This window comes from Rattus norvegicus, chromosome 8 (assembly GCF_036323735.1).
Source record: "Rattus norvegicus strain BN/NHsdMcwi chromosome 8, GRCr8, whole genome shotgun sequence".
NCBI classification, from domain to species: domain Eukaryota; kingdom Metazoa; phylum Chordata; class Mammalia; order Rodentia; family Muridae; genus Rattus; species Rattus norvegicus.
The window spans coordinates 34,144,890-34,433,247 of NC_086026.1; positions in this window are offsets into that span (position 1 = coordinate 34,144,890).

Here is a 288,358-nt window from a genome sequence, read left to right on the forward strand (position 1 = left end):
CTCTGCCTCCTTCAATACTTCCTCCCCCTCTTCCACAGGACTCCTCAAGCTCTGCTTAATGTTTGGCTGTGGGTCTCTGCATCTGTTTCCATCAGTTGCTAGGTGAAGCCTCTCAGATGACAGTTATGCTAGGCTCCTGTCTGCCAGCATAACAAAATACCATTAATAGTGTTATAGGTGGACTCCCTCTCACGGCTTGGGTCTCAAGTTCGGCCAGTCATTGGTTGGCCAGTTCTCCAATTTCTACTCTATCTTTAACCCTGCACATCTTGTAGGCAAGACAAATTGTAGGTCAAAAGCTTTGTGGCTGAGTTAGTGTCCCAATCCTTCCATTGGAAGTCTTACCTGGTTAAAGGAGATGGCCATTTCAGTTCCATATACACAATTGCTAGGAGTTTTAGCTAGGGTCACCCTCAAAGATTTCTGGGAGTTTCCATTGTCCTAGGTTTCTAGCTCATCCCAGAGATGCCTCCCCACCAATTCCAGTTTTCTTTCCTGGTATTCTTTCCCCATACTTGATCCTTCCTGTTTCTCTCCCTCCCCAACCCAGGCCTCCCTCTACCTACCTCTGATATCTATTCTATTTCTCCTTCTCAGTGAGATTCAAGCAACCTCCCTTGGACCCTTCTTGTTACTTAGGTCTTTTGGGTCTATGAGTGGTAGCATGGTTACCCTGTACTTTATGACTAATATCTACTCATAAGTGAATACATACCATGTGTATCTTCCTGGGTTTGGGTTACCTGACTCAGGATGATCTTTTCTAGTTCTACCCACTTGCCTGCAGATTTAATGATGTCATCATTTTTAATAGCTGACTAATACTCCATTGTGTAAATGTACCACATTTTCTTTATCCCTTCTTCAGTTGTGGGACATCTGGGTTCTTTCAGTTTCTGGCTATTATGAATAAAGCTGCCATGATCAGCGTCCTTGTGGGATGGGGGAGTATCTTTTTGGTATATGCCCAGGAGTTGTATAGCTAGGACTTGAATAGCACTATTTCCAATTTTCTGAGAAACCACCAAATTGATTTCCAAAGTGGTTTTACAAGTTTTTCCCCCCACCAGCAATGGAGGGGGTGTTCCGTGTGGGGGTCATTTTTATTCAAACCACTATAGGCAGGGTTTTACCTCCCTAAGTTCCCCAATATTGCAGTCTCTGCTATAACCAAGCCTCAAACTGACAAGTAGAGACCTTCCTCACATCAAAGGAAAGGGAGCTTCCAGGTGTGAGCATGCTCAGGGGTCTAGAAGTTAGGAGTCACCTTTTGGGATCTGCCCTTTCTTATGCTTGCAAGATGCTCATAGTCATCAGCTGGTGGCAATGTGCTACTTTCTCACAACCAGTGGGAGAAGGGAGAGGCATTTTAGATGTCCTGGGCAGCTCCTCTCTCAAGTGTGGTCACCTAAGATGACTGAGGTCATCTTTACTGCTAAAGTACTATGACCTGAATGTCTTAGAACCAGCAAAATTTATTGACTCGCAGCTATGGAGAGCAAAGTCTAAAATCAAGACACTGCTGGGCCATGGTCCCACTGCACACTTTCTGTTCTCAGCTTCTCTACTAGATACTGGGAGGTGAGGGGTCTTTTATAAGGTGGGGACAAACTCTCATCTTCCAGTGACATTTGCCTGTGAGGCTCTATGTCCAAACTCTCCCTTTTTAATGGGACAATTAATCCTAGTGGATTAGATATTAGATTGTACCCTGGTTACCTAATCTTTACTTGGTTCTTTCTAAAAGGACTCTTCCCCAAGTAAACTTGCATTCTGAGTCTCTGGGGGATTAGGGTTTCAGTGTAAAGGCTCATGTTTTGTTTTCTCTTTCTTTCTTTCTTTTTTTCTTTCTTTCTCTCCCTCCCTTCCTCCCCTCCCCCTTTCTCTCTCTCTCTCTCTCTCTTTCTTTCTTATGTTGGTGGAGAGAACACAGTTCCAACTGCAACCACAGCCTATCTTCTGTTTGAACTCTGATTGGCTTAAGTCCCCTGGGGACATTGCTAGGGAATTCTGACTCAATATACCAGAGGACACTTACTGGAAGAGGAATGGGGAAACCAGTATGTAGCAGAGAAGGTTCTAGATCGCAGAGTCTACATGTTGACTGCATTGCCCAGAGCAAGATGCAAAGATCCTTCAGGCTTCATCCTGCCCAGTTATAAATGAGGATGCTTCCTCTTGCTTGGAAGCCTAGTTGTCTGATACATGAGATGTGGGTTTGAGTTTCAGCTTAGTGCCTGGCCTCAAGTGTGTGCCTGATAAATGCCACGAATTCCTGTTGTCATTGATTACTGCCTTGCTTTTTGTTATCACTACTCTGCTTCTGGTGACCATAGAAGGCGCGATCTACATAGTCACAAGAGTGTCACAGAATACCAGGGGAAGTGGGATGTTTGGCTTTGGAGTCTTTGCAACAAATTCCTCCAGAATGGTCACTGGAGGACCTCTGGCAGCCAGAGAAGATACAAACCTGAAGCTTTGGAGAAAGCCTAGGGAATGAAGAAGACTTTGGATTGTACCTGTGTCCTGGGTAGGGAGTGGCTGAAAGAATATGAAGCCTCAGGCTAGTGTGCTATCTGACAGCACAGGGTGTGACAGAGAGTGACAAACAGGGACTGGTTACTAGGCAAAGCCGATTTAGCTATCATCAGAGAGGAGCTGTTCAGCTAACAACACTGACTACCTGAAGGCATTCTAGAAGTAGAGGAGGATGGTGGGTAGAAGCAGAGACGTATAGGGATAGAAGCAGATAGGTAAAGTCCAAAGCAGAACACTGTCCAGGGTGTTGCTGTTCCGGAGCCATTCAAAGGGCAGAAGGACAAGGGTATGCCTTTGAACTATAAAAGATAACCATGAACTGTTATGCCCAGCTGGCATTAAAGTTATGTAGGGCTCAGAAAAAGAATCTTTCTGTGGGCACCGAAACCATGGAGGGCGAAGGCAGGTTTTGCAACTCTGAGAGGGCATTCGAGCATCATGTTCAAGTCCCTTCCTGCAGCAGACACTTTCCAGCTGGGTTATAACAAGGACATCAGGGGCTGTACAAGTCACAATAGTCCTGGTTCCCATCAACGCTCTAACAGAGAGGCACAGAAAGCTAAAACAGCCGATGCACATTTGGGGCTGGGGTGGAGATGAAACATGCTATATAAATTCTAGGCTTTTTTTATAGTCTGGCCCGAGTTCAAGGCTCTGCAAATGTTATAAATGAAAAGGGGAAAAAAATCCCATTTTTTAAATTATACTTTGAATCGATAAAAATGAGTGCCTATTGCAACTGTTGAGTGGTGGCTTCTTCTTACGGGGGCTTAGGACCATGCTTCTGTGGCTCAGTCTGTGTTTGTGGTTGGTTTGCACCTGCGTGTCTGTCCCATCATTTTATCCCATGGGAAACAAGCCTCAGGTCTGTATCGACATACTCTTACTGTCTGGTAAGACTTAGAACTGTCAGAAGTGCCATGGATTTCTTTCCTGTTATATGACTATGAAATGGACCTTGTTTTATTAGCATATACCCAGTATGGGAAGCAGCAGCAACCAGGTACTACTATGCTTCTGTTCTTCAAATGAAGAGTAAGGGGCAGGAGAGGAACTACCGTTCTACCTTCCGTTCCTGGCCTCCTGACTTGGCACAGATGTTTTCTCCTACAGTTGTTTTAAAACATTGCTGTATGTTAAAATCACCCGAAATGCTGGAATATATATATGGCTGGCATTCACGCCCCCCACAAGGCCCGATTTAACTGGTGGTATGTCATGGGTTCTCAGATTGTCATTTCACAAGCTCCCCAGATGATTCTAATACACAGCAAAATCTGGGAACCCCTGCCTTCAGGCTCCTTTGACAATGCAGGTGAATAATATCATCATCACAGACTTTAAAAAAGGTAACAGGGGCCAGCAAGATGGCTTAGCATTTGAAGGTACCGATAACCCGAGTCTGACTCCTGGGATCCACACACATCTCCTGGATAATTCAAATTACCTTCAGATCACTTATGATGCTTCGGCGCAAACATCACATAAACAGTTGTTCTTCTGTGCTATTGAGAGAATAATGACAAGAAGGCAGTTTGTATTTTGGTACAAACACCTTTTATTTTGGGCTCCAGGATATGGATTTGCAAGGCAGGCTGTACGTTAAGTACACTCAGACTGACTAACATGAGTCAGAGAATGGGAACCTCCATCTGTTGGGAAGCCAGGCTTGTTAGCACGCTGCCCTTGGTGAGGTAGGCTTGCTTAGGTTTAACCCTTGGGCACACTAAACATTAAATTGACTGTGAAGCTACAGGGCCATTGAGGAGAGCAGACAGAGCCCCTTTTAGGGGTTGGTGCATCTCTAAAGAGAGAAGGAGGCTGAGTCTCTATCTCCCATTCACACTGAGCCTTGAAGTTTACTTGCCTGAGGTAAGGAAGTCAAATGGAGTAAACCTGAGAAAGGTCAGAAATCAAACACGAAGAAGACACACATGGAGCTTGAAGCTGTGAGGTAAGGAGAGCCTTTCCCCCAAAAGAGATCCACTAATGTCTCCATGTCATATAGACTAGAGTTAAGCATAAGAAAATAAATCTGTGAGCAAACGTTATTTAGATGATTATTTCCCAGCCTTCGGAATGAGAATGGCCTTTCTTAGCATTGGAACTGTGGGAAGAATCACAAAGGCGCCAATCGATAACTTTGACTACACGCAATCTGAGGGCTATCAGATTATTAAAGATTTCTCTTAGAAAAATGAAGATAATACATGTTGGTGTGTGAACAAATTGGAGCGACCCCCTGGATATAAATTTGGCAATTTATTTGAAGAACTTTAACATGTTCATATTTTTTTGACTCAATAACTCGACTCTTAGAAACCTACAAATGCAATCAATGACAGAGACAGAGATTGATAGCCAGGGATGTTCATTCCAGGTTATTCATCATAATGAAAAAAGACGGAACCACCCGACTGGCCAACAATAGGAGAATGATTAAATAAACGAAGGGCATCTGGCTGCAGGAATACTGTGCTTCCATTTAAAAAACAAAACTCTTGAATGCTTTGCAACGAGAGAACGCCTGTCGAACATCAAGTGAAGGGTGCAAAGTTCAAAACCAAATATATCGTATAAATCATAATGTGTAAAAATAAAAAAAATTTAAAGCCAACTATCAGAAGGGGATTTATGAAAAGGACAATGATTATTGGGATTGTAATATCAACGAATGAATATTAACATGAACTCTTGCTATTTCTACAGTGAATATTCTTCGTTGAGATATGAAGGCCATGGCGGTTTTTAGGGTACCAGCCTTGTAGCACTGAAGTTAAGAATGCAACTACCTGCCTAGGGAGCGCAAGGCCCTGGGTTCGGTCCCCAGCTCCGAAAAAAAGAAAAAAGAAAAAAAAAAAAAAAGAATGCAACTACCTGGGGTACTGTGGGAGCGGAAGGAGAGTGGAGCTTTTCTGCCCAAAGTTCAAAGAACCTAGGGCAACAACGAGCCAATGGAAGATGGTACCGGTATGCACCACGCATGTAGCCATAGTAGAGCCTTCTACACTGCATCTGATACATGATCTTTCATTGATTCCTTAGAAGCCAACAGCCATCTATGAATAAAGGCACATAAGATATATGGAAAGAGGCGGTGTGGTCCATGGAAGAGTCTGAAAGAAGAGTTCTCTGGGAAGAGCTGTGTGAGTGAAAGCAGAACAGGGGGAGAGCCTGGCTGTCTGTGCAGCAGCAGAACGCCTGGAGAGAATCCAGATACGGAATCTACCCAACTTGGGCTGCATGGCGAGCATCTGTGCCGCGTAGCACTGCCTGGGCCACTGACAGCTGCATGGCAAGCCCTGAGTCACAGCACATGCTATCTGCGTCCGGCAGCTCCTGGCTTTAAATGGGACTTTAAAAATAGCCCTGGTCTGTCTCCCTCGCCACATAAAGCCAGGTGGGTACGGATGCAAATCTGGCTTACAAAAACTTTCATCCAGGCTTAGATGGTTTGGCCTTGTACAGACTCAGATATATCCGCAACCAAGTCTCAGAGCCCGGCGTTCCTGGCGCAGACACGGAAGTAGAGAGGGTTCAGGGGTGGGCCACAGCCTCTGATTTCGGGGCCACGCCCCAGAGTCTCAAAAGGAAACAACTCCTCCGAAGTCAGGGTTTCTATCCTACTACCATCTTCCTTTGGAAAAACCCAGCTTTCGCCCCCTCATTTTGAGCTTAAATGTTTAAGTCTGAAAACCAAAATAACACCTAGCGAACAAAATCTAGTTTACACATTCTGACCTTGACAGTCACTAACTGAGACTTAGGAATGATTGGAAATTGTTTTTCTTTTTTGAAAACGTGCTCTATTTAGATCACCAGTATTATTTGTTTTAAAGGGCCCTCTGCTGAAGCTCAAAACTGGCTAAAGTAGCCGTATGCTCTCTCTCTGTCCTCAGCACGGCCTTGAGTGTGTGGGTTCCCAACAGCTACCTGAAAGGCTTCCTCAGAACCACACTGGCCTTTTGTTGTATTTTATGCAGCCGAGGCCAATGCAACTTTAAATGTTTAAATTTTTAAATACAGGTGACATCACTGATGCCCGATTAGAGAGTCACAACAATGTTAATGGCGACATAAGATTGGTTGAACTAGATGCTTTTGCAATGTGCAGCTACAATTCACTAGACAGACAGCAGTTAGCCCTTCAATACTGTTTCTAATCAGAGTAGCTTCCTTTGCTCTCAGCAGCAGCATCAGTCTGTGGACTGAGAGATTCTGCCTCGGGGACATGTCCCTCTCTAGCCTGTGGGCTTTTGGTTGATTTATGGCAGTGCTGGATCTGGTGTCTGAGAATGGGGTAACCTTCATTTGCAATGCCTCTGGCTTTTCCCCACCGACTCCAGCAGGCACAAAGACCAACGTCAATGGGAGAACAGTCTAGAGGGGCGAGCCAGAGGGAGCCAATCTGTTCTGGTGCGGTCTCCTGATCCTTGGAACGGGAAAACGGCATCACCTCTGAGCCCAAGTGTTCTTGTATGGGGAAAACGTCCTTTTAAAGAATTAGTCTTCAGCATTCTGTCAATTACGGCCTCCAAATCTGGTTGAGTAATTAAATGCCAGCTGACAGTAAATATCAAACTGCTCGGGAGCCGTAGTGAGATATAGACAAGTGGATTCTGCGTGATTGCTTTGGTAATTTGCTTTTTAATCTTTAATACCAATTAAATGTAGGGGAACTGAAGCCTGTGCATTGCCCAGATGAGACAGCCATCAGCTGATGCCTGGAGCTGGCCAGCACGGGGTTCCTGGCTGGGCTGACTGCACCCAGCCCTGGGAGATGGGAAGTTTGATTGACAATGACTAGTGACTGATGAGCCAGCGGGGCACTCTTCACTCTGTTCAGGACCCTGGTTGGGCCACAAGTCCCAACAGGCTGATGGCCAATGACCTCCTTTGCATAGTTTCCCTTCAACTCCCCTCATACTCCTTGGGGGAGGGGCGTAGTTTAAGACCTGACTTTTAAAAACTGGTCCCCTTGGGTTGGAAGGGGCCAGAGGAGGAGAACAGCCATCCTTCTCCTGTCTTTATTGGCTGCAGTGACAAAGCAGAGGGAGTTGTTTGCTGGGAGAGCATCCAGCTGGCATGGGGACATCCTACAGTCCCAAATAGACATAGAGGGATGGGAAAAACAATGGTCTTTATTAAGCATGATCCCCCAGCAGTCTACAGAGACACCTTTATGTCTCAGCTGGGAGTGGATGTTTCCTGCACCATGGAACACAGGCCCAGGAGCCTGCCTCAGTAAGGAATTACCTGGCCCTAAATACCACTTGTCAACTCTGAGATACTTCAGAGTGGAAACTGGTACTTGAATGGAAAACAGCAATTTGTCACGGGCCACTAGGATGGCTGATCTTTCATCAAGCCTGGAAATCCCCTTCCATTTATGTCCCGTTCTTGGCATTCGAATTGCAATTGTCATAATATTCATGTGTTTATGTTTGGAATCACATGAGTCAGAGTTGTTATTTTTTTTTCAACTACTAAACAGATGAGATAAGAAGATGAAATCTATTAATTGATTAATATGTTTTATTGCCATTTTTTTTCTTATGACATTCCAACTTTCCTTCCTTCTGTTCCTATTTCTTTTCTGTTTAGGTCAGAGCCTTTGGTCACTCTAGGGTTTTTACTTCAGATTCTTTCTTCTAGGTTTTTTTTTTTTTTTTTTTTTTTTTCATCTGAGATGTTCCTCTTCATTTCTAAAGGGTATTTTCAACAGTTTTAGAATTCTAGGGCGATGTCTTTTCTCTCATTCCCACTCCCTCCCCCTTTCTCTTTTTCATTTTAAGGTTTATTTAGTTCACAGTTCCATAAATTCATGGCTAAAACAGCAGTATGGTTCTAGTGAAGAGCACGGAGCTGAGTCATCGCAGTGGTGGGAACTAAAGTTGTGGGAAGAAATTACATCTCCAGACAGGAAGCCAGAGCCAGGGGAGGAGCCGGGAACTACTTTTCACAGGGTGCCACTCTCCAGCATTGCAGCAAAGGGTGGGGCTACGAACACACTATCCTTTAAGGACAAGTCATTCCACTTCTGGGTCCTGAGGCCCACCACAAATGGCTCTGATAGGTTCAACCAGCTCAAAATTTGAAGTTAAACGTGTCCTCTGAGTCTCAAGGCAAACCTTTAGCTGCCACCCCTTTCAGGATCTCCAAGTTTCGGGAGTGGGTGTTGAGTGTTGAGTGGTCTTGTGGAGATTAAATCAGAATCAGAGTATTTCTAGCAATCATCTTGTCAGCAAGATGCACGGGATCTGCCTTATGTATGCATTGGCTGGATGTCTGTTCATACATAATTTCCACTGGGAGCCTTAAAAATACCCATCATCACAAAAGAACCAAAACCAAATGGTCTCTCGGTGGGCCATAGACTTTAGTGCTTCTCTAACAGCCCAGGAAGTGGAAGGAGCATTGAATGGAATCTGTCCTTTTTGAATTTTGTTCCTCTTGGATGCATTTGTTTGACGGTGCTGTCAAAGCCTGGGCAGCAGAAGCAAAGAAACCCACCTCTAAATCTTGGAGGCTAGAGGCAGTGTCAAGGTGTCAACTGGGTAGTTCCTGAGCCCTCTTCTTGATCTGCAGACTAGTGTTATCTCCTGTCTCTTAACATAGCTTTTCTAATATCTCAGTTCCCGTTTCACACTGGAAACACTCTGTACCCCTTTATTTTGGCTCCCATGGTCTCTACTCATAAATCTACTATCATTTAAATTACTTTCCTACATGTAGTTGTGGGGGTGACATTCTTCTTTGACTACATTTTTTTTGGCTTATTTTTTTTTCAATTTGTTTGTGATGTGTTTTAAATATCTTATCTTTTTTGTGTATGTGAATGTATTTGTATCGGTGCATGCACGTCATGGTGTGTGTGTGTGTGTGTGTGTGTGTGTGTGTGTATCAGAGGGCAACTTGTGGGAATCAGTCTCTTCTTCCCTAGGATCCAGTCCAGGTCATCAGGTTTGGTAGCAGCTCTGTTTACCCACTGAGCCTTCCTTCTCACTGGCCCGTGATGAATTTTTGAGCTCCTTTCAAGTCTTACTGTTTTGGAATCTTTCAGTTCTTAGAGGTGTAGATTTATGCCTCTTGCCAAATTTCATCTGTGATTTCCTTGAGTGCTTTTTCAGCGCTGTCTTCTTTTTCTTTTTGTCTGTTTCTGCCCTCCAATAGCACAGTGTTAGATTTTGACATTCCTGCTGTAATACATCCCAAGGGTTACCGAGGTTCTCTTTGCTTTGAACTGTCTGTTTTCTCTTTTCTGTTGACACTGGGTAAATGCTTATTGTCTTATCTTTCAATCTCTTCTTCTTTGCTGTGCCACAAATTCTGCCCGAGCATGCTTCTCCTGGTTGTGCTTTTTGGGTTCTAAATCTTCCTGTGGCTTCTTCTCATTTTCTATTTCTTTTGTAGAACTATTGATATTTTTATTTGTTTCAAGCATTTTTGTTATTGCGTGTTGAAATGGGTTTTTTATTTTCCCCTTCTCTGCTTTTAAAGTCCATCAATTTACCAGCCTGTCACCCTTGTGTTAGCATCAATTGGTACTATTTCTTTTTAACAACTCAGATGAAACTTTTCTGGTTCTTGGTATGACCAGTGATTTTTTTCCCCAATGGAAGCATTTCAGATGATATAATACATTTTTCTTCACAGTATGGTTCTATATAGCCCAGATTGGGTTTGAACTCACAGTCTTCTGTTTTAACCTTCTGGATTATAGACATGGGCCATCATGCCCAGTTTGAGGCTCCAGATCTTATCTATAACTGCTTTTGTTGGCTAGGGTTGACACTGCTCCCAAATTTGGAAAGGGAGGTTGATGCTTTACTACTGACACATCATTTCCCCCATAGCCTGTGGCCCAAGCTGGGAGCCACTATGTACTATCTCCCTAGATTAGGTGTTTTGGGTCCCCAGGTAGTCTTCACTTATGTTGTAAGGGATACAATCTTTCTCCCATTGGCTAAGAATGACAGCCTACACTATGCACAAGGCTTCCCCTGACAGCATCCAAGTGGGTTGCTTATGTTTTTCTACTGATGTCCCTCATGCAGCACACTCAGGGACTCTGGGTGGTAGAGAGTTTTCTTGCTGAGGGGAAAGGGATGTGATTTTCTCTGTACTAGGCTTTTTCTTGAGGATGCCAAGGTATCTTGTGTATCCTGGTGGGGATAGAAGTAGATATTCCCTGCTCTATCACTGTCATTTCAAACCAACTTTGATTTCATGTTTAATATAAGGTTCAGGCAGGTAAACACAAGGCTGTGTGCTTACTGTTGCCCTCTCAAGATCGATGCTGGTGATCTCTGTGCTTCAAAGGCTGGGTCATTATGATTTCATCTTTAATGTGGTTATTGTTATATTTGCATTTAGTTTTTGCAGCTTGGCCAGTGGTTTTTAATTTTTTCCCCCAGTATTTCTTCCCTGCATCCTCGTGGGGGGTAATTGTGAATTTTTACGTCATTTAGGCACACTATTGACTTATTTATTTCTCTTCAAACCTAGATTTCCCTAGAGTATACAATAATATCTTCAATTAATCATGGTGTGCTTTCAGAGAAAATTATACTATCATCTGTATACGATAAGAACAACAAAATCATAGAAGAAAAATTTCCCCAATCTAAGGAAAAAATGCCTAAAAACATATTAGAAGCTTAAAGAACACCAAATAGATTGGACCAGAAAAGAAAATCTGCCCACCACATAATAATCAAAGCACAAAATGCACAGAAAAATAAATGTTTAAAGCTACAAAGAAAAAGGCCAAGTGACATACAAAGGCAGACCTATCACAATTACATCCAACTTCTCAACAGAGACTCTAAAAGCTAGAGGTCTGGACAAATGTGTTATAGCCTGTAGGAAACCACAGATGCCTACCTAGAATATTCTATCCAGCAAAACTCTCAAACACCATAAATGGAGATATTCCAGAACAGAACCAAATTTAAAAAGTATCTATCCATAATGCAGCCCTACAGAAATGCTAGAAGGAACACTGCAATGAAAGAAGGTAAACTACACATAAGAAATAGTTCTACATCAGTGGAAACAAAATAAGGAAACACACACACACACACACACACACACACACACCACCACCACCACCACCACCACCACCACCACCACCATCAAAATAACAGGAATTAACAATTATTGGTCATTAATATCTCTCAACATCAATGATTCAGTTTCTCAGTAAGAAGACACAAGTTAGCAGAATGGATATGTAAACAGAATCCATCTTTGTGCTGTATAGAAGAAACATATCTCAGCAACAAAGATAGTCATTATCTCAGTATGAAGGGCCGGAGAAAGGTTTTCCAAGCAAATGGACCCAGAAACAAGCTGGAGTAACCATTCTAATATGTAATAATATAGACTTCTAACAGAAAGTAATCAGAAGAGACAGGGAAGGACACTTCATATTGATCAAAGGAAAAATCTACCAGTAGGGCATGTCAATTCTGAACATCTATGCCCCAAATGCAAGGGTACCAACATTTGTAAAAGAAACATTACTAAAGCTTAAATCACAGGTCAAACCCCACACATTAATAGTAGGAGACTTCAACACCCCCACTCTCACCAACGGACAGATCATCGAGATAGAAAATAAACAGAAAAATAACAAAACTGACAGAGGTTATGATTCAAATGGACTTAACAGATATCTATTGAACATTTCACCTCGCCACAAAAGAATATACCTTCTTCTCTGTATTTCATGGAACCTTCTCTAAAATCGCCATATGATCAGGCACAAAGCAAGTCTCAATAGATACAAGAAGATTGAAATAACCCCATGTATCTTATCATATCACCATGGATTACAGCTGGACTTTAACAACAGAAACAGGAAAAAGCCTTCGTATTCATGGAAACTGAACAACTCTCATTGGGTCCAGGAAAAATGAAAGAAAGAAAATAAAGACTGTCTAGAATTCAATGAAAATGAGGGTACTATACATCCAAACTTATGGAACACTATGAAAGCAGTATTAAGAAGAATGTTCATAGCACTAAGTGCCCTCATAAAGAAAAGTACATCTGAAGGTTCTAGGGAAAAGAAAAAAGAAAGAAAGAAAGAAAGAAAGAAAGAAAGAAAGAAAAGCAAACACACCCAGGAGGAGTAGACTGCAGGAAATAATTAAACTAAGGGCTGAAATCAACCAATTAGAAACAAAGAGAACAATACAAAGAATCAAAGAAACCAAGAGCTGGTTCTTTGAGAAAACCAATAAGATAGATAGACAAACCCTTAGTTAAACTAACTAAAGGGCACAGAGACAGTATCCAAATTAACAAAATCAGAAACAAAAATGGAGACATAACAACAGAAACTGAGGAAATTCAAAGAATCATTAGGTCTTACTTCAAAAGCCTATACTCCACAAAATTGGAAAATCTAAATGAAATGGATAATTTTCTAGGCAGATACCAATAACCAAAGCTAAATTAAGATCAGGTAAACCATCTGATAGTTTTATAACCCCTAAGGAAGTAGAAGCAGCCATTAAAATCTCCCAACCAAAACAGTCCAGGGCCAGAGAGTTTTAGTGCAGAATTCTACCAGACTTTCAAAGAACAGCTAATGCCAATACTCCTCAAACTATTCCACAAAATGGAAATGAAGGCATTCTGCCAAATTCATTCTATGAAGCCACAGTCATCCTGTTACCTAAATCATACAGAGACTCAACAAAGAAAATTTCAGACCATAATGAACGTTGATGGAAAATACTCAATAAAATGAATCCAAGACCAGATCCATATAGTGAAAATAGCCATTGTACCAAAAGGAATCTATAGATTCACCACAGTCTCCATCAAAATTCCAGCATAATTCATTAGAGATCTTGAAAGAACAATTCTCAACTTCATATGGGAAAAAACAAAAAACACAGGATTGCCAAAACAGTCCTGAACAGTAGGAGAACTCCTGGAATTATCACCATCCCTTACCTAAAGGTTTATTATAGAGCAATAGTACTAAAAACTGCATGGTATTGGTATAAAAAAGACAAATCAATGGAATTAAATTGAAGACTAGAAATAAACCCACCCACCTAGGGGCTCCTGATTTTGGACAAAAGCCAAAACTATACAATAGAACAGGGAGAGCATTTTCAACAAATGGTGCTGGACTATCATGTCTGCATGTAGAAGAATGTAAGGAGAACTTTGTCACCATGCACAAAACTCAAGTCCAAATGGATCAAAGACTTCAACATAAAACCAGATACACTAAATCTAACAGAAGGTTAACTAAGATACAGCCTTGAATGCACTGGCACAGGAGAATTCCTGAACAGAGCACCAATGGCTCAGTCAGCAAGGTCAAGAATTAATAAATGGGACTTCATGAAACTGCAAAGCTTCTGTAAGGCAAAGGACGCTGTCAATACAATAAAACAACAGCAAACCCTTTATCTGACAGAGGGCTAATATCTAAAATAAATAAAGAACTCAAGAAGTTAGACTCCAAACAACCAAAAACAAATAAAACCAAATAACTCAGTCAAAAGTGGGGTACAGAACTAAACAGAATTCTCAACAGAGGAACGTTGAATGGCTGAGAAGCATTTAAAGAAATGTTCAACAACCTTAGTCATCAGGGAAATGTATATCAAAACGAACCTGAGATTCCACCTAACACCAATCAGAATGGCTAAGATCAAAAGCTCAAGCGACAGCACATCCTGGTAGGGATGTGGTGAAAAGGGAACACCGCTTCATTACTGGTAGGATTGCAAGCTGGTACAACCACTGTGGAAATCAATCTGGCAGTTTCTCAGAAAATTGGAAATCATTCTATCTGAAGACCCAGCTATACTGACGCTCCAGGGCATATACTCAAATGCTATTACACCTTACCCCAAGGACATGTGCTCCATTATGTTCATAGCGGCTTTATTTGTAATAGCTGGAAACTAGAAACAACCCAAATGACCGAAGAATGAATACAGAAAATGTGGTTCATTTACACAATGAAATACTATTCAGCTATTAAAAACAAAGATACCATGAAATTTACAGGCAAATGGATGAATATCAACCTAAATGAATTAATCCAGACCCAAAAGGACATGCATGGTATATACTCACTTATAAGTAGATGTTAACCAATCTAAAATACAGGATACCCATGCTGCACTCCACAGACCCAAAGAAGTTAAACGCAACCTTAGTTGAAATGCCCGACAGTGAGGATATGGAAACCGAAGAGCCCACCTCTAGTAGCCAGATAGGACCCGCAGTGGAAGGGTGGTGACACCAATCCATCTACAAAACTTTTGACCTCAAATTGGTCCCATGTCCCATGCAAGGACAATGATGGATCAGAGATTGAAGGAATGGCTGACCAGTGACCAACCCATTTTGAGACTCATCCCATGGGCAGACACTGATCTCTCACACTATTAATGATGCTATGTTGTGCTTTCAGACAGGAGCCTAGCATACCAGCCCCCTGACAAGCTCTTCCCAGCAGCTGACTGAGACAGAGGTCAGGGCCCCTATGGCAGGGTTAGGGGAAGTACTGAAAGTGCTCAAAGAGATGGCAACCCCACAAGAAAGCCAAGCAGTGCCAACAAACCTGGACCCCTGGGAGCTCCCAGAGACTGAGCCACCAACCAAAGAGCATTCATTGGTTAGTCTGAGGCCCCCAGCACTTATGTAGCAGAAGATTGCCATGCCAGGCCTCAGTGGGAGAGGATGCTTCTAATCCTATAGAGACCCGATGCCCCAGGGTGGGGATACATGGAAGGAGCTGCCCTCTCAGAGGCAAAGGCAAGGGTGGATGGAGGAGGAATCCTACAAGGGGGGGGGTAGGGACAGCATTTGTGATATAAATAAGTGAATGAAGAAAAGAAAAATCCTCATTGTTGAAAATTACAAACCCAAGGATCTATAATTTACAGAATGCTTGTTTTGTAGCTCACTTGATACATTTTATTGATTCTGAAAGCAATAAAAGAAAAATCTTTGTTAAAAAAATAAAACCAAACCCTTACAACACACTTTTAATCCCAACACTTAGGAGGCAGGGGCAGAGGGCAGAGGGCAGAGGCGCAGGCACTCTGTGAGTTTAAGGGTAGTCTGGTTTACATAGTGAGTCTCTGTCTCAAAAACAAAGAAATCAATGAGAAATCTTATTATATTTCCTCCTCCTCCTCCTTCTCTCCCCCTTCCTCCTCCTCCTTCTCCTCTTCCTCCTCCTCTCCTCTTTCTTTTCTTGTTGACTCTATTGCCAAGGCCCTTTTTTTCAGTTTCAGAATTTCTATTTGATTCTGACAGCTACAGCTCCTGATATCCCTCAGCAAGCCTTATGTTTGGTTTATTTTTGCCACAGGAGCCCCTAATATGCTACCTGTGCCAGTCCAGATGTCTGTTCAACCCTGCAACGCGCACATCTCTGGATCCACTCCTGATCTCTTAGGATGCTGCTTTTCCTTGCCTCTTTGTATGCCTTGCGATTTTTTTGTTGAAAGGCAGGCATCTTGTGAAGGACATTGGGGACTGAAGTAAATGTTTTTCATGCCTAAAAACAATATGACTTTCCTTCTGCTAAGACTTTAAAGTGGCATTTTGGGTTAATCTGGCTTTAGATTGGCTTGGATTTGGGTTTTGTGGTTGCTATGGTTATACTTAATGGCTCACAGACTTCATGGGAACCTCTTTAATGATCCCATCATATTGTTTTACAGACATGGCAGAATATTCCATCACGAGTAGGCTCTTAGTGCTTGCTTTCTCTAAATTTGAGAAGTCCTCCACAATAAAATCTCAATGAAGGACATAAATGAAAAGAACAAATAATAAATTAAAGACTTCAGGTTTCCATGGCAATAATTTGTATTTTGGGTGTGGGCTGCTTTGTCAGAGGATGCTTTCTAAAGTATGGCACTTAATAGCCTGAGGTCTTCATGTGCCATGAACCTGGGAGGTTTGCTTCTTGTAACAGATGTCCACACTTGAGGACCTAACCATAGGGTAGAGCGTTCTTTTGATCTTATCAAGCGCCATCTTGGCAAGTATTGCATCTCTGGGCCTCGTGTGTGACCTTTTTCATGTTAACATTCCTCCCTAGCATATACTGTTAGCCTAGGTGCCCCAAGGAAGACTGTGCTTGAACCCCACTAATTAATGTTATTATTCTTGACTTGGGCCTGAGGGCAAGGATATCAGTAGTTCAATGTGCATGTGTGTCGGCAGCATGGGGAGGGAGGGGAGTCTTTTAGGTGAGAGTTCAATAGAGGGTGTAAAGAAAGAGGGCAGAAGAGTGTAAGACACTTTAGTTTCTGGACCTAGAGACTTGGCCAGCTAACATAACTCTTATGTTCCTGTGTTCTATTCTATGGCCTCTGCTCCAGGTCAGCCAGTTTCTGGGTCTCCTCTTTCCTGCAGGCACACACTGTCCTCAGACCTCTGCCCAGTCAGCTTCTCTGGGCACTCAGCACTTCAGCTGCATTCTCTTATTTGGTTGTTGCAGGGGTGGAGTGAGCTTTTCTATCTACCTTCTTGATAGGAAACCAAAACTCTGGAACATTATTTTTTAAAGTTTCTAAGAATAACTTATTTTCCAACTATGTCTAGCCAAACCACTGTCTAAATATGAGGACATAATAAGCTTCTAGGAGACACAAGGCTTTGTCTCATGGAGATTTCAACTGAAAGCAGTTTTGGCCAGAATACTTAGTGCCAACAGAGAACTAATTCAGAATATATCAATGTAAATGAAATGGAAATAAATGCCTATGTGTTATTGTTTTCCCTTTTATTTTTAGGAGAATGTTTTCATGATGACTTAGTAAAACATCTAGACTAATATAAATATTTTATACGTTGGGAAGGATTCCAAAGTCTACAAGAATGAGGTAAAAGTTTTGTTGAATTATAAGTGAATACTATTATTTAAGAGGTAGGCATAGATTGAAACATAAAAAGCGTGAGATCAACAAAAAGTAAATTTTGTAGAAGGAGCAAGTTTGATCATATCAATATTATGATAAATATAAATAGACCAATCTCACCATTTACAAGACCAACATAAGTGGACCTAGGAAATGTCCCTGTGTAGCTATAGAATTTTTCTTTTAGTTCATTTTTTCTTTTTTTTTCTGGTAGGAAGTTTTCTTACTAGCCAAACTTTATGGAATACATAAGCTTCTTAGCATCACACTTTTCATCCAAAGTTATATGGGGAAAATTTATATTTATACCCATCAAACCAAACTCAATTTTTAGCAAAGAGATTTCAGAGAAAATAAGTTATTTTCTAAACACAATTGTTGAAATCGTGTGTAGTGGTTTTTGAAGGCTTGACAAGTGTTAGCAAGGATGATGTTCACTTTGGATATTGCTGAACGGCGTCTCAGAACTGCTCTCGTTTGAGCAGTCCTGTGTCACTGTGCACTTTTTACCGAGCATGCTTCTGCAGGGGCTGTTCATTCTTAGCTTAGTGTTGGAAGACATGTGCTCCAGAAAGTTGACAAGTGTTTAAAGAAATTATGGGAAGAAGCAAAGAGAATAAGAAGATGGATTGAATGGTGGAGATCCTACTGCAAATGAGGAAATGTTTTGCTAACAGCCATGCTGATTACTGGTGATTCAGAGGAGATGTTTTAAGTGTTTTGCAAACTAACTAGTTTGTGACTAGAAAACAGGCATTTTACTGTGCATATTTATGTTTTGAGGAACTAGATTAGTGGGTTGTGATTGGTATGTAGTGCCTTACTGGGGAAAAAAAATGAATGCAGATTAGGCTCCTGATTCCTGACTGCACGCAGAATGTCTCGATTGTCAAGAACCAATATACATATGCTGGGGAGATGGCTCAGTGCTTAAGAGCTCTTGCTGCTGTTGCAGAGGACTTGAGGTCGCCTCCTTGTATCCACATCTGATAATTTACAATTGTGTGTAACTGCAGCTCCAGGGAATCCAGCACCCTCTTCTGGCCTCCAAAGGCACCAGCACACACACACACACACACACACACACACACACACACACACACACACACACACACACGATAAACATTTAAAACACTGATCCAGGAAAAGACCTCAAGTGCAAGTTGCCTTTGTGTGAGATAACACAGACGCCCAGACAGTGAAAGGATTTAAAAAGGGTTTAACATATTTGCAGGGATAAAGGAGATCTCTGCAGAGTAAAGTAGTGTTCCCCTCAGTAAGAGCATAATTAACACAGAGCCTATAAAGTCTTTGAAGTAAACATTGATGAAGCCTCAGTAAGAATTTGGGAAAACCCATCTTCATTGTGGGAAATTCCTACAAATAGTTCTTCATATTCACAGATCTGATGGATCCTGGTTATTTATGATTCATAGTTCTGATGGGTCCAAAGCAACAAGTACACAGGACATTTTAGCAGCACTGAGTTTCGAAGTGACACATTCCTGTCTTCTCCCATTCCATTTCCCAATGCTCATTTTGTTTACGTTTGAATTTTCTCAGGGGCTCTCACCACTACCTCCTTATCTGACTAGAAAGTTCATCCCCAAGATGCACCTCAATCTTTCATCTATTTTTAGGGCTTCTACTTGTGGATAGAAACTTAACCCTCCCACTGAGTCACACAGAGAGACTGTGTTGTGCATGCGTGTGGAATGGTTTAATTGGAGGACGATGGGGCAGTCTGAGTTCATGTTTTGGATGTCCATGCATCCTAGTGCTACTTGTTATAGGATACTGGCTCCCCCGTGACTGGCATCTGTGCCAACGTCGAGCGGCTACAAACATAAGGAGTTATTTTAGGACTTCCACTTCCATTCCCTTGATTTATATTTTTATCTCCATGCTGCCTTGATAACTATAGCATTACAGTAAGTTTCAATATCCGGAAGTGTGAGTACTCCAAGTTTGTCATTTAGAAATACTGTTCAGGATTTTGAATTTTCATACAAGACGTACAATCTGCTCATCAATTTCTGGAAACTAAATGGTGTTGAATTGGCAATAATTAGCGGGAACAATAGCATTCACTCACTGCCTCTTATCCTGACCTAATGTCTGTATGCCAGGGACTACGACATTTCTCACCTTCCACAGAGGGTTCTTCCTTTTCTTTACCCCTCCCTCCCTCCCTCCCTCCCTCCCTCCTTCCCTCCCTCCCTCCCTCCCTCCCTCCCTCCCTCCTTCCCTCCCTCCTTCCCTCCCTTCCACCCTTCCTTCCTTCTTTCTTTCCTTTCTTCCTTCCCTCTCTCCCTGTCCCTCCCTTCCTACCTCCCACCCACTCTTCCTTCCTTCCTTCCTTCCTTCCTTCCTTCCTTCCTTCCTTCCTTCCTTCTTCCCTCCCTTCATCCTTCCCTCCCTCCATCCTCTCCTTCCTCTTCTTTCAAATTTTTGGTCCATTGAGAACATTTTACATTTTACCTATTACATTTTATAGAATTAAGTTTTGCAGGAGATCTCAGGCCGTCGTCCGTGCTCTCCTTCACTTCTCTTCTGTGTCTTAATGTCAGCCATTTACAAAGTCAGTCACCGTGTTCGTCAACTTTTGGTGTGGGCACCAAATTAAAGTTGTCAAACATAGCAGAGGTCCAAACCCTGGTGTCTCAGTGTCTCCAGGTGACCCCTTGAATCTTGACTCCCTTAAAACAAGGGATGGCTTGCCGGTCAACAGTTGCTTCGTTGGGAATTTGGGGAACATTTGAGCACAGGAGAGAGTAGGACTGTGGAGCAAAGCAGAGGTCTCTCAGGGTCTTGCAGTGTGGGAGAGGATGTTCTCTTTGATGGCGAGTGAATTCAGGGATAAAGGGCCACTTGAAGGGCTTATTCTTCCTGGAAATGTGCAGGACAGTGGAGCTGCAAAGGTGTGTGCTCCCTCCTGCATGTGGGAAGAAGAGACAGATATCAGAGCAGAAGAAAGGTCTCATGCCACAGGTCTGAAAAAAAAAAAAGCTCCCCAGGAGTCTCTGGCAGTCTTTTTGTAGTTGAAATTCTATTAAAGGGATGAGATTTCAGAGGGAAAATGACCCACCAATAAAGGACAGGATAAAATTAATGCTGACTCTCTGCTACTTGGGATTCTGGGTACACTTGGCTAAGGGTGTTCAGCAGGGAGACAAGTCATGCACACAGTTAAGAACTGACCACGGATAAGGATGTGGTGATGCAGGGAAGACTGCAAGACCTTGCGTCTTCTTTCCTTCTTGTGTGGCCCCTTTCCTTTCTGTTATGAAGCCCAATGGGAAGGAGAAGCCAAATGAGTGCTCCCTACCTAATTGGGAACCTGCAGTGGGGAAGAAGAGGAGCCGGGCTCTGCATTAGCAGGGGCTATTGAAAGCAGGGCACTGGGCTACGCTCGTCTGTGAGGGACACCTCTATCTGACCAGCTTCCCATCCACTTCCATATGCTGGGTGATATGGTTTCCCTTGGGACCTCCCCTTCTGAATTCTACTGGGCTTCTCTGAAATTCTCGAGACCCGTAGACTGGTGTGGGCTGTTCTAACCCTTCCCTCCCACTTACACCTGTCTTCTAGGGATATTTCTGCAGTATATATTATGCAGACTTTGATGATTTTTTGGGAAAAAGATTAAAAATTAGTTCAGGATAGTGTGAAATCCTGACTGGCCATACTCTATTAGCTCACCTTGGGGATCTGATCGTATCTGTGAGCTGTCCTATGAGAGTGACCTTGTCATACAGTTTCATTCCATGTAACCCCCACCCACCCACCCCCACCCCGTTCCCCCGTTGACTGGCCAGTGTGGTCCAGAAAGAAAGGAAAACATACAAAGGCAGAAAACCCTGTGCAGCTAATTAATTATTTTGCCTGTTTAAGATGGAAATGGGGGGAACAATCCTTTAAAAAGCAAACAGCAATTTTCTAAAGGAGCCCAACTAACACATTTTCAGAAGGCCAATATGTGAAGCTTGGTAGGAGGGAGCAGGCCCAAGAGAAGGCCAGGACCACTTCGCATTTGCATACATACTCTCAATAGGGATGGAGAAAAAGGAATACCCAGTACAAATAATTAGAATATTTTAATGACTCCTCTTCAGGGTTTCGACTTTGTAAAATAAACACATGACAGACAGACCACGCCAGTGTTGTTAGGTGGCAAGGATTCTGGCAGAACCAATTATTTTACCCCCAGTTACTTGAGGAAGGAGAGTGTAGATGTGCCTTGATTCCCTCTAGGGTGACAGGCAAGCTAAGGATCCAGGTTTGGGGAGTGGAATCTTAGAAGAGAGAGCCAGGACTCTCTGGTTCTGCACGCGCTCAACGCTTGACTCTGTCATCCGCCGCCTGCTCTCTCACTCACTAGCACAGTGCAGGCCTCTCAGCTGGGAGCTTAATAAATACTTTGAACAAGAGCACTTGCCAGTTTCTTTAGCAGTAGTTCCTTATACCTGCTGTGGGGCAGGGGATGCTGAAGAGGCCCAGAGTATCCAGTGATGGCGTCTGATTGGAAAGTAAAGATACTCTAAAATTTCTGTAGCCTCTAGGGGTAGGGGCCCATCTCATCTCAGTTCTATAGACTCAGTGGGAGCTGTCAGACTGGGAAGACCACCTCAGGATCACTAAGCAATGGCTGGCTGCTGAGCTTTCCTCAAACATCACCCAGTGAGATAGAGCCTTTGGTTGTATAAGGATTGATCCCCAATGCCCGTGTAGAAAGGTGAGGCACAGCCATGTCTATAATCCCAGTGTTGGCTGGGCTGCAGGGGCAGAGACAGGAGAACCCCTGTGTTGGCAGCCAGCATAACTGCAGATTTAATGAGACCCTGTCTCAAGAGAAGTACATGGAGAGTCATAGCCTAGGACACTTGATAGCTTCCTCCTGGCCTTCACATGCATTCATGGGTAGGGTACGTACATTCACCCTCAAACATACATGTGCATATGATGCACAGTGTTACACACACAGACACACACACACACATACACACAGTAAAGGGGGATGGAAGAGAAAGGTCATGATGCCTTGCATCCCCATCTAGGGCTTGTCCACAATTCTGAGGTGTTGAAGTAGTTCCAAAGACGTAGCCAAGACAACCTGTGTCCCAGTCATGAGGGTCTTCTCTCCATCCACAGCCAGTCCATTGTACTGACACACACAGGGTCCCTTGTCCTGTTCTGGTTCAGGGAGAGAAGTGGTCAGACCTCCATGTGTAATGCCAGCCTCTGGATGTGGCACCTGGGTACATCTGGGTCTGTTTCCTTCATACCTGAGTAAGGCTTTTACCATGCTTTAACAGTTTCTCTTCCATCTATGCCTCTTGTTTGAAAACTCCTCCCCTAGGGTAATAGAGACCTGGATTGGGGTCACAGAATATATGGGCCCTCTGAACCTTCAGCTGAGAAGACCCAGGACCTCCTACACCTCAGCCTCCACAATCTGTATCCATATACCACAGCTCTGGGAGGAAGACATCCGAAACTCTCAGAACTCATTCTAGCCATGTCTATCCTCTTCTATGTGTAGTCTGCTTTCCCCCAGTCCCCCCAAGCCTCAAAGAGAAACATTAGCCTGTACACACCACAACCCAGACATGTCCCACAACTAAATACAAAAAGACTGGGAGAACTGGGTGTGGCAAATATATATGTATATATATATATATATGTATATATATGTATATATGTGTGTGTGTGTGTGTGTGTGTGTGTGTGTGTGTGTTTGCTGGAGGTCTTGGAGACCTTCCATCTAATTTCTAGATAGTGTGAGCATGAAAATTCATGAGGCAGAGGCAGAGGCAGAGGCAGAGACAGAAGGGAGGAAAGCAGAGGGAAGGTGGAGGTTGAGGGGAGGGAAGGGAAGGAGAAAGGAGGAGGGATTAAGAGCACAGATGAAAGAAGAGAATTATCTCAATTTATTCTTGAGTGTAGAAGTCGCGGAGTCTCACTTCGCAGCCTGTACAAATGCAGTCTTAGCATTTTGGAGCGGAGTTTGCACCGCAGCATTTCCCATTCGTTCCATATGTAGCTGCACTCTGGTTGTCACCGTGTGTGTATATGTTTTATCTTTCAAACCTAATGCCAGTGCGGTTCTGGGTGGAATGACGTGTCTGACAAGTAAATGTCTGAGTTTGTTGCTGTCCCCTGCTCCAGCCCCTACCTGCCCATCCTCAGAGCCTCTTGCTCATCTTAATGTCCCAAATCTTTTTGTCCTCAGAGTTTTCTCCTTCTTCCCCATGGGCTTAAGTCTTCAAGTCGTTTGTTTTATTATTTATTTATTTATTTATTTATTTATTTATTTTTAAATTTCATCCTTACTGTTTCTGCTTTTGCCATTTTTGTTCTGGCTTCGTTGCCTTGATTGGGGATGGCTGAATCACCTCTTCTGCTTCCGCTGTTCTCTGTGCCCGCTACCTGTTTAATCCAATGGGAGCAGGTCGTCACAGGGAAGTCCTCTGCTTAGAAGCAGATACCTTCACTCTCCACACTGTTCCAATACCGTAGGATGGTTTCTTCCTCCTTCTAGTGTGTAGCCCACCTCCTCCCAGGGGGTGTCGACTTACATCTCCCACTGCACACACCACTGAGTGCTGCAGAACTGGGTCTTGGAGAGTTTCTTCCTCTCTCTGTCCTTCTGACCATGCAGAGGGAGCAGCTAATGGTCCTCTTGCATCAGAGGCAGGTGTCGCTCGGTGGTAGAAGAGGTGGGTGTCAGTGTCGCAGTGTCGCTCAGTGGTAGATTCTTGTCTGCCATGCATTAGTCCTTGGCTGTGGGACTGTAGACAAAAGCCAATGCTATGATCTTATCTGAATGCCGTTGTCACACTACGTTTGTGTGTTGAGATCTGATCAGACGGGTGCACGCAACTGGGTCATAACATGGAGACTTTCCTTATAAAAGTCCCAGGTTACTGCCTCACCCCCTCCCCCTCATGAGGTGGCAAGAAGAAAGCCTATTCCATGAGTCAAATGTCATAATGACTTGATCCTGAACTTCCAGGCTTTCAGAATTCTGATATAAAAATGCTAGTTTGTGATATCCCATTAGAATCTCTCAAATGACTGAGATGTTTGGTCAGACATCCAAGCCAAAGAATTCTCTGAATTTATGGCATGTATTACTCTGGGACGCATGTATTCTCACACACGCAGGCCTTGTCACTCTCTACACCTGTATACCTACTGTGAGAAGAGATCACATTGGCCACATAGATGTCAGCTGCCTCACAGTGCCATGAGGTCCACTTTTGGCACTGGAACGTCGATTGCTCCATGTTTGCCTCTGGCTATGGAGCACCCATGGATGACAGTTTACTAGGTGCAGGGCGCAGAGATGCTTACATACAAAGATGCCAATAATCCAGCTTCTACATTTTTCCTTCCGTCAGGTTTAGCAGCAAGTTCACCTTTCAAACTCAGTTTCTTTGTGAGCGAAATGTAAATATTTATATAACAAGATTCTTGCAACAAAAAAATATATCCTATGAGTAGTAGGCTCTTTGATCATGCTTTATACATTGAAGTGTATCAATGGATCTCCAGCCCCGTTTTTTTCTGCTGAGAACAGCTGTTTTCACAGGTGGCATCTTGTACCAGCCATTCCCTATTTACTACCTGCACGGTATCATCTGTCAGGGACGAGAGGCGCACACAGAACTCCCAAGTTCCAGGCTCCAAGCTTTACTTCGAGCTGTACGGGTCTCTGTGGATCTTGCTCCTTGGTTGGAGCACACAGATGAGAAGTGTTGCTGGAAGCAGACTCTGCCTCAGTGCACTTCCCACTCAGATTGGAGATGAGCATGCTGTTTTGTCCCTGGCCTCCTCAGTACTTTTCTTGCCTAGTCCTTCACCCGGAAATCACCTAGCAAACAGTAGGGTCAACATGAGCATGTGCCAAGGCGAGGCGATGCAAGCTGGCTGTGGCAGGCTGAAAATGCCGGGGAAGAGACTGTGAAAGGCTGTCAGATATCGCTGAGGAAGACCTTTGGGAAAAGGCTTTGCCTGGGCTCCTGTGTTGTTGAGTCTATGTAGCCATTTGTGTCTACTGTTCCTTCCCCGTTGCTGCTTTCTCCTGCCCTCAGGGATCTTTAGCACTGTTCTAGTTCCATTCTTGGTGGGGGACTCTGTATCTGTGGACTTTTTCACGAGCACCCAAGTTCCCTAAATCACGACTTTGAGACTTAATTACATATGAATAAATGCCGAGGCCATAAACTCGTTCCCTGACTAGCTCATACATTCATGAACATTCTATGCGTGCCACATGGCTCGTTACCTCTTCGCAGTTCCATGTGCCTATTGAATCTCTTCCCCTTCCTGACTTTATTCCAGGGTTTTCCTTTTCCTACCAGAACTCCCGCCTCCTAGTTCCTCCCTCAGCTCATTGGCCAATCAGCTTTTTATTGACAGGTGATGCTTCCATACAGTACACAAGAAATTCTCTCTATAGGGCTTGCCGGGCCTCGACCCTTCTCAGGTCCCTGTGTGATTTTGTTAAGAAAGGAGCCATCGAGGAGTGTGTGGAAATGCATGTAGGGAAAGTGACAAGGAGTGCTGCAGGCCACAGAAGTAAGTAAAGGGGGGTGGAGAAAGGAAAGAGTCAGGAGAGAAGAGAAAAGGAGGAGGACAAAGGAGAACTCTGGAATAGAGAGAGAGGGCGGGGGTAAGTGAGAAGAATAGAAGTGGAAGAAAAAAATCAGGGGAGACGGAGAGACTGACTGGATTGTTTTGGTGTGTATGTGTACATGCACGTGCTCGTGTGTATAAATGTGTTTATATATGTGCAGGTGCCTGTGGAGGCCAGAGGGTGACTACTTTTTGAATAACTTGTAGGTATTGGAAATTCTTCCAATTCTTTTAGATTTTTCTAACTTAGTGGAGTACAGATTTTTTTTTTAAAGTTCTCCCTTCTAATATTCTGAATGGTATTATAGTTTTTACTCTGAAAGTCTAGTGTCTGCTGTGACCTCATCTGAGCCTACACTTTTCTGTTCTTTTTACATTTTATTTTTTTTATGTGCATTTGTGTTTTACCTGCATGCATATCTATGAGAAGGTGGTAGGTCTCTTGGAACTGGAGTTTCAGACAGTGATAAACTGTCATGTGAGTGTTGGGAATGGAACTTAGGACCTCTGCAAGAGCCGTCAGTGTTCTTAGCCCCTGAACCACCTCTCCAGCCTCTGGACATTTTAGGACTTGGAATTTTATAACTGTTTCCACTTCCTTGTTTGCACTGGTCTGTTTAAGTTGTTGATCTCTTCTTAGTTTAACTCTGATGGTTTGGATAAATCTGGAAATTCTTCCAATTCTTTTAGATTTTTCTAACTTAGTGGGGCACTGGTTTTTGAAGTATTCCCTTTATAATATTCTGAATGGTTTTGGTGTCTAGTGTTTCCTGAGTCATCTCTGATTCTGTTAAATTAGGTTCTCTCCTTCTTTCTTTTGGTTGGTTGAACTAAGGATCTGTCAATCTTATTTATTTTCTCTAACAGCCAGATCTTAGATGTGTTGATTCTTTGTCTATATTTTATTAATTTCTGCTTCAATTTTTATTATTTCTTGTGATTGACTCAATTTGGGCTTGGTTTGTTCTTGTTTTTCCAAATCCTTGCGGGGCATCATTAAGTTATTATGTTTGCTCTTTCTGATGTTTTAATGCAAGTGCTTAGTCCTATAAATTTCCCTCTTATGAATGGTTTTAAAAACATGTCCCAAAGGTTTTGTTGTGTTGGGTTTTTGTTTTCATTTAATTCTTAATCTAAAAATACTTGATTTCCTTTTTGGTCCATCCATCTTTCGGCAATGTGTTGTTTCATTTTCATAAGTTTGTGTGATTGCTAGAGATTCATTTACTATTGATCTTAAGCTTTATCGAACTGTGCTCAGATAGGATACACGGAGCTATTTCTGTTTAAGATTTGTCTTGTATTGCTGGATGCAGTCTATTTTGGAGAGACGTTTTACGGCCGTTGAGTATATTGTATATTCTTTGGTCTTTGGGTGAAACATTTTGTAGATATCTGTTAGGTCCATTTGAGATATGTCACTTCATTCTGATACTTTTCTGTTTATTTTTGCCAAGATGACAGGACTTTGGATGAAGTGAAGTATTGAAACCAACTGTTATTAGTAAGTTGGAGTTAATCCTTGTCTTTAATTCCAGTATGATGTTTTTTTATGAAAGTGTGTGTGCCAGAGTTCAGTGCGTGTAGATTTAGGATTATAATGTCTTCTTGGATAATTGTGCCCTTAATTAGACTGAAGTGTCCCTTATTATCTCCTGCGATTAACTTCAGTAAGTCTGTTTTGTTCGATGTACCTTTCCCTCCTTTCACTTTTTAAGATAAGTATATTGTTGTCAATAGAAAGATTTAGATTTTCGTCTCTTCATCTACTCAACCTGTGATGATGATGGTGATGATGATGATTGAGTTGAGGTCATTAATATTTAAAGTTCTTATTAAAAACTTCGTCTTGACTACATTCATTTTATTGTTTGTTTGCTATTTATGTTCTTATACCTTATTTGTGTCTTTATAATTATAGTTTCATTTCTTTCCTATAGTCTCTTGATATTTTTATTCCTCTCTCCAGTCCTAAGAAATTCCTCCAATGTTCTCTGTAGAGCTGCTCCGGTGGGCATGAGCTCTTTTAGTCTGTTGATAATATGGAAAGCTTTTTTTTTTCTCCTTCAGCTATAGCCAATGGTTTTGATGGCTACACTAGTCTGTGTTGGCATCCATGGTCTTTTATGAATTGAATCACATTGCCCAGACCCTTCAACCTTTTAAAGTTCCCATTGAAACATTGACTTATTTTGATTGTTTTTAGTTATACGTGATTTGTGGCTTTTCTCTTACAGCTTTCAGTACACTCTCTTTGTTCTATATGTTCAGTATTTTAACTATAATATGTTGTGGAGGGATTTGTATGCCTGCCTAAGTGTGAGAATATGTATGTGACTGCAGTTGCCCAGTGGGGTTGGGGACAAGAAGCATTGGCTCCCCTGGGACTGAAGTTATATGTAGTTATGAGCTACTTGGTTCTGGGAAACAAATTTGGTCTTCTGTGAGAACTATGCGCACTCTGAGTCATCTCTGCAGTCTACCCTCTCCAGTCTACCTTACTTGCACTGACCCAGAGGGTTACTGAGTCTCTACAGCTGGGTAGCTGTCCCCCGAGCTCTCTGGGGATCTGCTTTTCTCCCCACCGACACCATCAGCCTGGGCTTCCAGATAAACTTCTGTACTTAGCTCTGCCTTGCCTTTCTTTCCTTTGTTGTTCTTCTCCCCCTCCTCTTTTTGCGAACATAGGGGATCCAAATTCTGGTCCTCATGTTTGCTCAGCAAATACTTTACTGAACAAGCCATTTCCCTAATCCAAGAGAGACTCCTTAAACACTTTTCTTTTATTTCCCTGGGGATCCCTGTGGGCCTTATGCATAGTGGGCAAGTGCTGTACCACTGAGCCACATGCCAGCCTAAGAAGGAACTTTCTGCCCCTATTATCCACTCTCAAGGCAGAGTGCCCCTAAGTCCATAGAGCTGCCTGGACAGTGAAAGCAATACTTCACACAGCCCTTATGACATTCCTGAGGAACCAGGTAACCATGCCTACAAGTGTCTCAGCTGCTAGGATGCTGACGGTACAGAGATTTGCTTCTCTCTCAGGGTCTCAGGTCATGCAGTTTCTCTTCTGGACCTTCTACAGTTCCTCAGTTCATGAAAGCCTTGCCCTGAACCCCTTCCTGTCAATTCCGGAGACATTTGAATAATGAATTCTGTTTAAGACTGAAAACCTCGAAGTTCCATCTGTAACAAGACTCGAAATAATTACAGCTGATGATTGCCTAGTACTCTCAGCCAGAAAAAACAGAACAGCTTTTGGCCGCCAGCAATTACAAGCAGCACCGGCTTTAGCACAGACAGAACTTTTAAATGAATACATGAATACATTGCTGAAGATCAGAAGGCAAGAGAGTGGAGAGATGGGGGTAGGGTGGGGAAATGAGTTGGCAAAAAGGGAGTGTCTTCAGTCACTAAAGGAGGGGAGAACAGAGATGGGGAGAGAAAGAGAGGAGGGAGGAGAGAGAGAGAGAGAGAGAGAAGAGAGAATCCACCCCAAACTTTTGCCCATTATATTTTAACTTGCGATAATGGCAGAAAGAGTTGGCTTAGAGTGGCATCTTAGTGGCTCTGCAAATCTATATTTTAGAGCATTTTCTAATGGTTAGGTTGTACTTTTAACTTAGAGGGACACTTAAAGTGAGGCCACTTCTTTGTCATAAAAATGGCTTGGGGTTCAGAACTTGGTGCTTCATAGAGACCTGAGCTCAAGTGCAGTTCACTCCATGGCTCTGTTGCTTTGTTAGCCACTCCAGCACTCTGAGCCCCCACTCAGCATTCTTGTCTGCAAGTTCCTTCCCAGTTGTTCTCATGGGAAGTAAGTAGGTCAACTTCTATGAAGTGGTTGAACTGCTGCCTGTTATAAAGTCTTCAGTTAGAGACGTCCTGTCTCAGGACAACCTGTGCTTCTTCCCTGTCGGTCTCCCCGCCTCCACCTTCAGTCCTCTCTCACATTCGTTGAACCTGCCTGACCTTTCTATTGATTGAAAGGAACCAGAGCATTCATGACTCTTTAAAACGATGGCCACCAGTATATCAATCGGGACTCCTCAGAGAGACAGATTGATGATATATGTTTATAGATATATGAGAGGTCATTTATTAAGGGATGTGGCTCACATGATTATGATGGCTAAGCCCCATGACAGGCTATCAGCAAGCTAGAGACCTTGGGATGCTGGAAGCCTGCTTCAGAACACCAAAGGCTTAAGGATCTTAGTTACTATGATAATACATGGAATCAAACCAAATTGGAGGATCAAGGGCTTTATTGTTTTACAGGTTACAGTTCATCACCAGTGGATCGCCAGGAAACCTGGAGGTGGGAGTTGAAGCAGAGACCATGGAGGAAAGTTACTGGCTTGCTCTCCATGGGGTCAGTTCCTTCATGTACAGAGCCCAGGTGTACCTGCCTAGGAATATCACTGCTCTCAGTGACCTGGAACCTCCTACATTAATTAGCAATTAAGACAATGCTCCCCCTGGACATACCATAGGCCAATTGATTGAGGCAATTGTCTAATTACGTTCCCTTTCCCCAGATGACTTTAGTTTGTGTCAAGGTTACAAAAACCAGCCAGTACAATGCTTATTGTCAAAAATGAAGAGCAAGGGCTTGGAATGGGAAGCCACCAATATAGTTATGAAACCCAAACGTGCCTGAAATTCTGCTGTCCAAGGCAGCAGAGAAAAGTCTACCTGGCTCTTACAGATCAGTGCGCTTTCTATATTTGGTTTATTCCTACTGATTGGATGGTACTCTTCCGTACAGAGTCCAAATCTCTCCACTCAGTTCTCACACACCTGTCTTCCCTGGTGAGGCACTAAAATAATCTTCATCGCTTTCCTAGGTGTTCATCTTACAACCTGACACCTGAGATTTACTATTTTTATAGGTAGTCATTGGGTTGGGAACTTTCCAAAAAAATTCTGAACCGAAGTGGAGAGGCAGAGGCAAAGGTATCCTTTCGCCCACTTTAAAATCACATTTTCCTGTGATTTCCCTTCCTGGTGGAGGGAAACATCTGCTTCTGATGGTTAATTCCAACGAGGACTAGAAGTGGAAACCTGAAACTCATTAGACTATAAGTTAGTGGATGAGCCATTACAGGCCTGGTAATCAGACCTTTGGAGGGGAGGTTTTCAATCTGATTTGAAGACTCCATCATTTTCCTGCACTCCAGCTCTGTGCCTGCTACTGACTCACCCTCCCACTCCCATCTGCGAGTTCAGGCAGGTTGGAAGGCTGCTTCCTGTCCTCTAAGCTGAAACCATATGGGAGGGGGGGCATTTGCCTCAGTGCAAACCTTCAGAGACACTGGAGGGAACCACGTGAGCAAACCTGGCATAGCCATGTTTTCCTGCAAAGCACAGGGGTGCTGTACAACCGCTTTCTCTCTCCATCACCTTGAATGCCTCCTACTCTCTCATCTGCCAGCATCTGCACAGGGTTCTGTTATGACCTTCAAGTTCTCTCCTTCATATTCAAGGTTGCCTGGTTAATACACCATCTTCTGGTGTTTCCAAGTCATCAGTTCTGGGGATGCCATATTGGTTGATTTGACTTTTACAACTCTTTCAGGTTTAAATGTTCAGCACGTCTCATTGGGTTGGTGACTGTATAACTTCTGGATTCCCCCTGCCCCTGCATTTAGTTGGGCTACATCATTGCTACTAGGAACTTGCAGTTAGTAAGGAGGGCAGGAGACATGGAAGAAGAAACAGACACTAGAGGGAGTGTGTCATATAATTTAAAATGCAGTCTGGGAACAGCATAGAGTGAGAAGTGGTGAGTGGGGTTAGATCACAGGACTGGCCTTGTGACACTTGATCCTGACAAGTTGCAAGCTGTTAGTTATTGGGAAGGGCTCTGTCAGGTTTGGACAGTGTGACTTAAGAGTGTGTGAGGTAGTGACATAGAGGGGGCACCCAAGTAGATGTCATTTGTATCTCGGGCTTAATCATTTGGGCTTCCTGCTCCCCACTCTGTGTTTGGGAATGTAGAAGAGATCCAGAAAGATGTCAAACTCATCTTGGGCCAGAGTAACATGATACCGTAGGCTAGGTGTTTTGTATTGAACAGAAATGTTTTTAGTATCTATGCCTGGTGGCCGAGTCCCAGATCAGGGAATCCTATCTGGTAAGGACATCTTGGTGCGTTATCATGTTGGAAGAGAGTGTGGGAGAGAGAGAGGTGCTGATTGCATCTTCTCAACAGGTCTATGACAGGGCACAAGCAAGGCCTTCCTAGAAAGCAGAGCTGTCATGGCTGATTCTCATGACCAACTTTCTCAGTGTTGGGAATCAAACCCAGGGCCTTGTGCACCCTTGGCAGGCTCTCAGCTTCTGAGCCACATCACCAGTCCCTAATCTCTACTGTATTGGAGAGCAAATCTTTGTTGTGATACAGGAGAGGTGCTCAGCCAAAGCCAGCACCTTGTGCTTGAATTCTCAGCTTCTAACCTTGTGAGGACAGGATTTTCTTTTTATTGCTCAGTCTCTGGCTTTCTGTTAGAACTCACACCAGGTAAGACAGACTTGGTGGGTCAAATGACTCATGTGGAGCAAGGAGGCCTCTGTCCTGGGGTTCCTAAGGCTGATAGCACTGCTTTGTAGATGATAGGGGCTGATATCCCACCTCTTCCATAGAACTCCATGATCAAAGCCAATGGCAACCTCAAGATTCTTGAGCTGTTGATGTGGATAAAGGGGTTGGCATGCGTGTTATATGCCCTGTTTGTGCTAGTAGCTAACCAGGGGTCTGAACTACTGAAACCCTTCTTAGATCAAGTACGGGTATTACTAAGCAAGGACATGGTAACGTATCAAGGACTGTGTCAATCCATTTTGTGCTGAAGTAATATCATAGGCTTCATCATATTTGACTGTTTAATCTCCCCAACCCTTGGTGCTTTGTTTCAAAAAACTTCTACTGTTAAAATGAAATCAGCTTGAGTTCATTACTGTAGACCCCTTGGATATGACCTGCGTTGTTTACTTGTCTAAAACATTAGCCATCCTTCATAAGAATCTGGCATGGTTTTTGAGGGCTGGATATGCTATATATTTCAAACATTCACCGATGATGAGATAATCGTTACTCAGCTGATTCTGGCCTGAGAGGAATAGCAGAGATGGTGACTTCTGTACTCTGGGAACCAGGGGCTGGAGAGGAGTGAGAGTGAGAGAGACAGAGAGGGGTGATTGGCTTTCATTTTTCTTGTTCCTGTGACACCATCTTCCATATGGCATGTGAATTTCGCAGTAAATACTTATAAATTGACTGATAAATAAGCAGAGTTCTCTCATGGCAACGAGTAAGGTTATGAATTTCAAGTGGAATTAGTATCTGGTAGAAGAATTCTGATGAAACTTGGAGTCACAAGTATAAGTTTTTGTTACTGTAACGATGCTATGGAATTTTTAAAAGGAAAGGGTATTGGCAATAAACAAATAGGAAAGAGAGAACAGCATGTAAGAGGTAAACATCAATGTTAATAGCTAGAGAGCAGAGAGAAGATGAAAGATTGCTGGCACCATACAATGTATGTATCTGTGGAGTGTGTGTCTGTGTATGTATATATGTATGTGTCCATGGAGTTATGTGTATATTGTGCATGGTATACGTGTGTGTATATCTGTGCATATGTGTGTGTATATATGCATGTGTGTATGGGGCTATGTATGTAGCATGCAAGGTATACGTGTGTGTGTGTGTGTGTGTGTGTGTGTGTGTGTGTGTGTGTATGTGTGCCTGTGTTTGAAGGGACAGTAAACAAATGAAAAACAAACTGAATATAGATACCTTGGATATAGAGACCTTGGCAGTCTTGAGGCTGAAAAGCTTTGATTGCTAAAAAGCACTGGAGGCCAGGCTTCCCCTTCACCCTGTGTGTGGAGCTGTGTGGTTGTTCTGCTCCTCTCTAACAGAAACTGAGAAGCTTGTGGAGAGGCATGAACTTGATCTGAAAGTAAAGAAGGACCAAGCGAAAGTTTGGGGAAACTTGTGGTCCTCTCTTATCCCACTCCCTGATCCAGGAAACCCATCCTCCTACAAAAGCAGCGGATGATTCCTCTCTAAGAAAATTGATATTCAGAAAAAGAGTTTCAGATCCTGAGCAGAGCCCAGACAAAGTTAAGCCCATCAAGTTCCCAGTCTGCAGAGAAACTCTCCATTGATTAGCTCAGCCCACAGCATAGACTAGGTTTTGCCACCCGAGAACAAACCAGCATTAATCTTGCTGTTTTGCACCAATGAATGTTCATTCTCAAAGGAGCCACATGCCATCCTTGGTTGGCTGGTGCTTCTGCTCCAGGCTATCCTCATCTGGGCTTATGCTAATTCAGTATCCCCTGCTCACCATCACCATGGCAGAGGAAATGGTGTGAGGTGAATCTTTTGCTGAAATGCTAAATGCTTTTGTAAATATTTGATAGAATGGATTATTTAATTATATAAATCACTGACAAATAAAACATGTATGTTTATCAAAACAATATGATGGTTTCATGTGTTTGCTCTCTAGAATGTTGAGATCGAGCTAATTGCCAACTGCTCTCATTCTCTTGTGAGCTCCATGATCAGCTCTCAGCAATTTTCAAGCGTGCCATAGATCTTCATGAGTTACAGTCACCACACTTCGAGATAAACCTTTGGAATTTATTATTCTTTCTAATTGGAATTTTGCATCCACATAGCAACAACTTTCCAGTCCTCGCCTTCCTGTCCTAGGCTCTGGTGATTAAAACTTTCTACTGTTTTAGATTTCCCATATAAGTGAGATTGTGTGGTATGTGTCTTAGTGTGTTTGGATTAGTTCCTTGAACATAATTCTGTTCATGTTCATCCATGTTTATCCCCTTCTTTTTAAAGTCTAAAAAGTCTTATACTCCTGTCCATTATCTATCTATCTATCTATCTATCTATCTATCTATCTATCTATCTATCTATCTATCTATCTATCTACCTACCTACCTACCTACCTACCTACCTACCTACCTACCTACCTACCTATCTATCTATCTATCTATCTATCTATCTATCTATCTATCTATCTATCTATCTATCTCTATCATCTATCTATCTATCTATCTATCTATCTATCTATCTATCTATCTATCTATCTATCTATCTATCTATCTATCTATCTATGTATCTATCTATGTATCTATGTATCTATGTATCTATCTATCTATCTATCTATCTATCTATCTATCTATCTATCTATCTATCATCCACCCATGCATCCATCTGTCTGTCTATCTTCTATCTATCCCTTCTTTACCCATCTATGTGTTGCCAGGCAGACTAGTCATGTGGCTCTTATGGGCAATGCTATAGTGAAAGTGGGAAGCAGTTATCTCTCCAGCATACTGATTTAATTTCCTTTGCATATCTACCCAGAAGTAGAACTGCTAGATCATATGGTCGTTCTATTTTTAGCTTCTGAGGAACCTCCTTACTGCTTTCCATAATGGCTGTACTAATTTACATCCCCATCAACAGTGTCTGCATTTTATTCTTAAAAGTTTCCCAATGAAGTGACACATTCTCGTACACTTTTCATTGGTCAAAACAAATCATATGTCTACACAAAAAGTTGGCAAGGAAGTGACATTTTACTATAGCCTAGAAATAGAAGGAGGATAATATGAACAACTTATGCAACAGACTTCCTGTCTGGCACCAAATATTGCATATGCTCTCCCTCACATACACGAGGTATGGTTATTTTTCCCCAAGTACACCTCTGTACCCTTTCATCTAGCAGAGGCATCAAATGCCACCTCTGGAAGTTAACATATGAGGCCATCTCTCTGCAAAAGGACATGCTCAAGACATGTATTCAGATCATACATGATTTCTAGCCATCTGGTGATCCAGGAATTAAACACACAAATATATAGTCATGGAACAGAGACAGGGTGACTCCGACATATCAAAAGGGAACAAAGACAGAAGAAGAAAGGCACCCAGTGGCAAGAGAATCACAATGGTGACTCCACAAGGCAGCTATGTTCAGGTTCTCTCCCAGGTCCTGGTCTCAGGTAGGGAACTATGTCCCCTGTGAGGCAGGTGCTGAGGCAGTCCCTTCCTTTGGCACAGTGCCAACTTCTGCATCCCCTGCTGTGCACAGCTGCTGGTGGAAATTCAGCACTCATTCTAAGTTCTGAATAGCCACAGCCCTGCCAGCCATGTCAATCTTTAAAAAATATAGTTCATGTTTCATCTGTGTTCTTTATGTGATTCTTGGCTGTTCCTTGTGCTAATAACTACATATAGTTTTTTTGCAGAAGAAAAATAAGCGTGTTTAATTGTTCTCTCTCAATTTAATTACAAGTATACTGGAAGACTTGATGAGACCATGGTAGAGAACCATCCACCTTTCCCTTTTTATTCATTTGAAAGGACTTTTGAAGGCAGTGTGTGTGTGTGTGTGTGTGTGTGTGTGTGTGTACTTCAGACAGACTCAAATAGCCCAGGCTGGCCTCAAACTTGCTATGTAGCCCAGGCTGACCCTTGATCTTCATATTGCTACAGATTTTTAAGTTGATACTTTCATTCAGTCAGGATTTTTATCATTAGGATGGTAATCTTTAATTTTTTTCTTGTAGACTGTGTCATTTGTCTCCAATGGTATTTGAATCAGAAAACAATCTCCTTCTTCCAACCATGAAAGCCCCCCCACTATGGACTGTTTCTTGGCATTCCCACCTGCAGACTTTCATATTCTCTATGAGGCCTCATTATTATCTCTCATTGCTGTTGTATTCACTGAGGATTGAACCAGACATTCAGGGATGCTATCCCCTCTCCCATGTTGTGTCATATATGATGGCAAGTATTTGAGGTTAGATTGGTAGTGGTCTCATTAATAGCAACTGAGCACCTACAAGATTTGGTTCAGTGGGTAGAGCACTTGCCTAGCAAGTACAGGGTCCTGAGCTCAGTCTTCAGCCCGGGACTGAGGGGAAGGGACACAATTACAAACTCTGGTGTGGCAGTCCTCGCCTGTGTCCAGCACTTAGGACACAGAGGTGAACAGATCTTTGTAAATTCATGGCCAGCCTGGTCTATGTAGAAATTCCAAACCACTCAGGGCTAGCTAGTAACACTCTGTTTCAAGAAACAAACAACCTCCTCCTCACAAAAAGCTAGAATAAAGTCTAGAGCTGACACTGGATACAGGGAGGAAAGTTCAGGATAGAACTGGAATGAATTCCCAGAAGAAATGCAGGCAAACATTAGAACAAGACAAGCTGCCTGACACGGAGTATGGGAATGAGGCCTTCAGGGACTCCAGGAGAACAGAGATCTGCCTTTTGTAGCTTTGTGTCTGTTTTATTTGATTTTTGTTGTTTTTATTTGGTTTTGGTTGATTGTCTTTTCTCCTTTTTCTTCTTCTACTGAGCTAAGGATCAAACCAGGGTCTCCTATACACTAGTCATATATTCCATCATTAGGCTACATCCCCAGCCCCTTGTGTAGTTTTAAGCAATGGGTGCGTGCTATTTCTGTTCAACTAAAACCCAAAATTTAAAAGGATCTCTATGGAGATGGACTTAATAAACTGAAAAGAGATTTGCGAGTTCTGCTTTTGACCATTAATTCACCATAACCTTGATCATCAGGTCCTCCAACCTCTTCTAAAAGTAATTTTTGTGTTTCTTCATTTACAAAATATGACAGTCTATGTTTAGAAACATTTCAGGTTGTGTCTGGGCCTTTTGTTCTAGAACGGGGAGGTACATAGCTTTACAAGGAACGACCTTGGTCCCGAGTAATCCCACTTGGTTCTCCCTCTGGTGACTCAGGTTCTTGCCCTCTTGTATGTACACCCACCCACCTGATTTCCAGGAAGTGGACCAGGCATGATGGATGTGAGTCTCGAGGAGGAAGGTGTCTGGGGCACATGGCTTATTTACATGCTCTCTCTCAGTTCTGTATCTTGGGGCCTCTGAGTCTCCCTGCTGAGGAGCAGAGCTGGCTGGAAGCTGATCTGGCAGCTCGTTAACACTCAATTAAAGCTCTTCTCTGCAGCCTGGCATTAACTTTTAAAAAATTTATACATGCAATTGAAGGAAGTAAAGCGCAAGTGTGGTTTTCAAAGTGGTTCATGTGAGGGAGGCTGCGAAATTGTTCTCATCTGCCCAGTGTTCAGTTTTCAGATTTACACTTGCAATCGAGATGGAAATTAAAGTGTGGTTTTTAAGGTGGATGTGGGTGTCTTACATGGCACAATATTAACCACTTTATATTTATAAATGTAATTAAGATGGGATTACTTTGGAATTAAAAAACATAGGAAGGAAGAGACGCATGCACTTTCTTAGGGATATGCTGCTTTCTCTTGTCTATAAATTCTTGATGAGTATGTTGCTATCAAATTCTTAGCTTGTGTAGAACAGGGAGCTCAAATTTTTCAGCAAGCATAGCAAAAGGATTCTCCTCACACTTACCATCATTCCTCCTGGCCATATTTTCTCAAGTTGAAGTCCAGGGCATCTGCTTACCCTGGGATTTGGGAGGGTAGATGTTCAGTACTTGGCTCATAAGCCCTGTGGCTGTTGATTTACCTCAGTGGTGTCTTAAGTGACAGCCAGAGATCTCACTCTGCCTTCCCCTGGAGTTATGCACGGACTGGTGTGTAGGAAGTGAGGAAAGGGTAGATGTGGAGTCTCTCTGTATAGCTGGCAGTCTGTTGACTTGAACCTTGTCAGGAGATTGTTGCCTGCGCATCCTATCTACAGAAGTACTCTCTGGCTACACAGGAATGTAATGACTGGGGCAGATGGCGGTAGGAAATGTGGACTATCTCTTGTCTGTCTGCAAACCTAAACCTAAATGGTACGTTCCAGAACATTAGAAAATTAATCTGAAGGTTGTCTTTCTTGATTCAGCATTGCCCGGAGTTCCTTAAACCTTTCTCCCGTCCAGCTTAGACCAGTTCTTTGAAAGCCACTAACTTTTGCAACTGGACACCTAGGACACTGTTGAACAATTTCCAAGTAGAGATGTTGTCTGTTTGTGCTCTTGAGATGGTGGTTGGGAGTGGGGATGGTGTACATCTCTGTGACTTAGCTCGGTGTGTCTTCATCTTCTCTGGATGTCCCCATCTTTTCTGCCTGCCATGTTTCTTCCAGACAGGTAGGGTGTCTGTGGCCTTCTGCTTCTCCTCTGTCTTCCTTGTTACCAGAAACATCTCATTATCCCAGTGCTCTGTGATGCTGGGAGGGAATCAGTGGCTGTGCTAGGCACAGTGCTACTGAGCCCCAAACCGCCAGGCATTCAAGTCTTGCCGAGCCCAGGTGAAAGATGACCACATTGCTCTTCCCCTCATCAAGGCTTTAGGTAGGAAGGAATTGGGAGACAGTGCCATCTCTCCTGTCTATGATCTAAACCCCTTTATCATTCACCGCCGTTTTCAGAAGTCTTTGAATTAAGACCCCTTTCTCCTTTGCCTCTCCCTAATACATTTGCATGCTCATCGAGGCGAAAAATTACATGATTTCAAGATTGCCCCGAGTCCTGTTTCAGACCTTGGGCCTAGTTAGCAGGGCCATAGATGTGCAACTAAGCTGGGACTCACTGTCCTTAACAAGGACTCTGAGCAGCTTCAGTGTGAGAGCTTCCTGAGAAGGCTTTGCTCCACTGCCCTGCAGCCCGGGGTGCCTTTGTCATATGGAGAGCTTCCATCTAAAGCCTAGATACCCAAGGCGGGGGCGAGTCTGCAGGAAAACATGGTGTAGCTTCACAGTACATGATGGTAAGGGAAGAGCTAGAAGGCTGAGGGAAGGGAGTTGTCCCCTGAAAACAATTCTGTCTAAAATGTTCAGAAGAAAAGGTTAGGCCTAAATCTTTGGCAAGAGGAGTCAGACTTGCTATTAAGAGAAACAAACATATCAGATGAAATCATTGACTGCTTTTCACTGAGCCTCCTGTCAGCGGCAAAGCGCCGGAGCTTCCAAAAATACCCAAAAGACAACGGGCTTGAAAATGAGGGATTCAGAGTGGAAAGATAAATAAGAAAATAGGGAAGCCTTGATTATATTTTATGTCATACTGGTTGGGAAGAGAAGTATAAACAGCAATATTTTACTAACAGTGGGCAGGGTCAGGGCACATGGCAAGGTCAGGACTAGACCAGGGCCCCTTCAGTTCTGGGAACAAGGGACCTGGCTGAGGGCTGAGTTTTCTAAGTGAAGTTTCTCTTCTCTTCTCTTCTCTTCTCTTCTCTTCTCTTCTCTTCTCTTCTCTTCTCTTCTCTTCTCTTCTCTTCTCCTCTCCTCTCCTCTCTTCTCTCTCTCTCTTTCTTTTTATATCTTTCCTTTTTCAAAAAGATTTATTTATTTAATGTATGAGTACTCTATCTGCATGTACACTTTTGTTCCAGAAAAGGGTATTGGGTGTCTTTACGGATGATTGTGAACCACGATGTGGTTGTTGGGAATTGAACTCAGGACCTGCCATCTCTCCAGCACCAGGCTGATTTCTTTAGGTCAAAGAGTTTGCCTTGGCAACTGGGAATACAATTGGATGGGTCCATTTAATCCTCATTCCTATTGACCAGTCATTTTGGGCTTTATTGTTTTCTGTATCTTTATATTGACTGTCTCACCTTTACCTCTTCAGTTATCTCAATGTCCCTACAAATCTTTGGTGACTAGAGGCACAAAGCAAATCAGTCAATGAGTTGGAAATTATTCTGGGATTTACTCAGAGGATGAGAAAACCCACTTACTGCAAATCTCTCCAAATTAACCTGACTGAGAAGGAAAGCCAGGCTGAACTCCCTGGTTGTGTGGACAATTATTTGTGAATATCTTCATCTCTTCATCCAGTGAGGCCTGACTGGGTACATGTTTAGTTCCTGACCAAGGGTCCTCGTCTCTTGCGGGCCTTCTTTGCAGCTGGAGAAATGCACTTCAGGGCTATGCCAGGCAGATGGAGGAGCAAATTTTGCCTGGAAGCCTTGAGCCTCTGGGCTGTAGGCCAGAGGTTCTTTCCTAATCGAGCCTGGTCACAAGGGTCAGGAGAATCAGATGCTGCAAACAGTTCCTTGAAGTGGATTGCTGATCATGTTTCCAGAAGTTCTTGGTAAGACAGTGAGCTTGAAGCACCCATCTTGTGGTGTAGTCTGAATGCTGCTGTCCTCACCCCCACCCCTCTTTTTTTTCCCATTAATTTATTTATTCACGTTACATCCCAATATCAGCACCCTTCTTCTTCCAGTCTTCTCTCACAGATCCTCCTCCATTTCTCCCTCACTACTCCTCTGAGAATGTGGTCCCCTGCTCCAGCGTCCCCCACCCCCTTGCAGCACATCATCAGGCCAATTCAGGACCAGGTGCATACATCTTGTCTCACTGAGGCCAGAGAAGGCCAAACAATGGCTGGCCCAACGGAGACCCATCTCATGGGCAAGAACCAATCCCTGACACTGTTAATGCTATCCCTCTCTTCATAGCCTTTCCTTTTCTTTTCTTCTCTCTCTCTCTCTTTCTTTCTTTCTTTCTTTCTTTCTTTCTTTCTTTCTTTCTTTCTTTCTTCCTTCCTTCCTTCCTTTCTTTCTTTTTATTTTAATTTATTTATTTTATTTATATGAATACACTATTGCTGTCTTCAGACACACCAGAAGAGGGCATCAGATCCCATTACAGATGGTTGTGAGCCACCATGTGGTTGCTGGGATTTGAACGCAGAACCTCGAAAGAGCAGCCAGTGCTCTTAACCACTGAGCCGTCTCTCCAGCCCCAGCCTTTCCTTTTCTGAAGAGATCTGAACTCAGCCTCTCAAGTTGCGCATGTGCTTGCACTCTACTGGCCTTTGTCCCCCAGAAATGCAGGGAAGCAGAGAGGACACAGCCAACTGTGTGAGATGATAAAGTTCTATGAGGTATAAAGGGAGAAAAAGCAGAGCCAGAGGGGCAGAAATGGGGTGATTGGACACAGACACAATTTTGTTGTTTTTGCTTAAAGTTCAGGCATATTTTTAAAAAAATTTAAGTTAGATTAGCATACAAAGTAATGAATTGCATTGCAGTGTTTCTGTACATGTGTCCTGCTTTAGTTTCATTTGCACCCCTCCCCTACTGCCCTTTGCCTTCTGGCCCATTCTAGGTGGTTGGTTTCCCTTCCTTCCAGGAATGAATCCCTCTGTTTTCTTCTCATGCAACTTCTCTTGCCCTCTGTTTATCAGCTTCCTTAAGATCTTAGCCATCCCTTCCCATGGACTCCTTTTTAGTTTCAACACTAGGTCTTCTTCAACAGGAGAAATGTCCAAGACTTAAACTTCCATCACGGTGAAGACATCTGAGAAAGAGAAAATGGCCTTCACCAGGCATGGTGTCTTTCAGTGCCTGGTATTTATTTAGACTCAGCAGCCCCAGGACGGAGAGATGTTTGCTCTTCATAAGCCAACCACTTTACGGTGCTTGAGTATTTTGCTACAGAAGCCTGAATGGTCCAAGATAATAAAGTGCCCTCTGCTTAAGATTTAAATTTCTTGTATTATGTGCACGAGTGCTTTGCCTGCATGTATGTATGTGCCCAAGTGAGCCCAGTACCTGTGGAGGTCAGAAGAGGGTTTCAATCTTATAACTGGAGTTAGGGGTAATTATGAACCACACTGGGGGCTACTGGGCTGTCAGCCTGGTCCTCTGAACGAGCCAACAGTGCTCTTAGAAATGGAGCCATTGCTCTGTCCCACTATTCAATATTGAAACCAGGCAGCTCACTCCATTACACTTTGCGATGCTATCTTATTTGTACCGTGCATTTGACCAGCACACTTCTCTCCCCTTTGTTTCCCTTCAGTGGAAAGGCTGACTCTCTAAAGCAAATCATCAGTAGCATGAAACAAAAGCGATGTTGTAGGAAATTACTTGGGTGGCAGGTAGAAGGCCAAATCGACTGGGAGACTGGCAGTCCCCAGAGTGACAGATTTATGTCGTCTCTCTTCTAGACTGAAGCAACGTGAGGGCAGTGCCCTTTTCCCCCTGTATCAGGTACCATGTCTACCTCACCTGTAGGTACTTAACACCTATTTGTCATTATCATGAAGACTGACAAATAACAGAATCCCTCTTGCCCATTGCGCACACGGAAAGGCAATCACTGGTCTGGTATCAATTCAGACCACAGCCCTGCTGCTGAGACAAGAACCTTGCCTTATCTTGAAGTCTTACAGCCACCGGGAGCTGCAGGCCAATGTAATTTGCTGGCGCTTTTTAAGTCAGTAGCAGTTTTTCAGCAAACATATCAAACCCTTAATGGGGTTTTTGAAAGTAAATCTCCTGTTTGAAGTGAGGAGGAAAAGAAATAAGCAGTTATTATTCCATTTCTGTCCTTTACCTTTTAATCTGGGGGCTGGGGCGGGGGGGGGGAAGCTGAGTGAAACCGGGGAGGGTAGAATGATTCCTCAAAGCAAACAGGCATCGCGGTGGAGAGTCAACCTCCTGCAGCCACTGGTGTGCTAGGAGCCACGTGGATGAAATATTAAGTATAAGGCAGCAGTAGTGTGGCTGCTGCAGACGTAATCAGATGAGTAGTTAACGGCCTGGCATTCTTTAGGGAAACAAATGATTGATCAACCCTGCAAAATAAATAACCTGGCTCTTTGGCTCTACAGAGCAACTTTAAATATTCAATCCACCCCTATGTTTGTGAGGGGCTGTCCTCATCCGACTTTTGGTTGCTTGTGAATTTTGGAAGAATTTCTCAAACATGCCTTTTTAGGCATTTTTGATCCAGGCTATGGATGCGGGGAGTGTCATTTAAAATTCTTGTTCTGTCCCCTGCTTGGCACGAGGCTCCTTGGAGTCAGTGATAACATCCAGCTATTGGGAAGGCTGTGTGTTCTTTGGAGGACAGTGCTGGGGTAGGGGCCATCTAGGCCAATGGCCTACAAAGACACCCATTGTAGTGTGTATTTGCAGTTGGGAAGCAGTGTGTCAAACACAAAACAGGATATGGTTTGGAAAGTATATTTGGCTGGTTCCTAGTGGCTACTAGGAAGCCTAGAAAACCTAAAAGGGCTAAGGCCCTAAAACCTCTGGGGTAGCCTATGTGGTGAGCAGTTGTAAAAAATATTTAAAATCCTGGCTGGGGCCTTCTTCCCTGCCTTGACCGTTCATGTTCCCAGATGAAAGATACACAAAGCCTTTATATTCTTACTATTTCTTAGGCAGCACAGTAGCTGGGCAGCTGTCTACCCTCCATGCTGTTAGAATCTATGTTCTGATTGATAACCCCTTACTACTCACTATGTTCCACCTGGACTGCTCTTAACTCCAGTTGGGCAGCCCTTAGGGCCATATTCTCGGGCCCTTAGCTCACTGTGGTTCTTCTTCTCCCTCCTATATGTTCTTCTCCTTCCATGGCAGCTTTCTTCCTCCTTCCCTCCTCGTGGTCCTCTCTCCCCAAGCCCTCAAAACCTCAACATCACCTATGTCTCTTCTGCCCAGCTATTGGCTGCTGACATCTTTATTTATCAATCACAATTAACTGGAGGCAGGGTCACTCAGTGTCTTACCTGCAGAAGGACTCTCTTTTCTCTTCAGGGTAACCAGTCTTGAGGGTCCCAAATTAGCATTAAAATACAAGCACCATTAGGCCAGCCCATTATGGTGAGCACTTACTGTGAGGGAGGCGATGGCTGGATTAGAAGTACTATGTGGTGTTGTTTCTCAAGGGCAACTGGTGCTCGGTGAATCCTACCTTTGAAGACTCTCAGTGGCTTCTGGGTACTAGCGATGGGTAGGTAGTAACTGGGTTTTCACAAGCCTTATTTGTCATACATGTTGGCTCACAGCAGGTAGAAGGTGCTTTGAGGAGACATCTCTATGGCTGATTTTGCCAAATATCCACCTAGTCTCTGATGGCTCAGGTGATGACATAGCGGCACTAAAACATGATCTTTTTAGTTTCAAGAACATCTAGTTTTTTTTGTTTTGTTTTGTTTTGTTTTGTTTTTCTCTTTGGAAAGAGTGCTGAGTTTGACTAAAGGTTGTTGGCAGGGATTTCTAGGAAGGGGTTGGTTTGGAATCACTGAAATAACAAGATGCAAAGGTTATAAAGTACTTTTATGTCCCACTGTATAAGTCATGCAAATAATGGTGTCCAATAATGAGTCCTTTCATTCATTAAAGTGAATGCATGCTTCTTAGGTACTTATTGTATATCAAGCTCTCTGCTTAAGCCATGGAAAACTATGAGAGAAGTGGCCTTAGGCTCTCAAAGCAGTAAATAGCTATTAGAAGCCGGACTTTAGTCATGGACCTTAGTGGGTTGTCTGTACCAGCATATGCTTCTGAAGGCGGTGGCTAATAGAACACTTACTAAGAGTGATCCCCTGGGATTAACCAGAGAACTTTATGACAAGTGAGGAAAGGAACTAGGAATTTAAAACTAGTTATGACTCTGAGGTCCTAGGAACAATGGCAGGTTTTTGTGGTAGAGTCCAGACTATTGCCTTTGAACTGGTGTTTTTGCAACTAGGCTTAGCAAGTCCAAGGTAGCTTGTGCTGAAGAGAGCAGATGGAGAGGTGGTTCCTTCTTTCTGGGTCTTGATCATCCCTGGAAATGCAACAGATGGTACCTTACAGCCAGATGAGGCCAACTTGGGACACACAAAGGGCTTCCCCACTTGGCTGTGTACTCATTTCCCAGTACCCAGGAGAAAGGTAGAATGAAACTGTGTGTGTGTGTGTGTGTGTGTGTGTGTGTGTGTGTGTGTGTGTGTGCATATATGTGTAGTAGGGAATGTGGTCTTCTTGGGGATGTTCATGTTAGTAGGAGAGAGAAAGGTGTGGGGGTCAAAGACATGGGGAGTTTGTGGAAAGGCTCTGATGGCTCTCTTTCCTGGAATGACAGCTGGTAGGCAGCTGGAGAGATATTGTGTGTGTGTTAACAGCCACAGTGACTGGGTGTTTATTGAATTGCTGTGGATTTTCTAAAAGCAAAGCAAGCATACCAAATTGCTGCAAATTACCAAGGGCTTTCCTAATGTCTGATAAAAATACTGTGAACGTTTAAGGACACAGGCTTTGCAAATGGTTCTGAATGTGGCAATAGGGCTCTTCCTGCATGGAGGACAAACATACTAGTTCTTTAGAGCAAACCCAATAGGTAGGAGACTGGGAATCACACTAGAAGGTGGCCACTTCAGGTTCAGGTTTGGCCTCCTCATCCTCAGTTACCCTTCATGTCTGAACAGAGATACTTCTCATGGTTTACTGCCTTTTGTAAGGTAGTGATGTTATGTATAGTGTTGGGTTCAGACAATGGGCAAGAGGATGGACTGACACTTAATGGCTTGGCTTAATGATCCTCTGTCTTTCTTACCTTTCTGTGTCCTACTCTTTCTTCTGCTGTTAGGTAATGAGTATCTTGAAGAAGAATCTAGAATAGAAAAAAATCTATTTGGAAGATAAACCCCTCTGCACAGCTCACACCTGGTTTCTTCAGACTCAGGCTAACCCTTCCTCTTGCAATGGTTCTGCTGTTCTGTCCATTTCTCTTCCTGACATGGTTGCATTCTTCAGACAGAAATGAACTGTAATTCTTTTGTTCTAAGGAGAAAAGCAACACGGGCCTCAGAGGCTTTGTGCTTCCAGCCTTGTACTGAGGAATGGTGGAGAGTTGGGACTTTGTGAATTAAATTATACCCAGTTTAAAAATCAAAGCAATAACTATTTAGGGTCCAAATATACTTTGGGTTGAATCAGTTCAAAGCATCAGAAAAATCATTGGAAATAGTTGAAGAGCACAGCAGGTGGCTTGGTTTGCATTTCTTATCCTGTGTCATTTGATGTTTTGATTCCTTGGAGTCTTGAGGTATTTCATGCCTTCCAGCCGTTAAAGTGCATTGGGAATTCTACACTAGTATTGGCAGTTTACAACAGAACTTCAGGGATAGCCGTTCATCCTCCCGTCCGATAACTTTCTGTGGTTAACATCATTACCTGCTTGTCTCAGCTTGCAATTTGTTTTGGTCAGGATGGTATCTCACTGAATACCAAGAAGACTCTTTTGAAAACACGGTGTGCTTTTTGTGGTATGTCATCTTGGCAGGGAGTCCAAAGTATTAAACTTTCAATATAGTCAATGAGTTAGGAGAGAGGGCCCAGGCTTTCTGAACTGTGGGTCTAAAAGGTCCAGAAGTGTCAGAGAGTATGCCTGAGAGGGAGCAGACAGAAGGACAGGGCAAGATGGTGGAGAAAAGGTAGGCAGAATTGCAGGTGCATCTCTTAATGTCACTGTGCACCAGCCCAGACATGGCTGGACTGAATGAGGGATGGGACAAACAGGATTACAATGGGCAACAGGACAGGAAAAGTAGATGCTTTTCCTCAAAAAATGAGCAGTGATCAAAAGCAGAGCCAGCTCCTTTGGAAGTAGATAGATTTCATTAGCAGCTTCATAAAATGGTGTTCCAGGGACCATCCGACAACCTTCCACTCTTTAACCAGGATCTATCTCCACAGAAAAAAAGGCCAGATAACTCTCCTGGTAAAGCATATTTATTCTTGGGGGAAGGCGGCTTCAGTGAGCATGGCTTCTCTGGGTCAAGGAAGGGCTCTGGATGCATCTTAACTTTCGTAAGATGTGATCTCATTTGAGAAGTAGGAACAACCCGTGTTCTAGATGGTTATGTTTGCAGAGGCCATGGATTTGAACACTCATATATGACCCCTAACTCTAGTTACTGCTTCCTAATATGTAAGACTAGCATATTGAATTTTCTGAGTTCTTTTCATCTCTTAAATGAACAACTCATTCTCTCATATTACATATCAAATGCTTAAGGGGAAAAAATCAAGAGAGGATATTTGTACAATGTTCTGTTCTCATAGCTCAAAGATACATTTGCCTCTAGAAAAACCTATCCATCTATTTCTTCATTTGCCTGTCCACCTATCCTCCCATGTATTGATCCATCCATGTATTGATCCATCAATTCATTGATTCATCCATGCATCCATGCATCCATGCATCCATCCATGCATCCATGCATCCATCCATCCATGCATCCATCCATCCATCCATCCATCCATCCATCCATCCATCCATCCATCCATCCATCCATCTATTCATCCATGAATCCATCTGTTGGTTCATTGGTACTCAGTAATTCATTCTCAATATTGAAGACTTATGGTATGCTCAAACTCATATTGTAAGCTTTATCAACTCCATAATTGTCTTGTGTATTTGGCCACTCTTAAGTGCTTTAGCATTTGCCAAGAGAACTTGTGAAAGGTAGCCTGACCACCTGTTTCCTAAGAACAACAAGGTGGAGAGTGGCTCTACTCCATTCAAGTCCATTTCCCTAATTTCTTGGCAGTTGTACATATTTCAGCGCTAAATAAATATTTGTTAAAGGAAGGGAGGAATCTGCAGCTGCAGTTGTTTGTGTTTATATGTTTCGGCCATATGCTTGTGTATCATCTCCTCAGGCAGTGAAGTAGAGTGGGGAAACCACGAGGAGGCTGGAGTCACATGCCCTGGCTTCTCTCACACGCTGCTTATAGCAAGCTGTGTACATTGGGTAAATTGTGTAGCCTTTCCAAATCTCCCTTCTCTCATCTGCAAACTCACACATCTCCTTAGCTTCCTTCCAGTTTTAAAGGTGGACATGAGGATTCCAGATGATGGAAGATAGGATAGAGTTAGGAAGTGAGCTTACAGGCAGGGGCTTGCTATGTCCACCTCAGCTTTGGGGAAAGGATTGGATGTCCCTTATATAGTTAGCAGATGTTTTTATTTTCAATAATAATCTAATTAGTGGGTCTTACCACCTACTGTCACAGAAATGACTACGTGCCAAGGGTGGTTACGCATGCTGTACAGTTATACTAATCTTATTTGTAACTAATTTACTTAATGAGTAAATAAACTAATTTTAAAGCTGCAAATGGTAGTGCATGTCTGTCGCCCAGTACTTAGACAGCTGAGTCAGGAGGATAGGATCATTGTCAGTTCAAAGCCAGCCTAGGCTATATAGTGAGCTCAAAGTGAGCCTGAGCAACATCATGAAACCCGACTTCAAAGGAAAGAAACCCAAAATGGTAACACATAGAAAGACAAAAAACTAACATAATCCTCCTAATTGATTAAACGTGGTGGTTATCAGCTTAGTCCCACTTTTTGTAGTGGAAAGCTAGGCCTCACAGGAACGAAAGCATCTCCCTATGGTTACCAGCAGGTAAGAGGCGGGGCCAGTGCCAGAAGCCTGAGATCTGGATTGCCCTGCTGTGCTGTGGTGTACTTGACAACCAAGTTATGTTCTGGGATGGCTAACACTGCCTATAAACCACAGTCCCTACCACGAGGCTCTCCCAGTCTAATTGGGTACATGAAATATTTAGCGAAGGAGAGAGTAGCAATAAAGCTACAATGTGAGGTGTAGATCAGAAAAGTCCATAACCAGCACCTCACTTTTCTATAATGTTTTATGCCTTTTCTGAGTGTTTTCAAATCCATCATCCCATTTGTTTCCCATAATAGCCATCATTATTTATTGAGGGATTACTATGTGCCAGGCCCTGGCCTAAGTGCTTTGCTTGTATTATCTCAACCAAGCCTCCCAGAAAGCCTATTATAGAGACATCATTTCCTTTTTAGTGTCAAAAATTCAATTCAAGTCCTTCATATAAAGAGTAAGCGAAGGAGTTAGGATTGTCTTCAAGCGCAGCTGACTCTGGGACTTGTAATGTCATTGGGATGCCACCTCTTTCCCCTTCCTCTCTCTGTCTCTCAACCACCGTAGGACTGTGTTCTCCATGCTGTGCTGGCTTCACTCTTATCCAAGCTATTTTGTAGGGTGGCCCCAGACACCCATGGACTGACAGTATCCTTCTTGTAAATGACAAGCATTTCTAACAAGTGTCTGGGACTAGAATCCCTTGCATGCCTGGAAGCAGCCTGCAGTAGCCTCATGGATGAGTTGTATTGTTGAATCGTATGAACGGGTGCAACCCAAGGCCCAGGACCAGCTCTGTAAGTCTGGGGAAGGAACCAGCCCAAGAGGAAGCAAGGATGATGGTCCTGTAACAAATGTAGTAAGGGATATGGACAGTCGAGAAGTAAGAATACAGTCTGCTGGTGAGAATGTCGGCCCGGGTAGCTAGGGGAGAAAGGACCGTTGGCCATTGGCTAGCATAGAAAGGGTTTGTCTCAGGCAAGACACGCCTGACTCAGCTTTGCTAAACACCTTGCTTGATGTTGTCTAGGTCAGTGGTTCTCAAGCTTCCTAGTGCTGAGATCCTCTAATACAGTTTCTCATGTCGTAGTGATTTCCAACCATAAAATGACTTTTGTTGCTACCTCATGACTGTAATTTTGGTACTGTTATGAAACATAATATAAATAGCTGATATGCTGATATGAGATCCCTGTGAAAGGGTCACTCAATGCCAAAGGGTCACAGACTTGGGATTTGGAATAATTCGAAAGATACAGGAGTGGTTCTTGCTGGGTACCTTCTTTTTTTTTTTTTTTATTAACTTGAGTATTTCTTATATACATTTCGAGTGTTATTCCCTTTCCCGGTTTCCGGGCAAACATCCCCCTCCCCCCTCCCCTTCCTTATGGGTGTTCCCCTCCCAACCCCCCCCATTGCCGCCCTCCCCCCATAGTCTAGTTCACTGGGGGTTCAGTCTTAGCAGGACCCAGGGCTTCCCCTTCCACTGGTGCTCTTACTAGGATATTCATTGCTACCTATGGGGTCAGAGTCCAGGGTCAGTCCATGTATAGTCTTTAGGTAGTGGCTTAGTCCCTGGAAGCTCTGGTTGCTTGACATTGTTGTACATATGGGGTCTTGAGCCCCTTCAAGCTCTTCCAGTTCTTTCACTGATTCCTTCAACGGGGGACCTATTCTCAGTTCAGTGGTTTGCTGCTGGCATTCGCCTCTGTATTTGCTGTATTCTGGCTGTGTCTCTCAGGAGCGATCTACATCCGGCTCCTGTTGGTCTGCACTTCTTTGCTTCATCCATCTTGTCTAATTGGGTGGCTGTATATGTATGGGCCACATGTGGGGCAGGCTCTGAATGGGTGTTCCTTCAGTCTCTGTTTTAATCTTTGCCTCTCCCTTCCCTGCCAAGGGTATTCTTTTTCCTCATTTAAAGAAGGAGTGAAGCATTCACATTTTGATCATCCGTCTTGAGTTTCGTTTGTTCTAGGGATCTAGGGTAATTCAAGCATTTGGGCTAATAGCCACTTATCAATGAGTGCATACCATGTATGTCTTTCTGTGATTGGGTTAGCTTACTCAGGATGATATTTTCCAGTTCCAACCATTTGCCTACGAATTTCATAAACTCGTTGTTTTTGATAGCTGAGTAATATTCCATTGTGTAGATGTACCACATTTTCTGTATCCATTCCTCTGTTGAAGGGCATCTGGGTTCTTTCCAGTTTCTGGCTATTATAAATAAGGCTGCAATGAACATGGTGGAGCACGTGTCTCTTTTATATGTTGAGGCATCTTTTGGGTATATGCCCAAGAGAGGTATAGCTGGATCCTCAGGCAGTTCAATGTCCAATTTTCTGAGGAACCTCCAGACTGATTTCCAGAATGGTTGTACCAGTCTGCAATCCCACCAACAATGGAGGAGTGTTCCTCCTTCTCCACATCCTCGCCAGCATCTGCTGTCACCTGAGTTTTTGATCTTAGCCATTCTCACTGGTGTGAGGTGAAATCTCAGGGTTGTTTTGATTTGCATTTCCCTTATGACTAAAGATGTTGAACATTTCTTTAGGTGTTTCTCAGCCATTCGGCATTCCTCAGCTGTGAATTCTTTGTTTAGCTCTGAACCCCATTTTTTAATAGGGTTATTTGTTTCCCTGCAGTCTAACTTCTTGAGTTCTTTGTATATTTTGGATATAAGGCCTCTATCTGTTGTAGGATTGGTAAAGATCTTTTCCCAATCTGTTGGTTGCTGTTTTGTCCTAACCACAGTGTCCTTTGCCTTACAGAAGCTTTGCAGTTTTATGAGATCCCATTTGTCGATTCTTGATCTTAGAGTGTAAGCCATTGGTGTTTTGTTCAGGAAATTTTTTCCAGTGCCCATGTGTTCCAGATGCTTCCCTAGTTTTTCTTCTATTAGTTTGAGTGTGTCTGGTTTGATGTGGAGGTCCTTGATCCACTTGGACTTAAGCTTTGTACAGGGTGATAAGCATGGATCGATCTGCATTCTTCTACATGTTGACCTCCAGTTGAACCAGCACCATTTGCTGAAAATGCTATCTTTTTTCCATTGGATGGTTTTGGCTCCTTTGTCAAAAATCAAGTGACCATAGGTGTGTGGGTTCATTTCTGGGTCTTCAATTCTATTCCATTGGTCTATCTGTCTGTCTCTGTACCAATACCATGCAGTTTTTATCACTATTGCTCTGTAATACTGCTTGAGTTCAGGGATAGTGATTCCCCCTGAATTCCTTTTATTGTTGAGGATAGCTTTAGCTATCCTGGGTTTTTTGTTATTCCAGATGAATTTGCAAATTGTTCTGTCTAACTCTTTGAAGAATTGGATTGGTATTTTGATGGGGATTGCATTGAATCTGTAGATTGCTTTTGGTAAAATTTTGGTAAAATTGCCATTTTTTACTATATTAATCCTGCCAATCCATGAGCATGGGAGATCTTTCCACCTTCTGAGGTCTTCTTCAATTTCTTTCCTCAGTGTCTTGAAGTTCTTATTGTACAGATCTTTTACTTGCTTGGTTAAAGTCACACTGAGGTACTTTATATTATTTGGGTCTATTATGAAGGGTGTCGTTTCCCTAATTTCTTTCTCGGCTTGTTTCTCTTTTGTATAGAGGAAGGCAACTGATTTATTTGAGTTAATTTTATACCCAGCCACTTTGCTGAAGTTGTTTATCAACTTTAGTAGTTCTCTGGTGGAACTTTTGGTATCACTTCAATATACTATCATATCATCTGCAAATAGTGATATTTTGACCTCTTCTTTTCCGATCTGTATCCCCTTGATCTCCTTTTGTTGTCTGATTGCTCTGGCTAGAACTTCAAGAACTATATTGAATAAGTAGGGAGAGAGTGGGCAGCCTTGTCTAGTCCCTGATTTTAGTGGGATTGCTTCAAGTTTCTCTCCATTTAATTTAATGTTAGCAATTTGTTTGCTGTATATGGCTTTTACTATGTTTAGGTTTGGGCCTTGAATTCCTATTCTTTCCAGGACTTTTATCATGAAGGCGTGTTGAATTTTGTCAAATGCTTTCTCAGCATCTAATGAAATGATCATGTGGTTCTGTTCTTTCAGTTTGTTTATATAATGGATCACGTTGATGGTTTTCTGTATATTAAACCATCCGTGCATGCCTGGGATGAAGCCTACTTGATCATGGTGGATGATTGTTTTGATGTGCTCTTGAATTCGGTTTGCCAGAATTTTGTTGAGTATTTTTGCGTCGATATTCATAAGGGAAATTGGTCTGAAGTTCTCTTTCTTTGTTGTGTCTTTGTGTGGTTTAGGTATAAGAGTAATTGTGGCTTCGTAAAAGGTATTCGGTAGTGATCCATCTGTTTCAATTTTGTGGAATAGTTTGGATAATATTGGTATGAGGTCTTCTATGAAGGTTTGATAGAATTCTGCACTAAACCCGTCTGGACCTGGGCTCTTTTTGGTTGGGAGACCTTTAATGACTGCTTCTATTTCCTTAGGAGTTATGGGGTTGTTTAACTGGTTTATCTGTTCCTGATTTAACTTCGATACCTGGTATCTGTCTAGGAAATTGTCCATTTCCTGAAGATTTTCAAGTTTTGTTGAATATAGGTTTTTAATAGTAAGATCTCATGATTTTTTGAATTTCCTCTGAATCTGTAGTTATGTCTCCCTTTTCGTTTCTGATTTTGTTAATTTGGATGCACTCTCTGTGTCCTCTCGTTAGTCTGGCTAAGGGTTTATCTATCTTGTTGATTTTCTCAAAGAACCAACTTTTGGTTCTGTTGATTCTTTCTATGGTCCTTTTTGTTTCTACTTGGTTGATTTCAGCTCTGAGTTTGATTATTTCCTGCCTTCTACTCCTCCTGGGTGTATTTGCTTCTTTTTGTTCTAGAGCTTTTAGGTGTGCTGTCAAGCTGCTGACATATGCTCTTTCCTGTTTCTTTCTGCAGGTACTCAGCGCTATGAGTTTTCCTCTTAGCACAGCTTTCATTGTGTCCCATAAGTTTGGGTATGTTGTACCTTCATTTTCATTAAATTCTAAAAAGTTTTTAATTTCTTTCTTTATTTCTTCCTTGACCAGGTTATCATTGAGTAGAGCATTGTTCAATTTCCACGTATATGTGGGCATTCTTCCCTTATTGTTATTGAAGACCAGTTTTAGGCCGTGGTGGTTCGATAGCACGCATGGGATTGTTTCTATCTTTCTGTACCTGTTGAGGCCCGTTTTTTGACCAATTATATGGTCAATTTTGGAGAAAGTACCATGAGGAGCTGAGAAGAAGGTATATCCTTTTGCTTTAGGATAGAATGTTCTATAAATATCCGTTAAGTCCATTTGGCTCATGACTTCTCTTAGTCTGTCGACATCACTGTTTAATTTCTGTTTCCGTGATCTGTCCATTGATGAGAGTGGGGTGTTGAAATCTCCCACTATTATTGTGTGAGGTGCAATGTGTGTTTTGAGCTTTAGTAAGGTTTCTTTTACGTATGTAGGTGCCCTTGTATTTGGGGCATAGATATTTAGGATTGAGAGTTCATCTTGGTGGATTTTTCCTTTGATGAATATGAAGTGTCCTTCCTTATCTTTTTTGATGACTTTTAGTTGAAAATTGATTTTATTTGATATTAGAATGGCTACTCCAGCTTGCTTCTTCTGACCATTTGCTTGGAAAATTGTTTTCCAGCCTTTCACTCTGAGGTAGTGTCTGTCTTTGTCTCTGAGGTGTGTTTCCTATAGGCAGCAGAATGCAGGGTCCCCAGTTTGTTAATCTATTTCTTTTTATTGGGGAGTTGAGGCCATTGATGTTGAGAGATATTAAGGAATAGTGATTATTGCTTCCCGTTATATTCATATTTGGATGTGAGGTTATGTTTGTGTGCTTTCACTCTCTTTGTTTTGTTGCCAAGACGATTAGTTTCTTGCTTCTTCTAGGGTATAGCTTGCCTCCTTATGTTGGGCTTTACCATTTATTATCCTTTGTAGTGCTGGATTTGTAGAAAGATATTGTGTAAATTTGGTTTTGTCATGGAATATCTTGTTTTCTCCATCTATGTTAATTGAGAGTTTTGCAGGATACAGTAACCTGGGCTGGCATTTGTGTTCTCTTAGGGTCTGTATGACATCAGTCCAGGATCTTCTGGCCTTCATAGTTTCTGGCGAGAAGTCTGGTGTGATTCTGATAGGTCTGCCTTTATATGCTACTTGACCTTTTTTCCTTACTGCTTTTAATATTCTTTCTTTATTTTGTGCGTTTGGTGTTTTGACAATTATGTGACAGGAGGTGTTTCTTTTCTGGTCCAATCTATTTGGAGTTCTGTAGGCTTCTTGTATGTCTATGGGTATCTCTTTTTTTAGGTTAGGGAAGTTTTCTTCTATGATTTTGTTGAAGATATTTACTGGTCCTTTGAGCTGGGAGTCTTCACTCTCTTCTATACCTATTATCCTTAGGTTTGATCTTCTCATTGAGTCCTGGATTTCCTGTATGTTTTGGACCAGTAGCTTTTTCTGCTTTACATTATCTTTGACAGTTGAGTCAATGATTTCTATGGAATCTTCTGCTCCTGAGATTCTCTCTTCCATCTCTTGTATTCTGTTGGTGAAGCTTGTATCTACAGCTCCTTGTCTCTTCTTTTGGTTTTCTATATCCAGGGTTGTTTCCATGTGTTCTTTCTTGATTGCTTCTATTTCCATTTTTAATTCCTTCAACTGTTTGATTGTGTTTTCCTGGAATTCTTTCAGGGATTTCTGCGATTCTTTCAGGGATTTTTGTGATTCCTCTCTGTAGGCTTCTACTTGTTTATTAATGTTTTCCTGTGTTTCCCTAAGGAAGTTCTTCACGTCTTTCTTGAAGTCCTCCAGCATCATGATCAAATATGATTTTGAAACTAGATCTTGCTTTTCTGGTGTGTTTGGATATTCCATGTTTGTTTTGGTGGGAGAATTGGGCTCCGATGATGCCATGTAGTCTTGGTTTCTGTTGCTTGGGTTCCTGCGCTTGCCTCTCGCCATCAGATTATCTCTAGTGTTACTTTGTTCTGCTATTTCTGACAGTGGCTAGACTGTCCTATAAGCCTGTGTGTCAGGAGTGCTGTAGACCTGTTTTCCTCTCTTTCAGTCAGTTATGGGGACAGAGTGTTCTGCTTTCGGGCGTGTAGTTTTTCCTCTCTACAGGTCTTCAGCTGTTCCTGTGGGCCTGTGTCTTGAGTTCACCAGGCAGCTTTCTTGCAGCAGAAAAGTTGGTCTTACCTGTGGTCCCGAGGCTCAAGTTCGCTCTTGGAGTGCTGCCCACGGGCTCTTTGCGGCCGCAGCAACCAGGAAGACCTGTGCCGCCCCTTCCGGGAGCTTATGCAGTCTCAGGAGTGCCCACCTGACCAGGCGGTGAGGTCTCTTTCCCATGGGGTCTGGAAGCAGAGAGCTGGGTACCTTCTTGCATGCAATTTTTAGTATAATTTAATTAATTTAATTAATTAATTATTTGGTTAGCTAATTTTTTTTCCATATGGGGTCTGCAGGAGGCAGGTGTCTTTAGATTGGGGTCAGAGTAAAGTTATGGGGCGCATACGCCTTACTGGACTGGGTTATCATCTCAGGGCGGCCAACAGCCTGCCAGATTCCGGGCTGTGGTGGTTAAACTTGGCACACAACTTGATACACCTGGAAAGAGAAGTAACCTCAGTTTAGGAATTGCTGCTATCAGATTGGCCTGTGGGCGTGTCTGTGGGGCCATTTACTTGATCCCTAGCTGGTGTAGGAGGGTGCAGGCCCCTGTGGGCAGTGCCATTCCGATGCAAGGGGTCCTGGGCTGTAGATGAAAGGTAACTGAAGAGGAGTAAGCAAGCAAAGCAGCAGGCCTGCAGCAGCCTTTCTCTGTGGTCTCTGCTCAGTCCCTGCCCCCAGCTTCCTGCTTTGAGTTCCTGTGCTGTCTCTTCTCAGGGGATCTATAGGGCACAGGAACATGTTTCTCTTCAAGTTGCTTTTTGGCTAGGTTGTTTTACTAAAGCCATGGAAAGCGAGTTAGGGCATGGTGGTAGGCCTGATACAAGTGCTACTCAGAGGGCTGGCTCTGCATGGGCTTAGGGGCCCAATTGGTTAGTTCCTACCAAGTAGTGAGCAAAATTTCTCCCACTTATGTCATCTGATCTGCACATGGGCCCTCCCCTCGTGCCATCAGCTCTATACCCACAACCAGGTTAGAGAGTCTAATTTGCCTTGTATACTTGGACCTATGCCCAGAGACAGGAGTTCAAACCCAGGGAACAGGAGTAGCTTGAATGGGATTTCAGCCTGTGCTTCCTGTCATGGTCTCAAGTCTCTTACATACTTTAAAGCCCCCAGTTTCTGACTTGTGTTTCTAAGAAGCATCACGTGAACAGGACACTATGGCCAACACTTGCAATTCTAGCGGGTGGGAGGTAGAGGGACGGAGATCAGAGTGCAAAATCACTTTCAGTTCTGAAGACTTTAAGGCCAGTCTTGGCTAGAAACTCTGTCCAACAAACACACACAAACAAAGAGCAGGAGCAACAACAACAAAACAACCAAGTAAATCAGATAAAACCCACAAGATTCCATTTCTACAGTCACATGGGTTTGGCTTCCCTGTGTTCTCTGGCAGACCCAGGAGGTTTCCCTCTGTGGATGGATGCCTCAGGGATTGAGTGGTAGGGGTGTCAGAGGTCAAGTGTAGTAGACCCCTTCTTCCTTCTGCAGTCAGTTTTGCCATCTCTCTCCCGTTCTCTCTTCTGTGTCCCCTCACCTGCTTCTAGCTGGCGGGTCCTTAGTTTGCCAACTAAGAGAGGAGATGTCATGGAGTGTGCAGAATAGAGGCCAAAGGTCAATGCATTGGGCCACAGTGCTCTCTGGGGATTCAGAAGAGGGAAGGCTAGCTCTTGTTCTGCCTACAACCTGTTCATCCAAAATGTAGTTTTCAGTCCACTGACTGCCTGGCCCTGCTCCCAGATCTGTCTTCTTTCCTCTTATTGATGTCTTTCTACATGTTTCCTATTCCTGCTTCCTGTTCCTCTGTGTGTCCCTACTGGAACCCCAGGTGTCACACTACCCCCATACTCTCTATGCCTTTCTTCTCTAGGAGGATGAACCTGGGCGCCTTACTCAGTTTTCCATGGCTATATCTGAGCATCCAAGACTGGGTGATTCATAAAGAAAAAGGGTGAAAAACTGGAGGTACTCCTTGCTTGTAGGGATGTTACAGAATGGCAGATGAGAGATAGATGTCCTAGTTCAGGTGTCATTATCCTAGAAAGCCACCGTCCTGGAGTTGGGGAGAGGGATTGGTTGGTAAAGTGTCTGTCCCACAAGGATGAGGACCGAAGTTCTGCTCCCCAACACCTCTATAAAAAGCAGACATGGTAGCAAATACTTGTAACTCTCATGCTGGGAAAATGGAGGCAGATGATCCTTGAAGATCATTGGCCGTCTAATCAACCTAGCTCTGGGTTCAATGAGGTGTCTGTCTTAAGGGGAAAATAGGTTGAGAGTTAAAAATAACACTTGGCCCTTACCTCTTGCCTCCACACTGCAGAAAGCACATGTACATACACATACACCCAACCATAAAAACCTTACATACAGTACTGTGATAGATAGATAGATAGATAGATAGATAGATAGATAGATAGATAGTAGAGTGTAACTGGAAATTTGCAGAGAATAAACATTGATGAATAGTGCATCAATCTGAAAGTTGGTTCAAAAGTGAGAAGTTCCCCTAGCACTGGTAGTAACTGTACAGAGTCCTAAGGTGATACAGAACCATGGAGACATAGTTGTCCTAGCTCTGGTCTCCTCTTCATCTTAAAAGCCATAGTTCCATAGGTTAGGGCCTCCTCCATATGGCTTCAATTATCCATCATCTGAATACCATAGTTAGATCAAGTTTCCACCCTCTTCACTCCTCACAGTGGAGATTAGAAGATTCCTTGTGAGCTCCAGTGAGGGTATTCAAGCTATAGCACCTACTAGAAGGAGAGCGTGTCTTCACACACATCATTCCTTGCAGCATCTGCCTGCCTCCTGCAGACGTTTATAGGCAGAAGGGGACATGGAGGATTTAACTTGGTCCCTTTCCCACCTGACGCTTCCCACTTCCGTTTTCTTGTTGACGACTGGGCAAGTGAAATTCCCTAGCAGACCACACTGTGTACTCATCAGTTTGGAACAAAGACTCTGGATCAGATGTCCAGAGGCTGGTGAGTGAGCCTGAGCACTGGGCCTTCTGTCCTGGCCAGGGTGGACCTTGGCTCCTTCATTTTACGTGAGAAGAGTGCGTCAGGGCAGAATGAGGATGAAATGCTACAATGTAAACCTCAGGAACATGCTGCCAACGGCACAGAATAGCAGGCCTTTTCTTATGCTGGTAACATATATGCAGCATGGCAACATACACATTGCATGGTGATATGCGTGTAGCATGGTGACCACTGTAGTCACATGAACGTATAGAGTTCATGGGCATCCTGTATAGCACACTGCTGTGTTGCTGCCACCACAACCTATTTTCAGAAGATTTTATCACCCTCAGAAGTCCCTACCCATTGGCAGCTACTCCCCTTCCCTGCTTTCCTAGTCCTTGAATATGCTTTCTGTGTCGTGAATTTAGGTCTTCTGGAAACCCCTCCGTATAGCCGCATAGCTTGTATCCAGAAAATCGTGCCTAGGCACATCCATGTCACATGTATGGTGATGCTTGTTTTCTTCGTTTTTGCTTAGTGTTAACTCATTTTATGACTGTGTAGCTTTTATTTTTATATGAAAGGCATTTTCTGTTTTAAAATATCACCCAGAGTTTCATTATCATACTGGGTAGTGGAGGAATTGAAACTGGAGATGAGTAGGGATGTGTAAAGTGAGGAAGAGGAGATTCCTTCTTTAGCCCTCCGGGAGTGCTTCTGAGTTCTTGTTGGGGACCAGGGACTAGAAGGAGCTGAGCTCTGCCCCATTCCTGGTGGACTTGAGAAAAATGTGGTGAGTAATGGCCTCTTAGATTGCCTGTACTGTGGCTGCTTTTGAGCAGAGCATCACCAGGAGCAATGACCTGACAAATGACAGCAAGTGACATCAGGTGACTGTCATAACTAAGAGCTAGGGCCTCCTGGTGTTCAGACCATGCATGAGGCCCCGAGACAGAGCTGGAGCAGTCCTGGGAGTCGAGAGATCAGGAATGTTGGTGATGTCACTAGGATCCTGGTGGACAAGAAACAAACTGAACATGCGCTCCCTAGGATGCATATAAAGAAACCCAACCCTGAACACCTAGGAGCAGTCCTAGGAGGTGGAGCCTTAGGGAGATTACTAAATAATGGAGGTGGTACCTAGTGAGTGGAACCAATGCTCTCCCAAGGGATGAGGATGTCAGAGTCCTCCAGTTTTCACCAACTGGGGAGGTGGGAGAAAGGAGCTATCTGTGAAGCAGAATGAGGGACGTCACCAGGCACCATCTCTGCCAGTGCCATGCCTCTGGCTCCATCGTCCTCGAATTGTGAGTGGTTATTTTCTGCTGTGAGTAAGCCATTCAGCCTATGGTGCTTTACTCTACCAGCCTGAACACACTGGTTTCCAGGATGGCCATGTGGAATGGACAGCTCATGAAGTTTCCTGAGCACACTCCTTTTCTCTAGTCCTCTCTGCACTGGAACCGCCTTGTTCATCTACGAAGCCCCCTCGTGGGTTGTCTGACTATACCCATGGCCTAATGAGCCAGCCTTCTTCCCATGCTTGCTATCTATTTGACTTACTTTATGATCAATTTCCGCTCTCAGTATCATTCCTCCCAGCATGCCCTTTCTGACCTGTCCCCCCATAAGCTTTCCCTGCAAAGCTCCAGTGGCACTTCTTCCATGGATTCTCACAGGACCCAGAACCTCTCCTGTTGCAGCATTAGACTAGGTTGGTCTGTTTTCGAGTGATTGACAGCATTGCATGGGTTGATCTGCACACATCTGTGAATGAATGGATGATGAATGAAGGAGTGAGTAAGGGCAGCGGATGGAGATAACAGTTAAAGTGAGGCACACTTGAGATTCCTCCTCTACCTTGGAGCAGATCCCTTGCAGTGCAGGGAAGTCTCCCATGTTGGAGGAGTTCCCGGAGCAGTCTGTTTGACCACTTAATCTAATGTGTTGTGAGGATTGAGTCAACTAGGGAAATGGCCTCTGCTACCCTATGTAGCTCAGGCCTTCTGTGATTTGATGACTCAAGGAACTGTGCCTTGCCCTCGGCCTGGGCCATTTCTCATGCCGGCAGAAATCCTGCAGTGGCCCAGGTGTGACCCGGATGCTGATTTAGGATTCTTCAACCTCACAGGTCTGCGCTTTATAGAATTTAATCTCCTAATGCAATGCCCAGGTGGCCTTTTCATTAATCACCCCCTTTCAGAGCAGATGCCTGGAGAGGGAGGCCAGGGGAGCAATAGAAAGGAGGGGTGAGGAGGGGCTGATGTCTTCTGTAGCATGCCAAGGGCCAGAGGAGGGCAAGAGCAGGATGTAGCCGGCTAAGGAGACTGGAGGGACTGAAGGGGTTGAGGATGAAAACATGGGCAGATGATGGATGGCTGGAAGATGCCTCCAACCCCCCTCTGTGGAGAAAGCAGAGCCCGCTCAAAGCCTGTGAGTGTGAATATTTCATTTCACCCTTGTTTTATTCCAAAGGCAGTAAACTCTACTGACTCCCTGTAGAGAAATGGATGTCTACAGTGAATGGCATGTGTTGCACAGGAATGCTAGTCTTCCAGCTCCCTGTGGAGAGGAGAACCTAGGGCTGGAGACATGGCTCAGCAGTTAAAAGTACCGGCTGCTCACCCAGAGGACCTGGCGTTAATTCCCAGCACCCACATGGTGGCTCACAACCATCTGTATCTCCAGTGCCAGTGGAGCTGAAGCCCTTCTTTCTGGCCTCCGGGTGTACCAGGTATGCACATGGTATACGGCCTTATGTGAGGGCAAAACACTCATGTACATAATGGTAATAAAATAATTTAAAAAGATAGGAAATGATTGGAGGAGAAACTGAGGCACTTGGAAATCATACGACTTGCTGCTCAGTAATGGGCTGGATTCCTAAGCTCTTCAGCACTGCACTGGTTTGGATGAATATCACCAGGAGGCCCTTTGTTAAAGTTTGGATCTCCAGGGTGACAGTATGGGAAGTGAAGGGACCTTTGAAAGGTGAGATCCAGTAGAAGATTAACAGGGTATCTTCCTGTCTGTCTCTGTTCCAGGCTGGTGAGGAGAGAGGTTTCTTCTTATTAATAATCCTACCATGATCTGACACCTTTACCGGGTATCCAGAGTAGTGTGGCCATCTATCTAGGACCGTAACCTCCATACTATGAGTTTAATAAAACCTTTCTGCTTCATAAACAGATGTGTCAGGTATTTCATTACAGTACTGCAAAGCTGACTATAGACAAGCTATAGTCAGGAGGCAAAGAAAAATATTTTTAGGAGGCCATGGTAGTGTGGGACACAAGGAATGAGTAGACTCGGCACATGGCTCTCAGAATATTGTTATTCATTTTGCTTTCCTGCCAGGTGCCCAGAGCCCATTTGGATTTGTTTTTCAGTACAATTTTTTTTTCTTTTTTTAATACTTTGGTTTCTTTCTGGAAAGTTGTTTGCCGATTCCCAGTGAGTGGAGCTTCACAACAGGGGCTATTCTGTTGGAGACCCTTTTATGCTGAAAACTGTGTAGTGCATTCTGCAAGCTATTTTCTTTTCCCCTTCCACTCCCTCTCAGGGTTTCTCCTCCATGCAAGGCATGCAAAGGCCCTTTCATGTGGGAGCTGTCCCTACCCGTGGCAGCTCACACATGGCGTTCACTCTGGCATTTGCCGTGGTCTTTCTTTCTTTCCTTCTCCCTTTGGGCAACAGCAATTGAGGGACCGTAGTACAGGACCGTGTGCAGACACAAACTCATGAAAAGGAGCACATGGAATGTAACAAATTAAATGCCACCCAGCAAGGGAAGGAGGCTGGGAGAGGAGAGGGATAAAACATAGATCAAACAGAGCAAAGCCAGCGAGTGGGGGGAGTGTGCTTGGCAGCGGAGGTTTCCGGGAGTAGAAGCATGGCATGCTGGAGATGTAATTAAGCCCTCCTGATGGCCCTCTGCCTTGTCTCAGTCAGCCATGCCAAGTTGACTGTCCTCCCTCAGCTGCCCCAGCACTTTATCCTCTGGTGGGAGCCCTCTCTAATGGTAGGGGAAAGAAGAGAGGGCTGGTTAATGAGGAGAAATCTTTTTCATACAGTGTGCCTGCTCAGTGAGGAGAGCCAGGCTGTGTAAGGACAAAGATGTTCACTGTCCACAGGGTTGGCTGTTGCTGTCCCACATGCCAGACCTCTGCCTCCTGCAGGCCTGGTTTTAGGTACCTGGGTGCTTCACATCCACACAAGTCCTATACAGCTTTTCTGTTCCATTTCTTGCACAAGCCTCTACCGGCTTCTTGGAGTGCTTTCTAGAGCGCTGGAAATGAGTCCTTTTGTAGCTTTGTTTCTCTGTTAGAAAATAAGGTGTGATGCTGAGGCTGTAGTTGCATTAAGCAGACAAAGGGCTGGATCTTTCCAATCCTGGGGCCTGGGAGTGAGAGTAAACATTTTCTATACTTTTGTCAAGTGTGTCAGGAGTGAGTGACAGCAAGCAGGAGGCGGGTCCTCTTACTCCTTAGCAGTTGGACCTCTGGGTAAGCCTGGCAGTTAGGGTTTCCTCCCTTTCAGGGCAAAAGCATTGTCTGGGGCGCTTAGCAGGGGGCTCCCCACACCATTCAGTTCATTAAAGGAAGTCTTACCTTCAAGTGGCACAGGTAATGAAGCATTGTGAGGTGCCCTGCCAGCTCAAACAAGATGGACTGAAGTGAGTGGGAGAATTTACCAGGTAGGATTAATTCATTCTGCAGCAAGATGCTTGGGATCAACTCGCAGGACCCCCTCCCCCAATGCCCCTCTCCCCCGTGCAGGGAATCTTAAACAGTTTTCTCTCCCAAGGGCGTTGGCTGGGGGACAGGCAGGGGGTGTTGGGCTGAGCTCAGAAAGACAAGCAAGACTGTAGAGAGCAGTGGATGGATGGAGGCTCTGGCTCGAGTTCTTTGCTGAAGTACGTGGAGTGAATGGCCAGTTTTCTTCAGAACCCAAGACTATTGACCTCTCCTGTGTTAATAGTCCCTGTGGGCTAAGGCGGAAGATGTTGAAGAGAGCGCAGCCCACTCTTTCATGGCTGTTCTGTATTTGGAGACTCAAAGGTGGCCTGGGCTTCACACAGATACCCAAGTGTGAACATGCAGCTATTCTGTCTGGCCACCTCCAATCTTAACACAAGTGTCACCCCAGCCACAAAGAGAAATGAAAGGATAGGAAGAATGCAGAACCACAAAACAAAGGGCATCGCCAAATCGCAGTTCAGCCATGTGCCCTCTACAACCGGGACCCTGTGCTAGGCGCTGCAGAAGAGTCCTGAATCAGACACATCTATTCACTGCTCTTGAGGAACACAGACACCACAGGACAGCCGAACATGCAGGTCTTTCAGTTATGCCTGGGTAAGAGGTCTAAAGAGGTCTCTGCAATAATAATCAGGTTCTTATATGGATGCAGCATGGGTGTGTCAGTCCTACCAGTCAGATGGCAGAAAAGGCTGGACTGGGAGGTCTTGTGCTTTGAACATGAATGGACCCTCATAGGTTTATGTCTTTGAACACTTGGTTTCCAGGTACAGGTGGTGTTTTTGGAATGTTGTGGAACCCTTAGGAGGTAAGGTCTTATTGGAGAATGTAGGTTATTGGGGGAAACCTGGGCTTGCTCTATTTCCTATTCAGGCAACACATGAGGTGACCAGGCTCAGCTGCATACCCCTGGCACCATGGAGGCAATTGGCATCATGTGCCACCCCCCACGATGGACCACCTTTCCTTCAACTTTTATTGGAAATAAATTTAAGGGGATGTTCTCCCTTAAACTGCTTGCCAGAGACTTAGACATAGTAACATGAAAAACGACTAATGTAGAATTGGGCTCTGGAGATCAGGCAGCTTCAAAACAATGCAGCTTAACAAAGACCATGTCAAGGGTCCAGTATCATCCCTATACTAAAGACTGGCCCAGTTTCTAAAATGTGGGAGTTGGAATGGGGAGGTACAGGCACACATTCCAAGTGGTGCAGGTAGACACCTGAGACCCACTGAGGGAGACCTAACTCTGCCTTTACAGGGGAAACAATAGTAAAGGAACCACCATAGGGTGTATGACTCACTGTAACAAAATATGTGACCCATTATTAAGGGGAGGAAAGGCTTGTTTTGGCTCATGGTTTCAGCAGAATTTCAGTCAACTACGGGGGAGAAGGGATGGCCCTGTTTGTGGTAGAGACTATTCACAGAGTGATGGCCCATGAAGCTGAAAATATAAGCAAGAATGAGGAATAGATGCAATATTCCAAAGCCTTCCTGTAGGCTTGCTTCATTCATTCATTCATTCATTCATTCATTCATTCGTTCGTTCATTTATTGCCATTGAGGTCCCATTCCTAATGATGTCTTCAAAATGGTGATACAAACTGGGAACTGATCACTGAAAACGAGAGCTGGTGGGGATGTTGCAGATTCACATCATACAGCGGATACACAGGGTCTGACTTAAAGCAAGCGGATAGATCTGAGCTCAGAATTTCTTAGTCCCAGTTCTGTACCCTCTGCTTTCACAGAAATGCTAAGAAACAAGCTAATGGGAACCCTAGTCCACACAGCTCTACAATACCAGGGCAAAATCTTTTGTGTGAGGGTTGGAGTAATTTCCACGGCTCCCTGCCTGCTGTCTCTACCCTCTGTTAACCCCACCTGCTCCAGACTGCAGCTCCCTCCTCCCTGGAAGGTTGTGCATTCCTACTTGGAGGCTAGCGAAATGCCAGACAAACTGGTGGGTTTCTCATATGCTAAATACAGATGGCGGTATTTATAAGGGAAGAAAGCCCTGCCTCAGGAAGTTGCCAAAGCCTCATTTCCAGAGACAGCACCGTAAGACGGCCCCAGAGAGGGCAAGAGAGTCTAAGCGTAGCATAGCATAGCCTTCCTAAAGGAACACCAGATGCTTTCCTAATCCTGGGGCAGTGCCCTTTATAAGAATCTTTTACTCTTTAAGCAAGAAGCTGCTGTTGCCTGCTAGCATGTGGCCGTGGCGCCCCAGCCCTCCTGTAGTCAATGTGGAAAAGAAACATATTTCCACAAAGCATGCAGCCGTCACGTCTGAGCCGTGAAGTCTTCACTGCTTCTCTAAGATAGGAGCCTCCACGTCTTCCCGCCTTTCAAGCCTCCGCAGCCTCACTCTACCCACCATTCACGGAATGCTTCCCAAGGAACGGGAACAGCACTCGTGTCTGGTGCGCAGTGATCCCACACATCCTTTGATTCCCATGTGGGCTGTGTAGAGAGCTGCGGAGGTAATGCAGGCAATACTGTTACTCGGTAGGTGAAGCAAAGAGCCCAGGCATGTTAAATGATTTTGTGTAAGAGATAGGTTTGAGATTCATGCCACATATTTTCTTTTTTACATGAATTTTTTTATTGGATTTTTAAAAATGTATTTACATTTCAAATGTTATCCCCTTCCCTGTTTCCCGTCCATATACCCCCTATCCCATCCCCCTCCCCCTTCTTCTATGAGGGTGTCCCCCCACCCATCCACCCACCCCTTCCTGCCTCCCCTTATTTTCATTGTGCTTTCCTCACTCTGCCACTCCTAGGCTGTAGGATGGCCAGTCGCCTCATGCCAACTTGTTCCTGATTCTGGAACTTTATGACTTTCGAGCTCTCTGTGTACCTACCTTTAAAAATATTGCCTTTTTTTTGTTGTTGTTGTTGTTGGTGGTGGTGGGTTTTTTTTTCTTTTTGAGATTCTAATATTAGTAAATCATTTCCTCCTCCCCCTTCCTCCCTCTAAACCTTCTTGCTCTTTTTAAAATTCGTGGTCTCCTTTTTCAATAATCACTGTTACATATGTATGTGCACGTGTGCATATATGACAATAGGCATGCTAACATGTGCAGGGGAAAGCCCAGGAGATTTCAACCTTGTACAAAGAGCTGTAGGCAATTAAGGAATGCCAAGAGCAGGAGAAATAGTTTGCCCCAGGGAAGCACATGAGAATTGGTTATCTAATACGAAATGGTCAGCCCTGAAAATATACATACAAGTAACTTTATCCAGACTGTACTCACCTTCCCTTCACCTTTCTAATTCTGTCAAAGTGTGTTATAAAACTCCTTCCTCAATGGCTCCAGGCCTTGGTCCGCTCTGAACCTGAAGGGTACTGCCTGTTGCTTTATGGTCCTCCATTATGATACTTTCTGGTTGTCTAACCTGTGCTATTATTTGTCTCAGCATATCCAATTTTTAAATTTCACATGGGTAGATGCTTCATGAATCTTTGATGCTACCCCAACCCAGTGCTGAGCTCCGAGTCTGAAACTTTATGCTGAGAAATGTTCACGGAGAGAGCTGATGGCATTTATCCTCCTAAGGGAATTAGCAACAATGACCCTGTTTAGCATGTCTCAATGTGTTTGGTTTCCCCCATGTTATTAGTATAAAGTCAGAAGTATCTAGCTTGGAAAATGCGTCCAGCTGTTCAGAGCAGCTGGAAGCCAAGGAGAGGTTATTTTGGGATGAGTTATTTCTTGCTTCTTAATCCCTTTCACATATTGTCTCGGATCATACAGCTTAATGAAGAAGGCTGTCCCCACTTTCATGAACCTGATAGGGAGAAACTGCCCCAGGCAAAGACCAAGGATGGGCAGAGAAACAAGGGAACCAAGGACACTTGGTTGTGGCAGTCAGATGTTCTAGCAAGTTGCTATGTCTTCATGCTGCTTCTGTAGGACAGCTGTTCCCAGGGCAGATGGGGACAGCTGATGGCTGTAGAGATGGTAACAGTTCTGTGTTCCCTTTCAGCCCTCCCTGGATGCATTTGTAGTCCTACAAACAGTTTACTCACTGCATGCTAATTTTCTGTCTGATATCACAGTTTCAATGCGGACATAGAAAAAAAACATTTACATAAATAAATGAGGTCATTGCAGCTTGACAGTCGCTTGCAGGAAAATAAACTAGTAATAGCAATGGTGGAGGAGAAAGCAGAGTTGACAAGGCACCTGCTTTAGGCAGGGTGTTCAGGGAAGGCAACTAATTGGAGATCCAGGGGTGACCAGAAGGAGGAAAAGCCAAGCAGGTTAGGAACCAGGAAGGGGTGTGTGGCCAGTGTGGCAGAGGTTTCAGAGACATATCTGGGGATAAAAAAAGAGATGAGTGAACACTAAAGAAGGTGAAGCTGGAGGAGAGTCAGCCAGGAGCAGTTTCAATTGTCCAGAAAGCACTGTGCTCTGGTTTGGAGGTGGGAGAGGTAAAGACAGTAGAGACTGATTCGGGAGCTGGAGTTATGGACATGGCTGAAAGTAGAGTGGGCAAGTTTATGGTTGGTAGGTTGAGGGGCAAGAAGGAAGGGGAGGAACTCGGGAAGAAAGGAAAGGAAGAAATACTGGAAACAACTAGAACGTGCATGTGTGTGCATGTCTCTCTCTCTCTCTCTCTCTCTCTCTCTCTCTCTCTCTCTCTCTGTGTGTGTGTGTGTGTGTGTGTGTGTGTGTGTGTGTTGTGTATGACAGGGCAGAGGAGCATATCAATTTAGAGTTCTTATCAGAAAGTATTGCTGTCCAGCAGATAACAATGGCTATCAGTTTCATCCTTAGCTCATTGTACCCTTACTACATGTGTCCTTATTTTTTCCTTAATTCCCTGCCTTCTCTTAACATAATCTTTTTCTGATTCTTTGAGAATTTCACACCATGCACCCCAAATCCCATTCATTTTCCAGTCCTTACATATCTGCCCTCCACCTGCGTAACCTCTCCCGCAAAGAAAATAAAAAGTAGATATTAAAAAAACAAAACCTCTTGGTGACCCCTCTAAGCAACGATCCCTCCCTTATCAACCACAGCCTTCTCTCACACCCATCACAGCTGTCCTATCTCCAGTTCCACTGCGCATGCACTAATCCTTTCCTCTGTTTTTCTTACCTCTGTATCACATATTCATCCATTGTACTGGCATTGGGAAATGTGCTGTGTCCCACAGTATCGGACCAGTTTTACTTGCAAATGCTTATTGCAACGAGCCGTGGGTCTATTTCAAGGCCTCTGGCGTCTGCTACCCCACCAGTGCGTGTGCACTTATTGCACACTGCTCTGAGGGCTATAGGCAGTAAGAACCAAAGCAGGCAGAATTTTTCTAATTCAGGAAGCCTAAAAGATGTCAACCCAAGATGAACAGATGTGTGGTATTCTCTGGAGGGCGGCAGCATCATTGACAACAGGGAGCCCAAATGGAGCTCCCTGTTAGAAGTTTTAGAAAGAATGTATGCTGGGGATTTAGCTCAGTGGTAGAGCGCTTACCTAGGAAGCGCAAGGCCCTGGGTTCGGTCCCCAGCTCCGAAAAAAAAAAAGAACCAAAAAAAAAAAAATGAAGCACCAGGAATGGCTATTGCCTAGAAAGAATGTATAGGGGATGTTTCACTATATGGGGAGATATAGACAAATGCTTGAAGGATGTAAGTGGAATTTGAAAGCATGCCTTCTGGCAGGAGAAACAAGTGCATGGATGTATATGTATGTGTATGTATATATGTATGTGTACATGCATATGTATATGTGTAGATATACATGTATATCATGTATATGCATTTGCATATGTATATGATATATATGTGCATATGTGTAGATATATGTGTATATGATGTATATGTATTTGCATATGTATATGATGTATATGCATATGTTGCTTGTATGTATTGTGTATATGGTTTCAGGGCTGAGCACTTTTTATTTGATAACCAATTAGACAGCTCATTCCCAGGGAAAGAATACTTGTACCACTATTAGTATCTCTGAGTTGCATATAGATCTTTGTCTAAGGGCAAGGCTCTGTGTGATTAAAAAAAAAAGTAACCCTTCCATGCTAGCATGCCTATTGTTTAGGACTTGTTTAGGTCTTGTTCAGGTAGTCATATTTTTGAGGTATCAGAGGTCAAGACTCCCTGGTATTTCTAGGAGACACAATCTCACAACAGATTTCCTGGACTGCTGGCTCTTATGATCATTCCACCTTCTCTTCCATAAGTTTTTTTCTGAGAACTAGGTGCAGGAATTGTGTTGTAGATATATATCTGTTGGGCCTGGGCACACCACTATCTGTTGATTTCTGCATTGTGAATTTCTGTGATAGATTCCTTGTACTGCGTAAAGAAGCCTCTTTGGTGAGAGTTGAGAGTTATAGTAGGCATATGTATAAGTTTTAGAAGATAGTTAAGTATTATGCTGGTTGCATAACGTGTTGGTTGCAGGAAATATGACATCACCAGGACTGGCTATTAGATGGCCGTTGTTTACTACCAAGATGTGGTGGCTACTATTACACCTTTAGAAATATCTTTCCATGTTGTTCAGAGGATTTCAGCTGGGTAGAACTATTGGTTCTCTCTCTCCTTGGTAGCTGATATGTCATCACCTTCTGAGACTATGAAAGTTAGTTCTCAGAGAGGAGGGGTTTGGGTCAGATCCAGCTTGGATCCTCTAGGTCCTGTGTCTGAAGTACATGGTGTCAAGATAACGTCTTAGCTGTGAGTCCATATGGGAAAAAAGCCCATTACATATTTCAAGGTACAATGAGACAGAAGAAACATTCTCACTCCAAAGGAGAGGAATGGGGGGAAAGGAAGGATACATTGGGCTAAAGCAAGATTAGTACTCTGCAGGGCAACAGTAAATATTGCAGCTTTAGATCCAACATCTGGAACTCATGATGGTGTTATCTGTGCTTCAAACACCTCAGAAAGCCTTATTCTCCCAGCTCTATTTCTGCAGCACAAATGGCCTCTCTCTTGGGTAAGCTCTGTGTCATGCCTGCAGCTGTCCCCAGAAGATTCCCATGGTCCTATCATCATCTCCAGCATCCTTGGATCTCTCAATTGTAACTTGAACTTCATATTCTCAACTTCATGCAGTAGCCTCCCATGGGCTCCTTGCAGATAAACCAGACCTTACCACACATGGCCTGTCCTCAGTAGCAGTCCAGAACCTCGTTACAAGCTACTGTGACTCTTTTACTCATTCCTAATTTACACCCCAGTGAATGACTCTTCCAAGTTCATCAGTATCTGGTAAGCCTAAGGTGTATTCTTGTCACCCTTTGGCCAAAGCTGTCCTCTGTGTGTGCTTTGATAGCTGAACTTGGGGCAACACATCTTAGGCAAATGTATTTGAAGATTTGCTTCGTGGACCTTTTCTAAGGGTCACTTTTTAAAAAATTGTCTCAGTGCAGAGCCTGAAAGGTTCCTATTTAATGGCACCAATCTCTTTAAGCATTGTATTTCCTGCTGGGGTGACAAGGTAGCAACAGATAAAGAAGGGCTTGCCGTTAACCTTGATAACCTGAGTTGTATCTCTGGATCCCAGGGAAGACCAGATGACAGAGGTTATTGTTTGACCACCACATGCATGCCAAGGCACAGTGCCATCCCCTAATTTATATATATTTAATTTTTAAAAGTATAAAGGTTAGGGCTACTTTCTCTTCACCTGCCACGCTTGCAGCTTAAACCCCTTTACACTCATTTCCTTGCCAAGCTGCACATTTGGAAAGTATCTTCCTGCTTTGAATTCTCATTATAAACCTCAATAGGCACAGTGAGCCATCACCATGCCACAGTCTGAATGTTATGCTATCTTGAAATTGCCTCTACCAAACAGTTCCGGCCATTGCCTTTCAATTTGGCCTCGTTCAGGTGGCCAGAGAAGAGGCAGAAAGCAGCCAGATGTATTTGCCAGAAGGAAACATGAACAGCCTCTAGTTTGCCCAGGAAATTCCTGTTTCCCTATAGGTCATTGTGAGCACAATATTTGCTTTTTACCCTTTTGTCTGGTCTTCCATGCTTCCTCCCAAAATGACCCATTAAGCTCTCCTTATGGTACTCTTGGGCTGCTCTAGTCACAGGCCCAGATTCTTCCAACTTCTTCCAAACCACACAAATAGTCACAGCAACGAGCCCCATTTCTCAGGAACAGTGTTGTGCATTCATTACTTTGCCTTGTTGCTATGACAATCCTTCCCTGAGGAAGAGAATTTATTTTGGCCTATGGTTTGAGAGTACCGTTCATTACGGCAGGAAGGGCATGGTCGTAGGACTGTGAGGCAGATGGTTACATTGATTGTGTCTGTAGTTGGAAGAGAGATGGATAGTAAGATAGACAGAGATAAATAAATCGTGCTAAGGTTAGTTCTTTCCCTTTCTTTCTTCCTTCCTTCCTTTCCTTCTTCCTTTCCTTCTTTCTTTCTTTCTTTCTTTCTTTCTTTCTTTCTTTCTTTCTTTCTTTCTTTCTTTCTTTCTTTCTTTCCTCAGTCTAGGACCATAGCCCATGTAATATTGCCAGCCTTGTTCACAGTGGGTCTTTTCTCCTCAATTATGTTTCTCTGAAAACACTGAGGACGAGTATATGTTTCCTAGGTGAGTCTAAATTCAGGGTAGCTAATGATCATTAACCACCACAGTAAGATTCTGCACATACTGTTAAAGTGATCATAATGGTAGGGTTTGCTAGTGGGTTATATATGAGGACAAGGAAAGGAGAAATGCCAAGGTCATTCCAGTGTGTTTAGCTCCATGGTTGAAAGAATGTAGTTGCATTAGCTGATACTTTTAAGAGAGTGGGACAAAAGGACATTATCTTCAACAAGTGGTGCTGGTCTAACTGGATCTTTGCATGTAGACTAATGCAAGTAGGTCTATGTTTATCACTCTGTACAAAACTCAAGTCCAAGTGGATCAAAGATCTCAACATAATACCGGACACACTAAATCTAATAGAAGAGAAAGTGAGGAATACCGGTGAACACATTGATACAGAAGACAAATTCCTGAACAGAACACCGATAGCTAAGGCACTAAGATCAACACTTAATGAATGGGATGTCAGGAAACTGAAAAGCTTTCTGTAAGGTAAAGGAGATTGTCAATAGGACCAAACTGCAGCCTACAGAGTGGGAAAAGATCTTCAGCAACTCTATACCCAACAGATTGCTAATAGCCAAAATATATAAAGAACCCAAGAAGTTAGACACCAATAAACCAAATAAGCCAGTCAAAAATGGGGCACAGAGCTAAACAGAGAATTCTCAACAGAGGGATTTTTTTAATGGATGAGAAATGCTTAAGGAAATGTTTGATGTCCTTAGTCATCAGGGAAATGCAAAACAAAACAAGCCCAGGATTCCGTCTCACACCCATCAGAAGATCAAAAACTCAAGAAACAGCACATGCTGACAAGGAAGTGGAGCAAGGGGAACGTTCCCTCAGGTAGCCAGGCATGACCCCCAGCGGAGGGATAAGGATAGCAACCCACCCACAAGAACTTCCTCTGGTGGGAGGGCAAACTTGTACAACCACTCTAGAAATCAGTCTGGTGGTTTATCAGGAAGTTAGGAATTAGTTCTGCCTAAGACACAGCTGTAACACGCCTAGGCATATAACCAAAAGATGCCCCCACATCCCACAAAGACACATGCTTCACTCTGTTCATAAAAGCTTTATTCCTAATAACCAGAAACTGGAAACAAACCCAGATACCCCTCAACTAAAGAATGGATAAAGAAAATATGGTTCATTTACACAGTGGAATACTACTCAGCTATTAAAAATAAAGGCACAATAAAATTTTCAGGCAAATGGATGAAACTAGAAACTATCCTGAGTTAGGTAACTCAGATCCAGAAGAACAAATATGGTATAAACTCACTTATAAGTGGACATTAGCCATAAAGCACAGGAGAGCCATGTTACAATCCATAGACCCAGAAGGTAGATAACAAGGAGGATGCTTGAACTTTACTCAGAACGGGAAATAAAAAGAGTCATTGGAGGCAAATGAAGGGAAGGAGCTGTGTGGGAGAGGCAGTTGGGGAGGGAAATGGGGCGGTGCTCAGGCTCAGGTGTGGGGAGAGAGGAGGAGAGAGGGTCGAGAGAGTAAATGGAAATTGGTGACCGGTAGGGATGATGTGGTGGGGTGGTGGTGAAGAGTATCACTAAGACATTCCACAGACATGGGATGGAGGAAGTTCCTGGGAGTGATGGGGGTGACTTTTGCTGAGACTCCTATCAGCGAAGCCCTAAAGGGGCTACTTCCTGTAGCCAGCAGGACCCCCGGTGGAGGGATAAGGATACCAATCCCCCCACAAATCCTTTGATCCCAAATTTGTCCTGCCTACAAGAAATGCAGAGACATAGATGGAACAGAGGTTGAGGAAATGGCCGACCAACGAATGGCCCAACTTGAGTCTCATCCCATGTGCAAGAACCAATAGGGATTGATTCTTAATGATACTGGTTATGCTTGCAGACAGGAGCCTAGCATAACTGTCCTCTGAGAGGCTCCACACAGCAGCTGACTGATACAGATGCAGAGACCCGTAGCCAAATATTAGATGGAGCTTGGGGAGTCTTATGGAAGAATTGGGAGAAGGATTGAGAGACCTGGAGGGGATACAAACTCCACTGGAAGAGCAATGGAGTCAAATAACCTGAACCCTTGGGGGCTCCCAGAGACTGAATTACCAACCAGGAAGCATACATGGACGCCCGCCCCCTGCATTTATGTAGCAGATGTGTAGATTGGTCTTCATGTGGGTCCTTCAACAACTGGAGCAGGGGCTATCCTGAGATCTGTTGCTTGCCTGTGAATCCCACTCCTCTAGCTGGCCTGCCTTGTCTGGCCTCAGTGACTTGATGTACCAGGACAAGGTGATACCTGGGTGGTGGGGGGATTCCCTTTCTTGGAGGAGAAGGGGAGGAGGACAGGAGGAAGGAGTTATATGAGACAGGACCACAAGAGGAGTGACTGCATGCAATCAGGATATGCAGTGAATAAATAAACTAATGAGAAAAAAAGAAAATAGGGCAAGGTTTTATATAGCAGGAGCTTACCTAGCACAGTAAGGTTTAGACATCCATTAGCCATCCTGATGGGATGTGCCTTAGTTAGGGTTTTACTGCTGTGAAGAGACACCATGACCACAGCAACTTGAATACAGACAACATTTAATTGGGGCTGGCTTACAGGTTCAGAGCTTCCGTCCATTATCATCAAGACAGGGACATGTTGACATCCAGGCAGACCTGGTACAGGAGAAGCTGAGAGTTCTACATTTTCATATGGAGGCTGCTAGAAGGAGACTGGTTTCCAGGCAGCTGAGAATCTTAAAGCCCACACCCACAGTGACACACCTACTCCAACAAGGCCACACCTACTCTAACAGGGCCATACCTTCTAATAGTGCCAGTCCCTGGGCTGAGCATATACAAACCATCACATTATGGCTTCTCAGATAGTATGATACCTTAGAGAATTATGTGTGTAGTAAAGACTGGGCTATAAATCCAGAATATGGAGTCTAGTAGAAGTATAAAGATAATATTGGAAACAAGAAATGAATGGTGAAACTCAGGGAAGGGGGAGGGGCTGTTAGAGATGTATGATCAGGATATCCTAGGGTTTGGGGGTAAGATAAGACAGACACAGAAGAAGAAACTAAGAAGGGGTGGTGAAAATGCTAATAGTCAAGTAGGTTTGTGGATCCAGGAAGCCATGCCAGGGAAAGTATTGAAACAGGAAAGAAGCCATCAACTCTGTAAAATAATGATGATCACTCAGGGCTGACACCTGCCATAAACCTTGGACTCATGTGTGATATTGGTGACCATGAAGAGCAGCGTTGTAAGAATGAAAACCACAGTAGAAGGTTTCAAGGGAGAATGTGAGATGGTGTATTTGAGATAATAACTATAAACTTTGTTCTCAGGAAAGAGAGGAATGGAGGACATCTGCCCATGAGGCATGAGTGAGAGGGGTTTCTTAATTGAAAAACCAAAGCGTGTTTGTATGTTGATAGAAAAGGCCGAGTAGAGTGAGAATAATTGGTGCTGTAAGAGAAAGGAGAGAAAATTGGTACAGTGTTGTCCTTGAGCAGATGAGGAAGGATGGGTTTAATGGACAAGTGGAAGGGCTGGTCTTAGATAGGAATACTCACTCAGAGAAATAGATGAAAGGAAGTGTTACAGGTGCAATTGTTAGAAGGCAGGCAGATGTGGTGGAAGGAGTGTCTGTTTTCATGCTGCTCACTTTTCTCAATCAAATATAAACAAGGTTATCAGCTGTGAGTAAGGATTGGTGAATGGACATTTCATATGAATGAGAACATGTAACTTAACCATGTCGTGAAGCCTCAGAGTATGTGTGAAAAAGCACTTAGTTATAAATGCCAGATAGCATCATGGTTTCCTTGAATGGACTGACATGAATTAAAATAAGCCAGCATGGCTGAGGGCTTTTCTTAAACGCCTTTCACTGTATAAATATAATCCAGTAGGATAAAACTAGAGCATGGCTGAGTGAAAGAGAGGACAGAGAAGTAGAGAAAATGAAGGCAAGAAGAAGGTAGAAACAAGGATGTACCATCCTGACTAGTAAGAGTTTGAGCTATAGGAGGAGGAAGGAGAGGTAAGAGCAGGCTACAGAGACAATGACTGGGAAATTCCCTTTCATGGGTTTTGAGTCTCATTAATAAAATAATTTAAAAAGAAACTCAGAGAGAAGAAGCTCAAAGACAATTTGTATCAGAGTTTGAGAGACAAATAACAGGGTTGGCAAGAGGTAATTCTTGGCAGCTGTCCAAAGGAGGAAGCGAGCATGTCATCTCTGTGCAAGCAGGCGGGCTTAGTAATGGAGGTAAGCAAGGGACCATGCTGCGGAGAAGAAGCCTCATGGGAGAACGAGTGGGACTTCAGAGAAAAGCAGAGAAAGTCCAGAACATCCAGGAAACCATCCTGGGCTTTAGGAAAAGCTACAGAGAAAAGAGAAACAAAATGATACATTTTCCTGAGTAATTTGGAAAAGGAAGAAAGCTGCAGGCAACATACCAGAAACTCTTCTAGAGGCGGCCTGGGAAGGGCAGGGGTTCTGAGAAGGATAATTACATTATGCCATTAAGGGGATAATTATTCCTCCCATCTCCTTAGTAGGGGTTTTCACGAACCAGCCTTCCTGAAGGGTAGACTCTAGGCCAGGTGATCGGTAGGCTCAATTGAATTAACTCTTAAGGGAAAAGATCACAGTCTGTAATGTTGCAAACTTCAGAGCAGACCAGAATTTTGTATCTCCATACAGGGCCAGATTTGTAGACAAGGAAGAAACAGCTTTACCTTAATGGGTCTTGACAAAACCCCTATCTTCAATGACCTTCTCATCCTCAAGAGCTAGACCCTCAAGACTATAACATTCCACCTCAAGAGCTCAGACCTTAGAATCATTTAGGCATGAAAAGACTAAGGCAGGCTGACTACACAACAGGCTTTAAACTGGCAGTTTAGGAGACTATGCCTAAGGTTCTGTTTCCCAGAACTGGGCAAGTCAGTTACTGGAAAAACCACAGCCTGTGGGCAGTCACTCAGAAGCTGCCCCAGCACCTGGCCTGATGTAAGAGCAGTGACCTCAACAGTTTCCAGCCTCCTCTCTCCCCTGCCCCAACCCCAGCAACGATTCTGGAATGTCCCCAGAGTCCTAACCAATCCCAAAGACACCCACATCCCTAGAGACTGAGCCAACCAATCAAGATAGAGGTTACCTACTATTACCTGGAATTCCCCTAAAGTATTAATTATTAATTATGCCCAACACAGGGATGCTACCCCCTCAATGGTTTAGGCTCCTGAACAAAAGATACACACAGTCTTTACATTTTAATATGCCTTAAGTAGCACAATAGCTGGTTGAATGCCTAGCTTCCACGCTGCTAGACTCTACCTCCTGCAGATAATTCTGAGTTACTACTTACTAATTTCTATGTTCCATCTTGACCACTCCAAACCCATTTGTGCAGCCTTCTAGGCTATGCTTTCTTGGCTCAGAGCCCAGGGCTCCTTCCTTCTCTATTCCATGGCAGCCTCTGTGTCCTAAAGACTGGCAGATCTCATCCTCTTCCTATTGCTCCCAAGCTTGGGAATCCTAAAATCCCGCCTCTGTCCTCTCCAGCTATTGGCTACTGGCATCTTTATTTACCAATCAGAGTCAACTGGGAGCAGGTTCCAAGAAGCTACATGCAGATTCTCTTAGGTAAACAGTTTTTGGGGGAACCCAATTTAGCATTTGAATACAAGCAGCTACACCCTACTCTGCTTTGAATTGAACTTTCAAGCTCATCTGGGCATGTCCATCGTGGTGAAATGGTAGACCTCTGCAAGCTGGACTTCTGCAGAATAAAAAAACACCCTTTGCATTTACATACTATTTGAGTCTGGGTGTCATTCTTTGGTGAATCATGGATCCCTACAGGAGACTAGCTGAAACTGGAGAATAGACATATCTCATCTCCTCTATGAAAATACGGAGATCCAATTCCAAAGTCATCAGTCTAGAATAGAGTTTTGGTCATACTCATGTATTTCTGGAAGAAATTAGAGGATGGGAGATAAGTAGTCATTTCACTGCTAGCATCCCTGGCCTCGGGTCAGGACAGGAGTAAGTTCAGTATTGAATTCCTATTCCTAAACCTAACTGTCACGTTTCATCTTCTGTCCTCATCAGCACCATTCCATGGGCTGTGATCCCAGACCAAACATGCAAACAGCATTAGCATTCTTCTTTATCGTCTTCCTATCAGTGTCATGTGACCAGCTGTCTTACACTCCTAATGCCATGTGTTCCTGTCATGACGGACTGTGTTCTCCAACTGTGAGCCAAGACCCATATTTCCTTCCTTACATTACCCTTGTCACATACTACATCACAGCAGCAGCAGCAGCAGCAACAACAGCAACGACTGAGAACACTAGGCTGACTCCATGACAGCTTCGAATTGGCAGTTCAGGAGATGAGGTCTAAATCTCTGTTTCCGGGAACTGGATGAATCAGGAAAGTCCAGGTCTCAGAAGCTGCCCTGTCACCTAGCCTGAGGCAAAGACAATGGGTCAGCAGTTTCCAGACTTCCTCAGCAACAGTTTCGAGCTCCCATGCCTCAGTAATGGAATGTCCCCAGAGATAGAGTACGATAAAGTTCACCTATCCCAGACTCTCCTAACGTGCTTTAAATCAGGCTCGGGAGCTCACTTGGTTGTCTCTCTGTCTTGGTAATGAGAAATCCCAGCACGCTGGACTTTGCAAAATAAAACACCCTTTGCATTTACATACTATTTGAGTCCGAGTTATCATTCTTCTTCAGTGAATCGTGGACCCTTACACAACAACATTAGCTACTGTACTGCATATTCGTTTTCTTACAGTGCTGGGAATCTATCCCAGGGCCTTTTATATGTTAGACAAGTTCTCTACCACTGAACTTTATCCCCTCTCCTTGAGGTCAGGGTATTTGATGTATGAGCATTTGTGTATTAAAGTCGCCAAATAGGAAAGCCCTTGTTTTGGAGAAAATAATCAATAGTTATTTTGTTTTTTATTTTGTTTTGTTTTGCTTCTTTTGCAGTGATCAGTCGTGCTGGTGTAAGGCTCAAAGTGACTCTTAACTACCAGGAGATTTCCCACTCACCCCCCTGCCCCCCAAGTGAGACATGAGAACGGAGTTCTTTGCAAATGCAAGAGATTTATTTTTCTGGCACATCTGGGTTCACCCTCAATCAGCCCCTCATTGGGAGTGACTAGAAGGTAACCTTGAATGGCTATAATAAGCAGATTTTACATTTTTTTAGGGGTGCAGGTTAAATCAGCAAGGTTACAGTTTAAACTTATTGGCTAAGCATATTGACCATGAATCTATTGGCTAGCAAGAATATGGAGTGCATTCAAACTCTGTCTAGGAGTAGAGGGTCAGGTGACTATCAGTCAGTACATTCTGCGGTTTTTCAAGAATTTTCCTGCTCCTCCTGGGAACTGTGGGTGGAGAATGGAACGTGGCCTAGCCTTGACCCAAGGCAGTGGGTATAAGGCTGGCAAAAGCCTGTAGGGTCCTTCATTGGCATTTTGTCTAGGCTCCGCCCCACAGTTACCTGGCAACAGCCAGGTGTGTCTGACTCACTATAAAAGGGGCTGCTGGCCCACTCTGCTCTCTCTTTCTTGCTCTAGCTCTGTCCTCTCACTCCTTACTCCCTCTCTCCCCATTCCTCTATGCCCTCTATCCCCACATTCTTGAGGCTGTCCTCTTCTCTCTCTCTCTCTCTCTCTCTCTCTCTCTCTCTGCCTTTTTCTGTTTCTACTCCCTCAACTCCCCTCCCCATTCCCTGAATAAACTGGAGATAACCCTATGGATCAGGGAAGATGTGTTCTGGAAGCCTAGAGGCTAAGGGAGCCTGATGTCAGAGAATGTTCAGAGGCCAGTCTCCAGGGATGATATAGGTTTTAATGAGAGACGCAAGTTGGGGTACATTCAAAGAAGAGGGGAAGGGAAGATATTGTGTGTTGTAAGAGAAGAAAGTTCTGAGGTCCTGAAAGATGAAGGAAATCACTTGGGGAAGGAGGTCTTATAAGGAGGGGAAGGCTTGGACCTAGTGATTCCCAGTCTGAAGTCTCCATCCAGGTAAGTGAAGGGAGCAGTATCAGACCCCATGGGCATCAGACTGAGTCACGACAGAGGGTGGTTTGTAGTCACTGTATATGAGCAGGAAAAAGTCTGACGGAGGTGTTAAAGTTTTGTGAGTGTGTTCTGTGTGCTAGACATTTAAAATCCATTTTACATCCATTAATTCATTTCATCCTCACAACAGCTATATGGGATAGACACTATTATTGCCTTCCCTTAAAAAATAAGGCAAGGAAACACAAGCAAGTTAAAGAAAACCAGAAACAACACCCAAGGTCACACAGCTTGTTGGATCAGAGGTAGGTCTCTGAGTCCATGCCACCTGCCACTCTTTTCACTCCCCAGGCCTGCCAGGCCCACACTAGTCATGTGACCTTTGGAGAATTACAAGAGCCTTCTTGTGTGTTCAAGAAGAGGTGAAAGATGAGAATTAGTGATGATGTGGCTGGCCCCTGTGAGCTACATAGCGAACGACTGGGGGAGGTGAGGCAGACCCATGCCTTTATGAAGCTAGCTAGATAAGAAACACCATTTAAATAGAGACACCACATGCTAGGAAAGCAAAGAAAGGGAAATAGGAATTCCTGGAGATTCAGGCAGGGAAGGGCCTTTCATTCAGAGATCTGATTGGAATTTAGGGGGAGGGGGGAGAGAGCAGAGAGCTAATACAAGAAAGCTCAGACTTTGTTTTCTGCTTAAAGGGAGCCACTCAAGGCTTAATCCCACTGAGAGCTCCAATCTCTCAGAACCCAGACTCGCTCCCTTTCCTTTGTTTCTTCCCTTTATTTATTTCAGCCATTTTCTGAAGAGTAGACATGGGGAGAGCAGAAGGTGGAGGCATAGAGTAGAAACAGCCTTTCTCAGCAGTGCTGTGTCCTGGTGACTGAGCTGACAGGAACCAAGGTGCTTTGCAAACTGTAACTGGAGGTGTGCTCTTAAAGAAATGCAGCCGTGGAACAGTGACATCGGCAGCAGCAGGAGGAACTGGTTTCCACCATGGGCTAGAAATCTTCGGGAGTCAGTTAATTATAGGAAGGTGGCAGTTCCTTCCAGAAGGAGAGAGAGATACAGACAGAGCCTTCCAAGGTGCTGTTTAGAGACCTGAGTACCAAGTTTGCACAGACTTCAATGCACCATCTTACTCGATAGCCCCAGCAGGTGGAGCAGAGATGACATTCACCTGTCAGAACAGAACAAAATATCTTTGATACATGCCTACTCACGTCTTTACACGGGGGAAGAGGGCCAGAGATGTATGCTTTGCAGCAGAGTGGCTTCATAGGGCAGCATTCTGCTTGAACAAGAACTGGTGACACGCTTTCACAGGGTATAAGGAGGTAGCCTCGGGAGCTGCCAGGGTGCTTTGACGTTCCAGCTCCCTCCGCTTCCCTTTCTAGCATGGAGTTACACCTGGCTCTTGTCAGGAAGCTCTACTTTGAGTGACAATATCTTAGGGCTGGTGCCTTAGCAAGGACACTGGAGAAGGGCTATTAGGCTTACTGGCTGTGTGTAACCCCCTCCTCCATCCCCATTCTAAGAGTTTCTAAGCTGACAGACATTCCTGTTAACGATTCTCTCTGTCGTCATGTAAGACTCGAAGTGAGTGTAAGCCACCAGGAGACCCCCACCCCAAGTGAGACACAAGAATGTAGTTCAAAGCAAAAGCAAGAGGTTTATTTTCCAGCACGTCAGGGTCAAGTCTCAATTAGCTCCTCATGGCGAGTGACTAGAAGGTGATGCCGAATGATCATAACCAGCAGCTTTTATACTTTTTAGGGGTACAGGTTACATCCTCAAGGTTACAGTTTAAACTTATTGCCTAAACATGTTGATCAATCTATTGGCTAGCAAGCATGGGCAGATTATGACATACATTCAAACTCCATCTGGGACCAGAGGGTCAGGTGGTTATCAGCCAGTGCATTCTGCGGTTTTTCAAGAAAGTTCCTGCTCCTCCTGAGAACTGTGGGTGGAGAATGGAACCTGGCCTAGCCTTGACCCAAGGCGGGTGGGTGTGAAGCTGGCTAAAGCCCCTAGGGTCCTTCAATCAGAGATTACTAGACAGGAGAGAGCAGAGCATCCATGCCACCAGGGGGATGTGAGGAGTACCTGTTCTGTTTACTCCCTGGGGCTTGTAAGGTGACTCATAGTGATTTAAAGGTTACACTGTTCTCCACTAACCCCAAGAAGTGTTTGTTGGTAGTCAGGGCATCAGACTGGTGGCATTTTATTTTTTTTACAAAGAGAGGGGGGAGTTGAGGGGTTTCTCAGAGGTTCAGGTTTCCTATAGAAACAGCCCCATTTGGTGAGTAGGAGGTGACTCAAGCTCCTGTCTCCTGGTTCTTCCCTGGAGCTCCAGCAGGCTCGCTCTCTCCCTCTGCACACCACGTGCATACTAATTGAAATCTCTCTCTGAAAAGGGGCCTTCTTCCTGACAGAGCCTTAAGACTAGATGTAGGTTTTGAAAAAACCAAGATGGCGTTGCCTGTAATTATAAAGTAATTGGTATAATTGAGAGCTCAGGGTCTCATGCAAATCACCCTGTTTTTAACTTTACATCAAGACTATTTTTATTTTTAAAAGAAAAGAAAAATCATGAGTATTTGGGTCTAGAACTTGCACATTTCCATGTGCTGGATCTTGGTGTAGCTGTGGTAAATTGAAGGTCAAGCCGCAGCCAGTTCTATGTGTCATGGAGAAAGTCCCTAGACCTCCCTCAGCCTTGGCTTTCTGCTCCTAGAGGACAGAAAGAATAAGAGACCAGAGATCCACAAACTACTTTGAGGATGAAATAGCGCACACATGAGGCTTCCTGCTTGTTTCTCTTCTTCCTTAGAAGATGAGTGTAAGGAGAGGAAGGGGTTACTTGGAAGAAAAAGAGGGAGTCATGGTTCAGATCTTGAAGAAAGACCTGGGTTGTGATTCTGTTCTATGTGTGGAGGAGATTGGGTGAGGTTAGATGGTTAAGTGGTTAGACCCATGAGAAAGTGCATTGGAAAGTAAGTATCACCTTGTTAACCTTTGTGCTTAGCTCACGATCCAGCCTGCTTGCTATTCTTTTTTTCCCAAGATCCTCTTGTGGGCTGTGCTCGCTGCTATTATTTTATGTGACACAGGTAAAGGTAAAATCCACTGATATGTGGCTCCATTAACCCTGATTAAGAGCCATAGTGCTTCCTAAGTCTGCCTCTGCAAACAACAGCAGGCTTGATGGGAAAGATCAACAGATATTTTATTCTCCCACAGTCCTAGAGGTCAGGGATTCAAAATGCTGCTGGGCCTCAATACTGGGGGGATTTGAAGGAAGCAGCTGCTCCTTGCTTCTTCCAGCTTCATAGCACCGTTGCTCTGGCTTCTGCCTCTTCACGTGTCCCGTGTCTCTGTAGTACCTGTGTTGCTCTCCGCTAACATGCTAAAGCCAATGGTGTTATGAATCTGGACTGCCCCTCTCCTGGTTCCTGTTTTAAGAGCTTAGTTGTGGTCTGGTGGGAATCTGTGGATGCTTTAAGAGGTGGGGTCTAGCAGGCAGAAGTAGGTAACTAGGGACCTGTGGAGGGAATACCTGCTGGTAGTTTCTGTCTTAATCTTTTCCCTAGATCAGTATAATGTGCATAGCTGTCCTCTGCCACACACTTAAACCCCCTGAAACCCTGAGCCAAACTGGAAATTCCCTCCTGTTAGCTGTTTCTCTCAGGTGTCCAGTCAGAGTGATGCTGATACAGTATCTAACTATAAATGTAAAACCATGGCACTCTTGGGGGAAACAGACACAAAGTATCACGGCTTTGGATGTGGTAGATGTTTCTGGTTTATGACACAAGGGAGTAGACAACAAGTATAGATACTATTGAGAGAGCGAGCTAAGCCTGTAGGCATAAGCCTGTAATGTAAGTCTAGGTACCTGAGAACCTAAGAGGAGAATTGTGAATGGAAGGAGCTGAAGGTTGCAGAGGGAGTTCAAAGCTGCCCTGGGCAACTTAGAATGCTCCTGTCTCACTAAGTAATTAAGTAAGAAAGTAAATAAATAAATAAATAAATAAATAAATAAATAAATAAATAAATAAGAGTATGGAGGAGAGTAAAAAAGAGAAAAGTTGGAGGAGCGGAGGTTAATACGATCAAAATACAATGCATGAAATTTTTAAAGAATTAATTAAATATTTTTTTTACAGATTAAAAATAGTGCTCATTGGCATAGATTATGACTAGTGCCACAGGTTCATCTTCAGTACTGTAGGCAGGGGGTGGGGGTGAGAACAAGTCATGGAATAAAATATTTTTAAATTATGCACCCAATGATGAAGATATAACAGATTTCTACAGCTTAAAAATGAGTAAGTAAAAAATGAATTAAAAAATGGGCAAAGGACCAGGACAGACATTGGTCCAGACGGACAATAAACAGCTAGAAGATGCTCAGCATCATTAGTCGTTGGGAAACATAGTTTAACAAGAATGAGGTAGCAGTGCCATTAGTATGGTTCCCGATCATCATCGTTGTCATCATCATCATCATCATCATCATCATCATCATCATCAACAACAACAACAGCAACAACAACAGAAAAGCAATCAAAATGGCATGTGTTGACCAAGCTGGAAAAGAGCTGGAATCCCAGTGCCCTTCTTGGAGTAACATTCATGGTGCAGCTACTAGTAGGGAACAGTCTGGTGTTGACTATGTGGTTACTGAGAATGACATTTCAGTTAATAATAGTGACAGATTCAGGAGGTATATAGTGACAATAGCTCCTTAGCCATGTTGATGTATGTAATGCCACTAAATAAAATCAAACACACTTAAAATAGTACATTTTGTGTGATATCTTTTTACTAAAATAATAAAACAATGAAAAATAGTACTTAGCCTTCCTTTCTTTCTCAGGGACCCGTTAGGACCTGATGGAACACTAAATTAAAACACACATCATAGTCAGAAGGAAGTCACCGAACTGCGTCTGTGACAAATGAGACCTTGTAAAGTATTGGTTGGGAAAAGATCATTAACCAACTATGGATGTTTTCTTCTTTTAAGTTGAATTCATTTTTATGCATTGCCTTTTACAAACAATATATTGAAACAATATGTTACAAACAATATGTTGAAAGGTAATAACTGTATATACTATTTGGGTCAGAAGGAAGTTGTTGGACTGAATGCCAAAGCTGCTGAGTTATAAGAGGGAGTGAAGACAAGATGGATACTGTATGTACCTAAAATGGGAAGGTGGGGCAAAACCAAGGGCTTTTGACTTAGATCTGCTTTTTGCCATTCTAAGTACTGACTGTTTGATAGACATGGATAGTATAACAGATAGTCTGTTATGTGTGATAGACACCATATTAGGGTAAAGATAAATTCCTGCAAGCATCTTAAAGGCTTGTCAAGACAAGAAATAAATATTCAAATTAAGGGAGCAATGACTAGTTGAATGACAACAGCTGAGTTATCATAGGCTGCTTATGATTAACTACAAAAGGAATTGAAGAGACACTAATTGCTGAAGGACCTCACAGGTAATTTCATCATTGACGACTGATGTCCATTCATTAGGAGACAATATTATCTATAATGACTCAAATCTATGAGGTAGAGAGACCAAGACCTTTGTTCTTCCAACTGTAGTCATTTATTACTGTCTCAGAGCCAGTTTTTTGACCTTTGACTTAGATAATTATCCATTACAAGCAACATACACCTAGAATAGTTAACTTAATAAAGTATTTTAGCTCACATTTGTGTAGGTTTCTGTTGATGGCTGAGTGGCCAAGGATCAAAAAGTTCAAATGGGTCCCCGCTTTGTTCCCCAGATGTTGAAGGCTAAGCTCCTATTGCTGAAGACACAAAACCGTTTATATTAAATATGGATAGAACATCAAAGTCTCCTTCCTAGAGTTGAGCTTTCATAGTACCAGATAGGCAAGCTTCTAAGGGACAGACATAATAAAGAGTTCTATCCAGATCTTATGTCTATGAACCCCAACCATCGGCATGACAAAATACCTCTAAAACTATAATAGTGGCGTTCCTATCTTGGTGGTAACCAACAACTATCTAATTGGACTTATGGCCCACTCAAAAAGGGGGAAGTCATGCCTGGTGCTATACATTAGCCAACTACCTAGGGTTAGTGTGATCACAGATCTTATAAGAGAAACGACTACTAGCACTTTATTAGACCAGCATAACTCTTTTTGTTGTTTTTTTTACTTTTTTGTTTGTTTGTTTGTTTGTGTCAGTTTCTTTGTGTAACAGCCCTGGTTATCCAGAAACTTGCTTTAAAGATCAGACTGGCCTTGAACTCTCAGAGATCCACCTGCCTCTGCCTTCCAAGTGCTAGGACTAAAGGCATGTACCACTATCACCCACCTAGACCAGCATAATTCTTAAGTGCATTTTAAAACTTTTCCTTATACCCACAGATAAGTATAGTTCTCATCTTCCATCAAAGAAGTTTCTCTTTGCAGAGAAAGAGACCATTATGGAAACCATAAGTGGCTATAGAGATCAACTGATTGTGGAACCAAGCTCCAGTGGATATACCTACAATACAACTGTTGAATCTAATCCTCAGAAAACATCATGGAAAGAGGGGTAGAAAGATTATGAGAGTCAGAGGACCAGGAAATTTGCCGTGAGGTTGTATCTCGTAGAAATAACATGGCGGCTACATCCATGATTCATCAGTAATATGCCGAAGCAAGATCTGAAGAAGAGTTAATACCAAGACATGCTAATGTGGAGGGGGAATATTTCAGTGGGCCATATTCCTTGACAAAGAGCTGTAGGCAAGTAATTACTACTGAGAAAGAGAGTGAGAACAAGTGAGCAATCAAGTGAGTGAGAGGGAGAGAGACAGAGAGAGAGACAGAGAGACAGAGAGAGAGAGACAGAGAGAGACAGAGATAGAGACAGAGGCAGAGAGAGACAGAGAGACAGAGAGATTTGATTTTGTCTTGCCCAGGGAAAAGGCACTTTCTTTATTGTCTAGTACAAAGTAGTCAGCTCTAAAACCATATACATAAAAGCAACACTAAATAAATTCAGCAGACTGTATTTGTGTGTGTGTGTGTGTGTGTGTGTGTGTGTGTGTGTGTGTGTGTGTATGGGGTGGGGTGTAACAATAATAATCAAAGAAATAAATTACAGTGGGATTGAGGGGATAGAGGGGCTGGAGGGATAAAAGGATAAGGAAAAGCGATATAATTATATTTTAATTAAAATTGAAAAAGAGACCAGTATCCCCAAATTTCCTTAGAGGGTATGACCCAGTGACTTAAGCCCCTGGAATCCTTTATTTTTATTGTCAACTTGACAGGATAAGGAATCATCCTAAAGACTCACTTCTGGGTGTGCCTGTGAGGAATTTTCTAGATTTAGTTAAACAAGATGGGCAGACCTATTCTAAATGTTTGCAACACTGATCTATGACTTGGGGTCCAGGACTGCATATAAAGGAGGAAGTAAACTATGTAGGAGCACCTAGCATTCCCTCCTTCCTGACTGAGACTCAAAGTGACCAGCGGCTCACCCACTTACCATCGTTCCTCACCAAATAAACCTATTCTTCCTTAAGTTGCTTTGATCAAGTATCACAGAAACAAGGAAAATAACAATACAGAAAATCAGTACTGGGAAGGGGGGCTGTGACTGTGACTGTAGAACTAAAGGAAAATTCCACAAGCTAAAAGTAGCCTGTAAGCTATACCCCTTCCCTAAAGAGAACTCCCCTGCCGGGAAATTCCGCTGGTTATGCCTTACCCATCTCCATTGTGGTTTTGTGACCTAGTTACATCCTGTCCTCAGAGTCCCATGACTAACAGGTGGTAGTCTCATGGCTGGCAGGACAGCCAGAGGCTTTCTACCACCCAAAGAGGTCACCAGGAATAGCGTGACCACAACGTGGACCAATAAGTCAGAGGGCAAAAGGTTTCAACCAATACTTGTGTGCCTCAATGTCCCCCTCCCCATTCCTGTGACTTTTGTGGTTTTTGTGCTTAAAAGTAGCATGTATCTGTAGGACGGGGTTCTTCTCCTTCTGTTCCCGTCTGAAGGCTAAGGAACCCTGGTGCACTGGATTTCGGAATTAGTAAACCTCTTGTTGATTGCATCGAGTTTCAGCTTTGGCGGTCTTTGGGGTCGAGCGGATCTTTGGTAGTGGTCCTTTGGGTCCAACATGATAACTGTTGTAAGAAGACAGTAGGAGAGTTTGGAACTTAGGACTAGAAAATCCATACTGTGATGTAAGCAGAGTTTAATGGGCCATTTTGGTGGAAGTTTGGGAAACCAGAATGCTAAGGCAAACAGAAAGTGGAGAGGTCCAGATCATGGTGCTTCAAAGGGGAAAGGGCACTATATTAGAAAATAGACTAGAATTCACTCTTGGTAGATGCTGGCAAAGAAATTGGCTATATTCTCTCCTGAGAATTTGTGTGGTGGAACTAAAAACTAACAGACTACTTTATTTGGTGTAGGACATTTCCATACATCATCCATACTGCATCAGAAGTATGGCTACTTCTCATTATTGTTATTCAGAGCTTCATTGAGAGAGAACAAGGGGATATACAATTGTGTTTAGCAAAGAAAGCCGTGTGAACAAGTTTAAAATTGATCACAAGGAGAGTTCAGGCAAATATCTATAATTGTTAAAGAGAATCGTGCTATCTTCATGGGTGAGCTGAGGCAAGACCTCACCCATCAAAGTTTCCCACTTGTGGAAATACGTATTTGTTTGAGATGAAAAAGTCTGAATTGCAAATACTACGAAAGGGTTCCCCATTTGAAAAAAAAAACAACAAAAACAACAACAGCAGCAACAACAAAACACTGAAACAGCCTTGGAAAGTGATTTTACAGATTCATACACCAAGGCTTCCACGGAAGCCACACATCTGTGGTTCAAGTTGGCCACACATGGTACTGGTTTGGTAGAAATGGAAAATGAAAGATTTAGGCAGTCAGGAGGTCATGGAGTCTTGCATCGAGGTTCCAGAAACTAGGGGAGGCCACAGGATGGTGATTTGAATAAGAATAAGCTCTAAAGGCGCATACATTTGAATCTGAATGCTTTGTCATCAGAGAGCCGCAGGACTTGAGAATGATTAGGAGTATGGCATTGTTGGAGTAGGCGTGGCCTTATTAGAGGACTGTGGGTGGCCTCCGAGGCCTGGTCCAGTATCTCTCGGTTCTCCTGCTGCCTGCTGATCTACTGGATCCCGACAAAAGATGCTCCAATGTATAACAAGGACACATGCTCCACTTATTTATAACAGCCAGAAGCTGGAAAGAACCCAGCTTCAACAGAGGAAAGGATACAGAAAATGTACATCTACACAATGGAGTACTACTCAGCTATTAACAATAATGACTTCATGAAATTCTTAGGCAAATGGAGGAAACTAGAAAATATCATCCTGAGTGAGGTAATCCAATCACAAAAGAACACATATGATATGCACTCACTGATAAATGGATATTAGCCCAAAAGCTTGGAATACCCAAGATATGATTTACAGATCACATGAAGCTCAAGAAGAAGGAAGACCAAAGTGTGGATGCTTCAGTCCTTCTTAGAAGGGGGAAGAAAATACTCACAGGAGGAAATATGGAGACAAAGTGTGGAGCAGAGACTGAAGGAAAGCCATTCACAGACTGCCCCACCTGGGGATCTGTCCCACATGCAGTCACTAAACCCAGTCACTATTGGGGATGCTAAGAGGTGCATGCTGATAGGAGCCTGATATAGTTGTCTCCTGAAAGACTCTGCCAGAGAATGACAAATACAGAAGCAGAGGCTTGCAGCCAGCCATTGGACTGAGAAAAGGATTCCCAGTGCAGGGGTTAGAGAAAGGACTGAGGTAGCTGAAGGGGTTTGTAACCCCATAAGTAGAACAACAATACCAACCAACCAGATCCCCTACTGCTCCCAGGGACTAAACTACCAATCAAAGAGTACACATGGAATTGAAAGACCCCCAGAGAGGACCTTTCCCTCAGGAGGAGTCCCAAGCGCCCAATGACCGAGCCGAGTCCACTCGGATGCAATCAGCAAGAGGGTTTATTGGAAAACACAGGTACCTGCGGGCACACAGTCTCTTCGGAGGACTTGCGCGCCCAGCAGCTCCAGCATGGGGCTTTTATAGGGATTGGGGAAGCAGAAGCGGGCGTACAGAAGCAGATGCACAGTTACGGGGATTGGTGGATTCAAACGAGGCACATAGACATGTTCACATATGATTGGCTATTTCACATGATGAGGTAGTAAGGTATAGCTACACACATTGGCAGGTTTGGGGCGTCCTGGATGTCGGGGGCTGGGGGCTTATCTCTTCCTGCCAGGTGGCCTGTGAGTGGTACTCCTGGTCTGTTCTGCATTCCTTTCCTTTTATGGTCTGTTAGTTTTCACGGTGACTCGGCCCTAGGTATATGGGCGTGCCTGGGCTCGTTCAAGCCTGTTGCAACTCTGAGTTAAGACTCATGGGGGGGGGGTCTTTCATAATGATCCATGGCTCCAGCTGCATATGTAGCAGAGGATGACCTTGTTGGGTGTCAATGAGAAGAGGCCCTTGGTCCTGTGAAAGCTCAATGTCCCAGTGTAGGGGAATGCCAGTGTGGGGAGGTTGGAGGGAGTGGGTGGGTGGGTGAGGGAGCACTGTCATGGAAGCAGGGGGTGAGGTGATATGATAGGGGGTTTCCAGAGGGGAAACTGTGAAGGGAAATAATATTTGAAATGTAGATAAAGAGCATATCCTATAAAAATTGAAAAAAAAAGCACTCTCCACTCTTCCAGCACTTTATCTTTGTGCATACTGCCATGCTTCCTGCCATGATAACAATGGACTACACTTCTGAAACTCTAAGCTTCCCCAATTAAATGCTTTCTTTTATAAGCTGCTGCAGTCATGGTGTCTCTGTGCAATCATAGAACTCTGACTAAGACAGCAGACAATACATGGCAGGTACAGCATCCTTGAAAGGGGACTCTGAGAAGCTATTGCATGAGGCTGTGAGGGTAAAACCCAAGTTGCAGTGTACAGTCCAGGATGTTAGAGAGGCCAGAACAAGGAGACATAGCTAGCTGAGGGGAAGCTGCTGGCACGGAGTGGAGCTGGCCCTACATATGTGCTATGAGTTTGAACAACAGAGATGGGAAGTGTGTCTACTCAAGGTATTTGAAGTCTAGATGAATCCATCAGTAGCCCCACTGATGGCCAGGAGCTACAGGATTCGGTTTCCTGCTTTGGCTCAACCTTTCCTTGCTATGCTTCTAGTGCTGGTCGTGTTTATTGGTACCATTTCATATTAGAACTATATAGCTTGTTTTATTTTAAAAGTGTTCAGAGTTAAGCAACTGCTTTGAGATTCAGAGGATAATAAGATTTTAGATTTTTAAAGGATTGGAACCAGTAAAGACTACAGAGGCTTTTGAAGATGGATAGAACACCTTTTGCAATGAGATGGCCATGAGCCGGTAGGGAAGAAGGGTGGAAAGTTTGGCTTAAATGTGTCATCCTGCTGGACAAATCTCTGTGCATGTCTATGAAGGATTTTCTATGTTAGGTGAAGTAAACCTACCTACCCTAAGTGTTGGCAGCACTCCACAAACTGGGGGCCAGGACTGCTTAAAAGAAGAAAGCTAGATGATTCAATGTGACCAGCATCCTCATATTCTCGTTGCTATGGTTTATCTACCGTGATAGACTTCCCATGGAACTATACACCTTCAGAACCTCTTCCTTCCTTAAGATGCCTTGTTTTGGTCAGGTCAGCCATTTTATAACAGCAACAAGGGAAATAACTAATTTGATCTTTCCCACTGTGACCTTACCTTTTAAAGGTTTTAAAATCTCCCAAGAGCATCAAGGTGGGGACCAGGTCTTTAACATGAGGCTCTACACACTAGCTGATTATTTAGGCTTTTAGTCTTGCACCTGTAAAATGGGCGATTCCCCCCCCCCCCCACACACTGGTTGTTCCGAGAGTAGAGAAAAGTAAATAAATTGTATTGAATAGTTAGTACACAACTGGGCACATTTACTACACACTGTTGGTATCTATGCAGTGGCTTGGCTAAAGAAAATGGAGAAGAGATGAGATTCTACCGATGAACTGCATGTGGCTGGACCTGAGTAAGGAGCCTGGTTGCAGTGAGAGGTTTTTAGTGGCAGCTTTTCTTTCTCTTTTGGAGAGGTTAGATTTTTTTTTTTTTCCGGAGCTGGGGACCGAACCCAGGGCCTTGCGCTTCCTAGGCAAGCGCTCTACCACTGAGCTAAATCCCCAACCCCCGAGAGGTTAGATTTTTGATGAGCTGGCCACAGGGCTTGTGAGGAAACCTTGCAGCATAGAAGAGACTGACTTTGAAGTGAGGGGACCTGGATCTGGGGTGTGTGCCTACTGCTGTTCTTTGGATCTTGCTCCCTTCTGGCCAGCACCTTTTGAGAAATCCTCAACATTTAGTCTTTAAGCCAGCGTGGAGCCTGGTTATAGCAGTCGGCATCCCCATGTGCATGTTCTGCAAAACATTGTTACCAAATGCCTATCAATCATTTATTAGTTCATCAGAAATTTAATGAGAAGTAGGGAATATAATTTCTGCTTCTAGAATGAGCAGAGATTGTTTGCAGGATATTTATAACTTTCTAAAGATGCATTATCGATGGTAATGCTACCTTGCAATAATCAATTTTACATATGCAACAGATAACAGATGCTGTCCTATGGGGAAAAAGGACATGAGGAGTTACCAAAACTTCATTTTAAAGGAGGGAAATGAAGTAATATTATCCCCCCCCCACCTTTAGTAGTGACTTTTGCCTGTGTTTCCCTGAGGTTATGTGTCACGTGTTAATAAGTGTCTGAAATTATCTTACTTTAAAAATTCCACTTAGGTAATTAATTAGTTTGTACCAATGAATGCTATAGATAAATTCTAATCTTATTTCAATTTTTCTCAATGAAGGCAGATTTATTTCTTCAGTGAGACCAGGAATTGAAGTTTTATTTTGTGCATACTTACCCCAAATCCATGGTCTTTCAATCACGTAATTCTATAGTGATGTAACTCTAGCCATAAGGCAGAGAGGTCCTTAATGTCCTCGCTTGGCTCAGACAGGTAACTACGGTACCAATGCCCCTTCGTGGGATTACTGTCATTCTACCTCTGATTCCTGTCTGAGAGATTATTTCCTCTAGGGGAAGGCACCTGAGGTACAGGGAAACCGAGTTTGTGTCCTGTGTGACCTTGATCAAACTATACTCAAAATTAGCAATATACCTTGGCTTTTCTGTGAACCAGTAAATTCCGTTATTTTTTCAGCCACCTTGAATGGGATTCCAGTTTCTTCTCTTGGTTACATAGAGTAACAGCTCTTTCTAACAGGTGCTAAAAGATGGCAGAAGACAGTGATTTTAGCCCACTAAAAGCCTTGGATTCAAAGCTGGCTCATGACTGGGACCAAGGTCCCTATGTATCTAGGTATAACATCCTTATCCTTAAACCACAAGTGTCAATGGTATACAGCTTAGGATTGCTGTCGAAATGAATTGGGTATTTTGGAAGCACATGAAGTAAGTGCCATTTACATGGCTGTGGCTAGTTTTATTTTCCCATTTGTAAAATTTGATTTCTGGAGCTAGGCTGTACTAAGTGGTTTATGCCAGTTATACACAAGTCAGACTGAGAGCTGAAATTAGACACCAGAGTCCTTAAGGGACAGCTGCTGGAGTTTCGAGACCCCACTCTCAGAGCTCTCTGCTAGATGTTGGGATGTAGACAAAGACAGCTAATTCTGGGAGAACAAGGGTCTATATTAGAGTACTCTAATTTCCCCCAGTTCTTGGCCCAGTGTGTGATTAATCAGTGGTGTTGACTAACCTCCCCCTAGTACTACTCAGCCCCCTAGAGAGGGAAGGCATTTTGAAGAGGGTTTATCTGAGGACAGTGCTCCACAAAGATGAAGCCCCTTGTTGCACAGGACCAGGCCTCTCTGCTTTTGCTGGCTGGGTCTTGTGTCATCTGCCCTACGGGTAACAGAGCCAGCAAACTGAAGCTGGGAGCTGCCTTCTTACCCGGCTTCCCCAGGCATCTGTTTCAGCAACTTACTCTTAGTCTCATGATAAATTCATTACCAGAAAATGAGGCTGGAGTTTTCTACTGACATAAAATATTGATGAGAGAAATAAGGAGTAAGATGAATTATCAAATGCTGCTTGTGGGCCCGGCTGCCTTCTGTGCTGCCCGCTCCGCATCCGTTTCTTCTTCTCGCTCCCTTTTGATTTGTTCCAATGGGGTTTTGTCCTCTTAATAGGAAGCATGTTGAAACACTGGTGAAGTACTGTAACCCCAGTGATACCAGAGTAGGGGAAATAGACATGTCTCCTTGTTACTGTCAAAACTATGAAACCGACTCCTGCCATTTCACAACCTTCTGGCAGGTTCTTGGCAACCTCAGGATAGCATACAAAAAACACATCGCTCCCCTGCTCAGAAACTGCTAATGGCTTCCAATTGCTGCAGACTAAAATATAAGCTTCTTAAGATGCCATTCAAGGCGTTCTGTGATCCCATTCTAGCCTGTCTTTTTAGCCCATCTTTCCTGTGTATCACCTAGGAACTCGACTCTTTCCTACAACTAGATTATTGGATCCTTCAAAAAACAGCAACTGCAACCGAAGCTGCTGTGTTAAATTTCTCTTCCACATTTGCACTGATTGAAATTACACCGTTTCCTCAGGGGCCAGCTCACTTGCTACTTCATTCACAAAAAGCCTGAGATACTCCCCTACTAAAAATTCATGTGCAAAGAAAAGAATATGTGTTGTGGTGTAAATGAGCTTGTGGAATATGGCTGTCTCCTCACTGTGAGGAGTTGGGGACACCAGCTACTCACTGAAGAGGCTCAGCTGTAGCCTTCAACCGTCTCAGATTGGTCAATGTCTTTTTTTCTCAGCTTTGTCATCTGGGCTAAACTCAAAACTCATGACCCTTCTACCTCAGCTTCTTGGGTCGCACCACCACACACCCAGGTCCGGGTTTGGAGGCCACGAGTTAGCAATTCTGCATCCGTGCGTGGAAAAATCAGGAATGTGGAAATGTTAGTTTGAGTGCAAGCCTTTCACCATAGTGTTCTTTATCAGTAAAAAATTAGAAAACATATAAAAGCATATAAACATATAAATTCCAGATAAGGAATTTGTTAAAGAAGTTTGGGTGTATTTGTATGATAGAATGACGTCATTTACCGAAAAATTACAGTGCATGGAAGTGGTTGGTGGTTCAGGAAAGTGATTATGATGCCTTTGTAAATGAAAGAAATGGGATGTAAAAGTCAGCAAAGGAAGCAAGAAAGACTTTAAGAGAGATATGCATCAAACTACTGGGCTATGGCTACAGGTAAATTCTAGACGAATTTCTCTTACAAATCTATTCAACAGATTCCATGTTACGTGTACATACATGTACAGTGTGCCTCTCCTCCCACCTCATCCTCTCCTTCCTCAACTGTTTTTTGTTCATTTTATTTCTTGGTTTTTTTTTTTTTTTTTTGAGTCAGGATCTCCTGATGTAGTCCAGAGTAGCCTCGAACTGAGGATCCTCCCCAACACTTGAAATACACACACACACACACACACACACACACACACACACACACACACACACACACACACATGAGCCACCACACCTAGTTTCATCTAATTCACTTGAAAGCAGGCTTGGCTGCCCTAGAGGAGCAACGCTACTATTTTCCCAAGGTGCTGGGTCTGTTCCTAACCTCTGACAGAATAACCTTGTGTTGTGGCACTTCATGCAGGCTCACTAGAGATCTAACCAACACCCAGTTCTGCAGTTATTTTCAATTACCTTTAAGACTTGATCGCACAGCATGGGGTCATTTTTTTTTAAACATCTTTGAGGGTTTGGTGGAGTTCTTTTCAGCCATCTTCTCCAACACATATCCATCCAGGATACACTTAGAGGTTGTACTAGTCAGGGTCTTGTAGTATATCTTGTGGTGTGTGCACAAGCACACATGCGTGCGTGCCATGTGTGTATGTGTGTTATGGAAGACTGACAATATAAACTTTTGGGAATTGAAAGCCATAGACCTGCAGTGGGCAACGTGGAAACTTGGAGGTATAGAGTAGGTAGCTCTTGGATGAGGATGGCAACTTGAAATCCAAGATTAACTGAGTGGTCAGCTTGCATCCAAAGGCAGGAAAAGATCAATGTCCTTACTCTGGACATAAGGAGTTACTGCTTACTCAGTCCTGTTGTGCTACTCAAGCCTTTCACTAACTGGATGGAGACTTCTTGGGAAGGCCGTATTTTCTGGACCTTTCGCCTAAGATCAAATACCAGGAGGTACTGAGGTACTGCTCATCTGGGGGTTTTGTCTCTTCTGTTAGATACCTTCACGACCCACCTAGAGGCATGTCTCTGAGTTGACTCCTGATGCAATCAAGTTGACAGTCAAGATTGTGACACTAGAAATCTAAGGACCTCCCACTAGACCCCATTCCTAAAGTGTCCACCACTTACCTGGTCCCATCAAGGAGTGACTGAACCTTCAATATATAGATATTGAGGAGATACAGAACATAGAATCTCTAGCAGTCCCCAAGGACTTAAGAATATGGGTGGGAGGAAAGGACTTAAGAATATGGATGGGAGCTCCTTGTCTGGCCTGTAAGTTACCATGCTGTGATCTCCTACCCTTTTTTCCTCTATCCCTGACTGCAGACTGTGCTCACTGGTGGATGGTTTCCTGGATCTATCAATATTGCTAACACTTTGACACATCTCTTTCTACATGCTCAGCTCTGGTGTGGTGTCAAGCTGGGTGGAACAAAATAAATTAGCTAATGCCTGTAAAAGCTTTTTGAAAATGAAAAGTCTGGGCTTTATTCTCAGGCAAAGAATCCTTGTCCTTCACTAGGCTCAAGGCCTTGGAAGTCATTGGTTTTTAGGTGGAGGCAGGGAGCAGAGCTCCCTGGCAGGCCCTGGGAGGAGAACTTGGCACAGAGAGCCTACTTTGGGTTTTCATCTTTCATCTTTGGGTCATTGCTGCTGAGTTCTTTCTTGTCTTATTGACCTTGTTATGCCCCTAGCATTTTCTCTTGAGATCTATCTAGCCTGCTCATAACTGCAGGCCCATTCCTGTTCATGTGTGGCATTCCAGTTCGACTCGCTTCATCCTACCTCTAAAGAGAGAGCGTGCTTTAAAGACAAGGAGACTAAGGAGACTAAAGATGGGGTCAAGTGAGCACATACGTCTTATAGTCCATTTGTACTAAAATGGAAAAACTAACCAAGTCAAGGTGTTTTGCTTGAAAACAAATCTAAATAGTGAAAATAATGTGGCTTGTGTGGTATTCCATACTGTTGTAGCTAGAAAACTATGTGGATCTGCTACCCAGAACTCTGAAGGTGCTAGCTTTATCCCTGGAGAGAACCACAGAAAGGATACACTCCTTCGGCCTCCTTTTTACATCTCACCTCCTTTTCATTCTAATAAGAAGCAGAGAAACCTCTGCAGCATGGGCTGAGGCTATTAGGGGAACAGAGCATTCCAATTGGGCTAAGGGACTCATATTTCCCCTTCTAGAACCATCTGACCCAGGTGGGAAGGGTAACAATGGGGCGGGGGTCTCTAGATAGGTATGTGCAAAGTACAGAGTAGAGTAGACCCAAGTGTGTAGAAGATTTACCACACATAAAACTGTACCAATTCCTTCCTCTACTACATCCTAGTTGGAGGCTCTGCAGGGAATCTAGAACATAGGCATTGAGAAAATCCCAACTTCTAGTAGTGGTAGTCAGAGGGGGACTGTTTTTTAGCTGTTCTCCAGTGATGCTCAGTCTTGGAGAAAGAATCAGAAAGAGGAGGAAGTCCTGTTGAGAACTGGAGGGCTCAGAGTTTACCTTGGGTGTTTTTGAATGTGTCCCCACACACCCATTAATAGTCTACTCAAGCAAGGCTGTGGCTCTTTTCCTGCCTTCCTGGAGATCAAGAGCCACCCTTTCTGCCCCTGTAAAGGCCATCTTTGTGGGAGCTTCCTATGCATGGCTTCTGTAGCTCCGCTCCTGTCCCTGGCTTTGGTGCTGACTACAGGAATCTTTAGAGCCCAGGGGTGAATCCCATTTTGAGTTACCCAAAGAATCTTTACAGGTAGGGAACTAGAGAGGCTGGTTTTTAAAACTTCTCAATGCTGCCATTAAAAGACCACAACTCCTTTCAAAGGAGAGCAGTTCTATTTGAAAGATGTATTTGAACCAGTCTTTAAAGGCTTGGGAGAAGAGAATAGATAGTTAAAAATAGTTGGTGGCTGTGCTTCACCAGCCTGCCTCTGCTCTGAATATTCTTCAGTCCAAAATCCTTATTTCCTGAGAACACTGGAAAATGTTGCTCTACTCAGAGTCGGGAATAGATGGGGATAGCTTTGTGCCTTTTTCTGTCTCCTCTCGCTAATGCCCCCTTATTCTCTTACCTGCTGAGTGGTCCCAATCAAACTCTACTTGAGTGGCAGCTTCCAGAAATCACCAGCATGGATTCTTTGTCTAACATGATACCTAGCCAGAGAGAGCTGTGCTCTGCAGGAAGAAGCAAGGAAAGAAAATGCTTTGAGAAAGATGGAGGAAAGAGAAACTCAATCATTACCAGAAGTTGAAGTGAAAACCTGGAAGACAAAAGTATCCAGGTAAGGGACCAAGAGACAGGGGAGCAGCTACACTTCAGGCCCTTTGCTGCATTTACTGAGCACAGGCCTTGCAGAGTTGGGAACTGGTTTACAGCAGTTTCTCTGAGATTGAAACACTTGGTCCTACAGAGCAGTTCATTTAGACAGGAAGTAAACAACTCAAAATAGCTACAGGAAGACCCTGAAACTGACTAGATTCACCAGACCATATCAATCCTAGAATATATAAATAGTAAAGAAGGCTGGGATAAGCTAAAGTACAATGAGGACTCTAAGACCAGACCAGCCACCAACCCAGTTGCTCACAAGTTTAGACCAGCTAAGTCACCTAGAAGAGGTGTCGATCAGTGGAGCCACCTGGAAAGGACACTCTTCAACTTGTTGAGCTGTCTATAGGCTGTGAAGGACACTCTTCAACTTGTTGAGCTGTCTATAGGCTGTGAAGTGTGCCTCAGACTCCTAGGTTTTGTGAACTGTCACCTATGCTGGGGTGGGGTTTGGAGATGCAACTGTCTTTGAGTCATTTCTGATCCTGTAAGTAACCCCTCACCCATATTCCTTGAAATAGTCCCAATAAAACTCATTGGCTCACCAAGGCTTTATTTGGCACTGTCTGTACTCTGGTTTCTCATGAGCTCCCTGTCTGGAGAGAGAAGGTAGGCGTGTGTGTATGTGTGTGTGTGTGTGTGTGTGTGTGTGTTCACAGGAAAAGTCTGTCACACAACAGGAGCTCCAAGTGCATCAGTTCCATTTCACCACTGTCCTACGCAGATGTGTTGGCATTACTTCGATACACAGATGAGGAAAGTTGAACTTGCATATTAGAAATAACTTTTTTTTTCATCTTCCTAAGGGAGTACCTGAAATAAACTAACCTGTATGGCTTATCTAACTCAAAGGTTTGGTTGAGTGTGGACTCCGGAAAGCATTCTTCTTAGCTAGATCCCTAGGAGCACTGCCATGTTGGAGCATGTGCAGAACAAAGCCATCAAAGAAGACAAAATCAGGACAGGACAGTCTTAGGCTTTTCTTTAGACAATCTTTCACAACTACAAAAGATGACATGAGGAATTTCTTAACCTGTTGGGAGGGCAGGGCCCCTAGCCCATCAAAGATCAAGGGGTTTCAAAGGTATTAAGCATAAAGTCTTCACTTCTCAGTACTTGCATCCTAGCACTGAGACCCCCAGGGCACACTTAAACGCCATCTTAACCACATCACCGCTTCTGCTCACACTGGTAAGCGGAAGTGCTTACCCTTCAACCCAGGCAGTCAGATGCCCACTTCACTGTCTTAGGTCCTTTAGACAATAAATGTTTTAGGACATGCAGAGGTAGTTAAAAAGTGTGAAGCCACTCTGTTCTGTCTCGGTCACCAGGAGCAGCACTGATATTTAGCCATGAGATCTGGAGCTCCCTTCAGGTTGTAGTTTCCATGGCTGAGAGGAAAAATGTAGACTTAAAGGAAGAGAGACCTGAATTACACCCTCTGCCTGTTGGCTGAGCCAACCTGGGATATGGGCTCCCCTTCTTGAGAATGTATAATAAGGCACCCTTCCGGACACAGGTAGAAAGAATTATGAGAATTCTGCAAGAGATTCACCCAGTACCTGGTACATAATTGTTTCTCAGGAAATATAGCTGTTGCCTTTTTTTCCTCACTTCATACCGAAAGACAGCCCTAAGGAAGGATCACTGCTTGATGAACCCTAAGGCAAAAAGAAGTGTGTTCACAGTAGTGTCAGATTTGAAATCCTCCCAAAATATAGACAGTGTATACTAAACCTAAGGCTGTGTTAATTTGCACTTGAGAGATGAGAGACAGAAATGTGAGGCAATCTGCCTAAGTCCCTGCTAGGTTTTTATCCCTTACTCCCAGGTATCTTACGGCTATTCCCAGGCTTGAGTCTTTCTCTATGGCCCGTGCACATCTCTTGCACTTCACACCTCAGTTTCTCTATCTCAGGAAGGCTATAAGGCCATTCACTCCTTGAGGGAGAGGACTGCAGTCATTTCACATTCCTGAGTCTCCAGTTGATTAACCTCCAAGAAGGTTGATTTGCTGCCGTTTAAAGAACCTTCTACTTTCTAAAGTGTCCCAGTTTTTGCTCCAAATAGTCTGGCCAGCCCTGGTATTTTGAGTCTCCTCTGCACCACATCACGTCATCCCTGGAGCTCACCCGTCTGTCCATCAGGATATGAGGAGAGTTGCTGAGTGGTTAGAGTAGGATGTTTGTGCCTCTGCAGGAACCTGGAGGGCTGTAGCTGGAGGCCAGACTTTATAAGTAGACACCTAGTTCACGAGTGCTGTAAAATGTTATGCTGTGTGGTGTCACACTTGAGATTCCACTCACAGGGACCCCAGGTCTTCTCGGCCTTCCTCTGATGCATCTGGACTTGAGGCAGAACATTCTAGAGCAACTTTTCTCACTTATACAGGTGTACGTTTGTTTTTGAGGAAGTGTTGCTTTGGGAGTAACGGGAAGCTAGAATAAAGGGTTGGAAAATGGCCTAATCTTTTCCTAATAAGCCAGGAAAAAAGGTGATTTAATTTACATTGCTGAGTCCATAGTTCCCAGCAGCAGGACTCCATGCTGGCCCTCCGTGTCTGCTCTTTCCACTGCTCGTGAAGGAGCTCCATCTCACTGCCTGTAGTGACACATGTCCAAACATTTCCAAAACCTAGAATTCTCCACATTTGGAGCAGAGACATTAGGAAGCTTTTGAAAGTTGGTACATTAATAAATGGGAGCAATAGTTTATGAACCCTAGATGTGGGTTGAGCACAGGCGAGAGTTCTGTAGCCATTCGTGAGAATGCCAATCCCCAGCTATTTAAATGACGCCTCGCAGCACAGGTGCTCCTTTTGGGGGAGGTGTGGCTGCACAGTGTGATGTGTGACAGGCGGCCCCAATTCTTCCCATTCGCACATGCTTTGGGTTTTCCTTTTTTAAAATTGCTGTTGCTATTCACAGCGTCTTTCCCTTTATGGAACATCTCCATTTCATCTTTGTCAGCCCTAAGCACTGGGAACCACCACAATTCTAACATGCTGTGTAAGGATGGTTAGACAAGAGTTTCCCCTGCTGAAGCCAGAAAGCCACTCCTGCCCATACTGTGTATGTGTAAGAGGATTCTACTGAGGTATGATTCACACAGCATAACAATTCAGCTGAAAGTGTAAAATTCAGTTCTTTACAAGTACATTTCCAACACATTGTACAGTCCTCAGTACTATCTAATTTCATTACTATTAATAAAACCTCCATATTCATTAACAATCACATAATATTCCCTTTTCTCTAAGCTTCTGGAAACCACTACCTCTTTCTTTTTGTCTTGATGGAGCTCCATGCTCTGGATCTTGCCTGTGTATGCAGTCATGTAGCTTGTGGCCTTTGTGGCTGAGTTCTTCTGTTTAGGATCAGCACTCAAAATTCATCTACAGTGGACCATGAGTCAGATATTCATTCCTCTTCATGATCAAATAATGTTATTGTATAAACTTACCACATTCTGGCCACCCATTCACCAGCTGATGGGCATTTGAATTGATTTTACATTTTGCTCTCATTGCTAATGCTGCTACGAATATCTTGTGTAGATTTTTGTGTGCAGTTAAGTTCTTAATTCTCTGGGGGTATATATAGAGAGAAAGTTCCTGATTAGGTGGTGATCCTGCACAAGTTTTGGTAACCATATATTTCTGAGGAACTGCCAGATCGTTTCTCAGATAGTTATACCATTGAACAATAGTATCCATACCATACGAAGTTTACAACTTACCAGCATTTGTTATTTAACATTTTGATTCTAACTATTTACCTGCCATGAATTTCAAATTAGGCATTCCCTAATGGCTAATGATTATTTTCATGCATTTTTGTTAATTCTTAGAGAATTTCCTAATTGCATCCATTGAATTTTGATCACATTCAACACTCATCCCTCCTCCTAACTCTTCTCAGAAAAATCCCCTACTCCCTTTCCCTTCCAAACTTTGTGTCTTCTTTCTGGTTTTGTCCAATTTGTGCTACTTATATACTCATGGGTGAATCCATCTATTGACATGTAGTTGACCTACCAGGGGCCACACTTTTAAAGAAAAGTGACTGCCCTCAGCCCTCTAGAAGCCATCAGCTGTCAATGACTCTTTAGTGAGGGTCAGGGGCTAGTGAACTCCTCCTTCCTTTATTGTTGGAATGTTGACTGTGTGATCTTGTATAGATCTTGTACAGACAACTTGAATATAGCAGTTTTGTCATGTCATAAAATAGTGCTTTACCTTTTCATCCCCTCTTCCATTATGGTTCCTAACCACCGCCCCCCTCTGTGTGTGTGTGTGTGTGTGTGTGTGTGTGTGTGTGTGTGTGTGTGTGTGTGTGTCTGTGTCTGTGTCTGTGCGTGTGTGTGAGATATAGATGTCCCATTAGTGGCTGACTACTCCATAGATACTTATTCTCTGTATTTTTGACTACTTGTGAGTTTCTATGTTAACCACAATTGTCTGCACAAGGAAACTTTTCTGATAAGGTCTGAGAACTGCTCAAATCTATGAGTAAAGAGATAACAATTTAGAGGGTGATTTAATACTGTGCTTATTTAGCAAAATATTATTAGTAGTTCAACCCCAGCATACCCCAACCATGGATCATAGGCCAGATGCACAATACCAGTCATGTGTTTCCTCCTGTGGAGTGGGCCTTGAGGACAGACAGAAAATAATTGGCTATCCCCTTAGTGTGCATGCCACCATGGCACCCATGTGTTCATCTCAACACCCTTGTCTTTATTGCAGCTCATAGGTTTCACAACTTGGCAAGACTACTGGTGACTTCCTTCAGCAGCATGTTTAATACTCTCCAGTACTATAAAAGCTATCTTGCAGGGAGGAGCTTCATGGTTAACACCAACTTCTTCATGAACACAAAGTATGTGGTATCTTCAGCATAGGGTTTTAGCACCAAGTTTTGTTATTCAATCAAGAACAGTCCGCTAGTATGAATACTAGTATGTCTGTAAGACTCCAGACCAACAACTTTATCAAGGTATCCCTTCTCCCAACCCCCAGCATTGGGATTTTTATTTGACAACCAATGCCTTCTTGGAGGAACTCTTTGTATGTATCTAAGCGTGGCCTTGAATTCCTGATTCTCTTGCCTTTACCTCTCAAGTTCTGGGACTATAGGTATGTGCTACCATAACCAGTTCCTAAGCTCATTTTAGAAGTAGTTATCTTTTTACCATTGAGAGGTAACAACTACATGTTCTACACATACTGAGAGTCAACAAATATTTGGTCCTCAAATAACCCTCATCTTGTGGAGGTTCTATAGTTTTCTTGAACATACAAATTTTAAATTTTGTCTAAGTCCCGTTATTTTTTCTTATGTTTTTAATGATGTATTTATGAAAAATTATTTAATTCAAATCTGTATGATTTTTTTAAAAAGTTTTATGATTTTTATCTGATATATATATATAAATGTATATATATGTATATATATGTAAATATATAGGCTTTTAAGACTCTCAATTGTATTCCATAGATTGATATGTTTATATTTGCATCGATATCATAGAGTTTCTAGCACTGATCCATTGTAGCAATTTTGTAGGTAAAAAGTAAATGTATTTTGACATCATTGTTCTTTCTTCAAACTTGTTTTGGCTATACTGATGTCCTCGCATCTCCTCATGAATATTAGGAGCAGTTTATCATTTTTCAAAAAGATAGGTAGAACTTCTCCTTATGTTTCCATTAGTTCTCTGATAATTGTATGTAATGTATTTTGATTATATTCACCACTCCTCTAACTCATTCCACCCCATTCCTGCTTCTGTATCTCTCCAACTTTGGTCCTTTTAAAACTTTCAATTCATCAAATACAATTGGTGCTCCTCATCAACGCTTGGATGTATGGTTAGTATTTTGACAGAATCCATTGAATCCATTGAAGAATCTTATTATGGTTTTACATTTGTGAGCATGGCATATATGTTTTTATTCATTTAGATTTCTTTCATCTTTCAATAAATGTGTGGTTGGTTTTTTGTCAGCTTGACATAAACTTGGGTCACCTGGGAAGAAGAAAGATCAACCAAGAAAATCCCTTTATCAGATTGGCCTATGGGAAATTCTGTGGGGCATTTTCTTGATGACTGGTTGATATAGGAAGGTCAACCCACTATGGACAGTGCTACTCCCAAGCAGGCAGTCCTGAGTTGTATAGAAAAAGCAAGCTGAGCAAGTCATGGAGACAATGTCAATAACAGTATGGCCTGTGCTTCAGTTCCTGCTTGTTCCTGGCTAGGATCTTCTCTGACTTCATGATGGACTGAGTGACATGGATGTAAAAGCGGAATAAACTCTTTCTTCACAAGTCAGTCTGTCTATCTATCTATCTATCTATCTATCTATCTATCTATCTATCTATCTATCTATCTATCTATCATGGCAACAGAAAATAAACCAGGACAATAATGTTATTTAGTGTTTAGTATATAAATCTTACATTTATCTTAACAAACATGTCTGGAAGTGTTTTATTCACACTGGTAATTTTATGATTAAAATTGTTTCCTTTAATTTTGATTTTGAATAGTTTAGTTCTAATTTATAGTAGGCCAGTTGATTTTTAAATATGGACCTTATTTATAGCTTGTAACTTGGTTAAGCTTACTGTTGTTCTGTTATTAAAATTATCTGACTCTAGTCTCCAGTAAAAATTTGTGATGAAATCGAGTAGTGGGATTTCATACCCCCCCACCAAGTTTTACTTTACTAACTTTGGGTTTCCACAAACTGCTTTGTTGTCGGTTTATTATTCTTGCTTGGCTTCCTCAAAGATCCATGGGCTAGGTAGACAAGATCTTGTCAAGAAGCATTGCATTCGCTCGTCCTCCCTAAGACAACCTGTTAGACACCTGACCATTCAACAGCAACAAAATGCTTTTTTAGCATCTGGAAGGAGAGACAAACAGTGCAGTCTGCACACAATCTTCTATTCCTCAGAATGAGACCAAGGAAGACTTCCCCACTGACATTAAAGATTCCGTTGCTCATTGTGTCTCTCTCAGCTGGTCAACATCTTAAATGATTACATCACATAGCTTCTCTAGTTCATCCTTTAGTCCACCTCCCACGATTGGGCAGGTAGGCTGAAAAACCCAGACAGCCTGTGAGCTCATTGATAACCATCTCTCTCAGAGCAGAATCCTTAGCTCTTGTTTGTTTACAGTGTAGTTTAGAGCAACTATAAGCAGGGGACTCCTTGCTTTTCTGGTGTCTTAGGCATTCTAGGAGGTCCAATTTTTCACTTCTTCCATCCACTCTACATCCACGGAGTCCACCGCAGTCACAACACCATCTATTCTTCTGTACATGACTTACACAGCAGCTTATTTCTTTTTCCTGTAGCCTGGAAGTTAAAACCTGGCTGTTTCAGAATTGCTCAGAGTTCCCTCTGCTTTCTCAGTGTTAAATCCCTCAGAAGGCATGGTATTTACAAATTCATTGAACTGTAACCTGTCTAAGACAGCTGTCTTTCCAGTACAGCCCAATCCCAGAATAACAATGTATAAGGACTGAAAGACAGGCAGGCGGGACAAGATGGAAGTCTGGTCTCATATTGGTTCTCCATTTCCAGCTGCAAATTGTGCCCAAATTGAAACATGTTTTTCCTAACTGCTTTAGAATTTCTCTTCATGGGTGACCCAACTACAAGACTGGTCCCAGATTGGTGTCCAGATCTAAATGAGGAAATGTTGGCAGACATTTCTATGTGGGGGAATGCTCCTCTCATCACTTCAGCCCCGTTCTCCACACAGCCCAAAAGGTTGCTGCATTAAAAACATTTTTACTCATAACCTGGCAATACTTACCTCTTGTGGCCCACTCACGACTTCGAAACCTGTACATCGGTGCTTTCAGGCCCATTTCTACCCTGTTGCACCAATTGACCAGAATGACTTCTGCTCCTGTTCCCTGGGTTGCAGAGCTGGGCTCTCTTTTGATCCACTTGTAACACCTGTTGCTTTGAGAGGCTGTCGTCTCTTGTTTAACTCCATATCCTTCCTGGATAGGGATGCCTGTGAGGTCTGGGCTGAGACAGCAGTGCACACATGGTGTCCAGGAAGGCATAGCTTCCCAGGTTGCTTTGTTCTAGGTTGCTCTAATGGTTAAGATGTAGAACTGTGGACTTCTAACTGTTCTTCAGGGAAAGAAACCTTGTGTGTGAGGGTGTGTGAGTTAGTGTGTGTGTATGTGTGTGTGTGTGAGTGTGTGTGAGAGAGAGTGAGTGTGTGTGTGTGTGTGTGTGAGAGAGAGAGTGAGTGTGTGTGTGTGTGTGTGTGTGTGTGTGTGTGTATCATTAAAGGGGTTGTGTCTTGCTCACCACCTTTTATCTATACATTTTAAAACTGTTGATTCTCACTACTATAGTGCATGCTGCTGATTTTGAAATACCAGACAAGCCTTGGATTCCTGGATAACTCCCACAGGGTTATAGTATAGAATTATCATTTTTTTTGTATTACTAGATTCTGTTAGGTAGAATTTTGATAACATTTGGGGATTTTGAAACATTTTGAAGGGATATTTGTTTGCAACTTTGTAATCGTTAGTGGTGCCCTTGTGCACATATATTACTCAGGGTTCTTTAGAGAAGCAGCTGAGAGAATGAATCTAGATACAAAAAAGGAAGGTTTATTGGAGTGGCTTACAGGCAGTGGTCCAGCAAGTCCACCAATGATTATATCCTGGCAGAAAGTCCAGAATCCAGTAGTTGTTCATTTTATAAGTCTGAGTGTCTTGGCTGGTCGTCAGTATATGTCAAAATCCTGGAGAAGTAAGTGCTAATACCAATGAAGGAATGAACTCGCCACTGAGAGTGAGGGCATGTCCCTTAAACAGGCCACGAGGAGATGAGGCCCAGGTTTAAGGGGTATCATTCATTCAGTCAAGGGAAACATCTCTCACAGATGTCCCCAGCAGCTTGGCTTTTAGTTAATTCCCGACATAGTCAAGTTGAAAACTAAGAGCAGCCATCACAGTATGTCTTACGGTTTATTCTGGTTGGAGTTATCTGAAAGTCTTGTTTAAAAAGGGATCATGTTGAAGATAGAATGTACTTATTCTGTTTGGAATGTTTTACATCATATGCATATATTAAATGACCACATGGCACCCTAAAATATTCCACAAAAAGAAAAACAAGTATGCTAAATGAAAATAAATGATATATATACTATAATTTATTATATTTGTTACATATCATACATACATATTATATACATCTATTATAGGTTATAAATATACCATATATACTATTATACATAATACTATATATAAAATATACATATATTACATATATATGCCTACTACATGCACAGGTAAGTGCATCCTTTTCTGCTATTTCAGTGTGTCTCAGGATTATACACGTGAGTTTGGCAGCTCTTTCTCTTTCCTTGCAGACACACACCTGGCTTGAGACACACTGGCACCATCAAACATAGCTTTTCACCTGTTGGCTAAAAATTAATAATCCTCTTCATAATCTTTTAACATGGTTTGTAATTAACATCCCGCTCCATACCTAATCATCACCGTTCCCTAGCACGTACCCTCCCACCTCTCTCTCTCTCTCTCTCCCTCTCTCTCCCTCCCCTCCTCCCCATAATGCACAAAGGCAGGGCAGAAGCCAGAGAGAGAAGCAATAGTGATTGTGACCACTGCGCAGAGGATTCCCACTTTTCACTATGCACCGCCCCCTTGCCTAACCATTATGTGAGCAGAGCCTGGCTCAGAAAACTGTAGATTAGTAGTACTGTAAAAAAAGGCTTTTCAACCTCAGGTAGATGGACACCTACAGATTGAAGATGGCTTGTAGGTTGCATTTGAACTCCCAAATTTTATGCATACATACCTGACTTAGAAGTGGAGGGGACTCCTGGGTTTCATCAAAATATCTGAAGTCCCAGGGTCCTGTTGGTAGAGCAGGACTGCTTTAGGAACTGAGCCATCCCTGTAAGGTGCCTGGGGTGGCCACCTAGGGTCCTGTGGAGTGTCCCTGTGAGGGTGGATAATTTAGGAAGTGCAATAATAGAGCTGATGGTTACTTATGATCTCCCTCAGAGATAACTCCCCTCTGTGTTAAAAAGACTCAGAAGAGCCGGCCATGGTAGGATGAGAAGGCAGTGTGAACACTGAGGAGTGCTTGCAGCATTCATAAGTTAAAAATAGCTGCGTAGGGTCTCTGGTGTCTTCAGCACCAACAGGGAATGTGAATATAGGTTTTTATGCCAACCTTGATCTAACCTCCACCCCGAATAAGGTGCTGACACAGAAAGATGACCTGTGGCAGATCAACACACTGTCCCCAGAAAGTGGTAGAAATTTCTTGAACTTTGTAGATCACATTGGGTCTTACCTACTTGGTCTATATTCACACCAAAGCACCATAGACAAGAGAAAGTAGGTCGAGATGGATGTATTCCAATACACTTTTATTTATGGATTCTAAAATTCTATTTTTATGTACCTCTCATCAAACTACAAATTAGTTTTCCTTCTTTGGGCAAGTTCAATCATTTAAGAATGTAGAATTTATTTCTATCCTGGGATGTGTACCTCATGGACAAATGGAGGTCTGTCTTAGAACTTAGGTGGGACGAACACCGTTTTATACTTTTGCACATTGACTTTGGTTGAAGAACCAGAAGATCAACTGTGTGGAAATTGTAATAAATGAGCACTAATGTCAGAAAGTTCTTTAAACTCAATTAGTTCTTTTTCTGTAATTATGTAAAATCACCGGATCACATTTTAAACCATCTTCAATTTTTCTTATATAAGTAGAATGTTAAAGATATTCCTTAAATTAAACAAAGCCAATCAAACAAACAAAAAGAATCTTGATTTAACCTCTTTTCAAAGTCACCTCTTCTCATTCACTGAGAAGCTTTGTGTGTGTGTGTGTGTGTGTGTGTGTGTGTGTGTGTGTTGGTATTGTGTGAATGGAGACCATGGTTGACCTCAGGAGTCTTTCTCAAACACTTTCCACCTTAGTTTTTGAGACAGGGTCTTATAATAGTCCTGAGACTCACCGTTGGCTAGACCCCAGAGATCCCTTAGTCTCTTTATCTCTAGCCCTGGGACTCACAGGCTTGTGCACATTAGATGTGTTTTGTCTTGGGTTCTCATGCTGTATGGCAGGCACCTCCTTGATTGCCATCCTTGGCCACAGGAACTTGGTTTTTGAGTTTGATATAGATTCTTCCAACATTTTCTATGTGTTATTTATTTTTTTTGCATGTGGGGGCGGGGAGGACAAGCATAAGTATTGTTTATCAGGCCCTACTCACCCTTTCTGAGACAGCCTTTCTCAGAGAGAGCAAGTAACTGGTACAATACTGCATGCTACAGTTGAACGGTGATGCTTGGTAAGTTGGGTGTGTACAGTGCTTGTTTTGATGGTAGATATCGTCAAGTAATTTATTGAAATACTTCGTATCAGAAAAGCTTGACAGATACGGTGAGAGATAAAGGCCTTTCTCAGTGGGAAGTTTGCAGACTCAGTTGCCACATTCTTTTTTTTTTTTTTTTTTTTTTTTGGTTCTTTTTTTCGGAGCTGGGGACCGAACCCAGGGCCTTGCGCTTCCTAGGTAAGCGCTCTACCACTGAGCTAAATCCCCAGTCCCTCAGTTGCCACATTCTTTAGTTGCCACATTCTTTAGTTGCAGGTCAATACCCCGCTTATCAGGCTAATCTGGATCTCCCTAAGTAGGCTGGCTTCATAAGGTGTGCTTTGCAAACTGAACTCAGGTTCTCGTTCTTCCAAAACAAGTAAACACTCTACTAGCTGAGTTGTCTCCCAACCCTTCCTACGTACTTAAAATTACGTTTAAATAATAGATTTTGTTGTATATGTTTAGAAAGTCTACAATACAAAGTTATGAGACACAGGCAGGGCAAATGGTATGAAGGGAACCCAGATTGGCATGACCATTACCAGACACAAGTCCTTGAGGTTTTGGTATTGTGAGGCAAGTCTTAACGAGGATATACTCTTGTTACCTGTATACCTCATATTGCACAAATGATTAATATTCTTGTCTTGGGTCTTGTGTAGTCACTAAAATTTGCACAGAAAGGTATGTTTCATCAGGCTTTGGGGATATTTGGTGACAGACTGTGCTGTAAGTGTCTTATGCTTGTTTTGTGTTGCTTCCCATTGGTGGTGTCATAGGCGTAATCCCACAGTAGATATGCAGTAGGCATAAAATACCCACTTCATTTTAGCTCACACCATCTGTACCTGTGACAGCTCATTTATTTATTTATTTTTACTTGCTCGGGATCATTTTAGCTGTTGATAACCTTTACCTTTTATGGACGATGATGCACTAAACATTAGCCCACCTAGGCAGGAGGCCAGGGAAGAGGATCGTGCACACCTTACATCTAAACACGCAGACCTAACCGACTTCCAGAAGAGGAAAACTTTTGTCTGTGTAGGAGACTCTTCTTACTGAGCACCTCTTCTCTGGCTTATCTTCAGTCAGATGCCCACACATGGAAACCTCTTAGATGTAATCTGCATCTCTTCATGTGCTGCTAATTATCTCTGCTCTTCTACAAGCTCTGTCGCTGCTTTAGAGGTGGTCAGCCCTGTGACCTAGAAATGAGATGAACCGAAGTCTCACTCAGTAGCCAACTTTATTCAGAGCATCAGACCCTTTATACTAGCCCTGCATGGCAAAACCCTGTTTTTTGTAAAAAGAAGGGCTACTTAATTTTTTATGAGTAAATTTTATATCCAGCTACTTTGCTAAAAGCAGCTGTAGGAGTTCCCCAGGGGAATTTTTAGACTCACTTATGTATACCATCATATCATCTGCAAATAAAGACACTTGGACTTCTTTCTTTCCAATTCGTATCCCCTTGATTTTTCCCCCCTTAGAGGTGGATACAACCCACAACAATAGCCAGTTGTAATGAATAATCTGAAGTAAACTCACTCCTATCTGCTACACCCGGGAGGAGCACATAGATACATCCCTAGAACAATTTCCTGTTTTGAAGAAACTGAGATCATAAGACCCTAGTCTTGGTTTCCTGGAGCTTTCTCACAAGCACTCAGAATTCTCGTAGACTCCATACCTGGACTGTGTTCTGACTGCCCTCAAACTCACAGAATTTTCTTTCTTATTAGGTCACTTGTATCTTGCTTCTTTATCAGCTTGTGCTCCCATATGAAGCAGAAAGCAATCCCCTCTCCATTGCACATGCTGGAAGTTACACCTTCCGCAGTAGCCTTGTGCGATTCTCACCTGATTAAACGTCCTAAAATCTTTTGTTATACAGTTGTTGTTTTTGTAGATACACAGACGAACCGCAACTTAATTACAGTTTGATTTATAGGTTTTCTGTTTTTGTAGTGGGGTGAAAGCATTAGGCACTTAGTAGAAACCATACTTTGATTTTGAAGATTTTGAAGCTAGCTTTTTCCTTGTCCTGTGGCATGTGGCACCAAGGCACAACTTTCAGTCACCCAAGAGGAGAGAGAGCAAGCTGCAGGTGTGCTATAGTGTCCTGTGGCTGGGGCACTAATATGTGTGTATATAATTTATTTTTTTGTAGATGTTGTAAACATTTTATTAAAAGACTTACTATCAGAAAAGTTTGATTAAATATTATGAGAGATAAAGGCAATTTTAAGTGGGATGAATTCAGACCAGAGTTTTTCCACATTCTTTTTCTCTATGTTTATTTTATTGAAAATAGATTATTTTCCCATACAATACCCTGTTCACACTTTCCCCTCCTTTTCCTCTTCCCAGTTCTTCCCCATCTTCTCTCCTTGACAGATCTATTCCCTCTCTGTCTCTCATCAGCAAAGCCCAGGTCTCTAAGATACAGCAGCCAAACATGAGAAAACAGAATATGGTAAGATGAAGTAGAAAACATGGCTTCAAGGCTGGACCAAGCAACCCAATGCAAGGAAAAGAGCCCCAAGAGCAGACCCAAGAGTCGGAGAATCACTCATTCTCACCCAGGAGTTCCACACAAATATTAGGCTGAAAGCCCAAATGAGCTGGTGCAGACCGGTATAGGCTCTGCAATTTGCTACTTTGGTCTCTGGGTCTCTGTGAGTTCATATGAGCCTTGCTCAGTTTCCAAGAACCCTTTGCTCCTGGTGGCCTTGATCCTCTTTGGCTCTTAGACTATTTCCACTTCCTCTTCCATAGAGTTTTCTGGGCTCTGAGGTAACAGATCGGATGGAAATATCCTATTTAGAGCTATGTATTCTAAGCTCTCTCTCTCTCTCTCTCTCTCTCTCTCTCTCTCTCTCTCTCTCTCTCTCTCTCTGCATAATGTCTGATAATGTCTGGCTGTGGGTCTCTGCATCTGTTCCTGTCTGCTGTAGGAGGAAGCTTTTCACTGCAGCAGTGAATAAAGCTCTGACTGATCTATGAGTATAGCAGAATCATTTTATTAATACTTTTCTTTTTTCCTTCCTTCCTTCCTTCCTTCCTTCCTTCCTTCCTTCCTTTTTTGACCAATAGTATTTACTTTACCTCAGGTCTATGGGCTATTTAGTCTCTGGTTCTTGGACAATCAAGTAGTATCAGGTATGTGTTTCATCTGCTGGAATGGGCCTTAAATCAAATCAGACCTTGGTTGCCACTTCCACAAATTCGTGCCACCATTGCCCTAGCATCTTCCTGGCAGGACAGATTGTAGGTCTGGGGTTTTGTGGCTGGGTTGGTGCCCAGGTTTCTCTTTCTATACCCTTCAGAGTACCTCCCCATGCCAAAGAGACTAGAATATAGGGGGGAAGGCTGAATGCGGGCACCAGCTCAACCTCTCTACAATGTGCTGTGTGTATATTGTCCTCACTGTCAGTTTTCAGAGGGTGACCTTCTGTCCTAGCATCAACCTATGCTGTTTAGGAATCTCCACGGGACTTCTTTGGCCAACAACTCAACCTATTGTAACTCAGTTCCACCACTGGAAACTTTGCCTTGCTACAAAAGATGATGAGTTCAGACTCCTTATCATCCACTACCAGGACTCCTCATGAGGGTCACCCTGATAAATCCCAGGAAGTTTCCACTGCACTATGTTTCCACACCATACTACAAATGCCCTACCCCAATCCCATCATCTCTCCTCATACTCTCTCCCTTCTCCCACAAGCCCCCTCTCCACTCCTATTCCCATCTGCCCCAGTTTTCCTACAAAATCTATTCAATTTCTCCTTCCCAGAAAGATACATGTATTCCCTCCAGAACACTACTATTTACCTAACCTCTCTGAGTCTGCGTATTGTAGCTTGATTATCATTTACTTAATAGCTAATATCCACTTAGTTACTTACAATATCCACTATATATCCACTTCTAAGTGGATATTATCATATTTGCCTTTGGGTCGGGGTTACTTAGGATGTCTTTTTTTTTTTCTAGTTCCATCTATTCGCCTGTAAATATCATAACGTCATTCTTTTAATAGCTGAACAAAACTCCATTATGTAAACATGCCACATTATTTTATCAATTCTTCTGTTGAAAGACTCTAGGTTATTTCCAGTTTCTGGCTATTATGAATAAAGTCACAATGAACATAGATGAGCAAGTGTCCTTGTGGTAGGATGACGTACCTTTTGGGTAAAAGCCCAGGAGGGGTATAGCTGGATTTTGAGGTAGATGGATTTCAAGTTTTCTGAGGAACTTCTATATTAATTTTCATAGTAGATGTACAAGCCTGCACTCCCACCAGCAATGGAGGAATGTTCTCCTTGTTTCAGACCCTTGCCAGTATAAGCTGTCACTTTTGCTCCTGATCTTAGCCATGCTGACAGATGAAAAGCAGAGTCATAACGCAGTTTTGATGTGCATTTCCCTGATGACTAAGAACGTTGAACATTTCTTTACGTTTTTCTCAGCCATTTGAAATTCCTCTAGTGAGAATTCTCTTTTTAGATCTGCGCCCATTTTAAAATTGGATTATTTGGTTTTTTAATATCTAGTTTATTGAGTTCTTTATATACTTTGGACATTAGACATCTACTGGATATGGAGTAAGTAGAAAACCTTTTCCCAGTATGTAGGCTGTTAGTTTGTCTGCTTGATATTGTCCTTTGCCTTGTGGAAATTTTCAGCTTTATGAGGTCACATTGTTGATCTTAGTACTTGAACTTTCTGTGTTCTGTTCAGAGAGTTGTCTCCTTTGCCAACGTGTTCAACGATATATATTCTCTACTTTCTCTTTTATCAGGTTCAATGTGTCTGGTTTATGGTGAGTTCTTTGATCCACTTGTACTTGAGTTTTGCACAGGGTGATATGTATGGATCTATTGCATTCTTTTTTTTTTCTTTTTTTTCGGAGCTGGGGATTGAACCCAAGGCCTTGCGCTTCCTAGGCAAGCGCTCTACCACGAGCTAAATCCCCAACCCCCGATCTATTGCATTCTTTTACGTGAAGACATCCAGCTTGACTAGCACCATTTATAGACGCTTCTTTTTTTCCCAGTGTGTGTTTCTTGCATCTTTATTATAAAAAAAATGTGTCCATAGGTGCATGGATTTATTTCTTCATTTTTATTTCAGTTGCATTGGTCAGTGTGTCTGTTTTATGTCAATGGCATACTGTTTTTATTATTACAGCTCTGTAGTGTAATTGAAACTGCAAATGGTAAGAGCTCCAGCAGTTCTTATGTTGTTCAGGATTGTTTTTGTTGTTGTTGGGCTTATTTGTTGTTTATTTGTGTTATGTTTGTTTATGTTTCCCATATGAAGTTTAGAATTGTCCTCTTAAGCTTCATGAAGAACTGTGTTGGAATTTTTGTGTGTGTGTGTTGGAATTTTGATGGGGATTTCACTGACTCTATAGATTCCTTTTGGTAGGGTGTCCATTTTTGCTATGTTAATCCTATAGATCTTGAGCATGGGGATCTTTCAATATTCTGACATCTTCAAGTTTTTTTTTTTCAAAAAACTTCAAGCTTTTATTATACAAGTCTTTCACTTGGTCAGAGTTGTGGTATTTTATTATATTTCACCTATTGTGAAAGGCGCTGTTTCCCGATTCCCAATTTTTATCTCAGTTTAATTGTTATTTGTATTAAGAAGGGCTACTTATTTTTTCTTTTGTGAGTTAGTTTAGTATCCAGCTACTTTGCAGATAGTGTTTATCAGATGTAGGAGTTCCCAGGGAAATTTTTAGAGTCATTTATGTATACTATCATATCACTTGCAAATCAAGATACTCTGACTTCTTTCTTTCTAATTTGAATACCCTTGATCTTCTTCAGTTGTTCTATTGCTCTATCTAAGACCTTAAACATTATATTAAATAGATATGGATAAAGTGGACAACCTTCTTTTGTTTCTGATTTAGTGGAATTGCTTTGAGTTTCTCTCCATTTAAGTTGATGTTGGCTATGGGCTTGCTGCAAACTTGCAAATTGCCTTTATTATATTTAGGTGTGTCCTTTATATCCCTAATATCTCCAGGACTTTTATCATGAAGAGGTGTTGGATTTTGTCAAAGATCTTTTCTGCATCTAATTTTATGATTATGTGTATTTTATTTTCTTTTATTTATATGGTGGATTATGTTGATGGATTTTGGTATATTAAAAACTCTTGTATCCTTGGAATGTAGTCTATTTGATCATGTGGATGATGCTTTTGATGTGTTCTTAGATTCTGTTTGGCAGCATTTTATTGTGTATTTTTGCATCTATGTTCAAAAGGGAAATTGTTCTGAAATTCTCATTCTTTGTTGGGTCCTTATGTGGTTTGACTCTTAAGTTGACTGTGGCCTCATAAAATGAATTGGGAAATGTTCCTTCTGTTTCTATTTTGTGAAATAATTTGCAGAGTATTGGCATTAACTCTTATTTGAAAATCCTGTAGAGTTCTGTGCTAAAACTATCTGATCCTAACCTTTTTCTTTTTGGTTGGAAAACTTGTAACAACTGCTTCTATTTCACTAGTGCTTAGGGTCAGTTTAAATTGCTTATTGGGTCTTGAATTAACTTTTGTAAGATTTACTGGATTTCCTTAGTACCTATTACTATATCCCCCTTTCATTTCTGCATTTGTTAATCTGGATATTCTTTCAGCCTGTCAGTTTGGACAAGGATGGGCTTATCTTGTTGATTTAAAAAAATTCCAAAGTCTTTAAACTCTTGATTGATCATTTTCTTTTTTACCGTCAACTCTTCTTGGGTGTAAATACTTCTTTTGGTTCTAGAACTTGTGGTTGTGCTGTTGTTACCTTGCTAGTTTTAGATTGCCCCAGGCTGGCTTGCTTGCTTTCTCTCTCTCTCTCTCTCTCTCTCTCTCTCTCTCTCTCTCTCTCTCTCTCTCTTTATATATAAATGTAGGTACTTAGTTCTCTGAACTTTCATCTTAGCACCACTTTCACTGTGTCCCATGACAATGACCCATGTGTCATTGGGTGTGTTGTGCATTCATTTTCTTTGAATTCTAGAAAGTCTTTCTTCTTTATTTCTGATTTTATCCAGTTTTAATTCAGTAGAGAAGTTCAGTTTTCATGAATTTGTAAGGCTTTTGTTGCTGTTAATATCTAGCTTTAATCCACTGTGGCCTGAGAAGATAAAGAGTGTTATTTCAATTTTCTTATATCCAGTAAGACTTGCTCTGTGTTCAAGAATGTAGTCAATTTTGGAGAAAGTTCTATGAGGTACAGAGAAAAAGGTACATATTCTTTTTATTGGAGGAAATGTTCTGCAAATATCTGTTAGGACCATTTGGTTTATACTATCTGTTAGCTCTGGATTTTCTCGGTTTAGTTCTTGTCTTTGTGATTTGTCTATTGGTGGTAGTGGCATTTAAACGTCTACATCTTTCAGTGTGTGATACTCAATATGCAATATAAGCTGTAGTAGTGTTTCCTTTCCAAACTGTGTGCCCTTGCATTTGAGGCATAGCTGTTAAGAATAGAAATATCTTGGTGGATTTTTTTTTTTGTTCGATGAGTGTATGGTGTATCTCTTTTGATTAGTTTCAGTTTGAAGCCTATTTTGTTAGACAGTAAAGCAGCTATAGTAGTTTGCTTCGTGGGTCTATTTACTTGGAATATCCTTTCCACATTGTTAGTCACATGTCACTACCCCACTGATTAGATTCTCAAATCTTTAAGGGATCACACATTGTTGCAAGTCTGAAAACTGCTTAGTAGTAATTCAAGTTTCATCTCTTTGCCTGTCATCAGCCCAATCCCTCCTTAATTTTTTCATGACTTTATTGCTTATATCTTTACTTATTTTTTTATTATTACTTTTTTTTGTGACAGGGTTTCTTTGTACAGCCATGGTTGTCCTGGAACTTGCTTTGTAGACCAGGCTGGTCATGACCTCACAGAGGTCTGCCTGTCTCTACCTATTCAAGTATTGGATTAAAGTGTGCTGTGACCACTTGGCAGCTCATTTCTTTTTAGTGCTGACTGACACTTCAGTTTCTGGATGTACCATGGTTATGCATTCATTTCTTTATTAAAAGACATCTTGATTATCTCTGAGTTTTGGCAAGTATGAAGAACACTTGGATAAATATTCACATACAATTTTAAATTCTGTTAGGTAAAACTTCAAGTGGGCAGCTGGGGAGATGGTTCAGTAGGTAAGGGTCTTGCTATGCAAATATGAAGACATGAGTTCAAATCAAGATACCCTCTGTCAAGAAAATATGACAGAGAATGCTAGAGCAAGACAGTTGATATGCTCTTCTGTCTTTTGTGTATGTATGTGGGCATCTATGTGTATGTCAGCATAAGTGTGCATGCACACACACACACACACACATGCATGCATGCACGCACACGTGTGCGCACACACACAACATGGTGTGGGAAACCTAAAGGGTATATAATGGCTGGATTATACGGCAATGTATGTAGCACTTAAAGAAATGTTTAAATGTTTAAATGTTCCTTACACATCAGGTAAATGGAAATCAAAACAAGTATGAAGTTCCATCGTACCCTAATCAGAATGGATAAGATCAAAAACTCAAGAAATAGTACATGCTGGTGAGCATGTGGAATAAGGGGAACACTTCTTCATTGCTGGTGAGAGTGCAAACTTACACAAATACTTTGGAAAGCTATTTGGCATTTTGTCAGAAAACTGAGACTAGTTCTTTCTCAAGACCTAGCTATACCACTACTGACCATATACCTAAAATATGCTGCAACATTCCACAAAGACACTTCCTCAACTATGTTCATAGCAGCTTTAATTCATAATAGCCAGAAACTGGAAGCAACCTCGATGTCCCTCAATGGAAAAATGGTTAGAGAAAACGAGGAACAGGTACACAATGGAATACTATTCAGTTATTAAAAACTAAGACTTCATGAATTTGCAGGCAAATGAATGGAACTTGATAATATCATCTTGAGTGAGGTAACCCAGTCCCCAAAGGCATGCATGCTATGTACTGGCTTATTAATGGATATTAGCCATAAAACACAGGATAGGCATGCTACACTCCACATACCCAAAGAAACTAAACAAGAAGGAAGAACCTAGTGAGGAAGCTTGAATATCACTTAGAAGGGGGAATAAAATAGTCATAAGAGACAGATGGGAAGGAAGAAAGGGGAGGAAAATAGTAGGTTCAGGGTCAGGTGTAGGAAAGGGCAGGGGAAATGGCTAGATGGCCATGAAAATAAATGGAAATCTGCAACTGACAGGGATGAGAAGGTGGAGGGCATCTCCAGAACTAGACAGAGATCTGGGATAAGGAAGGTGCCCAAGAATCAGTGGTGGTGATCTTAGCTGTGACTCACTACATTGGGGATATAGAACCTGAAGAGGCCACCTCCTATAGCCAGACAGGAACCCCAGTGGAGTGATAGAGACACCAACCCACTCAAAAAGCTTTCCACCCCAAATTTATCCTGTCTACAAGAAATGCAGGCATGGGGGATGGAGCAGAAACTGTGGGACTGGCTAATCAGTAACTGGCCCAACTTAAAACCCATTCCATGGGCAAACACCAATCCTAATACTATTAATGATACTCTTTTATGTTTGCAGACAGGAACATTTTGTCCTCCGAGAGGCTCCACTTACCAGCTGACTCAGACAGATACAGAAAACCCCAGCCAAGTTTGTAGACTCTTATGGAAGAAGAAAAGACCCCAAAGGTAATAGGAACTCCATAGGAAGACCAAAAGTCAACTAACCTGGATTCTTGGGGCTTTCAGAATCTGAACTACACACCAAAGAACATACACAGACTGGACCTAGGCCGCCTGCTCATGTAGCAGGTATGCAGCTTGGCCATCATGTGGGTCCTGAACAACTGGAAGAGGGTCTATTTCAGAAGCTGTTGCCTGTACTTTTCAAGATTTTGTTGCCACTGAAAAGGCTGCCTGCAACATGGACTACTAATTTGTAAAGTCAACCACCTCCTAGATACAGTCACCTGTAATAGCTGAATCTCTGCTTGCCTTTTCTCTGCCCTTGATAAGTTTCTTGATTTTCTTTTGCCAACATCTTGAGGTACACGTTAAGGAGGTTAAGAATCCCCTTAACACTACCCTATAAAACCTGGGCTGTTTCAGAACTGTAGGCAGCGTTCTTAACCAGCATCTTGGTGGTCTTTCTGACATTTGCTGCCCTAGAGTACTTCTCTTCATTGAGGCACACTAGAGGCACACAAAACTGAACTTAGTTTGGCATTACATGGGGCTGGGGTTGTCTGCAAATTATTTCACTGCTCCTTAGAAAGTCCCCAAAGACCATCCCTTTCTGATAGTTCCTTTGATTTCACTAGGGAAACTAGAAAATGAGGAAGTAGTTAGCCTTAAACTGAATCACTTCCTTTGACTAACTGGGCAAACTGATTTTTCAATGCCATCAAGAAACACTATTATATATACATGTAAAATGAAAAGTTGGAGGGTTTGGCTGAACACTGACAAAGCCAACCTCCCTCACACCCCATCAGATAGCCCTATTCCCCACTTTTTTCTACTTATTGCTCAATGGGTTCAATTCTTGGTTTCTTGGCTCCAGAGGTGTGGATCTGTGGTGAGGCAGAGCATCATGGAAGAGAGGATACAGTAGAAACAAACATCTCTCCTCATGTACTACTGTATCAATAGTTTCAAAGCATCATTGGCTTGAGATCTTTTCAAAATGATTGGCTCACTGCAATGTAACTCCACTGGAAGTCAAAGAGCATATGTGTTTGTCACCTTCTCTCTATGGCCATTTCTTTTGGTATCCACTGTAAGAAGTCTAGACCTTTGGTCACATACAAATTAAGGATTTTTGATTAATGAAGGAAACTATAGACAAATTTGACAGATGGGTAACAGATTGATAGAAGATATTTGCAAAATAAAAGAGGAATTGACAAGAGATTAATATATAATACACACAAAGAATTCTTACAAGTCAGTGAGAGAAAAATATTAGGAAATCTACTAGAAAAATGAGCAAAAGATATTAATAGTAATCCACAGAAGGGGAAACCCAAACAGCTAACAATCTGAATAAAGAGACCATCAATCTTTGTAGCACATAATTAGGGAAGTGGAAATGAAAACAACGAACTGCATATTGGATTACCAAAAATTTAACATTATATAATACTAAATCCAGTTTCTGGTATAAGGAATGGGAAAAGTCATACATTGTAATGAGACAGTCTGCTGAAGCCCTTCTGGCACATGTGTAGGACTTGTAGGTGTGAACTCTAGAGAAACCATTGCCCATGTCTGTGAAATTGCATGTTCTTATAGCCCATTGTGGCAGCTAGTTTTAAAGCTATTTCACACACGCACGCGCGCACGTGCGCGCACACACACACACACACACACACTTCGAGACAAGGCCTCCTTATGAAGCCTCGGCTAGCCTAGTCCTCTGCTTCAAACAGTTCCTAGATATTGTGATTACAGGTGTGTAGCACTAAAGTTTGGTTCAGTAATTTACCATCTGTCCTGATGATTTTTATTTTCCAGATTAATTTTCAAGTATATTATAGAGTTAATTAAAAATTCTGTAGTGGACTAGGGGAATGGCTCATCAAGTAAAGTACTTGTACAACATGGGGACCTGAGTTTGATACCCTTATAGAAAGAGGGGAGGCAAAGATATGAGAATCTCTGGAAGCTCTGGGTCAACTAACTTGGCATATACAATAGAAGAAAACAGAGACTCTGCCTTGGACAAGGTGAAAGATGAAGACCAACAGCTAAGATTATATTACCCTTTGACCTTTATGTACATACTATAGAATGCTTGCACTCATACAAACAAGTGTGCGCAAGCACATAAACATACCAAATAAACCCACCATAGATGAAAAAATGTTCTATTAAAAACTTGGGTTTGGGGGGGGGGCAAAAAAAAACAAAAACAAAAAAAAAAACAAAAAAACTTGGGTTTGTTTGAGACAGGATCTTCCTATGTTGTACAGGCTAGCCTTTAAGTTACTATGTTGCCCAGGCTGGTCTTGAACTCACAGTCCTCCTGCCCAAGCCTCCTTTCATATATTGATCTTATATCCTGCTACTTGGCTGAAAATGTTTATAAGGGGTATGAGGTCTTTTCATGGGTAGAATCTTTGGGGGGAGGTATTTTAGCTACAGGATCATGCTATCTATGAATTGGAATAATGTAGCTTTTCTTCCTACTTATATTCCCTTTATTTCTTGGTCTTGTATTATTTCTTTAATTCAGGCTTTAAGTGCTATCTATATGAAATAAGAGTGGAAGGAATAGGTGCCCTAGACTTGCCAAAGTTGTGAAGCAAATTTCTTAGGATATTTTTTTTTAACTTCTCATTTGACCAGCAGTTTATGGTATATCACCTTCTTTATGCTGAGAAATGTTCTCTCTATTTCTGGTTTCTTCAGGACCATGAAGGGATGTTTGGCCCATTGTGGGTAGGGTAGGCCCTTGGTTTCTGGTTCTGGCTTCTATAATAAAGCAGACTGAGTAAGCCATGAAGAGCAAGCCAATAAGCAGCACCCCTCGGTGTCTTTTTCAGCAGCCCCTGTCTCCAGATCCATGTCTGGCTTGAATTCCAGCCTTGGCTTCTCTCAGTGGACTGTGATTCAGAATATATAAGTCAATAAACCCTTTTCTCCCCAACTTACTTTTGGTTATGGTGTTTTATCACAGCAGTAGTAACCCCAAGACATGGGTAATGCTGGCTTTACAGCCTGATTTTGATAGGACTCCTTTTTGTTCTATTTGAAGAGTATTGGTATCAGTTGTTTGAAAGTTTGACTGAATTTGACAGTGAATCCATCTAGTCCTTTATTTAAGCAGTGGGAACAGAGAGTTGTTATTCTTGCTTTAAGTTTGCTGAGTGTTTTGGGATCCACTTAAGTTGTTTATTTCCTCAATCGGGTAGGTCACACGTATCTAGCGATTTACCCATTTCTTCTAGATTTTCTGGGTTTGGTTTTTAAAATGTGCTTTCAAAATATTTCCTAGTGTGAATTATCTGGATTTCTTTGGGAACCGCTCCCCTTTCATCTCTGATTTTATTAATGGAAATCCTCTTTTGGGGTGTTAGTTTGGCTAATCCCTGCCAATCGTTTTGTTTCCCCCCCCAAACATCTGGTTTGATTGATTTCATATATTTTTTTTAGTCTCCTTTTCCTGAGTTTCAGCCATGATCTTTATTGCTTCTTGCCATATATTCCTTTTGTGTTTTTGTTTTTCTATGACATTGAAGTGAATCATTAAGCTGATTACTTGAAACTTCTGATTTTTCATGTAATCATTTACAACTATAAACTTTTAGCACTGTCCTTGCTGTATCTTAATGATCCGGGTGGGTTGTGCTTTTCATGTTCATTTGGTCCTAGGAACTTTAATTTTTTTCTATGATTTCTTTAGTGACCCACTGATTATTCAAGAATATATTGTTCAGGCTCCATAAATGTACACACTTTTTGTAGGTTTCCTTTTTACTGATTTCTAGTTTCATTGTACTAAGATAACAGACAAAAATTATTTTGATTTCTTTCCATTTGGTATGATTTGATTCCTGGCTTTAGAGAAAGTTCCATGCACTGCTAAGAAGAACATATGTTGTCTTCTTGTTGGGTAGAATATCTGCTAAGTTATTTGTTCTATGTATTATTATTTTCACTGTGAATGCCCACCACAAGCTCTTGTATTGAATACTCCATTGATGGAACTGTTTGGGAAGGATTAGGAGGTGTAGCTTTGTTGGAGGAGGCATGTAACTGGGGTTGGGCTTTGGAGGTTCAAAAGCCCTTGGCACTCCCAATTAGCCCTCTGGGCCTTGTGGTTGTGTCTGAAGTTGGAAGCCTTCATGACAGCTGCCATGCTCACCAGTACAGTGGATTCACTCTTTGAAACTGTAAACCCTTAATAAACTGTTTTTTCTTCCTATAAGTTGCCTTGGTCTTAGCACAGCAACACAAATGTAACTAAGTCATTCTTTGATACTCTTTAATTCTGAGATTTCTTTGTTAATTTTTTAATTTGTATGACTTATCTAAAGAGGACAGTGGGCTGTAAAATCACCTACTGTTATTGTATTAGACCCTATCTGTCCTTTCACATGCGTTAGTCTTGTTTTATGAAATTGGAAGCCCTACATTTGGTAATAATGTTTACAATTATTATATCTCCTTGGAGAATTGTTCCCTTTATTAATATGTAGTGGCATGCTTTATCTCATCTGACTAATTTAGATTTGAAGTCTATGTTATCAAATATCAGATTAGCTGTGCCAGCTCCAGCTGGTTTTGGCTTCTGTGCTGGCTAGTTTTTATGCAACTTGACATAAGCAAGTGTTATCTGAGAAGAGGGAACATCAATTGAGAAAATGCTCCCATAAGATATGGCTGGAGGCAAGCCTGTAGGACATTTTCTTAATTAGTGATTGGTGGGTGAAGGCCCAGCCATTGTGGGTGGGGCTACCTTTGGCTAGTGTTCTGAGTGCTATAAATAAAGCAGGCTGAGCAAATTATGAGGATTAATCCAGCAAGCAGTGCCCCTCCATTGTTTTTGCATCATGTCCTAACTCCAGGTTCCTGTCTGAATTTCATCCCTGATTTTTGTCAATGATGAACTGTGATGTAAAAGTGTAAACAAGATCAACCCTTTCCTCCCCGGGTTGCTTTCGGTCATAGTGTTTCATCACAGCAGTAGTGACCCTAAGACAGCTTCCATTAGCTCATCCTTTGACTCTAAGTTTGTGGGTATTTTTAGCAGCAATGCCTGTTTCTCAGAAATAACAGATAGTTGGGTTGAGGTGTTTTTTTTTTTTTTTTTCTACTTCAGTTGTTCTGGGTTCCTTCATTAGTGAATTTAAGCCATTTATACGTAAGATTATTATTAAGAAATGATTATTATTGTAATTTGTTGGTTGTTTTTCTGGTTGGTTGAATATTGTTATTTAACCCTCAACCCTGATTGCATTAGGGGCTTGCTGATTCACTGTTCTTCCCATGATGGAGCCCTTTCTAGAGGTCCTTTGTTCATCTGTTTCTCCCATGAAAATTATTCCTTCTTGGGTTCTCCTGTTTGAGAAGGTCCGTTTTTACTTCTCTGAATCTCTGTGCTAGCATGGTGGTCAGAAATTGCCTTAGTTTGTGCTTATCTTGAAATGTCATTATTTCTCCGCCAATTTTAAAAGATAACGTTGTTTGCTAAGCAATCTTGGTTGGCAGTTATTTACTTTCAAGTATTGAAAGATATCACGTTGTCCTTTCTTGGCTTTGAGGATTGCTGATGTGAGATCTATATTATTCTGTCATTTCTGCCTTTATAGATGAGTTGGCATTTTTTGTGGTAGATTTTAACATATTTGTTTTGTATTTTTTGACACCTTGCCTATAATGTGTCTCTTCAGTCTTGTCTGTTGGGAGCTATAAATGTTTCTTTTGTTTAGATGTTTATTTCTTTCTCTCTATTTGGTAACTTTTCTACTACTATTTCATCGAATGCATTTTCTATTCTTTCTGTGTTTCTCAGCTCCTTTTCCCAGTCTGTGGGTTTGGTTCCACAGTCATGTCTCAGTCATATCTAAGAGTTTGTGTATATTCTTTTGGCAAACTTCTTTCCCCTTTTTTGACTTACCAATGTCTGAATGTGGTATTTTGTCAACTCTACCTTCCACATTCTTTTTGTCCCCTACCAGATGAAGTGTACTGACCATGCTTTACATTGTGTTTTTAAATTTTGATTGACTTAGTTTTCATTTCCAAAAATTTAAAAGCATACTTCTATTTATTGTTTGAAAATCTCATATAAGTACACAATGTATTTGGTCTAATCCAGCCACAAACCCTCCTTTCCAACTCCTGCAATAGCTTTCTGCCACTTCTTCCACACTATGAGTCCAATTAATGGTGCTGGTGTAGCCTACCAGGGTCACATCCTTGAACATTTCTTTCTCTCTCTCTCTCTCTCTCTCTCTCTCTCTCTCTCTCTTCAAAGCCCTCAATTTCCTTGCTGAATTTTTCTTTTCATTTTAATTTTTTTAAACCAACATTGCTAATTTTCCCATCTGTTTCACTGACTTTTTCCTCCATGTTGCTATCATTCCTCATGGCCGTTGACTAGTTTACCTGCCTGTTTGTACCCTTCTCCAGGTCATTGATGATGTTTACCAGTAAACATTTGAAAAACGTCGTCCTGTACTTTACCTGTTTCAGAACTGCTGACTCAGTAGTTGTGATCTTTTGGAAGTCAGGTAGCTTTGCAAGTTTCCAGAGTGTCTGTGCTGTGATTTGTGATTTTAGGAGTCGGGGAACCTTCTCATTGAACAACCTACTCTTGAAGCCTCAACCGCAAGGTCTACTCTGTGAGGATTAAGCAAACTACTCCATTAATAATAGCATCGAACCATACAAGAAGTAGAAATACAAGTGCTATTCAACTTCATCCCCCCCGAATATGTTAGCAGTGATTATAATACCGAGAACAACAGAACTACTATAGAATGAACCAGAACTCAGACATTATCTAAGCTAATTGTACAGACAGAAAATGAGTGAGGAAGAAGTAGATGTGAGAAGTAGGGAAGCATCTTAGGGTTTTACTGCTGTGAAGAGACACCATGATCAAGGCAACTGCTATAATTGACATTTAACTGAGACTGGCTTACAGCTTTAGAGGTTCAGGACATCACCATCAGGAAGACAGGAAGCATGCCAGCGTCCAGGGAGACATGGGACTGGAGGAGCTGAGAGTTCTACATCTTGATCCAAAGGCAGTCAGGTGAAGACTGCCTTCCAGGCAGGTAGGAGGAGTGTCTCAAAGTCCACCCCCACAGTGAAATTCCTCATCCAACAAGGCCACACCATCCCCAACAAGACCACACCTTCTACCGGTGCCACTCTCAGGCCGAGCATATTCAAATCACCAGAAGAAGTAAGGTTAAATAAAAGAAAGGAGAATACAAGGTGTTATAAAGGGGAAGGGACGAGGGAGGTGGTTTTCAATCTTCCCTCCACTGTGACACTCTAACACAGTTCCTCCGGTTGTAGTGACCCCCAGCCTTTAAATTATTTTGTTGCTGCTCCGTAACTGTAATTTGCTACTGTTATGACTCATAATGTAAACATCCTATATGTGTAATATCTGATATTCGACCCCCAAAGTGATTGAGAGATGCTGGACTACAGCAATAGGTTAGCAAACAAAAGAATCCCAACCCCCAAAAATTAAAAGGAAAAATTAAAAATTTTTTAATTTTCCAAATTAAAAGGAAAAAGTTCAAAAAATGTAGATAAATGTAAGAAGGGAAGGAAAAATATTGTCTGAGAATAAAAAATTGTGTATATAATATAAATGCATGAAGGGGAACAAAAATAAAAACACAGAATATTAAACCAATATAATAAAGTAAAACACTGCTTCAAAGTAAAGTGAAAGGGAATAAAATCACAAAGAAGCAGATGCAATCGAGGTGGCTCTTTTCTGAGTCCCTGGGAACTGGACACTGTCCTAGCATGAAGAGAAAGGGAGGCACCCTGAACACTGGGCTCCTGTCTTTCGTGTGTTTTATGCTGTTACAGTGGCTGCACCGGACATTTCAAAGGTAAATATATATTTTTTTTCTTTTTCTAATTTTCTAATCTATTTTTAAAGCACAAAACATGACACTAAGTTTTGCCCTGTGAGGTTTCTCTTTCAATTGGCTTCATAGTCTCAATAGCCCAGTGAGGTGGATTGTCCGTGCCACTTTGCTGAGTGGCAAACTGCAAAGTTGTTCAAGGTTAAACAGTAGCGGCCTCGTGAGCACTCAAAAGCTGTGTCTGTGAGCTGTGGGAGTCAGGGCTCACCGTCCTTTGTGAAGCAAAGGCAAGGATTTGGAATGATCTAATGTGCTCTAATGTGGAATCCACGTTTGAAGGTGTAGCCTAGGAACAAAACAAGGTGTGTGCAGAATTTATAAACAATGACGCGCATAATGTCTCAAGTACAAACAGGTAGGGCTACGTGAAAGGCACGGGGTCAGCCCTGAAACAGCAAGTAGACGAAGTATTAAAATACTACCTTCTTACGTCAAAAAACCAAACCTGTTAATGATAAGCAAATGCCCATGCGAGTATGGCATGTGAATAAAGCAATAAGTATAAACTGTGCCAAGGACAGGAAGGCTCCTCCTTGCCTGGATTATGGAAACAATTCAGTGTTCTCAGAAAGACATTTTCTCAGAGCAGTAGCTGGCCAAGGTTATCTGGGGGCTGCAGGAAGGACTTGCTGATCCCATGCCGGAGTCTGATCCGTACATACACAGCGCCTGTAAAACATTGGTGTCATCAGTCTTGCCCCAGACTCCCTTGCCAACTTCCCATTCACCTCCTGGCAGCAGGCAGCTGTCACCACCAGCTCTGTCTCAAGAGCCTACCACCCTTCATTTTAATGGCCCTCCAGACAAGGCAAATGAGGCAGCCCTGCAGGTCTCTCCTTTTCACCTGGAAAGGAATTAGTGGTCCATTAGCATGAAGAGAAGCGCCTCCCTCCTCCTACAGAGGAACTGGGGCTTTTGGGAAAACGGAAAGGATGGTTTGGACCTGGGCGGAAATATGGCCACCCGGAAATGGTTGTCCAGCGTTCTAGCTTTCTGTGCAGTCCCTGTCAGTTGCTTTATTCCTGGCCTTTGGCAAATAACTTGTCATTTGATTTGAATTTTAAAAGCCTTGGCTTGCCTGGTGGGGAGAGAACAGGTGGAAGGTGCTAAGTAGCCCATGTTTCTTACAGCTGATGTGAGAGCAAGAAGGAAAGTCCCTTTCCCAGTGCCCCTTGGTTTGCCTGAGCCTTTCTAAGGCAGGAATATTGAACCTTTTAGGACTTTCCAGTCTTTCATCATAATGATGACAAGATTTTTTGACCTGCCAGGAGCTTGGCTAGAATTGTGGTATTTAAACCACACCATAAGCAAGCTTTTAGACACAATTACTTTGGTCATTCTAGAGACAAGAATATTGAGATCTGGAGAGGAAGGAGTGTGGACAAGTGTTTCTGTCTGGGGCATGGCTGAGCACAGTAGTCTCCACTTGCTGGGCACCGTGCTTCTGAGCTGCTCAAGCTGATCAGTGCTTTGGCTCCTTGCAACTGTGGAACAGGTATGACCACCGCTGTGCTTGAGCTGAAGAAATGCAGCTAAGATTCTGGCTTGTCTTCACTTAAGTTACAGAAATGGGGTTTGCTTCTGATGGATCTGATTCCAGAACTGTTAGCCATCCTACCTAGTTGAGTAGCTGTGTATTTGGTTACTAGTAGGTATTCTGTTGGGGTCTTGAGATTTCAAGTAGAATATGAATACCATCAAAGGAGCAAGGGCTAGCACATACAATACACACACACACACACACACACACACACACACACACACACACACACACACCACTCAGGCACACAAACACACACCCCAACCATAAATTAGAAAAACAGCTCCCAAATAATAGAATGTATTATTGTATGACAATATATGACAAAATTTAAAGGGATCGAAGCATTCATAGAGGAGAGCTCCATCCTTGCCCTGTTTGCCAGTCCTGTGTGTACAGAGCAGCTGCCCCAGCTCCTCTAATCCCATTTACTCAGACTCTGAGACAAGAAGAGCCTGTGTTCAAGGTCAAGTTAAAGGTCAGCCTGAGGCACCTAGTAAGACTTGTCTCAGGACTAAAAGAAAGAAAGGGCATTCTGGGCTACGCTGAGGACCAGGTTGTCTCCCCTCGACTTCAACAGCAACTCCCACTCTTCCACCTTTGATGCTGGGGCTGGCATTGCTCTCAATGACAACTTTGTAAAGCTCATTTCCTGGTATGACAATGAATATGGCTACAGCAACAGGTTGGTGGACCTCATGGCCTACATGGCCTCCAAGGAGTAAGAAACCCTGGACCACCCACCGCAGCCCAGCAAGGATACTGAGAGCAAGAGAGAGGCCCTCAGTTGCTGAGGAGTCCCCATCCCACCTCAGGCCCCGACACTGAGCATCTCCCTCACAATTCCATCCCAGACCCATAATAACAGGAGGGACCTAGGGAGCCCTCCCTTCTCTCTTGAATACCATCAATAAAGTTTGCTATATCCCCCCAAAAAAGAAAGAAAGGGGGCTCTGAAGACTTAGCTCCATGGGAGAGCACTTGCCTGGGTTCTCCTTGTTCCCTATTACAATATCCTACCCCACCCACCCCCATCAGATCACTGTCCACATCGCACTTCAGATGTGGACAGTGATCTGATGGGGGTGAGTGGGGGTAGGAAATTGAGGCCTCAGTCCTCTAAACAGAGTAGGGAGGATAAGGTCTGAAAGGGCTTGGAACTAATGGCAGATTTCCTTCCTGTGTCTTTTCTATGTAGGTGAGTCTTCTTTGAATCTTATGTGTTAGGTTAGTGAGTAGAGAACCCTGCTTCTCCACATTTGAGTTCTGGGTCCAGGAGGGGGTACTGTAGACAGTTTGTTCTACAACTCAGCCTGACACCTTGCATCACTCAGCCACCTGTACACCACTGGATAACAACAGAAATTCAAAGCATCCCTGGGCTCCTTTAGGTCTTCATCACTATCATTAGAATGTGTCATTCCCTGGTTTCACGAGGTCAGGCTGCATCCCCCATGAGTTGATAAAGGGAGAAGCAGAGTTAAGCCCATACAGAGGCCACCACAAGCGAGCATCAGAACCCAGATGCTCTGAGCTTGCCTCACAGCTGCGCTGAATCCCTGATTGGAGACTAATGTCTTCTGGGACAGATCTTGGATTAGGAACTCCAAATCAACACAAATCTGGCTCTTTCTAGATTTCTTAATTGCCCTGGGAAGAGAGTTCTTGGGAATGGTAGGTCAACAAAAGGGGCGCAGGAGTGTAGATGTTAGGGTGGGTTTGGGAGTTGCAGCACGTAAGAACTTCCCACCCACCCCCACACAAAATCAGAGAACAGTGCTTTATTCTGGAGCCAAATAAGCATGGCCATGTCCCAGGTAAAGACTGAGGACAGTGCACATCCCATGTTGCCATGTGGTAGCAGTCTGATGAAGTTTTTATAGTAGCGGAATGAAGAAAGTCACAAATAGAGGTGCTTTTAAATAGATTGGTGGAAACAGTAAGTAGATGGTCAAAGTGAAGCAGAGAAATCTCAGCTATATGCCTTGGATGCTATCTGATGACCCTTAGCCTCTTGGTTGGTAGAGGCTAGAGTTTTATAAAGTTAGTACCTTGCAAAACATTTTTATCTATAAGTTGCAGGATGTTGGGTCAGACACAGAGGTAGGCAAGGAATGGTTATTTAGGGGCTACAGATAAATCGTAATTAGACTCTAGACCTGTAACATTCCACACGCTACCACCATCTCCGGAACTCTAATCAGTCAGCTGGCCTTGCAGAAAGTTCAGTTGAGGGGGCAGCTTCTTTGGGGAGGAACGTTAGTTCACAGAAGATGGCTCTCGAGGAATGATTTTGCTTTAGAACTTTGTGGCTGCCTCTGTTTGCATAAGAAAAGTAAGAAATATATGAAGTGGTCTCTTATTTAAACTTCTGAAAGCTGAACATGGTGGCATGCACACCTGCAACCTTAACACTCAGGAGTCTGATGCAGAAGGGTTGAGAGTTCAAGGCCAGCCCTGGGCTGCATAGCCAGACCCCGACTTAAAACAAATACATTAATATTTTGAAAATAGTTTGATTCTATGTTTTCATAATGCCATGTAGTTGAGAGAACTATGTGATTCCAAAGAGTGACAGGGGAAAAGGATACACTGAATTAGACCTGTGGTGACTGAGCTAGACCCTTTGGGTTGAGGAGATGGCTCAGTAGGCAGCGTCAGGTAGGGCCAGTGTGAGGGTCTGACTTTGCATCTCCAGCTTTGTGTAAAAACCTGGCAGTGCAAACTGTATGTCAGGACTGGGGATGTGAGAACAAGAATGGGAATAAGGTGGAGAGGGATATGGGATACAGGGCATTCTTTTATGGCTTCCACAAATGTAGATGGACATGTGGACTCTCACATAGATGTGCACATAAACCACACACACACACACACACACACACACATACACCACCACCACCACCACCACCACCACCACCATCACCATAACTTCACAAATTATACAATGTTTCAAAAAGTAGATTAAAAAACCTCAAATTAACAGAGATAGCTTTTAAAAGTTTCTAACTAGACACATACATATGTACATGACACAAAGTTGAAAGGAACTGAAGTATACATAGATTATGGAAGAAAAGCCACATTCTTGTCCCGTCTACCAGCTTCTTGTCCTTCTGCATAGGGAGGAGCTTCCTCCAGCTCCACTGTCAGACAGGTCAAAAACAGGACACCAGTCAGACACAGGTCAGACATGGATACTTCTTCCCAAGTTACCCTGTGCGTTCACCATGGGCATCGGTCTGTCTCTGTAGCTTTAAGCCTTAATACAAGATACTTTATGTATTATTTCTAGCCTTGCTTTTCAGGAGTGCCATTCTGAAATATCACAAGCTGCAGAACCAGTGCTTTGATTCAGTTTGTTTTCAGTCTATTTGCAAAGTTCCTCATACTTCAGAATATTTATGAGCTCTGAGCTTGAAATGACATTAGCAAATTCTGACCCTTCAGCTTCAATTTCTCCAGACTGATGTTTTCCCTCCCAGCAACCAAAATTGATTGTTTGATTTTATAGCTGAGAGGGTTTCTTTCTTTTTTTTCCCTTTCTTTCTTTTCACTTGTCAGTGAACTAAGGAAGCCCACTAAGAGGAAAGCAGGACTGGGTGGAGTGTACAAATAGTTGCCAGTTTAACTGGAGAGGCCTAGTTGAGGGTGAGAGAGTGCAGACTTTCAGCTCAGTAAGTACTGCCATCACGACACATGGTGAGAACAGTGCATGAACACTTTGAGATTTGAAAGGAACAATTGCTTATTAATCTCATTCAGTGTATCAGGGTGCAGTGGCTGCAAAGCTCATTGCCAATTGTTCTCCGTCCAGATTGCCTCCTCCGGCTCAAGGATCAGAAATCCCAGGGAATGAACAGTTTGATGCAGCATTGACTGCCAGTTTTCAATCCTGGGGTGCTGATGGGGTTTGCTGTGGAAATAAGAAGGCCAATTTAGCCTCAACCATATGTGCTATGCACTCAGGGTTAATGTATTTTGACATGTGGTATTTCCTGTAGGATCGCCCTTCTCAGCAAAACACCCAATTTTAGAGAAGTACTTACAAGGATTACATAGGCTATAGAATATTAATTAATGTTCCTTCTGAGTGGAAATATTACTCTTTCTGTGAGGTCCCTCTCAGTAGCTGGCATATTTTTATAATTCAATACTTGTCCCCTATCTGTGTGGAATGTATTTTACTCTCAACTAGGATAGCTCTCAACTCCCCGGGAGAGAATGGCCTCTCAAATATTCAGGATTGTATGTGAGCTTCTGGGTTCTCAGATGTCATCTTCTTGTAAGTCAAGTTTCAAATTCCCATTTAGTTGCTAGGTGCTTGCAATCTCCAATATTAATTCTCATTAATGCTCTGGGCTGCCAGCCACATCTGCTCAGGATATCAGTAGAAATTGGCCTGCCATGTCCTGGCATGAGTTGGAGCTGTACGGGAAGTGTGGCTACCCGCTTGTTTGCTCCAAGGACCCTGGAAAGAGTCATGGCTAAACATACAATATGAAAGGTCTTTACAAGTCATTGAATCATTTTTCCAGATTAGATTTCCAAATGTCAAAAGAAACAGCAGCTCATTAAAACTGCAGCTGTAAAATCCACCAGCACCACATGTAGAAAAGTGATTACAGAGCAAGCTTGATTAATTAGGTGTGAAAATTTAGGACCAGCGTGGTAATAAATGATAGAACTCACCCAGCAGCCTGCTTCCCTTCCACTGTGTTTCTCTGAATGGCCAATTTTCCACTTGTCTGTTGTACAGAGATCACATTTCAGAGCTGGTAAAGTTTACATCTAAACTCTGGAGGCAGCAAAAGACTTCGAGGGAGTCACAGACAGACCCTGACTTGGGTTTTGCTGTCCTTTTCTTGTGGCCTTGATAAGTAGCTAGACCATTCTGCATCTTGTTTGTTGCATTTGCAGAAGCCGAACATCTGTGCCTACCTGTATACCTTTCCTCTGAATAGAAACAGTTATGTGAAAAAAATGAACAGAATAAACTTCACGTGATCTTGTAGGCGGCTTTGAGATCATTGTGTGTAAGAGATCTTATGATATGTAAATTTTACGCTCATTGGTCCACGAGGTTTAGAAATCTGATGTTATAGTTTATCAGGCTAATCTTTTGATAAGATCAAAATAAATCATAAAAGTGCCTTCCTTGGGTTTCGGGACATAGAAGGTATTGTGGAGAGTTTATGAATCTCTACTATTTGAGCAGATGGTGATTCAAAGGATAACAATGGAAAATAATATACTTATCAGGAGAGAACTACTGCTGTAAGCAAAAAATGTCTCCTTTGATTATTCAGTAGATAGTATTGTATCATGCTTCAAGGTTCTATGAATCAACCAATACATGTGACTGTAGCACTGACTGATTATATAGCCCACTTCTGCTCAAGTCCCAAATGGTCGGTGACTTACAGCTGAACCCTCACAAAACCTGTTTTCCACAGCTCATAATTCCAGAACACCCACCCATTATCTGGTTCCAATCAGATTCCCTGCTATGCATATCTGGAGGTTGAACCAGCCAAATTATATGACTCCTTGTGCATTTCCTAGAATTCCTCACATCCAAGCATTTATAACCCATGAAGTGATGTATTGAGGATTTGCTCTATCCCAGGCATGGGGCCAGACCATGGTGGGTAAGAACCTTTGACCATGAATAGTCCTTGAGTTCTAGTAGGTCTTGGCCTCGTAAGAACTGAAGTTTACATGGGCATGTGCAGTCTCATGAAATTTACTACAACAACGAATGCTCTGCTATCTAGTTAGACCTGTACTTCATTTTAAGTATGCATTCCAGCTGACCCACAACTAAGTAATCATGGTTTACTTAGAACAGTGGTTTTTCTTGCTGTGACATTACTAAATCTCACTAACTCGGTTATTATTTTGCTTCAACTATTTTTCCCAGCTTGTCTTTTTTTCAAGCTTTGACTCTTCCATGAACTAAGCATTAAAATTTCAATGGCTGTCTGGACAATATCCTGGACTCTGTTATTCTGTCATACCAATATGGCCTCATTCTTTCTGCTTACTTACCTTCTATGTGGTGCTGAAGACATCAGACGAAGGATACCACAATGACCATGTTCTTTCAGTTCATCTGTGTCATTGTTGCTACCAGAAATCACTTCTGAGTTCCACGTTGCTGCCGAGTGGGTATTTAAGAACTTCTCAAATGGCAGACCATAAAGTAAATGTTCTATGTTAAGGAGCCTGAAGTTTATTCCCAAGAAGCAGGTTGTTGGTGGACTAGTGAAAGTCTTCATGGTGTGTGTGTGTGTGTGTGTGTGTGTGTGTGTGTGTGTGTGTGTGTGTGTGTTGGGAGCAAATGGAGGCAGAAAAGGAGAGAAATTTGTAAATCAGCAAGTCAGCTATGTTCTATCTGGAAGATCTAGAGACGAATTTGGGCAACTAAGACTAGAGTCTAGGTGAGGCTGATGAGGTACTAAGAGAAGGTCTTATAGGGGTGCTAGAAAGGAGACATCACATTTGAGAGATGGACAGTGAATAATACCTGCAAACTCTAATTGAGGCGGAAAATGCAAGAGGAAGTAACTATGTTAGGAGAAACCCTTGCTTTTGGTTATCAACGTATTTGAGTTTAGTTACCTGTAGAATAGTGACACGGGATTCTGATATGTGGATCTGAAGTGTACAGGACAGGGCCAAGGCTAGAAATATAGATTCAGAAGTTGTTGGCATATAGATGATAATGAAAATGATGAGAAGGAGGACTATGGTTCCCCAGGGAGCATGTGGAGTGAGAAAAACAGTGGGTGGAGGGCGGAACCCTGCAGAATGGCAGCCTTTGCTGAGCAGATGGGAGAAGATGAGCCCGTAGTGGGGCCAAAGAAGGAACCATCCAAGGTACACGGAGAGCCAGGGAACGTGGTGTCATGGAAGACTCAAGAAGGAAGAAGTGAGTAATTATTTCACAAGTAGCGAAGAAATCCAGTAAGATTAAGATTTTAAATTGCCCATTACATGTGACATTTAAGAGCTCCTAAGTGACATTTTCTGAGAATACATTCAATTGAAGGTAGGAGCAGAAGCCAGATTACTGAGGGCTCTGGAGGAGGCGAAGAGGTTCACCGAGGATGAGTTTTTCTGGAAGATTGCACATGAGGGAGATATATTGGTGGGCCAGAAGGCTAGTGCCTGGATGATTACTATGGTACCAGTAGGTTACTGTACAGCTGGGACCATCTATGGGAGAGGTTTTGTCTATCATTGCCCCTCAGTCTTGTCCATTGTCCAAAGGACACTTAATTCTTTTTGAGACAGAATCTTATAAAGTCCTGGCTTGTCTGATGGTTTCTTTGTAGTCAAAACTGACTTTGAATTCATGGCAATCCCCCTGCATCAGCCTTCTGATGTTGGGCATACAAGTGTGTGCCAGTATGCTTGACTTCCATGGGACAGCCGAATGAATAGTTAGATGATCTTTGAACCAGGGGGGTTGTTATTTTCTTAATTTTAAAAATTATTTATTTATTTTTATTTTAAGTACATTGATGTTTTGCCGTGTGTGTGTGTGTGTGTGTGTGTGTGTGTGTGTGTGTGTGTGAGAGAGAGAGAGAGAGAGAGAGAGAGAGAGAGAGAGAGAGAGAGAGAGAGAGATCCCCTGAAACTGGAGTTAGAGAGAGTTGTGAGCTGCCACGTGGGAACTGGGAATTGAACTGGGATCCTTTGGAAGAACAGCCAGTGCTGTTAACCACTGAGCCACCTCTCCTGCCCTGAGTTGTTATTTTCTATTTCTTCTCTCTCTAACACCAGTCCCGTAGTTCTTTAATGACATTTAGTTTTCTTAAAACGCAAACTATAAATATCAATTTACATGATAGACATTAATTTCTTCATTAGATCTTAAGTATCAGATAAGTGTCGTGTATTTCTTTAATATTTACTTTTCTATATTCTATCTGCCTGTTACTTTAGAATATAAAGTGTATAACAGAATGCTGTGAGGCCCGCAGGAATTCAATAAATAATTACTGAAGGAGTATAGAAATCTGACTACCAGTCACAATTGTGTAGAAATATTTTGGAACTTGAGTTAACACCAAGTCTTTTTTTTTTTTTTTAAAAACAGAATCAATTAACTGAAGGTGAACTGCGGCTGGAACCTTTACAGGGATTGTTGACAGACGTCTTTAGATCAGGCTTCTAGTGCACATAGTTGGGGAAAAACTGAAGCTGATTTTCCCCAAAGCTGGCAGTCCTATCAGGCTATACTGTTGGGAAAGAAACCTAATGGGGAGGGCTCAATTTTGGTTCATTTCTCCTATCTTTGATAATAAAAATCTAAACCTTACACAAAGATTATTAAAGTCCTGACTTAGCTGTGTCTATTGTATAAACAGAAGCCTGCAGTTTTCCAGTTTGTGCCATTGAAAGGGTAATAGATGTCAGGTCAGGTTGTAGGATTTAATTAGGATGAAGTACGACATGCGTTCCTATCTCATATGACTTTTCTAGAAGGCTGCAAGGAGCTTTGCCCTCAGGCTATGATAATACGAAGAACAGGATTAACAAATATTTCCCATGTCTTCCTAAAAATCCTAGCACCAAGGTAACCACCCTCTTTCAAAAGGAAGAATGTGGAGATTGAGTATGTACTCGAGAATTGAAACACTTGAGCTTCCTTGATGGCAGTCAGTGGGCCTCTTTTACCTGAGCAAGAAAAAAACGCTACACTCATATTCCAGCCTTCACACGTGAGAGTCTCTGTTGGCAGTCATTTGTCCTAGCCTGCATTGACAATGTGGCAATGTCCCTTCACCTTCTCCAGGGAAAGGTTAGAATAAGAGCTGTGTAGCCTTCCTGGGCCTGCAGGCCTCTGATGTCTCTGCAGGCCTCGTGTGTAGATCGATCCATCGCTGCTGCTGACTGGACGTTCTGATGAATCATGATATCCATACTTAAGGCCAACCTTGGTCCCTGCTGACTAGAACCGGATTTCATTTGTTCCCATGACTGGAAGATGCTCCTAAAGACTGCCACAGGTTGAGTAGTTCATCCCAGGGGACAAGGACTGAGAGAACAGGACTGGCCAAGTGTTGTCTGCTGTTGCTCTGGAAACAGTTCCTAGCATCCAAAGGCCAGCGGAAGCATCTCTGTATATGATAAAGGGAACATTTTATGTGCCTAATGAGACTGTTGGTGAGTCCGTTCCAATTACTTTTCTGGGGGAAAAGAACAGAACATGCAGGCATGAATGAGTCGTGGCCGAGTGTTCATTTAAAAGGTCAAGTGCACTTGGTCCCTCAACTAGTAGCGATTCCTCGCATCACTCCATCCCTTAGTGCCTTTTTCAGATGCTTCTGATACTGTGTGATGCACCCGGGGTTTGATGGGACCAGTACAGTGTGAATTTTTGGGCTAATTCATCTTTTGTTAGGGTTTCTTTTCAAAAGAGTTTATGCAGAACAATGGGGGATAAAGTTTCAGCCTCAGTACCATTGGGAGACGTGAAGAAAGGATTAATCGTATGACAGAAATGTTAAGATTGTGAATTCAAACAAGTAAGCTGGAGCCTGCCTGGGGAGTCATTTTCTTAAAACAGTTGTGACAAAAATCTCATACAGATGCAAAGGGGATGTCAGGAAGCCTGTAGCTACCCTCCATCTTGGATGGCCACCACTGATTGCAAATATTTGTGGTGAAGTTACAAGCCGTCAATAGTGACATGAAACTTACGGAGGGAACATAATTTGAGTGTAGACAGGGACGGCAGAACGGAGCGTCTTGATTAAGTTAATATGTATTGATATTTCTCCTGTTGTTTTGACTTCCCAGGCTGTTTAAATTCAGTCTTGTCACAACAGAAAACAAAAGAGGCTGCTGTGACATTGATTTTTGAGTGCCTTGCCTCAGAAGGATAGTGTTGTGCTGTTTTGTTTTGCTTTTTTTGTGCATGTGTCTGTGCTCTGGGGTTGACAGTCAGGAAGGCAGAAATGTTAAAACTGTGGCGCAAATAATCATGTTAAATTGCTGAGCATAAATTATCAAGGGGAATGCATTTTGATTGTAAGCATAAATCAATTTTATGCACCACAAAATTGCCACCGTTTGAGTTTGCTGAGGTAACTTATTTTTGGCAGCCATGAGCACAATGTTGGTTTGGAAACAGAAAGGCTGGTGTCTGTGGACCCCAGGAAGCCACACTCACAGACTCCCAGGAGTAAACCACAAGCCAGGAGAGTTTGTGCTTATGGAGAAGTGCCCACTTCTCAGGAACCGTAGTCACACAAGCTTGGACTCGGGGGCCATGCTCACAGCAAGATTCTCATCATTGGACACAGCCTCTTCATTTAGTGCTTCTAATAACCGCACTTATAATTCAAACCCAAATTTAGCTGCAAACTTCCAGTCTCTTCTTGCACCATTAAATCTGCCTCATCATAATTTTAAAAGACTTGTTTGGTTTTAGCAGACAGACAATACACTATCATCTAGCCATCTCCCTATTATCTTCACAGAAAAAGAGCCAATAATTTCTACAGTCAGAAAGAATCTATAAACCAGCATGTTGGCCTCTGCTGCTCATATGTGGCATTTTTAAATTTTAACTTTTTTATTGATTCTTTATGAATTTCACATTATGTCCCCCAATCCAAGTCATGTCTCCATCCCTTTGAACCTGCCTTCTGTCCTTGCAACCTCCCCCACAAAAGAAAAAAAAAAAAAAAACCTCATCGTGAAAGCTGTAGTGTGTTACCGAGTGTCCCATAGTCTACCCTTTTGTTCATATTTCTTTGCTTGCAAATGTTCATTACAATGAGTCATTGGTCTGGTTCGAGGCCTCTGGCTCCTGCTACACTATCAATGCTGGATCCTCACTGGGACTCCTCTCAGAGATCCTGCTGTTACTTTTTGTCACAGGATCTTACTGCTTTAGATCTGTAAGACAGGCCCCTTCATGTGCTCCAGCAGTTCATAGACGGGCTAGATGTTAGGGTAGGCCAAACGAGCCCTTGATCTGGTCCTGAGTGGGTAGCTGAGCTGATCAGTCCACTAGCTCTCCCACACCCACACCAGCAGTGCAAACTCTCCAACACTCCCCTGACTAGCTCACCCAGTGCTGAAACAAGCAAGGGGCAAAGCCAGCTCTCCCACTCAGACCTCAGAAATGGGCTTTCCTGCTTATTATAAGTGGTGAGGGTCGAGGGTTGGATGGGGGGTGCATCCCTAGTTCATGCCACCACACAGACAAGTGACAAGGCGATCTCTCTTCCACGCTTATGCCCTCTGTGTGGCTCACCCACAACTCTGCAATGAGAGTCAGCTCTACTGTGCTGCTCCAGCAAGGTGAAGGGCTCACTCTCCTGAGTGCTATATCTAGTGAGGGGCAGCATAGATGGTGAGGGGCAAGGGGGTTGGGGTTGGCATTTGTGGCCTTTTTAAAGTGGTGGAGGAGGTGTAAATTGAGTGCTGATGTTGCTAACTTGGGAATTTTTAGGACTCAAAATGCTGGTGCTTCTTCCAGGAAGCCCTCACCAGAGGACAGAGGCTGTCCTAAGTGCTTAGATTGTCAACCCTGCTCCCTGTTTCCTCCTTTCACAGAGTATGTCACTTCAAATAGCAGTAGATATCACAAGCCACTTGCTTCCTTTTTCCTTGCATGTTCACTGAGAGAGCAAATATACTTGTTTTAGTGTGAAGAAGTTTCCTGTTGGAGCCTAAAGGGTAGAAACCAAGATGATGATTTTTGAAGGGATGGTTTGGTTCTGTGTTACTTCATTGTGACTACACAAACTAAACAGAGTGACACATGACAAAAGTTGCCAGGCAAAGCTGACCCCTGGCTGCCAGCAACAGTGTTGTCACAATCACATCAACAGCAGTGCCATCAATAGTGTCAGATCATGGCCATGTATCCTGGGACACAGGGCATGCAGCATGAGACCAAGAACACAGGGCCTAGGGCCAGGCTGTCACAGGCAGAATTCTGACCTTTAAAAAGTTGTTTCCTTCCTCTTGCCTCGACTTTCCCAACTTGGCAATGTGAGAACAGCACTGATCTCAAAGATCTGTTTGAGGGAATGGTATCTGTAGGAAAAGTTTAGAAGAGGACAGGGCATATGGAAAACAGCATGTGTGTGTCCTTGGTACTCATGTATGTACATGTACATACTACACACCATAGCCCTCACCAGACAGTCAGAAAATACCTGCAAAGACAACCTCCCACCCAAATCCATTCCTATTACTTGCCTGAAGGAACGTTCTAGTATTCCATGTAGAAGTGGGTTTAATGGCTTTTGTTAACCCCTTTGCAGAGTGGGTAGATACCATACACAAATCTTTGGAAATGATAAAGGGCTCTTTAACCCACTCCCCAGAGAGAAGCAAGCACATTCATGTCTAGGAACTAGCCAAGAGTCAGTTAATCTGAGCCCAGATTTGTCTGAATTAGGCAGATATCTCAAAAATGCTTGCTGTCGTGTGTGTGTGTGTGTACAATCATGTACCATGATTGCAAATGCAGGTGTCTGTGGAGGCCAATGGCATTGATGATCAGCTGAAGTGCCAGGTGGTTGTGAGTGGCCATACATGGGTGCTAGGAATTGAACTCAAGTTCTCTGAAAGAGAAGTTAAGTACTGTTAAACACAGACCCATTTGTTCAGAGCTCCAAAGCGCTCTTAAAAGGAAATAAATGCAAAAACGAAATCAAAGGAAAAATGATCAGAAGATCTGAAATTGTCGTTTTTAAATAATATGATCATGTGCAAAGACAAGTCAAAAGAATCAAGCCATGTAGTAGAAGAGACTGGTGACATCTTCATAAACAAATGGCCATCAAGAGACTACATGTCCTCTATCTATGATGACACTGACAAACTATAATATTCAAACAGTTTAAAGAACCACCTGTAACACCTAACAGAAACCTAAAACAAAATATATTGTTAAGTCAAGGAGTGCTCTAGATATCTATAGAAAACCCTAATACTTTATGATAATTTCTATATGGCAATAACCCAAATGTATGTTGGCTTGGATAATTTTAGACTTTGAACTGGATAATTTATTATAACAAAGAGGAAATTTTATTATAATCCAGATGTTAATATTTTCAAATTATTCTATACTTTAGTACCTTTTCAATGGAGATGCTAGCTGGATACTATTGAAAAGGACTTCATGTATTTTTTCTAAAACTATACAAAGGTAGAAAAGTCCATGGATGACTAGGTCAAGATTGTGAGTGGAGTGCATTGCTCTTCTGTGAGATCTGCCATGAAGTCATGCAAGTTAAAATAGATCATCCCTAGTCCAGGAGCAGACACATAGACCAACAAAACAAAACAGAACTCCTCTAGGTAGACTCACATGTAGTTAAACATTTTACAGGTAGTATTGAAAAGTGGCTAGGAGATGGACATCCCTTTAGCAGGAATCATGAGATGAACTGGCTTGTCACATGAAGATAGAACTAGACCCCTCACTAAAGCTCTGAACAGCATGGGCTCCAGATGCTACTTTGAAAGGCAAACATTTCAAGTTACAGATAGCATTAAGACACAAAAAGTACGTAAAAGCAAAAATTCAACTATCCGGCCACCATGGATAGAATTGACATGGACAGACAGAATTCAAACATATGATGATGTATTGAATAGATTAATCCTTAAACATTCCCATAGCTCTGCAAGAGAAAGGTACAAATCCTATATTAGGGACTTCTCTGGTGCTGTGATGAAGCACTATGACCAAAGCAACTCACAGAAGTGTTTATTTTGGCCAATGTTTTGAGAAGGAGAGTTCATATTAGGAATGGTGGTGACATGACAGTTGGTGTCTAGAGCAGGAAGCTGATATCACACCTTCAACTGCAAATATGAAGCAGACAGAGAGTGGACTAGAAGCAGGGTGAGGTTATAAACCCTGGAAGCCTGTCCCTGTGCCCTGTGGTGTACTTTCTCCAGCAAGGCCATACCTACTGACGGTTCTATATCTTTCCCAAATGCTACCATCAGCAGGAGACCAAGAGTTCAAATACCCCAGACTACATGGGACCATAGCTCATTCAAACCGCTCTAAACACCAGTGTACGCACAGGATATGAGCTGCAAATTTACATCAGATGGCGCTCAATGAAGCCTTATGAGCAATAGCAATGAAAGGACGACTAGAAATAGATTGAAATATAAAAATAAGCTACTGCATCATAATTGGCGATACTTTGAGTTCCATGTGAGTGGTGGGTCATGGTGAAGAGCAGAAGTTCAGAAACCTTCATGTTTAGAGCACTGGCCAAGCTGTCTGTTTCCAAGAGCAATTTGCCAGTATTTGCTTCTATTAAGTACACACACACACACACACACACACACACACACACACACACACACACACATTCAGTTCCCTCCCCAGGGCAATGTGGACATATGGCTAAGGATGTTTAGCACCGCACTGTTCATGACACTGGGATAAAAGGAGAAAACTTTAATGTCCCAATGGAGTAATGGATAAATAAAGCATGAGAGAGTCACATAGTGAGCTTCAGCGGCACATTTAGAAGCAACGACACAGATCTGTCTAGGATAGCATGGCTGGTTCTTAAAGTCACAGCGTTTTAGGTGAAAAGAAACTGAGTACAGTCTGACGTGCGATAAAGAAGGAGTGAGGGAAGATACATATCAACAAGTCAAGTCACATGTTTTCCAAGAATATGTACAAAGATTTGTATGTACACATATGCACATCTCTGTGGGTCTTTGTATTGTATATCAATATCTATGAACATGTATTATATGTCTATATTGTAGAGCTAGCATTGCCTTTCTATTTCATACGTGTGCCAATGGTTGCTCAGTAGATGTCTAATAAAGTAACAATGACAGATGGCAAACAGATGAACTCATGGTGTTTTGTGATCCTGAGTCAGACTTCAGATGATTACAGGTCTTTGCACCAGAGGACAACTTTCCCCCCAATTCTCTTTCTTCTGCTTCCTTTTTCACCTTTCTCCTCTCTCCCAGACTCTCCTCTATTGCCATCAAACTCTCAACATGGGCCATCTATCAAGACCACCTTATAAACAACACCCGAGCTCACGGGATGAGTTTGTTTCCCTGATTTCCCCCTGCACTGGAGTCGATGTCACTTTATTTCTGCCACAGAGCCACTTTCCCACAAGTGGAATATCAAGCCATCCCTCTTCACCAGAGCAATTGGGAATTTCATTTAGTTCCGTTATGATAAAACTTCACTCAGCCTGAGTGCATGATAAGCAGCTCTATTGCATTTTTCCATATCCACGCATCTAAGAAAAAGGCAAGTCGGGCTCCAAATGTATGCAGATGCTAGAATTCTAAGATGAGAAATAGTGCGTGTAGTGGGCGGGGGTGGGGGGTGGGGAATGCGGCTCAGAAGTCTCTGATGCTCAATAACAGCAGCGAGTATGCAAAAACTATTTCTAGATTTTTCAGAAAATCTTTAGCTTCATCAAGGGATAAATCAATTTGCAGGTGCCATTGACAGCTACTTAAGTGAGAGGATGGAGCATCTTGATTGGGAAAAGTAAACTAAAGGAGAGAGCTAATTAACCTGTTATAAGTGTACATTCCAGGGGTTGGGGATTTAGCTCAGTGGTAGAGCGCTTGCCTAGGAAGCGCAAGGTCCTGGGTTCGGTCCCCAGCTCCGAAAAAAAGAACCAAAAAAAAAAAAAAGTAAGTGTACATTCCAGTCTATTTTCATAGGCTTGGCATTCTTAGTACACTGTCTAGGGAGTTAATTATTGGGGGGGTACTATTCTTTCAACCAGACTTTATCTGTTAATATCCTCAAATTTACCAACAAAGAGAACGGATAAGAACATAGACAGAGGCAAGTCATTCTTCAGTCTTCCTAGGAACTAGCATCTGTTGTCCCTCTGTATGCCCGGGTACCTACTGATAACGAGTGTTAAATAATTATTTATGTACATTGAAATAAAAGGGTAATTGAGCTCAAAGGTTAATGGACTGCCACATTAGCAAATTCTTCCTCCCCAAAGCATTTCCTATGGAAGTGATTTGTACTCATTATTTTTTATAGTCTCATTCACTCTTTCTCAAATCCTTCACCTGGTTCCTATTCTGTGCCAGGGATGGTTGGACTTTGCTGTGTTTGCCTCTAGCTTGCTTGCTTATGGCAGGGACTCTGAGCTAAAAGAATGCAAGAAGGGTGGGTTGGGAGCCAACTCTCAATGGCTCAATGGTCCCTTCTTCAGTTCCATTGGTGTCTATTTTTCTGTGAAGACTCTGGGTCTTCTTCCCAACCCTCTTCTCCCTTTTCTATCCAAGAAAAAAGGTTTCTCAGCCTGGCTGTCCTAGAAGTCTCTCTGTAGACCAGGCTGGCCTTGAACTCAGAGGTCTACCTGCCTCTGCCTTCCAAGCACTAAGATTAAAGGTGTGTGCCACCACCGCCAGGCTATTCTGTATTTTATAATGAAGATGCTGGAATATTTATTACTTTTCATGGGAAAATGTGGTTCTTAGTATTCTTGAGCATCAGAACAAAGACGATGCCTACCAATGTATAAAATGGTCATTATTCGAAAGCAAGGTTCGATGTGCTGTCCATCACTTCCCTCTGAGGCGATGGGAAACACTCAGCTCATATCTCTCAGGGGCTAAACAACAGCTAGTCAAAACTGCTTCCAGACTTTCAGAAAATCCTTAACTTTTTGGCACATCTTAGATAATGGGGGACACACATGCCATGTGACAACTCCCTAGTGTCAAAATTTTCTACTGTCATAGTATTTATTAACCCATTTCATAATTAAGTTTAAACTTGGAGAGTTTCACTAAAGAGCCTAGAGGCTGCATAGTTGGCAGGTAAAGGAAACATACATCACACCATGGGGCATCTTGAGTGGACTCAGAACTTTCCCAAATGAAGCCCCATTTCCTTAGAGTCCACCCTGAAGACCTAGGGCACTGCCTCATTAGGGTCTGCTTTAGCACACAGATGGAGCACAGTGTGCGCCAAAGTCAGTCATCTCATGTCCTGGGGAGAGAGAGAGAGAGGTCTTGGAAGGGGAGACAAAGAAGAGTGTGGTGAGGAAAGAACAGAGCACACAGAAATTAAGGTATTACAGAAGGGAGCAGAGATGGTCATATGACCAGGCCTTTGGAAATGATTAGTGCTGATCTGAACAGTGTGGCTAATGAATGTGTGCAGAACTCGCACACAAGAAGGGGAGGCCTAGCCCCCTTATCTTTCTCTGTCTGTTTGAATGCAAAACCCCAACTCCCTGCTTTCCTTCCCTTTACATCCACTGGATGGGATTTTAGGGAGGAAATCTGCTTCATTTCCCATTTTTCAAAATGTGGATTGATTGTAACTTAACCCTTAAACTGCACCTTCCAGAAGTTTCCTTAGTTTGTTTCATTAAAAGTGGTGATAGCAGTGGAGAATTTTATCTCCCCTCACCCCTTCTGCTTCCTCTTAACCAAAAGCTCTCTTGTATGTAGAACAGCTCTTGTAAACTACATTTTGATGAAATTAGAGGCATCCATATTAATGCCACTTGTTTTCCAAAATCTCCCAGAGAATGGTCTTGAGATGCGATGTTGTAGGTTCTGTCAAACTCACATGTCAGAGAGGAGCGCCTGAGAGCTTAACTTATTATGTGAGTAGTCCCCCCCTCTTCCACCCACCACTTGAACACACTTTGCAGTAGTGCTTAGAGTCTGCTAAACCATCCACAGTGCCACTCTGTCAGGAATCCTGCCTGTATCCTTGGCTCCTGATTGCTGATTGAAGTGTGTGGCATATGTCCCCTATATATAGAAATGCACACATCTATACACGGCTCTGTGGCTACAGATAGGCACACTGGCACTCCCACATGTGAATCTCTGCAAATTTTTTTCTTGACTCTTTCCTCCAACCCAATGATTTCCTAACGATCTGTTACCCATCTAAGACAGATTGCTTTTCATGGTTCAGCAGTCCCTGTGCAGACATTCATTTTAATCAATAGAGCAGTCAAAAGAAAGAATAGATTTACTTGTTTTTTCTTTCTTTACATTTAATTGAAAATTTTCAAATGATTTCCAACTTGTGTGGGTCTCAAAGTTTTTAGGAAGTCTTTACAGGTAGGTAGGTGCATGAGGATGAAGGGAGTTTAAAATGCCCTCGATTAGCAACTACCTGCTCAGTGCCGGGCTGGAATGGGAGTGCTGGAAACTTCTGCACCCTCTCCATTTCTCCATTGCTTACCACCAAAAGCTTCCAACACTCACAACCATCCACTTGTTTCAGAGTATCTCCTTCATCTTCTTTGTTAATGCTTTCTCTCAGGTCTGTGTCATCAACCTCTAGGCAGCACAGCTGGTTTCCCGCTCAGCTCCAATCCTGACCTTTGAAATTTCTTTCTAAGGAGGAGCCTAACCACGCCACTTCCTTGACCACTGTGTAACTTTGAAGTAGTAATTGAGTCTATGGGATTTGGTTTGCTAATCTGTAAAATGAAGGTAAGAAGTCAAAATGCTTCAGCAGAGCACACAACATTCTTGTCTCCCAACGAATCAGCTAGTCTTCAAACACCCCTCACCTTTCCTCAGCTCTCAAAAGAGTTCAATACCTCCCAGGCCCCAGTTCTGGCCATGTGACTATTAGTGGCATTCATGTGGTAAACACCATTATCCTGCTGTTATACCTCCTCTTTCTACCGTCTACCCGGTACAGAACTATGCATCCAGTATGAATAAACACAAGCATTGTTATGCTGGATATATGTTTGGTTGAAACAATAACATCTGGAAGTCAGTCTTCTTTGTGTCAAAATTTGATGGGAGAAAAACTCCCCTCAAAGTTATCCCATTGGTTGGCAGTGAGCTGACATCCCAAGGCCTCTAGATCCTTGTAGAGGTATTAAAAGAGAAAACTAAACTGTTAGGCAATCTTAGAAGATCTTGGCACATTTCTGAATTTCTCTTCATGCATTTAAAATGTGTTTATTATTTCATTTCACAATATATTCTCATGTATTTTATCTCATGGGATTATATTGGAACATGCATATTTTCATTCTCATTTCACAGAGGGAGAAACTGAGGTCTTAGGGTGATGGTTTGAATAGTCTTGGCCATGGGAAGTGGGACTATTAGGAGGTGTGGCCTTGTTGGAATAGATGTGGCCTTGTTGGGGGAAGTGTGTCACTATGGGGGTGAGCTTTGAGTTCTTCTAATGCTCAAGCTCCACCCAATGTGGAAGAGGCCCTTCTCCGGGCTTTCTGTAGAAGATAGTCTCCTTTTGGCTGCCTTCTAGTCAAGATGTAGAGCTCTCAGCTTTTCTAGCACCAGGTCTACTTGCCCATTACCATGCTTTCCACCACAATGATAATGGACTCAACCTCTGGACCGTATGTAAGCCAGGCTCAACTAAATGTTTGCCTTAATAAGAGTTGCCACGGTCATGGTGTCTGTTCACAGTAATAAAACCCTAAAATACTTCCCAACTACTTTGCACAAGGTATCATAAGGTATGTTTCTACTCTTGATTATTTTTCCTGAGCGTTTCATATGTGAGTACAGTACTTATACCATTTCCACTTCTCCTTCTTCTCACAACTCCTCTTGCTTCCCCCATGACTTCCTCTAAAATTCTTGACTTACGTGTGTGCATAAAACTTGTGAAGAGTTGCTTGTTTATTTATGTGCTTAGGGATGACCACTCCGGCTCAGATAACCTATCAGGAGGCTTGTCTCTAGAGAAGACTGGATAGCCCTCTCTTTATAGTCTCTAATGCCTTTAGGTCTACATCAAGGGATGGAGCCATGCGAAATTCTTTTCCCATCCATGTTGGCATGTCAACTGGTGTTGTCATTGTATAGGCTGTATTTTGGTGAACATATTTTTGAGATTTCAAAGGTATAGCTCCTTGTAATATTTAAAAGATGCTATCTTAAATCATATAATCTACTCTTCTGGCTTCTCCAGTATTTCTTCCCACTCTTCCAACATGTGGCTTGATTCTTTAAGTGTAGAGGTTGTACTTTCTATGTATTAATTAGAATTGGGAACCCTGCATTTTGACCAGTTGTGGATTTCTGGGATGATCTCCTGCTACAAAAAGAAATTTCTTTGATGAGGAGTGGGAGCTATATTTATCTGTGGGTACAAGGATAGGTATTTAGAGTAAAGTTGGGAACTACACTGGCTTAAGGAAGTGGCAGTAGTAGTTCTCCTCTGGGGTCAATGACCTTACTAGCCACAGGTAGTCGGTTAGGTTTACAGTAACAGGCATGAATTTCTCCCATTGAATGAGCCCAAAGGAGAGTTAAATGGCTGTTAGTTACCCCAGATATATAAATGGCTCCAGTTAACTGTTACGAACACCTTGCTGTGCTGGTCACTATTGTGAGTCGCAGGCCTTACATCTTGACAAGAGAGTCTTAAGAAGTTTCCTTATGGCACCAGTGGAAGGGGAAGCCCTTGGTCCTGCCAAGGCTGGACCCCCAGTGAACGGGATTCTTGGGGGGAGGGCAGTAATGGGGAGAGGATTGGGAGGGGAACTCACCTATATAGAATGGGAGGGGGAGGGGTTAGGGGGATGTTGGCATGGAAACTGGGAAAGGGACTAACATTTGAAATGTAAATAAGAAATACCCAATTTAATAAAGATGGAAAAAAAAGAAATTTGAAAAAAAAAGAGAAAAAAAGTTTCCTTACTTAGACAAATATTACCAGACTATAGAAAATGGCTCAGGATAAAGTTTCTTTTCTTTTTCCAATCTCCCTATATAATTTCAGTTTTAGCCAGATTTTGAGTACTGCTCTAGGGCATTTAGATTCTGTATTGAGGGTAGCTATAATATGGTGGAACCCACATCTTTGGCTCATAAGACTTGTTCTGTGTCTTTGTCAGGACCATACTTCCTGAATGGAAGAGTCCCAGTCCACCTCAGAGTGTGCCTGCTTCCTCTGCATCAGGCCTTCTAATCCCATCTGCCTCATGTGTCACCGGAAGCACTGATGATTCTTCTGTCACAAAGTTTCTCTGTGAAACCAATGAGAGACTCTTTAAACATGAGAGCAAGTTTTGTTTTTTAAATCAGGGGAACACTCATATGACCCACTTAAGATTTTTTTTTAAATTATGAAAATAGATCCCTGTGAGTAGATTGGCCAGCTACTTATCAGTTCAGTATAAGGGTAGAATTTGAATGCCAGAGGCTACCAGCTTCTGCAAATGGGGATATTCAGCTCAGGTGTATCTGAAGCTATGTAATCCAAGTCTTCCCCTGACCAGGGTGTTTTCCTACTACAGTGGTTCCCAACCTGTATGTTTGTGACTCCTTTGGGGGTCAAACAAACCTTTCAGAGGGGTCACTAGGGCCATTAGAAAACATAGATATTTGTATTACGATTCAAAACAGTAGCAAAATTACAGTTATGAAGGAGCAACAAAAATAATTTTATGGTGGTGGGTCATCACAATATGAGAAACTGTATTAAAGGGTCACCGGATTAGTAATGTTGAGAACCACTGTCTTAGTATGTTGTCTTAGTCAGTTTTCTACCTCCAAGTGTATGGTAATTTGTGTACCCCCTGAAAAGAGACCAAGCACAGGCTGAGTGTTCTGGAGGCAAAATCATACTTAGAGTGTCTCAGGTTATCAGAGTAAGTGGTAGTTGTCTGATTATAAAGTGGGAAGATATTATTCAGACATGGATATATCTGTAATCAGCAATGATGAAAAAGGAGGCATACAGGAAATGCATGGTAATTAAAGAAGATTTAGTGGTCTTGGGGCAAGGGCTTATGGGGTCTCTTATGCATGCAAAATGTCCCACTACTTGTGATGTTTAGGGATCCCAATGGCCACTGGTTTTGAAAAGGATTTGGCCATAGCCAAATCTTGAAAACATCTAGTATGTCTGGTTATTGATTAGGGAAAAAAGAACCACAACAAAAACATAGAATTTCCAGTGGTTCCAAGGGAGAATTAGGTTGAAGGTTGCCATCCTATGAGAAGGTCAGCCTGAGAAGTCTGAGAGGAAGGAGACAAGGGAAGTTTCTGAGGGAAGAAAGGCAGAGGTTTGGTGGATTTATGGGTCACTCCAACCAAGTTGTAAAGACCTGACTCATCTGTCAGCTGACTGCTTTCTAAGACCACCCTTTTGTTTTAAAGCATGTTTACTTCTTAGTCTCTAGACAGACACACTCTGAAAATTAGAGCAGCAAATGTTATTTGACTATACTGAATTCTGGTCAACTGACAGTTAACATATAAACATATGTTATAGCTTGCAAGCAAACTCAGCTTTCCTGTCCTTAGAACATGACGCCTCAGGTCCTTATAAACCTTTAAGAGTTCACAGGGCTCCAAGAGAGAGGGACTTACGTCTAAACAACCGTATCACCCTCCACAGAGAGTCACCTAGACCCCCCTTGCTTCTTTGGCATGTACCCTGTCGGTGAACTGAAGCTAGCTGCTGAAGATCATTTCCTTTCACTGGGTGCAGAGGGAGACAACCTCATTTCATATGCAAATTTTAGTAAAATTCCACCTGTCTCAGTAGTTTCTAAGACTTAGAAAATCATTCATAGCCCTGTTACTCTCTAGAGGGACATTCAGGGGTCCTCCTCGTCACTTCAAATGGATGTTATTAAGCTTGAAAATGGCATTGCTTTCAAGAAAGCCAACCCTTGACAATTAGTGCCTGTTTCCTTGGATGAGTATGAAAGTTTAAAATAGTCCAAGAAGACCCCTGCAATCCCTGCTCAATGAGATTTGATTTCTCTTTAAGCTGTTTTTAATAGCTGAATTACAGAACACTGCCGTTTACCAGCTAATAGGTTGTGAGCAGGCAACCTGCGCTGTGCTTGTGGTGGTGGCATTTATACCTGTATTCATCATGTAACCTCTCGAGTTCATGGTCTTCGCACAAAATGAAGCTGAGCTTATTTCTCCTCACTACAGTCATCCTCTCTGTGTATCTCTCTCTCTTCCTGCTTCCCTGTCGCATCTCTGTCCCAGTCGCTGTATCTTTTTTGTTTTTTTGTTTTTTTTTCATATGTCTTTAATCTGGTATTTTCTTTTCATTTTTTTGGGGGCTGAAGGAGGGAGTCAAAGATCTGTCTGCAGTCAATGTGTTTTGAAAACAGGTAACAGAGGAGATGAAACGACCCTAAACAATTTGGCTGTGATAATTAATTAGGAGAAATGTAAGCCCCAGGCAGGCTAAACTTGGATAGATTCCAAGAACCCAGGTCTTCCTTGGTCCATTTACAGTGTGATCCAGATCATATATGAATGCCTGGGAGGAAGAGGCTGCTAGCAGAACAGCTTAGTTTCAATAAGAAGAGGCAATCTGCTTTTCAAACCTGTGTCTTCTACCCCAGAAAATATGAAAGACCATTAAAGTTACTGTTATGGCTTGGACAGGTGTCTCCCAATGGTCTGTGTGTTAAAGGGTTGTTCTTTCTGATCTTGGGAGAAGGTAAAACCATTGAGAGGTTGATTCTAGTGGGAGACATGACGGCATGGAATAAACCCTTAAAGGGGATAGTGAGACATTTTTTCCCCTTCTTTTTCCTTTTTAAAGTCTTGGATGCCATGAGGAGTTTAACTTGACCCAGTCACACATTCTCCACCATGATATGCTCGCTTAACCCTGACTTAAAACACTGAGTACACTTGAACTTTGTGGTGGTTTGAATAAGAATGGCCCCCATGGACTCATATTTTTGAATGCTTAGTCATCAGGGAGTGGCACTACTTGAGAAGGATTAGGAGGTGTGGCCTTGTTGGAGGAAGTGTATGTACTTTGAGGCTTCAAAAGCCCAAGCAAGACCCAGTGTCTGTCTCTTCCTTCTCCCTAAGGATCTGGATATAGATACTGTATACCTGTGTGCTGCCATGCTCACTGCCGTGATGACAATGGAGTAAACCTCTGAAATTGTGAGCAAGTCCCAATTAAATATTTTTTCTTTATAAGCAATGCTGTGGTCATTGTGTCTCTTCACAGCTTTAGAACACTAGGTATGACAAACCTTGACTGAGCCCTCCCAAATCGTAAGCTCAGATAAACCCTTTCTCTCTGGTATTTTCCATGGTAATTGGGGTGCTGACTAACATGGGTACCATAAGTAATACTGCGCTGTTAATTATTACTGCTACTAGTACTGTTGTGAAGCGGTAACTGTACAGGATCCTGAATTTTATATTTCTTTTTTTTTTTGCCCCTCTCCCCGAATTTTATATTTCTTGTCATACGCTCCTCTCAACTGCTTTTGAATATGGATGCAATCATCTCCCTTTTGTTGTTGAGAACCCAAGAAACTTCATCAGTCTGGGCCTCCAGACAAAGCTGGCAAATGGGTGGACAGAATCTGAACTCCTGTGGCTCAAAAGCGATTCATATAAGACTGCTGACAGTAAATAGGACACGACCCTAACTGAGTATGTGACAGTTTTCTGAGCCCTTGGCCTGAAACTCAGTTGATTTCTACAACAATGCTGTAAGAGATACATATGTATTGCTTCCTACTTTCCAACTGAAGATATTGAGACATAAGGCATGGCATACATTACTGACATCATGAAGCCCAATTGTGAAAGGACACACTAGGCTCTAAGTCAGCACTCGCCTCCTTCCAGGACTCTGCCCTGTGTCATCATCTTCCAACATTTTGTGTCCACTCAGCACATGTATGAAGCTGCTAAGTGATGCCAGGCTATAAACTCACATCTGGATATAGAAACAACTGGAAACAATAGGTCCACACTAGAATGTGTGTGTGTGTGTGTGTGTGTGTGTGTGTGTGTGTTGGGGAGCAAGGGAGCAGGGCTCTTAATGGTTGTCCACTTCTTTTTTTCTAGCACATCTTTTAAATTTGGTTCTAAAACTTCTGTGTGAACATGAAAGCTGTTAAGTATAAGGTGACCTTTGTAGTGCCATTATTCTGGCTGATCCCTTTGCTACCCAGGATGAGTTGCTTGAGACCATGTGCCTTTCAGAGGATGACTCTGATCCTTGTGCTAGAGAGCAGAGTCCACAGGGAAGTCAGAGTGGCTTCATGGGGGAAAGCCCTGGATACAAGCCAATATATCCAGCCAGCCAGCTACCCACCCACCCAATTTACAGTCTTCTGCATACCGGTGTCAATGGTACCATGTCTGAAGTAAGACTAGATGTAGAACAATTAATATCAACAGAATGAGTGGCTTTACTGGAAGGAGAGGAGGTTGGAAATACTTATTTAGAAGGCTCTGTGATCTCTTGTCATCTTCTAATAAGGTAAGGGAGCAGAAAGGTCCATGTAGATGTTGTGCAGATAACGGTGCCTCATCTTCGCTCCAGCTTGTACGGTTCTTTCCCATCACCCCCATCCATCGAGGCGGCCTCATTTCTCCCTTTACTCACCTTGTCAAGTTTTCCTTTCTCATTCACAGTGCGTCGTTGCAATGTGAGAAACAACAGACACCTCAAACAGTGTGAAAGCATATTAATAAATCATTTTAAAGTATTAAAATTGATATCAGGTTTTTCTGCACTATTTTATCATTTATAATTCATTAAGCATGTTATGTGTCACCTGGTTAAGCAAGAACACCAGTGTTCTGCTGAGAGACCTGACTTCTCAATGCCTTAGCCATCATGGGATGGAAATAACCATGCAGAGAGGTAGCAGGATACAGCCAGCCTGGAGGTCAGGAAGCAGACTGAACTTGTGTTTTTACAGTTTGTTTATTGCTGGTAAAGGCAGTCCAAAATTTCCCACACAAACAGGCTAGACAAAGACATGGCAAGTAGACATCCTTTTCCTTCTTTGTGTGTCTCCCTTCTGCTGGAGCAAGACAGAAGAAGGGTGAATTCACTGTCTGTCTAGTTTGCCATGCTCGCTGTCACTCACCAATGGTTTGGAGTCTTCAATGGCTGGCCCTATCAGAGACTGTTGAGATGTATTAGTAAGCAAGACAGACCACAATTCCTGCTCTCGCAGGGTTTATCTGCTAGCAAGAGGAGATATGTATCCCAAAATAAATGCATTAAATATGTAAGTATGCTAGTAGATTAGTAGGTGTCAAGTGTTATGTCTTTGCTTGGACTTTTATTTTTTAACAAGTTGCCACAGACGTTGTAATTTGCTACACACCAGACACTTCTCATCTTTCTAGAAGGGAGTTGAAGGCACTGGTTGACCATTGAGTCCCTGTGCCCTGATTTGCAGATGACAATCTTGCCATATTCTTACATGGAAAAAGGAGACAGGGAGCAAGGGAAGAAGAAAGGGAGAGAAAGAGGAAGGGAGGGAGGAAGGGAAGAAGGGAGAGAGAAAGAGAGAGACAGACAGACAGAGACTGAGAGTGAGAAAGAGAAAGAGACAGAGACAGAGAGACAGAGAATCCTTCTGACCTAATTATCTTCAAAGACTTCATATATTAGTTCGAGGCCACCCTGTCCCAGCGCTGCCCATCTGTAGGAATGTGGGACCATGCTAGCTCTAAGATTCTGCCCTTGCTTGCCCTCCTAGGAAGAAAGGCAAGTCATAGTTGACAGGTACCAGTAGAGCTGTAGAACCACCCATCCTTGGCCAGAGAATGCCAAGTGAAGTCAAACACAAGTGCTGGCCATTTGCCATCCCAGGAAGTTGATAAAAATGCTCAGCAAGCCCAGGTCATAAAGGACTGCAACTGGGAAGCCGTGGCCACTTGGCTGTTTTCCTCCTTAGCCAGGACTGACCATGTTTCCTCCATGCCTGCCCTTGGGGTCTTTCTGACAATGGAATACCGGGGATTTGATTTCTGTGAGTTGTGGATGAATTTAATGGAAGGACAGTGAGGAGGCTGGTCTCTCAGTGAGTGTTCAGCTGATTTAGAGCAGGACTCTGGTCTGAAGCATCTATTTTCTTCTAGGAGTTTGGCTGTGCTTCTAGTTTCTTCTTGCAGGGTGTGCTGGCAAGTATTATGTCAACTAGATACAAGTTAGAGTCCTCTGAGAGGTGAGAACTCTAATTGAGAAATTATCTCCATAAAATCAGGCTGCAGACAGACCAGCTTGTAGGTCATTTTCTTGATAAGTGATTGATAGAAGAGGCCCAGCCCATTGTGGGTGGTACCACTCCCCTGAGAAGGTGATCGTCATTTTTGTAAGAAAGCTGAGTTTTACATGAGGAACAAGCCAATAAGCAGCCCCCTCATGGCCTCTGTTTTTAGCTCTTTTCCTCTCTGCTTGGTTTGAGTCCCTGTCTTGGCTTCTCTTAATGGACTGTAATTCAAGATGTATAAGCTAAATAAACCCTTTCCTCCCAAAGTTGCTTTTGATCATGGTGTCACATTATAGCAGTATTCACCCTAACTAAGATACAAAGTATCACAGTTAGGGAACTAAGACAGAATGAGAAAAACATATGATCCCCCTCTTTGTTGTCTACTAATGCCACTTAAGAGAGCTCTGGGGACACGGAGTGATGAAGGATCGATGGATAGGAAAAGGAAGGAGTCTATACTTAGCCTGCAGAAGTTTATATGGTCATGAAGTTCCTTACACTTATCATAGTCTTAGGGGTAAAAGTCTAGACTCCATGGTGGAAGCAAGTCAGTCACACAAATGGTTTGTACCATGTATGTTATGAACTGACCATCGTTCTCTTAGGAAGAGGCAAGGTGCAGGCTGGAAAGGACTAGATGTTCCAGAGGCAGCTCGGGGATGTCAAACTTGCTTTATCTAAGAATCTTTTGGGGAGTGTGACAAGAATACTCATTCTTAGTGATATATGGTATGACAGGGTGTTTCTATATTCTTAGCACTCAGGAGGTCAGTCTAGGCCTCAACACAAAGCAAAACACCAATGAAAACCATCACTAGGTTCCATGGCTTTAGTCAATCTGTCCTTTACTAAGGAGCCTGTGGATGTGTCCTGCCAACCGGTGCTGGGGATTCTTATGAATGGAGCCTGCAGTTCTTGGTACTGCAGGCTACCATTAAACCAACGCGTTTTTGTAACTACTGTGCCTCAGCCCAGGGAATCTGTCCTCTTTCATCTAGGTGGGGGTCGTGCCATGCACGGTTTGATGCTCTGCAAGTGAATCTTGTGTGCCATTCAGGCAAGGCTCCTGTGCAAAGTGGGGTTCAGGTTTCTGTGGGGAAAAGCTAAATCTGAATCCTTTTCTCACTCTGGGTCTGTGCCTGAGCCACCTCATTGGAGAAAGACGAGGTAATGGGTTTGCTCAGCCTCATGCGTAGCGATTCTGCAAAGCTTACTAGATGCTGGTATTGGACACTGACTTCCATACCTGTAGGGTTCGTGGAATAAGTGGTTATCCTGGAGAAAGTATGGGCCAGCCATTTCTATTCCTCCAGTCCCTGCCCCCCTTAGGGAGTCTGTCTCTGTCTGGATGAGAGATACAAAGAACATGCGGAGCTTATGTTATTCCACGGCCTAGCTGGTTCTATCTGCCACTCTGTGGTCCCGGGTGCCCCAGGTAATGAGAAGGGCGGCACCGGGCAAGCAGCCTGCATTAGTGCCGCCCTGTCCACCCCCACATTATTCTGACTTATTACATTGTAATAAATTGAACCATTCCACTTCATTATTTCATATTTGAGGAGATTTATAGATTGTCCTGGTGGCTGAAGAGGCTGTGATTAAAGAAGCAGCGTGCTAATGAATAAGACTCCACACAAAGCCATTTTAATTAATATGCAGCCCAGGGGCTGTAAACCACTTGCTGATAACAAACCTGCCCATTGACGAGTTGAACTGACAACCTCCCACCGAATAAAGGCAGACACGGTAACAGGTATTCCTTTCAAGGGGCAATTAGGGCTACTGAACAGAATCACCCTTCCCACTCCTGGGCTTACCATGGTAGCACTGCCCAACATGAATTTATTTTTCCAGGTCAAAAGTTTTGAGCCTCTGGTTGCCTGGTATCCCACTGTCTTCAGTACCCCCTCAAATAGCATCTCTCTGGATATGAACCTAGGACCACAGTTGAACTTTCTGAGTGGCCCTGTGTGGCAGAGAACCTTGGAATGGAGTACAAACTTCGCACAGCTTCGGCTATGTTTTTAGCCCCCAACGTTCTTTCAGAGCTCTGGAGACAGAAGTGTATCCTCTGTATTTTGATTCTTTTTTTCTTTCTTTTTCATTTTTGGTGGAGAAATAACATCGGAAGCTCATCCCACCATCTCCTCAGTAGCCCTGCCCTCCCCATTTGTAGCCCAGGGTCTCCTAAGGAAAGCCCACTTCCTCATCTCCATTCTTGTCGAATTGTTCCGTTCCCCTCGGGGCTTCCCGTAAATGCCATTTTCTGACAGATGAAGTCCAAAGGGTGACAGGCAACACGGTGACCTTTCTCTGTTAGCTTAATGGTTTCCTGTTGGGATTTGATGTTGGAGACCGAGAACAAAGCGATGAGGTGCCTGTTGACTGAGTTGATAACCACAGTGTTTCTGCCACAAGATGGACCCTGGTTAGGAGTATGAGTAACGTAGGCGATAATGATTCTCCTAACGAAAGGAACGCAGAAGCTTCGGAGATAAATATCTCAGCCAACAGAACGATGTGAGGGAAAAAAAAAAACTTGATAATGAAGTGGAGTTTATTGAATTAACTGTTCCATTTAGCAGACATATCGGCAGAACCAAGGCGTGGAAGAACATAATCAAGAGTGTGACCCATGGTGATGGGACTGAACTGGATGTGGAGATCGGGAACCACAGAATCGATTGGACAGCCATCTCAGTGCGGGGCTGCCTCTTAGTTGAAAGAACCCTCACATCACATAGGAGATTTTCAGATGTCTCCTATATAACCCAGGTCGTTTTCTTTTTCTTTTTTTTTTTTTTTCGGAGGTGGGGACCGAACCCAGGGCCTTGCTAGGGCCTTGCTCCTGCTAGGCAAGCGCTCTACCACTGAGCTAAATCCCCAACCCCAACCCAGGTCGTTTTATTTTGGGAATAAATATGTCATATTTTTGTCTCCCACCCAGGTCCTTCTACATGGGAAAGTCATCCTGCAGGAAACGGGACTGGGTCTTCCTAGGACTGAAGTCTTGGCAGGTACTACTGGGGCCAACTTCTAGGGCAGGAGAGTCGACGCCATAGTCCACTTGAGTGGCCCCTAAGGTAGAAGCGAGTAGCTGAGTCATTTATCTGTTCCTCTTGAATCAAACGTGTTATGTGTGCACATTCACACCCCGGCCCTATACTCTGATGTCTGATGAATACAGCTTCTGTGCTGCTTAACTCAGCCCCTGGCCTATGATGCCACCATGCACCTGTCTGTCCTGCTGCATTTCCCTTCTTCCCTTGATGTATCTTCTTAGCTCTGCTTCATGGCTATTGCTAAGGCTATCTCCACTTTCAGTACTATAATTTTTGCTCTCCTCTTGAAATCAGTTGCAGTACTTTTTTTTCTGTATGTATATGTATATATGTATGTCTATGTTCATGTATGTGCAGATATATATATACATATATATATATATGGTATGTATGTGTGTGTGTGTGATTGCATGTACGTGTGCCTGTGCCTGTGTGTTCAGGATGTATGTACGGCGAGGCCAGAGGCCAACTTCAGGTATCGTTTTTCAGAAGCTGTCCATTCTGCTTTTTTGAAACAGGGCCTCTCACTTAGCTTGACACTTGCTGGCTAGAGTAGATTTGGCCAAGAATGCCCAGGGATCTCACTGTCTACAGCTTCCTGGATTGAATTTATGAGTGAATTTTATCATTCCTGGTATTTTTATTTGGGACAGGGTTTCAAACTCAGATAGTACGGAAAACAATTTGGAGAAGAGCCATCCTCTTAGCCTGAGGTGTGGTTGGTATTTATATGCAAACTAAAATTAACACTGTGGAGAGTCTGTGTGAGTTAGGTTATTCGTACTTGTCCTGTATTGTCTGAACAACATATTGGCCTCACAAGTGTTACCACATTGATACAAGTAGGGTGCATTTTCTTTTAAGGTTTGTGGAGTACTGCCACATCATATAATTTATCTGTTCTTCATGTTATCTGCATGTGACATTTAGAAGGATCTAGAAGGCACATGGCAAAACCAGTTCTCCATGGTAAAACAGAAGGAAAAAATATAAGATGGTGCAATGGTTCAGTGAAAAATGGCGCTAACCACCAAGCTTGATGGCCTGAGTTAGGTCTACAGAAATCACATGTGAGAAAGAAAGAATTACCTCCTGCTTTCGTCCTCCGACCCCCACATGTTCACTAGAGCATGTGCCAACTCCTAATGCCCATATAAGTGTATGTAGAAATGTTTTTTAATGTGAAACGCCAAGGAGAAACTCACCCATCAGTGAGGTCTTCTGCCTTGGTGACAACCACATTGTTAATTACAGTTTGGGAAGAGTGATTATTAAGTACCTCTAGGTGGTTCATGACCAAGATGAGGAGAAGCCTGAAGCTGAGAGGTTGGGAAGGGTGGTGATGGGCAGAATTTTATAATTATCAGCACAATTAGCCTAGATTCAACTTTCTGCAACATCCTCAAACTGTCAGTCATCTATAAAATATATTTTTGGAGCTGAACTGAGCAAAGTGCACCCAAGACATAGAATTCTCATTAATTTTATTACATATTCATGACCATTAAGCATAGTTTTTAGTGGTGGGGGATGCTGTGTATGCAACATCTGTAAATACTGAGGACTGAGAAACACAAAGGGCAGGAATCTCACCAGCAGACCCCGTAGAGCGGAGACCTTCCCATTTTACATTAATTAAGGGAAATGATTTCCTCTCTCAATTCCACCTCCGGAACCTCGCTCTCTTTCAAGGATAATGAAAAACAAGGCTGGGTTGCATCATCTTCTACCCTGTACACATACTATCTCAAGAATACTGAGTAAAGAAGACTGGTTTTCACACTGCAAGAACAGCATTGGTTCTTGGGAACTGCTTTGTAGTAGGAAGAAAGGAGGAGAAATAATTTTATAACACTCTGCAAATTATTTCTCAGTATCTATGTGAAAAGAGAAAATTCTTGGCCATTGAGATTTTTCTAAGGATATGTAAGATATGTTCTTTCTAGCCTTAAATTCAGGTATGCAGATCAGAATTTCAGCTCTTTTGGGTCATCCTTCTTGTATTCTTTTTAGAGTATGACTGGTTTATTCTCCCCTGCTTGGTATAGAATAGCTCCATACCAGTGTATGAGGTCCACTGGCCCCAAGGTGCCATGAGACCAGAGAAAGAGGCAGATGGGTCTGGGCTGGCACAGAGTCTAATTTTTTGGGAATTTACCGATGGAAGAATGGTTCTCAGTGGCAGCAACATTGTAATTTGGGTCATAAAAAATGGGTGTACTTATGGGTTAGAGCAAAAATAACTTTATCCTAGCTACACTGTCTCTCATGTATCTTAAGATACACATCTTTGTTCATGCCCCTTTTGTTATTATCAAAGGTATTACCCTCTCTGGAGGATGTTACGGTGCTTAACATGATTCTTAGCATTTCCTTTCATTTCTTGTCCTATTGAGATCATCAGAAGAACTAAATCAATATGGCTGCTGCTTGAAAAAAAAAAAAACCAGCATTTAGAAAGGACGCCCAAAGGAGTCTAGCATAATTGTCATCAGAGAGGCAACTGATGAAAAGAGATGCAGAGACACACAGCCAAACATTGGCAGAGCTCGGGCAACCCAGTGGAAGAGGGAGAACAAGGATGTGGGAGCCAGAAGGGATCAAAGACATCACAAGAAATCCACAGGATCAACTACCTCGGCCCACAGACTGAACTGACAATCATGGAGCCTACATGGGTGTGGCCTAGAATCTCTGCATATATGTTACAGCCATGTAGCTTGGTCTTCTTGTGGGACTCCTTATACTGGGGCAGGGGCTGTTCCTGTCTCTTTTGACTGCTTTTGGGACTACTTTTCTTCTACTGGGTTGTTTCCTCCAACCTTAATATGAGGGAAGGTGCCTAGTCTTATTGCAACTTCACGTGCCAAGTTTGGTTGATATCCCTGGAAGGCCTGTCCTTTTTCTGAAGGGAAATGGAAGAGAAAAAAAAATCATGGGAGACAGGAAGTGGGTGGATGGAAGGGACTGTGGTCAGGATGTTAATATATGAAAAGAGAGTTAAAAAATAATAAAAAGTGTTGTTACCACAATGAATGAACAACAATAACAACAATACAGTATTTTCATAGGTGAGTCAAAAGGGGTGCAATTCTCACGAGCCCAGGGGATAGGTATTTCATAAAAATGAGTGAGACAAGGCCATCTGGTCATGCTAAATGGCTCATACTGGGACCAAATCTAGCACTGTCCACTTTTAATTACTTTTTAGTGCACTTAGAGGCAAAGCCAAATGGTGCTTACCCATTCAGAGGGCCACAACATTTTTTAAAAAAGAGAATGTGGTAAAGACTATATTTTTCTTTGTTTTTATTATTGGATATTTTATTTATATTTCAAATGTTATCCCCTTGTTATCTGGCTTCCCCTCCGCAAACCCCAATGCTATACCCCTCTCCCTGTTTCTATAAGGCTACTTTCCCCCCACCCCCGACTCCCTGCCCCACACCCTCCTGCCTCACTAACCTAGCATTCCCCTATACCAGGGTATAGGACCAAGGGCCTCCCCTCTGGTCAATGCTATATAAAGCCATCCTCTGCTACATATGCAATTGGAGCCATGGGTCCCTCCATGTGTATTCTTTGGTTGGTGTTTTAGTCCCTGGGAGTTCTGGGTGGGGGTCTGGTTGGTTGATATTATTGTTCTTCCTGTGGGGTTGCAAACCCCTTCAGCTCCTTCAGTTCCTACCCTAACTCCTCCATGGGAGTTTCTGTGCTCAGTGTGAGGGTTGGCTGCAAGCATAAGCATCTGTATTGGTCAGATTCTGGCAAAGCCTCTCACGAGGTAGCTATATCAGGCTCCTGTCAGCAAACACTTCTTGGCATCAGCAATAGTTGCATATGGGATAGATCCCCGGGTAGGGCAGTCTCTGTATGGCCTTTCCTTCAGTCTCTGCTCCACTCTTTGTCCCTGTATTTCCTTCTGCCTCCTGTGATTATTTTGTTCCCCCTTCTAAGTAGAGCTGAAGTATCCACACTTTGGTCTTCCTTCTTCTTGAGCTTCATATGGTCTATGACTTGAATCTTGGGTATTCTGAGATTTTTGCCCAATATCCACTTATCAGAGAGTACATACCATGTGTGTTCTTTTGTGATTGGGTTACCTCACTCAGTATGGTATTTTCTAGTTCCATACATTTGCCTATGAATTTCATAAAGTCATTGTTTTTAATAGCTGAGTAGTACTCCATTGTGTAGATGTAACACATTTTCTGAATCCATTCCTCTGCCTAGGGACATTTGGGTTCTTTCTAGCTTCTGTACTATAAATAAGGCTGTTATAAACATAGTGGAACATGTGTCCTTGTTGTATGTTGGAGCATATTTTGGGTATATGAGAGGGCTGAAACTTGATCCAAGGGCAGTTAGTTTGGAATACTGGTAGCCACGTGCTTGTGCAAAGGTGATTTGGCTTAATGAATGAACAAAGGAAACAAAGATATGGCACACTTCACTTGCTGTAATTTGCACCTTGAAAGACTCTGAGGCTCCATACTCAGCCCATGGCATTACTAGAAGGTGGTTGAACAGGTTTCCATTACAAAATGGCTCTGTCCCCCCACCATGACATAGACCCAGAGGTGACAGGGTCTTGGAGTGGAACCTCAGATAATTTGAACCATAATAAATTCTGCTTCATTTAAGCTGACCTCTCTCAGGCATGGAGGTCTGTCTGACATGATGCTCATATCTAATATATCTCATTTATTATTTTGCCTCAACCAACTTTATCCATTACCAACCTTGTTTTCTTCTCTTGTTCCAATTCTCACTAGTATGTCCTCTTTCTCTCTGTTTATCTTCTGTTTATATTTCTATAGGCATGTTTAGACATGGGAAGACACATCAGCATCATATCAAACACCTCAAAAACATTAAAGAAACCCAGGGAGCTCCATTTGGGAGGATCTCAGGTAGAGCGATGAGACATATATGAAGAGCAGGCGCTTGTGCGAGTTCTATTTATATCTGCAACAGTTAATGATTGAATTCGAAAAGTGACCAGTACTTTGCCCAGCTCATTTTAAATTTCATTTTAAATAGTTTCTTCTTATTTGGACTTAGCAAACATTCCATTGTAATTGCTATTGCCGTGATTAGTCCGGATACATTTAATATCTCTCTTAACTGTCTCTGAAAGCTCCATTTTCTAAACCATGAGTGAGGTACCTGGGAAGAAGACATAGATCATGATTTGGAAGCCAGAGGCTTATCAGGAGTCCTCCTGGGTTCAGTTCTCTGATGATGGAGTGAGAGAAGTAGGGTCAACTAGAAGGAAAAGCTGAATGACTGGAAAAATCGCCACAACAAAGGGGCTTAGTTGATTTCATAGAGAGTTCTAGAAGCTGGGGTAGCCACTTCAGAGTGGCACTTTGAGGGGAGCCAAACTCACCCAAGATTTTGTATTAGACCCCGATGAAAGGCAAAGGGAACAATAGTTGTGTGTCCTTGTCTAGCAGTGGATTTGGCAAGGCTGGTCTTGGGTTGGAGGCAGTGCCTCAGAGGACTCAAGGTTGTGGCTTTTGGAGACCAACTCTTCCCCCTTGGGGTGTGGTTGTTAGTCCTTAGGCAGGTTCGTCTAAGGTAACCCTTGTTCTCTTTGCCAACATTGTTGGACTTAGCTCTCTGCTGACCTTGGCTGTTTTCCCCTCTGCAAATAGTATATATGGTGCTATACTGCTTAATGCACTTGCTTGGCATAAGTCACCAGCCTCTGCGAGACTGACTGGTCCCAGTTATTGCTTTTGTCTTCTATATTTCTCATACCAAGCCCTCCTTCTCAACACTTTATTGCTTGGGGCCTTTATTCCTGCTTGTTGGGAACAGCCCGTACCTGAGGAAAAGGGCCTAGCCTTTATATGGTGGTCGTTAGCCTGTGATGGTTCAATTTTTGAGTCTGGTACTTTGTATGGTATGAAAGACATATATTTTTTGTAGAAATAATATTCCAAGTTTTGATCTTGGATTCTTTTCCTCCAAGCTAGCCAGTATGGTCTTGATCCTCCCTTGAGTGTGAGGAGCTGTCCGAGGAGCTGTCCTCACATATGTGAGGAGCTGTCCTCACATACTCCATTACAAGATGGCACCGGCATCCGGCAGAACGCACCTAGTAAAAAGGGCAATACGCAGGCGCCTGGTAACTTCCCTACTCAAAGGGACACGTACGCTTTGGTACGTCATCTGGCATAATTGGCAGCGACCAGTCAGAGAGTGACACGTCCTAGGCAAGGATAGTTTCCTATATAAGGGATGGTTATTCCTCACTCGGCGTCTCCGCATTGTAAGCTTATGCTCTCCCTCTCAAGATGCATTAAAGCTTTTCTGCAGTAGGATCCTGTGTGTGCCGCGTCGTTCCTACTGGCGAGACGTAGCGCGGGACACTTGAGAATGCCATTCTGGGCAGTGGCTTTCAGCTTCAGCTTCAAGTTAGCAACAGTGAAGGAAACTGCATTGTGCTGCTAAGCTGCGGTGTTCAGTAGGCTAGGTGTGTTTAACACACTTTCGACCTTTGATATCCACAGCTTCTGAAGGACCCAAGAAAATGAAACCCCCATAGTGAATCAAGGAAGTCGTGTACTGTCATGTTATGATCCCTTAGTAAAGATTTCCATTGGCAGAGGGAAATTCTTGAGGGCATGGGCTCCTCTGTCTGCACAGAATGAAGGCAAGAGGATCCAGTCTGTGTACCAGAAAGTTTAAGGAAGATGAAGAATCTTGGCCAATTTCCCTCTGATCAGAGATTAATCCCTTGCACTGAAAGTGGGGGATAATGAAACACCAATCCGCCTATTATTTATGGATGAAACATGTTTTCTTTTTTATATTCTCTGTCTTCACTATTCATATACACTTTCAGTATGATCTTGGGACAAGACTCTGACTTCTTTCCCTGCAATACCTCTGCTGGCTTTCCGACAGTCTATTTTGTCACCGTTTCTAAGTGACATATAGATTCTATTCCAGGGAAAACAGATTTGCCACTGTATTTGGGGGATCTATTGAACATTTTCCAGAAGGCTACACCAGGGCAAAAAACTTAAAAATGATTCCTTGTCCGGGATGCAGATAATCACAGATGCATGACTTATTTGCCATCCATGTCCTGAAGAGACAGGTTCTCTCAAGAAAGCACCACCGAAGTCTGAAAGTCTCCCCCCTCTCCACTCCCAGTGCACACGAGGCACTTGTTGCCATGTGAGTGAAGTGCAGAAATGAGCTAAGCTGCATCTATGAAATTCCACAGAAAAAGAAAATAGAAGATGAAGCCTGCAGTCTTCAGTGGTGTTGATGATATTTACCGGGTGATGGATGAATGTGGTAAGGGAGGTAGTGTGGGCGAGCAGGGTGGACTGGCTGAGCAGGGACTGAATCAATCACAGGGCCTACTACACCTGCCCACTGGGTTCATCAGTCTAACAGCCCCTCTCATGGAGCAGGCCATGTTGGGCCAGGTCGTGGTGACTTCCCCAGCAGAGATCAATAGGCTATGGGAAGTAGACAGAACAGAACTCCAGTAAGATGACTGGGATGGACTCCAGCTTCATTTTATCAACTGCACCTGTTTTTAAAGTCTATATGTTTAGTTCCTAAAGCCAAAGGCAAAAACAAGCAACAACAGAAAATCTAGACTTAATTTCATGGAGATGTATGTATGTATGTGTACATGCACATTCATATGTATGTGATGTATAGGTATATGCTACAGTGTTTAGGGTCATGAGTTTTGGACTTAGGTCTTGCCCTCACCGCTGCTTTTATGACTTGTGCAACATGCTTAAATTGCCTCTTCCTGCCCTGGATTCATCCTTAAAAATGGCAATAAGAGGAAACAATAACAGCTATATTCTATAAGAGTGGTAGTTCTTTACAGAATTACAGCATAGTACTTACCAGTCAGTATTTAATGACCTACATGCTTAACTCTATGGCCTGGTCAACTGTACCTCCATTTTGTTTCAGAAGACTTCTTTCTTCCTTTACAGATAGGGCACTATCCTGGATATCACTCTAAACTCCATAAATCCATATTTGATCTCGCTTGCCCCTTTGTCTGAGGGGATGAAGGGTGTCTTCTGCCCCAGGCTAGCCCTCTGTCAGCAGCCTTATTTCAATCCACCCTGCCCTGTGTCTCTTCTCTAGCTTGGCAACTTATGTTCTCATCTACTGTTCCTTCTTAAGCATTTGTTTGGGGGTAATGTTTTTCTTTTCTAATGACATCATATGATTACTCTATTTACATATCTAAGTCTTTCCAATTATAAAACAGTACGCAAATGGACTAAGCCTCTGTTGATCCTGCATCCTAATCAGGCTACTTTTTCTATCATATTTACTTAAGCATTCGAAAAGAGTGTTCTCAACTTCCAATCTTTTACTTCTTCACTTTTTAGAAGTGTCCTCTACCAATAGCACCTTAATCCTTCTATTAAAATATTAAAATAGTCTGGTCTGCTGGAATGATTTTAGGAAGTTCACCAACAACTTTTTTTTTTAAATTGAAAACCCAGTAAGCATTATCAGCCTTTGTTTTGGTGTCTTAGCTGGTGTTGATTGTTCCTCACCTCTCTCTCTCTCTCTCTCTCTTTCTCTCTCCTCTGACTTCCAATATATGAGTTTCTTTTGCTTCTATAGAGACTTCACTGAGTTCTGTGTGTGTAGTATAGTTCCTTCAAGCCTCTAATAATTTAAATTATTTTTATAGCTATGAACTTTTTAGAAAAGTATTTTTCAATTTTATGAGTGTCTTTATCTATTTTCTCTCCTCTGTTATGGATAGCTAGTTTATTACCCTTGGGTCAGGAAGTAGTCTGCATATTTGGGAATATATTAATTTTCTTTATACTCAAATCGTGATTATGTTTTTATCAATGTTTGATGAGTATTTGAAAAGAATGTGTATACACTCTCAACTCACACCCTCAGTTTTTTTGAAGATATGGCCTAATGTAGTGGGTAGCTCAATTTTTCTCTGTAGCCAAGGATGACCTTAAGCTACCTCTACTCTTATTAGTAACTGCCGTCTGCCACTGCAGGACCCAGCAATTCTTTTCTTTGTACGTGCATATGTACATAAAGATATATAAAACATGCATTAAATTAGGTCTGTCAATATTAATATAAGCACTTAATTCATTATCACCAACATTTTACAAATGCTTTCTGTTATTACTAACCAATTATCTCCTAAATTTTTTCATTAATATATTTACTCTCTATTTCAAACATTTTTGTATACATTTCTTAGTGTGTGTTAATCAACACATATATGTTCATTATAGTTATAGAATCATGGGAGAGTGAACCTCTTTATTTGTACAAACCATCCCTGCACTAAGTTGATTTCCTCCACTCAAGCGTCTCTTCTTCTGTCTTCATCAAGGGCTGCTTCATGTGGCACTTTCTGCTCTTTGCCAGCCACTGTCACCCATGTTCTCTGAGGTGTCTCAGCCCTGTGGTGGCAAATGTTGCATGTAGACGTTTGCACTAATACTCATATTTAAACTTTGAATTCAGGGATTTCTGGCTACCTTAATCAATTCTCTGATGTATTTCTCTATCTGCATAACCCATAGGATCTATGAACTTAACATTACCCAAATTGCTACCACCATTGCTTTTATTCATAAGTCACCTTCTCTCTCTCTCTCTCTCTCTCTCTCTCTCTCTCATCCCTACCCCCCTCCCAGTCACAGCTGGGGTCTTCTCCCACGTGAAACCAGCTCCAGTTCTAGGAGGGGTTTGGTGGCAGTTGTCAATATGTAAATCAAAGATATAGGGGTGCACCACCTCCAGTTCTGGGTCCAAGTCAGTAGCCAGATGACCTTGGTCTACTGGCTTCTGGAATTCAAGTTCTTTACTTATAATTATTAAGAAGATTAAAACACTTGATATAGATAGAAAGTGCCTCGTTTTTGAACATAGCAGAAAAATGATTCTGATAACTCATTGTCTGATTTCAAAATTTAATGAACACTCAGGTAGACTAGATATAATACGCAAACATCCAAGATTAGCTTCCCTTGGTGTATCTTTTTATCATGGCACATTGGCCCCTGGTTTTCTTCAAACCATGACTTCCTTATTTTATGATATTCAGTCTCTTCTCCTTGTTCTCTCCCTTTGATAAATCACCCACATTCATTTAACCTTTTTTCTGAGTTTTTCCTCTCCACCTCTTTAATCATTTTTCACCACTCAAATGCTCTGTCTTGGACCATCTCCAACTTCTCTGTGCCTTTTGGAAAATTAGAATCCCCAAAATGAACATAACGCCCTAATAAGGGCCAAGTCAAAACCAAATATAGCTCGTGACACTCTTTCCTGTCAGATGAGTGACAGACAACATTGCTAAGACTTCTGAGCAGTTTAGCAATTTAAAAGGCACATATCTTTGCTGCAGACCCCAAGACAGGACTTCAAGGACCTAATCACTATGCACCTATGGGAGTAACTTCATGCTGTTATTGATGATCTCTGGAGATCGAAGAGATGAAGCTAGAATTTTTAGAGGATGTGGCCTAATGGGCCTCGTGCACAAGCTGACACACACAGCTAACATACACTTAGAATTTGGGTAAAAAGAACCGTGGTATTTGGACTTAAACATTTTTAATAATAATAGGGACAATACTGCTAACCATTTCGATCTTCAACACTTTCAGGTCATCGTAATAGAGTTTCAATGACTCTCGTTATTCAACTACATGACTACTTCAAGTTCTCCTCTTCCACAGAAAGAACGCATTTAACTTCCTCAGTTGAAGAGATGAGGGATCCATGGGGACTATTGAAAAATGAAATTTGGAGCAGGAGGCAAATTAGGGCTGATAAGTGCTCCAATTGGTGTCCTGGAAAGTCTGAAATATTAGAGACTCATTACATAGAGAGTGCGGCGATTCAGTGAGGTGTGGGACAAATGATTTAGTGAAGGGAATTAATTTGGTAGTAGGAGAGGCAGAGGATCTTGGCTTGGAAATTTTTAGCAGGGTTAGAAGTTTAGAGACATTACAGTGCAGACAGAAGGTAATGATCTCTAATGAGGAAAGTGAGCTGTGAAATTCAGCATCAGAGCAACCTTCACGTGTGCCTTTCCTTAGTCTTCCTCCTACCAGAAATAATGGGGCCACAACGATCTGAAGCCTGATGCTCATGTATTCAGCAACACGGGCAGCATGTAGGTATTTGTATAGCACTTGGAGGGATCCAAGCACTTGGAGGCTCCCAAGATGGTCACTCACTACCAGATGTCACAGACTGCTGTTGTTGTCACTTGGTTTGTGACAGGAACCAAAGCTCTTGCACTTGTGCCCTCTGCCTCAGGAAGAGACTGGGCTCATGGAGAACCAGTTGAACTTCTACAGTTTGGAATGACAGAGAGAGAATTGTTTTGGGTAGAAATAAATGAGGACAGGTGGGGCCACCTGCCACAATTGAGTCCCTTCCAGTTGGCTCTAGAGCTGCCATTCTTGGTGTTTTTGTGGGATTCTGGTGGGAGAAAGAAGAGGGAAGGTGGTGGACTAGGGAGGAGGTCTGGAGGTGTTCTGATGGGCTTTCACAGGCTGGCAATCCCCTTCATTATTGCAGCAGATGCGCTGGCATTGAGAGATGGCTATGTAAGGGCGTGTTTGAATTATTAATGTTTCAGGATCCCTGTGGTGGCCTTTTCCTACTGCAGATGCCTGAGATCTTTCTGTACTTTATCAAGGTGACAAAAAACACTTGTCTGTTTTAGAAAGGTGAGGTTCCTTGTTGCCAAGAGTCCTGATAGAGGACCCTCTGAGAGGCCTGTCTTTCTGTGGATAATCTTACTGGTGACCAGTCCCCTTTACCATTGAGTCATACACAGAAGTCAGTCAGCAGCAACCTCTGGGTCTTCATGAAGCTCAGCGACAGCCACAATCTTTCTTTGAAACAGGAAGATGAAATGAGCTGTTTTAAACTATCTCTATTCATTTTCGAAGGTATCAATGCGATCACTGGCACATTCTGCTAGTGTCTCCAAGCCTGTATTTCCTAAGACCAGCCAGTGTTTGAATACAGACAAGACAGGTTGGAAAGAGACTCTAGTGGAGCTGCTGTTCCCAAGAGCAAACTGTACATACCAACTCTTAGCCTTTCTCCTTGTTCATATATAAGCAGCAAAAGCAGGTGCATTCAGATGTACTGGTGGCAGACAGAAGTTGGAAAGTATACTTGGGGAATCACTGACTAATCTTGAAGAACTCCTTGGTTCTGAGGACTGTGTTGTCTTTAGGGGACTTCTTGTCATTGTTTTGTCCAAAGTTTTTAGAGATGACATGGATTGTTGTTCTTGACTGCATTTATACACCTCAACCTGTCTACTGATCTACACGCAGGAAGAGTGACATGGGGATGTGCCCATCTCAATGGTTGTCATATTTATCTGGTGTCTACCATGAAAAGATTCTAATCTCACTATTGTGCATAATCTGCAACACTCACTGTATCCTTTGGGGTAGATATAATCCCATACCATGGTGGAGAGAGGAGACCATGGGTCAGGGGTAAATGATGAGAATATCGTCTGTGAGGGTAAGGGTAAAAGGGCAGAATAGCAACAGGGCACTAAACAAGGATAAACTAGACAGGAGGGCCAGTGTGCATTTTGTACATGGTCTCAGGGCTTTGAGGGGAGATGCTTATTTCTGGAGTAGGACTCCAAACAGGTTTTGTTTTTATGGGTAATTGGGCACTTATTCACAGTGTATCCTCATTCACAGAGCTAGGCAACAAAGAAGTCTGTGGTGTCCACAGGAGGGAAACAAAGCAAAACGAAGTCCAGACCGGTGCAGTGCTATTAATTCAAATTAATGACCCTCCCCTGCAAATAAAGCTGGTGTCTGACAGATTGCTGGCTCACGGAGGGCAGCAGATGAGAACAAACGAGGGCCTCTGCCGTCTGGCGCCTCCTCCTTGTCCCTGGCTGCCCACAGTTACCTCTTACAGGTGTTCTCTGTCCACTGCATATTTTCCTGCCCAGATCTTCTGCTGTCCCAGGGGGCTCTGCATTTCTTGAGCTAGGCCCAGGGGAGCTGTATCTTAATGGAAGATTGACTGACAGTTCCCAGGTACAAAGTCACATTGCATAGCAGAGCTAGGAGGTCACCCAACTGAGACTTGTCTACATGGGTGGCAGTTAATCTATGGGCTTTGCCAAGGGGGTGCATGACTGTCACATTTCTGTCTCCATCTGTGGGCTCTTATTAATCTCTGCCAAAATAAAGCTGTATTTCACTATGAAAGCCTCTGCCATTGGCTTGCCCAGTCACTCAGGTCTTAGAGATAAATTCTTCCTCAACTATTAAGAGTTGAACTATTTGTACCTGAGGCACCTGAGCATGTGCATGCACACACAAAAGCATGCGTGCGCACATGCGCGTGCACACACACACACAAACACACACAAACACACACACACACACACACACACACACACACACACACACACACACACACACCCTAAATAAACAAGCAAAGCCAGCAAGTTGTAGAGAAGGTTCAGAAGTGTTCTAAAGACTACTCAGCAAAGGTGAAGTAAAGACAGGACTCAAATGCATGTCTGTTCATTCCGAAGATTTATTTTAACTTTATTGGAATACCTGTGCTATGCCTTTTTCCTTTGCACTCTTTAGCATAAAGGCTGAACATTAAAATAACTGATTTTCAGAGGATCAAAGAGCTAAAACTGGAGTAGTCCTTGAAAATCACCTGATTTACCTCCCAGACTTTGCAGACAGATGTGGAAGCTCAGGACAGGGAAGGTTTCCCTCTCTGGCTGCCACTGAGAGCCAGGGCAGGGACTCTGGGCCCTTCCTTCTCTTGCACCCAGTACACGTGTACAGGAAAAGAAAGGTGGAGGTTTGCTAATTGCCCTTGCCTAACACACAGCCCCATTCAACACATGATGTATTGTTCTCAAAGGCAGCTTTTACCCTCATTGCCACTCATCTTCTACCCCTCCTCCCCATCAGATTCTGAAATAGCTTGCCTACAAGCCTGGATCTTTGTTTTCGACTCTAGCTCAAGGAAAATACTTTCTCTTAGAAACATGGAAATGCAGAGGAATTCTGTCCTACTTTTGACCCAACTACCCAGGACTAGTCTTGGAGAAAAATATAGTCTGATTTTCTAGATTACAGCCGTGGTGAAGAGAGCCGTTGCTATTTAAATAATGTTCTCTCTTTTTAAAGAAGGAGCTTCATTGTCCTGGAGCTTCTCCACAGATTTCACAAAAGCCCCCGGGGAGTCGTGACTTCAGATTTGTTCCCTGTTTACTAATTGCCAGAAACCTTTTATTTAAACAAGTGCCATGTCTCTGCACAAACAGCATGTTGGAGAAAGTTGATGTTTTTAGGGGTTAGTGAAAGGCTGTGCATTGTGCTCTCCTGCCGACCATAGATGAGGCAGACACCCGACTGTCAGCACAGCTTTAACTCAAATGCATCTCTTTATTATGTTATTCTCCACCCATCCATCCATCCATCCATCCATCCATCCATCCATCCATCCATCCGTCTATTGATTCCATATTGAATAAGTTCTATTGTCTAGGTACCATACAACTTTCTTGGACTATAGATGAGAATTAATTATTTAAACTATTCCCTCCGTGGTGTTTTGGATAGGAACAGACCCCGTACGTAGACTCATGTGCTTGAATATTGGTGTGTAGGAAGTGGCACTATTAGTAGGTTTTGCCTTATTGGAGTAGGTATAGATTTGGTAAGGAAATGTCTGTCACCAGGAAGGTGGACTTTGAGGTCTCAGAAGCTCAAGCCAATTCTCTTCCTGCTGCCTGCTGATATAGATGTAGAACTCTGTTCATTTCCCAGAATATATGCCTGCACGTTGCAATGTTTCCTGCTATGATGATAATGGACTAAACCTCTGAAACTATAAGCCAGTCCCAATGAAAAGTTTTCTTTGATAAGGTTTGCCTTGGTCATGGTATTTCTTCACAGCAATAAAACCCTAACTAAGATACCCTCGAAGACCTCATATTCTAGAAGGAACCAAAGAATGACATCCTGCCGTGATACAAAAAAGAATCTGTAAAGTACTGTGAAATAACAAGCTCTTAAGGTGTGAAGAAAAGAGTTAGAAGAGACTTCCAGAAGAGGAAGTAGTGTTCTGAGTTGAAATGAGGAGCAAAAATTAGCATTGTGGGGAAGTCTGTATGTCAGTATATCTTACGATGAGAGAATGTTCATAAGGTTGATAAACTATGGGTGGTTTTCTTTGACAGTCTGGGTCTGTGGTACAAGGAGTGGCCAAAGCTTAGGCTGGGCAGAGGCAGGTAGAGATCAAGCTGTGAGACTCCTAGCTTAGAATGCCCAGCTAAAGCAGGTAATCATGGTTATGTTAAAGTAATAGCCTTTCCTGGGAAGACTGAAAGATGGCAATAGGCCATTCACATTTTAGAAAAAAAAAGACTCTAATGGAAATAGGTATGGCAAGCATTTTAGAAAGTACATATAGTGGCTAGGCAAATGAGAAAGAGAGGGCCAGTTCTAGACATACTGAAGAAACAGAATCGACAAGGCCAGAAGTTGTGTGTTGATTTTGAGAAAGGAGAATGGTTGGGGTAAGTGGTATGGTAAATTTGATAGGGCTGAGATGTTGGAGATGAGCCAGAAGGTATTTCTTAGATCTTCCTCACCTCTGAGGCACTTGAAGCTCATTCTAGAGGAGATGAATAGGGGGCTGTAGATTCCCCCTATAGTTGTTGGTCTGAAACTCAAAGGGAGATCTTATAAAGATTAGGGCTGCACATTGCTGAAGTATTCCATAGAAAGATGCCTTGGGATATGGGTATTTGATGGGGAACAGATGAAGAAGATGTCATGAGCTACCCTAACACTTTGCCAGTTGAAGACTGGTAGAAAGCAGGCCAGACACAGAAGACAGATGAGGGCAGAATTTCAAAAAGAGGGGTTCCAGTAGCATTGCCTAACTGAACAAAGAAATGAAAGATAAGAGATGAAAATAATCATTGGTTTTTAAAATGGGGAAATGAGCAAGCTTTAGAAGGGGAGGCTATGGAGAAAATTCTGAGGAAGCTAGACTGACCTTCAGAAACAGAAAGGGGTCAATATCTAGAGAAGCTCGTGACGCGATGGCAGTGGATCACGTAGGAGTATGTAGTTCGGATTCTGTTTTTGTGATGCAAGAAAAAAAATGATGTGAAGAGCAGAAGGAGGTCAATGAACAGTCTGATAAATTGTTCGAAAGAGAAGTTACTCCAATAAGATCTATGGCAAATTCCAAAGCTGGGATCACGTATGAAGAACTGTCCCTGGGTCTTAACATCAGGATGATTTTCTGATTATGAAATCCATTTTTATAGAGTGTGATTAAGAGTATGGCTTTAGACTCAAATACCCTTGGTGCACATTTCAGACTTGCCATTTGCTAGTTGTCTTAGTGAGGGTTCATTGTTGTAAAGAGACACCGTGACCATGGCAACTCTTCTAAAGAAAAACATTTAACTGGGGCTGACTTGAGTTCAGAGGTTTAGCCCATTATTATCATCATGGTTGGAAGTGTTGCAGCATGTAGGCAGATGTGGTGCTGGAGAGATAGGTGAGAGACCTACATCTGGATCAGTATAGAAGAAAGAGTGAAACTGAGCTCTGCTCGAGCATTTGAAAACTCAAAGTCCACTCCCAATGACAGACTTTCTCCAGCAAAGGCACACTTCCTAATAGTATCACTCTCTCTGTAAGCCTATGGGGGCCATTTTTATTCAAACCACCACACTAGTTTTGAGCTAAGAGTCTTTGCTAACATGTCTGGGCTTCAGGGTCCAGGTTTGTGAAATGGGGAGTGGGGAAGACATGGGCTGGGAATGCCAGATCCTCTTTTACAGAGTTTTCATGAACAAATACACGTTTAAGATACTTTGGGTAGTTCGCAATTCACAGCATTTGTTAAAAAATGGTTATAACTCCATGCCGTCTTCTATTTATGCAAAACTAGAGATATGTAAGCATCGAGGCGTCTACACATATTTACTAACAATATAGAATGGAGAAAGAATAGTAATTGTGGAAATAGTGCAGGATCCCATAGTTATGGCTCTTTCCCAGAAGCAAAACAAAACAACAAAAACCTTCTGGGACAATGAAACCTGTGGATGGAAGTGAATTGTTCCAGGTGACAGGATGGGAGGGGCAGAGCCAGGACACCAGGACATGTGCTTAGTGATGCTGCTGCCACTCCTCATTTTGGAAGTTTTTGGGTTGGTTTTTGAAAATAAGTTGTTTATTATGTTGCTACAAGCACAAAATTGGGTTTATTGTTTTCAACTGTCATTTTGCTATTCGTTTGTTTGGTTGTTTTTCTTCTTCATTTATATTTTCTAAGTTCTGGGATTTTGAAGAAGTATCTCAATATATTTTTGCAGTTTTTCTTAGTAAGCACCTCTCCTGTCATTGCCCACCCTTTCATCCTTCCTTTTCTTTAATAGAGGTCTTAGTTTTATTTTTTAAAACTACATGCGTGCGTGTGTGTGTGTGTGTGTGTGTGTGTGTGTGTGTGTCTGTGTCTGTGTCTGTGTCTGTGTCTGTCTGTGTGTGTATGCCTGTGTATGCACATGTGAGTGCAGGTATCTGCAGAGTCAAAAAAAGGATATTAGAGCTGAAGTTAGTGGTAGCTGTGAGCTGCTACTCGATGTGGGTTTGGGGAATTGAACTCAGGTCCTCTGCTCTTGTAGTCCATGCTCTTAACAGCTGGCTCATCTTGCCAGACCCACTTTCCTTCATTTTCTTCTCATCTTTTCCCCTTTGTCTTAGTTTTGTTGTTTCAGTGCTTGGGATCAAACCCAGGTCCAAACACGTGCTAAACAAGAGCTCTACCAGGGAGCTCAACGCCCAACCCCTTCCTTCCTTGTTTCCGTGGTGGTCTCTTTTCCTTGAGATAACGATTCTCAAACTTATTATTCATCAGCCTCTCTTGAGAACCAAGCTAACAAGGAGAGTCCTGGGCTTTAGATTATGATTAATTATGTCTAGCGTAAGAACAAGATAGAACATTTTTAAAAATAAATATCTCCATTGATTCTTTTACTGGGAAGTTTTCCCTTAGAAAGAGGCTTGCTTTTGTGATTCGGTTCAACCCACAGAAAGAATTACATTGTTGAATGGGGATATTTTCATACGGAGGAAAAGCATTTACAGCTACATTTGGTGGAGTTTGGGGCCCTTCAGGTCCCAGGGGCACAGAGCACTGATGTTGCTCATGGACTTCACACTGAGATTTACTAGTTTCCCTAGTGAATCTAGAAAGCAGTGGCTACAAACAGGAGACTGGGTAAAGGGTAGTGGCTTCTGCTGGGAGAGGTGGATTGTGAGGTGACTTCCTGTTCAACCTCTTTCAGATAGACAGCTAAAGTAGCTGTGTTTAAAGACTATTTTATGGTATCCTGCCAATATATCGACTGTTCTATTCAATAAACATTTACTGAGGTAGATATATTATGAAACAGGAATACGAAGGCTAGCAAAGACCTAAACCAATACCTAAGGGAATTTCTCTCTCTGTCTCTCTGTCTCTCTGTCTCTGTCTCAGCCTGTCTCTGTCTGTCTGTATGCCACCCCCACTGCCCCGTGTGTTGTGTGTGTGTATGTGTGTGTATGTGTGTGTGTATGTGTGTGTGTGTGTATGTGTGTGTATGTGTGTGTGTGTGTGTGTGTGTGTGCGCGCACGCGCGCACGTGCACAAGCGCGCAGGCTCGCGTTTCAATGCTGGCGACTGGATATGCTAAGCAAGATCTACATTCCCAACCAATAATTCAGTCTAGTGGCATTGAGTGAGTATGGGGTAAGCATTTTAAAGTGAAGAGACAGAGATGGAAAGGAATAAGCAAAAAATTACTAGAGGTCCAGAGTTACAGCATCCATGAGTGACCTTTGGGAGACACAGAAAGAGATTGAAATTAAAGCTGGAGACTAAACAGGAGTTTCCAAAGGGATGAGTCTCTGGTGACAGATGGGACAGCTTGTGACACACTTGTAACAGTATGAGGTAATGTGGCTTTAGCTCATTAGACTTAGTGAGTACTTTAAGAATCCTAAACTCTTCCTTCCTAAGCTGCCTGCCTCGTCTGTCTTTCAAGTTCATGGAGCCTTTGTAGTGAGTTACCTGCTTCTCCAGTTGTTCCTTCAGGCCTGGGTAGACGCTGGCTCTTGTGGCTTGTTGGTGGTTTGTATGAATCACCACATTTCCAACCCTCCCTTTCTGTCTTGGTCCTTACTATCCACAGCCTCTGTCTCATCACTATGCGTCTCCACACTCCTGTTTATTATGTTTGACCACTGTAGACAGCATCTGCCTTTCTGTTAGTCTCTCTCCATCCTCTTCTAGCTTGGCAAATAGCCAAGTCACCTCGGATATTGTCTTGTTATTTTCTCAGAGAGTAAAGATATTAAGTTCTTTCCGAGTGTCACTGTTCAAAAAAGGTGACAGAGAAGTTGTTGAAGGCAAGGGACTAATAGGGAGTCTTGACTGACAGGGTGAAATTTCAGAGTGACAATAATGGCATTACCAAACAATGGGCTTAAAACTACATGGGGTGGTTGAAAGTGTATCTCTTGGTGTGTGCTGAGCACTAGGCTTGGAAATATTGCTGTAGTTGCTTCTCTGGAAAACTTCTGATTTCAAGAACATTGGGGTTTAGGATGAGGGGTAGCTCTTCTGTCAAGTCAGCAAATGATGAGGTTGCTCAGAGAGAACGAGACTTGATGAGAATGTGGATCTCCAGCCACTGCCTCTGACTTCTTCTCTCATGTTCCCTTCATTTTTCACAAGGCCTCTATATCCTACTTTTGCCCACAAGACCAGCCAGCCTACATTTGAGGACTATATTGAATCAGACAGAAGAGGTAGGAGTAACAATCCTACTAGATGCTACTGAAATGCTTCCCTTTCCCTTGGAAGGATAGGTGATACTGTGGGCAGGATGCAGAAGCTGATTTTCCATAGGTAAGGATCAAGGAAGACGCTGTTGACTTTACAGCCCTCCCCTTAAGCAAAACCAGGAAGGGCCAGGCTAGGATCCTTACTCCTTTAAACATCAGAAAGAGATACACTGTGAAAAGAGAGTTCATTGTCTGATAAATTTTCTAGTAGGCCATTGTTGGTGATGGGAGTGTAGCTCATTAGTATAGCATTAACAGGCATGAGGGACTGAATTCAATTCCCAATTTCCACACTTAAAAAGGAAAAGAACAGCACAATTTAAAAAATATTCACTGCCATTAACTGAATACCCCTGATATCCGGGGATTGCTCCCAGTGCGTGGCATACAGGATCTGACCAAAACCAAACCACTGCACCAAGTCTGACTAGATTCATTGTGAGATGAGAAATGGAGGCATGGAGAACTCACCACTCCAAGGGCTTATGATCAGAACTTGTCAGAACCTCAGAACCTTGGATTCGAAATTATGAGTTTCTTGTCACTGCTGTTCTCTATTTACTGGATGTCTCTTAAAATGGACAGGTCTGTTTTCAGAGGATTACCATTCTTTTAGATCAGAGTTGTGTTACATTAGCCTCTTTTTCTTCCCTCACCCATCAAAGCTAAAATTTATATCCAAGAGTCAATAAATCTAATAATTTTTATAATCTATTAAAATAAGAACTCAGAATTGTAACTTGTGGGTACTGAGGGCTGTGGTCTCTAACATTTGCCTCTTTTCCTTATAATTTGCCTGCTTAAGATAACGTGATCTCCTGGAGCTCTGCCATGCTCTTAGTTGAGGTACATGTGTAAAGTTAGGGCAATTGAGTAGAGTCAAGTAGGTCAAATGGTTGTGCTTATTCAACTGATTATTGTTGCTGTCATATAGCCACCCTTGATCTTTCCTCCGGTTGTATGAGTTGTTTTGGATTTTGTACATTTCTTGTCTGAATACTCAGTATTCTGCTCCAGAATTCACTTTTGCTTAAATAATCTAGAAGTGGATTTTCTAATTTGTAAGCAAATAACCTTAACTACCATTTTCTTCTTTGTCTACTTGTGATCGTTTTCTAGGGGAGTTATTTATTGAAGACTGAATATGCTCCATGCACTTGATAGAAACTGGCAATACAGCAGCGGTCAAGCTACACAGTATCTCCACTCTCAAAAAAATGTATTCAATGTAGGATGGATGAGAGAAACAGGCCATAATAATTTGTTATGATGATGATCCCATTGTACTTAATGGAAGATGCACCCAGTGAAGACATTTAGAAAGGTCACTCAGAGAAAAGCATTTTGGAAGAAGCGAAATGTGTACTCAGGGTGAACGGATAACAGAATTTTTCTGGTGAAGTGGATAAAAGAATATTCTTAGGTAAGGAATAGGGGATCACAGAGTCCTGAAGGGAGGAGAGAGAATATGCTGTCTGGAAAGCAAATAAAACTAGACTTGCCTAGTACATAGAACTCAATGATGGTGGGGTAGAATGGGGTTGAATATACGTGGGAATCGGGGAGATTAAGAAGGACCTTATAGATCTTTTAATTTTTTTTTAAATTTCACCAGAGTTGTAACTCAGTAAGGAGCTTTGCAGAAATGAAGTGTCAAGTTAGCTTTGTGGTCTCGAGTGACATGTCTGACTATGGTGTAAATCTTGGAAGGGTACAGGTTGGCCTTGGGGAAACCTGGTATGAAAACCGAGGCTAGATTTGGCAATGGCTGAAGCTCAAAATTGGATCGACAAGGATGGAGTGAAACTGGAAGGAGCAGTAGGACTTGGCTTACAGAGAACATCCTCTCTCTTGGGGGGTGGGGTGGGGATGGCGCTGGGACACAGGGAGCAGAGGGCAGAGGACGAAAGAGCCCAAGCACTCTGAGCAATGAAGAGGAAGATTGATAGATGTGGGGTGAAGTAGTGAGTGTACTCCCTCAGAGTGACCTTTATGACCTCATCTTCTAAACATACTGGAAATTATGAATGGGATGATGTGTGTGGTTAGAGATGATGAAAATTAATGTCTTCATGCTGCTGAGAACTAGGTTGGAAAGGACATAGAAAGTGAATGACACGCTTGAGAAGAAAGCTTGCAGTCAGCTAACTCTGGCCATCCTACTAAAAATGAGGTATAATGAGTCCTGGGTGAAGTTTTGCTAACTGGAGTTTATATCCTTCAGGGAAAAAGTGTTCTTAGCCATAGCAGAGCTGGCTCTGCACTCAGTAGGAAGAGCCCCTGGTGTGTGCCTACCTTAAGGCTGTTTGTCTCGATGAGAGCTGGTGTGTGGAGTGTTTATATCCAGCCTTACTTCAGCCCTGGCTGGTGGATAATTAATGAGTTTGTTTTTGAGTCGGTGAGTTAGAGCTGACGTAGTGCCTGAAGGTATCTTTGTCTCCATCCCCTCCATCCGTCCTTATCGGATTTGCCAGCTTCTCTCCTTCACCTTTACTTCTTATTGAAGGTGGCTGGGCCGGGAACTGCGGGAGTACCCAGACAGTGATGATAGCGGGATGTCCTCTGTGTGTGTGTCTGTGCCTTTCCTAGTGACTTTTGCCCACACTCCAACCCTGCACCTTCCTCTATTATATCTCTATCCAACTGTGGAGAATTGGCTTTTAGATGTTTCCCAGGCTGAGGTTTTTCAGTAATGAGCTTAATTGGGTATTCACGTTCTCTTGCTCTTTTTGTCTGTGGTTTTCAAGTGCTCGATGAAAGGCAGTGTTAGTGATTTTAGCTTGTCTCAGGTGAGACACATATGACATACCATCTCATAACTATTCGTGTGCTTTCTCCTGCATCCAGAGAGCTTTCCTTTTTTAACCAGTAGATTCAACCCCATGCCATCTTCCCACCGACCCTTTCCTGTTCTACCAACGTTCTTGGTACCAGCCTGAGCGTCTTGGGTGTCTACTTCCTTTGATTCTTTAACTGCTATATTTAATCAGTGACCAGATTTGGCAGCATTTCTGCTACATATCCCTTATTGCTTTAGCCCTACATATATTCTCTCTGCACTGTTTCAGGTAACTATCATTTTACATTAGTTTTATAGTTGAACTAGAAATGTCCAAATTTATAGAGATAGGTATGATGTTCTAGGCATTATCTACCTTCACCTGACTTTTTGTTTCCCCCTGAGTTCTGTGTTGAGCACCTTGCTTTTGGATATGTGAAGGTATAAACCATCCTGCTTTGTCTAGTCCTCTGAGTGCTTATATCCCCTTAGTGGCTGAGACAGTCATGTACTCTTCGCTCTGCATAGGACTGAGCAAGTTTCTGGGCCACAGCATCTACTAGGCATCTACTGTGTGTTGGCTCTGGCTAGACAGTGAACAAATCCATACTATCTCAATGTTTACATAGTACACGCCCCTGTCGTTGATTAGCTATGCTCTAAGGAAATAACCTTGGTGAGTATCAAACAAATGGCTTCTAGAGGATCTATAAGGCACAAGGCCCCACCAGAACCAGCTTTTCGGAATTCCAGCTCCAATTACGCCACTTACGTTAAGACACTTTAGAATAGGAGATGCTGCGATAGATATACCGTCCTTCTTCCTTAATGCTCTGTGCTGCAGCTTTTTCTGCTTACTGACTGCAGCAGAGGCTAGTTTGGGGTACAGCCTAAGAAACAGGGATCTGCTACTTACATGTAGCCCTAGATTAGCATATAATCCCTTTAGAATGCCTAGTCCAAGCAGCTGAAAGTGGTGAAGACCCTTGGAAAGTTTTCCTAGAATGCACATTGTCAATGTTACTCTGATTAAGGTTAGAAATAAGGTGGAGCAGGAATCCCTCTTTTTTTTTTCCTTCCATTTTTTCTTTTATTGGATATTTTCTTTATTTACATTTCAAATGCTCTCCCCTTTCCTGGTTTCTGCTCTGGAACCCCCATCCCATCCCCTCTCCCCTCTTCTATGAGGGTCCTCCTCTACCCACCCACCCACCCACTGCCTTCTGCCTTCCCACTCTGGCATTCTCCTACACTGGGGCATCGAGTCTTCATACGACCAAGGGCCTCTCTTCCCATTGATGCCCAACAAGGCCATCCTTTATTACATATACAGCTGGAGCCATAGGTCACTCTTTGGATGGTGGTTTAGTCCCTGGGAGCTCTGGGGTGTGTGTGTGTGTGTGTGTGTGTGTGTGTGTGTGTTGCTCTGGTTGGTCGATATTGTTGTTCTTCCTATGGGGATGCAAACCCCTTCAGCTCCTTCAGTCCTTTCTCTAACTCTTCCCTTGGGGAGCCCATTCTCAGTCCAATGGTTGGATGAGAGCATCCACCTCTGTATTTGCCAGACTCTGGCAGAAGCTCTCAGGTGACAGCTATATCGGGCTCCTGTCACCATGCACTCCTTGGCATTCACAGTAGTGTCTGGATTTGGTGACTATATATGGGATGGATCCCCAGGTGGGGCAGACTCTGGATGGCCTTTCCTTAAGTCTCTGCTCCACATTTTGTCTCCGTATTGCCAAGGGCCCGGTAACAGTTCTGGTGCATTAGATGAAGCTGTGACACTTGGTTTCTCATTCCCTGTCCCAGTGTGGATGCTGAGTTTGGGAAGACAAAGCAGACTGTTTGCATAGTCTTCAGTCCTGCCAAGTAGTGGTGATATGGAGAAGCTTTTTGGGAGTCTCTTGGCAGAAGTTAGTCCTGTGTGGCTTCCCAAGATCTTGTGGATAGCTCTGCAAACCATGGGCTTTCCTTCTTGGACAGATCCCAGCAGCAGTTGTCTTTCCACTTGGATACACTGTGGGCACCTAGAGGCTCACTAGCGCTACACTTTCTGGGTAGGTCAAAAGTGATCATGTCGTCTATAGATGATCATGTTTCCTATTCTTGGTAGCAGCGTCTCATAGCTGAATGCCAATTGCTCTTACCTCCTTGGCTCTCTGAACCACTTCCTCATAGTGTTTCATAGCCTGGATCATAAGCCACATTCTGCAAATCCATTTAGGGGAAGAAATGCCTTTTGACTTATTTTTTTTCTTCAGCATTATTTATGTCTCTGGTCAGAGGGAGCTCTTTTGCCCTTGCAGTGTCTTCTAAATGATGTCAGGTGTTACAGATGTAGCCAGTGGCACGATTCTCCAGTTGCAGGGTGCTTAATGCTTTGGAAATGATGTAAGGTCGAGAGCTGAGTGAGGTGCAGTGGTGGGGAAAGCTTATTTCCAGATTTCAGCATCTCCAACCCATCTGAATTAGGGAGACCTGTGAGTTATGGCAGCAGAGCAGGCTTTAGAATGGATAACCCCTTGGATTGCTAAGGACAGACCTAGGAAGCCCCATTTACCAAAGTGCCCCCCAGTGACTTCTTTCTTAGCAGGCACTAAATATATGTAAAGAGATGCTCTTGGGTAATTTTCTCTCTTTTCTGACTTGGGTTAGCAAGGAGGGTCTATGGGAGGCATGTGGTCCCCAAAGGCCAAAGGCTGGATTAAATGCCACTCCCCTATTATAAGGCCTGAGGGAGGTTTTTCCCAGCTAGCCAGATGGTGGGGTATAGAGAACAATTGTGCCCCGAGGGTAGATACTTTTACCCATCAGCCAGAAGAACAAGCTTATTATGTTGGTAATTTGGCAGGAGGAGAGTCAGGATGTGGGCTGATGAACTGGGAACATTAGTCTTTGCCTGTCCTCTGCATCTTCATTCCAGCTCTTTTAATCACCTCTTTCTCACCGCATCCTTTACAACTGCCCCCTCCCACCTTTGCTTACATGATTTGACTTACAGAATGGCAATGTCTAAAAAGAAAATGTAGATACTACCCAGAGGTCAAGCTTCAGACCAACCATTAGAGGAGGCAGAGCTCCAGAAAGAGCCCACCCAGCATGGGAATTTTCTGCTTCTTACCTCTGTGTAGCTTTTCTATGTCCCCCCCACCCCCCAGAGGCCTTTGTACTTTGAATCCTTGAAATAGAGGTTTGTGACAGGGATGTCCTCTTTCCCCCTCAGGGCGGTTGTAGTAAATCTACTTCTTCCCATGCTCCCATCCAAGTACTTAAAATGGCGATAACAAGAGCCCCTTTTCTTTGTAGAATTTTTCTTCAGTAAAGGTCCTTAGTCTATTCTCCCTTAGGTTAGGTGGAAGGCAGTTGGCCATGTTATCATTTTCACAGGATCCTATTCATTTTCATCATGTGTTAATCAGCTAGACAGGCATTATCAGGCATTGAGGACACTGAAGATGGACTCCTTTCTTATAATTGTTTTTGGATCCCATTTCCCATTTCTGGTTAATAACAGGAAGGGAAGCCTCACAGTTGCTCTCAAGATTGAAAATACCATAAGAAAGAAGTGGTGTTGGGAACAGAGCTTTGTTGAGTTCCATTAAAGGGAAGCTCCAGGTCAAAACAGAATTGGAGTTCTATCTCTGCTACTGGGTGGAGACATAACACTCTGAGCATCGTATACTATTGTCTTTCCCTTAAAGAGTTAAGCCAGCTAGGCCTGAATCTGGGAGGACACAGTAAAGCAAAGTCTGGTAAAGCAATGATTCTCACTCTGTGGTTCATGACCCTCGTGTGTGTGTGTGTGTGTGTGTGTGTGTGTGTGTGTGTGTGTGTGTGTGTGTGTGTGTTGTGTGTGACATTCACAACAGCAGCAAAATTAGAGCCATGAAATAGCAATGACCATGGCATGAGGAACTGTATTAAGGGGTTGTCGTATTAGGAGGGTTAAGAACTACTGTCCTAAAGACACAAGGAAGAGACAGTAGGAACAGTTATCCTCCTAGTGAGATGACTGTATAATTCGCAGAAGCCCTTCCTTTGATGCAGTTCTTGGCAGATCCTTACTGTTAAGCCTGCCTGCTTTTCTGAGTTCTGGCTTAGAAGTTACAGGTTTTAGAACTAGTTGTAGCGACACACACCTTTAATATGAGCACTGAAGAGCCAGAAGCAGGTGGATCTCTGTGAATTCAAGTTCAGCCTGGTCTACACATGAGTTAGTTATAGGACAGCCAAGGCTATATAGAGAGACCTTGTCTCAAAAGACAAACAATAATTATAACATTCTTTGTCTCTGAATATCATCCAAAACTTCCTGATACTCTGGGTTTTCTCACTGTTTTCTATGAATACTCCCAGTTCCACCTTTTAAAAGACCTCTGTTGTTGACCCTAGGTTAAAAGACCTGACTTGTTCTCTCTTTCTGTTTCCCTCCTGGTAGTTGACAATTTTACAACTTTACCTACCCTTTGTTATTTTTTTCTCAAACTCTAGTAAAATGGTCTTTGAAATTCTTTCTGATTCCTCCTTAAAATTCTTTCATCAATAAAAGTATGATTTGACAGATAGGAAGCCCAGTTTCCTGGTAACACGAGCCTGCATCACTATCTGGGATTGGGTGATTTAGTATTTGTTGGTAGACCATTTTCTTATTGAGACACCTATAAAAATGCAATATTCAGGATGGGGGGATTTTCTATTCAGATTATGACTATCACAAGTTAAAGCCCATCCATGCTTTTCTCAAGGCAACTAAAAGTATCAAGTAAAAATATCTATCTGAAAAAAAAATCAGAGACACATAAAGTATTGAGGACTGAAGGTCTAAAATACCTTAAAAGGGGAAACCCCAGGGATAAAACTCAGCATCCATTGCTCTGTTTTTGCTTCTGGATAGTTGCCAATTCTGGGGCTTAAAACAGGGGGCTGAGAATTCAGATGAAGGACCCCCTACAGAAAAATATTGCTAGCATGCACAAAGTAAAGCAGAGAGATATTAGCCATCTTCTGGTACTAAAGGTGCAAAATTAGATATTGGAAACTCTAAGATTTCTCCTAGGAGCTCTTTCTGGTGAGAGGAAAGGTTAGAGAATGTATCCTGAAATGTGTCCCTTTCTTGCTCCATAAGCTTGACAATCTGAGCTTGCCAAAACAGGAAGTTGAGGAATTTAGCAGAAAGTCTTTGACAAACAAATAGATTTAAATGGTTTGATAACAACGAAGACAAGAGTTGGAGTTTAAAATATACTGGTGTGAATAGCATCTGGCCAAAAATAACAAAAAAGAAAAAAATTCCCCATTCTCTCAGTTGGTTCACTAAAAAATAACCATAAGTAGACAGAGACTTGTAATCCTTTCTCAGTGGTATTGTGCTATTCTCTCAGCTCACTACTTCACATAGAAAAGGGAAGATCCTCTGAAAAGAACATACTACTATGATTTATTTCTTTACTCTCTGGAAGTCAGTAAAAACATATTTTCAGAAATTGCAAATTGGACTGAACCAAGAAAATTGAGAGATCAGCTAAGTCCTCTATGTTAGGGTTTTCTTGGAAGTGAACAGACACCATGACCAAGGCAACTCTTATAAGAACAACATTTAATTGGGGCTGGCTTATAGGTTCAGAGGTTCAGTACATTATCATCAATGTGGGAGCGTGGCAGCATCCAGAGAGACATGGGGCTAGAGAAGTTGAGGGTTCTACATCTTATTCAGAAGGCAAACAGGTAAAGACTGACTCCCATGTGGCTAGGAGGATAGTCTCAAAACCCACCCACCAAAACACACTTCCTCCCACAAGGCCACACTTATTCCAACAAGGACACACCTCCTAATAGTGCCACTTTCCCGGGTGGGCCAAGCATATTCAACCCACCTTCCAATGTGTACACTGTGAGAAGGCTAGGCTGACTCCATGACAGGGTTCATGGAGACTAGACCTAAGAACTGGGCAAGTCGAGGCAAGCCCAGGCAAGTCAATTACTAATATAAAAACACCCAGACTCCAGCCTCCACACCCCAGTTCTGGAATCCCAAGAGATAGAGTAAGATAAAACTCATCTATCTGGGAACTGCAATGTGCTTTAAATCAAATCTGAGAGCTCACTTGGTTGTCTGTTTTGGTAATGGAAGACCCCAACATACGTTTACATGCTATTTGAGTCTGGGGTATTATTTTTCTTCATTTTATGGACCCTTACAACTGTTAGGTCTTCTTCATCAGATAAATAATAAATAATAAGCAACAAACAAAAATAACTGAGTTAGGCACAGTGCTATATTCCTATAGTTCCAGCACTCAAAGGCTGAGTCAAGTTCAAGTTAAAGGCCTACCTTGAGTTATCTGTCTCCGATACATAACAACAACAAATATGGCAATTAAAATATTCATGAAGGCTGTGGATATATCTAATTGGCATACTGTGCCTAGCAAGCATAAAGTCCCAAGTTTGACTTCTAACGCTGCAAAATAATATGAAATTAAACATTTGGGAAAACACAGGAAAGATAGAAAAAACATATTTGCAGCAGATAATTGGAATTAAATAAAACAACAATAAAGGGAGTAGTGATTATTAAATCTACATATGAGACAAAAGCTCCAATAACCACATATATATAAACATATGCACACATATGCACGTGCATATGCATAACATATCTAAACTGAATAAGTTATTTCCTTCATTAACAATAATATTAAATCAATATAATGGCTTGTTTTTGATATTTTAATGATAATGTGAAATTTTGTTAGTTATATGCCCTGGAAATTGCTATGTAGCTGAGTTGGACTTACAAGTCACATTTCTTTTGCTTATGTATTGATTGCCACCAGCCTATCTTGAATGCAAATTCTATGATTGAAATGTACAATACCTGAAATGAAAAACTTTATAGATTTGACATAATAGAAGAGAATGCAGATCAGTAGAAAATATCCAAACTAAGACTCAGATTTGAAAAAAATTGAACTATATAAAAAATGTTATGGATTATATTGGGCAGAATAAGAAACAACACCTTAAATAGCATAATTTCAAACCCAGAAGTAAACTAGAATAAGAGTTGCCTAGGGACCAGAAAAGTAATTGAATATATAGTCATTACTGCAAAATGATGAGAGAATAAATTGCAAATCAACAATCTCTGTAAGCCCCAAGAGAGAGAGAAATGTAACAAAACTGAGGTCCATCATAGCGAAATTGCAAAAAGTCATAGACAGAGCGAAAAATAGAAACTGAAAGAAAAGTACACAGATCCTTCAGGGGAGCAATGGACAACTGACTTCTCAACAGAGCCAATGGAGGTGGAGGACAGTAGGACAGTGCTTTTAGCAGACTGAAAGAATAAATAATAAATTAGATATACAAAAGCTGAGAAACCTAATAGAAAAATATTTCTTTTACTTTTTGAGATTGTAATTACATCATTTCTCCCTTCCCTTTCCTCCCACCGAACCCTCTTATAGGCCCTTTCTTGCTCTTTTTCAAAGTCATATCTTTATTATTATTATTATTATTATTATTATTATTATTATTATATTTGTTGCCCCCCCTCTCTCTCATATATGCAGAAGTACAATCTGCATAATCTGTCTGTACAATCTGTCTGTATAATATTTCTTTTAGGGATGTTTTGAGGGCTGATCATTTGCTGTTGGACAATCAATTGATGTACTTTTCCTGGGGAAGACTATTTCTCCCTGCTCACAAAATTCCTTGGTTGCCTCCAGGACTTTGTGTAGGGTGGAAGCCCCCTGGGCTACTTTCTTTCCATCCACATTAGCATATCCATTGTCCTTGTTCAGCTCCTGCCTTTTAAAAGAATTAGAAGAAGCATTTTTTTTTCATCTAGAAGAGAAATAACTTCAAATAAAAGCAAGCAAATAGAGAAACAAATGAAGAACAATAAAGTGTTATGGGCTGGGTTACATATCTGTGGTTGAGAAGTTGTCTGATATACACTCAAATTACTCCTGGCATCACTTTCCAGCAACACAACAAAATAACCGGAGAAGAGGGGAGTTGGGGGAGAGAGAGAGAGACACACACACACACACACACACACACACACACACACAAACACACACACACACACACACACACACACACACACACATGCGCGCGCGCTCGGGGGACCCTAAGTAAACATTAGCATGAGAGTATATAAGAATATGTATTATTTGGGGGGCTTGGGGAAATACTTCTTTTAAAATTTGTGGGGTGTCAAAATGATGCCAAATCAAAGTGTATGCTAATTAAAAGTACAAAGTTTTGAAACGGAGATAAGCAATGTAAAATATTCTAGGGCTTTAGCAATGAAAGTCAGCAGTAAAGCTAATAATCCATATTAGGATATTATTAGATAAAAATGTCTGAAATTACTTCCAAAAAAGTCTGACTTAGAAGGTGACAGAGGGGAAAAGTAAAATAATAATACCTGATTAATCACAAAGAAAAGGGGAAGAAATGAGAGAAAAATAACATGAAATAGGTCAGTCAAATATAAATGAACAATAATCCAGTAGACGATAGAAATTCATACCTTTCAGTAATTACATTCAAGAGAAATGGACTAAACATTTCGAATAGAATACTAAAATATCAGATTGGACATATTCCACTCACAGAAACATGGCTTGAATACACATTACTGAGAGAAGAAAAATAAAAACATGTAAAAAGATGCAGCCAGAAACGGAAAACTGAAATAATTATTGACTCATTATAATTAAGTAAATAATTATAAGATGAATTAACATTATTTTTGTTAAAATATTAATAGCCATGCTAATATCTGGTATTTTAGTTAGTCTTAATAAAGGGACACATCATTTTGAAGTTGGTTTTACTAGATGTGTCAGCAATCAGAGGCGAAGAACTCTAAGATGGACATTTTAACATGAATTAGTTAATTATATAATTATTAGTAATTATATATTACTAACATGAGTTAGTAAATTATAGTAAGGGAAGTCTTGATGCTTATGATTACTGTCCACGTGTCCCAGTTAAGACTGTTCAAACATGTTTGCCTATTTTTAAAAAACCTATTTGGTATTTTTATTGTTGATATTGTTGTTACAAGTGCTAAGAAGCAGGGATTTGGTTAAAATTCAATTCTAAGGACTTGAAGATTCTTGGAGTTTGAATATGAAAGTTCCCTCCAGCTCCAGGGTTTGAACACTTGGATCCCTGCTGTTGGCACTTTTTGGAAGTTGGTGTGAGTCACTGGGGTAGCCATTGAGGCATTAAAGCACAGCCCCACTTCCTGTTCTGTTTCTTGAGTCCACACTCACTGGATCCAATGTGATCAGCCTCCTTCACCTGCCTCCATAGTACTGGAGCATAATAACTAAGTCCGTTTTTGAAGAAACTCCATTTTGTGTAAGACCAGGGGCTAAACTCCAATTCTAGGACGAAAATCACACCTGAGCAAACATCCTATGATACCCCTCGACTCCCAATTAGCAACAGCCAGGCTATAACAGCAGGGTCAAGGTACATGGAGATAGCCTAAGACAGATAATCTGACCATCCTGTTTGTCAGGTGCTCCTGCCCTCATGTTTGTTGCCTGCAGATTACACCAGAAATTCAGTTTTGAAAATATGAACTTGCTGACCCATATGGAAATTACCCAAGTTTGCTGTAACCACAATAAAAACCCTGAGCCCTTAGACTGGGGGCTCTCACTCTGACCTGCTGCAATGGGGACAGTCAGAGACCTTGCTCGAGATTCCAAAATTGAAGACCCTTGATCTTTCGGGGTCCCTGCAACTTGGGCAAGACAGTACCTGCTGCCATGTCCCCTCTGGTATAGTAGACTGTGTCATACTGCAACTGCAAGCCAATTTTTCTTTGTCCCTTGTTACCTTTGTCAGGATATTTTATCATAACACTGATGATGTAACTAATAAATAAAATACACAGGTAGTTACACGTTGGTGGCTATGTGGAGGAACTTTGGGACAAGTGGCTAGTGCAGAGGACCCTGCTAAGGATACCCTATAGTGTCTCTAAATATGCAAAATTCAACCCAAACTACCCTACTTTGGAAAAAGGGTTAGAGTAATGTAAAATACACATTATAATTGGAAGACATGGTAGAATTGAACTCTGAAAGTGATTGACTGACTAACTGCTTGATTGATTGATGATTGATTGATTGATTGATTGAAGCAGGGTTTCTTTGTATGGTCATGGCTGCCCTGGAACTCCCTCTGTAGACCAAGCTGACCTTGAACTCAGAGATTTACCTGCCTCTGCCTCCTGAGTGCCTGGATTTTTAAGAGCATGCACCACCATGTCAGACTTGAAAGTAATTTCTTAAAAGATAGGAAAAAAAATGCTTCAGAGTGAATCATCATTACAACTTTTCAACAAAATTCATGTAGCAACTTGCCTAGAGTGATGACTCTAGGGTTTGCTGCTTTTCAGGAGTAACTTCCTCTTCTTGGTCTTATTTTTGAGCGATTCACCTCTTTTTGTTAAAAATAGCCAGAGAAATGGTAGGGGCTATCTTTGAAAGAGGCCAAGAGTTATGATCCAAAAGCTTTGGGGGTTAGGAATGTGGATCTAATGGGCAGTAAGGTGGAATACTTTCCACAGGCACATTTCTCCCATCATTCCCTGCATATTTCTCCCATTATGCCCCTTCACATTTCTTTGCCCTACTTGTTGTTTTTGCTTTTGTTTGTTTGTTTTTGTTTTTGTTACCATGGCTCAGTAAAAATCTATTTTGCTAAGAGCAACGTATATCTTTTTAAGGTGAATGTTGGATAGCCCAGCTGAGGTTGGTTGTTGAGTCATTGTCCATAGTGATTGGAGATAGGTGACAGGCCATCTATGGGCTGATCTCATTGCTTGTTTCTGTTTTGGATTAGATGCCTCTGGTGGGCTCTTATGTTTAGGCATAGCCTTATCATTAAAAAAAAGCATAATCTCACCACAAACCAGAGAACGAGATGGCTATGTAAACTACCCCTGAATTGCATATTAGAAATATTTCTCAGTGGCTTTAGAAATTTTGTCATCATAGCTATCTTTCATGATTTGAGGAATTTCACGGTCAAGTGTGATGGCTATTCCTGGTTGTCAATTTGGCTACATCTGCAATGAACTACAATCCAGAAATGAAGGGCACACACCTGTCAACCAGGTCTTGAGGCTGGAAGACACAAGCTTCTGACCTGGATCTTGACATGGAGATCTTGAGGCATAGTGGTCATAAAAAGCTTAGGCCCAGGCAAGGTAGTACACACTTTTCATCCTTGGAGACTGAGGTAAGAAAATCTCTGATCAAGGCCAGCAAGTTCCAGATCCAGGGGTATGGTACATACCTTTAATCTGGGCCACACCTTCTACTGGAGGCCTACATAAGGACATTGGAAGAAGGAAGACTGACTCTTCACCTGCCAGCACATCTGTTGAAACCTACCTCTTCAGAATTCCACTTTATACAGAGGATCAGGTCAAACAACTGGCCTCAAGGGACTGAGCAACAACTAGATATTTGGATTTCCCATTATAACTATCCATTGTTGGGGGTTAGTCGGACTACAGAATGGAAGTCATTATAATACATTATATAGAGAGAGATGTTCCATACCTTCTGTGCCCCTAGAGAACACTCACTAATACAAAGTGCATCTTAAAGTTTACTGGTCACATCATGTGACCTGACCTTTAGTTCCTCTACACCAAAGAGTAGGTTGAAATAGAGAATTTCCAGTGAGTTTGCAGGTAATGAAAATGCTGCTGGTCTTTTGAGCACAATTTAAAGAGGAAGCATTTGCACCAGTGAGCCGTAACCCTGGTTGCATAGAGAAGGTTGCAGAAAGCACCCATGCCTAATGTCCATTCAGCAGGACTTAATCATAGCTTCTCAGTATAGCACCTTCCAAAATCCTTCTAGAAAAGAATGCTAAGTCTACCGAAGGGCATACAGATGCCCCCTCCCGAATACATACATACATACATACATACATACATACATACATACATACATACATAGTTTCTGTGTTTCATTTCTGGAGGATAAGGATTTCCATGATCTAATTCTTACAAGTTAATTACTTATGCCTTAAAAGATCTTTTAAGAAAATGGTATGATGACCCCTTAATTTAGTCATCTTAAAGACCAAAATTAATAACTGAAGACTGAGGTTCTCATTCCAGTGTGACTATATTTGGGGATGAGGAGTTTAGAGAAGTAATTAAAGTTAAACAAAGTTGTATGACTGGTGTCCTTGTAAAGTGAATAAACATAACGGACATACTATTGCACACAGAGAAAGGGCTCTGTAGAAGCAAGAAGGCAGCCACCTGCAAGCCAGGGAGAGGGTGTGGGAGCAATAACCCTGCTGATACTTTCATTGTAGACTTCCCAATTCCAGAGCTTTGGGGAAGTAAATTCTTGCTTTTAAGCTGCTCTGTCTACAGCATTTGTTACCGAAAAAATCTGTCAGCTTAACACAGACTTTCCCAGGAAAAATTCTTGTTTTCTCAGACTAATGTCTGTTTCCTAGATATTCCTTTGTTGAGCAAATGGTTTTTGATATCTACTATTGGGTATATATTCATTGGAAATCCTAAGTACACAATTTAAAGGAAGGAAAACTTTCACTACTTAGTGAACAGCATCACTAAGCAGATACAAATAAATGGTGACTTCCTTAATAGTCCGTGGAACTGTTCCTAGGCCAGGAGAGAGATTCAGATCCTATCTCATTTTGCTTCCACATCTTCCTGATTTTATTTTCAGTAAAAGTCAAGTGTCATCGTTTATATATTTGTGTGGCCACTAATGGTTAGGTAACAATGGGAAGTTGAAGATGGGACCCAGTGGAAACTATTTCCCACTCTACATGTCTACTGTCAGTTCGATTGGTGTAGTGGACCAGCTGTAGTGGATACAGTGTTCCTGAATGCTGTGCTGTGGCTGTTTTGGAAATCTCACCGGAGCACAAGTTATTTGATAACTTGGAGGAACACACATGCTCTCTAGATGGACACTATAAAACTCCTCCTTCAAGTTAATGCACAATTTCAGTCTCTTGCTACAGTCTTGATGATTTCATAACTTTTCATGGCCTGGTTTTTGGTGGCCTTTGTGATATGAAACATGTATAACAGAAAATTCACAAGGGTATTTAGATTGTTGCGAAGCTTCTTAAAGTCTGGATGGATACGCACCATCAGTGAGTACATTTACTTAAGAATAAAATAAAAATAAACTGACTTTTTTTTTAACACAGCTACTTCATTATTAGAAAAATTTAAGAATGTTCCACTAACTACTTAATGAATAAGCTATTTGGTTTTCTCTGTGTTGTTGGTTTGACTTAGGTATATTATAAAGAAGATACAAACACACCTATGAACCAAGGTCTGGGCTAGTGGTTTGTATTTGCACTTGGAATTATCTCTCAGGAGGAAGGAACCATCACGTGACAAGTCCAACCATCCCGAGTCTTTTAGGCTATGTAGAAACAGTACATGAAGACAGATCAGTACATACTCAACCTCTAGCTATCCCAGTCTTCTGTGCCACAAGTGTGGAAATGTCCACCTTCTGCTGGTTTCAGTGCCATAGAAAAGCAAAGCGAGAAGCCATCACGTGATGTTGTCTACATGAACCCACCAGCCACCAGAATTCAGAGAAATATACATTGCTGCTGTAAGCCTTGAGGTTTCTTGTTTGATTTGTTTTGTTCTGAGACAAGGTCTTACTACATAATCCAGGCTAGCTTTGAACCCATAGCCCCTACCTCAGTGTCCCCTAGCCTGGGACTATCGGTGTTTCACCCAACTCAGCCACATTAAGCTACTACATTTTAAGAGTTTTTGAGAGAAGAAATTGATAACTGGAACATAAGTAAGGTACAGCTAAAACATAAAAAAGCATGTGGTATTTGTTTTCAGACAGAGTAATAAGTGAGAGAATATCCACAGGGAGTCTTTTAGCAAAATCTAGAGAGACTTCAAAGGGATTTTAGTGAGGCCTTGAAAGATGGAGAAGAAAATGTTGCTTGGGGTGAGAGGAGAAAAAAGAGGGCTGGGACTGTGTGGGGTGAATGTTGATGGCATTGTCACCTGTGTGCGCTAGCAAGGAAACTTCGTAACTTGCTTAACAGAATGTGGTTGAAATGACATTCTGAGCCTTCTAAGCTTAGATCAGGAGAAGACACACAGCTCTGGGAGATGCTCTGAAGAGCTAGGATGCCCAGGAGATTGTAGTTACTGCAGAAGAAGTTTGATTACCCAGAGGACTGGCAGGCCACAAACAAGGGGAAGCTAACTGGGTAGAGAGAGTGCTTGAAGAGAAAGATGGCCCTTTACTCCAACATTTGCAGTCATCCTAGCCCTAATGACAGACAGACATATAGACCAAAAACCTCTTCAAATATCTCCAGCCAGTGACACCGGCATGTAATAGCAGTATCAGAAAGACTTCCAAGTGAGGGACAAGCTGAGCCCATCTACCTCTAGAAGTAGGAGGCAATAGTATGTTACTGTTCTGTGGTACCATGTTGTGGTTTGCCCTGAAGTTACTGTATTTTGATGCTAATTCCACTGCCCCAAGGACAGATGCCTAGTCAAGGACTCAGAACTCAGGTGACTTCACCAGAAACACCTCTCCATTGAATTTGTAAAGTACTGGTGAGGGGCAGGTACAGGATAGAAGGCGGCCTGTCATTGGAGGAGAAGGAAGGATGGGCAGGAGAGAAGTTTGAAGGAAGAGGAGGAGACTAGGGGAGAGAGGAAGAGACAAGAGACAGAGAGAGGAGAGAAGCTATGGCAGGACAAGATGGCAGGTGATGTTAAGATTCTGCTCTGTGTATTTACAGGTTGTTATTAATGTTCTCAAGGGATGAATGGTACCGGGCTTTGTATGTTTAAGTGGGCAATTATATCTTACCAATTGGATCTAAGATTATTGTGTTGTGTGTTCTTTTATGTGAGGGTTTGAGTGTAGAAAAGTGTGCGGCTGGGCTGTGTCTCTGCCAAGATATCTAGCAGATATCTGGGGCACCGCAGTGAGGACCTAGCGGGGTAAAAGACAACCGTTACTTTTTATTATTTATATATTTTTACAACAACAGTACCAAATTGGTAGCATTTCACTTTCCCCATCTTTATGAAATCTATGGCTCTTCTGCCCATGTAGAAATTGCTGTATGTACCCTAAAGCTAAACCCAGTGGGTATTCAATTGCTTGTGCCAGCAGAGAAATCCCAAGGTTCTCATGTCCAAGTTTTCCTCCTAAGTAGCTCTGATTTGGGCTAATCAGTTAAGTACTTTGCACTTCAGTCTCCTCATTTGTGCATAGTGTGCATCTCCTGCCCCCACAAAGTTACAGTTGAGAAGGAAGTAGATACAAAATAGTAAGACAGATATTCGTAGATTGCTGTCTCTACGGAGGTGAGGTCAAGTGAAATATAAGGTCAGAGTCTGTGATTGGGCAATGGAAAAAGAAGGTGGGGCTAAAAGTTGTAGAACAAGGAAGGAAGGACTAGAAAAGATGGAGGAAGAAGACAAACTGGATCCACTGGCCTGAAATAGCCACAGGTAGCTATGGATAGCTTAGAGGAACAATAGAATAATATAGGTCACATTTGTCCAATCTAGGTGAGCAGTTTGTATCAATATCAATTGAGTTTTGAGTTCTTTGTGTGGGCATTTTGGGGGTTGAAAATTTACTGTTATAAATCTGACTGATAAATCACAAGCCTCTGGAGTCTTAATTATAAGGGGCCAGTGGTGTAGAGCTAGCCGCAAGGGCTAGCAGGGGGCAGATGGCCTGGGAAGATACAAGCGGTTTCAGGGACAGGCTAATGGCAGGAACCTGGGAAGACCTTGGCTTGCAGCTCCCAATGGGGGGAGGGTAGACTGCATTGCTGGCAAGTAGCCAGCTTTAGCGTGATTGTTTTTTTAATAATTGCACACTACAGATATCCAAGAAAACAGCGTAGCATGAATCAAAGCTGTTAGAGTGACTCTGTAGGAACGAGATCTGGCTTTGATCAACCTATATGGTTTGTGTAGGGAGGGATAGTGTTCAGTCCACAGCAGTCACTGTGTCCATTCTTAGAACTCTGTTTCAGAGACAACAGGACCGAGTTTGGCGTATGAGGCTGAACAGCAGAACAACAACCGAGTAGAGTCATAACAGTTTAAACTAGATAGCAGCTGCCACTTTAAACATGGAATCAGCCAGTGTCTCAAGAGAACACAACCCACACTGCCTTTCAGGAGTGGATATTTAGAGCCTGTTACACAATGGAAGCTCGGAGACCTCCAGGATGTAGGAGTCTGGGAAACTAAAACAAACCAACCGCAAACAATGTATATGTCGTTCTGTGTGTGCTGATGTCTGTGTCTTGTGTAATAAATTATTGCAAAATGAATGACTTCAAACAGTATGTATTTAGTGTCTCACAGTGTTTCTATGAGTTAGAAATCTAGGAGCGACTTAGCTGTGTGGTGTCATGCCTGGAATGTGTCAGTCAAGCTGTAGGCTCGCTTAGGCTGCCATCATGTTCTAAAGGCCGGATAGAGGGGGGAGGACCATTTTAAAGATGGCTTTCTAACATAAGCTAGGAAGAGGAGGCATTAGTTTCTTATCATGTAGACGTCACTGTAATTTGGTTTCATTCATGTCTTTAAAATATGTCTGCTAAACTCTTTTAGAGAATGGAGAACAAAGCAGACACTTAGCTTTTGTGACCTTGCCTCAGAAGTTATGTACCATAATAATGCCTGCAATAGCTTTTTGGTTGACTAGAGTTGGTTGACTAGTCTTTGGTTGAAATGTCTTCTTGCATAGAGAGAGAAGACAGGAGGCAGGAGGCAGGGTCCAGTATGGAGGCAGGCCACCACAAAAATCTAGCTTGTACAAAAACAAAACAAAACAAAACAAAACACAACAAAAACTCAAACAAACAAACAAAAACCAAAACAAGAGAAAGATTTCAAGCAGCTGAGAATGAGGACAGGGTGTGTGGTAGAAGCATGGTGCGATGAGCTACAACAGAACCAGAGAATTGAGGATGCTTAGTGTGGAGCCAAGAGAGGGGGGAGCCCAGGTCCACCTCCTATTTCCTCGGGAGTCTTCTGTCTTTCAGAACTACTTTTGCCTTTTGTCTCTCTTCTTGCGAGTCACACTCAGCAGAAAGACATACATTTGGGAACTGGCCTCACCTGGTGTGAACCAGTTTTCTCACCAGCATCCCCACACTGCCATGGGCGGGGGGGGGGGGAGTCTAGACACATAGAACAAGAGAGAGTAGCAAGGGGACTCATACACACAGCTGGCGAGTGATAGCACTTGGATCCAGACCTGAATTCATTTGATGCCAAAGCCTGGTTCATTCTAGCACATTATCATTGGTTCCCAGGGCTGAGAGGAGGACTCCACGTATTCCTTCCATCTGGGTTCACACTCTCATGCTCATGTTCAGGCACCGAAGCCATCTGATCTGGTGTGGAGCTTACAACGTCCTGGTCATTGTTGCTGCTTTGCAGCAACTCTCCTGTCTATTTCTACCTCATTGCCTCTCCATCTTCTTTCATATCTCAGCCTCATGCTTCTTCATCTGCCTCTCCCTCCCGTGTTATTTGTCTCTGTTAACAGGATCATTTATCCCCATAAAGCATCCTGTGAGACAAGGACTGAAGGATGTGGCTGCTAAATCAAGGTGCTAAAGACCCTCTATGGGAAGCTGTGGATATGGAGACCTTCCTTGTCTAACTGAAGGAAGAGCTGTGCAACCCAGAGGACAGGTGACTCTATACTCTCTTTCCATGGGGAAAAGGACCCCAGACTGGAAGCCATCCAGAGGGGCAGGCGTACATTTAAACTACTGCTAACTGGAGAACATTAGACTCCATGAGTAGCATTGCTGATTTGCTTCCTGACAGGTGGAAGCTGAAGGGAAGGAACAGAGTAGGAGCGTTTCTGTATCCATGGGGACCATGGCTCTGCACTCGGGGATTTTTCTCTTCTTTTTTTCCCCCAATAGTCAAAGGTCTGAATTCAACACACACACACACACACACACACACACACACACACACACACAAACACACACACACACACACACACACACACACACACTCTGGATGGACAGCCAACTAGACAGACAGATATAGACTCCGCACAGGCAGAGCCATACGCACATTGTTTACGGTTGGTTTGTTTTAGTTTCCTGGACTCCTACGTCCTGGAAGCCTCTGTGCTTTCATTGTGTAGCAGACTCCAAACATTCACTCCTGAGAGGCAGTGTGGGTTGTGTTCTCCTGAGACACTGGCTGATTATATGTTTAAAGTGGCATCTGGAAGAAATAGAGGGGCTTTCGCTGCAAGTTGTTGTAAGAGCTTTATTGGGGTATCAGCATTTGATGGGTTTCTTTATAGTGGCATTAAGTGAGTTGGCATGTCATAAACTGTCCCAGGGGGTATCTTGGAGGTGAGAAACAGCAGAAATAAAGGAAACCTATCTATCTCATATACAGTCTAGCTGGCATTTCCCCCAAATGTTAACCCTCTGGGATACTCCAGTTTGTGTGCGTCTCATTCAGTCTAACATGCCTCAGTGTTGAAATTGCTACAAAAGCAATTAAGGTTGAGAAATTTTAGAAAGCAGAATGTTTGGGTAACAACAACCCCTCCTAAATTTCAACACCTGTAAAGAATACCCTTTGAGAAACCACCCTTTAGATTTTCAGGCACCCTTCACTCCTGGAGAATTTTTTGAGAATCATGCAGATGTCTTAACTATTTTGTGACTTTGCGTATTAGCCAGATTTCCATTATTATAGTAAAATTCTCCAGACATTTAATGTAGGAAGAGAAAAAGCTTACTGGGGCTTACAGCTTGGGAAGGACTAGTTCAAGATTAAATGTCCTTAGTTTTAGACCTCTGGGGTGACAGCTTTCATGGCCAGAATATGTGGAATAGATATTTTATCATCTCATGAACTAGGGAGCAAACAGTGGAAAAAAGAGGAATCCCTTCCCACAGTTCCCTGCAGAGTGACCCTTAATGACTAAGGCATGTATTTCTAAGCTTTAATTCCCAAAGGTTACATCCTTCCCAGTAATTACACTATAGTGACCTGGCCTTTATTGCAGATCTCCCTTTGGGAGACACTGAGTTGCAAACAGTAGCATTTTTGGCCTATAGTTCTTTCTGAAGGAAGAAGACTGAATTGGTAGGTTTTGATTAGTGCCAGAGTCAGTAAGTGGCCTACTTAGGGAAACCCCTTTTCTGTCTGTATCTTCCCTGTCTCTGTCCCCCTTTCTCTGTGCCTGTGAGTCATTATAGTGCAGCGGCTGTGTCAGAATCAGACAGCTCAGTTCTTGACCCACTTGTCTGGCATTTTGACAGAAATAGGAATTCCTTTGCCACTTGAGGGCTGTTGAGGTTTTTGAGTGTGTCCTAACAGCAGGCTGACTTTCATAGAGTTTTAATTGAATGCAGGAAGTCTGTTGGAAGGACTCTCGAGGAAAGGGTTGATTTCCAGTACCACAGTACCCATCCAGCCTTGATTCTGTGATTCCCTGCCCTCCCTTGCCTTCCCTCACCCCTTCTAGCCAGAGAGGAATTCAGACTAAAAAGCTATTCCACCCAGTCTGACTGGCAGTGAAATGACCCAGGAAAGGGAGGTCAAAAAAAAGTCCTTGACCTTGGCTGTTTATCTGGAAACCTCTTCCGGTCCAACAAGTGAGACCCAGGGGTGATTTTGAAGACCCTAATCCTGTTTTCTCGCCTCAGGTGATGTGTGGGTCTTTGAATGGACTTGAAGATTCTAGCCAAGTTCTGTAGTTCCTGGATGACATGTTCATGTGCCTTCAGCCAGGTCTCACAGGAGGACCTATGAGAGAAGAGGCACAAAGAGCACTGGATCAGCCTGAAGGCTTAAAGGGAAGGCAGCTTTGCCAGCTTGAAGACTCAGTATTGGTCCAAAAAAGAGCTTTTTGCTGATGAGATCCTGTTTTTCCTAAATCCAGAAGGAAATGCATCTGCTAAGTTCTGTTTCAAAAACCCAGGGCTTTCTTCTTGCATTGCAGAGGCTATGCTAGTCAGACACATGACAGATGACAGATTAAAACAAAACAAAAAGGTGTGCAAAAGGCTATGTTGACTGCAGCTCAAGTCCAGGTGAAGTGTCAGAGGCAGGCACTTTAGAACGTGCCTTCCCTGGCAGCCATGACTTTTGGCAAGGAACTGCAGACTGGCAATGGGGGAGTTAATCTCTTCTTTGTCACAGAGGCCACTGGAATTTAGACTTGTGGCTGCTTTGTCTGACTGGAGGGTGGCCTGTTCTTTTCCTTGAAGTATTCTGCTTGTAGAAGGGCCAACTTTGATATCCAACATCACAGGCTTCTCTACCATGTGGCTGATAAAATGGATATTTCTTTCCTTTTCTTCAAGGCACAGTGAGGGGCAGGATTTGTTCATCTTAGATCTTTTCCACTTCCTCAGGTATGATTTCATATAGACTCATCAGGGTCCAAATACATATGTACATATGCAAACACACGCCTTCTCTCAGAGGCAGGACAGCACAGTGGCAGATTACTTGGAATTGGTCAGACTATGTGAGATCTTTCCCTCTCTGTGCCTTTTCTTGCTAATCTGTGGAGTTGTTAGCAATCAGACCTCACCATGAAGATCAATGAGTTAATAAATGTAAGTTTTCAGAATATTATAAGACACAAATAAGCTCTATATATTAGCTACTATGATTTCATGATTACTTATTTCTTTGCTTCATGGGCACGGGCTTTGGGCTTTTTGCTTATTCATGGTGCTTGCAGGGTCTTACATGTGAGAGCGACATGTTTTCCCTCTGAGTAACCAGTCAAGAGAACCCACACACATGAGCTTTAGTACAGAGGCTGCTGATAGGACATCAGATTTTCCAAGGTTTGGGAGTGTGTGTATGTGTGTGTGTGTGTGTGTGTGTGTGTGTGTGTGTGTGTGTGTGTGTGTGTGTGTTTTCTGGAGCTGGGGACCGAACCCAGGGCCTTGCGCTTGCTAGGCAAGCGCTCTACCACTGAGCCAAATCCCCAACCCCGGGAGTGTGTGCTGTAATCCATTGACATCTTGGGTCAAGTTTCCCTGATGTGAAGAGATAAGACGTGAAGATTATTTGAGAGTAGACTGTAGCTGATATCTTCAGCCACCCTCCATACTCTGCCTCTTCTCTTAGGGAAGGGGACAGTTAACATAAAAGACTGAGACCCTGTATTAATTATCTCTTCTGCTATGAGAGAATGAGAAGAAAGTTGAATATGGAAATGATAGACTGATTGGATTTCTTGCCCTACTGTAAAGTTTGAGTTCCCACTATTTCTTTTTACTCACTTCAAGATATTCACTTCAAGAACCCAAATGGATGCCAGAAACTGTGGAGAGTACTGAATTCTGGTATATATCTTCTCCCTGTACCTACCTATAATACCATTTAATTTATAAGTTAGACACATTAAGATAAAATAATAACTAAATAGAATAATTATAATATACTACAGTTAATGTTATGATCTTTTCGGTGCAACTGTGGTATATATTTGTGTCCTTTCCTGACTATGTTGAAAGCTTTCACCTTTTCATATAAAGAGCTGCCATCTTCTCAGGTAGCATCACTACTCTTGTGTGAGGTTAATAACAAATAAAATAAGCTTACCCAACCCAAATACTTTGGTACCCTGTCAATGGAATGACAAAGTAAAACTACTAAATAACTAATAGGAAGGTAGCATGGATTTGCCAGATGGGCACAGGGGGAAATTTCCTGAAGAGAAGAACACCAATGACTTATGATCTAAGATCAAGACTCAACAAATGAGACCTCATAAAATTGTAAAGCATCTGTAAGGCATAGAACACTTTCAGTAGGACAAAATGGCAATCAACAGATTGGGAAAAGACCTTTACCAATCCTATATCTGATAGAGGACTAATATCTAATACATACAAAGAACTCAAGAAGTTAGACTTCAGAGAATCAAATAACCCTATTAAAAATGGGATACAGAGCTAAAGAGAGTTCTCAACTGAGGAATATCGAATGGCTGAGAAGCACTTGAAATGTTCAATATCCCTAGTCATCAGGGAAATGCAAATCAAAACAACCCTGAGATTCCACCTCACACCAGTCAGAATGGCTGAGATCAAAAACGCAGGTAACAGCAGATGCTGGTGAAGATGTGGAGAAAGAGGAACACTTCTCCATTGTTGATAGGATTGCAAGCTCATACAATCACTCTGGAAATCAGTCAGGAGGTTCCTCAGAAAATTGGACATTGCACTACCTGAGGACTCAGCTATACCACTCCTGGGCATATACCCAAAAGATGCTCCAACATATAACAAGGACACATGCTCCACTATGTTTATAGCAGCCTTATTTACAATAGCTGGAAGCTAGAAAGAACCCAGATGTCCTTCAACAGAAGAATGGATACAGAAAATGTGGTACATTTATACATGGAGTACTACTCAGGTAGTAAAAACAATGATCTCATGAAATTCTTAGGCAAATGGATGAAACTAGAAAATATCATCCTGAGTGAGGTAACCCAGTTACAAAAGAACACACATGGTATACACTCACTGATAATTGGATATTAACCCAAAAGTTCTGAATACCAAGATACAATTCACAGACCATATTAAGCTCAAGAAGAAGGAAGTCCAAAATGTAGATGTTTCAGTCCTTTTTAGAAGGGGGAACAAAATATTCATGGGAGATAGAGTGTGGGAGGGACTTGGTAGAAAGAGAAGAGGGGGAGAGGGAAAGGGGGGCAGGGGATGATCTACAGAGAGTCGGGAATTTGAACAGAGGTATATAACAATGGAGGATGGAGAACTGGAGGTAGCTACCAATAAGTCCCAGATGCCAGGAAAGCAAGAGGCTCCCAGGATCCAACAGGGATGAGATTAACTGAAATGCCCAACAAAGGGGAGGGAAAACCTGTAGAGACCATATCCAGAGGTTAGGCAGGTTTTGGGGGATGGGGCTACCCACTCATCTCCAAATTTTTAACCCAAAAAGACTCCTGTCTAAAGGAAATTCAGGGACAAAGTGTGGAGCAGAGACTAAAGAAAAGGCCATCCAGATACTACCCCACCTGGGGATCCATCTCATATACAACAAATCCAGACACTATTGATGATACCAAGAAGTGCTTGCTGACAGGAGTCTGTCTCCTGAGAGACTCTGCCAGAGCCTGACAAATACAGAGGTGGATGCTCACAGCCAACCCTTGGACTGAGCATGGGGACCCCAATGGAGGAGTTAGAGAAAGGAATGAAGAAGTTGAAGGGGTTTGCAACCTATAGGAAGAACAACATCATCGACCAACCAGATCCCCCCCGAGCTCCTAGGGACTAAACCACCAACCAAAGAGTACACATGGAGGGACTAATGGCTCAAGCTGCATGTGTAGCAGAGGATGACATTGTCTGGCATCAATAGGAGGAGAGGCCTTTGGTTCTGTGATGGCTTGATTCCCGAGAGTAGGGGAATGTCAGGGTAGTAAGGTGGGAGTGGGTGGGTTGGAGGGGTAGCATCCTCATAGAAGCAGGGGGGAGGGGGAATGGTATAGGGGGTTGCCAGAGGGGAAACCAGGAAAGGGGATAACATTTGAAATGTAAATAAAGAAAATATCCAATAAAAAAAAAAGAATGCTCTCATCCTAGGTGAGACAGCATGGGATTAAATCACACTACTCAAATGGCATGCAGTTTAAAAATCTATGAAATTTTTTTTATTTCTGGAATTATCTATTTAACATTTTCCAATCCAGTGGGCCCAAACCAATTGCAACCATGACAGAAAAACCACAAATAAAGGGGGGAGGCTATCATTCAGATGCTTACTCTAGGTAAAATATAATCTCATTAATTTATATTTAAATGTGTGAAAAGCTCCTTGCTCCACAATGTACATCCAATATGATATTTATTAGCAACTGTGTTAGCTTGGGTTTTACTGCTGTGAACAGATACCATGACCAAGGCAACTGTTACAAAGAACAACATTTAACTGGGGCTGGCTTTCAGTTTCAGAGGTTCAGTCCATTATCATCAAGATAAGATCATGGCAGCATCCAGGAAGGTGTGGAGCTGGAGGAGCTGAGAGTTCCACCTTTTGTTCTAGCAAGAGAAGCAGCTAGGAGAAGACTGGCTTCCAGCTAGTTAGGATGAGGGTCTTAAAGTCCATGCCCACAGTGACACAGTTCCTCCCACAAGGCCACACCTCCTCTGGCAGGGACACATCTCCTAATAGTGCAAAGCATATTCAAACCACCACAGCAACAAATATTTATATTTTGGTGTATACCCAAAATATATTTCTTTGTATCCATTAGTCTCTCTTTTTTTAATCCCTGTGTGTGTGTGTGTGTGTGTGTGTGTGTGTGTGTGTGTGTGTGTGTGTGTAGAAGTTAGAGGATAGTCTCTGGTGTTAGTTTTCAGCTTTCAACTTGTTTGAGACAGGGTCTCATCACTGTTCAAGTAAGCTTGGTTGTTCATTTCCAAGGATTTTCCTGTCTCTTGCCTCATATCACCCTAGATCACAGACCCATACAAATTTATCTAGCTTTAAGAGAGTTTGGGGGATCCAGACCGTGGTCCCCATGCTTGATTTTAACTACTGAGTCATTCCCCAGCCCCTATCTTCCTTTTTTTAGTACAATTTTCAACATCTTTACTGTTACATTATACAAATTGTGAAAATGGTTATGATTATGAAATGCTGAAGAGTGGGACAAACATAACTTAAAGTTGATTTACTTACTTTAGAGAAATTTCCAAATTGAGGTTTCTTCGTGGTGTGTGTGTGTGTGTGTGTGTGTGTGTGTGTGTGTGTTCACAGCATGTACTAATGGATATGTGCAACACTGCTCTAGACAATAGGACTCAATTTTGCTGACCGGTAGAATGGAAATACCATGATACAATTAAACATGCTCAGGAGTTGTTGCTGGAGAAGAGACTTCCAGTGTGTGTGCCTTGCATCTGAACTCTTCCTGGAAGAGGCGAAGAAGAGGTGATGCTGGACAATTGGTTTCCACACACTTCTGTCTTACACAAGGACACTTTTCCAGTGGCTTTTAAAAAAATGGCCCTTGGACTGCATTCAAGTCTTGGCAAATTACTAATGAACATGGTGAACTTGGGAAAACCAGTCTTCTGAAAGGCCCTTTCTTATGTGAAGCTTATATTTCAGATACATGAGAAAGGACACATGATATATGCCAACATGAAGCGCTATGAATTGTCAATTATATATGAGTCAGAGGTGAAGAAGACAATGAATCTGTCTTATGGCTCCCATGACTTGTCTCCGTGACGCTCCTGTGGTCATTCCAGGCTCACCCTATCTAACACTACATAGCTTCTTCCTTCATAGTCTTCTCTGTTTCCTGTCTCGTGGATGGGCACCGTCTGTCTCAGGTTACACAACCCCAGGGCCCAAGTGTCTCATTCATCCATGTTAAACACCAGGACCATCACTTTTTGTCCCCTAGGATTTATTCTTTTGATTGCCATTGCCTCGGCAGTTTCTCATCTTCTGATGATAAAGAGGAAAGATAATGGTGACACTGATTTATTTATATGACAAATGTTTATTGAACACCTAGTAGGTGCCAACAAAGGATCTTAGTCAAAAGATAACAAAGGCTGGGAAGCAGGGTGTGCTCTAATACCAGCACTGAGGAGACAGATTAAAAAGTCTGGTGCCAACCCCGGGCTATACATCAAAACCCAACCTGGAAAATCTAGAGTCTTTAGGAAAAAATCTTTTGTCTTTAGGAAAATTAAATTTAAAGGCACAACGAGGCAAACTATATCTGGTTACTTTGCCTGAAACGTGATCCAACAACAAACCCATAACTCCAATCGCTGGCAAGAGTATGGAGCAAGTGGCATTTCCATACATTTTTTGGTGAGAATGTAAAACGGTGGAATCGCCGTAGAAACGGGTTTGGCAGGTTCTATGAGATTAAACACACATTTACCATGCAACACAGCAGTCCCACTCATAGGTATTTGCCCAAGTTAAAAGAAAGTTATGTTCTCATAAAACCTGTATGTGAATATTTATAGCAGCTTTATTCATCATCTCTCCCAAACTGGAAACAACCCAAATGTCCTTCAGCCAGGCAATGAATAAATAAACCGTGTTGCATCGAGACTATGGATGTAACAATAAAAGGATACGCAGCAATATGGATGAATCTCAAATGCCTCATCCCAAGTGAAAGGAGGCAGGAAGAAAAGAGAGAGAGAGAGAGAGAGAGAGAGAGAGAGAGAGAGAGAGAGAGAGGAAGAAAGAGAGGAAGAAAGAAAGAAAGGGCTGTGCTGTATACTTCCATTTATAGGGTGTTCTGAAAAAGGCAAGAGTAGGGTGACAGGAAGCAGATAAGCAGGCTCCTAAGACTGAGGAGGGGAGAAGTTAATGCAGAGCTTGGAGAAGTCTTCTTGGAGCTACATGGAGTGAGAGCCTGGTTTCTGCTTTCCTCCCACCCAGATTCCTTCTGCCTCTCAAATAAAAACCTGGCCATAGGACCCTGGTATTGGAGACTTTCAGAGTCTGCTAATACTTTCAGCATTCAAGATCTCACTGGATACCCTGCTGAGGGCAAGGCCCACCCTACGTTTGTTCCGGGGTCTCCAACTGCCTTTCCCTCTCCTCTTAGAGATATGCTATTTTCTTTATTCTCCGGCATACATGACATTTGCTCCATTTAGCACCTCCGAGATAACACACATGTCTCACTGGTTGGCATCTCTCTCTCCTGAATTAAGAAACTCCTCTCTTTTTAAAGGCTATCAGCTGCCAGAGGCCACAGCCTTCTCCACTCCAGGAGATCACATGATCTCCGCTGACCATTATGGAAGATGCCTACCATGTTGATCTGTTGTTGGTGATCATGGATCCCTGCCCAGAAGGGGCATCACTGAGGACAGTTTCTGTCTCATTTCTTTATCCCTGGCATGGTCATTCATGCAAGACATTCACTTAGTAAGTGTGTTCTGGCGGGAAAAACAGTTCCCTAAATATAAAGCCTAGAGGGCTGGCGATGTGCAGAGTATGACACTTGCTCAGTGTTCGTTCATTGGAACCAGGGACATAGAAAAGACTTTATATAAACTGGAATAATTACCTTAGAATTAAACTCCTCTTACTTCAGCACAGGAACACAGAGGTGGGGTGCCTTTTCTGAGGGTACTCTGATTTGTTGAGGCCTTACATGCTGTTGACCAGTGAGTGGCTTAGGAATAAGAGTTAAGGGTGTGGGGTAGGCAGTTGAGTGTAGGGTACTGAGCTCACACCTCTCTCAGGCACCACTTAGTTCTGGTCCCAGTTGCATTCATTTTGGGCAGGAAAGATGAATGCCAGTTTAAAAGCTAAGCAAGGAAAGCAAGCAAGCACTTGCTGTTTGGAAACGGGCTGGAGAAGCATGCTTCACTTGTTGCAGAATATGTGGCGTGAGCCTAAATGAGTAACAGGTGGGTGGTTTGCCTAGGAAGTAATTAAGGGCGTTGGGCAGTCATCTGGATCCCGGCTGGGCCCGCTGGCAGCCAGAAGAACCATTCTGTGGTTAACAAGGAAGAAGGTCTGCAGCCCTGGGACCCACGATTTCAACAGCAGTAATAACTATTAGGTGGACTTTGGCTCTGCGAATGTTTGGAAGGTCTGGAGGGACACGCTAGTGATTCTAAGCTGTGCTTTGCAATTCCCCTAACTGCCCTTGGCTGACCTAGTTATTAAGAACTCTTAATTCCCCAGTCTTGTTAGTGAAACAATCTCTCTCACTCCCCGTGTAAACATACGTATACGCTTTCATCCTTGTCTCTCGTGGTCCTAAGTTTTATTTAACAAGATCAAATCTTTAAACTTGGAGGGCATTTTGATATCCTCAGAGTCAACATCCATTACTAATATTACAAGATGCAACCACCAAGAGCATACATCTCTGGGAGGAGGGAGGAGCTGTGGCGTTGGGGGGCAAAGGGCACCGTTCCGACTTTCCTGCAAGTGAAAGGCTTCCGTCGCTGCTGCCCACCCAGGTCTCTGCAGAAGCAACCTCCTCCTGAGTACCATGGAACTCCTAAGATGAGATCTCCTGACTGCCATGTTTAAAATGTCAGCCCCAGATGGTCTGGTGGTTACATTCTCTCAAAACATTCGGAAGCCTCTGCCAACTTCTCTAAGGGATGGGAAAGATAATTTTTTTTTTAAAAAGCTGATTAACAGAGCAAAATGTACTTCAGCTGGTAACAGATTTTTTCCCACCCATCCACCCATCCCCTTGCTGCAAAACAACCTATGGTGATTCAAACTTTGGAAAGAAGCTAATGGCTTTGCTGGGAGACGGTACCTCAGAGGACCGTGACAAACTGGCTGCTAAATGGGAATTTATGGAATTAGAGGTTTCTTCCCTTGGTTTTCCCCAAGGGCCTGGAGATCCTTGGCAATCAGCATCTTTGCTTGTCAGTCTATGAGGTTCAATGCTCTGAGTCTGCTATATGCTCTTTCTTTCCACATCAAGGGCATGCTGCAGTGGGAGCTGGGGAACCAGAGCTACCTTTAGTTTTTCCCTTCCAAGCACACAACCTCTTAGTTCTCTGGCAAGCTCTAAGAAGTTAGAGCAACTTTCTTGTTTACCCTGATTAATGTAGCTAGTAGGTCTTTGTTCCTATGTGGAGATCAGAAATTTGAACACTGAATGGTCATAGGTTATTTTCTTTGCTTATATCTGAACACAGATTTCTCATGGTTCTTAGTGTCTGGATTCTTGATCCTATCCTGAGATTTGAAGACTTTTGTCATCTACTATTTCAAACTGTCTCTAGGCCTCTGTAGGTCTTTGCATGTAGACCGGGGAAGAGGGATTTAAGAACCTTCAGCTCTGAAACAACTGAATAATTTTAATTTTAATGAGGCCCACAGCTACAAAGAAGATAGAATGGTGTGGGAACAAGGAAGCAAGTCTGGGAAGAGCCTTTAAACTTCTACTGGGTTTTTTTTTTTTCTGCACAGAAAATGACCTAATCAGTGATGGTTCATCTTTCCTCCTCCTATATCTTTCTGAATTTGTATTTCAGGGACAAAGATGTGCACCACCAACAAGAAGTAGGAGATATGGGGCTCTGCAAATCTCTAGTCTTTACTCCACCATCATCACAAGATACAAAGGTTGAGTTCTGTCCAGATAAGGATTTGAGACGCTTTCCATTCCCAATGGCCCACTGGGCCTATGCTGGTTAGTTTTATGCCAACTTGACCCAAGCTAGTGTCCTCTGAGGGGAAGAAACCTCAATTGAGAAATGCCTACAGAAGATCAGGCCGTACTGAGGAAAGCCTTTCTAGGGAGATTTAAAATTTTGTGATTAATTTTGGGAGGGCCTAGCCCATTGTAGATGGAAATACTCCTGGGCTAGTGGTCATAGGCTCTATAAGAAAGGAGGATGAGGACCATACCAGTAAGCCATACCCCTCCATTGTCTCTGCATCAGCTCCTATCTCCAGGTTCCTCTCCTGTTTGAGTTCATACCTTGGCTTCCCCTAGTGGACTGAGTTTCAGGATGTGCAAGCTAAATATCCTTAGCTCTTTCCTTCCCAATTTGCTTTTGGTCACAATGTTTCATCAGAGTAGTAGTAACTCTAACTAAGATAGAAATTGGTACCAGGAGAGTGAAGTATTGCTGGGATGGGAAGATTATGAAAAGACTATAACTTTGGGCTAAAAAGGCTATTGAATGTGGAAAGCTTGGTGAGCTATTCTGTGAGAACTCAACTTGAAGATAAGATTGTTGAGAGCCATGCAGATAATGGTGGTCTGACTTGTGAAGTGGAAAGACTCTATAGAGGGTTGTTTTGTGGTTCGAATTAAGAATCTGCAGTTCTAGTCAGTAATAGCTGAAGAGTCACCTGTGATTAACAAGGGACCAGCATCACCTTTGTGATCTGAAACCTTTAGTGTATTGGGACAATTGATGATGGTCATCTGGAGTGAGAAACTGGAAGTGATTAAGAAGAGACCAGCAGGAGATGGGATCATCTGGAAAATGTTTCCTCAGGGTTTAAAAGAGAAGCTGTGTTTCAGAGGTGGCCTATGTTAAGCTATAAGCTGAACTTAGCCATGTGTCAGAACCTCCTATGTGATATTTTGAAGGTATGAGGGGGATAATGGAAAACAGCTGAGGTATGGCACAGTGGGAAGCCAGGAGAGGTCATTGGTGAAGAAGCTCCCTTAGTAGTAGTTGGAAGGCCCAGAATTAAAGGGGTCATGCAGAGAAGCTGAGACTTGGCACTGTAAAGAGAGCCTGGGAGGCTATTGCTGAAAGCGCAGTCACATTGCAGCAGGAGACCCTGGCATTTTGGAGATGTCACTACCATGGGATGACTGCCTGAGGACAGCAACAGCCATTGGATGGAATCAGCCTAAGTCTAGAAGATGTACTGTGTACTGTGAGATGACTGAATAAGCCCTGTGGAGGGGCTTAGGAGATCATGAGTGGACTCCAGACAACGGACACAGAGTTATTTACAATATTGGAGTTTGGTTTTACTTTATTCAGATGGTGGCTATGTCCTAGATCTTTCCTCTTGAAGTAAGAAAGTATTTAAATTTTTTAAAAAAATTTTATAGGAGCCCACAGTTGAGAGACTTTAAACTTTTAAAGAGACTTTAGAGTTTTACAAAGACTATGGACTTTTAAAAGAGAATTTGGATTTTCATTTTAAAGAGACTGAATTTTAAAGTGATTGAATTTATAAAGACCGTAGAATTTTTAAGTTTCTAGTATGCTTTATATTATAATGATGATATTAATGTGTAATCTTGGGAATGAATAAGGAAGAAAAAGTTGTGGCTTAACTATGATATGTTTCTGTATCAAGTTGACTAGGGATAAATTACCCTGGCTAGTTTTATGTCAACTTGACATAAGCTAGAGTCATCTGAGAGGAGGGAACATCAATTGAGAAAATGCCTTCATCAGACTGTAAGTAGGTAAGCCTGTAGGGCACGTTCTTAATCAGTAATTGATTGGGGGTGGGACCAGATCATTGTAGATGGGGACACTCCTAGGCTAGTGGTCCCAGGTTCCATCAGAAAGCAGGCTGAGAAAACTATGAGGAGCAAGCCAGTCTCCCCAAGTTGCTTAAGATTGTTTGGTTTTATCACAGAAATAATAACTGCAACTAAGGCAAAGGTCATTCACAGCCCAGACATTTCCATCTTCCTTTTCTTCTCTTTATTCTACTTTATGTTATTGACACAATGGTCTGGGGTCTTTCCTAGACCTCTTCTGAAATCTCTAAATCCATGGAGAGAAGACAGTATAGTGTCTAGTTCATGTGTAGTTGTGTCTATGACCTTGCTTTTTCGGGTGTTCCCTCCTTTCTTCCCTCAGGTGGATGGCCCTGTAGTGGCCTGGCACACACATAGCCACTGTTGGTCTACTGAGTGTTGTCAGAATGTACGTCAGAACTCTGTGATGACTACGTAATTAGATCAGAGTCGTCAAATATCTTCTCTGACCTGCACAGAATGGAGGAGATTGAAGTACATGAGTTTCCTCAGGACACTGAGTCTGCACATAGCCACAGGAGTGAACTCAATGGAATCGTTGAGACCCTGATTCATCGAAATCCGAAGTCCTTCTTGGTCATACATTTACTCCCAAGTTACATAACACGACTAAGCATTTTAAAAGTTGTTGCCTTAAGCCTTTGTTTTATACTCTGGCGGAGACTAGCATATGTATGTGTGAAAAGCATATATGCAGATACATTTCTTCAGGCTTTGGACCTGCAGACTCTCAGACAGTACTATTTCATAGTCTTAGTGAAGACATGTCTAGCACATTTCCTTCAAAGACAGGTGAATCAAAGCCGGCATGATCTTTGCCTTTAAGCTACCTCTAAATTCCCAGCAATTCTATTCCAAGGTATAGACCTGTACGAAATGCAAGCATATGTGCAAACAAAAACATATCCAAGAGTGTTCAAAGAAACATTATCCATTACCCCAAAGTGGAAAAATTCTGTATCTCCAACAACTGATGCATGAGTAAAGTTAGCACATCTATGCCACGGAATATTATATAGCCATCAAAACAAATGGCGCACTGATGCCTGCAGCAAGAGAGACAAACTTTGCAAACAATAGGGTAAGTGAAGGACCAGCTACAAAAGGCCATATAATAGACAGTTCATTTATTTAAAATTTCTAGGACATACAAATCTATTGGACCAGGAAACATTAGCGACTTCCCGGAGCTAGAGAAGAGAGTTACCTACAAGTAACTTAATGAGTCCTGGGTATCTTCTCAGAAATGACAAATGTATCCTGAAATTGTTTGTGGTGATGGTTTAGTTACTCTGTAGTTGCCGTAAAGAGTATCAAGTTGTATATTTTAAAATGGAGGGTTGTATGGTGTGTGGGTTATAGCTCAATTTAGGAGAAAAAAAATAAGAGATGTTTAAAAAGAAGCCAGTACAAATTTCTTTTTTTCTTTCCTATCTTTGAGATAAAGTCGTCAGGGTTGTTTTTTTGCCCCCACAGAAGGACTTGTCTTCTGAGTCTACTCATGCCAGTAGTGTACCAGAGCAGGGCCAGGTGTCAAGGCTTAACCAGAAACAATTTGGAAACCCTGGCGTTGGAGCAAACCTACCTTGTGACATTTACCACTTCTTACATAAAAAGCAGAGGGCTTTTTATCTCCAGGTTTCATGGTGCAGAAATAGCAGTGATGCTGTGGTATTCTGTCCTCCGGGTTGTCTGCCCATGCTCTGTCTGATTCTCTGATGAGCTAGGAAGAGATGGAGACAGCATATTGGGGAAATGTGGAGGAGGACAAACAGCTCCTCAAAGAAGCCTGAGAATTAAGCTTGACATCCCCTTCTCTGTTTTTGTCCTGAATCAAATCAATCGCCTAATTCTGTGCCTACCATTTGACAATCTGCTTCTTCTCCTTAAGTGTGGCATGTGGTCCTTCACCACCAGAAACCTCTTCTTTTACCTTTTCCTGAATTGCCACAACACCTTCTTGACCTGTCCTCCTGTATATTTCAGTTTTAGGCTTCACCTCGGGGCTGCCACTTCCATATCTATTTTCTAAAGTGTGAATCCACACTTGAAAATGTGAGTCTGACCTTGAACTTCTTTTGCACACATTCTACTCCTAAAGTTTGTCTGTGGAAAGTCAGATGTATTCTCACTGCTTAGCTCTCACCTGTCGTCACTGTTTTGCAGGCATGGTGATCTCTTCTAAACCATGAACTAACTTTTGCATAGAGCTCCTTGCAGGCTTAAGGCTTTGTAATAAAAGGTCCTATGCCATTCTCTCCCTTCTTCTCCTTCTGCTATTGAATTTCAACTTGTTCAAGTTTCAACTTGAATGTAACTTTTCGATCAGTAAAGCCATAGTGCTTCCCTTTAACATCTTATCAGATGGTCTTCTTCTCGCAGAACACCCCCTCATAGAACTTTAGAATAATCTGTTACACTTATAATTAATTACTCATATTAATTATTCATTAAGCATCTGTCCCTGTAACTGGACAGCAAGCTTCTAGGAAAATGAGGCTGTGTTGGGATGATTCCCAAATGTACCCTGTGCCCTACAGAGGTAGACTGAATGGTTCATGCTCAATTTCTGTTAGAACAGAAGGCAGAAATCCCAGCCAAAAGGAGGGAGGCCAAAATAGAGGGTGAGTTGTAAAAGCAGGGCAGGATGTTAAATCTGCTTAGCACCTCCCTACAGAGCCAAGGCTGACCGAGATGGGGGAGGCCATCCAGGTAAAACTGAGAGGAGCTGGAAATACTAACAGTGGGCCCTCTGAGAAGTGCAGAGGTTGCTGGAGTCTGAAATGTCTGGTATAGTGTAACAGTGTTAGGGCATGAGAAAAGAAAAGGTTGTGAAGGGATGAAGAGACAGGCAGGACATGGGAAGGGAATTTCAGATGGCTGTTACTGGTAATGTGTCTTCTAAATTGTAGGCTCATGAGAGCTAGAGGATGCTATTATCACTTCTAGGAAGAAGACGCCCTTGGCTGCTGTTCTCTTCTGTGGAAAGTACCATCTGTCCCTCCTTCAGATTCTGTGATGGTGCTGTCACTGGTGACAGGATGACCTTCTCAGAATGGTGGATTGTGTCAGAACCACCCTTGCCGTGGTGAGGGAGTCAAGGCCTACACCTTGAGAAGGATCTCTTTCTAGATATCCTTGGCCTTCTCCACTTCATGGACATTTATCTGCCCTGCCTTATGAAAAACAGGGCCTGCCCCGAGGCAGGAAATGCCACACAGCTGGAGTTAGGCACACATTAAATTGTACTGCTGTCACTCACTGACTGTGTGACCTTGGGCAAGTTTTATTATCTTCCAGGACTTGGAAAAACTCATTTGCAAATTGGGCACAAGAATAAAACCTACCCTATAAGGTTATCATAGGAATACAACGAAATGTTCTATATACTCAGAAGGAAAATTCCATAAATATTAGATATTTTATTAGAAATTTGTCCCAGTGCCCCACCACCTTTCCTGCAGAGTCCTGTCTTATTAATAATGTATGAGCTTGCTTTCTTACAGCTCTACTCTAAGCCAGTTTTTCCTGTTGTGCTTCAGGTAAGTATGGGGAACAGATGGTCACTATCCCCCTGATAGTGCTTTTGGGGACAGAAGTTAAGGAGGTCAAGGGCTTGCAATTTGTCATGGCAGAGATCAGTTGGCCTTCCCCTTATGCCTCAGGTCATCTTCCTCGAGTCAATTTCTGGCAGATAAGGAAGATTTCCACGAAGAAATGTGCACCTATGTCAAGAACGTCAGTCCTGCAACTTCTCAGTGCTAGAACCTTGGGAGAGCCACTTAATTTCCATCTTTCTCATTGATAAAATCAACATCCTAATGCCAAGCCTTTCCTCTGTGGATTGTCCTGGAGGTTAAAGAAAAAACAAACAAACCATGTATATAAAGGCTTAGAGCAGAGCCTGAGAAACAGCGCTTCAGTTAAGCAGTGTGGTGGTGAATTTTTATAATCATGAGAGGAGCTCAGCTACCTGGCTGTGTCTTCATGGGTATTTCCAGAAAAGATTAGCACTAGAACTAGTAGACTAAGTGAAGCTCTAGCTCTTTCCAGTGGGGCTGACTGTCTCCAGTCTACTATGGGTCCAGATAGGATCCCAAAGAGTAGGAAGGGTGAGATTCCTACTCCTCTTAGAACTGGACAACCATTCTTTCCTGACTTGGAATATGGAAGCTCCAAGTCTGATTTCTAGACTTATGCCAGCATTCCTTTCCTCCCACAATTCCCCACTCTGGCATTCTTAGGTTGTTGGGCTCAAATGGAATTATATTAAGTTATATAACTCTCTACTTTGTAGAGATAATATGGGATTTCAACATTTCACTTGTGCCAGTTCTCTAATATCTTTGAATCTGTCTATTACCTGCTCACCCATCTCCTTCCTTCCTACTGTGTCTGCTTGTCTTGGCAACTCCATCCTTTCTTACATTTAAATTTAATTGTGATTGATCAATACAAATCTATCTCCAAATTAGGAGATCTTTTAAGCTTTGTGTTCTGCTGACTAGGTGTTTAGTTATGTAGCCCTGTGTCTGGGTAACTCTCTGGTCTTCCCTCTATTGGTTGTAGTTCCTACAGTGTCTTGGTAGATATATTCTTTCTTTATCAAGAGATAATCATTTGAATGTGTTGTAGGTCAATACGTCTTATAAATTATGTCTCCAATTCATAATCTTCTACTCTTTATACTCATGTATAATCCTATGTATTCTTTTTACATTAGTATTTTTCAAAATGTCATTCTGATTATGGTCTTCCAGCTTAAAATTCTCCATTGACTCCTCCCTGCCACTTTAGGGCAATGATTCCTCTGGTCTGAGTTCAGAAGTTGTCTACAGATGATTTAAAAACTCTTAGAGAATAAGAAAACAAACAGTGAAAAAAAATGGATACAAGATTTGAACAGTGTAGATAAATTAACATATAAAATATGTTTTGTGTCATTATTAAATAGAAAAATATAAATTAATACCATCATGACATATCATTATTCATTTATTAGAATTGCCAATATGAAAAGAGTTTATCATGTTAAGTTGGTGAGGGTAGAGAGTGGGTAAGACTCTGACTTTGGGCTGGCTGGGAACATAAAGTTGTACGATGAAGCTCATAAGTTTCTTAAGAAAGAAAATCATGTATACCTTAATAATCTAGCCATTCAGTTCATAGGCATTTATTCAAGAGAAATTAAGGCATATATTTATGCAAAGATTATAGATTAACATTCATATATAATATTCTTTGTAGTAGAGTTGATATCATCAATATCTGTCTTCCAGTAAATGAATGAACTAACAGATTGCACAACAGAGTGTGATCAGTGACAAAAAGAATAAACTGTTGACACTGGGCTACATGACACTGGGCTTAAAGAATTATGTCAAGGAATCAGACCACACAGAACTATCAGCCATGTAATTCCATTTAAGTTAAATATAAAATCCAGGTCATGTATAATAGGAAAACACTGTTTGCTTAGAACATGAGGAAAGGGCCAAAGCAATGTACACAGGGACACAAGAAACCAGGATAATGGTTGTTCATTATTTTGGTTGTGTTGATAGCTTTATGGATAAATAGATATGACAAAATGTATCAAACTATACACATGAAGTATGGTAATACTTCATGATATACCATAGCAAACATATAACATTTTTAAAAAGCTCTAAGAAAACAATAAGGAGCTTAGCTCTTTTAGTTTCTGCTCCTTTAGAGTCCCCTCTCTGGCTGCTCTGGCACTGCACGTCTCTCTGGTAGGGTTACAAGAGAGGAAAGAGAGCAAGCACAGAGTTCACACCTGCACAATCGTATTTAGTCCCTCCTTCAGTGCCTAGGAGTTAAATTCAAATAATAGTTAATCTCCCCGGAAAGTATAAGCTAACAAGAGTTTTCTAAACCATAGAAGCCATATCCCCTCAGCAAAATCCACTTCCTCAGTGAAATTATTTCACACTGAAAAGGTAAAAAGAGAAAACTCACATATATGTATTTAAGAAATTGAGAAAATAACAACTGTAAACCCAAAAGAGGCTCTTGGCATCTAAAGGACAGTAATTCAGATTGAAAAGAGTCCGGCTTTTGCAGTGGGGTATGTCCCTCCAGGACCAGAGGGCATTCAAAATACTTTTTTCAGGAAGGCCGCGCACGCTAACCAAGTGGCACTTTTGAAATGATCCATAGAGAGATTAATTTTGTAAAGCAGGCTTACTTGTAAAATTTGTTAATGTATTAATACAGTATGCATTTTTCATTTTTTTCAAATGTTATAATGGCTTATGCTGGAGTAATGTAAATGCTGCCAGTGCGTGTGTTACTGCTGCTGCCTCTTGCCCGATGACTTGTAGGCTTCAGGGCCAATAGTTCTGTGGTCACATAGGCTGTAACAGTAAGAATCTTCCATAGATTTGTGAGACTCAAGTCTAATGTTAGATGTGATTGATGTGAAGCAATTCTTACTTTGTCAAAGACCCAACATACCTGTTTCTTAGAGAGCAGTTGTGCTACAGCCCACCCAAGCAATGGTAATGAGGGCCTAATCTTTGTCAACACTGAAGCCATCCCTGCCTCATGGATTTTCCCATCAAGGTTTACCTCCAAAGAATCTTTCTTCCTGGACCACATTCCACTTGGTCTGTGGGAATAGCTGCCCACTCTGAAGATCCTAACCTTTAGTGTCTAAGCATCTAGAAGAATCACACTGACTCCTATTGCAGAAGATTCAGTGCCCCCCCCCCAATACAGAATGGGATTATATACATGTTTCTGTGTGCCTTGAAAGATGCTGTCCCAAAGTTATTGTATGGAGCCAAATCATGGAATGACTGTGTCAAAGACTAAACCTTACACTCACAGGATGGTCGTAAACAGAACATAGCATGCGGTTTGTTTGCTTGTCTGTTTGTTATTTTTGTTTCTCCTCTCCACCATTACCCTTTGAAGAAGCAGTTCTGATGTCAGTAACCCTTAGAGTGTCCTGTTTAGTAGGAAACCAGTGGAATAAAGATAGTCAGGTAAAAACCGGCTAGTGCCCAACTCATTGGCTAACCCTCCAATAGTGGTTGGAGGTAGGGCTTGGCTTTGTGATTAGAAAAGGAGAAGTTGTTAGAATGAAGATCTCATGGGTGAGTCACAGCATACAGAGGTACAGCGGTTCCTTGTTTTATGCCACATGATGCTCTCTGTCACTCTGAGACTCTGCAGTCAAGAAGGCTGTTGCTAGATGTGACCCTGCAACCTTGCATCTCTAAAACTGAAAGTCAAAATAAGCCTTATTCCTGTAGAAAGGAGTCTGCCTCAGGTATTTCATTGTAGCCATGAAAAATGGGCTAATCCACCAGCCTAGGATATGGCAAATGGTGATCATCTCAATGTCTTCTGTGTGTATTCATGCAGGTAAAGCTTCTTTAGAATTTTCTGGATAATGTCCTCCTGATTGTCTTAACAAAGGTGTCAGAGGCTATACAACTCTGTGATCCCTTTCCTAGAAGACAAATTTGTTACAGTGGAAGAGGGAACAAATAAAGCTGGTCAGAGTGAAAAGTTGATTTGGGGAAGACAGGAAAATATGAAGGAACTACAAGTGCCAACAAATGGCCTTCAGTTACCAGGACAGATTGGCAAAAAATGCTGAGGTAATGATACTGTTTGGCTTAGTCTAACTGAAACTTAACTAGCCAACAGCTGTGCATCTATGGATAGATTACTTACCTTGGTCTCCTTATCCATATAGTAGACCATATTATCTATAATCTCAGTCCAGTGACCAATATTTAACCAGGTAATGTATCAGAACCCTTAGACAGCAGGCAGCTCATAGCAGGTATCAAGCAGGTACGAGCCTTCCTCTCCTCTTCCTAAAGCTTTTTTGTTCAGCCGCTCTGACCATATCTGCTAGGCTTCATCCTCCTCCTCCATAGTAGCGCCAGCAATTCAGAATCCTGGTCCATTTGCCCTCTTTCCACCCAACAAAGTGGGTTGTACATATTTTGGTGAGGGGCTAAGATGTGGTGGGATACCCAAACCCTCCATTCCCATAGCCTCTTCAAAGGAACAACATATCTTTCTCACATGATACTCTACAGATCCCAGAGGAGGTAGAAAGCACAAGTATCAACAGGAAAGTCCATTTTGGTTGAAATACCCAGCCTATGGCATCTTTTGTACTCACTGTTATCCAGTGAAGTATACAACATCTTCAAGCCCATCTTTCATGCTTTGGAATTTCCATCTCTATGACAGTCAAGTCATTCAAAATAATTAGGATGGGGTTAAGGAATGGGGACCTAATTTAGAAGTTTGTTGGCATCTTTCTTATTAAATTCACAGTTCAAATTTGTCTTGGACTAGAGAAATGAGAATGGAGAAATCAGTCCTAATTCCTAGTCATAGGGAGACTAGGTTTATGATGGCTAATGGCAAGTATGCCGTGGCTGGGTATTCTGGCCAGATGGTAAAGAAGGACAACTCAGTCTATAGTCGGAGGTGCCATGGAGCTAGAAGAGACTTTCAAGTTGGTTTGAAGAATAAGTAGAAAGAAAAGTCAGGTAACAAGATTGTTTAAATAAGGTTTATTCTGGGCCAGCATCACTGCAGCTGTAAACTGGTGGGTTGCCTGGGTCTCTGTGAATGCTTATGTTTAGTACACTTATTCTGCATTGAATCTGGAAAAGAACTTTCTCTTTCCTTTACATGGGTTATTAATCCTCCCCGGTCCTGCACCCCATCTCTCAGGTCTATAGACTGAATCTCAGCAGCCAGAACAGCTTCTGTTTCCAGTCATGTACATCAGCTGCCTAAATTTCATGTCTACCCATTGTGAAGACTTATGACAAAGGACTATCTACGTATTTCCTAGCAGCCTAGAAGTAACAGGTCTCTGAAGAGTGTTGACAGCGATGGCAGGTTAGAAGTGTAGGTAAAGAGAGGAGAGCATGTGAATAGGATTGGTCTACTGGGATGTCTCCCAGAAATCTCCCCTCCAGGGCTTTCAGATAAAGTATCTAACATCCTTTTTGCAACAGCTTTTCTCCTAGAAACAAAACTCCATGTTTTACATCTTATTGCAGGCACCCAGCTGCTGATAAACCTGTCAGGAACAATTGTGTCCCCATGCAGATAGGCTGTCAAGCCTCCTGTCTGCTGGGGCTGCCACTTTCAGGGCTGCTCCTTTGTCTGTGCAATTGAGATGCAAGGGAGTCTGTTTCCTTCACTCTCTTTCCTTGAAGGTTCCAAGAGCTTAGGGCCTGACAACAAAGCGACGTGATGATGGATGTTGGAGCCCCATGGCCTGAGGGAATGAGTCAGGGAGGCTGGGAGGCTGGAGTGAACCTCCAGGGCATGCACGATCTGTACGGCAGACTGTACATACTAAGTACAGTAGGTACACTTTAGCTACATTGTTTGCTTCTCTAACCCTTGGTTTTTCCATCCTGCATCTGAGGTGGAGATTATAATAACCCCTGTGCTTTTATTTTTTGAAGGAACGAGATGAAATGTGTATATAGCATTGTGTTTTACCTAATACTAGTAAATCGTCAACATGATATTGTCATGAGGGTCCCCTTCTTCTTCTCTTCAAACCTCCAATGACTTAGAAAGGTAGACTATGAGCTCAGGACAAAACACTGCAGGCTGACTAGAGGAAGGAGAAAATGAGGAAATGAGGAAATTTTAGTCCTCCCCATACTCCTTCTCAAGGCAGACACTAAAGGTGAGATTATGAGAAAGGCTTCTCCTACTTCTATAGATCAGTAGCACTTGGCATCATCTTTGGAGTGGAAATAAGGCACAAGGCATGAGTGGCGTTTCTCCAAAAGGGCTGGATGCTAGCATCTGACATCTCCATCCAGAATAGAAGCCACCCGCAGAATCATTATCTGCGAAATTTACCAAATTAACGAACTTCCCCTTGATCCCACTTCTTTTTAGAGTTGAGGCCAGGTAGACATTGTTTTGTTTCTTAATGTCTTTTCTCTGTTTCCACCCTTCCTGGAATGACCTTTTATATGACCAAGAGAGAATTGGATATTTCTGGTTATTGCTTTTGGAATTTCAACTCATACAAGAGAGATACTTGGGTCGTAGTTGAACACCAGTGGTGCTTGGGATAGGAATGCTGCCTTTGCCACCACTGCCCACATAAAATTTGGATCACAACCCACCAATCTTTCCAGGTTGGCATGCTACAGAGCCCTGATGATCCTCCATTCTAGGGAAGAAAATAATTTTTGTGTTAGATAGATTATTCTTAAAAAGAAAGTGACACTTGATTAATGCTGATTTATTCACTATAGCAAGGAAATACAACCAAACTGGTTGTCCATTAACAGATGAATAATGAAAAATGAAAATCTGGTACGTATATATATTATATCTGTATCTATATTTAAAATCATATATATATATGTATACATATATATATGGTTACTATTCAGCTCTAAAAATAATATCACAAAATTTGTAGGAAAATAAATAGACTTAGAATGTATAACATTAAGCAAAGTGAAACAATCTCAGAAAGGAAAAACTAAAACATCCCCACATTTCCCCTCATGTGGAGATCCTAGGCTATACCATGTATATGCTGCCACTACCACATCCATTGTATCCTCCCTCCATCCCCCTCCACTACCTTCCTTTTCAATAATCTAGGAAGTTAGACTATGTGCTAAGGAACTAACACAAAAGACAAGGCCAGAGAAGAAGTCATGCACATGTGGTTGCAGTATAATTTGTAGAAAGGAGAACAAACAGGGTGAACATCATCAGGTCATGGGGAAGGACACTGTGTGCAGGTAACAAACACATGGATGGTGAATGAGGACGTAAAGCTAGATGGTTTTCTAATTCTAACTCTGTCATGGATTTTTGTTGTTGTTGTCTTTGTTGTTGTTGCTGCTGAATACGTACATAAAGATATATTTACCAATGAAAGTTTAAGATCCAAAATGAAGCCCAACAGCTTCAAGATGGCTCCTCTAACTGTACTTTAGAGCTAACTGTCTATGGAGACGTATAGATTCTAGATCAGTTTGGTTTCCATGCGTGTGTGTTTTATAATTAAATTTTAATAACTTTTAAGACAGCAGTATTCCAGAAGGTTTTGGAAAATTAGAGAGAGGCATTCTTTTCCTTCCCCTTTCCCCCATTTTAGACTGGACACTCATGAGGTATCTTGGATGACAACTTCATATTGTCTTTTGTTTTACCCTTTCCTGTTTGGGACAGAAACTGTTGGTGCTTACATTTGGATGGGAGTCTCTTGATTTCTCAGTCCCCTTTCTGAACTTGTACAGTGCTAGCTCATGAATTGTAGAGGAAAGCAAGCGTACTACTTTCACCCCAGTGGTCCTTGTATTAGTCTATGCAGTGTTGTGCAAACATAAACCCTGAAACTTGACACAATATAAAGAAATGAAGTATGATTAGCTCTGCTTTGGAGACTGGAAGTTTAAAATAAAATTCACCCATATGGTTGGCCCCTGAATGATTCTCTGTGTCACACACAGAGGAGAAAAAGAGGGAGGGACTTTGTGTAGAAGGAGCCAACTTCATGGAAAAGCTTTGCTATCTCTTTATATATCTCTATCTCCATCCATCCATCCGTCTGTCTGTCTGTTTATGCCCTGCTTTTATAAGATACATAGCATCGGTTCCTTCTGGTAGTGGAAACCTTTGCCCCTCTAATTACTTACCTAGCTATCTTCCTTTCAATGGCATCCTCTAAGGCTTCAATCCAACAATATCACTCTGGGAAACAAGTTTCCAGCATATGAAACAGAATTTTTATATAGGACATATCCAAGCCACAGAATGATTTAATTTCTTTCTTTCTCTCCCTGTCTCTTTGTCTCTCTGTCACTCTCTGTGTGTCTGTGTCTGTCTCTCTGTCTCTCTGCCTCTGTCTCTTTTTGTCTCTCTGTATCTCTCTCTCTCTCTTTCTCTCTCTTGAGAGCTTGAGCCCTCCCCTTGGTTGGGTTCTTTGTCATAGCAGTTGAAAAGCTGAAAAGCTTTTCATTGATTTTGTTCAGAACAACAAACTGTTACTGTTGGAACAGCATTAATGTCTACAATCCCTTCTTCTCTACTAAAAGCTTCATGAGGAAGAAAGTTCTTTAATTGGTTATCTCTTTACATTGTCTGCATTCACAAACGTTTGTTCTGTAAATAAGTGAGTTCTGCATCTTTCCTGTTCTTGCTTGCGATCTGGTGTTCTCTGTACAGGGTTCATAGCATGCGGTTGCTACTGGTGTGATATGTCCTCAGATTCTCTTTTATTTTCTTTGCTGTAAGCCAGCCTGCACTGTGCTTTCTTTTAGGCTAAAAGAAGGTGTGATAGCCCTCAAAAAATCCTGTTAAGCAGCGATTTCTTCCTTCTCAACCTCACTCTAGATACAAGGAGATGAAAGCCAAGAGCAGCTTCAGCCCAGCATAAAAGGCTGTCATCATGGCTGGGACTCTGAGCTGTGCATAGAACTGGCACCCAAACTCCAAGTTCAGAGCATAGTGACAGTGGAGAATGAACAAGAAAGGGAAAGGGGTGGCCAATTCAGTTGACATGCTTTGCCTTATGATCTCCTTTATTCTGTCATAATGTCAAATGTTATTGACATTAAAAACAATAAAACAAAAGGACAAATTGGGATTGAAGATGATCCCACCTCATGTAAGTCCTGGTAAGATTGTGTGTCACTGGGTGGAAATAACTCCTTTAAACTTATTCTCCTAATCCTGTCTTTGAAGCTGTGCAATATCTACTCACTTGGATGTGTCATTCATGGCTCGAAGAGTTCTGGGAAAATGTAGACCTCTAAGCCCTGTTCATTTGACTTCATAAGCATTTCTAGGTGAGCCCTGGGAATCTCCGGTTTTGAAGGCTTATGCATACTAAATGAGCACTGTACCCCCATTCCCCCAAGTCACATCTCCAGTCTTTATTATTATTGTTTTCCTTTGAGTCAGTGTTTCACCAAGTTGACCAGGCCAGCTTTGAAGTCACTAGACTAGAGGCTTGCATACAATGCATCTTATGTAAGCTCTTTAGACTGGGACCACATCACCTAAGAGTAAATAATAAAGCATACATAATAAATAATGATTCATAAATAATAGAGATTCTTTATTGATTATTTGCTAAGTGACAGGGTCTTCTATGAGGACTCAGTTTTTTTTTTTTAAAAACCTTTAAAACATCTGTAATCTGAGCTGGGTGTAGTTATGAAACCTGTAACCTCGGCGTTCAGGAAGTGAAGGCAGAAGTTGAGCGACTTCAAGACCTCTTAGGACTAGTGAGTTTGATACTAACCTGGGGTATATTGTGAGACGCTTCTTCTCAAAACCAGAACAAATCAAACTAGCAAAAAATATCACTTTATGGTCACCTTAATGTCTTGGAACTATTAATACTTCAAGTTTGCCAGGGAGGAAAGAGATTCCAGGAGATATTTATCTAAGTCTTGTATATTCTCTGGCTTAAGCCCCCGCCCTGGTTCCTTTAAAGTCATGAAAAAGCCTAAAGTTTAAAAGCAGAAGCCTTCAGTTTTCTTAAGGTTAGAATTGTTGAGGCTCCCTTTCTTCTGAAATGGAAAAATTGGTGTGAGTGAAGCACATGAGGCTGCATATGGTTTGTTTACCCAGTGTCATGATCATCCTTGGGTTTGACTGACAGTGGTAAATTCTCCCAGGGAGAACCCTATCCAAGAGGATTGTGGCTCTGCTTGGCAGTAATGGCCTTTTTTATTGCTAAATTGTTCCCTGGTCTCTGGATCCTATTTCCTGGTTCTAGGTAACATGAATTTGTCCCTCTGGGGAAACGTTTCTGCAGAGCTCAAGTTTCCACCTGATTTTCATGCCAGGTGGAATCTGAGTAGGAATGGCTACAGAGTTGAAGAAGAAAAGAAACTCTTAAGAAATACTTCCCTGTCTCCCACATTAAGAAATGGTCACTAGGCAGGGGGTCAGAATCAGGGACAATGGTTAATGCCTTCCCCCACTCCATTAAAGCCGTCCTTTCTTGTCTCTCTCTGGTTGTGATCCTAGCCTTTATTTATTATTAGTAGTAATTATTTATTTACATCCCAAACTCTGCCCCTTCCTAGCCCCCCACAAAGTTCTACCCCCATTCTCCCATCCCCTTTACTTCTGAGAAGGTTCTCCCCCACATACTTCCTCCCTGGGGTATTAAGTCTCTACAGGATTAGGTGTATCCTCTCCTGCTGAGGCCAGACAAGGCAGTCTTCTGTAACATATGTGTCAGGGGCCTTGGACCAGTCCATGTATGCTCTTTATTGGTAGCTCAGTCTGTGGGAGTTCCCAGGGTCCAGGTTAGTTGACACTGTTGGTCTTCTATGGAATTACCATCCCATTCAGCTCTTCAATCCTTCCACTAACTCTTTCATAGGGGTCCCTGACTTCAGTCTAATCCTTGGCTGTCAGTATCTGCATCTGTCTCAGCTGCTAGTAGAGCCTATTAGAGGACAGCCATGCTAGGCGCTTGTCTCCAGGTATAACATAGCATCAGTAATAGTGTCAGGGTTTGGTGCCTGCCCATGGGATGGATCCTAAGTTGGGCGGGTCACTGGTCAGCCATTTGTTCAGTCCCTATTTCATCTTTGTTCCTGGATGAACAATTCTGGGTCAAAAAATTTGAAGGTGGGTCGGTATCCCCACCCTTCCACTGGGGCCCCTGTCTAACTACTGGAGGTGGTCTCTTCAGGTTCCACATCCCCACTGTTGGGCAAACCTAGCCTTTAATGGTTGACTTGTCATTCTGGCTCATTTATTTTTCTTTTAACGAGACCAACTTTCCATTCCTCTTGTTCAAACTAAAAAATGAGGATTCTTCTGCTCCCAATCCCAGCTAGCCACAAAACAGAGAACATAGGCAGTGCCTCAAAGCCCCAGCAGCTAACCGCAATAGGATTCACACTAGGGCACTCAATTGCAGTGGTGATAGTTTAAAGTGAGCATGCCCGTGGCCACAAAGATCTGTACAATGCATATGACCACCTCTCTACTGGGAGCAGAATTGCATGACTCAAGTCACCACTGAGTGCAAATAGTTTTAATATGTCCAACCCTCCCTCCTACTTGTGTGGTCCAGGTTGCTCATGCAGCTTCCTCTCCTAAATAAAATGTTCACTTGCTGGCCTGCTGTGTGTCCATCTATAAATTCTTCCATCTAGGATATCAAGAATCTGGACAGAAAGATGTCTGACCTCTGATCCTTCTCTTTGCCAACTCTAGAATCCCCCACTCTCCAAATTATAGGAAGTGATGAGTGTGCTCAAGGTTCACATGTCTTCTGTCTGTTCTCCTGAATTCTGTTTTTATTTTAGCCTATAACATGTTATCTCTTGCCCATTTCTCTGTCTGCTTTTCCCTGGGCTGGAATGCAGCATTCATTAAAAGGTTTCTCTGATCCAGACACTTCTCCTTTCAGGTAAGGACACTTCTTGCATAGTTACTAAATGGTCCCATTCACCTCTCTCTCTTGAATACTTTATGCTACACTTGGAACATAATAAACATTGAAATATTTGTTAAGCAATTGGAGAGGTTCCCCAATTTTTTTTTTATAAATTTCTAGTGGCAGAGCTAATGAACTCCATTTGGATGAGACAAAAGCCCTTGAAACTCCGCATGTCGCGAACTGACTTCACCACTGTATACTACCTAGTTCTGTTTGTTACCATGTAGAGGAAGCACAGCTAAAATGCATTCATATCTAATCCACATCCATATTTGATCTGCCTGTGCATCTCTGTTATCAATGCTGTGTATGCCACAATCAGTACTACTTCAGTCTTGCATCCTGGACCACCAAAATGCCTGTCTAAACGAGTCTTCCTGGCTATCCATCTTCTGCTAAAATGTTGGTGTTTTCCCCCTCACAGTGCAAGTCTGGTTTTGGAGTGACCTTACGGGTACTAGTTATTTCTTATAGGCCATGGAAGAAGGTCCCAGCCCTTTAGTAGGCTGATGTAATCTAGCTTGAGGTCAGTTTTTCCCTTTACTGTTGTCTTCCTGGCGCTGGGAGCCCCAACATGTCCCATTCTTCATGGTTTTCATGTCTTTTTTTGCTGTGCCTTGACTCTAAGGCACCTGTGCTGATGGACTAACTGTGGACTCTCTTCATTTCTCTTGACTTCAGCTCAGTGCAGCATTCTCCCTGAGAGAGCTTTCCCTGGTCATCTCCTAACCATCCACATTTGACAGATACTTTCTCCAGTGCATCCACTGACCTTTGGTGACACTGATAAAGAAATTTAACAGCTTTTGCTCTCTTTTGTTTCCTCTGACTGGACTGCAAACTCCACATGACTATGTCTTTGTTTCCCCCCACTTTGTGTGCACAACACATAACCTGGCACTTAGGAAGTGCTCGACAAATGGTCTCAGAATTTTTGACTTTCAAATGTGTAAAAGCGAACCCCAGACATATGGATGTAGAGTTTGGCTATAGAGTTTTCAGTTAAAGAGGGGAAGTAGGCTCCTACAGTTGAAGATAATGTGAGGGGACCAGTGGTGGCATGGCAATGGCCCTCACAGGTTTCAGTGCTTTGCGAGGATGGGACAGTCTCAGCTACTGGACTTAGAGGCCCATGTTTACTCTTGTTCCAGATAACTCTTTCAGTGACTGCTCCTAGCCTGTGAGTGAAAGTAACATATAAATCAAGGCAGGGCTGGCCATAGAGGGTGCCTTACTCCTCGGTGATGTGACTTTGCCTCAAGAGCATCTTGTCTGCCATGTTGCATTCTTTGGGGATCACAAATTAATCTGTCCTTTCCCTTCCCTTCTGCTGTCATCTCCCAAGAATCAGATCTGCATCCAGGTATGATACCTCTCCAGCATTTTCCTTCCCTATGTGTCTTCCTTCATAACCTTGCCATGTGGACTTTATGTCTTCTGTTTGAAGAACCCAAGTTACCATCAGAGATATTGTGAATAGGTTACACCCAACAGTCAAGTTTATGTATGCTGAGCATTATTAGGGACAGGGAAATGGCTTTTGGCTGAATCTGTAAACCTAGTGTGGCCCCCACAAGCCAAATTTTATCTACATTACCTGGCTCTACACATTCCTACCTGACAAGCATGGTCACGCTTTGAGTCTCTGAATTTCAGGATCAATTTGGACCACGTGACCCTCAGTCCTCAAAATATATGAGCATTTCTGTTTTGCCAGTACGTAGATCCTTTGAGAAAGGACTTGGAGATCATTATGTCTTCATAATACTGCAGCTAATTTATCACGCGGTGGGGTTGGGGCTGAAGCTGGCCCAGAACGGCGAGCTGAGCAGGGTCTTGTGAGTTTGTGGGCTCGCACTCTGCACCTGCTCCTCCCTTCTTGCTGCTTCCCTGAATGTTAAGTAGCATCCTGTTGTGGCTCATCAATTTTGTCCCTGAGCCCACTATAATCCCATAACCATCTTTGTGCTCTCCTGTGAGACTGGGTTCCTTGGCTGGCCCTCTGGCCTCTGAAGTCTTAATGAATTGTGGCAATTTAGCAGGGCCACCTGGCCTCTGTTTTCTGGGCCCCACCATCCAGTGGAAACTATCCAGCTCAGGCCTGTCACTAAGCCTCCTGCCCTTGGCTTTGACCTGCAGAGGAACTTGTTGGTGATGTGAATCCAGTGTCTTCCTCTGGCCTTACTAACCTGTCCCCAGAAGCTCCCCTGGGTCTCCTAGCTACCCTTAATGATAGTGTATGGAAATTATCAGGTTTCCTTCTTTAAGTTTTTTTTTAATTTGTTCATTCAGCAACTTCTAGTATCAAATCAGGCATTTCCAGTGTAGAGAGATCTTTGTGCTGAGCACCAAGCCAGGCATTTCCAGTGCAGAGAGAGCAAGCCTCTCTTTCAGGTGCTTCTAAGCAGTACCTGTCCGATGTATGTTTCATTTCCTTCTTGTCCTGAGCAGGTGCCTCAAACCAAAGTGTTTGCATTACCAGACTCTCTGGAGGATCAGTGGCCCCCTGACAGCCCTGTGCTGCTTCCCTGTTAGATAAGCCTCGTGTCATCCCTTCCCCTGCTAGACAGTCTTCACAAGCTCCTTGGTTTACCTCATGGGTGTTTCCACCAATAATCTCTTTTGTATCTAATTCCCTCTTGGCATCTTTCCCCTGTTTTGGGGACTTAGATTAAATTGTGCAGACTTCTGCTATCTCACTGAATTTGTTCAATGATTCTTTTTGTATTCATATTTTTTAAGTCTGTCTTTTAAAACACGTTATAAATTTTATTATTAAAAAAAACTTTGCAATTCTTGTGGCCTGCTTTCCTGGAGGCCTGCCAGCACCGGGAACAACCAGATCTGCTAATATCCGGGATGACCAGGGAGGACTCCACCCCAGGTCCCTTGCTTTCCAGGTACCCTTAGGCATACCTAGCAGAGGGAAACTGTCCCCTGTCCCCTGCACTCCATTTCCATCCCACAATGCTGTCTACATTCCTTGAGACCTGCCAGCACCAGGAACTACCAGGTAAAACGCTTTCTACCGCAAATGCCCTGCCTTCCAAATACCCCTAACGCATAACCAACAGCCAAAAACTATACCCACTCACTCCCCTATATTCCATTCTCTGGTCCACAACAATGCCTATATATCCCTGGTGGCCAACCAGCACCAGGGATACCAGATGGCTAAAGGCCAGCATAAGAACACAATTAACAAGAGTCAGGGCACCATCAGAGCCAACTAACCTACTACAGCAAGCCATGGATATTCCAACACAGCCAATGCACAAGAAAGTGACCTTAAATCCAATCTTATAAATATCATGGAGGTCTTTAAAGTAGAAATGAATAAATCCTTTAAAGAAATACAGGAAAGTACAATCAAACAGGTAAAAGAAATGAATACAACTGCTCAAGACCTGAATATAGATACAGAAGCATTTGAGACAACACAAAATAAGGGAATCCTGGAGATGGAAAACTTAGGTGAGAGAATGGAAACTCTAGACACAAACACCATCAGTTGAAGGAAGAGAGACTTTCAGGTATAGAAGATACTATAGACAAAATTGATACATATGTCAAAGAAAATGGTAAATCTAAAGTGTTTCTGACACAAAAGATCCAGGAAATCTTGGATGCTATGAAAAGTCCAAACATACACATAATAGGAATAGAAGAAAAAGAGGAAGAGGAGGAAGAGGAGGAAGAGGAGGAGGAAGAGTCTTACTTCCATGGCCCAGAAAATATTTTCAACAAAATCATAGAAGATTTTTTCCCTAACTTAAATGGATGCCTATAAACGTACGAGTAGCTTACAAAATACCTAAGAGATTAGACAAGAAAAGAAAAATTTTCTGCTACATAATAATAAAATACTAAATTTACAGAACAAAGAAAGAATATTAAAAGCTCCAAAGGAAAAAGGTCAAGTAACACATAATGGCAGACCTATCAGAATTACACCCAACTTCTCCACAGAAACTCTAAGAGCCAGAAAACTTTGGCCATCTCTGAGAGACCACAGATGCTGGCCAGCCCAAGTTACTATACCCAACGAAACTTTCAATCATCATAGAGGGAGAAATCAAGATGTCCCCACCCAAAAACAATATCTATCTATAAATCTATCCCTACAGAAGATACTAGAAGAAAAATTCCAACACAAGGAGACTAATTTTACCCAAGAAAACACAGAAAATAATACCATACCAGCAAAACTAAAAGAAGGGACACACACACACACACACACACACACACACACACACACACGCACACACACACACATTACCATCACTAATGTCAAAATAATAGGAATTAATAGTCATTGGTCATTAATATCTTTCAACATTAAAAGACACAGGCTAACAGAATGGATGTGAAAACAAAATCCATCATTCTGTTGTGTACAAGACATATAAGAAAAACACCTCAGCAACAAAGATATTACTTCAGAGTAAAGGACTGGAAAAAGGTTTTCCAAGAAAACAGTCTCAAGAAGTAAGCTGGAATAGCCATTCTAATATCTAGTAAAATTGACTTTCAACCAAAATTAATGAAAAATGAAGGACACTTTATACTCACCAAAGGAAAAATTCACCAAAATGATGTCTTAACCTGAATATCTATGCCCCAAATTCAAGGGCACCCACATTCATAAAAGAAACATTACTAATGTTTAAATCATACATTGAACCCCAAATAGTAGTAGTGAGAAACTTCAACACCCCAGTTTCAACAATGGACAGGCCATTGAGACGAAAACTAAATGGAGAAGTAATGAAACTAACAGAGGTTATGAATCAACAGACCCAACGCATCTACAGAAGATTTCACCCAAACATGAAAGAACATACCTTCTTCTCAGCACCTCAAAGTACCATGTCCAAAATTAACCATATACTGACCGACCTCAACAGATACAAGAAAATTAAAATAACCCCTTGTATTTTATGAGCCACCATGAATTAAAGCTCGACTTCAAAAACAACAACAGAAATCCTAAAAACTCATGGAAATTGAGAAACTCTCTACTCAATGATCACTGGGTCAGGGAGAAATAGAGAAGACTTTTTAGAATTCAATGAAAATGAAGGCAACATATCCAAACTAAAAAGCAGTGTGAGAGGAAAGTGTCTTCATTAAGATATTGGAGAGATTGCATACTGGCAACTTAAGAATAAGAGAGCAGAACAGAGGAGAGACTGAAGCCTCCCCCCCCCCCCCCGTGTGTGTGTGTGTGTGTGTGTGTGTGTGTGTGTGTGTGTGTGTGTGTTTCTGAACACAGGTGAGGACTTCCTGTGAATATGCATGCACAAGCATGCATATCCATGTTAGGATGATTTGATTAGACCTAGAATGTGTGCAGGCCATATGCAAAACTGAGAGACCTAAATGGAAGGAAAACTCAACTTTGATAACTTCCAAAAAATTGCAATTTACAAAAGTTAGAAGGAAAGCTAATTTGATTTTAATGCACTTTCATTTTTTTTCCTTTTGAGGCTAAATTTTTTTTCGATCTAAGTTGATGATGCCATCTTATTTGGTTAATTATTTATAATTTAGTTCTTAAAACCTTTATAGGTTTCAGTCCTATCCTAAGGGAAGGAGAGAGAAGGATGTGGGCAGCTGAGTGTTTTCCCTGTGAGCAAAGTCGACTTTCACACAAGCATTAAGTAGAAGGAAGGAAGGAAGGAAGGAAGGAAGGAAGGAAGGAAGGAAGGAAGGAAGGAAGGAAGGAAGGAAACAGACCTATAACTGTAGTGCCCCTGAGCCGAGTGACAATCTTCTAGTGCCCAGACCTCCTCCCTGCTCCTGCCAGCCAGGGTCTGAGTCCCTGGAGGATTCTAGGTGGAAATAGAGATCACTGAACAGTGAAAGCGAAATAATGAGGCCCCTTGTCTGTGACTGTTCCCTCCACATCCGACATTGAGAGCGCAAGCTTGCAGCTAACATCTCCCCCTGCTTGGCTCTGGCTCCTGCTCTGAGCATTCGGTGGTGTCCTCCCCTGCAAGGCCCTAATGCCTTGGCTGCAGGGGCTGTGAGTGTGAGAGAGGGAACTGGGGAAGCTGGCAGCTCTAGGAGCACGTGAGGACTGGGAGCGGCCTCTGGGAGGGGGAAGGTGTCTTCATTCCATATGCAAGTCACTTAATGAGAAGTCTGCTGTACAGCCCTCACCCTGCGGAAGGCTGCCAGCTCTCCTCGTGGGTGGCTGGAGTAAACCTGGCCTACACACAAACTCCTCCAGCTATCCGAACCCTCAGAGGCTCTGCAAACAATTGCTGGAGGAGAGAAGTACATCCCTGGGCATGGGGGGAGGGGGAGAATGTGCTTCTCAAGCCTTTACATACTCCGTGGGCCTCGTGTGAACCCACTCCAATCCAGAAGTTTCTAAGCAGGTCTGTTCCTGTGGGGTCTTTTCAAACATCGATAATGCCCTGTTCAATCTTTTCCTCTGGTATCTTTGTTTTTGTGGCTTGGACAAATCACTGATCCAGATCAAATTTGGGGGTAAATGGTTTATTTGGTTTATAAATAAAGAGGGGAGAAGCTCAAGGAGGAATCCCGGAGATAGGAACTGAAACAGAGACCATACCGAAACTGTTGCTTACTGCAAATGTTGCTTACCGGCTTCCTCCTTCTGGTTTGCTCAACTACCTTTCTTACACAGCCTTGGACCACAAGCCTAGAGATAACAGTGCCCACAATGGACTGGCTCCTCCTGTATCAATCAGAAATTACAAATGTGTCTCAATGACATGGCCACAGGCTGGTCAGATCTGGGCATTTCTTCAGTTGGGGTTTCTCTTTTCAGGTGACTCTAGGTTTGTGTCAACTTGACAGCCGAAGCTAAGTATGAAACCTGGGTTAAAGCAAAACAGGGGTTTGGAGATCTTTAACTTAGGCCCTTCCTTTTCCTCTCTAAGTGACTTTAGGCTCTTGGAAGGACAAGAAGGGATGGACAGGATGGCTACTGAGGTGAAGAGAGCCCAGTGGTGAGTCCTGCCGGTGCCCGGGTGACTTCCCACCTTTTAAGCTTAATGTTTGAAAATCTTAGTTCTCTGCTTTCTTTTTAGTGCTCCCCCCACCTCTTCCCCGTTTCATGAAATACTTTAGATGGCATCTAGAACATCTGTCCAAGGAACACTCTAAATTTTTTTCATTTTTAAAAACACAGAAAATTAGCAAGAGCAATATAACTCAAAGTGCATATCCTCACCATCTAAAATCAATAATTATTAGCAACTTGTCATCTTTTGTCCTAATCACTTTTCTTTTTGAAGGTCAAAAATTACAAAGAAAATTGAAGTTTCTTTCAACCCACATTCTCCACTCCCTCCATGTTTCTCCAAGTCAGACATTACAGTTCCTCTCTATGGTTTAAAGTGTGCTTGTGTCCACAAGTGACACACAGACCTCATGCCATCTCCAGGGGTCATCTCTAGCCATACTTCGATCTCCTTAATAAACATTAGCATATTATTAAACATTAAATTTCCTTTGTGATGCATTTATATACTTGTACATATTTTCATTTTTGTCAATGTGTTACTATTAACATCCTTCAAATGTAGTCAGAGATGTCTCAGGAGTTGAGAGCAGTTTTTCCCAGTCTTTCAGAGGACCAGAGTTGAGTTCAGTTCCCAGCAACCGTGCCTACTGACTCACTACTACTTGCAACTCTAGTTTCAAGGAATCCAATGGCCTTTTCAGGCCTTCACTGATACTTGTACGTGTGTGTGTGTGTGTGTGTGTGTGTGTGTGTGTGTGTGTGTGTGTGTGATATGTAGATATGGTGATATATCATATATATTTCAATAGGAATTTATTTTTAATGTACTTAGGTGAGTTATTTTTTGCACAGACATGCAGGAGTTTTTCCTGAGGCACCCCGAGGTAGAGCTGCTGGTCCGTCAATTATACTACTTGCAATTTTATTAAATACACCACTCTTGCCCAAAGAGGACGTACTGATTTACATCTCAATGGTAGGTTTTTATGAGATCGAAATTCCACCAAAATTCTTGTCAACACTTGATACTGTCCTGCTTTAGATTTTTTGACAATCTGTGAGTGAGAAATTAGGCCTCATTGTTGTCTCCGTTTGTTTTCCTGTTAGTAATAACAGCCCAAGATTGTGGAGCACTTCGGGGTGCCATTCACATGCTCAGCAGTACATGTAGATGGACTCACCCTCACCACAATCCTCTCACAGCATGTCTGTTGCGGTTACTCCCACTTTATGTATTATGGAAATGAGATTAAATGACCAGTCCCAGGTCTCATAGAACCTTGCTGGGAATGGCCCCCAAATACATACTGTGACAATAGCCTTGACTTTAGTCTAGGAGAGGCCCAGTATTCCTGTATGTGTTTATGAGACATGCAATTTCTCTTCTGTGATATTCTCTATAATCTTATATAGTTTTTGAGTTGATAATTTGTCTTTTTTCACTCTTTAACAAATTATATAGCTTTGGCATTGATTTGGTTTCAATGATTTTACTCATGGATCACTGGCCTTTCATCCTTACTTAATGGGTTTGCTTGCTTTATTGAGTATTTATTGAGATTTATTTATTTACTTACTTGAGAGAGGACCTACCTATGTTGCCTAGGCTAGTTTTGAATTCCCTTGTTCAAGCAATCCCTGCCCTCCCTGGTCTCAAATGTCTAAGCAACTGATACTATCATTTTGCTTTAGATTTTTGCTGAATCCTTTTTTTAATTGTTCTCCATTCCTGGGCCATTCTGCCACATTTTGCTATGCTTTTGGTCCAGTAACTTCCCTCAGAGGGTACTCATCTCTCAACTTCTTGTACCAGCTCAAAATTTGCTCCAGCAACTACCAATTCCAAGGAGCCTCTCCTTCCCATCCGCAGCCTCCCCCTCTCCCTCTTATATTTTGCTGGGCTCTTAAGCCTTGGACAGCTTACAGGACTCATGATTCTATCGTCCTTTTCAAAGAAGCTCTCCCAGAACATTTTTAAATCATGTAGGCCTCCTCTGTATTTCTTCCCATTAGTCTACCAGAAAACAAATTATACAAGGTCTTTCAGTATATAGTCACTGTTCCTACAGCCACTGCCACAACCTGATTGCTCAGGTCTGCATCCTTGCAGGAAATTCATGATTGCCTCTGCAAAAGTCAATCCCCTTAGTGAGTTCCCATTTTCTACAGGCATATTCTCTTTTAGCTCCCTTTCTCTGATGGAGGTCCAGCATTAACTTGCCTTTAAATGTGTTTAAAACCAAAAGGCATCTTTGCTCCTGTCAACCTGATCAGCCTCTCCCTGACAAAGGAAGCTGCTTGCTTGATCTCAGGGCACTGCAGCCTCTGCCTAGCTTTCCTAGTCTCCTCTTCTACCTCAGAATCTATCAGTCTCATAATTCTTCCTCTGAAGAGTTTCCCTTCATTTTCCAGAACATATTGTGGGGATCACTCATTCAGCATTTAATGAGATGTTGCCTTGAATTGCTACCCAGTGGTTTCATTAGACCCTATTATCAGGTTCTGTAGTAAAGTGGCCACATTTTGTATTTTCTGGGTACCATCCAGAACACTTTGAAGAATGCGCACACACACACACACACACACACACACACACACACACACACACACAGAGAGAGAGAGAGAGAGAGAGAGAGAGAGAGAGAGAGAGAGAGAGCACAGGCATCTTTTACTCAGAGGAAAATTGACCTCCTCTCTACTCTTAACTCTCTACTTTGGTGGGAGCTGTTTCCAAGGCTTGCCCTCCACACCCAGATCACTTTCCAATTATTGAGTGAACCCCTGTTTGCGATACCAGGACAGAAGAGTGGAAAAGAAGCTGGAAAATCCTGATGGAGTGAAAGTCTTCTTAGAACACAGAATGAAAATTAGTAGTGACTTAGTTCAGTAGCTAGCAAAACAAAGATGTCCTGCCCCCAAACAAAGCAGGCCATTAGTTAACACCTGCTGAGTAAGTGTGCCAGTGTGGATCCTGCAGGGCCATGTTACTCCAATTTATCCATATAGACAAAGAAGGAAAGAAAGAAGGAAAGGAAGAATATATATATATATATATATATATATATATATATATATATATAGAGAGAGAGAGAGAGAGAGAGAGAGAGAGAGAGAGAGAGAGAGATGAGAGAGGCAAGAGAGGTGAGAGAGGCAAGATAAGAGAAGAGAAGAGGAAGAGGAAGAGGAAGAAGAAAAAGAGGAGGAGGAAGAAGAAGAGGAAGAGGAAGAGGAAGAAGAAGAAGAAGAAGAAGAAGAAGAAGAAGAAGAAGAAGAAGAAGAAACAAACTAAATCTTTCTTTGCCCCTTTCTTGACTCTAAAAGAAATTTTTGTAAATGGCTTTTATTTTGTTTAATTTTTTTTTGTAATATTTGTTGTGCTGGGGACTGAACCCATGACCTTGAATGGGCTAATAAAATTATCTTACATATCTTAAGCCCATACTTGAAAGTTTTGAAGGAAAAAAATTTTTCAGCCATTCTTAATGGTTTATGATGGTCCCACCCTTCTTGTCCACCAGTTAAAGGAACCCAAGCCCCCTGCTGAATCTACCTAGCGTTGACCGGAACTTTGCATCTTGATACCTTGCAGAGGCTGCAGGCCATATCCCAGTGTAATAGTTTACTTCCCGGATGTTGCTCCGTCCATCTCCTGGGTTCAGTCTCTTCTATGTATCTTTTACATTGCCACACCTTGGGGTCTCGTCTGAATATGGTTATCTGTGATATGACCTAATGGCAGGTTCTGAGAACTTTATTGTTAGATGAGATGCTCTTGTGTGAACATTGGGGAATTATACATACACAGATAGTCTGGGTGTCACTCACCCACCCTGGTCTCTTGAGGTTGCAAGAGATCCAGGAGAGACCAGCTATGAAGACTGCTATCTCACTAGGCAACCCTGGCTGGTCTGAAACTTACTCTGTAAACCAGGCTAGCCTTGGACTCACAGAGATCTACCTGCCTCTGCCTCCACAAAGTCTTGAGAACATTTCCACTCCAGTATCGTGCAGGGGCCCACCATTATATGTGTGGTCTATCTTCAACTACATGCCCTTATCTATACGATATTATACCTTCAAGATCGTTTCTGCTCGCTTCTCTTCGTGGACAAGCATTACTGTAGAATCTAAGATCAGAATACCCAGGGTATAAATTTAAATAAGAATATCATTTATTACGTCACTTTATATCCCCTCCAAATATGTACATATTTTCTTTGTACAAATCCAGAAATGGGGCTCCTTTGATATCTAACAGATAAGATACTGAAGGGATTGTCCCCATTTCATGTCTGTCTGTTCCTTGGTTCCTATGAAACCCACTATCTCACCATTCCTCTAGGGATTCCAGTGAACAGTGAGTAGAAGGGCAGTGGGTTTGTTCCTTCAAAGATCTCTCCTCTTTCAACTTATATTTATAGAGATGGTCACTAGGACTTTCTGAGCCTAGAGATGCAAAGCCAACAACAGGAGGGGAAGGGGAAGGGATCAGCACCTGAGGAGTGGTTGGTGTCAGAACAATTGATCTGATGCTTCTGCATGGAATACAAATGTGGACTCCTGAGGCCAAGCCCACCTTTGAGTTGTGGAGCAGAAGCAGGCTGTGAATCAGTAGAGGAGTCTCCTTACTGTTTCCAGTCTCTGCCTTGCTCTATTCTCTTTCTTCTTTCTTAGTAGGAAGAAGTACTATCCACACAGGTTCCCAAATTCTTCATTACCTTTTGGTATGTGTTTGATGTGCACAAGGTTTTGTGTTTTAGTGGCTTATGGACGTGGTAAGTTTATTCACACTGAATAAACCTTTCAATGGAGTAATCAGGTAACAGAGATGTAAGAGTGCAGATTCCTCTAACATAGCAAGTACTGTACCAGTGGGGAGGAACCACGGGTGGCTCAACAGTAAGGGCTTTGAGACTGGGAGTCCATGCTGCTTAGGAAGCCCCTTTTCCTTGGGTGAGCCCTAACCCTCAATGGGGGGGGGTGAGTCAGACTTGGTATGGCAGGCACGACAAGGTTATGCCTTGCACATGGTCTACCTGACAGATCACCCTTTTTCTGGAAGAAGGAATGTTCATCTCATTCCCCCTTCCCAGAACACTACTGTCTACCCCTACAGCAGTTAAATAAATATTTAATGTTTTGATGAATGTGCAAATGAATAAAACCATAGGGGAACTTTTGTTGTCAGCATATCAAAGGTAGGTCCTGGGAGCGGTTCTAGTTCTGCGTACCCAGTTTGCCCAGCTGGGAAATTACTACCCCCCTAGAGGGTTATTCCAAGGTGGTGTAACATTTTTAGATGACAAATAAGCTGTAAGCACTGAATTAAAATCAGATTCCATCATTTTAAAATAGAAGTCTTCTCCCTACCTCCTAACATCTGAGGAATAAGGGGAGGCAGAGGGAGTAAGGTGGTGGTGGCAGGCTCTGGGGTGGTTTGTATCTTTCCAGGTAAGGCCATTTGTTCCCTTTCCTTTCAATTGGGGCCAGAAGGGTAGTTGTGTTCTGGGCAGCAGAGTGTGAGGAACTTCTGCTCAGGCAAGCTTCATTCATACAATCCCACCTTCATTCTCACGTATTTGCTCTTTGACCCAGATGAGGACTGTGAGTTTAGTCATGGACAGGGACCGGACAGAATTGTGCTGACGGACCTAAGGCCCTGGCTGAGCACTTGACCGTGTGCTTGCTACTTCAAGTTGGTGAGCAAAATCCCTTGTCTGAGACTGGGGCTTGCTGTGGGAGCTGGTGCTATTATGATGGATCTGGGCTATAACGGTGCCACACTATGGAGCAAGGTCTCTCCTGGCTACTGCAGGGCAAATTAAATGAAATTGCTTTCTGAGTGTTTTAGGCTTAATGGTGTAATTATTGGAAATTTCAAAGTCAATTACTCAGAAGTTTTTTTTTTCCCCTTCCTACTAAGAAAGTGTTGAGAGTCAAAGGAGGAGAATGATGGCTGGTGTGAATTCTCTTCTTCTGGGCCTCTCAGCAAATTTGGTTGCTTCTGACCTTAGCTGGTAACCTGACTCTAATATTTTGGGTACCTGAGCTCTGGTTATAACCTAGAGTCAGGATTCTCCTGCACCTTTTCTGACTGAAGCCTTTTTCTTCCCTTCAGTTGCCAGTTTACATTGTTTTCAGTGATACCTTGGTATTTAAATACCACAAGCCAGCTGAGTCGATTGTGAAGTCCCTGAATGAGGTACTTGGGTTGATCCAAATTAGACCAGCCCTGGTGATTCCCCAGCAGAAGTCAGTTCTTTGGCAGAGAAACTTGGATTTGTCCTGGTTCCCTGAATAATGACAAGAAACCACCCACAGTGACAGAGACAGATGAGATGGGAAAGCCATAGCAAAAATTTACTTCACATTCCATACAATCATGAGTTACCCAGGATAGACGTCCCCAGTCAGATTATTGTCATGGCAGCTTCTCCATGGCTAATGGGTTCCAGGTGCTTTCTCCACGCCTCATTAATAGGACATGCTTCACCGTCGCAACGCCTTGCTCTCAAGGGAAACCAAATCAAGAAATCAGCTGCATCTGGACATCTGGATGGGATTGAAATGTTTATACTTGAACAATGTAGCGCGCACACACACAGTCACTTATAGATATAGCTTTTTAAGGAGAAGTAGCATAGCAGAGGCTAGCTTAGGTTACTAAGCACTTTTCAAAAACACCTACTGTGTTCAGAGCCCTGTGTTCCATGGGTTTGAAGAGTACATGGAGAGTTACCAAAGAAGAACAAGGCTCCATCTATACTTTCAGGGGTCTCAGTGGCTAGTGAGCAAAGTGGTGCAGATATCCACGAGGTAGAATGACAGAAGAAGCAGCAGGAGGTGGAAACTCACATGCTTTTAGGAGGACTACAGGCTTGCCTGTCAAAGGATGATAACTGGTTTGGTAGCGGACACATCACACAGCCTTGAAACTCAGGATTGACCTTCAGCAAAGATGGCACTACTTATTAAGTGTGTGCATATACATATGAATTTCATAGACTGCTCATTTACAGCCATGCTATTTTCAAACTCATTGTAGTTGTATGGGCAATCTCACTTTTGAAACTATATTCTCGCAAAGTGATTAAGTAAAGTGATCGTATTATCGTTTCCTATAATTTTATATATTTATGGTGTTAATTAGAGAAAAAGAAGAATCTTTTGTTGGTCTATGTTGCTCAATTTGAATACAGATTGTATACTCACTACAATAACATTACTTCAGGGACATTTTTAATGTACCAGGTACCTCATATGGCATTTAGCTAATTGATAAAATGTAGCTAGTTTAGGGATTAGGACTCTGGGGCTGAAACAAGCTAAGTGGTCATCTAGTTTAGAGATTAAAGGGAAAAAATGAAAAGTCCTCTAAAGAGCTACCCACATATGGTGGAGTCACTTAATGAAGTCCTCACTGTCATTTGTTGGGGGAGAGAGTAGGTTTCAAAACAAATGGCTTGGCTCAGTTAGGATGCCTGAGGGAGAGATGTTCAGTTCAAATCATGTGATATGTAAACATAGTAATTGGAGCTCCTGACAGTTATTGCTCCTGTACAAGGCTTCGTTTGTGCAGAAGACCTGGAGAGGCTAGACCTGCCATGGCTGTCTGTGACAGTTCTTGATAACCAAACCTGGAGTCTGTGTTTCTGCTAGAGTGAGTCTGTACACCTAAGAAATTTCCAAGCAAAACTAGAACATGGAATGAAGACTGCTTCTGAGTGGAATGCCTTCCTTTGTATAATAGCTGCCCTGTGTGCCATGCATCTCCTAGAATGCCTCTACATAAATGCTGGTATGACACAGGCATCTTTATGTGGAGGAGGGATACAGGATGCCACTGGAAACCCAATTCACCACAACACATTTCTTGTTTGGTGCTCTTATCATTATCCTTGCATTTTCTAGCTATGTATGATATTCTATGTCTGAGTCTAGTCAATCTGATTATACTGTATGTCTCTAGTTTTATCTCAAGTGTAGTTAACATCTAATGCAATAAGTTATATGACTTAGCTTAAATAGACTGTTTTTGTTGTTGTTGTTTGTGTTTTTTATTTGTTCATTCTGTTTCTTAAGAATCCTGTTATTCATCCTTCTTTTGGGCTGCTCAAATATTTAGTGTTAATTTATTTCCTCAATAAACTTATTAAAATAATATTTTTTATTCTTTTTATTGTTTTCTGAATGACAACATGCCTTCTTAACTTCTAAATTCCACATAAATAAAAACTTATATTTACATAAAATCTGTTCACAAATGCTTATAGAAAGTTTCTTTATTATATTATCAAACAAAAAAACCAGCCAATATGTTTTTCAATGAATGATTTCTTACGTCGTGGTATATCTATGTATGGAATACTACTCAGCAATAAAAAGGGAGCAGATTATTGACATATATAATTATGTGATTCTTCAGAGGATATTCTGAATAGGAAAACTGGTCTCAAGAGGTTGCACATTGCCTATTTGTATTTACATAAAACTTTAATGGCAGCATTTTAGAAGTAAGGACTGAACAGATAGTTGCTAAAGATTAGAGACCGGCAACAGAGAGTTAGGTGTGTTTTTTAGCAGGTAGTGGTTCTCTAGCATCACTTAGTAATAGAAACACTCACAGGTGTGATATTATTAAGTAGAACTACATACCCAGGTAAGAAAATCTGAGTGAAAATATGTTTATAAGAATGTCAGTATCATGCTTCTGATACTATACTAAAGTTTTATGAGTCATTACTTCAGAAACAAATGAGATCTCTCTAGAAATCTCTCCATATTGTCCCTCATGATATGTAGAGCTAGAGTTTGACTCAAGGTCTCCAATGTTCTCGTCTGTGTTCAATTATCCTGTTGCACTGGGGCCTGCAGGGACATTGCACAGCAGTTAAGGAGAACATCACTTCATGGCTGCCTGTGCATTGAGTGGAAGAGGAAAGGGGCTACTTTCCCATAGTCACCTTTAAGGATGCTCACAGTGGTCTGAAGCCAGCACCACCTTTTCGAGTTTCTGTCACCTCCCAGGAGCACCGAGTTGCTATCAAGCCTCCAACAATTGATCTTTGAAGGCATTCAGATCTAAACTGCAGCACTCACTCCTCCTCAGCAGTGTGACTTAGTGTCTCTCTGACTGTCGGCAAGCAAATGGCCAACGAGTCTCATCCTTTAGAGACATTAGTTCCCTTCGTGCTGGACAGCGCCAAGAGAGGCTGGCCGGAGGTAGGTGGAAGCAATGAGAAGTCGCGCCCTCTAGTGTTGCAATCTCGTGCAGGCCCTTGGCCCTTCATCCTTGGCAGTGTTACCCCTCTCAAACTGAGATCTGAGATCCTCTGCTTGAAGATTTGACAGCTCTCCGAAACCCATCTGGTAACATGGACTTGCAGGTTCTTGACTCAGCTCCTTATAGCCTTCATCAGCTTTCTATTCTCTTGTCTCCATTCCCTCTAACATCTCAGCTTCCCATCTTTCCCCTGCCCTGGCCAGTCATGAACGACAGCTGTCTCTCGGAACCCTTACTAAATCTCAAGCTGACTCAGGAATTCCTGCTTCTTTTGGGACAGCATTTGAGAGCTGGAGTTGTGAACTTAAGCACCACTGCTGCTCTGGAGGCAGAGAGCACCGTAGGCCACCCCGAAGCTGGGCTCCAGGTTCAGCTGGGATCGATCAGGAGTGGGCAGTGGGCAGGTGGGGTTGCTATAGGATTAGTCTTAGCCGTGTGGTTGTCAAACAGCCATGGCCATCGCATACACTGCCAGGGCTTACTCAGGGAACTGGATGACAGGAACAAGGTACAGGGAGGTGAAGGAACATGGAATTGCTTTTTATCCCTTTTTATCACTTCACCATTACTGCTCTCTGCCATCTCTGCAAAGCCTCTCTCTTCCTGGGGCTAACTCATCTCTCTTTACTGATAGGAAGCAAGAAAAGACCGCTTTAGCAAAACCTTTTGTTGGGTCTAATCGCACTTGAAGAGGCAGCATGGGAGGGTACCTTCCAGCAGATTTAGCCTGCTTGTGTAGCCCAAGAAGGGATGTTTAGACTCATCACAGCTATTTTTTTGGATCAACCACAGATTGTCCCCAACTACCAGCCACAGTCATTGATATGTGTCTTGGATGATCATGGCCTTGTCTCTTAGAGACAGTACCAGAAGTCTCTCTACTAGGGTCAGTGCTCTCCCTCTGGCCAAGGTAGATACAGTTGCCATTACAGGGTCACTTAGAGTTCATTAAGGCTTACAGCAGCGGAAAAATGTTCTAGTACAAACTGGTCCAAATGGCCCTTGCTGAGGCTGCACTCTCAGGAATTCACACAACCAGGGCCAGGTTTTGCCTAGCTGCCTCCTAATCTCTGTGGAGTGTTCCAGAAGACTGGTGCTGATATAAGGGCAGCCTGACCAGGGCATTGGATGAATATTTCTTTGCTCAAGACAGTCACAGCAGAAAACAAGCAAAATAGGTACTACTTAGGGAGCCAGTCTGCCCCACCCCCAATATCGGTTTTTCATTTACAGCAAAATTAACAGCAGGAGTGCTTACAATACAAACTGAAATAACTTATAGTTAACACTAAATAGTGATTACTAAACAGATTTGAAGAGTGTTTTAACAGTGCTTAACACATGTCCAGGGCTCTAGGGAGAGGTGAGTCTGCTCATCTGACTCATTACTACACAGTATTTATTCACGGCAAATGACTGTACACGATACAAATTCTCTGGTTGTTAGTCCACAGATCACAACACAAATGACAGATGCACATCACGACCTGTGGCTCATAGTCCCATGCGTTGCACATCTAATTTAGTTAATGCATAGGTAGCAGAGCTTGCTGCTTGTCACCTCCTTGTTTCCCAATGGCAAATTCATGTTTCGTGCTCTTCAAAAATAGTTCATCACATGGGGGAAGCAAGAAAGGGAAAGACATAATGAAGGGAGGAAGACTTGAACATCGGTGGAGTAGAGAAGGAACTGTGGGAATGTCCACACTCTCATTCTAGACCTCTCCCCATATAACAGAGCTCTCACATAGTTTTTGGCATTGAACACATAGAGGTTCAAAAATAAAGCAAAACAAAACAGAAAAAAAAAACACCCACAAAACCACCACAAACACCTAGTCCATGCTTAAGAAAGAGAACACACATTTTCTATGGATAGATAATGTGCCTTGGAATGTGTGTCAAAAACCAGGAAAAGAAGGCAAACACTTATAAAGTCACTCCCAATAATCTGACTTTCTTAGTAGAAGAACTTGAATTTTTAATGTTTCTAACAGTTTAAAGTAAAAAAAAAATATCATTCATTTCCTTGTGAGTTCACGTAATCAATAGGAAGAGTTGACTTTGAGAAAAGCAGAAGAGAACAGAATAGTCACCTTTTTTTAACATTTTATTTATTTATTTTTTTATTAACTTGAGTATTTCTTATATACATTTCGAGTGTTATTCCCTTTCCCGGTATCCGGGCAAACATCCCCCTCCCCCCTCCCCTTCCTTATGGGTGTTCCCCTCCCAACCCTTCCCCCATTGCCGCCCTCCCCCCAACAGTCTATTCACTGGGGGTTCAGTCTTAGCAGGACCCAGGGCTTCCCCTTCCACTGGTGCTCTTACTAGGATATTCATTGCTACCTATGGGGTCAGAGTCCAGGGTCAGTCCATGTATAGTCTTTAGGTAGTGGCTTAGTCCCTGGAAGCTCTGGTTGCTTGGCACTGTTGTACATATGGGGTCTCGAGCCCCTTCAAGCTCTTCCAGTTCTTTCTCTGATTCCTTCAACGGGGGTCCTATTCTCAGTTCAGTGGTTTGCTGCTGGCATTCGCCTCTGTATTTGCTGTATTCTGGCTGTGTCTCTCAGGAGAGATCTACATCCGGTTCCTGTCGGTCTGCACTTCTTTGCTTCATCTATCTTGTCTAATTGGGTGGCTGTATATGTATGGGCCACATGTGGGGCAGGCTCTGAATGGGAGTTCCTTCAGTCTCTGTTTTAATCTTTGCCTGTCTCTTCCCTGCCAAGGGTATTCTTGTTCCCCTTTTAAAGAAGGAGTGAAGCATTCACATTTTGATCATCCGTCTTGAGTTTCGTTTGTTCTAGGCATCTAGGGTAATTCAAGCATTTGGGCTAATAGCCACTTATCAATGAGTGCATACCATGTATGTCTTTCTGTGATTGGGTTAGCTCACTCAGGATGATATTTTCCAGTTCCAACCATTTGCCTACGAATTTCATAAAGTCGTTGTTTTTGATAGCTGAGTAATATTCCATTGTGTAGATGTACCACATTTTCTGTATCCATTCCTCTGTTGAAGGGCATCTGGGTTCTTTCCAGCTTCTGGCTATTATAAATAAGGCTGCAATGAACATAGTGGAGCACGTGTCTTTTTTATATGTTGGGGCATCTTTTGGGTATATGCCCAAGAGAGGTATAGCTGGATCCTCAGGCAGTTCAATGTCCAATTTTCTGAGGAACCTCCAGACTGATTTCCAGAATGGTTTTACCAGTCTGCAATCCCACCAACAATGGAGGAGTGTTCCTCTTTCTCCACATCCTCGCCAGCATCTGTTGTCCCCTGAGTTTTTGATCTTAGCCATTCTCACTGGTGTGAGGTGAAATCTCAGGGTTGTTTTGATTTGCATTTCCCTTATGACTAAAGATGTTGAACATTTCTTTAGGTGTTTCTCAGCCATTCGGCATTCCTCAGCTGTGAATTCTTTGTTTAGCTCTGAACCCCATTTTTTAATAGGGTTATTTGTTTCCCTGCGGTCTAACTTCTTGAGTTCTTTGTATATTTTGGATATAAGACCTCTATCTGTTGTAGGATTGGTAAAGATCTTTTCCCAATCTGTTGGTTGCCGTTTTGTCCTAACCACAGTGTCCTTTGCCTTACAGAAGCTTTGCAGTTTTATGAGATCCCATTTGTCGATTCTTGATCTTAGAGTGTAAGCCATTGGTGTTTTGTTTAGGAAATTTTTTCCAGTGCCCATGTGTTCCAGATGCTTCCCTAGTTTTTCTATTAGTTTGAGTGTATCTGGTTTGATGTGGAGGTCCTTGATCCACGTGGACTTAAGCTTTGTACAGGGTGATAAGCATGGATCGATCTGCATTCTTCTACATGCTGACCTCCAGTTGAACCAGCAGCATTTGCTGAAAATGCTATCTTTTTTCCATTGGATGGTTTTGGCTCCTTTGTCAAAAATCAAGTGACCATAGGTGTGTGGGTTAATTTCTGGGTCTTCAATTCTATTCCATTGGTCTATCTGTCTGTCTCTGTACCAATACCATGCAGTTTTTATCACTATTGCTCTGTAATACTGCTTGAGTTCAGGGATAGTGATTCCCCCTGAAGTCCTTTTATTGTTGAGGATAGCTTTAGCTATCCTGGGTTTTTTGTTATTCCAGATGAATTTGCAAATTGTTCTGTCTAACTCTTTGAAGAATTGGATTGGTATTTTGATGGGGATTGCATTGAATCTGTAGATTGCTTTTGGTAAAATGGCCATTTTTACTATATTAATCCTGCCAATCCATGAGCATGGGAGATCTTTCCATCTTCTGAGGTCTTCTTCAATTTCCTTCTTCAGTGTCTTGAAGTTCTTATTGTACAGATCTTTTACTTGCTTTGTTAAAGTCACACCGAGGTACTTTATATTATTTGGGTCTATTATGAAGGGTGTCGTTTCCCTAATTTCTTTCTCGGCTTGTTTCTCTTTTGTATAGAGGAAGGCAACTGATTTATTTGAGTTAATTTTATACCCAGCAACTTTGCTGTAGTTGTTTATCAGCTTTAGTAGTTCTCTGGTGGAACTTTTGGGATCACTTAAATATACTATCATATCATCTGCAAATAGTGATATTTTGACTTCTTTTCCGATCTGTATCCCCTTGACCTCCTTTTGTTGTCTGATTGCTCTGGCTAGAACTTCAAGAACTATATTGAATAAGTAGGGAGAGAGTGGGCAGCCTTGTCTAGTCCCTGATTTTAGTGGGATTGCTTCAAGTTTCTCTCCATTTAGTTTAATGTTAGCAACTGGTTTGCTGTATATGGCTTTTACTATGTTCAGGTATGGGCCTTGAATTCCTATTCTTTCCAGGACTTTTATCATGAAGGGGTGTTGAATTTTGTCAAATGCTTTCTCAGCGTCTAATGAAATGATCATGTGGTTTTGTTCTTTCAGTTTGTTTATATAATGGATCACGTTGATGGTTTTCCGTATATTAAACCATCCCTGCATGCCTGGGATGAAGCCTACTTGGTCATGGTGGATGATTGTTTTGATGTGCTCTTGGATTCGGTTTGCCAGAATTTTGTTGAGTATTTTTGCGTCGATATTCATAAGGGAAATTGGTCTGAAGTTCTCTTTCTTTGTTGTGTCTTTGTGTGGTTTAGGTATAAGAGTAATTGTGGCTTCGTAGAAGGTATTCGGTAGTGATCCATCTGTTTCAATTTTGTGGAATAGTTTGGATAATATTGGTATGAGGTCTTCTATGAAGGTTTGATAGAATTCTGCACTAAACCCGTCTGGACCTGGGCTCTTTTTGGTTGGGAGACCTTTAATGACTGCTTCTATTTCCTTAGGAGTTATGGGGTTGTTTAACTGGTTTATCTGTTCCTGATTTAACTTTGGTACCTGGTATCTGTCTAGGAAATTGTCCATTTCCTGAAGATTTTCAAGTTTTGTTGAATATAGGTTTTTATAGTAAGATCTGATGATTTTTTGAATTTCCTCTGAATCTGTTGTTATGTCTCCCTTTTCATTTCTGATTTTGTTAATTTGGACGCACTCTCTGTGTCCTCTCGTTAGTCTGGCTAAGGGTTTATCTATCTTGTCGATTTTCTCAAAGAACCAACTTTTGGTTCTGTTGATTCTTTCTATGGTCCTTTTTGTTTCTACTTGGTTGATTTCCGCTCTGAGTTTGATTATTTCCTGCCTTCTACTCCTCCTGGGTGTATTTGCTTCTTTTTGTTCTAGAGCTTTTAGGTGTGCTGTCAAGCTGCTGACATATGCTCTTTCCTGTTTCTTTCTGCAGGCACTCAGCGCTATGAGTTTTCCTCATAGCACAGCTTTCATTGTGTCCCATAAGTTTGGGTATGTTGTACCTTCATTTTCATTAAATTCTAAAAAGTTTTTAATTTCTTTCTTTATTTCTTCCTTGACCAGGTTATCATTGAGTAGAGCATTGTTCAATTTCCAAGTATATGTGGGCATTCTTCCTTGATTGTTATTGAATACCAGTTTTAGGCCGTGGTGGTCCGATAAGCACGCATGGGATTATTTCTATCTTTCTGTACCTGTTGAGGCCTGTTTTTTGACCAATTATATGGTCAATTTTGGAGAAAGTACCATGAGGAGCTGAGAAGAAGGTATATCCTTTTGCTTTAGGATAGAATGTTCTATAAATATCCGTTAAGTCCATTTGGCTCATGACTTCTCTTAGTCTGTCTACATCTCTGTTTAATTTCTGTTTCCATGATCTGTCCATTGATGAGAATGGGGTGTTGAAATCTCCCACTATTATTGTGTGAGGTGCAATGTGTGTTTTGAGCTTTAGTAAGGTTTCTTTTACATATGTAGGTGCCCTTGTATTTGGGGCATAGATATTTAGGATTGAGAGTTCATCTTGGTGGATTTTTCCTTTGATGAATATGAAGTGTCCTTCCTTATCTTTTTTGATGACTTTTAGTTGAAAATTGATTTTATTTGATATTAGAATGGCTACTCCAGTTTGCTTCTTCTGACCATTTGCTTGGAAAATTGTTTTCCAGCCTTTCACTCTGAGGAAATGTCTGTCTTTGTCTCTGAGGTGTGTTTCCTGTAGGCAGCAGAATGCAGGGTCCTCGTTGCCTATCCAGTTTGTTAATCTATGTCTTTTTATTGGGGAGTTGAGGCCATTGATGTTGAGAGATATTAAGGAATAGTGATTATTGCTTCCCGTTATATTCATATTTGGATGTGAGGTTATGTTTGTGTGCTTTTCTTCTCTTTGTTTTGTTGCCAAGACGATTAGTTTCTTGCTTCTTCTAGGGTATAGCTTGCCTCCTTATGTTGGGCTTTACCCTTTATTATCCTTTGTAGTGCTGGATTTGTAGAAAGATATTGTGTAAATTTGGTTTTGTCATGGAATATCTTGGTTTCTCCATCTATGTTAATTGAGAGTTTTGCAGGATACAGTAACCTGGGCTGGCACTTGTGTTCTCTTAGGGTCTGTATGACATCTGTCCAGGATCTTCTGGCCTTCATAGTGTCTGGCGAAAAGTCTGGTGTGATTCTGATAGATCTGCCTTTATATGTTACTTGACCTTTTTCCCTTACTGCTTTTAATATTCTTTCTTTATTTTGTGCGTTTGGTGTTTTGACTATTATGTGACGGGAGGTGTTTCTTTTCTGGTCCAATCTATTTGGAGTTCTGTAGGCTTCTTGTATGCCTATGGGTATCTCTTTTTTTAGGTTAGGGAAGTTTTCTTCTATGATTTTGTTGAAGATATTTACTGGTCCTTTGAGCTGGGAGTCTTCACTCTCTTCTATACCTATTATCCTTAGGTTTGATCTTCTCATTGAGTCCTGGATTTCCTGTATGTTTTGGACCAGTAGCTTTTTCCGCTTTACATTATCTTTGACAGTTGAGTCAATGATTTCTATGGAATCTTCTGCTCCTGAGATTCTCTCTTCCATCTCTTGTATTCTATTGGTGAAGCTTGTATCTACAGCTCCTTGTCTCTTCTTTTGGTTTTCTATATCCAGGGTTGTTTCCATGTGTTCTTTCTTGATTGCTTCTATTTCCATTTTTAATTCCTTCAACTGTTTGATTGTGTTTTCCTGGAATTCTTTCAGGGATTTTTGTGACTCCTCTCTATGGGCTTCTACTTGTTTATTTATGATTTCCTGATATTCTTTCAGGGATTTTTGTGTCTCTTCTCTATGGGCTTCTACTTGTTTATTTATGTTTTCCTGGAATTCTTTCAGGCATTTTTGCGATTCCTCTCTGTAGGCTTCTACTTGTTTATTAATGTTTTCCTGTGTTTCTCTAAGGGAGTTCTTCACGTCTTTCTTGAAGTCCTCCAGCATCATGATCAAATATGATTTTGAAACTAGATCTTGCTTTTCTGGTGTGTTTGGACATTCCATGTTTGTTTTGGTGGGAGAATTGGGCTCCGATGATGCCATGTAGTCTTGGTTTCTGTTGCTTGGGTTCCTGCGCTTGCCTCTCGCCATCAGATTATCTCTAGTGTTACTTTGTTCTGCTATTTCTGACAGTGGCTAGACTGTCCCTATAAGCCTGTGTGTCAGGAGTGCTGTAGACCTGTTTTCCTCTCTTTCAGTCAGTTATGGGGACAGAGTGTTCTGCTTTCGGGCGTGTAGTTTTTCCTCTGTACAGGTCTTCAGCTGTTCCTGTGGGCCTGTGTCTTGAGTTCACCAGGCAGGTCACTTGCAGCATACAAGTTGGTCTTACCTGTGGTCCCGAGGCTCAAGTCGCTCGCGGGGTGCTGCCCACGGGCTCTTTGCGGCGGCAGCAACCAGTAAGACCTGTGCCGCCCCTTCTGGGAGCTTCAGTGCACCAGGGTTCCAGATGGCCTTTGGTGTTTTCCTCTGGTGTTCGAGATGTGTGTGCAGAGAGCAGTCTCTTCTGGTTTCCCAGGCTTGTCTGCCTCTCTGAAGGTTTAGCTCTCCCTCCCATGGGATTTGGGTGCAGAGAACTGTTTATCCGGTCTGTTTCCTTCAGGTTCCGGTGGTGTCTCAGGCAGGGGTCCTGCCGCTCCTGGGCCCTCCCCCACGGGAGCCCAGAGGCCTTATACAGTTTCCTCTTGGGCCAGGGATGTGGGCAGGGGTGGGCAGTGTTGGTGGTCTCTTCCGCTCTGCAGCCTCAGGAGTGCCCACCTGACCAGGCGGTCGAATAGTCACCTTTTGACAACGGATATTCAAAGCCCTTTGTCCCGTTCAAGAGCTCTCTGGATTTGTGAATGACAGACATACACACACCAGCTAATGTTGATATGCCTCGACTATCTCAATGGTTGGGTGTTTCTAATACTTCTATGGCTAGAATGTATTCTCCCCTCCAACTTTTCTGAGTCAACTTACCAAATCAACATTTCATCTCTGCTAACCCAGATCTAGTTGGGGAGTGGCTGCTAAGGCTTTTCTGAGTCAACTTACCAAATCAACATTTCATCTCTGCTAACCCAGATCTAGTTGGGGAGTGGCTGCTAAGGCCAATTTCCCGAATTCTTACCTGGCTGGTTGCTTTCTTTCCTGTAGCTCTTACGTCTGATCGTTCTCCCTCTGAGTCATGGTGATTTTCTGTCTCGCCTCTCTCTTCCATCCCCTCTCCTGAGCAATCTAAAAGTCCTGCTTCTGCCCAGCATTTGGCCGTTTGGCAATTCTTTATTATCAGTTGAAGCCAACTGGGGCAGGGACCCTCAGTTTGGAAGTATGGCTTTTTGAGAGCCCAAATAAGACAAAGCATTAGAACCAATCCCCAAAGGAAGGGTTTGGTTTTTGGACAAATAGCTGGAGCGACAATATATTACTGTGGTGGTCTGAGCAAGCTATCCTATATGCTTTCTGATATTTGAAGCTTGGTTGTCAGTTGATGGCTATTTGAGGGTGCTTGTGAGGTGAGGATTAGCTAGAGGAAGTATGTCACTGTGGCAGGCTTCTATGCCACTTCCAGTTCACTTGCTTCCTGTTCACAGTTCCATGTGTGAACATTCAGGTGTTCTTGCTGCCACACCTTGTGCTTGCTGGGATGCTCGCCTCCATGATGGTGATGGACTCTTACCTTGTGGAACTGTCAGTCCCAAGTAAACCTTCCTTTTATAAGCTACCTTGGGCATGATGTTACATCACATGAGGAGAAAAGCATCTCTACACTTCAGCACTCTGCAATGAGTGCCCACATGCTGTCAATCACTGACACCATGTCCCGAATATCTGCTTGTAAAAAAAAAAATCATCCCAGTTTAGTTGATCCAAATGTGCCCATGTCCTAATCTTTTTCTATTTTGAAGGATATTTTTCACCAGATGCAGCAATCTAAGCTGAGAGCTATTTTCTTCTTGCACTTTAAAGAGGCCACATTGTTTTCTGGCTTCTCTTATTTCTGACAAATCAGAAATAAATTCAATAATCCTCCTTGCTGTGTCGCTATATGCAACATGTCCCTTCCCTCTTCCACTGCCCAGAGCAGTGTAAGGATGCTTTATTTGTCTTAGGTTTCCAGCAGTTTCCATGCAACTTGTGTACTGAGGCCTTTGTTGTATTTGTCTTGCCCAAGCTTATGGATCTTTGGATTTTTAAGTACATTTTCCCCCATCAAATTCTGCAAGTTCTCAGCTTATGTAGTTCTTCAACTATTCTTTGTGCCTCTGTCTGCTCTCTTCTTGTCTAATAACCCTTCATACATGTTCAAGCATAGTCCAAGCATCCCTGAGGTTTTTTTTTGCATCTTCTGTCAACCTCTTTACCTTCTGCTTAAAACCAAATATTTTCAATTGAAAACTTTAAATTCATTGACTCTCCCGTTAACACTAATCTATTGAACCTTTCTCTTTTTAAAAATTTGTTAACCATACATTTTTCTTGTATAATTTTTAAAGTTTTTTTGACTTTTCATGCTTAAAATTCTAGAAGTTCTATGAACATATTTGGGAAAGCTACTTTAAGTTCTTTACTAAAGTTAACACCATTTGAGGGTGTCCTTGAACTAGCTTTTGAAGTCTGTTTTCTCTGATTATTTCTTTTCTAGTTATTTTTTCTAGTTTTTTTTATAGTCTGGTATCTATCAAACTGTTTCTATTTTTCTAGTTATTTTTTATAGTCGGGTATCTATCAAACTGTTTTGCTAGTATATTTCTGTAACAAGTGGCTTGATTATTGGTTAACAGCTTCTGTTTTTAGTGATGAAAACCAAGACCTGGCGTGTACTATACAGGTTTTTTCTCCCATAGACACACACTTCCATCCTCTGAGTCATTGTCCTGAACTTATGCCTTACTGGGAGTAGTTTCTGGGAAGCAAAGATGTTTCCAAATTACTTTTGTCTTCTTAGTTCCTTCCTTTCTTGTTCCTTGCTTCCTTCCTTTCCATCTCCCTATTTTGCCTCCTCTTCTCCTCTCTTTTCCTTTGTTCTTTTAAACTATCTTTTAAGTTAGTATACAAACTCAAGTGTTTCATCATGACACCATCATACATACCAGTCAATACAATTTGTACTTACTTGTGCTCCTACTCCCTCTTCTATGCTGCTCTCTTTTCCTACATCATTCCCTTCCTTCTCCCACTTGGCCTTCCTTCTACCTTTGTGTGCTCCATTACTCTCTCTATTTTTCACCCAGATAAACATTTTCCTTGCAAAGCTCATTTTTATTACTAAATAATATTCCATTGTGTTAATACAGATCCTAAGAGAACACAAATACCAGCCCAGGCTACTATATTCAGCAAAACTGTCAATTAACATAGATGGGGAAACTAAGATATTCCATGACAAAACTAAATTTACACAATATCTTTCTAAAATCCAGCCCTACAAAGGATAATAGATGGAAAACTCCAACACAAGGAGGGAAACTACATCCTAAAAAAATCAAGAATGTAATCTCCTTGCAACAAAACCAAAAGAAGAGAGACACACAAACATAATACCACCTCTAACAACAAAAATAACAGGAAACAACAATCTCTATTCCTTAATATCTCTTAACATCAATGGATTCAATTCTCCCAATAAAAAGAAATAGACTAACAGACTGGATACATAAAGAGGACCCAGCATTTTGCTGCATACAGGAAACACATCTCATTGACAAAGACAGATGCTACCTCAGAGTAAAAGGCTGGAAAACAATTCTCCAAGCAAATGGTCTGAAGAAACAAGCTGGAGTAGCCATTCTAATAGCAAATAAAATCGACTTTCAACGAAAAGTTATCAAAAAAGATAAGGAAGGACACTTCATATTCATCAAAGTAAAAATCCACCACTATGCACTCTCAAGCCTAAATATCTATGGTACAAATGCAGGGGCACCTACATTCATAAAAGGAACTTTACTAAAGCACAAAGAACACATTGCACTAATACAATACTAGTAAGAGATCTCAATACACACTCTCATCAATGGACAGATCATGCAAACAGAAACTGAACAGAGACATGAAGAAACTAACGGAAGCCATGAACCAAATGGATTTAACAGATATTTATAGAAAATTTCATCCTTCTGAGCACCTCATGGTACCTTCTCCAAAATTGACCATATAATTGGTCACAAAACAGGCCTCAACAGATACAAGGATATTGAAATAATTCCATGTATCTTATCAGATCACCTCGGACTAAAGTTGGTCTTCAATAACAATAATAATGATACAAAGCACACATATACATGGAAGTTGAACAATGTTTTACTCAATGATAACTTTGTCAAGGAAGAAATAAATAAAGAAATTAAAGACTTTTTAGAATTTAATGAAAATGAAGGCACGATATACCCAAACTTATGGGACACAATGAAAACAGTGCTAAGAGGAAAACTCATAGCTCTGAGTGCCTCCAAAAAGAAACTAGAGAGAGCATACATTAGCAACTTGACAGCAAACATAAAAGCTCTAGAACAAAAAGAAACAAATACATCCAAGAGGAGTAGAAGGCAGGAAATAATCAAACTCAGGGCTGAAATCAACCAAGTAGAAACAAAAAGGACTATACAAAGAATCAACAAAACCAGGAGCTGGTTCTTTGAGAAAAATCAACAGGATAGATAAACCCTTAGCCAGACTAACCAGAGGGCATTAATCAGAAATGAAATGAGAGACATAACAACAAAATTGAGAAAATTAAAAAAATCATCATATCCTACTCCAAAAGCCTATATTCAACAAAACTGGAAAATCTTGATGAAATTAATCAATTTTCTAGACAGATACCAGGTACCAAAGTTAAATCAGGATCAAATAAACCATCTATCTACAAGCAATTGTTAAAAGTCTCCCAGCCAAAAGAAGTCCAAGACCAGATGGCTTTAGTGCAGAATTTTATCAGACCCTCATAGACCTCATACCAATACTGTCTAAACTATTTCACAAAATAGAAATAGAAGGAACACTTCCCAATTCCTTCTATAAAACCACAATTACGCTTATACCTAAACCACACAAAAACCCAACAAAGAAAGAGAACTTTAGACAAATTTTCTTTGTGAATATTGACACAAAAATACTCAATAAAATTCTTGCAAACTGAATCCAAGAACACATCAAGATGATCACCCATCATAATCAAGTAGCCTTCATCCCAGGGATGCAGGGATGCTTCAATATACAGAAATCCATCAACATAATCTACTATGTAAACAAACTCAAAGGAAAAAACACATGATAATTTCATTAGATGCTGAGAAAGCATTTGACAAAATTCAACACCCCTTCATGATTAAAGTCTTGGAAAGATCAGGAAGTCAAGGCCCATACCTAAATATAGTAAAAACAGGGTTGGGGATTTGGCTCAGTGGAAGAGTGCTTGCCTAGTAAGCGCAAGGCCCTAGGTTCGGTCCCCAGCTCCGAAAAAAAAAAAAGAAATGAAAAAAAAATATAGTAAAAGCAATACACAGAAAACCAGTATCCAACATTAAACTAAATGGAGATAAATTTGAAGCAATCCCACTAAAATCAGGGACTAGATAAGGCTGTCCACTCTCTCCCTACTTATTCAATATAGTACTCGAAGTCCTAGCCAGAGCAATCAGACTACAAAAGGAGATCAAAGGGATACAAATGGGAAAGGAAGAAGTCAAAAATATCACTATTTGCAGATGATATGTTAGTATACTTAAGTGACCCCAAAGTTCCACCAGAGAACTACTAAGCCTGATAAACAACTTCAACTAAGTGGCTAGATATAAAATTAATTCAAACATGTTGGGAGCGATGCTCTTAAAACCCTCCATTATTGATGTTAATAGTATAGTTAGAGTTAAGTATGACTGGGTTCATGGAAATTCCCCAGCCAGCTGCAGAAGACTAATACAAAACTGGTGGTCAGGATGACTAATGATATGACAAACTTGTGACCTTGCTGAGAAATACGTCTGATGTCAGGATGCCCAATGATATGACCTGTAACCTTTCTGAGAAACCAACATCCTGCTGACTAGTGATATGACAAACTTGTAACCTTTCTGAGAAATTAACATCCTGCTGACTAATGATATGAAAAACCTGTAACCTTTCTGAAAAACCAACATCATGTTGACATCAGTTGACCACACGAGTACTGTGTCCTTGGCCTGCGTAAATGTTTCCCACTTCCCCCCTTTCTCTGTTACCCCTGTTATGGTATAAATTCAGCCTTCAGAAAAATAAAATTGTCGCCTTGATCAGACTCTTGTCTTGGCATCCTTCTTCACATCTCTTGTTCCCCATTCTCTACTAGTTGGTCCCCAACCTCTGCTGACTGCCCTGCGGGCCAGGGCACAAACAAACCAGTAACCTTCTTCTACTCAAAGGATAAACAGACTGAGAAAGAAATTAAGACAATGACACCCTTCACAATAGTCCCAAATAATATAAAATACCTCAGGATGACTCTAACTAAGCAAATGAAAGATCTGTATGACAAGAACTTCAAGTCTCTGAAGATAAAAATTGAAGAAGACCTCAGAAGATGGAATGACCTCCCATTCTCATGGATTGGCAGGATTAATATTGTAAGAATGGTCATTTTCCCCAAAGCAATCTACAGATTCAATGCAATCCCCATCAAAATTCCAACTCAATTCTTCATAGAGTTAGAAAGAGCAATTTTGAAATTCATTTGGAATAACAAAAAACTCAGGATAGCGAAAACTATCCTCAACAATAGAAGAACTTGTGGGGGAATCACCATCCCTGATGTCAAGCAGTATTCCAGAGCAATAGTGATAAAAACTGGATGGTATTTCTACAGAGACAGGCAGGTAGATCAGTGGAATACAATTGAAGACCCAGAAATGAACCCACACCCCTATGGTCACTTGATCTTTGACAAAGGAGCTAAAACCATCCAGTGGAAAAAAAGATAGCATTTTTTACAAATGGTGCTGGTTCAACTGGAGGTCAGCATGTAGAAGAATTCAAATCAGTTCATTATTATCACCCTGTATGAGTCTTAAGTCCAAGTGGATCAAGGACCTCCACATCAAACCAGATACACTCAAACAAATAGAAGAAAAATTGGGGAAGGACCTCGAACACATGGGCACTGGGGAAAATTTCCTGAACAAAACACCAATGGCTTATGCTCTAAGATCAAGAATGGAGAAATGGGACCTCATAAAACTGCAAAGCCTCTGTAAGGCAAAGGACACTGTCTTTAGGACAAAATGGCAACCAACATATTGGGAAAAGATCTTTCCCAATCCCACATTCCAATAGAGAGCTAATATCCAATATATACAAAGACTCAAGAACTTAGACTCCAGAGAGCCAAATAACCCTATTAAAAATGGGGTACAGAGCTAAACAAAGAATTCTCAACTGAGGGATCTTGAATAGCTGAGAAGTACCTAAATAAATGTTCAACATCCTTAGTCATCAGGAAAATGTAATCAAAATAACCCTGAGATTCCACCTCACACCAGTCAGAATGACTAAGGTCAAAAACTCAGGTGACAACAGATGCTGGTGAGGATGTGGAGAAAGCGGAACACTCTTCCATTGTTTGTGGGATTGCAAAATGGTTCAACCACTCTGGAAATCAGTTTGGAGTTTCCTCAGAAAATTGGACATTGCACTACCTGAGGACCCAGCTATATCTCTCCCGGGCATATGTCCAAATGATGCTCCATCATACAACAAAAACACAAGCTCCACTATGTTCATAGCATCCTTATCTATAATAGCCAGAAGCTGGAAAGAACCCAGATATTCTTCAACAGAGGAATGGATACAGAAAGTGTGGTACATCTACACATTAGAATACTGCTCAGGTATCAAAAAAAATGACTTCATGAAATTTATAGGCAAATGGATGGAACTAGAAAATACCAGGGTGAAGTAACCCTATCACAAAAATTCACACATGGTATGCACTCACTGATAACTGGATATTAGCCCAAAATCTCGAATTACTCAAGGTACAATCTACAGACCACATGAAGCTCAAGAAGGGTGACAAAAGTGTGGATGCTTCATTTCTTCTTAAAAGGAGGAAAAAAAATCTTAATAGGAGGGAATATGGAGACAAGGTTTGGAGCAGTGACTGAAGGAATGGACCTTCAGAGCCTGCCCCACCTGGGGATCCAGCATATATATATATATATATATATATATATATATATATATATATATATCCACCAAAACTAGACAATATTGATGAAGCCAAGAAGTCCATTTTGACAGGAGCCTAATATAGCCATCTTCTGAGAGACTAAGCCAGAGTGTGACAAATACAGAGGCAAATGCTAGCAGCCAATCATTGAACTGAGAATGGAGTCCCCATTGGAGGAGTTAGAGAAAAGATTAAAGAAGCTGAAGGGGTTTGCAACCACAGAAGAACAACAATACCAACCAACCAGAGCTCCCAGGGACTAAACCTCTACCCAAGGACTACACATGGACAGACACATTCCTCCAGCTGGATATGTAGCAGAGGATGGCCTTGTTGGGCACCAATGGGAGGAGAAGCCCTTGGTCCTGCCAAGGCTGCACCACCCAGTATAGGGAAATATCAGGGCTGGGAAGCGGGAAGTGGGGGTTTGTTGAGGGGGAACACCCTTATTGAAGAAGGGGATGGGATGGGATAGGGGTCTTATGGATAGGAAACCAGGAAAGAGAATAACATTTGAAATGTAAATAAAATATATCTAAAAAAAAAAGATAGGGAAAAAAATTAAGTCAATTCAAACTGGACCAAAACCTTAATACATAACCAGAAACTTTGAAACTGCTAGCGGAAAAGACCTAAGATACAGGGAAGGATTTTCTAAAAAGAACTCCAGTAATACAAGACATAATGTAAAGGCTTGAAAAATGCAATGACATGAAATTAAAAAGCTTCAGCACAGCAGAGGTGAAGCCACCAGAGTGAAGATCCAGAATGGAAGAAATAAAAGCCAAGCCAGTCACATAGAAGAGGTGATTAGTATCTGGAGTATATAAAGAACTTCAAAACTGAAGCACCAAAAAGACCAAATCATCCAGTCCTAAATGGATCTGTTTAAACTGTGTACATTTCATTTTTTTTGCTCTGTTCTAAATGCACACTTTCATTTATATAACATTTTGAGATAATGGCATTTTAAGAATGAATTTAGGAATTTGGGAATTTCGTCATTGCCAGCTTTAAAGTATCCCTTTAATGATTCTCCACACTTCATTGGAATTTATGGCAACCTTTTATTCATCTTGAATTCTTTTGACTTTGATCTTTTTTTTTTTATTGGTTTTCATAGGGGGTTGTCAATCTTATTTTTTTTTAAAAATCAACTCTATGATCAATTCTGTGCATTGCTCTTTCAATCTCCATTTTATTAGTCCCTCTCTTGACATTTATCATTTATTGTTGCTTACCACTTCAGTTTGGGAGATTCCTGTCGTCTAGGATACTGCACTTCATCACTATGCCATTTACTAGAAATATTTCTAAGTTGTAATGGAAGCACTCATTGCTATAAACTCCTCTCTTAGGATTGCTTTAACTGCATCCCAAAGGTTATGGGAAATCTTTCTTCACTTTTCATTAGTTCTAAGAAATTTTCAATTTCTTAATTAAAATTTTTTAATTTTCCTTTCCAATGACCCCTGGTCATTCAAGGGTGTGCTATTCTTTCCATGTGTTACTGATTTCTAATTTTATTACATAGAGATCTGATAAGATACAAGAGGTTCTCTCATTTTTTTTTTTGTATTTTTTAAGACTTTATTTGCAGTCTAGAATGTGGATTATTTTAGAGACAGTTCTGTAGACTGCCGAGAGGAATGTATATATCTGTGTCTCTGGAAAGAATTTTCTAGGTATATCTGTGATACATGGTGTAGTTTAAGTCTGTGGTTTCTTTTTTGACTTTTAGTTTGTGTGACCTATCTAAACTTGGATGGAGAATTGAAATCACCTATTATTGATGTATCAGGACCTTTAGGACCATTCTGTTCATTAATATTCCAATTTTTATAAAGTTGGGACTTCAATTTTTACATGTATATTTATAATCATTTTATAATCTTACTGACTTTTTTCCCTAATTCATGTATAGTGGCCTTTTTTTCCCCTAGGACTAATTACAGCTTGAAGTTTACCCTTTTGGTTTGAAGTCTACTTTATACATTATTAGAAGAGCTATACCAGGTTGCTTTTTGTTTAAATTCTCTTTCTAAATGTCTGTGAGTACCTTCTTACATGTTAGGTGTTTTTTTTTCTTGGGGGGGTTGTTTGGTTTTTGGTGATGCTAGATAGTTGTATCTTGTTTTTCTAGTCTAGTGAGCCAATTTGTATATTTATTGAAAGTTGAAACTGTTTCTAACTTTTGTTACTGAGAGATATTTCCTTATTCCTAAAATTTTGGGGTCATCTTCTCACTTGGCTAAATTAATACTCTTTACTTATTCACCTGTTACTATTAAAGATTCACACGGTTAATCTTTGCACATAGTAGATTTCTTCCTAGTTATTGTTTTTTCACATAGTCCTTTCATGAAATGTGTTGTTTCCCATATTATGATTGAGTCTGTATGTCTTCTTCATGTGAATATACTACTTCTTTTAAAATCTCCCACACGCTGACTTGGAGGCCTGAAATTACCTTAATCTGTGTTTTTCTTGACATGTCCATATTTCTTCATCACTTTTAAAAGATAAATTAGCTGGGTATAGCAATCTTGGTTCACAATTACTTTTGATATCTAAAGGCTAAACATAGGAAAAAGTGTTCTTTGGTCATGCTGATTTGGAGTCCTGAATAGCTCTTGAATTTGTATGTCTACTTCTTTCTCTGGATCTGAGGAGGTTTCTTCTGTTATTCCTTCAGCTTCTTCTTCTAGCTCATGTGTGAAGGAGTCTCTCCATGAAGAGAGACATCCATGAAGGAGTCTGCAGTTCATGGTGGGTATGTTCATGCTCCTTTGTCTGATTTTTCTGTGTTGGTGTTTGATGCAAATTCTTCAACATTTCCCTGATGTTTTTCTTCTGCTTCTCATGTCCATTGGTGATGCTTTCCTCTGAGTTTTTATTTGATTGGGTTTTAGTTTTCAACATTTCTGGGTTTCCCTACTCCAAATCTCAATCTTTTTGCTCTATTTTTCTTCCATGTCATTGACCTTTTTATTCACATTGCTGATTTTCTGATTGACTTATTGATGGTTTCCTCTGTGTGGCTGAGCTCCCCCTCCCAGTCCTGAATTGAATTCATCTGTTTGTTTATATCCTCAGGCCATTGATCAACTTTACTAGAAAAGTTCTGAAGCCTTCACCTGGCAGTTTCCCCATTTCAGTGTCTTTGGATTCAATACCTGAGGAGTGATGGTCATTGGGAGCAGCTGTGGTGTCTTACTCTGTTTGTTCTCTGTTGCCAGTTGTACAACTATTATTTGTATATATCTTTTACTGGCTTGGGGTGGTCTTCTTATTGAGCAGCCTACACTTAAAAGCTCAATCACCAGTATCGCTAAGTGAGGAGAAAACAAGCTACTATAGTATAAATAACATCCAACCACATAAAACATAGAAAAATACTTAAAAATCAGTTACAGCTGAGTATCCCACCATCAATGATAACACTAAAAATGCAAAACTAGCTTTGATTGTGATAGTAAATTGACAGATATTTAGGTGTAAAAAGAGTTAGTAAGTGAGGTAAATTAAAGGGACAAGGAACAGGAGAAATAGGAGAATAAGTGTTCAATCAAAGAAAGAAGAAGAATGTTATGGAGGGGAAGAGAAAGAGGGAAAGCTGATATGTGTTTGTGTGTGTGTGTGTGTGTGTGAGAGAGAGAGAGAGTGAGAGAGAGAGAGAGAGAGAGAGAGAGAGAGAAAGAGAGAAAGAGAGAGAGAAAGAGAGAGAGAGAAAGAGACAGAGAGACAGAGAGACAGAGAGACAGAGGGAGGGAGAGGGAGTTGGAGAGGAAGAGAGAGAGGGATTAGGAAAAATTAGGAGAGATAAAAAATGGGAAAATGTCAAAACAAAAATTCTAAGTGATAGGGGTCAGGGATTTAGCTCAGTGGTAGAGCACTTGCCTAGCAAGCTCAAAGCCCTGGTTTTGGTCTCTAGCTCCGGGGGGAAAAAAGTCTAAGTGATGTAAAAGTTCAAAACCAAAAATTAAATAAATTTGGATGGGGATGAAAAGAAAAGAATAAAAATGTTCAGAAATAAGTAATGCTGTTTCCCCAGGGAAGAGCACACCAACCGATCAACCCCCAAAATGCACATGTAAGTAGCATTAGTCAGAGTGAGTTGATTGTATTTTTGTATCTGGGAAAACACACACACACACACACACACACACACACACACACACACACACACACCAGGAAAAGAGGTCATGAATTTAAAACAGAAAGGAGGTTAGAGGAAGGAAGGAAAGCTATAATTGTACTATCTCAAAAACATTTAAAATTAAGAAAGAAATAAGATAAAATCAAAATAAAGCCTGATGTATACAAGAGGAAGAAGGATGGAAAAGGAAAAGGAGACCCTACGCAATGAAGAAAAAAATCAAAATATGTAAACAAAAATATACAGGACATTTCAAGAGCACACAGCAAAGCACACCCTGGTCCTTGGAAGCAACCTTGTGTTCCCTACCAAATCACTGAGCATTCTGTTTTGAACTGATCCACGTCTAACAGTCAGAAGCCTACTTTAGGCAATGGACATCTAATTTGTATAATTAATTTATATCGATAATTTATATGGTATTATAAAGTAATATCATATTATATAAATATAATAATACTATTCCCAGTGAGTCTACTACAGGAGAGCTCCTGAGATATTTTTTATTCAGTTTTTAAATTAATCTAAACTTTCTCTTTTCATAAAGTACTGAGATTGCCAGCATCTTATGGTAAATGAAACTCAACTACTAAAGGAATAAACACATTTTTCATACTCTATGGTCAAAATGTAAATGACTTTCAGTGCACTGTTAACACGACAGACAATGACAAGACAATGAATTAAACGAAACCAAAACCACATGTTCCTGATCCTATGATCAATTCTCTAGTTTCTTTTCCTGTTGCTGTAATTAAAGAAGCAAGGGAGAAAGGGTTTGTTTAGCTTATAATTCCAGGTTGCAGTCCATTATGAGAAAGGAAAGGCAGGTACCTGATGCAGTTAGTCACATCTACAGTCAAGGAGAATGAGAGAATAGACACACCATGCTCACTGATCAGTTCACGTCCATCTTTCCACAGTTTAGAATCCAAACCTAGGGAATGGTGCTGTCCATTCTGGGGCTGTTCCCACAGTAGCTAATACAATTCAGGTAGCCCCAACATGTATTCCCACAGGCTAATCCAGTATAGACTATCTCTCACGGAGACTTTCTTCCTAGAAACTCTAGATTGGGTCAAGTTGACATTTTTTTAAAAAGATTTATTTATTATATGTAAGTACACTATAGCTGTCCATAGACACACCAGAAGAGGGCATCAGATCTCATTACAGATGGTTGTGAGCCACCATGTAGTTGCTGGGTTTGAACTCAGGACCTCTGGAAGAGCAGTCAGTGCTCTTAACCACTGAGCCATCTCTCCAGCCCAAAAGATTTATTTATTTATCATTATATATGAGTACACTGTAGCTGTCTTCAGACACACCAGAAGAGGGCATCAGATCCCATTACAGATGGTTGTGAACCACCATGTGGTTGCTGGTATTTGAACTCAGGACCTCTGGAAGAGCAGTCAGTGCTCTTAATCACTGAGCCATTTCTCCAGCCCTAAGTTGACAGTTACTGTTAACCACTGTAGTGGGTGAAAAAACGTACCCTCAAACTTTCACAATCAGCTGCCTCTTATTTGGGCTACTCTGAGTTAGTCCAGGTGATACCTGAAAATAAGATACTAAGATACTATACTATACTATGATTTTTGAAGAATTTAACTTTTGAAATAAGTGTTCAGGTCAGCATGTCTCTGGAGTCTACACATTACATCATTGAGTCTCAGGCACTAGTTATGATCATTCCATTCCAAGGGTCAAGAAAGGCAAATGTGCAATAACTTCATTTTAGATTTTCATCTATGTCCATAAAAACTTGATATAATATAAGCCCAATATAATATTGACAACTTACGTTAAAGCCATCGGAATTTATTATTAATCAAATTGAAAGCATCTGGTAAAATCATTTTCTTGTCTCTCTTGCTTCCTTTCACACTACACACGCACACGCGCACACACGCACACACACACCCCACTTTAGAATGTAGCTCAAGCTGGCCTCTACCTTGCAATGCTACCACTGCACCTCCAGACAGACTGCCAAGAGATTCCAGCTACGCGCCACCGCTTTCCTTTCTTCTCTTCTATTTTCAAAGAGTTTTCACTATAATGTCGGTATAAATTGTCTCGTTTCTTCGCCGAAGATAAAACAATAGGATGTTGAAGTTTTTAACCTTTTGGCAGTAGTAATGGCTTAAAGGAAGCCATCAGCTTGATGTCAAGCTCGCTCTGAGATATTAAAATTCATCTCCATTTAAAATCTGAGGTGATCTTTCCTAAGCCTCATCAAGTGTACGATGTAGCGCAGTGATTAAGTTGACAGTAGCACGTAGTGCCAGGCTAAGGGAAGGCTTCCCTGAGACCCACAGAACTTGAGGCCCGAAGAACGGAGCACTTACTTTAAAATTTAGAATTCCATTTACAAATTCACGAGTCTGTCATAGGCGTCTCCTGGGCCAATGAGGATGAGCTCAAATTAAGAGATGGTTTATTATGGAAGACTGATTATGGGTGTGCTGCTGTTCCTCCAGCAGGGAGGAACAATTCCCCTCACATCGCCCTTCTTGAAGGGAAGAAATGTTTCTCCTATCCCATCTTGGCATGTTTGTCACTGTGGGCCTGAGATAACTATCTCTGTGAGTTCTGCTCAGCTTCTAAAACTGATAGATTATTATCATGCCCTCCAGAAATGATGCATTGCATATGTGTGCAGCCTTGTGCCTGGAGAAAGACATTGTTTGATATCCTCATTCAGTATATAGCCACCTCAGTACATGACAGCATGTACTAACATTACATTTACAGTGAATATATATATATATATATCCTCATTCAGTATATAGCCACCTCAGTACATGACAGCATGTACTAACATTACATTTACAGTGAATATATATACATATATATAGTAACATTTTTGTTGAACTTGATGTATATATATAAAACATAAACTATACTATATGTATATATTATAACACACATGTCTATATACACACTTGAGCTTGCTATCCATGTAGCCTAACGTTGCTGATGATCGCATCAACTTGATCTCTTAGTGAGATTTGAGATGTTCTGTTTCTCATCTGTTTATCTCTAATTTTTTTTCTGTGCCAGCTTCAAAATTTAATAAGTCTTCTCTCCTTCTGCCCGTGTCTTCTAATCTAAACCCTTAAGGCATCTTAGCAGCTAACCAGAGAGATAAGCAGCATTCTTTCTGTAATTGGCAAAGTTGGGTACTCCATTTTCAATACAACTTTAAATCTGCCCAAACTGCCCTGCTGGCCCAGAAATGCAGGACAAAACCTTATCGGGGAGGATTTCATTCCAGTCACTGGCTCTGTCCTTGTCTCTTTTGAAGGGGATCCTGACTAACCATTCAGTGCCAGGATAGGAGCTCTCAGGTGGAAAGTGAAAGTCTGGCAGGAGTCGTCTTTTCCACAGAGACTCCTGGGTCCTCGGGTCCTCTGGGTATTGACTCTTTTTAACTGTCCTCAAGAATTAAAGCCATAGCTGGGTTCAGCTGATTTGGTGAGTGAATTATATTTAAGATTTAAGGCTGCTGTAGGTAATAGCTAAAGGAATTTGGGCTTTAAATATGTGTTAAGCGAACATATTGGATGTGGCTTAAGCTTATTTCCCCTTAAAAATGCTGCCATACACCCCAAAATGTAAGATTCTCAATGTTCTTTTTCTTATATTTTTTTCTTTTTCTGAAAGAATGCTATGTGATCTTTGTGGTATAAGAAGGATTGGTTGAATAAAGAAGGAGGTTACACAAGAGGCCTGGGAGACCAACTGCAACCCAGTCCTAATATCCTGTTGCTTAGATTCCAAGTCCTCTGTGTGATATTTTTTCAGTCAGAGAGACCTTTAAATCCCCGTGGTTCCTACTCAGTTATAAGCAGTGTGTTCTCTTAATTCCCATGGCAGACATTTTCTCACAAATTTGGAGGGTAAAAAGAGAGGAAAGAAAACCTTTTCAAAACATAAACCCCACACTGCAAAACAGAAGTAGGAAATGTTGAAGCTGGGAGCTTGGTTACCGTGACAACTAGGGTTTGCCAACTCCCCTCTCAGAGATCTGGACCTTTGCTTGGAATGGTTGCTTCTCAGTTGGGCTTTGACCACCAGATTTGCGGCTCCAGCCAAATGGATTGAAAGGGAAGATTGGATTTGGCAAGGTCCCACCACCTGGGAGCATCATCTATACCACAGCTCCCAGTTCATTTGTTTGACATCCATCTTCTACCCAAAAATGTTCTATGGGGAAGATAGAGCAGACCAGAGCTTCTTAGCAATGGTCGCTGAGAAGTCCATTAGGGAAAAAAGGAGGCATTATCTGCATGTTACAAAGAGAAAGCATGAGGACTGTGTAAGGGTATTTCCTGCTCTTTTTTCTCAACAAACATTCTTGCTATTTCCTCCCACTGGGGACAGTAGACAATGCTATATGTATTTATTTATTTTAGTTGAAATAAAACTGGAAATAAGGCAGATTTGTCTTTAAGATTCTTACTGTCTTATTCAAAAAACCAAAGAGTAAATAGATCACTTGGTCATCTGGGATCATCTGATGATAGCAGGTAATATATCCAGAACTTCTAGGAAATATCGAAGGTGGGTGACTAGAGCGGGTACCACTAAAGCTGTAGGCCTAGGGCTGGTGTGGATAGCAAATGACACAGAGGTACAGCTGTTCTCTTAAGCAAGCTATGAAGGGTGGGTGTGGTATGATCTAAGGGTTGAAGATCTGCATGGGGGCCATAAATAAGCCAGGGACATCCACTGGCTCCAATGCTGGGTGTTTTAAAGATAAGACTGAAAAACTCCATGGGCCACTGAAGGGGTTTGAGTAAGGACAAGAGCAAGCATTAGCTTCCAGAAGATTTGGACCAGATGGCAGAGCATTGCAAAGAAAGATATCAGGAGGCAGACCCAAACAGCTAGCTCACATGATGCTGTATTCATTTGATGATATTTACTGTCTTGAGAGGCTGTTTCCCATTAGATCCTCAATGGAGCAGAGCTATTGTAGAGCCTCAGTTTCTCTGAGTCTTTCCTAGGCTCTGATAGTTTGTGATGTAAACTGCAGTCCATCAGACTGCATCTCCCAAGAACTACTGTATGCCTAAGTCTAACACATATACTTCTATGAATATCATGAACATTAATTGCTTCTGGACGTGGAGATTGGAATTTTCCCTAGCAGGAGATAAATCTTTTGGGCTGTTCATCCACGCTGAGGCCCACCTCTCACCGGGTGGTGAAATCCTATGCTCTCCACTGGAGAGATCCCCTTGGAATTGACGACAGCTGGTGCCTGCTTTCAGCATTCAACACAGACAATACGAGTTCTCTAACAAAAGCCTGTCACAGATTTTATGCAAAAAGTATAGTATCATTGTTTTTAAAGAAATACCTGTTACTACTAGTGGGCATATTCAATTTTACAGTGTTTTTTATTTTCCAAGCACTTCTACATAAATAATAGAACTTTCTAAATACCTAGCAACTGTGGTAAATACCACTCTGAATTCCAGTATGAATTAATGGAGCATGTAAAGTCTATATTACATTAAAAAATAACCAACCGTAATGTTAGAGCTGGAGAGACGGCTCAGTGCTTAAGAGCACTTATTGTCCTTACAGAAGGTCTGGATTTGGTTCCTAGAACCCATCCTTTGGCTCACAACTACCCATACTCTGGTTCCAGAGATCCAGTGCTCTCTTCTGACCTACAGGCAGTAGGCATACATGTGATACAACACATACATGCAGGGGAAATATACAAATAAAATAATAAGCATTCAAAAGTGTCATAAAAAACCTGAAGCGATGCTTTTTGGGAGGGCTACCTGCTGTTACAAAGTAAGCAATGTTTCTTAATACCATTCCCAGGGCCAGCTAAGCTCATTCCAGTGGGTGGGCTGGGTACCCTGTAACACATTGCCATTAAACAATGACAGGACTGGGGCCACCTCACTTTCCTTCTCCCTCAAGAGTTTCATTTATCTAATAACTGGTGTTCTATGTGGTGTGAATTTGTGTTTGATGTTATAGTGAAAGAGAATAGAGACACAAAGTGATGGAATATCCTAGTAGGGACTGGATAGTGTGTTATTCTTCAGCCAGGAATCCACATTCTCTCTCTCTCTCTCTCTCTCTCTCTCTCTCTCTCTCTCTCTCTCTCTCTCTCTCTCTCTCTCTCTCCAGCTTGTGTAGTTTTCACTTATGTATGTCTGTATCTCCACTAGTAAGAATCTTTAGGACACCAAAATTTCTAAAGTAATATAATTTTCATATCTTCTATTTTAGTCTCAACGATGCTAGGTAAGTTTCTGAGCTCATGTGGCTATGGGGATGAAAAGAAGGTTTAAAATGCATATCAGACAGGATGAATGTGGCTGCCTGTTCATTGACTGTATCCATAAGGAAGAATTTGTAATTAACATGTAAAGTGCTCTGAACCCAATGCTTCTAAAGAGCCTGGCGAGGCTGAGCATGCCACCTTCTCCTGGAAGGTAGAACACCGTCTCAGTGACTCCTGATACGAGGGATTGCAAACTCAAATTCCACAGCATCGCACGCTGTGCTGGTTGGTTTCTTTTTCTTTTTCTTTTTGTTCAGCTGGAGTTATCTGGGAAGAAAGAGGCTCAGTCGAGGAGCTGCTTCTTTGAGCAAATTGGTCTTTGAGCAAATCTGTGGGAGCATTTGCTTGACTGATCATTGATGCAGGGTTGGGGGGGCAGCAAACTGAAGGTGGTCCATCTCTGGGCAGGGACTAGGAGGTACCAAAGGTGTATAAGAAAGCAAACTGAGTGAGCTGCAGGGAGCAGAATGCTTTACAACCTTTTTCTATGCTCTCTGGTTTGTTTCCTGTCCTGTTTGAATTCCTGCCTTGAGTTTCCTCAATGATGTGCAATGATCATGACATAAAGGCCAATAAACCCTTTCTTCCCAAGTCATGGTGTTTAACACAGCAATGGAGAAACAGAAGATATAAGTGTGTGAATTGATCTGGGTAAACAATAACAGAAAGATATAGGGCTTAGAGAGAACTGGAGCATCTTATACTACTAACACCACAGATCAATGCTTTTACTGCCACTTCATGGTCCTTTGAAACATATCTATAAGTAATGTTCTCTTTTTATTAAACATCTTAACTTTCCAGTGATAAAAGTATAAGTCACCATATGCATCTTACCCATCATACATGGTAAAAGTTAAACTACAAACCAGAACCTTAGATATAGTTGAGAACAAATTAGAGAAGGTATTTTTTTCTTTTAGTGTAATCCAGAACAGTGGCATTCGGTATGACAGGAAAGGAGTGTGAGAGTCCCAGTCTGGTGTTGGTTGAATTTAAAGGAGGCACATGATACCAGTGTGCATGTTGAGTCATGAGGTGTGTAGCAAGGCTCAGAGTGGGAGGGGCGAGATTGGTCAAAGGAGCTCCCAGTGGACATACAACATGTCCATTCATACATGTCTGAGTTGATAGAAGCCAGATTCATGAGCAACAAAAGGTTCACACAAGACTAGATGCATACGTAATGTATACAGTTTTCTGGTGATGGGGTGAACTTCAAAAGGTACTTAGATACTTATAAGTACAAGGAAATGCTCTCCACTTTACAAGATCAAAGAGACATTAGCCTTGCGGAATTGTAGCATGGTGCTACTGCTATGTAAAAACAATATAGGGTTGCTCAAATGTCAGATGCAGAGTGCCCATAAGACCTGGAAATTCTACTCCTAGGTTTGCATTCAAAGGAAGTGAAAAATGTGTTTAAACAGGAACTTGTATCCAAAAGTTCATAACATCATTACTGCTGATTTCAAAATGGTACAGACATATGTTCATCACTTGTACACTCACATGCATCATGAAGAAAGGCTTACTTGAGCCACCCAAAGATACAACACACCAGCAGTATCCCTGTAGCATTGCAACAGAAGGCTCATGAGTTCAAGTCAGCCTCATGTATATAGTGAGACCCAGTCTCAAGATATTAATGACAAAATGATAGGATAGGGATATGCAAACCCATCCTTTTTCCAACATGGGTCAACCTGGCAAACCTTAGGTAAGTGGACAGAGCACAAAAGGCAAGAGAACATATCCTAGTCTAAGTTCTGTGCTGTGGTAAACATTGTAACCAAAGGAACTTGGGGAGGGCGGGATTTATCTGCCTTCCATGTCCTAATTATTCCATCATTGTGGAAGTTAGGGTAGGAACTCAAGCAGGAGCAGAGATGGGAACTAGAAGAGTGCTTCCTGCCTTCGGCGGTTTGTGTTCAGCTAGCTTTCTCCCAGGACCACCTGTGCAGAGGTAAACCCTTTACGGTGGGCTGGTTCCTCCTATATCAATCAATCATGAAAACACGCCACAGACGTGCCCACAGGTCAATGTAATGGAGGCTGTTCCTCAATTTCGGTTCCTTCTTCCTGAATAACCCCAGTTTAAGTCATATTGACAAAAACAAAACAAAACAAAACAAAAACAACAACAACAACAACAAAACAACCAGCATAATACAATTCCATTTATATGAGCACCTTAGAATCGCTCCTAGTCTATAATGTTGGGAAGTAGAATGTGGTTATTTAAGCTGGGGAAGATGGAGGATAGATAGTAGGACGATGTGAAGAAAATGCTCTCAAATCTACTGTAGCAATGATCGCACATAGTTGTGTACATATTGAGCCCCACTGGGCTTGTACATTTTAAATGAGTGCATTGATGGTCATTGAATTCTGTATCAATAAATCTGCCCCTTGGGCTTCTTCACAATCCATCCCATCTTGAGCATCTCTGTCTGTCTGCCTTGTTGCAGGCCGGTGTGCCACCGGCTGATTATGGTAATGGCCTGTGCTTGGGTGGCACCTTTCTTTCAAGGATGTCAAGAAGTTTGCAAACACTAATTAAGCCTGTGCTGCCAGCAGAGGGGTAAACATTGTTTTACCGTTCACAAACATTCAAGCAATCTTTTCTAACTACAAGTGATACAATCCATTTCCTCTGCCCGGTTGGCTCCCGGACATTTTTTTAAACAGTTCAGGAATTCAAACACATAGCAGTTTGCTATGTGTCTCCCCTTGCTGAAGGACTTCGTCTGAATAGTTCATGTCACTTAACTGTCCATCAAGTCGGGAAGTCAGAGTGATTGACTCAGACTATGCTGACAAGTTGAGATCCAGAAAGAATGCACTTAACAGAAAATTTCTCAGTGACCCCTCTCTCTCCCCTCAATTGGGATACACAGGGCACATGGTGTCAACAGGAAGCTAAGCACAGGAATAGACACTAAGGGGATGAATAAGGAAGCTGGAGCATGTTATGCTATAACACTGGGGTACTCTTTACCTCCACCAGGGAGCAACTCTGGGCATTGGAACTGCCGATAGGTCCTGTGCAGTTAAATCTCCATCACTATATATTGTTTTACTATGTAAAATACAGAGGCTCAAACCCAGGGCTTTGCCTGTATGAAGCAGGCATTCTTCAGGGAGTTGCAACTTCAGCCTTATTCCCTCCTTTAACTGGTAAAGTTCCAGGCATATGTATCCAATTTTCCTATCACACGTGCATGTGTGTGTAGGCATGTCCATGTGTATGTGTGTGCAGGCAGGCAGGCAGGCAGGCAGGCAGGCAGGCAAAGAAGCTAGAGGAAGACATTGGGTGCCTTCTATTGCTTTCTACTTTATTCTCTGAGGCAGTCTCTCACCAAACCTGGGTTATGCTGTTTTTAAATTGGGCTCATAGTCATAAGTCCTAATTATCCTTCTGTCTCCCATTCTCTCCATCCAGTGCTGGGAGAACAGGCCTTTGGCTACGGACAGCTTTTTATTTGGGTGACCAGAATCCAAATTCAGGTTCTTGTGTTTGTATGGCAGGCATTCTTGCCTACTGAATCATTGCCCAGTTTGCTAACCATATCAGGAAGTCAAAATACACCAATAGGAATTGCACTCTAGTTTACCTCATGGGGCAAGGAAGCATTCTCATCATCCTCCGAATCAAGTGAAGCAAGCTGTAAGTATGGCCATACATCTCCTAAGCCAGATATTCTTTCTATTGCATCAACTTGAACTCAAGCTTCATAATTTTTCGGTTCAATTGGATTTTCTATTCACCAAGCTGGGTTAACAATGGAAGGGAAACAGCCAAAGCCTCTGCCTAAGTATATCTGCCCTCCATGTGGGGATGGTGAAAGAAAGGCATAAAGAGTAAGCTGTAATGTGTTCTGTGGAGGTGTTCTTTCAGTGGGGCTGTGTAAGTTTCCAAGAGAACTTCATAACCCAGGCCAACAGGGGGAAGAGAGGACTTCTGAATGTCTGAATGGTGGTGTATACCCTTTGTATTGGCTGAGGGTCAAATCTTAGCATTTCATTGTCATGTAGATATTTCTTTTTCTGAGATTGGGTTTCACTTTATGGCCCGGAACTCACTATTCAGTCATATTGTCTTCAAACTCATAGCAACCCTCCTTCTTTCGCCTCTCAATTACTAGGATTATGGGTGTAAAGCATTATGCCTTGTTTAATGGATTGATTCTCTCCTCTGCAGATTATCAGGTTTTCTTTTGTCTATTAAATATTTACAGAAAGTGCAAATAACCACTCCAACCATATGTCATTTAAATTAAGTTAGTTAAATAAAAGATGTATTGCATATTATTCTTAATGAAAAGGAGTCTTTTTTTTTTAGAAAATAGCATACACATTGGCAGAAAATATTTCTGTAGAGCTATATCAAATTATGAGTGCCCCTCCTTGTGCTCATGGTAATTGATAAATTCTGTAGCTGTTCACTGGATAACTTCTATGGATTGAGGATGCTTTGTGCAGAAGGGAAATTGCTTACTTTTATCCTAGAGGAGCAACCACACAGTCAGAAGGGAAGTATATTATGTGAGCTACTAATAAACACTTTGAAGCAAAGTAAAACTAGACGAAAATAATTCCTACTGTTTTGGCCAGGACCAAAAGATCCCACTCAGAAGATACAGTTCGGCTGAGCCAGGAGGAAGGGTGAGGTCCTTACGTAGGTTGTATGAATTGGATTAGGTCAAAGTTTTTTAAAAAATGGAAAGTTGTTTCTAAAACAGGCATTATAGAGGCTGGAAAAATGGTTCAGTGGTGAAACGCCTTGTTTGCAGGGAACCTGACTTCCGTTGGCAGCACTTTCATGGAGGCTCACGACTGCCTCCATGAGTTTTAGAAGATCTTGTGCTCTGTTCTGGCCTCAGTGGGCAGTACCTGCATGTGGAGCTCAGATATATATGCAGACAAGACACCTATATATATAAAATAAAAGTATGTAATTATTTTAAAGAAGAAATATATCCTACATCTGTTACTCCAAGCCAGGGAAGCAGCTATGATACCATGCTAAGCAAACACAACAGAAAAGCAAAATATTGACTTGAGAATAGGTGCAAAAATAGCCCAAGATTGGTTGATACCATTTGTCACATATGAGATCAAAAGGTAAAAGGAAGTATAAAGAAAAAACAAAAGGTGTTTGGGTTGAAGGCCAGTATAATTTTCTTGCCTTCCATTCAAGATAAGCACAATAAACTAGGCATTTGGAAGAACCTAAAAAATAGTGACATACTGTCTTAGTCAGGGTTTCTATTCCTGCACAAACATCATGACCAAGAAGCAAGTTGGGGAGGAAAGGCTTTATTCAACTTGCACTTCCACATTGCTGCTCATCACCAAAGGAAGTCAGGACTGGATCTTAAGCAGGTTAGGAAGCAGGAGCTGATGCAAATGCCATGGAGGGATGTTACTTACTGGCTTGCTTCTGGCTTGCTCAGCTTGCTTTCTTATAGACCCCAAGACCACCAGCCCAAGGACAGAACACATACAATGGGCTGCGTCCTCTCTGCTTGATCAGTAGTTGAGAAAATGCATTACAACTGGACCTCATGGAGACATTTCCTCAACTGAGGCTCCTTTCTGTTATAACTTCAGTTTGTGTCAAGTTGACACACAAAACCAGCCAGTACACATACCAATGAGTTCAAGGATCTTTCCCACTTTCTCCTCTATTAGAGTCAATGTGTCTGGTTTTATGTTAAGGTCTTTGATCCACTTGGACTTGAGTTTTGTTCCTGGTTACAAATGTGGGTCTATTTTCATTTTTCTACATATAGACATTCAGTTAGAACAGCACCATTTATTGAAGATGCTTCCCCCCCAACATTGTATATTTTTGGCTTCTTTGTCAAGATCAAGTGTGTGTGAGTGTGTTGTTTTATTTCTGGGTCTTCAAATCTAGTCCATTGATCAACCTATCTGTTTCTGTACTAATACAATTCAGTTTTTATCACTATTTCTCTGTAGTAGAGCTTGAGGTCAGGAATGGTGATTCCCCCAGTTTTTCTTATATTGTTAAGAATTGTTTTTGATATTTTGTTTTGGTTTTTTTTCCTTTCTAAATAAATTTGAGAATTGCTTTTTTCCATGTCTTTGAAGAAGTGTGTTGGGATTTTGCATTGAATGTGTAGATTGCCTTTGGTAGGATGGCCATTTTTACTATGTTAATTCTGCCAATCCATGAGCATCAGAGAACTCTCCATTTTCTGAAATCTTCTTTCTTGAGAGACTTGAAGTTATTGTCATACAAATCTTTCACTTGTTTGGTCAGAATTACCCCAAGATATTTTATATTATTTGTCGCTATTGTGAAGGGAGTTATTTCCTTAATTTCTTTCTCAGCCTTTTTATCATTTGTATAAAGGAAGGCTACTGATTTATTTAAGTTAATTTTATATTCGGCCACTTTGCTGAAGTTGTTTATCAGCTGGAGAAATTCTCTGGTAAAAATTTTGGGTTCACTTATGCATACTATTATCTCCTTTGCAAATAGTGATACCTTTATTTCTTCTTTGCCAATTTGTATCCCCTTGATCTCTTTTTGCTATCTTATTATTCTAGCTAGCACTTTGAGTATTATATTGAATAGATTTGGGGAAAGTGGGCATCCTCGTCTTGTTCCAGTTTTAGTGGGATAGTTTCAAGTATGTCTCCATTTAATTTGATATTGGCTATTGGTTTGCAGTAAATTGCTTTTATTATGTTTAGGTATGGGCCTTGTATTCCTGATCTCTCCAATACTTTTAACATGAAGGGGTGTTGTATTTTGTTAAATACTTTTTCTGTATCTAAGGAGATGACTATGTGATTTTTTTCTTTGAGTTTGTTAATATAATGGATTACTTTAATGGATTTTTGTAAACTAGAACCAACCCAGATGTTCCACAAGAGAGCAATGGATACAGAAAATGTGATTCATTTACACAATGGAATACTACTCAGCTATTAAGAATGAGGACATCCTGAGTTTTGCAGTCAAATGGATGGAACTAGAAAATGTTATCCTGAGTGAGGTAACTCAGACCCAAAAGGACATACACAGTATGTACTCACTAATAAGTGGATATTAGCCATCAAAAAAGTACAAAATACCCAAGATACAGTGCACAGAACTCAAAAAGGTCAACAAGTTGAAGGGCTCAAGTGAGGATGCCTCAGTCCCACTTGGGAGGGGGAAGAAAGCAACCACAAGGGGAGAGGGAGGGAGGAAAAGGTAATGGAATAAGGAGGAGGGGAGAGGTGAACATGATCTGATATTGAGTGGGGGAAAGGGACTGAAGCCAGAGAGCCAGCAAAAAGAATGAAAACAGGCTGCCTCCGAAGGTAGGAGGTTGGGAGGACCCTCCAGAATGTATCAGAGACCTGGGAAGTGAGAGACTCTCAGGACTCAAAGGGAGGGACCCTAGATGAAACTTGTAGAGCCCACCTCCAGCAGAAAGACAAGGCATCAAGTGAGGGATAGAATTGCTATCCCACAATCAAAACTCTGGCCCATAATTGTTCCTGTCTGTAAGAATTGCAAGAATGGAAATAGAGGAGAGCCTGAGGAAAAGAAGGTCCAGCAACAGGCCCAAGGGGGAATCTAGCTCAAGGGGAGGCCCCAAGACCTGACACCATTACTGAGGTTATGGGGTATTCACAAAAAGGGACCTATCATGACTGCCCTCCAAAAGACCCAACAAGCAGCTGAAAGAGTCAGATGCAGATATGTGCACCCAACCAATGAACAGAAGCTGCTGACCCCTGTGGTTGAATTAGGGAAAAGCTGGAGAAAACTGAGGTGGAGGGTGACCCTGTAAGAGGATCAGTAGTCTCAATTAACCTGGACCTCGGAGATCTCTCAGACACTGGATCACCAACTGGGGAGCATACAACAGCTAATATTAGGCCCTCCACACATATACAGCAGACTATCAGGTCTGTGTTCAGTCAGAGAAGATGCACCTAACCCTCAAGAGACTAGAAGCCCCAAGGAGTTTAGAGGTCTGGTGGGGTAGGTGGATTGGGGACATCCTCGTGGAGACAGGGCAGGCAGGGAGGAGGTAAGGGATGTCGGAGGGTGGACCAGGAGAGGAATAAAATATGGAGTGTAAAAATGAATGAATGAATAAATGAATAAATGAATAAATGAATAAATAAATAAATAAATAAAGACATACTTGTCTTTTTCTGAGCATGTGACTCTATGTGTGTGTGTGTGAAATATTTACACCCAGTGCTCTAGGATTAAGAAGTGGGGATGTGGCATAATTCAGGCAACGTCACAGCTTTAGGTAAAGTAGAGAGGCTCAACGGCAACTAATGATTTGTGAGAATGTCAGTCTTTTGGCTTTACAGGAGTCAATAACACAATGTAGGTAAGAATTCAGAGGTTACATACAAGAGACAGGCAAGGAGCAAATATCCTAAGCTAAAGAATGAGCACTTCCTCTTGACAGCTAGCACACACCAAGCATGAGAGCTTGTTGGATCTATGTGAACATCAGGCCCTGAAGAATAGTGAAAAGTTTGAAGCTGGAGGGTGACAATATAATCAGAATGATGCTTTAAGGAAGTTTAATATAATGTCGGATGAAGACTTTGTTTGCAGTCATGCAGAATTGGAAACAAGAATAAAATCAGACTGTAGGCTCCAGAAATCCAACTGAGAGGACTGGGCTGGAACAGTTAGGATAGGTGGGGAAGGTTTCTTCTTGCTCCTCAGTGTTACTGTTGGGTGTTTACAAAGAATATTATGTCAAGAGTATCACTAAGTTTACCTTATTTATTTACATTCCTACAGGAGAATGTTTTTGTTCTTTAAATGTTTAAGATTTATTATTTATTTTATGTGTATGAGTAGTGGTTTGCCTTCACGCATATGTGTGCACTCCATGAGCATGTCTGTTGTCCTTGGAAGTCATAATAATATGTGGAATTATGGGTGGTTTGGAGTCACCATGTAGGAACCGAAATCCAGGTTCTGTGCAAGAGCAACAACTGTTTCTCACCACCAAGTTATCTTTCCTGTCTTTCCTCATTTTTATTCTTGATGTAGTTTGTGAAGCTTTGAATGTATCAGTACAATGGATAACAGGGTGTTCTTAAATATGTATTAATAGTTTAGTTTTCACTTTTCCCTCTGGCTGTAAGAATCAAGAATGTGAGGACTTGTAGTTTACTCTCTCACTGCTTGCTAGATTCTCATGGGAGATCAATGGGAGTGCAGGGACTTCCCAAGAAATATTTTTGTTATTGCCTCCTGGGGCTCTTTTGTGGCAGCAGCATGGAATATCCAATCACCTCACACAACCAACAAATCTCTCTACTCATCCACTTGGGGTTATTTCACCCAGAGCTGTTTCTTCTCACAAGTTGGAATATGACAGATGGTGATTAGTAGAAAAGCCGCTGTCTACACTTCAAACTGGGGTTTGGTTCCAGGTAGGTATCTGTCTGCTTCCCTTGGCTGTCACTAGTAATCATCCAGGCTTGTTGGTGGGAGACAGAGTCTTATCACAACTGCGGACCGACAGGGTGTGTAGTGTCCTTGGTACTGCGCTGTGTTGGAGATCTTAGAAAATCTGAAGAACTCGGCTGTGGAGACGGAAATCTCAGATAATATGTGTCCCTTAAAAACATTGGTTTTGATGACTCATTTTATTGCTTTTTTTTTTTTCATAAAGCATGGTCTACTGGATGGCGGACATTGTCATCGTCACTGGTGTGCAAAGAGAAATGCATGTGTTTCCTGCTATAAAACACCAACAGCTTGTTGGTAAAGAGTGATAAGTAAACAGATGAGTAAAGGATGGCAAAATAAAAGCTTGTAAATTTCATTTTAATTTCCTGCTAGAGCGTTTATAGGTATTTTGTAATACTTCACCAGACCTACATCAATAAAAAAAGTTATGTTCATTTCTTTTCCTATGCTAAGAGTTAATTGCTTATTTTAAGAAGTCATGAATACAAGAGCCTTTGGGCTGGGCGGATGACATGAGTAAGTGAGGGGGGGCTTGTAGGAGGGGTGGAGAGTGGGTAAACGGAGGAACACTGTGTTCCAAGGGGGCAGCTGCTATGCAGAGCAAGCAGATTGTCCCTGGGCATAAATACACAACCAATGGTGCCAGCTTTTATGGTTTTTCAAAAGAAACTGGGTTTTATGTGAAATCCCTGATTTTTTTTTTAATTCTACCAACTAAATTAATTAAAAAAAAAGATGCAGTCCCAGTGAAACCCTCCCTGGCTAGACTGTCTGGGGCAGTAGAAGGATGCTGGAAGAGGCAGATTTGTGCGAGTCCTAGAGAGGAGTTCGAAGACAGCAGCAGAAGTGCCTGGAGCTACCCAACAGCTCCCATCACTGAACAATGCCTTTGTTTCCCAGAGACAGAAAGGCAATCTCAAATGCTTGTCATTTGCTTTCTTCTCTTTGCTATTGCAAAGCACTTTGCCGCATTTTGAAGAAAACAACACTCAAGTAAACAACACTATTTTCTTTGAAGATGAAATCAGTCTCAGAACACACCCTTTGAGGCTCTGACCATTTTCTCCACACCCCTTGACACACAAACTAAATGAGCCATTATGCTGTAAATTTGTCTTCAAAGAAGCAGGGAGACAGTCACAAGAACTGGGCACGATGGTCCTTGGACAGGGATGCCACCTCCAAGAACGCTTCCGTCAGCCTGTTGGTCCTTATGCAGCCAGTCCCTGCCATCGTTCTTCTGTGTTTCTCCTCCATAGCACTGCAGGGAAGCTATGTGCCTGTTCCTAGACTCTGGGCATCATTGATGTCTGAGACCTGGTCTGTGTCTGGTAGCTACAGACGAAAGAAGGAAGGCACGTTTGACCTTGTAGCATTTGAAGTATGGCAGATGTGACTTTGCTTGGGAAGTACATATGGGCCTGGGCTGTGAGATCAGCAGAGAGTGCCTAGAGGACGTAGTGTAGAGAGGTGAACTTCCCAGTCCCAGCCCTGCTCCTTTGGCAGCCTATGCTCTCCAGAATCTTCATGGTGCCAGCTGCCCTTTGCTGGTTTCCCACCAGCCAATGGCTATAAATACAGTCACATTTCCCACATACTGTATTTATGTTTCAGAAAATGTCTGCGTTGCATACGTAATAGAGGAGATATAATTATAATATTTCGAAACTGGCCAAATTCCGTGAAATATAAAATGACAGATGGCACCACACAATATTGGTGCGGTGTGCTTCGTTTAAATCATAACTGGGGCTTGAAAATATTCCCATTTGGTACAGGGCGGTGATGAGAGTGTAAGTGTTGAGGGATAGGGGTGGGGTGTCTCCCTTTCTTTATCCTCTTGAAGCTTATTTTAAGGATAATGGAGCTGTGATGCTGTCCATGCCTAGAAACCCCACGGCCAGCTTTGCTGAGTCACCAAATGGCAGGCATCTCAGTGTTTCTAGTTGATATCTGGATAGCAGAGATGTGAGTTGCGAACTCGTTATGGGTTAGAGACTACCTGCCTGCTGGATAACAGTCCTGCTTACATGGGCATTTATTTATTCTCCACATCATCATCTATCCACCAAGAGCTTCTGCTAAGTTTTTAAACCTTCAGATAGAGCACAACAGTTACATCGGACATTTCTGATCAGATGTAGGTTATACTTTGACCTTGTATTTGACCACTGTTTTCTCTCTTCTTCATCCAACATCAAAGCAATTTGTGATACCACAGACCCTTCGAGGTTCCTTGGGAACTGGTGTTTAATGTGAATTCAGACCACGAGACACACATGTTACTCTTGCACTTAGCAAAATGGTTCACTTATTTGGACAGGTCAACATTTGCATAAGTGCTTATGTGTAACCCGCATTCTACAAATGGCTGTATTTTCCCCATCCTAACTTCCATTTCCATATTATTGATCAATCTATACAACTTAGCAGGAAGTTTTTAGACCCTGTGTAACTATAGGCACAAGAAGCCACACATGCCTGTTGGAAAATCTCTCTGCCTGAGGGTAAAATCTTTCATGATTCTGCCTTTACTGAGTCAAAGGCTTGAAGAAACAGCCCCAGCTTGTGGAAATAACCATTGAGTATCTGCCTTTACCTTTTTTTATAAGAAATGATTTCTATGACTCCTGTTCATCACAGATTCTTGAGAATTTGACTATAAGGAAACAATTGATCTTTGGTTAGATCAACTTTAGTGGGAGGAGACAATAGACTTTTGCTTGATATAATGAGCAATATTCTAATAATAGAAATATTTCAAAGACTAAAAAGCTCCCTCACCAAAGGTAGTAGATGCCCATGCCCATAAGTGGATGAATCCATGCGATTATATCCAAGTCTGCTGTGTGGCGAATATAGAAAGGACACCAGAGATTTGCTTTGCCAAGTCCTGCTAACCAGTTATAGCAGGAGTACTTGGAAGCTTGTTAGAAATATGATTTCTAGGCTCCACTGAGATTTAAGGAATCAGTTAAAATTTGGCAAGATCTCCAAGTGCTGTGTGCATTTTAGAAACTGAGAAGCCCTGTTCTTCAGCACTCCCTCTAATGGACATATCTATCTAAGTGAATTGAAGTTACCAAGAGCATATGGCTGCTTGCGGCCCCCAACTCTCTCAACTTTTAGGTAGCGTAACGGTGTTGCAAGTAGGGGTAGAAGAGTCCCCTTGATCCCTTTACTCAGATGTGTTCATAACACAATGGGGTTAGAATGCATTTGCCTTCCCTGTCCGACACTGTCCACCCACCTTGCATCTAGGAAGGATGCTGAAATTCACACTATAAGCTATTTCTTTGAACTTTGCCATTGAACGACTCCATGAAAATGATAATATCTTAACTAGGTGGGGGTAAAGCCATTATTAGCAATTAAGCTATTAATGTTAATTAGCACATCAATTTACTATTAGAGAGCAAGGCTTATCATCTTTGTATCCCCACTATTTAGCATGTTGTCTGACAAATATTATTATCTAATTTATTTGCTCTGTATAGCCTTTTGCAAATAAGAATTTGGGGTGACATTACTTAGTCAAATAAGTTTTTTTCTGGAAGCAGAATGCCTCAGACTCAGGATAATTTAAGAGACAGGTAGATAGAAAGACTCTACCCAGAAGGATTTTTGAGGACTCTGAAGGCCTGGATCTGGTCCGGAATAGAGATAGGGTGTCATGGCAAAGCACTGAGCATTCACACTGCTACAAGTTGCCATCTCCTCTACATCATGCAAGTGGTAAGGCAAACGAGCCACATGGAGGGTGTCTTAGTTTCTTTTCTACTGCTTCAAGAAGACACCATGAGCAAGGCAACGTACAGAGGAAGGTCCATTGGGGGTTTCAGAGGATACATCCATGACTATCATGAGTGGAAACATGATGGTGGCAAGCAGGCAGCCATGGCTCTGGAGCAGTAGCTGTGACCTTACATCTAGATTCATAACTGCAACGTGGGGAGAGACAACTGGAAATGGCATGAACTTTGGAGAACTCAAAACCCACTTCTAATAGCCTACCTCATCCAACAAGACCACATCTAACCTTTCCCAAACAATTCAACCAGCTGAGGACCAACTATTTATACACATGAGCCTGTGGGATCATTCTAATCGGAATTACCACAAAGGGTGACTCCTGCTGCACTGCTGTTCTTTGTCAATTCAAGGGCTTGGATTATGCACCCAGCTTTAGAAACATTGGTGTACTATGACAAAATGCTTAAGATAGTAGGCTCAAGAGCAAGATCGGAGCCAAATCTGAGTATGCCTCTTCTTACCCAAATAATAGGGTTGAGCAAATTACTCAACTTCTTTAGTCCTCTTTGTCTTTATCTGTAAAGAGGATGATATTGCTAACACCAGCCTGTGGGGCTGAAGCTAGGTTGCAATGATGCAATGATGCTTTACTCTGTGTCTTGTGCAGATCATATGACAAACCAATGCTGTGCCTCAGAATTGTCATTGCTATTGTTCCCCTATGGCCAGCTCTGTAAGCTACTGAAATGTGCATTTGGTCATAGGCATACATTTAATATCAGAATTTAACAAACCCTTTTATTACTTTCTAGCACCACCCAAGGAGTTCTTCTGCTCCTGCTTTCCTCTCTGCTACCCATGCTCTTGCTGCAGGATTCACCACCTTCCTTTCATACGTTGAAATAGTTTCCTGGGAGACTTTCATTTGTACACAGGCATGGTAGATCTATATGCCCATAAGAAAAGTTATTTCGCTCAAGGTATTTCAGTTAACCCTCAGTGACATACTGATACTCCTTCATCGTAATCCTGAGAAAGTGAAACAAAATTCTAAACAGGAAGCCAAGCTTAGACCTTCTCACATTTAAACAATCTTCCACGAGCTGGGTAGGAATTCCAGAGACAAGGGTGACTCATAGGATAGAAAAATAAGTGACATTTTTCAAGAGGTGGGCTTGTTTCATAGAGAGGCAGTAACATCCAGTTGTCACATTGCACACTCCTGTCCTGGAGAGCTCTAAAGGGAGGGATTGTGAATCTCTCAACTGGTCCTAAGAAATAGGAGTTCAGACGCTTACAAGTAGAGTTCACATGTTAGTGTAGACCACTGAGGCATGAACCATTTTTTTCCATGACTCTCTCCTTCTGTTCCAGGCTCTCGCCAAGGACATCATGTGTATTTCATTTTCACACTTCCCCCAGTGTCCTCTGGACTGTGTTTCAAGCAGGAACACAGTCCCGTCCCATCAACAGGCATCACCCTGAGCATGAGGGGATGCTGTCCTGCTTGCCACCACTTTTAATCACCTACTGAGTTTCCATGAGACCAGTCCAAATGACTAAATTTCTACTCTGGAGAAGTTTGGCAGCTGGAGGTGGCAACAGAAAGATAAAGAAATAACAGCTGTAGTTTGCCCTGTGTGCTCCAACAGGAAACACAGCAGGCGCTGGAACATCCCAGAAAAATAAGTAGACACTTTTAATGGTCCTTGCCAGCAAAACACAATAGCCCAATTCACATTTTACGGTAGAAGCTCATTGGGATGGACACCATGGTCAAATGAGTCCACTGAATGGGGGGTTCACTTATGTAAGAGGTTGTGTTTCAGCAGTGTTAGGGGGAAATGCCTATGAGCGCCATTCCTAGGAGCCAGTGCTTACAAGAGGGCATGTGGGGCAGGGGGAATGGCTTCCTCAGAACCAGCTTCTCTAAGCCAGCGGCAGTGTAGACATGAAGGCTCCCCGGTGGCAGAGATCTGGGTTGGTGTCTGGAGAGAGTAGGTACCACCCCGTCCTTTCATAGGTGAATCTTGGTGGTTTTACCTTCATTTCACTTTTATGTCTCGACCTATAGAAGGCCAGTGTTGACACCGTTATTTTTACTATAGCCTGCCATGATCTCCCACTTAGAGTCATCTCACGAAAGAACATTAATACATTTTACTGAGGTTTTGGTAGCTATCCATGTTGTTACTCCCTCCTTCATTGGAACCTGTCCAGGTGGATTTGGTGACAAATCACACTCTTTGTCACACCCCTCCCCTTGGCTTCTTCAGCTAGACCATTAAAGAGTTCTCTCAGACTCACTTGTTCGTTCTTTCATTTCTACGTTATGTTTCAGAAACCGGTTTCCTTAACATTATTGAGAGCTTCCACTTACTATTTGGTTTAATGGGTGTGACTAGCAGTTTCTCTTCCCCACCAAGTTCTGAACCAGTTGAGAAAAAACAAGACAAACGGATATAAAACTATGGCATTTATGAAGGGCTAGCATTGATTTATGTCCAACATGTCCACCAAGAATGTTTCATTTTGGACCTTTCTTTCTCTCAAATGTTCATATTCACTCAGCCACAGTCTGATTAATCTGTCAGCTGTAGGAGTTAACTTCCTCTACAGATAGGACCTTACAGAAAAGAGATCACACATGGACTATCAGCAGTTTTTGTAAGG